The following is a 264,704-nucleotide window of genomic DNA, read 5'->3' as shown; positions in this document are numbered from 1 at the left end:
CGCGTGTGTTTTAGCATTATTAGTGAGAAAAGGGAATATTAAGGAGGAGAATAATAACAATAAGATAATTAAGAATAATAATAATAATAAGTAGAGGAAGCGGAACGGGAATGAGTAAGAAGCTTGACGAAGTGGGTAGAGGGGGTTTTTCTTTGCTCTCACCTAACTCTCCATTTCTCCATTGCTTCTATTCATCGTTATCGCAGTTATTTTAATTATTATAGTTATGCGTCGTGTCATCTTTCGTCAATTGGTCGCCCCCCTTTAGTTCCTCCATTTTCTTTGTTTTAGATTAGACCTTTCTGCCTCTTACGACCGCCCAACAATTGTATTAAAAAAAGTATGGACAACGGAAGCAAAAGGAGAATAATGCGATGCATCTACGTGACTTTTATTTGTCCGTTACTTTATTTTTATTTTTACATTATCTCCTCCCAAAATTCTCTTTATAATTGTCATAGCAAATAACTGGCACGATTGGAGTTTGACACATTGTGCTCACTGTTCAGTTTCATTTGTTCATGGGAAATTAGCCTTTGATTGTTGTCAGTTCAAGCAAGGAGAGCATTAATGCCTTTATAGCTAAGCTAACTGCATCTTATTTATCCGTCTTATTCCAACCACGTATTATTAAACAAGTTAATTAGTCTACTTTAATGATAGTTATAGTTATGTGCAGGCCTCCCGCAGCTGAGCGTGACAAAACACCTCTCTTAGAAAATTTTTCATTTGTTATTTATATATATTATCAATTCAAAGACATTTTTAAGTGTGTTTGATGAGATATTTAACCTTACAGCTTATTCAATAAAATTTGAGATATTTTATAACCAAATTAATTACTTCATTAACTGATGGTATTTTTTCATACTATGGTTGAAATAGCGTTAAGCTACTAATAACCTTTTATTAAATGGTAAACTTTATATTGATTTAGTGGTGTTGTTATACTAATTCTATAAATTAAATTTTAGATAATTTAATCATTTGTAAACATGTAATTTACCCTTTCTAATTTAATTAACATAGTACATGTTGAAATAAATTGACATAATAAATATTAATTAAGTTTTAAATTATAAAATTTATCATTTGCAAAAAAAGTATTAAAAATATAAATTTACCAACACTTGTACGTATACTTTGTGTGCGCTCTCAGTTATATATACTTTTTAGAATACGCGTATTTAGAGTGGGCAACAATAAGTATAATAATATTTTTAATTTGTACAAAATAGTATATAATATTATTTCTTAATTTTTTGTCCAAATTAAAAAAGAAGTTTTATGACCCACTAGTACAGCGCACGTTTTACGTGAAAAATGTGAGTCTCATTTTAGGAAGAAATCTTCATGAAAAAAATAAAATTAAACTTAAAGTTGCAAGGGATAAATAATGGGCATGTAAACGTGAAAAAATAATAATAAAAAAGAGTATTTACTGCTACAAAATTTAGGTAGAAAAAGTAGTACTATTGATTGAATAGCCGAAACTGCGACAGTATTTATCTTGATGTTGAAGTCAAAAAGTGCAGTAGGAGGTTAGTATTGTCAATGATTCAATCCAAGTCATTTTCAATCTGGGGAGTAACATTCTATGCATTCGTTAAAAATTAAGAATGTCCAATCAAATCGGTTATATTTAGATTGATGCATTGTAAGCTAACAAAAATTTAAGTTGAATTGCGGTTAGATTAATCTAGTTATTAATTACAATTTCATTAACCCAACCTAATTCACTATATACTGAAATGTCATGTTGGTTTATTCATAAGCTTACTTTAAAAAAATACCCCTTTTAATATTTTCATACTATATTATATAATATTTAAATACAAATTAATTTATCATCGTATTATATATTATAATATTTTTGCATTAATATATTATACATCAATGTTTAATATTTAATGAAATTCATCAAAAATGCTTTTAAATAAAAACTTAATATTAAAATGTATTTCTAAAAATAAAATACCCACAAAAATTATAAAAAATGTTTAATAAAAATAAGAAATCAGGTAACCTCACGTGGCGATTCAATTTCTGGGTTGAACTTAATTCAATTAGTAAATTTTTCTGTTAGTTGTACGAAAATGATTAAATTATAATAAATTTTTAAATATAAATTAAAATATATTATATTAATTTTTTACTTTTAATTTCATTTATAAAAAAGAAAATAAACATCTTAATTATTAACAATAAACATTTTTTTAGAAGTAAAACTCAAAGACATTAAATTTTAAAATTAAAAATGCACAGTATAATAATAAGTAAGATACATTGTAGTAAATTTGTGAATTAAGATTGTAAATTTTAAATAATTTTTAAGAATAGTTGTTATGAATGATAGCTCACATTTTATAAATAAATGTAAATTTACTTAAGATTGAGTCTGAATTTTTAAAACTCAAACTACACCGTAGATAAGACTATTTCAATCAACCTACCAAACTTATCTTAGTTTAACATTCATGTTGACAATTGGATCTTGGTAGTAAGGTATACAAATCGAGTTGGCAAGTATTTTAATTTAAAAATTAATTTTTTCATTTTAATCATTTTTTATCTGTCTTATTTTTGTATTTTATCATATTTTTATAAATAAAGTATTACTTTAACAGTAGAAAATATCATTTTTTCTTTCGTTTTGAAACAATTTATCTAAACTACAGTTTTTAATCGTTTCTTAGTTATCATATTTGACAAAAAATAAATAAAAATATTTTATGTGATAAATAACTGTTACATTTAATAAAAAGAAATAAATAAAAACAAAATGATAGAATATTCAAACAAAATAAAAGTTGAAGTTAAATGATTAAAATTTAAGATTAAAATATTAAAATTTGCCCATACAGTGTAGTTTGAGGGCACAACATGCTCATATATGTTAAAACATCTACAAGAAAATTAATAATTTTATTAAAATTTTGTATTTCAATAAAAAGTAAGAAGCTTCAAACAACTCATGCACGGTTAAAAAAAATTAACATAAAAATTTTATATCAATTAATAATTAACTGATTTAATAAAAAATATTATAATTTTTTAAAATAATATAAACTTTTTAGGATCATTTACCAAAATAATATATGTAAAAAATCTTTTTTATGTTAATTTAAATTAAATTAATATAGAAAGTACCTTTAAAAAATATGAAGCAAAAAAAGTAAAAAATATAAAATTTTTGAGAAAAATGAAAAAATAAATTTAAATTTTGAAAAATAAATTTATCTATTTCTTCTTCAAATTTTTTATTCGATAAATCTTAAATAATTTTATAAAATAGACATATAATTTACATAAATTAATTTTTTTGTTAAAAATTATATATTTTTTTAAGTTTATAAATATAATATTCCAAAATTTATATAACTTTTTAGCTCGATTGCATTTAACATGTGTAACAAGTACTTTTTTATGTATGTTATTTTGAAAATTTATATAAAAATAAATTTAAATTTTATATTTTACATTAATTTTGTTTTAAAATTGATGAAAAATATTACTTTCTAAATTGATTATTTTATAATCGATGTAAAATTAATTTAAAATATAATATTTTAGAAACACGTGTCATTAAAATAATATAAATATAAATTTTTACTTATATTTTAAAAGTTTTTTAAAATTTTTTATTACACTATTAATAAATACAAAATTTTACTTATATTTTTTATTATAAATTTTTATTTATATTTTCAAACTCCTATTAACGCAGTTAATTATATCTTTTATGTTACCTTTATTTTTATTAATTAACTAGTATATAATATGACAAACGTTACATATTTTTATTTACAGACGTAATAAATATTAAATATTAAGTAAATATTAACATAAATTGACATTCAACATCACTGTTAATAACATTAAAATTTGTTGATTAAATTATTAGAAAAATATTGACACATTGACAAGAATAATACTTTATGGATTAATTTTACTTACTTTTCTCTCATCTACTAGATATTGTATCTAATTTAACATTTGCTTTTGTCCCGTTTTGAACTGACTTGAATACCAAAAAGCCTAATAAGTCTTTGGCTCGTCTAAGTTTTTATATTAGTTGTATTTACATTAATTATTTAATTAATATTAAATGTGATTTTTAAAGAAATAAAAGTAAAATTTGCCTTATAATACCCATGTTTAACGGTAGTTACGAAAGTTGGCACATCCCATTATTGATACACAATAGCACGATTACATACTGTAACAACAAACAAATACGTATCGAATTATCAACAATAGCAGGTGATGCCTCCAAAGTCTAAAGCAAGACACGAACAAACTACCTACCCACCAAATAAACCCATGATAATTACTATTGGGCACAACAACCCAAACAAGGAAGAAGACAAATGATTTTGCAGACAGAAGGTTTAGTGTGATATATTGAAAACATATAATCAAAGTTTGTTGTTAATCATTAATTAAGTTTAGTTAAATCTCAAAAAGAAAATACCTGCGCGCAATATGAAAGGTAACAAATAATATTTATACGTTGATTTATTTTTTATTTTTTATGAAAAGACTAACTTAGTACTCATCTTTTTAATATTAAGTTAGTCTTTCTATTAAAAAAGTTAATTTATAAATATTAATTATTACATTTCTTATTACTTCCAATTTTTTTAGATGTAACTAATATTGAAATCCCGTACACATAAATATAAGAAGCTAATTGTTGATTCCCAAAAAAAAAGAAAAAGAATCGTTGACCAATCATTTTTTTTCGCTAAAATGATTTTATAAGTTACGCGTCTTTTTATTTTATAAGTTATTAGTTAATAACTTTTACACCAACCATCATTTTATCATCAAACAACCGACCTTAAATTTTGAGAAATCATTAAATTACGTGTCTTTTTATTTTTTTCTGACTACAGGCCTGTTTTCTATTGTAAAATTTTATAAGTTTAACTTCATTTTTCGAATAGAATTACACAATGACAATAAATATAAACGGTATCAATTGTAGAAAAACTAATGTCATTATATTTGATTAAATTCTTTATATTAAAAAAAAATTATTTTATGCATTAACGGTGTGTGTGTGGGGGGGCCTTGGGGGGGGGGGGGGGGGGGGTTAGGGTATTATAGAGAATGTCATACAATGATTCATGAAAATATTTTGATATCTATTTGGTTTAATTTTTTAAAAAAATTCAACGCTTCTTTCAAAATTTTATTTTATTTTTATAAATTGTATCTGTGTTCTTAAATAATTTTCTGCTTATTTAATTAAAAAAATAAAAATTTTAATATAAGAATATGAGTGAAAAATTTTATATAATTTTGTAAGAATTATATAATCATGAGAATTCTACATTCTCACGCCTTCGGTTGAAATATTTGATTACAAAATATAATTGAAAATGTTTATATTAAATATAAAATTTTAATATTTCTAACGTAAAATTGTTTAAAAAAATTAAAACGATCTCCAATATTTATAAAAAAATTTTAAAAAAATTTAATATTTCTAACGTAAAATTTTTAAATATTTGAAATAGGTAGCAAACAACCGTTATATTGATGTATAAAAAAACAATTAAATTATCTATGTGAAATAAGAAATTAATACAGTAAAAAGATTATTTCGTATTTTAAGAATGAAAATTATATTTTATTGTATTATGCGTGTTTTAAATTTCCAATATGTATATATATATATATATATATATATATATATATACACTTTTAAAGAATAATTAACATAAATAATTTTTAAATAACAGCTAATTGAAGGAGTACTCTACAGTATATATAGTTTTAAAATAACCCCTTCTTCCCTTATTTTCTATCCTTCAAACCATTTTACACTTGCTCACTGGATGTTAAATAATGGAAACACTTTCAAATTCTTGCCAGTTGCAGCATCCGAGTTTTAAAACATGTTTATATATATAAACCTATATTTAATATTATACAATAAATAATAATTTTGTATCAAAAATTAAATTTTTTAATATATTAAATTTAGTAATTTCATATAATTATTTATCATATATTTAAAATACATGTTAAAAAATATGAATGTGTTGCATAAAGTTGACAAATACACTGATGTGATAAGCGCAGGTTATGGGATATTTACAGCTACACAAATACTAGTATTATATTGAGACAGCTAACATATTTAAAGGCATTGTGAAAGTGAAAGACGTATTTGAAACGCATGAAGAAAAATTGCACCCACCATCTTTCGACTAGTTTGAATGAAAACGACCTTTTTTTCGTTCTCTGTCACTGGGCTTATGTTATAGCTGTGGTGGCGGCTAATCACTGCCGTCATTCATTCTTTCACCTGCTTCTGTTCTTTTAACCAATTTCTAATATCATTACTCTATTTCGTTCTTTACGGACCAACGTTATTAATGATCAATTAAAAATCAGATAAATTCAAATAGGATCAAATCTAAGGCAGAATGATCAGCGCTTTTGATCTATTCTCAGATCAAGATTAGTGTCTCACGTTGATAATTTATAATAATATTAAATATGAGTATTTTATTAAAATAAAGTTTTAATTTTAATTGATAAATTACAGAAACAATATTTAAATAATTTTGTGATTTAAAATATTTTTTTAACGTTTATTTTAAAATATATAATAAACATTTATAATATTAATTATTATTAATATTTCATAATAAATTTACACTGTACTTTGTACATTCTTAAATATATGTTAATTTTTTTAAAAATAATAAATTTCATATTACAATGATTCTGATTCTTTTTTTAAATTTTAATAAACTATACATTAAATATTGTATTTATTTGTTTTTAATTTTAAATATAATAAAATACGAACTTATTTTAAAATAATTCAGCAATTGAATATTATGTCATGATTGATTAATAAAAAATATATCCAAACTAAATAATAAATATATGTAAACTAAGCAATAAATATGACCATGAGTTTTATTTAATTAAGTGTTTTACATGTATCAATGTACAGTTCTTAAAAGTTCTAAACAATGTCAAGTTTGTACTAGCCTTTGTATAAAAGCTTCTAATTTATTATCTACATTGTGAAGGTGATGATTTATATAAATATGTGAATGTATTTTTTTTATATAGGTTGAAAGGGTATTGTAATTTAAAGAAAACTCACAATAAAGCGTAATCTATCCGTTTATTTAAAGAAATTATTTTAAGTAAAAATAAATTAAAGAGCTTGGTCATTTACCAATCGAGCTTTTGAGACATTCAACTCAATGTGTAAGGTTAAAAGGATTTTAGTTTCGGTTTTGTTGATCCGATTAAGGCCTTTTGTTTTCAGGGGTTGGCCCAACTATACTAGCTTGCTGATGTAGTCAATGACGTCCCCTCCTATAAAACAAAACTTGGTCAATGATGTTAAACTAACATGCATGATAAATGACTAAAAAAATTATTAGTAATTTTAATTTTAAAAGATTATATTGATAACATTAACCTACGATGCATTAAGTTAAGAACAAGCCTATATTTCAATAATTGGATGAAAAAAATCTCATTTTAAGTAAAATAAACGGATTAAAAAAGCAACAATAATTTTATTTATAAATACTGTTTGTCAGAAACACACATATTAAGCTATAAAACAGATCGTAAGTGTGTAGATTTGATCATTTACAATCCACTTTATCTCTTTTTCATTCCCATACTTCTTTTTGGTTTCTGTTTGTATGAGCTTTCTCTTAAAAAAAATATATATGAAAACTTATCACAAAAACCGGTTTACGAATGTTGTGTATCTGTAATATTATTAGAAATCCATGCAAGTTTAAACAAACATTAACTTGTGTATTTTTTTATTTTTTTTTTGGTTTTTCAATCATTTTATATATGAAATAATATTGTTTAAAAAACAACTAGACAACAAATATAGACCTTTTTTATTTTATAAGATTTTGAGCCGTGATTTATCATTTTACCAATGATTAGTCTCCTAAATTCCAACCTTTTATCATATAATATACACTGTCCTCTTGCATTTTTTTTTAAATATAAATTCGATTCGTTTTCTTTCCCATACTTTACACAACTTTCTTGTTTTAATCATTGTCCACTCCCATGTTATAAACATTTTGAATTCTTACTTTTGAACAATAGTATTTTTATAAATTATTTTCATCTTTATTTAATTATAAGATACTCCTTGCATTTGTTGTTTTTATATTTATTAAATTTAAATTTTAAATATCAATATACTATATTAAATTAAATACATCTTTCTTTTGTTAGATAAACTAAAATCTAAAGAATTATTAAAATCTCAGTTAATTATAAATTAAAATTTAACATACTACAGCAATAAAGATGTGTTTTGATTTAAACGATTTATTTTCATACCTTCGTAAATTTAAAGCTATCATCTATTTAACGTGATAACATATTTATTATTAATAAAATATTTATAAGAGAGAGACCTATGACGTTCAAGACCACATCATACACAATTGTTCAAGCGATTTTTTTTTTCTAAAATAAGGGTTATAATAAAAAAAAGTATATAAATGATGTTAATTGAACCATGTTTTATAGTATAAATTATATGTATGTGTTTTTTTTTTTTGGTAAAGACTTTTTTTTTATAAATTTTTAAATTCGAACATTAGTTATTGAATTACAATACATTATTTATCATTTTATTTTCTAAATTATATACCTGTTGTTTTAGAGAGAACTAAAATTCTTATTTATTAGTGCATTTTGAATTTGTGTCAAATGATGATTTCTCCAAAAAATTGGGTAAGTGGCTTATTGAAAATTGACCACTCTTCAGTAAGTGGCGTTAGATAGTTTTAGATCGTTTTTATGGATCCTTCACAATGATTATTTTAATGTGGTTGCCCAGATTTGGAAACATCATGGGAATTTGTCTACCAAGCTCTAAGAGGTACATTTCCAGTCTAATTATTTCAACAAACATATTTTTGGTAATATAGTTAGGCGAAAAAGATAGCTTGAAGCTAGAATCAAGGGTGTTCAAAATGAAATGGAGGCTTTCCCTTCTTCTTCTTTGATATCTTTGGAGAAACATTTATAGGCTAGTTATAACAACACTTTTTGATATCTTTAAAATCTTGTTGCAGCGAAAGATGACTCGATGTGGCGAGAGTGTCGTGATTTATGGGATATTTGAAGGGTCAGGGTTAAAGAAATTCATTTTTTACTATTTCTTTTCATCTCTTCTTTGATTCTCTCGGCTCTCAACCCTATTTCACTGTTTAAATTGTCTCCAAAGCCATTTAGGTGTAAGATTGAAGTTTGAAATCATGTTTGGAGCACTTAGAGGTACGTTCTATGGGTTAGGGTTTCAGTTTTTTGTTCCTCTTCTTGATTTTTTGGTTTCTCATGGAGTTTTTCATGTGTTTAGAATTAAACCCATGTGGAGAGCATTTCTATTGTTGAATTGTGTTGTGGCTCTTCAATCCGAGATAAGAAGAGACTATACGCTATCTCCTTTTGTTTTGAATTCGTTTATTTGCTATGAGTTGCAATGTGGTTGGGATAAAATGTAGGAATAGACATGTTTTGATAGAAGATCCTTGATTAAGCATGATGAAATAAATGTTGGACATGTGTATGATGAACTAGCTTGATTGTGGTAGAGTTTCTATGAAAATTGGATATTTGAGTGTAATGTAATTGAACGAGGACATACGTGCCATGTGTAAAAGTGAATAACTTGATATGATTGGGAATTGTTGTAAAGATATTCTAGCAAAAAAAGGTGCTGATTTCTTCCTCCTTATGTTCACTTAAGTCTAGCACTAGATGCAGCTGGCACTATTTTCCTTAGAACCTAATTCTTTTGTATTTCTTTTCCATTCAGCAAAATAAAATAAAATAAAATAAACAACTATTATATGCATTACACAAATTTTTCAATAGTTGTTTTCTTATTTCACAATTATTTTTATTTATTTTAATTATTATTATATTATTTATCATATTTTATCGCTCCCTCTTTTTCATTTCTATTTACCTCTTTAAGTACTTTCAATATGTGTCAAGAAATCATAATTGATGGACAAAAGGTTATTTTAATACAAATCTGTGTGCGAGCTCGTTTGTTTTGAGAAGAAACAAATCATTGATGTCTTTTTTATTTGATTAAAAAAGTTAAAAAAAATTATAAGTTTTTTTTTATCAGTTTGAATTTACTTTTTTTTTTCCTTTTTTAGAAACAAACTCGTTTGAATAAAATAAAACACCTATAAACGGTCAAAATTTTCTCCCAGATAATTAAAACAATTATATTCACTCAAATTTGAGTCTTACTTATTTTTTAAAACCAAGGAAGAGGACGGAGATTGTTGATTGAAAACCTTAAACTATAATTAATTTTGAATATTTTCTTAATAGTTAAGTGCCAAATACGTCTGTTCACCATTCCACTATCTATGGTCAAGGATAATCAATCCAAAATATGTTTGTCTCTGGTTTTGAAATTCAATGCCGGCATCCCCATGGCAAGAATAAAATAAAAAGTTAGAAATGAATTTGCAATGTTCGGAAGAAATGAAAAATAGGTAGGAAATAAATAAACAAAAAAGGAAATAAAACAATTAAAAATATGTACTGTTTAAATGAAATAAAAAATAAATTTTAATAAAAAATTTACAACTTTATATATATATTGTTTGGGATAAGGAAAATTTTCTAAGTTAAAAATCATCTTGAAGGAAACTACATCTCAACAAGTTTTGAGGGTCAAGAAGGAGCCAAAGATAAACCTGAACATAAGAGAATATTGGAAGATCTTTGGTTTTAATTAAAAAGAACACATTTCGAGCTATTTTAAGAGATTTTTGTCACATTGTTGATTTTTCTCTAAACTGCTTGAAAGACAAGAAAATATTCTAAGACCACAAAACTAAAGGCTTTTTCGAGAAGTTTTGAGTAATTCTTAAGTCACTGACACCAAAAACTACTCGAAAAATAGAACTGGCAAGAAAATATTCCAAGTCCACAGAACTGATGGTTTTTCGAGGAGTTTTTAAGTCCCTGACACCCAAAGCTGCTCGAAAAACAGGACTAACAGGAAAATATTCTAAGTCCACAAAAAACTGATGGCTTTTTGAGGAATATTTGATGAGTTTCCAAGTACCTGACACCCAAAACTGCTCGAAAAGCAGGAAGTGGTAAGAAAATATTCTAAGTCCACAAACTTGGCTGAGTTCCAGATTTCCTCCAGAATCGCTCGAAAAACAAGAAGTGGTCAGAAAATATTCTAAGTCCACAAATATGGTCGAGCTCAAGAGTCTCTCCAAAATTGCTCGAAAAATAGAAATGAGCAAAATGTTCTAAGTCCACAAGACCCAGACAAACTCTCAAAACTCCAGAATAGCTCGAAAAGAGAAGTCAAGAAGAAACTATTCCAAGGCCATAACATTAAAAGAGTTTTTCTAGGTTTCTCTCAGAAATACTCGAAAGATAGGAGTATTGAAAAATCCAAAAGCGGTTACCAGTAGTTATCAACATTCACCACTACGCAAAGGAGATCATGGGCGATAGCGGTTACAGCTCCAACAAACAGCACGATCACAAGCAATCGTGGATAGTGAGCATCAACAGTTGAAGGCAGTTACTAAGAAGTGCCCGCAAAAGATGGAAAACGGTGGTGATCTTCATGTCTATAAATACTACAAAGCATTATTTCACAAAGGACGACTTTTTGCACCCAGACACCGCACCTAAACACTCTGAGACGCCGAAACCCTGCACCGCGCCAGACACCAGCTACAAGGAGACCTACGGTGGCCGCTATTCGCCGTTGCGAGGAGTCGTACGTTTATATTCACGCACCTTTAAATCTCTACATTTACCTTTCTGCATTTTAATTTCAGTATTCGTTGCTTGTATCTTTGTACACTCTTGGCTTCCTGTTTGTTACATTTTTGTAAAAGCATCTACGTTTGATTTAATTCTGCACATTTATTATTCACTATTCCCGCTTAATACTCTTTTACGCCGTTAATTTGAGCATCACGTTAACAACACACTTAAAAGAACCCAAAGAGGACCTAAATCCAGTCCCCAGATTGATCTTTGGATTATTTGTTTACAACTGTCATTTTTCACCGTAAACATATATAACACTGACTCTTCCCACCTAAAATTCCACTGCTATTTATGATATAAGTTAATGATGGTCCAACAGAAAGTAAATTTTGTCAGCGATATATAACAAAGCTTTTACCCTTATAACATTTTTCAATACAATTCCTTAAAAAACAAACACAATGTAACAGAGAATCCTTTCAGTCCTGGATTGACCATGGTGAATGCTCTCACAATTGTCTACTCGTAGCATACTACTCACTGTGGTTGCTGAGTCTTGAATTGCAGTTGAGAACATAAAATAGGGTGGCAATGGGTGACGGTATGGATTGGCACCACATTAGTAAATACTAAATACTAAGCAAGCAAAAATTTGAAGGTACCGAGGCACAGGGACCTTTCGAAATGTTTGTAGCCTACGCAAAAATATTAAATTTTGGTTTAATTTTTAATATATAGAATTTAAAAATATATAACAAAGTATGTTTTTTTAAATAACAAAAATATAAAGTTAAAAAATCACCATTAACAATTTTTTTGTGAAGATACTATAAAACAACGAAAAAATAGCATATTTTAAAAATTATCAGTGCAATTTAAGAAAAAATTTAAAAAGTTATCAAAAAGCAAAGCTTGTCAACGAATCTTTTAAAAAAATAAAAAAATAAAAAATTGCTAAAAAATAATAATAAAAATTTTAAATACCAAAAGACAATTCTTGAAAAGTTCTCAAATTTTCGTAATTTTTTTTCAAAACACTATATTTTAATAATTTTTTCAATTTTTTCCAAATAAAAACCTTAAATTTTGCTATTTTCTTTTGAAATTTGTTGGTTTAGTTTTAACATTAGCTGTTATTATTATTATTTATTTATAGCATGACATACATGTACATGTATATTATATGTTACTCAAAATAATTATTAATGAAACATAAATGTACGATGTAATATCCTCGTTTTTATATTTTTTATTATAGCATTGAATGTTGATTATATTTGTGAAGTTATTTGAATTTTAGAGAGTTTAAATGATGTAGGTTGCAGGATATCTCGCTGTGGCGAGAAAAGCATCCAGAAATCAAGCATTCCGATGCTCTCTCGCTGTAGCGAGGAGCTCTCGCTGTAATTAGAATGACAGATAGCAAAGTGCAATTTTGTCTGATTTTTTTGCTGCAGCGAGAGAAGGGTTCATTGTAGCGAGAATTTATCGCTGTAGCGAATGCACCACATGGCCTCACACTCGTTTCCTAACTATACCTTTGCTAAGGGACCCGTTATTGTATATGTTGTATCCGTATACATGGGCTAACCGGCAACTATTTACCTAATTGTGTAGGATCTCAAGAACTGCTGAAGGCATCGTATAATTATGATCACAGTGCACTGAATGTGCGTGTCCGAAAGTGAGTAACATAATAATTATGAATATGTGTATGTCTAATATATTGCTTTGATATTTATATTATTATGATTCCTTGTATTTCATGACCATGATTGTACTTTTATGTTAGTCTTTAAAATAATATTATGTTTTAAATGATAAGATAGGTGCTCATCCTTATTGATAATTTCAGGAAACCAGGATGACGAATCCGTAGGGAAGAGTTAAGCTAATAGATAATTCTGTAAACTTTAGATTAAATTACGTATTTAATGAATACCAGCGTGTAAATCATTTTAAATTTGTTGTATTGGTAGAGAATGACCCTAGGGTTTATGTCATGATAAAGATGGATTTTGCTTGTAGTATTCCATTCGACTTCCCTAGGAGTAGGATACACCAAATCTTATGTACATATATGTATAGGGGTACAGTTAGAACTCCAGTAGGCCTTGCTTACTTATACACCTACTATGACCACAACTCTTTAGGAAGACCTACCCGTTGGACCTTTGAGCGCGTCACATGAACAGAGGTCAAAGCTGACTCTGGCGATTGGTATTTGAGATCTGATGACGACTTAGACTCCGAGGATCTAACTGAGATAAAGAGTTGGAATGCTTAACTGAAGCTGCTCTGGAATCCTTTTGTAGTGTTTGGTGTTGTAATTATTATTTTGATCTTTAAATACTCAAACATACAGTTTGTAAATTATTATACTGTACTGTGAAGTTTATGTATAGCCTTTTTCTTTACTTTTGATTATGATAATTTTAGAAGTTTTATGCTATTGCACTATTCTATTGATTTAAATGGAAATATTTGATTAAATTATAGTAATTACTTCCAGAAAAATTTTATGATACACGAATTTCATATTGAAATTGAATTGAAAAGAAAAATTATTTATATATACTAAATTTGAAATAAAGAAATTAAATACGACACATTACGATCAAGATTATAATATTCATAATCTACGTTTATACGCACATATCTACATCTGCTTAATGAACACATTAAAAGTGCTAACATCACATACATAAGAAAAAATGGCGAGAAAAATGATAATTTTTGTTGGGTTGGATTATCATAATCACAATAAATTATAGATTGGTGTTATCAATTACTTCAATTGAATTGAATATTTTGGCATTTGTGTGAATTCATTTGACGCAAATGAATGGAGCGAAAAACATTTTAACATTGCTACCGTATATAACTTTTATAGAGATCATGGCATTTTGAGTGGAGCAACGGTGTTTTTTGGTAAATATATTGCAATGACAATGCTTTTGTTTTCTCCTCATTCTAAAATCGCCAACAAATGCGTGGATTTGCAATTTCTATCTCATTTTGTTTTCCCTATGTACAAGTGATTCGATCTAACGTTTTCCGCGATCACTCGCCTGTAGCTAATTAATGACGATTGTCCCTAAGCTACATATCGTTCATCTAAACCTTCAACTTTTCATTGCAACAGGACCTTCAACAATATTGGTGTTTTAACACTTGACAACCACTGTAATTTCCGTTTTGTTACAGTAGCCTCCATCGTAAGGTGCAAACCCGTACCATAGTCAACACTCAACTCGTTTCAAGAGTGATGACAGATAGGCTAGAAAGTACAAGCAGTCAGAGACCCAAAAAGTATTGCCAGCACCGCAATATTCGCAATGGATGACATACATGAATAGAAGAAGGTTCGGTTCCAAGTTGAAATTTGAAGCTCCTCTGTCTTGCCTTTCACGAAAGAAACACGCTGAGTCGTACACAGCCCAACCCATGTTAGAAAGCAAGCTGTATTCCTCTAGCAAGTCAATCCTTTGTCAGAGTTACAAGAATGTTATATTCCTCTCCCTTGGCCTTGCTTTTGAACAAAAGTAGCAAGCCCAAGAGGATAGAGAATTACAGAATACCCAAAAAAGTAGCAAACAGCACTAGATTCAAACGCAGTAGAAACATCTTTTGACTATTTTTTCACACCTCTTGAACAAAACAAAACTATTGTACGGCTAGCATATTAATATATATCATATGATATAATAGATCTACCTTAGGGATCCCATATATATATATATATATATATATATATATATATATATATATTGGACAAGTACAGTACAAAACAAGAGGCTGCCGACAGCCCCACACATAATACTAACCAACTAGTTTGGTTCCGAGACAATTGGGTGGTTAAGTAAAGTTCGGCGTTGGGTTGGGTTGGGTGGGGAATCGTTGTCATTCATATCACACAAGCACTATTGTATGGTTAAGTTTCACAACCCTGGTTAATCCCGATTCAACAAATTATCACATCACCCATTAATCATTCAGCTTGAACTTTGACGCACAGCACAAGCAACAACCTGAGCCCACTGCCTCAGCCTTGTCTTCACCGTCTGAGGATTATCACCTGCATAATTAATTAACACAGGACAAAAACAATTAAACAAAAAAGCTGCAGATCTTAATTAACCCGAGTTAATTATAATTAAGAATTATAAGTTATCTTAATTACCCGTGCTGAAGATGGGACTGCCATGGGGAGAAGGAGTGCTGTCGCAATCGGGAGAAGACGGCGTCGTTTTGGGGACGAGGGAATCGTTGTAGGTTTTGTTGACGGCGTAGTAGAGGCCGAGAGCGGGTAACGTATCGGAGAGACGACGGTCGAGTTCCACCTCAGGGGAGGAATCGAATCCGAAGCCCAATTCAATGCAAGCTTTGAGTTCGTCAACGTCCTCGTCGGTCACGCTCTTGCTGCGACGGTTCTTCCAGTTCCCCTTGCGCCGGAGCCACGCCTCGTCGCGATAGGCATCGGGCGACCAGGATCGCTGCTTAAACAGCGGCGACGCGGACGCTGGGTGCATCAGCGGCGGACGGTGGAGCAGGAAGTGCGGCGGCGGCGCGTTGGGTTCATCGGGTTGGGACATGGGCCACTGGGCGGTGGGGTTGTGCGGAGGTCGAGGGACCTCGCACGACGGGTTAGGGAACGCTATGGCGTTATTAGGTTTTGTTTTTCTTTCGGCGCTTTTGAATGTGAAGGCACACCACAGGCTTTATGGTGAGGTGGTGGATCCACTCAACGCCCTCACCTCTCTTTCATTCGTCCACGTCATCATTACCTGTCCTCATTATTTTCCTTCTCTCTTTCATTCTACACCTGTATACATACACTACTAATATTATATATAATGTCTTCTTCTTTTTTTGTTTGCTTGGCGTGGAAATATCGTACGCTCTCTTTATTTATTAGCTTTGCTTAATTGCCCAACCAATGCGTCGCTGACATATGATTGTATCTGAATTTTTTGGTCTTGTTCCCTTCCCCGCAAGGCGTATTTTATAATGGCTTCTTGCCCACGGAAATAATACGCTCCAGATATTCACATTCATCCATTCCACATATCCCCATTTTACATCAAAGTTTATTAAATATCCTTTCAAAAACAAGTTTATTGTTCTGGGATATTTAAATTCATTCTTCAGATTCTTTTTTTAAATTGGTAAATCACATCTTAAAAGAATAACTTATATCAGGCAAATAAAATAAATTTCGGTCTTAATTTTAAGAATCAAATTAAGTTTGCATCATATAAAACTTAATCCTATTCATCTCATCTTATTCTTAAATGAAACACTTAATGATTATTTTTAAAATTAGCAAGATACAAGACAGTGAGAGCTTCAAATTTACGATATACATCTCGTTATTTGTATTATTGATAGGATGCATTACCTTAAAAGCAATCTCTTACTGTAGGATTGTAGTTTTTTCTAAGTCAAATGTTATTTAATGCTTTGGAAGTGTTAGTTAAATCTATTAAAAATCATTATTAATGTATTTAATATATTGTCTTAGCTTGTAAAAAATTTATTTTTTGCGTAAATTTTAATTAGGATTTTATTTTTATTTTTTAAACAATTTGCAAAACTATTTTTCTAATTAACCGCGCATGTTTCCATGATCACAGTAACCGAAGATAAACTTTATCTTTGGTATTTCGTAGTAAACTTAAACCACATACGTCCCATTTCACTTTTCTTTTTTCCAAATTCAACTACATTCTTACAATACATTTAATATTTTATAGTTTATATTATCAATTAATTGAACTATTAAAAAAAATGTCTAATAACAAAAGAGGAAAAATTGGAAAATATATAAGATTCTTTTAAAGATAGGGAAAGGAAAAACCGAAAACAGAGAAAGAATCACAAGCCTCGAGATTGGAATATTTCATTTAGTTTGTCAACTAACATGAAAATACGAAGATCCGCTGAAGAGGTATTCACTCTAATGAACTTGTCATTACCGGTGGCTTTCAGTTTGGCGAAGCAGTTTGTGCTTTGATTGGCTTCCCTTAGCTCATGCATGCTTGATAGAGATGTCCCAGATTCTTTGAATTGGATGATGTATATCGACAATGAAGGTCCCATATTTGTGAGAGTCTATCATCCAATCTTATGCACTAAGCCAGCGTGCTTCAGCAGATTTTGTTTTACAAATCATGTTTCTACAACCAAGCTCCTAAAAGCTAGAATTAAACCATTCTTTATGCTTGATGACTCCATGAAAAAGGATGTAAAAACTAACAATCTTTTTATTCATCTCTTTAATGTAATTTTATTCAACATAATACTTTTTTATTGTTAACAAATAAAATATTTATTATTTTTCAATTTATAAAAAAATTAAGAATGATACAGTGTATCTTTATTTTTTTAATATATTATAATTTAACATTACCCGTAAGAAAAAATATAGTACGTAGAGAAAGAAAAACTCACTAGTATTTCATTGATCGAAAGCACACACAACAACCTTATAATGCATATCTTAGTAATTGCGTTTGAAATTGGAATAGAATATCCATACATGATTCGGTCAAATTAGCCACACCTGAATATTACAGGTATAAAATAGAATGCCAAATAATATCGAAAAAAAATTGAGTGCAAAAATTACGCTTTATTTTAGTTCAAAGTTTGTTCAACACTAAAGATATCTCTTAACTATTGAACATATTTTTTTATCAAATGTAAAGATTATAAAAGTTTTTTTTTTTAAAGACTTGTCAATATGTTCAATAGACTTGCTTATTTATTGACGATGCCTTTTTATGAATATTTATCAACAGTGTTAGAGTTTAAAAATAAGTAAAAATACATATTTTATCATTTTATTTTAAACTAGCATTTACACGAAATAGGATTGTATAAAAATTTAATGAGAAAAATGTCAAAAAAAGGTATACGCCTTTTAAGTTTTTAAAATTTATTTAAATAAAATTTATAATTAATTTCGTTTCACAAATTCTTATATAAAGAAAAATCGTTAAATAGGCATTGATTTAGATAAGTATCTACATGCAGCTAGTTATCCTTAAAATATTCACCAAAATCTAAATCACTGGGATAAAACCAAAAACAAAATAAATTATAATTAATTTAAATAAAACTTATAGTTAACTTTGTTTGTAATAAACAAAATTACGATTGGAGTGCTAATAGCAACACCGTGCATTCACCACCATTAAGTCTCTAATTTAAAAATTTATATTATCAATTTAATTATTGATTTTAAAAATATAATTTATAAAATTTTGTACACTTGTAAAAAAATGATAATTACCTTATTATATCACGCTACTTTTATTATTAATATATATATTCCAAAAATCTACGTTTATAAGCAGACTTTAGTTTCGAGGTGCGGACCATGGTTGTTCAAGAGACACGTCACAAAATCATAAAAGCTATTTGAAACAACCTCCGTTAGGACCTACACACACCATCCTTTATCTCCCGTGCTGATTAATTGAGCATATACGCGCGAATATGCTCCATAGACATGTTAAACAACATAAAAATTAAGGATAATATTATAAATTTTTTTAATGTAATTATTGATGTTCTTTTATTTTGAACTTGAATGTAAAGATTATTAAAATAAAAATTTAATTTTGAATAAAAATAACACTAGAAATATTTCATATGCATATAGTTAGTTTATTTCCCCATATGAAAAATTAGATCTTCATCTTGCAATAAAATATATAAAGTAAAACAGTGAAGCTTCAGGTAGTACCAAGTTATGCAAAACCTATTCACTTCTGGTCTTCTGGAGGGACCGTTTATTTGATTACAACAAGTTTAAAAGCTTAACAAGTAATCACCTAAAACAGTTGGTGGGATTACGCGTAAGCAAAGCTTATCTTCCTCCACACGGGGTGTGATGGATTTTGTTTAAGAAATAAATTAGTATAATTAAATATATTTTCAGTCCCTTTAAATGTAAAAAATGTTAAATTTTATATTCATTGCTATTTAATAATAACACGGTATATATATTTAAATACGCCACATCAAAAGCTATTTTAAATTAGTAGATAATATGATATGTTTTATTATATTTACCGAGAATGAAAAACATTTTACTTTAAAACTATAATAATACATGACTTGTGGCAACTCTAAATTGAATAGTATTAAGAAATATGTTATGATTATATGGGCATTTTAATTTAAGAAAAATAAAAACAATTCAATTTATAAAATTTTTACATTGCCATATAAATAACAAAAAAATACTTTAAAATTAAAATTAACACGGGGTCAAATAAATAATAAGATATTAAATAAATCTTATAAATAATTTATTTGATTTAATATGTGAAAATGTAAAGCAGATGAAATTTAGAAAAAAAAAATAAAGAAACGCAAAAAATCAAACCTAGTAATTTTTTTTTTAATGTTTGAACGATGAAGCCATGTATTTTTAGGGGAAAAAAATTATACTGAAAGGTATCACACATTTAAAAAAGAAATGTTTTGTTTTCAGGTCAGAGAAGGATAAGTGTGGATCTCGATCTCTCCTTCCTTTGTTTTTGTTAAATTGACAAATAATAAATAAATTTCTATTAAAAACTACAAGCAAATGAGATTTATCCTTCCTTGAACCATTAATTTAAATTTTTAACTTGTACGATATTATATATAATAAAAAATAATGGAAAACAATTTTTATTAAAAGTATAACATTTAATAATAATAACTAATTTATTTCTATTACATTTAATATCGCATATTTAAAGTTTATAATTTTAATAAAAATTACTGTATATAATGTTATATGTGTTAAAAAAAATAAAATTGGAATTTCCACATGATTTTTAAAAGCGTTTTACGGATCCCGTGTCAATCTATTTTAAAACAATGAAATGAATTATGAAATGTATATTTGAGCGTGTCGCTTTATGCTTACGTGAGCTAAGCAGATTGAATAATGTTAAAATACATGGAAGGCTATGCCTATCGAATCGAATGGGTCAGCCAAGTCGTTTTCAAAATCAATAATGCTGTAGCTCTCCAGCACCATAATTCCTTTTCGATTAAGGAACAAGTGCATATTGACTTTTAGGGGTGTTAATTAAAAAAAATTCAAATATATCTATGGGGGGTTTTCGTCCTCAAGGTTTTTAAAAATTATAAGAATATATAAAAAATTACATTTTAAATTTATTTCTTAAGTATGACCTGGTGTTCTTCAATTGATATTTTTCGTTAGATTATGATAATGATAGACTTTAGATTAACTTTTTTCTCTCGTATTTTTTAATTTTTAACAAAATTTAATTAATAATAAAAAATATATTGCTAGTATTTATCAAAGAAACGTTTCAAGTTACTGGTTCTTTGATCCAGTCTACATATTAATCCAGCCCAACGTAAGGATGAGAGAGGTGGTTTGTTTTTTGGGCTTTGGATTTGGGCCTAATCCTAGTGAACGGGTGTTTTCTTTGCAAACCCATGGAAGGGCATTAGCATTTGGAATGGCAATCCAACAGTCGTGAAAACCATTGACATCTTTATTATGTGGCAGTATTTAAGTTAGTACCTTTTGTTTAACATCTAATATATATATATATATCTTTATCTTTATACAGATGAGTTTTGGAGAAAAATTTGTAATGAGTTTTGAAGAAGAATTTGCCTTTACTCTTTAACATAATAATTTTTATATAATAATTAATAATTATTATTTAAGATTATCTTGAATGCTTTAATTCAAATCAATTAAATTCATTCATTTCTAATTAACAGTTTTGATATATCTTTACTTTTAAAGATATTTTGAATGGTTTAATTCAAATTAATTAAATGTATTTATTTTTAATTAGCAGTTTTTATATATTCAAAAGGTGCCTTCATATTAATATTTATTTTAAATTTTATTATTAGAAATTAATAACTAATAAAATTATATAAACTCTTAAACTTTAAATTAAGTTTATTATAAAAATAAAAATTAAAAATAGTACCTTTAAGGCCGTATTGAATGGTTTAATTTAAATCAATTAAATGCATTCATTTTAATTAGCAGTTTTTATACATTCAAAAAGTGCATCCTTTGCGGCAGATTTGAACCTTAATATTAATGTTTATTTTAAATTTTATTATTAGAAATTAATAATTGATAAAATTACATAAAATTCTTGAAATTTAAATTAAGTTTATTATAAAAATAAAAACAAAAAATCAATAAAAAATAATATCCTAACGTGAGAAAGAAATTGTATTTTATTAGATATGTATATAAGAAAAAATACAGGTTGTTTGTTCGAAATAAAATTTTGAACTAAGATTCTTACAAAATGGCACCTACTGTTTCAGTGCTTTTTGAAATACGACCTGGAAAGGTGAGTTGAAAGATAATGGTTCGGATAATTCATTTGTGGTTCTCTCATGAGTTTTGAAATAAAACTTAAGTCAATCGCATGGACATGATTTTAGTCGATGAAAAGGTGAAGCTTTTATATTTCTTTAGTCGAAGTGCATAAAATGGTTGATTTTTTAAAGAATGAAAATTTTAATGCTTTACCTATTGTAATTATTCAATTATGTAAAATAAAAATATTTTGGTTGTATGATTCTTTATCTATATTGAACTCTTTATATTTGCGTGATAATTATTATTATCAACAAATTATATTTCATGATTGTTTCAGAAACTTTAAGCATATCAAATGCTTATAATGGAATAAAGTTGTATCAATCCCAACATAAAAGAGACTATTTATTACAAGAATAAGTAAGTATTTTAATTATTTTTTATTTATGGAGACATCATTATGTTTTGCATGATGTTTTCTTTTTTTGTTAACTTATAAGCTATCAAATTTATGGTATAGGATGAATACGAATGATGCAAGTATAAGTTATCAACAAATTATATTTCATGATTGTTTTAAGAACTTTAGGCATATCAAATGCTTATAATGGAACAAAGTTGTATATCAATCACAACATAAAAGAGGCTATTAATTACAAGAATAAGTAAGTATTTTAATCATTTTTTATTTATGAAGACATCATTATGTTTTGCATGATGTTTCCTGTTTTTGTTAACTTATAAGCTATCCAATTTGTGGTATAGGATGAATATGAATTATGTAAGTATAAGTCAATTATTAAGTCAGATGTCTGGGTACTCTCTTGTTTCAATGGAAGATAATTTGCTCCAAGCTCAAAACATGACCATACATGAAATAATTGAACAAATTATGTATGTTTTGTATTAAAATAATGAAGTGAAATGCATATATTATTTTTAAAATATATAAAAGTCATAATTTGAAGTTTCTCTTTGAAAAGGTTGAGTTTGTTGTTGTTCTTGTCCAAGTTTTTGAAATTGAATATGAGAAGGGATGACAATATGACTCAAGTGTTTTAAGAAGCTAAAAGAAAATGGACATAAGTTTTTTTGTGAAAATTATCAGAGATATATCATTCATACTCTCAAGTATAAACATTACTACTTATAAACTATATATTTAATTTAAAACTAATTTAGTTAAATTTTTAGTGGACTTATGACCAATTTTTTTTCTTCTAGGTTTAAGTTACATGTTAATGTTATGGATTCTGCTTCTTTTATAATATTTGAAAATCTCTTATTACAGTTCATTGGAAAGTCTGCAAAACAATTGAAAACGGAGATGACTGAAGTTGATTGTGTTGATATTGATTTCATTTAATCTTTTATATTTGTTTTAATTTATAATATTTTTAAAATTGTTTTATACTCTTGTAGCCAAATGTGAGTAATGGATTTTTTCTTTAGATTGATGCAATATTATTCAAGTTCTTTCTATTCAAAGTTAAAATTACTCAAGCAAATTTAGATGCTAATTGGGTTTTATACAATGTTAAGAGACTTGCTGATAGTGTTGATCTAATTAACCAGTTTAAGTTATTGCGTGGTATTAAGGTATATTTTTAAAATTATTAATGATTGAAATAAATGTGTCAAATTTTGATTTCAAAATAAAATAATTAAATCTTGCATATTAGTGAAACGATGATGAAGTAGAAGGAGATTCGGAGGACACTTTGTCAACTCAAAATGCTGACAGTTTGAAGGTTATAATTTATCTTGAATAAATTTAATCGTCTTCAAATTGAAATGAAATTTCATTTGACAAATTTATTTATTGTTAAATATCTAAAAAAAAAAATTGTATTATGTTTGATGCATGAACATTTTGAATGAAGGTGCTGGCTTAACTATGAGTAATGGTTGAAGATGAGCAAATAATTGATATTACAATGTAGTAAATGAATTGACTTCAAATGAGTAATAATATTTTAAAAAATATTGGTTTAAATGTTGATTATAATTTAAATTGTGTTAAGATTTCCAAATAGTTTCTATTAAAGTAGCTCCGAGTGTCAAACAACCCTGGAAGATGGTAATGAATGAGAATGAAATGAGTTCATCAGTTGTTGAGGAGTAACAAATACAAGGTTTAAGGACAAAGCCTTTAAAGAAGGTCATCATTAAGAAGTTAAATGTTTAATTTCCTTTTTATTTATATGTGACTTTTTTCTTTTATGTTTAGTTATAAAGCTATTTGCTGATATTTTAATATATCTGAACCATGGTATTCTCTACCAATGTTACTTGAGTGGACAAGATTTTAAATATATAAATTTAACTTTTAAGTTCTTTTGGAGAAATTCTTAGCACACTTTGATTTAAGTCCTTCATTATTTATATTGTCAGGTTATATTAGTACGATTAACATATTTACCTATTTTTTTATAACTTTAGTATTAATATATTAATACATTTATCCTTGCAAAGTTTAAAGCTATTTTGAATTATTTAATTTAAATAACTTAAATGCATTTATTCTAATTAATTAGCAATTTTGATATATTCGAGAGGTACATCAGCACCTCTTTTTTAATTAGCATTTAAATGAAATTTTAAATTTTAATATAAATAATTCACTTTAAATTTTATTCTTGAAAATTGATAATTTATATATGATTAATAAAAAATAATAGAATGAATGAATAAAAATTGATGAGTATATATATATATATTCTAAAGATAAATGTAACATTTGAATGTGTTATAAATAATCAAATGAGAGCTATATGGACGTAAAATATTTAATAAAGATAAAAAATTATATTTTATTTAGTATGTATATATATTAACATATTTGTATGTTCTTTTTAACCTTAATATTAACATATAGAATCATTCATGAAAAATAGTAGAATGAATAAATTATAATTAATTAATTTATATATTTGAAAGGTCATACAACAATAGAATAATAAGAATTAATATTAATTTAGTATTTGTAACTTTAATATTAACATATTAATGCATTTATTCTTACAAAGCTTACGATAGTTTTGAATTTTTATATTAATAGTTTACTTTAAATTTTATTATTGGAAACTGCTAATTGGCATCTGATTAATGAGGAATAGTTGATTAAATAAATAAATTTTATTATTACTTTAACTTTTAATATTATTATATTTATTAGGTAACTAAATCAGCTCATATAAAATTAATTAGAAAATGCTTGATTATCTGTATAACATTGATACATTACAAGAGAATATTTAAAATTAATTTAAATATTCTATTTCTTTATTTCAAATTTAAATATTATATGAAAAATATAAAAACTATTACAAATATGGTGTATAAGAAAATCTTTCAAAAATTAAATTAGATTTATTATAAAAATTATAACTTTCTTTTTTAATTAATGTCAATATGAAAGAAAAATACTTTATAAAGTTATATACTATATTTCTTTCTTTTAAATAACTAATATTTTTATGAATGATAATATTAACATATGCTAATTAAATATTATTATAAAGTTGTTCTTATCATAATATTTTTGTCTATATTTTATGTGACTTATAAATTTTATATTATATCGACATATGTAATTTTAATTGATATAAATATTCATTTTTGTTTTTAATAAAATTATTCTTCTCTTTTACTTTCTATTTAAATCTTAATTGAAATTTTAAAATATATAAAGTATATAAAAATTTGCATATGAAAATTTATTTATCTTATTTTTCAATCGAATTATGATATTATTTAACATAATATAATTTTATTATTATATATTTCTTATATTTAAATTATAGTTTATAATATTAATATATACTAATATATAATATAAACAAATTTCTGTGATATATATATATATATGTGATATATATATATATATATATATAATTGATAAATATATGATTCAATAATAAAAAATTAAATTATGATACTTGATACATAATAGTGATTTCAGAAATATAAAATAGGCTTATTTAATAAAAGAATTAATTTTTTTATCCTTAAATTATGTGCTATATAATTTTGTAGAATAAAATAAGATATGTAATTTTATTTCTTCAATAATTTTTGTCTTAAAATATTTTAAATATATTAAAAAAATTTCTTTTATCAAAAATCCTTATGTTGTAGTATGTATGTATACATGTTAAATTATTTCAAATTAATTATAATAGTATTTTTAAACTTTATAGAATTAAATTTATAATTTATAAATTTAAATTATATTTGAGTTTAATCCTTTTATTTTTAGAGTTAATTTACAAATATTTAAAAATATAATATAAATCTTTATATAATTTATGAAATTATTTTATTAGTAATAATATTAATATATACTAATTAATTTTAAATTTTAAAATAATTTAAATATTATCATAAACATTTTATACAATTATTTTTTATTTTATTATTGATTATAATATTATACTATAATATAATAATTTATCTGTGTATCGTATGGGTCACCTTCCTAGTATATATATATATAGTCAAAAGTTAAATAACAAAATTATAAATTCTTTTAGTATGACTTCTTAATTAAAATTGAACTTTGTCTAATAGATTGTATAATAAAAATAAACATGAAACTTTGCACATGAAAAATTATTTTCATTATCTTGAATTTGTTTTATAAGATACTTATAATTAAAATACACAAATTCATAAAAATAGTTGAAATAATTAAAATTTTAAAATATTATAATAAGACAATTATTTATTTATTTATTATCATTAAACATAATTTCACTATCAAAATTTATCATTATTTTTTAGTTGATTATTTTAATCAATTTTTTTATATTAAATATAAATAAAAAAGTACTGCATAAAGAATATAAAGTGTCCTGTAATAAAAAATGTTAAAACCTTAAGACGTCTTATAAGAAAATTAAAAAAAATATTTATGAACATTTATAATATTGCTCAAAATATATTATGAATTTTTTTATTTTATAATTTAATCAAGCAAAATATTAAAATCTAAAAGTTAAATTAATCTTTACCGAGTGATTAATTAAGAAAAGATTAGGGCATGTATACCTAACATGCAGGCTAACACATATTAAATGGAAGGTATTAATAGGGGGCTGTGCGTTAAAAAAGGTGCTACAAGGAAAGCAGATTTGATTGATTGGGCCGTAGGTAGGAGGAGGGGGAAGCAAGTCCGGGTCCAGAAGGTGGTGACAAAGAAGAGCAGCAAAATTGCCATTGGAATTCACCGATTCCATTCATTCGGGAATCAGAATTAGGGTTTGCAATTGCATCTCGTGATTGAAGGGAAACAAGGATGTGGCACGAAGCGCGGAGGTCGGAGAAGAAGGTGCACGACATGATGGACGCGGCTCGCAAAAGAGCGCAGCGCCGAGCAGTTTACCTCGCCAAGCGACGCGGCGATCCTCAGCAATCTATTCAGCTCGTTGGCTTTCGTTCCCGAACCTATCGCGACGACGCTCTTTACCAAGCCACTCAGGATCAACAAGGCCTGTTAGTTTCTCTTATTCCTCACTTTTCTCGTCAATTTAATATAAAAAAGTAGACGTAGAAATTCTGTTTGCATGTTCTATGAATTTACTTGATCTGCTGATTCGTTTGTGTCTCAGGATACCTTGGAATGGGAAACAGGATGTATTGATTGATAGGTGCGAGTTTTCTACTGTGCTTGTGTGTTTTTCTATGTATTTGATTAATAATGTGAAATTGATTGCCAATTCCATGCGTTTGCAGATTTGATGGACGTGCTCTCCTTGATTTCATTCGAGATTCCAGTTTTAGACGCGTTCAGGAGAAATCTGAAGAAGAAGAAGAGTTAGAAGAGTTTGTTAATTTTGAGCGATATCGGGATTTAATAAAGCATCGGCGTAGAGGATGTCGGTACTTTTTTATTTCGTGGCGACGTGTTTGATTCCCATAACCTTTTGTAGTGTGATTACTGTTGTTTTATGTATTTTTTCTATTCCTTTAACGTTGTTTATTCTTGATGAGGCAATGCGAGACTAAAGGTTCTATTGTTTGGAAGCTAATCTGATATCTATGGTTTAGTTTTGAAGTTGAATTTACAAACTAGGTTTTTTGTTTTTGAAATTTTAACAGTTACTGACGAGGAGGCTTTGCAACATGTAAACCAAGAGATGGAGGCCAAGGCTGCTGCTCCATTTGTATCTGACAGGTTCAACGAGATTCCTTTCTTTCCTAGTTAACTAGTCATTTAGTCATTTGATGTCATATCTAAAAGTAGCATTAATTTATCAGTATATGTGCATATACATGGTTTGCTAATGGAAGAATAAGTTTGAGTTGATTTCTAAGTTCTTAATCCTTAGAATCAGATGGACCAGAAACATCTGCTAACAATAATTTGTTTCCATGAAAATTCTGATTATACTATGGAGCATTGTTTCCTGAAAATTGTTTGTAGTTTCTACCGTGGATATGTTATCTATGTCGTTTTGTAGTTGGTTGTTGGAAGATTAGTTCTAAAATACTGTTCATGAAATAGCTTATGATCCATGTTATTTTAAAACTGAATTCTTAGTAATTAGTAGTAATAACTTATATTTGCGACTTTATATGACGTGCTGTTAGTATTCTTCATGGTAGATGATAGATGATCTAATATTGTTTATTTTAATGTGCATTTGTAGATCGAATTTGACACAGACTGCTGCTAGCAAAGGATCTTACTCGCAGGTTGGGTTTTCTTATGATGGGAATGGAAAAGAAGAATCCCAAATTTCAGATGATGATGATAATGATAATGAGGAAGATGAAGATGATGAGGATGACGAGGATTTTAACAGTGATGATAGCAATGATGAAGGAATGGAAATAATTGCAAAAGAATATGGGGTTAAAAGGTATGGTTGGCTTGTTTACATGGATAAGAAAGCTAAAGAGGAAGAAAAGAGGCAAAAAGAGATGATCAAAGGTGATCCTGCAATTGTAAGTGAAAATGTTCATAGTAAGAATGGAATAATGGTTTGGTCATTCATATTTAAAGATGTCTAAATAGATGTTTTTTGATGTTATATTATGAAATTTGTAGAGGAAGATGAGTCGTAAGGAAAGAAGGAAGGCTTCTCAGATTGAAAGGGAGAGAGAGAGAGAAGCCACAAGGATATCTGGAACTCGTGTGCTGCATCATGACCCCTACCGGTAGAAAATATTGATACTTTCATCCTTCTGATTGAGTGGCGAATATATGAAATTTGTTTCTACTAACAAATGGGATTACTGATTAATCTTGCATACCATTCTTAATGATGCACATACTATATGCATGCAGGGAATCTAGGCAAAGTCCCACATATGAAGCCTATTCTCGATCTAGAAGGTACAGCACTGTTTTTCTAGTTCTCTCTGTATGATATCATTACATCTATTCATTTTTTTTTATACTTTCTGTGAAGTAAATTTTATTGGGTGTTCTTTGGCATTTTTAATTTACAGGTCAAGGTCCAGATCGCGATCCTACTCTCCATCATACTCTAGGCGTTACTCACGAAGTGGTCATTCCGATGATATTCACCGAAGCAAACCAAGGACTCCTAAAATAGAGTACATAACTGAATTTGGGGGCTCTGGAGAAGCAGATCAACCCAGGCCTGAAGGATTTTCTCCACCACGATCTCCTACATCTCAAGTTGATACGTTAAACCGGTCGGAGCACTGGACCTTTAATTCTTGCCAAGATAGATTGGACAGTCTTTTCTCTGCGCAGCATATCTCCCATATTGTTGCCTGAGGCAATTTTTTGTGATTTAGAATAGATCAGGACTAGGATTGTCGGGGTAACTGCCAAGAGGAGGAGGGAGGAGGGAGGAGGGAGGAGGCTTCCTATTTGAAGCTCATTGTTCCCTGAAATGAATTTTGCATAACTACCTGTGAGTTGCATGGAAATATTGCAATTGCTTTATCTTATACCTCCACTGTCTTGCAGGCCACCATCTGGTTGCATACTTGAGGCATTGCACGTTGATCCTGCTTCTGGTGTATCTATTGATAAGGATAAGGGCACTAAAGTCTTGAAGCAATCAGTAAGGTATGCCATCACCCAACAGTGTATATGTGAACGGGCTTTTTATTATATATGGTTTTTGTGGTATCCTCTGCTTATTGACCATTAAATTTTGTATTGATATTTGTTCTATATCTGTCCAACATTTAAAACTGCCAGTCAGTCATATGGGTACCATAAAAATATTCCCTGACATTCTTTATTTCATTCAGCTTATTTTATCTGGTTATTAGAAAGGGATTCCACTCCCTGATCTGAGTTGATTGAATACCTATTCATTTGTTATATTTTTAATTGTTGCGGTTCTCTTCTCCACAGTGCATCTTCGGCATTAGCAAAATTGAAGGCAGGTGGTTCTGGAGGGCCCTTAAAACATCAAGGGGAGAAGAAAGAGACTCCTCAAGAAAGGCTTAAAAGAATCATGAACAGGCAGCTAAACAAACAAAGTATGACTGTTTGAATAATTTATTATAATTATTGATAATAGAAATCTTCAATTTTCATTTTATTATTATTTTTAGGGGTGGGTATAGTGGTATTTATGTGAATTTGGTATCAGTTCATGATATGTATATATATATATATATATATATATATATATACATATGTCTATAACTTTTTGCCTGTGCAGTTAAAAAGGATACTGCTGCAGAACAAGCCAAGAAAAGGGAACAGGAACGGCAAAGGCAGGAAAAGCTTGCTGAAACTAGTCGGTTGAGTCGATATAGACGCCGAAGCCGCAGTAGGAGTTACAGCCGTTCTCCTCCAAGGTATTTTGAACACAATTTGCACAAATTAGATGCTTTAGTGTCGTTAACGGATTCACAAGATAAAAAACAGTAACCTTCAATTTAATGAAATGGTTCAGCTTACACTACTTTAAAACCCAAATTGACTCATGTTAGGGTTGGCCATATTTGTCTTGCCAAAATTCCAAGAGGAAAATCAGTTTTTACCATTGTTAATTTGTGTTAGACACTTTCTCTGGTTTATTGCACACAAAGCCATGGATTCAGGTGCTATTCTTGTTATTTTCAGCTGTTATGTTATCGTTTATCCTGTTTGAAGTGTGCTAGCCACAGTGCTAATACTCTGTAATTGATTAAGACTTAGGATACTCGCCGGATTTATAATGTGTTACTTGCACTGTTGCACATCACCATGAAGGTGTTGATAGACTTTTAAGATTGTCTTGATGATTAGTGGAATGAATAATTATCAGTAAGTTATTGTTATTTCAACAATGGAGTCATGTTTTGCTTTTCCGCTGGTTAACTAACATTGAGGTTATATGAATATTTCAGAAGATACAGGCGCAGTAGAAGTCCAAGTAGAAGCAGGGGTTCCAGAAGATATTATTCTAGTTCTCGTTCTCGATCCCCTTCTCGCACTCGTTCCCGCTCTCGGTCCCGCTCCCGTTCTCGCTCACCTTATTCTCGCTCTCCCGGGTAATCAATTGTTTTGGTTTTCATTTGCTGTGCCATGAAATTTTTTCCACAGCATCTTCTCAATCATTGAGAAAATAACATTTCAGGATAAGAAACCGATCAAGGCACTGATGGAATGCTGTATGCATGTAGCTGAGGAAGTTTGTGCAATTTGTTTATAATATGGAGGGAAACACTTGCCGATGTATTTAGTTGAGTTGTGTGGTGTTGAAGTTGCGGTATGCAATCTTTCCGAACATTTCAATTTTGTATTTGGTAATGTATATTTATATTTAACATTATCGAATTATAAGTAATTTGATGTCTCTAAAGTCGTATCAGGTGTCCATATTTTTCGCATAAGAAAATCACATTTCACTCCTGGTTGAATTAAAATTTATTTAGATTCCTTGAAGTGAGTCTTGAAAAGAATGATTATTGAATTGTAATATAATATAGTATGATAATTTGATTTTGAATGTCCCAGTCTCGTTGGTGATCCGAATAAATGTACACGCCTCTCCAACCAATTATAATATTTTTCTTGAAAAAAGAGATTTTTATTTTTTCCATTAAATATTCGTGTATGATGGCATATCCTAACTAATATTAACCTCGTCAGCTTTAAACAGGCAGACAGTTTTGCGCACAAAAAATCGATTTATGGGATAATTGAATGTTACAGTGCAGCAGAAATTTTTTGTTCTTTAAAATAAAGATACATGATATATTAAAGTATTAATCGGATTTAAATATTTATTAATTATTGTCAACCTGATTTAACTTGCGGAAGTGAATCGATTATCTTTGATGTGGTAAATTAAGGCAATAGTCAAAGGAAACAGAACTGCACATATCATTGCTACTGGGATTTGCAAGGACTAACTGTAACTAAAATTATTGAGTCATTTGATGAATTTGATTTTGAATGTAACATCAATTTTTTTTAAGGAAACGGTCTTTTATTTTTTCAAATCATTTTTCTAAAAAAGATTTCTTTAAAAATAAACTAAATTACAATTGAGTCAACTATAGTTTATGACTAGCTCAATATACACACATGATCAAAATTAGAATACTAGTACGTGATTCTTTTAGTGCTTATAATCTTTAATTTTAACTATTCATATATGATATAGCGGTAGTTATTCATATATATATATATATATATATATATATATATATATATGGGATATGATTTTATATTAGAGTAAGTTTAAAAAATTTTATACTTAATCTGAATTTTTTATTTAATTTAAATTTAACATATTATAATTTATTATTTTACTTGCTATTAGATTTAAATTAAATAAAAAAATTAGATTAAACGTAAGAGTTTTAAAATTTACACTAGTACAAGAAGATTTTTTTCACAGAGAGGGAGAGAGAATGTTACACATAAAATTTTTATAAAATAATTTTGTAACTAAATTTTTGAAAGGATTAATGTAATTATGCATATACGGAAATCGATTTGAGGGATTCCTGAAGGCAGTCTAAAATTTTGCTTTGAAGCACACTTGTAATCGTTATTACATGCACCCATATTTTATTTCCGTTGCGCAATAGATCTTTTTATGAATTTTTTAAATGACATTTTTTTATTTGTTGTAAAATAGAATTTCACATGAAATTATAATTTTTGCAGCCACAATCCGTTTAGAATGAGACTATTCATGAAACCTTTATCTCTTATTCACATGGAAAGATCGGAATTTCATTTTCACATGGAAAGATCAAGTGAATATTTACTATTTTATTTATCTCTTCATGGACATTAAATTGATACGTCTTATCAAATTTTGTTAACAATTTTGGAGAGAGAAATATATATAAAATTTTCAAATAACGTGGTCATGTTGAAAATTTTACCACAGAATCCATTCCCTATTGTGTAGTAGTAGTATCTGTGGTGACACCTAAAAAGGAAAGCACAGGAACCGCGGAACCAAATTCATTAGGTTTCCATGACTTACCATTTTCTGTGCCACTGCAATCAAAATCAAAACAAGTGAAGGGGCCCAGTATTCTCAATACTTATCCGTTACTGTAAGAAAAGCTTCCTAGTAAATCTGCCATTTTTAAGACTTAGATCACAGGGCTAACCGGCAACCGCTGAGCCCCAACCTACATTTATTATGAGTTTTATAACATGGTCAGTTGAACTTATTTTATAAAAATTATTTTTTATTTTCATCAATATTTTTAAATTGTTGTTCAAGTAATTATACTTCTGAACTCAAGCTATAACTAACATATTATTTAGTTAGTTGCTTGAGTTTAGGACAATTTGGATGCGAATTGCAGTAGTTTTTTTTTCTTCTAATATTTTAGTTTATGCTATCTTTCTATCATAGAATTATAGAAAATTGAAATCATTAGATCATTTACTAGGCCTTTGGAATTACAAAGTTGGATTACCAAATAAGTGGGAAATTAATTTTTTTTCCACCTCATTTTGGGCCATAGTAAGTTGATGGTTTGATACCGATGATGACAGTTAACAATATCTCGTGAAAACCAATTGCACATTGAATTAGTGGCTGCTTTATGTCATTGTCCACTGTCTAAGATAAAAGTCGAGAGCTCCCATTAGTTGTAGTCGCTATTGAATTGTGGATGTTCACTGTGCTGTCCAAACAAAACTTTAATGTAATTTGCTTTTGACCAAATTACCTGCGACAAGGATTGGATTTGACTGCGAGTGAAAGACAGGAAAACAGTAAAAGACAGTGAAGATTGAAGTAGACCAAACACAATGTAACCTGGGATGACAGAAGTCATTAAACTAAAGCAGTGCCGTTGCAATCTTTCCAATACCATACATATTTTACTCAATGTTCTATTGTGTGGACCAGTGGCCTCCATTTGAAGCTGTTATTTATTTTAGCATAAAAAAGACAAGTGGGCATGGCATTGAGTAAACAGATTCTATTCTATTCTACCTCTACCGTGAATAGTTGTAGGCCAATAAAAAAAGCAACTCTAAGATGTTTATTTATTTATATATGGAAATACTAATGAATTACCGAAAGCTATGTGTGGTGTGTATAATTAGCTTGCAAATTGCTATAGCTACTTGTTTCTTTTTGTGACCCTTTTCTTTTCTCTCTGTCCTTGGCATCTCTTGAGCATTTCTTGAAGCACACGGGATTTTTCAGTATCTGATATTAAAGCTAGGCCATCAAGCTCACGTCTAAAACTTCACTTTATTCCGTCCTTTTCACACCCCACGCGTCTTCCTTAGTGAAAGTGATCCATGCTCAATTGATCTCTCCGTATAGCCTTTAACCTTCTATTCTCAACTTTACTTGATACCCCTCCCCACTTTATATTCAGAAACAACACTTTGGAATATATAACAATATCTTTACTATCACACGAGGGGTCAATAATCTTGTTTTAAAACTCAAATCTAATGTAGCGACTACGGTTAGACATGAGGGTAGCATCAATATATGTCTAAAGCAACATCTAATTCCCTCTTTATCCTATCTCTGATTAGCTTAGCTAGGAGCTAGCTAAAATTTCTCTTGGACAAGGAGAAAGTATTGTTAAAAATAGCTCTCTATATAGAGGAATTGCATCTATAGGCACTTTTATTTTATTTCTTTTTCCCCCTAGAAATGATTAAGCCTTTTTGTGGTTTAAATGTAATATAAACCTGAAGCAACTAATCACAATCCACTGATTATATGTCCGAAGGACTTGAATATATTTTTGCAGACCCTTAACTAGCTTGACCCACTTAAAATTAAAACAAACTAGGCTCAAATTTATATAAGTGAAGCACATGGCGTGACGTATCTTTTCTTGGGCAGCTTAATTAATGTATTTCTCATGTCCCAATTAATATACATATAATCAGATATACTGTTCAATAATACTAAAAAGTAGGTAAAGGTCCTTACCCTGCACATTATATTCTCTTTTAGGCATGCATTCACATCTGAAGTATTTCCTATTGTCACATGCTTGTACTCATAAACTAATAAATATATTACATTATATAACAACACAGACTACAATTTCCCTGCTTTACCTGTTCTGAGAAAGAGGGAGTACTTTCGATTGAGGCATATCTCATTTATTTGTGCTGTGTTCCAACCCTTCTGTTTCAAATTACCTCCCATTTTCTTCTATCTGTATATTGCACATTTACATCATTCTGGCGTTATTTTTTTTTTTTTTTTTTTTAAGTTTTGGCATGAGTATGATCCAAGATGTCAGAAGTCTATAATGAGGCCCTGCTTGATCATTTTGATTAAATAATTGCAGTAAGCAAAACCTAAGTTCATCTTCATCATTCGCTCTTAATCTGCTAGTCTTAACTTTATATATATATATATATATATATATATATATATATATATATATATATATTTCAGAGAAAAGGCAAACAGTAAAACCTTTAATGAAACTCATAATTTCTGCCTTTACTACCCGCCCCTCTTCTCTACACTTTAATACCACATCAGTTAAACATTTTTTTTAATTCTAAGCTATTCTTTTAACTATTCAAAGATATACTGCAAGCTTATCCTTTTCTTGGAAGAAATTGGAAAATTTAGAAAGAAATTCTAAAAATATTATGAAAATGATTGAAGTTTAACTTACTCTCATCATTTATCACATGTTCACTTTAACCACCAAAGTAATTTCTTTAGTTGTGAAAAATAAAAACTTCTATTATTCTACAATGGCATGTATGCCTAGACACGATAAAGTCCCTAATTTTGTATGAAGATTCTTCTCACTATAAACTCCCTTTTAAAGATGTTATATTTCTCATAAATGTTTTGTTACATAATAAATATTTTTTATGGTTCAAGTTTCCTCCTGCATAGGTACCAAAACTGCTGAGCATGTGTTTCCTACATATAAATATGCTGAATAATATCTTACAACACAGCAACAGAATTATGGAACCCGTTGGTTTTGGAATATATAAGACGAACCTTAATAAATTTAATAGATCAATATTATACTGTCACTTATTACATAGAAATTAAGAAAAATTGCAGCTTAAATTCTGTCAAAGAGACTAGAATCAATCCCCTTGCCTTGGACTAGCTTTGTTGGTAAGCTTTGTGATTGGGACGTACTAGTACTGAACTACTTGTGAGCTAACATGAATATTTTTTCATCATATCATTTGTCAATCCACCTAGCAAGAACACCTCAAACGTCCAAAGTGCCTAAGTAGATCCACGGTTTGGACCACAAACCAACAACTACAAGAGTCTAAGTCCACTTTATTGTCTCCATATTGCTAATTTATTTAATGGTAAACAAAAATGCACGTACTAAGAACGATTAGTGATATTTAATCCCTTTTACATTTGTCTCAATATTAATGATTCCAAATTCTCTTGACACGGCAGTGTGGTTAGATAATTATATGTCACAGTTATGTTCATCAAACGTGACCAAATTTGGGGTGAGCATCATGTACTATATACATTATGGAAAATGAGAGTGGAACACATATTTTGGAATGTTATTGACAAATGATTTGGAGGATTCGTTTGTTGACAAATCAGTGATTAAGAAGCAAAGTGGTTGTAGAATAATCTGAGAAAGACAAGGAAGCAATGTAGCCCACAACCCCCCACCCAACCTCCATTTGGTACATGGACCCCTACATTGCCCACTAAACCCACATACAAAAAGATTTTATCTTTCTCACGACAAGTATGGAGAATCTCCAAATGGTTCCTCACTCACTCACCCATAAATTGTTGAACTTTCCTTCTACATTTCTTCTTTTGTAGCTTACGATAAGGTTAGAGGCCATGCTAATTGGTCCATGCCTTCCTCAAAAGCCCTCATGATCCGATCCAATCCTAACCTTTGTTTCTACGGTACTATGTTCAAATTAAAGACCATGCAACTTTGTTGGCCAAAAACCAGCTCACATCTCCAATTAAAGAACCTTATTAATTAATTGAAAGTTGCACATGGATCCTCATCCACAAATTGAGATTAATTAAGCACAATTTATAATAATGTTAAAAGTCCATGAAAGTCTTCCTCTCAAGAAAAGTACAATGAGAAAACAAAATCAAGTAACTATGGTTCCCAAAGGAGGAGCTTATCTTTTAAAAGGAAGTGTGAAAAATGGGCCATGTAACCCCCCAAAAGTCCAACAAAGTCAGATTCTTCAAATAGGAGAAGAGGGGAATGAGTGGCGTTGAAGTTGCTTCTAAACCAAGACGATTTCAAGTGGATCGCTTACTTAATGAAGTAAATTATTGAGCAGGAAAAAACTTAACGAAGTAAATGGATCATGTGATTATCAAGTCAAACGAAATAAGATTATGTATTTAATAAATAGTAAGTTTATATTTTAATTGTTTTTTAAAATAGGCTAAATATAAATTTTCTGTGAGTTAGAATTTTGATGGATTACGAGGGGGAGGGAGGGGGTATTATCTTATATATGATTGTAAATAATTGAATATGCTCTTTGGTTCAAACTGGTGAAAAAATATTTCATATAGTAATATGGTTGTAATGAATATACAAGGCAAAGTCGTTGACCGAATTCCATCTTTACCAACCAAATGATATGTCAAATATTAAACTTATTTATTTCTTTCATGAAAAGGGTCCGAGTTTTAGGCCAATTTCACATGACAGCTGTTTTGTTTCCACCTCCTTAATTTCCTTTCTTTGCGCCAATATCTTTGATGGCATATGTATCAGTATTAATATAATATTGCAGTTTGGGAGAATATCAGTGTTCTGGTCACGTGCTCAGGGTCAGAAAGTGACCGTTAATAACTTAATATGCATTTTGACATCTTATTTTAATCTAAATAAGAGGGCTCACACATGGTTAACTTTATCCGAATTCTCTCATCAAGGGCTTTTGTAATTTGAGGTATGAAGCCAAAACAAAATCAGGAAAATTAACAGGATGCATGTGAAAAGGATTTATTAAACTTTCATTCTTCTCTATTCCTATGCTCAAATATTGCAATGTGCATTAATCAATGCATTTTTCTTCATCACTTGACACCCTACAGGTTTGACCAGAGTGTTTCGTCCTTGATTATCACTTTAATGTCTAATCAAAGGTTAATGGTGTTCCCTTAAATAGAACAGTTTAGGTGTTATTTTCAATTTGGAATAAACTAAACATTAGTGGCATGGGCAAAAACACTTTGGGGCGGCCATCATGAAAATGTTCACAAGTGTTTGTAGGATGCCACCATGTGAATGCATCCAATGCTACAAAGAGACGTTAAGAAAAATATCAAATGCCGCCTTTCTTAGCATAGGCGGTGGCTTGGCTTAATATGTATTTTGAAAGCAATTTCTAGGATTCCCCTCATTTTTTTGGCTTCATCTTTTTTGGATACTTCTTCCACATACGTATCAGTTACAGTCAATTAAGTTTTATAATATAGTAATAACGTCCAGAGATTAAGCCTTGATAAGTTTGTAACAAATTTGGTTTGTGTTGGGGCATCATTTTTCAAAAGTTCATTTTTTTTGTAAAAATATTTTTTTGACAAAACTTGGTATAATAAATGTTTTATAGTTTAATTTTAATACACTATTAATACCCCTGAAAATTTATCCACTGATTATTTCTGATTTTCATTAAGTTATTTAGTGCAAAGTTTTAATTTTTTTTACCAAAATTTTATTGATGGTATCATTTATTTGCTTGGGAAACTTTAGAGATAAAAGAAGTAGGGCCACGTGACTGTAGCAATGGGGTCCTCTAGAGTGTGTGTGACTTTGCAATAGTTATGGTTGAGGTTGAGCCGTTGAGGTTACTACTCCCTAACCTCCAATTTCAGATACATTGTTATCTGTAAGGGTGAACCATCACATTAATAACGATGGTAGCCTCTCACCGATGCTTTTAAGTGGGTCAAGTTCTGAGAAACAGTAAATAGGCATTAGGCACCTAGCTTGTGAAGGTAACCAAACACTGTTTTTTAAGGAGGTTCGATCAACCAATGCTTTTATATACTCAAACTCACGTGATTAAATTATAGATTTTGTCCTTTAAATTTTGTTTTGGGACTATTTTTTTTAATTGTGTTATATCTTCTGACGTTTGTTGATTTCGAAGATGTTTTAATTCTTGATATAGATATGAGCTTATAATAGAAGTAGTCATTGGTGGCAGAGTCGCATAAATGGAGGTATGGCATTTAGTAGGTAAATAATGGTTACTTTTAACAAAAAATTCATGGATAATGTGGCTGAATGAGAATAGTTTGTGGGTAGCTGTGAAAGTTTCCAATTACAGTTTACAAGTGTTGGATAGTGATTACAGAGAAGAAGGTGTAGAGACAATTATGAGATGGAGAAAATTAAAAAAATAACGACACAAAAAATTAAATAACTAAATCCAATAAAAAGTTAAAAAACCAAAACTAAAATTTACAGGAGAATATTGGCGCCAGGCAAAAAAATGACAAATTTGAACTGGAATTAGTAGGACCATGGGAGTTAACAACGCCAGAGTTGCTAGTAGTTTCATCATGTGTGAAGATAGATATTGGTACTTGGGATGGGAGGCCAATTAATTGCAAAATTAACCATGCCCTCTATTTGAGGGACACCTCCTCGTTAAGTCAATTGTTAACGACTAATGATTAGTTGGATATAACTTTTTCTTCATCTTTCTTGAAACAATGGCGGAAAGAAATAAAGATTGCAACATGAAAGGAAAAAAAAAGAGAGTGAGAGAGGGGATTAACGTTAGAGTGTACACAACAATGTGCCATTATGATTGTGTGCTTAGCTTTTAGATCCCCCGCCAAACAAACGCATGATTGCTCGTGGGCCAAAGATTAGTCATGCATACTAACAATAATAATCTTAAAAGCACAAGTTAACCTGCCTATAGAAATAAGCTACCAGTAAAAATCATATCACCAAATCTGTGTGTGGTCACTGAAAAAGCAAAGCACAAGTTAACCTTCCTACAATGGAATAAAATACTAAGATTAGGGGAAGATTACCTTAAACAAAAACTAATTACACCGCGTGAAAACTTTTTAGCGGCAAAAAATCGCATTCCCGTTGATAAAGGGACAGGTGGTTCTTGAATGAGCCGTTGCTCAACAGCTAATGTTATACTATACTACTATCATATCATGCTTTGCAATTTGCAATTTGCAATTTGCGAATTTCCCATTTACCATTTACGACAAAATAAAAATATGGCAAAAGAAAATACATAATCACGAAGTGGGCTCCACTTTTTTTATGCTATAAATTAGAGGTTTGTGCACAAGCCAAAGTCCTCCGGCTCTGGTTGTGGAAAAGCACCCAAGAGAAAGAGAAAGACCACACACTCTCAGTCCTATTAATAACGCCTCAATAAAAATACAATGGTCGACGTGGACCGGAGGATGACCGGTCTAAACCCGGCTCACATAGCCGGTCTACGGCGGTTATCGGCCAGAGCGGCGGCTGCTGCTTCTCTTCCCGTCCGTAACGGTGTCGTTTCATTCTCTTCACTTGCAGATAAGGTCCTAACCCACCTTCGCAACTCAGGCATACACGTGCAACCGGGTCTCTCCGACGCTGAGTTCGCACGTGCTGAAGCTGAGTTCGGTTTCGTTTTCCCGCCGGACCTACGAGCAGTTCTCGCCGCCGGTTTGCCTGTCGGTCCCGGATTTCCTGACTGGCGCGCTGGCGGCGCGCGCCTCCACCTCCGCGCCTCGCTGGACCTTCCGATCGCCGCGATTTCGTTCCAGATCGCGAGGAACGCTGTTTGGTCGAAGTCCTGGGGTCCGAGACCTTGTGAACCTGAGAAGGCGCTGCGAGTGGCGAGGAACGCGCTGAAGAGAGCGCCTCTATTGATTCCTATCTTCAACCATTGCTACATTCCCTCCAATCCTTCTCTCGCCGGAAACCCTATCTTCTTTGTCGATGAGAGTAGGATCTTCTGCTGCGGTTTGGATCTCTCCGACTTCTTCGAACGAGAATCGCTCTTCCGGAGCTCTGAATCTGACCCTATGGTTCTCAAGAAGCAGCGATCCGTTAGCGAGAAAACCGCGGGTTCCTCCGCCGCTTTCTCCCGGAGGAGCCTCGACGCCGGCGGGAGGACCCCGAGGTGGGTGGAGTTCTGGACTGACGCAGCCAGCGATCGTCGGAGGAGGAACTCTTCGTCGTCGGCGTCGTCTTCGCCAGAGAGGTTTTTCGACATGCCACGGTCTAAAGTCCCGGGCTGGGTGGAAGAATACATAGGGCAAATCGGGTCGGTTTTGAAAGCGGGTGGGTGGAGCGAATCGGATATATCCGAAATGGTTCAGGTTTCGGCTTCTGGATTCTTCGAAGGAGAGATGGTTTTGTTGGATAATCAAGCGCTGTTAGATGCTTTACTATTGAAAGCGGACAGGTTTTCGGATTCGCTCCGAAAAGCTGGGTGGAGCTCCGAAGAGGTTTCCGAAGCTTTAGGATTCGACTTTCGACCCGAGAAGGAACGGAAACCGGCTAAGAAGCTTTCCCCTGAGCTCGTGGAAAGAATCGAGAAACTGGCTCAGTCGGTTTCCCGGTCATGATTTGATACTTGGGAACTGCATGAGCATGAACACTTATTTTTCTCTTTCTTTTTTATTTTTATTTTTTAAGGTCTCAGGGTTTGCTTTTCCCTCTTTTGGGTTAAAAACGATGAGGAATTGGGGAAACGCGTTGTACTATGAAACGAAGTGCACAAAATAGATCAAAATTACATGTTTATGATAATCATCCTTTCCTTAATACATATGTATAAAATGACGAGTTCATAATAAGCGATCAACGGTTAAACACTGCTGTCTACAGAGTAATGAATTTCCTGAAACACAAAAACCTTTCTTTTTACGATGCATTGAGCTACTTGTATTTAAATATTATTATGATTTATTTCAGAGTGGTTTGATTTGAAAATTTGTATGAAATGTTTAGTTGGCTGGTTATGGCTCTTGCTTCTAAACGACCAGTGCACGTGTGTATGTGCACATACACAAATACGAATATTGTAGTAATAGCTTGAATAGAAATGTGAGCCTTGGATCAGAACATGCGGTTGGTGCGCTGGTGTGGGACAGTAGAGCATCATATCATAGCCATCCAGGGCCAGGCCAGCCAATGCTGGTATCGTCGTTTTGCATCCAAGGAGATTGCTTAGGTCGGTGTCGTTTTGGCACCACATAAGGGGAGGGAATGAAAATCAGTATCGTACGAATCATAAGAAAACAAAAAAAGGGGCATTCTGTGGTAGAAAGCCCAAAGGTCTCATCTTTTCAGTATAATTTCAATTTCGATGTCATTTGACAGAGATACCTGATTTTTTTTTGTTTCTTTTATATGAACTTCAATTTCCTTGAAATTTGAAAAAGGATATGCATGCAATGCATGTATGGGTTTGCAGGCAGAAAAACTGACACTCAAAAACAACAATAGTAAACGACAGAAGAACGAGGCACCCTGTTGTGTTTGGGTGAGAAAGACACAAATTTTGGCATAGCCATGCGTTATAACCCTTATTATACGGATTGGAGATGAATAGATGGCAATAAGCAGAGGGAAGGCCAAATTTGTTCTATCTTTTAAATTAAATCTGAAGCGAGAATTAGTTTATTACCTAACTTATTTGAATTTATCTTAAATAATAATAATTAAAAAAACAAATCACTCCACTTCTTTGACTTGTCAAATTTTGATTCTTTCATCTTAGTACAGACCCTGATGATATTACATTATGAGAAGAAAGATACAAATTAATTGTAATAAGATTTATTATTATTTGTGTAGAATGTATAAATTAATTTTGTATTTTTGTAGATAACAAAACATTATTATGTTTCTTATCAGCTTGTGAGTGTCACTGTCATCATCCCGTAACATTATCATGATGATTTGTCATCAACTCAATCTCCTCCAAAATTATTTTATCTACATTTTCTTTTAACATACTCTTAACCTTGTTTGCTCTGTACTCACTCTCATAGACTTATCTCTCTAGAATCACTCAACTCCAACTCATCCAAAATAGTTTCCTCTGTTTTTTCTTCTAACACACTCCTAACCTTAATTGCTTCTGATTCATTCTCCCTTAACATCATTGACCATGGGTTGCGGGTGTGGACTGTGATTGATGGCGAGACGCAAGATCTAGGCTTGGACATTGTTGTCAGCGTGTTGATGTTGGAATAGAGTGGAAAAAAGACACTCGAGATTGTAGTTATGGTTTTTCAAGGTGGCTATAGAGTTTTTTGGGTTCGATGCAACAATGAAGTTAATGGACATAATTTGTCCACGATCGAGTTTAAGTTATGGGAAGAAAATAGAGAAACGTAATGAAACTTGATTTCATTTAAAATTTTCTTAAATTACATAATTAATGTTTCAAATGTAATGAATTGGTGAATTCAATGTTAATTGTCATACATTACAGCAAATTACTTAACAGAAATTGAATGAAAATATTTGTTAAAATAATATCAACAACATCTCCTTTGTGTTTTTTTAATAAGAAATAAATAAATAAATTTATTAAATTAATAAAAAGAATTATATATGTTAAATAAATAATAATTGTTTCTGAGTTAATTATTTAAAAAAAACCAAAATGTAAGGGTTTAAATACTTGTTTTCTCCTTAAAAAATGGGGGGAAATTTAGAATCGAAAATTATTGGGCATGGAGGAAAGAGGGGCCACGTGATTGGGGTCTCCAATGTCCCAACGGAAGGGTTCCGTACGATCAGAGGTGCATGAAAGAAGAGGCTTTTGCGATAGCACACTTGGCTGTTGTTCATTTGTAAACTTCTTCGCACCTTCTTACTTTCAACGTTGGAACATGTTAGTCTAATTTGTTAAGTAATGAAAAATGAAGCTGACATTTTGTAATTTTTTGGTTAGGGGTTTGTCTTAAATTGCTTGTTTTGTAAGCATTTTGGGGAGCATCTCATCTACACTAGACACAAGTGCAGGTCCCTCATGTGAAGGGAAAACAAGGTTCCATTTCTATTTCATTGCCACCTTCTAGTTTCCAATTCAAATCATTTTTCGACTCTACTATTTTATTCAAACGTTAACATTTTGATTAATTATTTGTAATATCAGTTAACTATTTTTTTTAATATCATAAAAAAATTGAATTAATACAAATAAGGCAGCATATTAGAATGGAGTATTGGATTGCTATCTCGCTTGTGCACAACTCTTTCTCCTAAGGTGGTGTTTCATTTTCATCCTTTTTGGGTGGAAGTGAGGGTTTTGCAGTTGTAGCTAAAATGTTATAGACAACACATCTGAGCATGTAACATGAATTTGGTGGTCTTATGCAGCAGACGCCAAGAAAATTTAGAGTAGATTTTTTCAGATTAAGCATTACAAATTAACCCTAAAGTCTAAACTTGTATATTTTTACATAACTAACTTTGAATTAAAAATCCCCACAGTTCCTTCCAAAAATTTCCTATATGCTATTGAATGCACTCCCGGAAATAAGAGAAAACAAAATGCTCCCACTAAAATTTAAAATTATTTTTTTAATTATATTTTATTTAATACACGTGTAAAGGATTTATAAATCTACATTCACTTATTTTTAAATATTATAACAAACAAAGATTAAATTACTTTAACTAACCATTTATAATTAAATTTCTCATTTATTATTATTTTTACCTATGAAGTAGTAAATTTGTTGATAAAATGAAATAATCGAGCTCAAATAAAAACATTTTAATAATCCGTGTATATATAACTTTAAATAATAAACGATATGAAACAGTGGATGGGACTACCTTTTTAAAATGATTTTGAGAGAGCAAGAAAACTTGGGCGGTGACAGAGCATAATAATGGGAAAGGAACCAAAAGGGGTCCAACATCCTAAACAAGAACAACGAAAAATAACAGCAAGAAAGGATCATGACTCATGAGTGACTGTAGTGTTCTCTGCGTGAAATTATTCAAATTAATGACACACAGTGATAGTAACAAATGGGATATCAAAATGTCAAAACATTATAGCATGTACTGTAGTAACATGTGAAATGCTACCAAGCTCTTTAATACACTATTAATTATCAATTAAAGTTTATTAAAAATTACATAAATCTTATTTTTTTAACTTAATATTTTTATAAAATTAAAAAAATAATTTAAATATGTTAGTAAAATTGCACAAAATTTTGTGGAAATAGAAAATAACGACAAAGAATAAATGCATCCACCAACGGTCACTGCAGTACATATCGGACCTTATTTGCCTATAGACACAGTGAATGCTGAACCCGACCGTTGATCTACTGTTGCTTCTCTCTTCTCTTTCATGGCTGATTCATCTGACATGCCAAGACTCCATGATCTTTTCCCTTCCACGTGCTTCCCTCGTGACTCAGATGGCCCCATATCCTTTCCATTCTCATTAATGGGTATGGTCTTTGCTCTTGCGTCGTTTCTGTGTCTCAGCCATTTGAGACAATCCCACACTTGCGATCCTTTATAGGCCCCACATACCCCCCATTTGATCTTAGCCGTCAATATTTGAGACTACATCTAAATTGTATAAACCAAACAATTAATGGAACGAAGAAGATATGGAGTGATGTGATGGAGAGGTGATGATGGACGGTGGTGGTGGTGAGGCCCAATCCAAGTTATCTTGTCTGGCAGAGAGGGGGATGGTAGTGGCCACCACTTCATCCCCTCTTGGCCTCTCATATTCCCAGTTTGAACTTTGATCCTTCTCTTCGTTTTTTGTTCATGCAATGGGAGACAACGCTCTATACAACGTGAAGAATTTGCAGTGTGACCAAGGATAGTGACTATACCTTGTTGACATTAAGGCAAGCTTGTCGAAACTTCCAACATTGTCCTTTGCTATATGGTTGCTGTTTTCTATCTCTAATTTCTTAGACTAGTGTGCATTATTAATTGTAGGACCAGCTTTCGCTCATGCTCCCATCGTCCCTCCTAGCTCTTACTTTGCCTTTGCTTATGTGCTTGTCAATGTCATCATAGTCTGAAAACACACAAAATCAATCACACACCATTATTAAATCATCAACATATAAATGTGTACTTCCGAAATGTAACCATCTCGAGGGGCCTATTCATTTCATTACTTTTTCTGTATTACAAAAAAAAAAAAAAACAATTAACACTATTATTTCAACAATTTTACTTTGTTTTTACATTATCAAATTTTTTTAATATCAGCCTTTAAAATTCGTTTTAAACATTCAAAAATATTTTTTCTTTGCAAAGAAACTCTATACTAGATTTTTATATTTTTTACATAATAATTGTTTTTTTTTTAAATATACTACTTTTAACTGCTTAAAAACAATCATAGAAACTGATGTAAACATTTTTTTTACACTATTTATCATGTTAAAAAATTGAACAGAAGCCTCCCTACCACCAATCCCACGTGATACAAATTGTAAAGGTCTACGAACATAGGTGACATTTGATTTCAATTTTTTCCCCCCTAGACCATCTTTACATTATAGCAATAATATCACTGATTAATTATAATTATAAGTTCCAATTCTTCGAAGGATAGTTATGAAATAATACATAACGACAATAGGACAAATGTTTGGAGCTTCAACCTATCCTATGTTTCTTTTGTTTTGTTGGGTCCAAAACCTATCCTATTATTCGGAAGAACAAAAGAAGTGAGTTACGGACTGCAGGCTCAACACCTGACATACCCAAAATTTGTTTGGTTACAGAGCCCAGCCAGGACATACATACACAAGTCAAAAACATCATAAAAAAAATAACTATCCGCACAAAATCGTTGACCGTTTGAAAAAAATTGGAGTGCAATGAAACAAGTCATTGATTTCATAGTATGTTACAAATATGTGAATGTGAATATATGAAAATAACATCATTACTTGATATAAGGTGTGCCCCTGCTCATGGACACAAAAAAAAATCTGGGCCCAGTTTGCTGAATAATTGCTCTTAACAGTTTCTTCAAAATAATACTACTCGCAGGATTGGAAACCGCGCAACCGTGTGAAGATGAAATGAGATACCATTCTATAATGACAATCTTTATCCAGGAAAGAATCCTAGAAATAGTGACATCTCATTGATCATAAAAATGTTAGTGGCTACCTTTGTCTGAAAAAAAAAAAAAGAGGTGAGAATTATACATATAACACTTTGCTCATGTCAAGTCATGATGAAACATATCATTTTCAACAACATTAGGTTGAAATATACGACCCACCATCCGTTCTAAAATCAAATTAGCCTTATAGATTTGTCATGAATTTTGCTAAGCTTGTTCAAGTAAAAGACACATATATCCAAACCAAGAAGAGTGAAAAAGAGATTGAATTTTCCTTTCTTGTATCAGTAAATATACAATTTCATTCCCTATATCACCATCAAAATTTGGTAAAAAATGTTCAGATCCTAAATGATTGGCATTGTTATATAATACTCTGCACTAAAAGAATGCATATGTTGGTTACATGGCCCCGATTTTTGTACTGTACAACTTCTCTGTAACTTAGAGGACAAATTGCGACTGAACAGAATCATGATCATACTTCTTGAAAAAATTTTGTTCCTTCGTTTTCAGATTCTCTTGGAGCAGATCTTGTCACCTTAACACGATATGAAGCCTGCAAATTACTTAGATGCTCAGCACTGTAAATCATGCAATATTTGAAGCAAAGTGGCATATTTTCAGGCAAGGACATTTTGACTAATACATAAAAGATTTATGTCACATAATGATATTTACAGGTACTAACCGATTCTTTAAGTATGATAATGACATTCCGATTAAAGTAAGTTTGCATTTAAGTATGATATGGACTGAAGATATCATATTTTTGGTCAAATGGACTGAAGATGTGAACAAAACTATGTTCTGGACCCAGAATATAAATCTAGGCCCAATAGGCCACTTCAAAGCCTCCCTGCAGACCTGCCAAACTAATAAAGCAGAGTTGACCAAAAACACATAATAAAGCTGGGAAGTGGAAGGAGGCGCCAGAGTTAGAAGATTAGTAAAAAAGTGGTTTGAAGTGAAAAAGGTTACTCTTCCTTTTTGGCATGCACCCATTTATATTAAAAGCTTTAGAAGACAGTGAAGACACAAATGTCCAATATGTATGTATAAGGTACTTTATAGGGACAATTTACCACCTTATCAGAACCAAATTCAATCACATCAGATGGATGGACACGGGCAGGATAAGTTGTAGGTACCCTGTACCGTCTTCCTTCATTGCTGAAAATATGATGAGAAAGAAATTAAATATACATTTTCAAGGATTAAAATTACATAAAATAATATACACATCTTTTACGTACTTAGTGATCCAGGTGCCATGTTGACTCCGCAGATCAGTCAAGAAGAAGGCACCATCCTTATAGTTAATTCGAGCATGCACTTGAGAAACCTTTAAAAAGAGAAACTTTGTTGCATCATGTGTTGAAGACCATTATGAGTGAGACCATGTTTAATTCAAGTCATGATAATTTGTTACCTGGGGTAAAGGTATTACAATTGAACTGCCTGGATGGTCTTTTTGCTGCGTGCTCCTGCAAATGAAGTAATGAATGTGTCAGCAGATGGGTTGAGAGTAAGAAAAGAAAACATTTTCTGTGATGACCGAGAATGAACAGCACACACTAATACACTTGTCCAAAATCTAATTGGTGTGTGTAAGATTTTCATTAATCTAAAAAAATTCAAAATGGCTTCCCAACACATTCCTATTTAACTTATAATTCATTGAATAACTAATATATTATCAGACAGAACATACGATTATGTGGCTACATTGTAATTTGTGAGTAGGTGCAACTGAAGGCATACCCAATTATGCAGGGTTTCATCTCATCTTGAGTCAAACATATAGGTCTTGAAAGACCTGCTTCATCTCCACATGGAAATAAAATCCATCTAAAATTCAACAAGAAAGATGGACACAGCAGTTATGTGATCTATATAGACTATAAAGGAGGAAATATCCAAAGGATGATATTCATTCATATTGGATCAAAGACTTACTCTCCGTTAATGGAACGCTCAAGTGCATCATCATCTTCAAACCATCTGTGTAACTGGTCATTTGCCTTCATAAATAATCAAACGCCAATATCCAGATCACAACAAAATCTAACAGACATGACCAATAAAAGACCAGCTACCATTTCTTTTTAGTAACAAAGTACAAAAGTAACTGTATTTGAGCCACATACTTTGTCTGAGAGCCTGCAACTTACTGGTCTACCTTCAAGTTTGGAGCTGCAAAAGTAGCACCATTTTTCATGTTTTAAGTACACGATGGAAGTAAAATTGCACACTTTTGCGAGGGTTTAATTGTGTAAAATATTTCCAATTCTTATCTACACCAAGACAAAAGCACGAAGTTATTTTTCACTATTATCAGTCCGCTACCAATGCTAATTTGAAGTGAGCCATTGGATAAGAAGAATAGCTCCATCCAGGGATATCAACAGCAATAATTCAAGACAAAAGAAAGTTAATAGCAAAGAAATGAGGGCTTTCATAATTACCTATTGCCACCTAAGACCCAGTTCAACATCAAAGGCATCATCTTGTCAATAAAAAACCTTCCTCCAACTCTTCCAGGATGTGGTATGCGAAACTGGGTCAAAAACTGCAATGGAAAGCAATCACGTATTGTTGGACAGCATATCAATCTGAAGTGTCATCTTCACATTTTCTTTATATTCTCACATTTTTTACCTCTAAAGGCCCAAGACCAACTCCCAGATATGCCTTGTAGGTGGAAGCCATCAAAGCAGCCATTCTAGCCATTCCATGAATGACGGCAACTCGTAATCTTCTCTCTCTCTCATAGCTGAAAGCAACAATGGAAAGGGGGCAAGAGACAGGTGCTAAGTCAGCAAAGAGATTTATAATCAAATCATCCAATTTGCTAATGGTGTATGATCAACTACTGCACCATTTGGCTGAGATATGCAAGCATCTCTGGTCATATTGAGCAACAACAACATTATATTTTTATATCACTTGCTCTGATCATTTCTTAAGGCTTTGCCTCCATCTCACAAGTTTTAGAAGTCTGGTGCTTGTTATTAATTAAACAGATTTGGATTCAAATCCGGCATTCGTTAGCACATTTAAGAAGTGAATGACTTGTAACCTCTTTAAGGAAGAATCAATGTCAATTGGAGAGCCTGATTTTATACTTTGCCGCCATGCTTTGTCCAACTCCCATGCAAGTTGATAACTGTCCTGTAGTGATAAAAGAAGCCAGTTAGAAAGGTTCTTCACCACATTGTTTGAGCGTTCCACAGTAAGTTTTGACTTTGTTTGATGCCCATCGGCTCAACAAGGGATATTTTAATTTTATGCATTTTTTGTTAATTCGGCATATATATGTGGGTGGCATAGATAAAGTTGGCTATTTCTACAGCCTTGGGAAGAAAATAATAATAATAAAAATATAGAAAAACAAGCATAAAGTAAAAAAAATATGTAAAATACCTAAGCCCAGAAAACCAGATAACTATGTGTTAGTTCCAATTCCAAATATGAATGGAATTGCTGAACTAACTGAAGAATAAAGATAAATTCACGTTTCATTAAAGCCTGGAAAACTTTAACAATATTTAATAGGTCTGAATATGTTTGAAACTGCTGAAGTTAACTGAAGAATAAAGTCATATTTCACTGAGAGGGGAAGAATAGCCAAAAAAAGAAAATATGAAAGAAACATATAAACCTCATGGAGTTGTCATGGTAAGATGTTGGGTATGGCATTAGTCATTAAATGCTACTCTTACAATTAATTGTTAACAGTCTATTAAAATACCTCAATAGCCATGCATCCTCCTTGGCCCATATTTGGTTGCATGGCATGGATAGAATCACCAAGCAAGGTGACATGGCCCTTTCCCCATGTCAGAGTTGGTGTCCTGTCATATATGTCTCGTCGAAGAATTTCCTCTTCTTCTGTAGCAAGTATCAAATCTATTACGTTATCACTCCAGCCCTCAAAAATCTTAAGCAGCCTTTCCTTTTTTCCTGCCATGCAGAACGAATTCAGAAGTTAGATATGACAAAATTTATAATTTTTTTTTCATGAGCAATCATGAAAAGATAAAGATAAATCTCTTTTTTTTCAGTCATCAAATTTCTATATTTCCAATACCAAAATTGCTGTAACCAAACCTAGTCAATCTGATTGGCAATCTTCATCTCAATATCAACTTGATAGAACAAGAGTTGAGTTATTTTTTTATTTTGCTGAGACTTAGTTTGCCTGCTCTGAAGATAAGGAATACAAATTCTACAAATTCATTGCTTATCTAACAAGCAAGGAAATTTTCAGAGTGCAAGACCATTGAGGAGTAGAACATTGATGATGAGCCTATGAGAGGCATTTCATTGCTTTTGGATTTCATGAAAGATGTAGTGTTTCTGTATTTGTGCTTGCAGAATTTAAGGAAATGGTAAAACTCTCTAGTTGGAGAGAAGCAATAGATGTATAACTTACTACACAAAGTATGCGTGCAAAGGAAGTTTTGAAGAAATACAGAAATGGAAAATTGCAAGTCAGCAAGCACTGCTCAGGTATAAAAAATTTAAGTATCTCTCATCTAGTTGTTATTTTTTTGAATTCCAGGTGTTATTATTCTACTGCTTGTGTCATTTCTCTTGTTACAAGTACTCCATTGCTGACTTAATAAAGTGTCCTTTAGTTATCTTCTAATAGGAACAGATGACAAAGCAAAAAATATGATCAAACGACAGTACTGTATAGTATTGAATGCGTATGAATGAGCAAAAATGCTCTATAATATATTCATAGATTTTTCAGAGTCAATGACTCCTCCAGAGACTATCTCTCCTCTAACTAACTAACCCTCAACATACATCTCCCAATACAATCTCTCCCCTTATATTCTCTCCCCATAACACGTCATACCCTTCTAACTAACTAATCATTAGTTGAAGGGCCCACCTTCTTCCTCCACATGTAAACCTGCCACACCTTGGGCCTCACTAATTCTCCTTCTACAGGCCCATCACTCTTTTTTATACTACTGCCCTTACTCAGTATCCTATCATTGCCCGCCTCTATAACAGCAGCCTTGTCCTCAAGGTGCAGCCAAGGAAATTGTCCACAGAATAACATTTCATCCTCCCAAGTAGTGTCATCAACAAACCTGCCTTTCCATTTAAGGAGCCATTGTTTAATCACTTGACCTGCTAGAAGAAATTCCCTGCATGCTAACACGGATTCAGATTCTTCCATGTCAGCTGGGTTAACATCTAACTCTGCTGGTAATGCAGGTTCAACAGTATAGTCACCAACAACTTTCTTAAGCTGAGAAATATGAAAAATAGGATGAACTGGTAGCTGCAGTTTATAGGAAACAGAACCAATTCGTGCTACTATCAGGAAAGGCCCATAATATTGCAGAGCTAATTTTGGATTTTAATTCTCCGTGCTACAGTTTGCTGCCTATGAGGACGCAGCTTAACAAACACCCATTCCCCAACTTCAAATTCCATGAATCTTCTTTTCTTATCCGCAAACTTCTTCATTTGTTGTTGAGCATGCAATAAATGATATTGTAATTGTCGGAGGGCCTCATCTCAGTCCACTAACTCAGCTGCCACCGCTTCCACCTTTGTTTCCCCTTGGAAAAATCGCACCAATGGAGGGGGTGTCTTTCCATAAACTACTTCAAAAGGAGTTTTGCCCATGGATGCAAGAAATGTGGTATTGTACCACAATTCTGCCCATGGTACCCAATATGACCAATTTTTGGGCTGCTTTGACACAAAACATCTAAGATAAGCTTCTAAACATCTATTCACCACTTCCGTTTGACCATCGATCTCCGGATGACAAAACTCATCTTCAACGTGGTTCCCTGCAAACGGAACAGCTCCTGCCAGAATACTCATGAACAATGGATCTCGATCACTGACAATTGAGTGGGGTATGCCGTGAAGCCTAACCACTTCTTTAGCAAACACTTCAACTACTTTTCTTGCTGTATAAGGGTGTTTGAAGAGTATGAAATGTCCACACTTAGATAACCGATCCATCACCACAAATATAGCTTCAAATCCCTCACATTTAGGCAAGGGCTGTAACAACCCTGCTGGGGAGGTGGCAACATAGTTATGGCGCTGGCAAATATCACAGTTTTTCACGAAATCCTGCACTTTTTTCTTCATGCCCACCCAATATAGATTTCCAGCCAGTCTTTTATAGGTTATCAAAAACCCAGAATGGCCACCAGCAGGAGATGAATGAAATTCCTCCAAAACATGAGGAATAAGAGGTGACTTTGCTGAAATAACCAATCTTCCTTTGTACATCAATACCCCTTGCTGTAAACTAAATCCATGGTGAGAAGTAGCACCTTGTTGCAAGTCACTCACCACCTTTTGAAGAAAAGGGTCAGCATTGCATTCCTCTTGTATTTGCTGCCCCTGTAACCAAATTGGCATTGTGACTATCTCCAGTAATTCCCCTTCTTCACATACACGAGATAGTGAATCAGCTGCAACAATGAATTACTACGGTTTAAAAAGATAAGATAATAAAAGGTATGTTTTTAAACTACCAATCCCTTTATCGTTCGTGCTCCTCACCCGAGGATCACTCACTGGATTAGGAAGTAGCTCATTAACTCCTTAGCAATAAACAACAAGCAACTAGGTTCGCCTTTGTGTGCTACTCTCGGGGCAGTACTAGATCCGCTGCTCTCTTACTCGCTCGTTCCGAGAGTGGCTGCTCCTCGAGAGCCCCTTCTTTTCACTTTGCTTATCCACTTTCATTCAGCAATCAACCAAAGCCCGTGAGTCCGTGGCAGTGTGCAAGAAAATAGAGAACGATTTAGACTAAATGGAGGTCAAGGCTTAAAATAAATATAAAGGAAAGGATCTGATTCCGAGGCTCCAGGAGAGGGGAAGGAGGGAGGAGAGTTGTTGTTGCCATGGAGCTCCCTTGGAGGGAAAAGATGTAATAGCCCCGTAGGGAACTGTAGCTAGTTGCTTGTTGTTTGTTGCTAAAGAGTTAATGAGCTACTTCCTAATGGTTCAGCAATTTTGCCATACCCTTTAATAAATTTTCTATAATACTCAGTCAAACCGAGGAACCCCCTTACGCCTTTAACATTGTGCGGAATTGGCTACTCTACCACTGAATTTTCGTAGAATCAACAACTATTCCTTGATTCGAAATCAAATGACCAAGATACTCCATTTGCCTACTTCCAAACACACTTTTTTTGATTGACCACAAAGTGTTGTTCTTCCAATAGTTGCAAAACAGCCTTTAAATGCTTCAAATGCTCAACCCATCCCCTGCTATACACCAAGATATCGTCAAAAGATATCAACACAAATTTTCTCAAGTAAGGTTTAAAAATATGGTTCATGGTGGATTGAAAAGTGGCTGGAGCATTGGTTAGCCCAAATGGCATAACCAAATATTCATAGTGCCCATCATGCGTCTTAAAGGCTGTTTTATGGACATCTTCCTCCCTCATACGTATTTGATGGTACCCTGATTTTAAGTCCAATTTAGAGAAGTAAGTAGCATCATATAATTTATCTAATAATTCTTCTACTACCTGAATGGGATACTTATCTGGAACTGTGACTTTATTCAGCTCTTAGTAGTCCACACACATGCACCATGATGCATCTTTCTTCTTTACTAAAATCATTGGACTAGAGAAAGAACTAGAACTGCGCCTAATAATTCCCTGCTTAAGCATTTTGTCCACTTGCTTCTCAATTTCCTCTTTTTGGTGATACGGATAACGGTAAGGCCGCACATTTATCGGTCCAGCCTCACAGTGCAGTTCAATGACATGTGACACATCTCCAGGGGGAGGCAGCCCTGTTCACACCTTATTTCTCCCTCTTTTACATCGTCCTTTATCAAGCTCTGTAACAGAGCCACCACATTCGCATGTTTTCTGTCAAAATCTAGTTTCTGACCTTGTAATTCCACCCACTGTCCTTTCCGACAAAAACTAAGAGTCATATGTTCCCAGTCAAACGTAACTCTCCCAAACCTCTGCAGCCAAACGACCCCCAGTATCATATCCAAATTGCCCAACTCCAATATATATGGTGCTGCTACAGTAGAAAATTCACCCAACATAATTTTCACTTGTTTACATTTACCAGTAGTGGAAACTCGATGTCCGTCCCCTAATCGCACTCCCATGGATTTTCCTAGTTCTACCTCCAACGCCAGTGCTATTACCACCTATGGCGATATGAAATTATGACTGGCTCCACTGTCAATAAGCACCAACAGCGAAACACCGTTGACTTTTCCTTCTAGGCGCAACGTATAAGGAGCAGTTCCCTTCCTTTGCTTCGTCGCCACTGCCCCAAACATCCCCATAGCGTTGCAATCTAAAGTGGGCTCGTGATCTTCTTCCTTAGCTTCAATGGCTATCACCTCGCCGGCCTCATTAATTGCTTTGTCATCTCCTAAAATCACCAGTTGCAACTGGTGCTCCGAGCACTGGTGTAAGGGGTGATATTTTTCTCCATACCTAAAACATAAACCTTAAGCCTTGCGATTCATCAACTCTGCGTAGGGCAGGTGTCTAATGCCCCTACTCCGATCTGTAGTTGACAATCGATCATAGGAGGCGCGATTGCCTTGCGGAACAGAGTTACGAGACTTTGTCTGCGTCACACTACCCGTCAAGTAACCTCGCCAACGTGGGCCACTGCTATGCGCACCCCAACTTGGGTCAAGCCTACTTCCACTCTTTCCTTCTTGTAAAGTTTGACCCAGCCTAGATCCACCTTTATCCACAACACCAAAGACCCATTCTCTGTTTCCCTTCCATCCTCGTGGAGCTCCACCACACGGAACAGCGTCTTCGTATAGCTTTGCTTCAACATCACGTACCAACCACATAGCATAAAGACGACTTAACAGATTATAAGTGCAAACGCGTATCCGAATATCAGGCTTTAAACCGCCCATGAAATACCCTAGGTATTGTTCCTCGGGTAATCTCTGCACCTGCGATAGGATGAATTCAAACTCTGCTAAGTGTTCCTCCACACATCCCGTTTACGTTAGGTCCCTCGATTCCTCAAATGGATTCTCACTCATCCGCCCCCCATACCGTCCAATCATCTCTTGTTTTAATTTTGTCCAAGTCAATTGATCAACTGACTCTTAAAGGAGGTTGAACCAACCAATGAATGGTTGGCCCCTCCATACTTAATTTCGCCAATGACCTCAAAGTATGTTTCAGCTCGAGTAATCTAACCAACGGGATTAGTACCATCGAACGCTGGTAATTCTACCTTCTTCACCGCCATTCGATATTCTGACAATGACTCCGTCTCAAAAAATGCTGAATCACGACTAGAACGTAGCTTAGAAAACTCCTCTAAGATAGATAGACAGAATTCCACCAGAGATTGTCTCATCGAAACTTCCATTGTTGCCATTCTCTCCTTTAACGCCTCCACCCAATCAGTCATTTTTGGGGGCATGGACTACTTCGCTAGCTCCTCCCTCGCGAATCTGGCAAGTCGGACCAATAATAGGAACAGATGACAGAGCAAAAAATATGATCAAACGATAGTACTATATAATATTGAATGCGTATGAATGAGCAAAAATGCTCTACAATGTATTCATAGCTTTTCTAAAGTCAGTGACTCCTCCAGAGACTATCTCTCCTCTAACTAACTCACCATCAACATACCTCTCCCAATACAATCTCTCCCCTTATATTCTCCCCCCATAACACGTCATACCCTTCTAACTAATTAATCATTAGTTGAAGGGCCCACCCTTTTCCTCTTTGTGTAAAACTGCCACACCTTGGGCCTCACTAATTCTCCTTCTGCAGGTTCATCACTCTCTTTTATACTACTGCCCCTACTCAGTATCCTATCATCTTCCATACCCAAGTTCTACAATTATAAACTATTCTTCATATTCACAGCGCACACGGATATAGCGAAAATGTCAGCAACCAAAAAAGAGAGTCTAGTGTAGAATGTGATTAAGTGGCATTTAGGTACATCTTTGTATTTTAACAAAATGCAATCAATAGATAATCTCAGCATAATTAGTGTGTTACTCATTAATTGATTTTCCAATATCACAATAGTTGAAATTTGTTTCCCAGTATGGGACTTTTGAATCAATTCCTTTTTCTTCTGTATATTCAAAGTCACGATCAGTTATCTAGAAGTCAAGATTAAAAAATTCAAATTTTATGCCATGATTATAAACAGAGCACGAAGAAAATTTAATCTGCAGAGGCTGTGCCTGACAGATGTCAAATCTCGAACACATTAAGATCACATACCATTGGGGATATCAGCACCACCAGCAGGTTCTTGGTGAAATGCATACCATTGCATCTTTCCAGAACCAACATCTGAAGATACAAAATATTGTTTGTGTCCTAAAAATACTCGGTACCTTCCATAGGGAAATTGAAGTAAGCTTCTCAATACAATATAAGTAAGATTAACAAAAAAAATGTTGATAAATTTGGAGAAATAGGCATACAAGAGATGAATCATAGCCAACTTACCCAACAGATTCAATGTCAGCTGGCACAAAATCTGCAATACCAGTGTAACAAGTATAGCCAGAGTAAGTAGCATCTGTTGGCCCAAATAACTTTTTCCTCACCTATTCACAAAATAATACCATTTAAGACTATGTTAAGAAGCAGTATTTACGATCATTAAGACTCTCTACGAACAGAATGACATAAAGAGTTCAGTACTTCTAGGTTCTAAAAGGAAGAACAAAGCTGAAAAGCAAGTTCACATGTGCACACACATCAAACATATTATGACAATATGACCTGCTTTTTCTAGAAGGATATTTCTAGCATAAGAAACTGTGTGAATTCCACTGAAGCACTCAACTATACTCGTTAAGTAGGCATGAATTACTTCAAAGAGAAAATAATTCGCTAACCAGAAAAGCTTCAAATCAAAGAAAATTTAATAAGACCTTGGACCATATCCCATCTGCTCCAACCAAGAGATCTCCATCATATTTCTGACCATTCTCCAGCTCCACTGTTACCTGCAATTGAAATATGGGATGACCCAAGTAATAAACCAAACAATATTTAATCACATTAGTCTGCCATTGCATTTTCTTGAAGAAAGACAGAAAAGCTTTAAAAAATACCTATGATAACAATATCAGGAGAATCTTGAACTTAAAACTTTTCTTTAATTACCTTGTCTCCATGATCAACAAAATCAACAACATTACTGTCATTCATAATGGCTTCTTCCCCAACTGCACGGGCAAGGATTTCTTGTAAAGCCATTCGACTAATAACTCTTGTGACTGGAAGCCCGCGCTCCACTGCAGGGGTGAATGTATCAAACTTGATGTACCTAATGCCAACCATATATCAATTCACGGTAATCATAGTGCATACTAAAATTATGTAAATTAAACTATAGAAAACATCTTCAATCTATATAAAATAATTGAAGGAAGAAAGATTCTTGTTTGAGAAAGAATTGCTGATTTACACTAAAAGAACACCTCTGTGCAAATTCTGGATCCTGTGTTATCCTATTCTTACATACTTTTATCATTATTACAAATAAAGGATTATCATTATAAGTAAATTCTGCGAGCAATTACTTTAGTTTGTGCATGGAACTAACAAACTCGTCCAGTACTGCTCACAGGTTCTCACAACAATTCCAAAACTAGAATTCTCAGTGTTGAGCAATTTTTTCATGTGTAACTTTAAGTTAATGAAACAGAAAATACATGTCATATCAGACTTATGCAATGTTCTGTAAAGGTAGAGTATCAGCTATCACAGACCAAGACTCCAAAGATTTTAATCAATCCCACAGGCAAACACGATGATACTAATTTTTTTTTACTATAATCACTGACATAAACATTGTCAAGCATCAGAATTTCCGAAGCATTCGCACCCCTGAATAAGCCAGTCGGTCAAGCTTCAGAATTTGCATTGCATTGGCTCCTCTGAATTAGCCAAACATTCACCTGCTGCAGTTAAATTTCAAAGTTTCTGTTTTACCACAAGTTTCTTACTAAACAAGACGGTACCATCACGCCACTCAATCTCGTCAAACAGATATAAAACAAGATGCCAAATCAGATACATCATCTGTTCCTAAAATATGTACACTAAAGTTTCAGTGAACACAAAACATTAAAGTAAATTGAAACTAAATAATTTAATTTTGATGGTCTGCTAGTACCAATCAGTATCTCATGCCAAGACAGGAAGATAAATAATTTAATTTTAACTTACCAAGACCCAGAAACCCCGTCCACAAGCCCATTGATTCTATCACCCGTGATGCAACCAACTCTCATGACTTCTTCAGCAACCTCCAAATCTATAGCTTCCAAAGCAGCCAAAGCATTGCTTTGAATCTGAATTGGACCCCTATACTGCCCCTCCCCTCTTATAGCACTCATATCCTTCTCAAACACCACTACCTCAAACCCCTTCCTCTTTGCAGCCAAAGCAAAAACCAAGCCACCAATCCCTCCACCAGCCACAAGCACTCGAAGCTTCTTCTTCTGAGGGGCTTGATCTTCATCCTCACCATTCTTAGCCACAGTTTGTGTTGACTTTGAAGCACTTGGAGGTGCCTCAGCCACAGTTGCTTTGACCGGCACCAGTTCCTTCCTTTGCCTCGTTTTTCTGCTTCCATAGCTAACGCAAGGTGAAACATGCAGTGAAAGCTCTTTATACATAGGAATTGAGAAAAGGGTTCTCGAGAAAACTGCCATTGAGGGGTTGAAAGAGTTGCAAGACAAGGTAGAAGCCATTGTTGAAGCCAATTGGTGTGGAAGAAAACAATGCATAAACAATAAGAGTCAACGAGAGAAGGCAATGCATGAATATAAAAAAGGAGGAAGGAAGCACTAACAAGGAATAAACAAAGCAAAGCAAAAGTGGTGTGGTGTTGCAGCTGCTTGGTGTTGGAGACAAGAGGAGAAAATGTTTGACATGTAGATCACCAATGATGGAGAAGATGAAGCCATGTGGCACTTTGTGAGTGAACTCAGTGGCCATTGGCCAGATTCATATGACAAAGATTCTCGATTTTGGAACCAAATGTGGTATAGGTGGCTCTATCCTATAAGCTCACCCACGTAACATTAATCTCATGGATTGGTTCCCACCGCATGATTAAAATATTCACATTTTTTTAATGATAAATCTAACGTCTATACCCACCTCCATTGCCAAAAATGTATTCAATAAATGCAACTACAGTGAAATTAATAATATAAATGCTTTTAAGGAGACGTGTTAAGAAATTGTTAATGTTTTGTCTCCGTGCTAAATGCATTAGTTTTTTACGCCAACTTTATAAATAAGAGGCAAAACTCACGGGACTCATTTGAACATTTTTTTTCTTTGGCAGAAAAACTAAACTGATTTTTTTTTTATATTCAATGCGTAAATAATTCTCTAAGGTACATAATTATTATATCTTAAAATTATATAAATAAATATCAAATTTTAAATAATATATTTATAAATATTTAAATAATAAAATTATATATATATATATAATTATAAAAATAATGTAAAATAATTAAAAGATTAAATTTTTTAATACTATATTCTATAAAAAATTATTAAAAATATAAATATTTAAATTTTATACTTATACGAGATATAACTTGTTTCTATAACAAAGGAAATGTTGATTGCACATTCAACGAAAAACATATTATTATTTGTTAAAAATCATAACAATGTAATTTTAAAATATTAAATTAAGTAAATTTAATAGTGTTTAAAAAATATTGAATAAAAATAATCAGTGTCATGTGTTAATCTTTACACGCGTTACATTATAGTGTATTATTACTCTTTATTTTATTAAACACATTAAAATTTGGTGCATAATATGTTTTTGGTGTTACTTTTTAATATTAAAATTAACATCTTATTTTTTTCATTTAGATTGAAATCTAAATCTTAAACATTTAGTTTTCATTTTACATTAATTCGAATGTGAATTTAAATTTTAAATTTTAAATTTTTTTCACTTGAATTTAATTTTCTTTTTATTTTGACCACAGATTAAAAATTTTTAATTCAAATTTTAGTCATAATTTTTTTATAAATTTTAAATTTTAAAATTCAAATTTGAACAATATAAAAGGAACATTAAAATTTGAATTGAAACTAAAAAAAAAAGCTAAGATTTGAATTTAAAATTTAGTCAAAATAAAAAAAATTTAAAATTCAAATTTAAATATCATGTGTGAATTTATATATATATATATATATGTGTGTGTGTAATAAAATAAAAAAATCACTGAAGACATTTACATTCTAATGTATAATTTATATTAAAAAAGGAACACATTACATATAGTGCTTTCTATTTTGTAGCACTCTTTCAATGAGTCAAAAGTCACATTATAGTGTGTTGATCTTTATTCTTTTTGTTCCACATTTTAAAAACAATATTAAAATTATCTATTTTATTAATTAATTTTTAAATTGTGTTTCTTTCGATGAATAATTTTTAAATTGTAAAAATTCGAGATGTTGCTTTGACTAAAATTTTTTGTAGAGGAAAACAATTTGAGTGAAGAAAACTAAAATTAAATAAAATCAAAGCTTAGAATCTTGATGTTATTTTTATATATATTATTTTTTTTAGGCAAAAAATTATTAAATAACGTAGCTCTTACGTTTTTTTATAATACATATGTGATAAGGATTATTTTATATTAAAATTGTGTTAAAAACGTTTTTAAAAGAGAAAGAAATTATATATAAATATGAAAAAATGTTAAGAATTGATTTTAAACACTTAAAAAGATAATTTTTTTATTGAACATAAAAAATTGAATTTTGTAAAGTTTTAATTTTGAGGTTTATTATATAAAGTATAAAGTATATTTAATATTTTTATGTAGTAATTAAGTATATTTATAAAAATAAAACATAAAGAAATAAAGTTATTGTTTTATTTCCAAAATCTGTGACGGGCTTTGGAGGTCCTGGCATGGGTTCCCAATCCTTGGACTCCTCGCATTTGGATATGAAGCATGTGGGCCTCAGAGCGTGTTCCGGGAGGCCTCAAGTGCAGCTACTCGTTATTTAATTAAAATCTCTTTCATTTCCATAATTATAAATTATTTTTAAATATTGAATGTTTGTATATTTTTAAGATAATATATATAATACTTATTTTATAAAATAACAAAATCATATTAAAAAATATAGGAAGATATAACAAATTTGTTCTCTTTAAAATTTAAAAGAAAGATGTATATTTTTTTTACAAAGTAAAAAAGTATTAAAAAAATTAATTGCTTTTCTTTGTCCTTCTATTTTAGATTATGTATAGTTTTACTTTTTGTAAGTCTGTTTATTTTTAAAATTATACAAGTTCAGTACCTTGTTAACTTTTTTTATATTTAAACCATCAATTTTTTTTATCAAAAATTTGTTTGGCTTACGATGAAATTGAAACTAAATTATTTTAAAAGTTTCAAAGTAAGAAATTTAGCGAATTTTGATAAAATTTGATAAGATGTGAAATTAGGATTTACGGAAAAAAGATTTTTTTTCTTTTAAGTCGGAATGAATTTAATTAATTGGCTAGTTTTGAGTTAAAGATAATTTAATCTATACAAATTTTAATTAAGAAAAATTTAAGAGTTTTAGTTAAAAATTGAAAAAAACTAATTTGTAAACTTTTAAAAGAAAAACTTGATTGTCGTGAAAAAAATTTCAAAGATCAAAATTGCGCATAATTTAAATGGAAAGGATAAAAAATATAATTAAATTAAAAATAAAAAAAATTTCTCAATGAAAATTATTTTTTAAAAATTACATATTTAAAATCAATGCTAAAAAAAATACTTACCCTATCATATATAAAAAATTAATGATTAAAACTAAATACAATCATGCGTTTTTAATATATTAACTACTAAAACAAACATACGCGATAGTCTGCAACACAAATGCATTTATTAAAATATAAACTTCATATCACAGTTTAAATTAGATCAACTTTGATTCACCTGGTTATTATTATCTTCTATTTAATCGAACCCATCATGAACCAGACAAGTTACTTGTGCCCAATACCTGCACACCAGAATTCGAAATAAATCAAATGTAGAAATTACCCAAAACTTTCTCATTTAATTTATGTAGATTAGATAATAATGGTTGCCAAGTGTAGTAAGAAGAAATGCAGGACCATGTCAAGAGTACTTTTATATGCGGTTTCACTCATTTCACTTCAGAAGAGTTAAGTTTCTGTGACAGATAGGGTGAATTGCACAGTGGATAAGTTTCATTCAGGATCTGTCACAACTCACAACCCCACAAACTGTAGTCCTCATTCAATTGTCAGCTTCCCAACAGTAATTAGTGTTGCTGAAGAAGTTTCATACGCCCAGAATCCTCATTCTGTTCCTTGCAAAGCACAATCAAGGCCTGCAATCCCAAATTGTGATTTGCTCATGCTTGCTTACATTTTCTTGTCAAGAGCTTGCAATTTACTGTCCCTTATCAGGATAACAAGGTAACAACAAAGGCTATTTTTGTTTTTTCTACACCAAAGATATCTTTCACGGTAAGCAATTTTGTATCAATTGGGCAGATCACTATCAACAACTTGATCCCCGTCCTTGATACTAAGAAATATTATAATCAAGCGCCAATAATAAAACCTGGAAACCCATAAATAATTGGCCAATAACTTTGGGCCTCTTCAAATTTTACACGAGGTATTATGCTACCTTACTCCAGACCATAATTTATGAGGCTTTTGCAATGATAAAGTCAAAAAGAAAATTTGATTATAAAGTTGTGTAAGGGGAAGGCCAAAAGAATGATATTTCTAATAACTGATAAGATATGACGCTTCTTTAATCATGATAACTATTTATGTAAATAGCACGGAAAAACGTGATCATACAGTTATATATACATGGTAGTTATTTGTTTCAATGTAAACAGTGTCATGTTATTTTAGTAATAAAACATTATCCATATACAGCTGTCAGGTGCCACTGTGTCGTTGAAAAAGTGTGCATATCAATTATCAATTAATACTTATCATAAACAAAAAATATTCTATTTTACCCCCCCTTAAAAGAATATTTTTTTAAAATTTATTACGAATTTAGATTTACCACAATGTCTTAGCTTCCGGCCCACACAGCATGTGACTGACTGTTAGGAGTTAAACATTTTTACGGATACCACATGACAAAGGCAAGGAAGTGTTTTGCTTGTGCAACTCTGCACAATGTCTCACAGCTCATGTCCTCGTCCTATTCTCCTTGGAATACCACATCCCTCTCACTCATTATTCCACCGCAATTCAATGGTTCTTATTTCAAGAAAATGGCTTCATTCATTGGCATTGGGCTTACGTGTTATACCTCACCCTATAGTTGTGTTTGTCCACACGTGTTGTACATATCCTTGTAACATAATTGTAGCAGAAAATGTCACTTAAAACCGCTATCCATCATTGCCACTTGACAAAGATTGATTATAAAGTGTAATGCTTAGCTACAAAATTAATAATAGACTTATAGCCTTACTTTTAAAGTGTCTAATTTCAACATTTGCTTTATGTGTATATATATTAAATCACATCCCCTCCAAGGCCTAGTTGCTTAGTTGTGTGACCAGGACTGAACCATAACGAGTGATTGAGTAATGAGTGGCCAAAATCTACCATAAGTTCTCTTTGGGTACTCCGAATCTGATCAAATTTATGTATCCACAAATATCAACTCATGTAAAAGTAGAAACAGGATTTTCCATATTTGAAGTACAACAGTGCTTCCTCAAGAGGCTTGGCTTGGTTCCAAAACTGATCAAGTGTGATGAAGGAGAGCTCTGAATCCTCCCAAAAGCTGGGTTCATTTCTAAGCCCAGGGGCACCACACTATAGAGAAAAAAGCCTTGGGAGCAATAAGGGGTGGAGCTCAGAGAGGGTGTTGCAGCCAGCAAGTAGCAGCAGCAGCATAAAGCATGCGAGTGTGACTAACTTCACACCCTTCAACAGTGGAAGAACAATACCCTCAAAATGGGATGATGCTGAGAGGTGGATTTGTAGCCCAGTTTCAGGCTATGCTAATAACAAAAGTTCTAATGCACAACTTCAGCAGCGACCCAAATCAAAAAGTGGTCCAATTGTGCCTCCTGGAACAGCATACTACTCCAATTATTCACCTACAATTCCATTGAGCCAAGGTTTGGTAGTGAAGAACTTAATGATGGGTTCCCCTTTTTCAACCGGAGTGTTGGCACCAGATGCCCTTTCTGTTCACCATTATTATGCACATGACACTGTTTTTGGTCCCCGCTTTGACATTGACAATAATGTACAATGTTTTAGTCCTTTGCTCAATGAAAATAGTGTAGCTCTCCCATCAGTGTCTAGTGCACCCATGTGGTCAGAATTGCAGTGCGAACCGTCTTCACCTTATTCTCAAGGTATGGAATTCTTCTTCAAATGGATAAACGTTAGTGGAAACTCATTGACTTTCAAGTGTATGTGACTAGTTTCAAGGGATATTTAACTCTCAGTTTGCTATATATTCTGAACACCAATATTTACGCCCCACCAGATAAAAAGTCATTCATAAATGAAAGATGAGTGTCAAGTACATATATTGGTTGTTCATACAACCAAGAATCCCTTGGTTCAATTTGGCAATATAATTAAGTCTTGAGCTTTTTTTGTGCAGTCACCACGATGAATAAATGATTCTTAGGCTTGTTGAATGTGACCATGTAGTCATATAGCCATTTCTATTATATCAGAAAAATTATACAATAGATTCATGAAATATTTTACATGCTAGAACATTCTCAACAGCTCTCATCCAGATAATATACCTAACTATATGTTGACATGTGAGCATCTAAATATTTACATTTTACAATGTTTCAGTTATTTTGGTTTGCAGATGAGAAACAAGATGGAACTAAGAACGAGGACTCTGTTGTATCTCCTTTCTCAAAACGTGATAAAGGCACCCAAATTAGTCCTCAGGAGACTGAGAATGATGCACCCTCATCACTAAAATCTTCACCCAGTTTGGGAAAAGATCAACAAAATGGCCTTTCCACTAAGTTAGAGATCAGAGATGTGCAGGTAGACTGTCAGGCTACTGTTATTAGATGGTCCAAAAACTATGCCCCCAAGCTCAGCTTTCTACCTGGTAAAGACTTCAAGAAAAGCACTACGGATATTGCTGAGTCAACATTGGACATTTCCAAGTATGTTTTGTAGATAGTATATCCCATTTTTTTTTCTTTTTTGGTCCAATTAAGCTACAATTATTTTTGCTTCCTTAGGTTAGGGGATACCCCAAGTTAAAAAGAATTTTGCTGATGCAATAATGCAAATGAATCACAAAATCTATTGTCATGCCTTTCACTGCCCAAGATCATTATTATCTAGATATTTGAATATTTTTCAATTTTCACTCAGTGAGCAAAAGAGATACATAAAAATGTCATGGTTATAATTTTGGCGCAGGTTTCAGAGAGAGGAAGCAAAAATCAATGCATGGGAGACTTTGCAGAAAGCAAAGGCTGAAGCTGCAATACGAAAACTAGAGGTTGTTTTCTTTATCACAGTATGTACATTGAATTTTCTCATACAATGTGTGTCAGGTTCAACTCGAATTCATAAGCAAAATAATACGTTCATTAGCGAAGATACCATACTTAATTTCTCGTAAAATTGCTGTCATACATGCTACATGATTTTTTTTTCCTAAGCATATTGGAAGAAATTAATAATACATTTTATTAAAAATTATATCATTTAATAATATCAATACATTGAATTATATAATTTTTAATAAAAATTGACTGTATATAAATTTTTATGTGTACAATGTTAAATTTGTGTTAAATAAATTGACATAAAATATTTACGCATAAGGTATACAATAACCATAAGTAAAGGCATTTTCACTTGTCTATCCTAATCATGGACTTATTTGACAGATGAATTTGGAAAAGAAGAAATCATCATCAATGGATAAGATACTAAACAAGTTGAGAAGGGCGCAGATGAAAGCTGAAAAGATGAGAGGCCAAATAACAGTGCAAAAGGGTCAGCAGGTTCCCAAGACTTGGAAAGTATTTTCATTCCACAAATATGCCCAGATAAGGCCTCCAAGCAGCTGCTTCGGCTGCCATGCTCCATGACATGATTAATCCCTCAAATCATTTTGTCCCCATAAACGATGGAGTAATCACATTTCAAATCATAGGCCATTTTTGTTTTGTTTGCCCTTCTCCATTTCCTACTGTGTCAATAGTGAATTACTAGTGTCTTAATGCATTTGATATGTTTGCCATTATGCACAAGACCAATAGTAGAGCCTTCTCATTATGTCCCCAAATTTGTTACTAGTACCAATTCGAAATTTGTTTCATCTCAGTAAAAAGAGAATATTTTTAATGATATTATAAATTATTAAGGTAACATTTTAATTTTAATTAAAAAATATCAAAAACACAAAAATAAAATATAGTCCCAACAATAAAATATTTAATATATTTGTCCAGATAAAAGTCTAAGATAATATTAATTGTTATTTTGTATTAATATCATTTTATACATATGAAAATCCTAAGTTCCATAAATAAATATGTATACTAATTAAATAGCTCAAAAGTCAAGAAATAACCCACTGATAAAAGATAAAATAACAAAAATTAACAAATAATTATGACAAAATAACTGCATAATATTCGTAAAAATTTTCTCCCTGAATAAATAAATAAAAACAAAAAATAACAATTCCAATAAAATGATATTAAATTCCTTAATTTGTATAATTTCTTCTATACGAATAAATAAATAAATAGAGGAAAATAATGTATAGTTCCAAAAAAATAATTTTTTATTAGTATAATTTCTCTCTGTAAGATAAATACAGATATAGTCCTTTCTGACGAGCAGTTTTCAAGATGTAATAAAAGATTAGTTGGAACATTATCGTTACGGAAATTAAACAGGCTTGACCACGAAAGATGACTGAAAGGCATAGTCAGGTTCGATCGCAAATATACATGTCGGGGAAATCACCACTAGTTCTGGATCATACATGAATGCATAAACACTTCTAGTCTGACAATACACGACGAACAATTCATATGGCTAGAAGCCTAGAAATATATAATCTTCGTTATAGAATAAATCATTTCCAGCATAACTGACACTACAAGCGACACAAAATAACATCTTAAAAGAAAAAAAAATGTCTCCGGTTTACGATAAAGTAAAATCCAATCCATAGTTCTTACAACAATAAAAATCCTAGTTAAAGAACAGCACCACAGTGTTGGCACCAATAAAACTCTGTAACTAGTAGGGTCTATACCTCCAATCTGTTCTTGATGGTCTTCCAATTCCATAACCCCACTGCAAAAGATAATAATGTATAGTCAAAAGCTGAAAATAACTAGATTGAGGTTTAAAAGAACATATAGATATCTTATGAAAAAAACTTATGAATCTCATGAACTCTTTGTAGATTATTTCAATAAACTTTTTTCAGCTTATTCCAATAAATTTTATGATAAAATTTATTGCATAGACTCTTACTTTGATGTTTCAGTGCACGTTTACGTGCAAGGAGTACTAGCACAACCACCCATTAACAATGTTATTTGCACCGATAAAAAACTAGAATATTTCCTACACAGATACTGGCACCTGTTCGGTAGATGGTCAAATTCTTGACAATTTATACAATTTTCCATTTCCCTTATATATTTGTCATAAAATCATTAGTTCGAATGTACTCACATCATCGAAGTCCAAGCTACCATACATCCTCCCATAAGTTCGCACAGGACCGCCATATCCCCCAAAGGAATCAATACTATTCATCATATAAGGTCCACTGGGCCCTGCATCATCAACAGGTGTAGCCGAATCTATTGCCACCTGCAAGAGCAAGCTGCTAGTAAATCAAATCATATTTAAACCACAAATATATAGTAATATTTATACCTGTACCAAAGTCCAAAGCTGATGATAGCACAAGGAATCACAAACACTAATGAACATTTATTCTTCCGAAACATGTGAATTAGTATAACAAACAGAATCACCATTGAATTCACCTTGACATTCACAGCATGATGATGTCATAAAGAAGTCACCTTATATGAATTCTACGGGTCAACTACACAGATCTCATGTAATGTAAACTGTAAACAGTGGTGTAGTATCACATACAGATCTCTGTAAGTAGCAACAGAATCACAAGTCCTCACTTTTAATAACCTATTCTCTTCCAATTTGAAGGTACCAACTAGTTAAGCTGCTAAAATCTAGTGAGGCTATATGCATAATATGCTTCGACCAGGAATTGGCATTTTAAAGAAGGGGAAATTAATCTCCACCTACATAGGTCACCTTCCACCACCACATCAACACATCTAAATTTCAATTACAGGAAAATGGGCAAACAGAAACCTATAACAGATGAAAGTAGGAAAATGCAGCAAACACAAATTAAAGTACCTGATGTCCACAAATCTCATGAGACCTTCGAGACACACGATCTGCCACACCATCTTCAGCAAAAGTAACAAATCCAAAACCTCTATGACCTGTTCTCTTAGGATCCTACCCAGAAAAAACACCAAGTTAGTCAGCTTTCAACACTCAGTACATGTATTCTTTTAATATCTTACCCTTGGAACATAAACATCTAATATACGGCCAAATCTTCCAAAATATTGACGAAGATCCTCAGCAGTCGCCTCTGGGGGAAGACGGCCAACAAAAATTTTTTTACTGGTTCTCCGAGAAGGCTCTCCCCCTAATTCACAAAATATGGTAGTTAGTATCATAGTTATCAATCTCAGATAACAGCACATGGCAGCCAAAGCCAAAAATTCTATAGCAAGATAGCTGCTACTCAGAAATATATACACAAATTAAACACTTTACAGTTTACACCATATATATAAACGCTCAAAATTCATGCCATATTCATAATTAAAAATAAAAAAGTCATATGTCTTAAGCAAAACATACATGTAAATAACAATAAAGGTAAAATAAAAACAAATAAAACATTATAATTGGTTGGAGTGTGGGTGGTAGATAAGAACTAGAGAACGTCCAATTTGAAAATTTTTCAAATCTAAAAAGGGAAAGAGAAGTGGGATAACGCTTGATTTTTGTTGTTGTAAAAAAGGAAAGAGACATATCAATGTTGCCCCTAAAGCAATCCTACAAAACAATATTTTTTAAATTCTAAAAACACTCTAGCACTGCTATAGTACTGCTATTGTAGGTAAGATCGATCTAAGTTAAGCTAAGCTTTGCATAAGTAGACCTTACCTATTTAATAATTTTGAAATCTAAATCTAACTATTATCTGTCATAAGCTTTTTATTAAGTCTAGTCTGACTTTTTTAAAAATCTAATTTGGCCTATTAATTTTTTCAATTACTTACTTCGTATTAAAATCCTTAATAAGCTATCAAACCATATAAAATAGACATGTTTTTAAAATTCATAAGATTTATATTTAAATAAGCCATAAAAATAGTTCAACACCTTAAATATTTATAATAAAATTGTATATTCTTACTTACCACTTTCAAACTACATTTAATTTAAATAAATAAATCACTACACATACAACAAACACAAATATATACCAGGCACCAATGTTATGCGTACAAGACAAATCAATCAACAGTAGTACAAAAGACTCAACAAACTCTCTCTCTCAAGGGTACGTAGTAAGTCCAACAAAAAGAATTAAGATTTCTAATACAAGATTTTATTCATTTTAAAATTTAATTTATTTATATTAAATATAGTTATAAATTTTATGAGTTTTAAATATGCTATTTTATCAGGCTTAATAAATTTTTTCTTAAACTAAAATTTGACCTATTCAATTAATTAAGCCTTTAAAAAAGCTTACATTAAGCAAATTAGTTAAATATGTTAAATTAAGCTAGACTTTAAAAAAATTACGTTGTAAGCCCTTACCAGAGGTCTAGCCTATTTTCATCCCTAAATGCAGCAACTATAGCAGCAATTTGAAAATGCTCTTCTATTCAAATTATGTAGTGAACTGAGACCACTCAGCTCTGCTAGTGTCAATATAGCCCGCTATAGATAACTATGGTTAGGATGAAGCAATATTAGTCATTTTAACAGAATGTGGGTGATTGCATACTTACTTCCATAAATTGGGCCAGGATGGTCATACAAAGTAGGAGCACCAAGTGCTGCATATCTAGTTGCTGCAGATATATAAGCATTGTATGCACCATATCCTCCCTGTGGCATTCTGCCAATGGGCTTAAAATCATCATCCTGAAAAAAAAAAAAAGGAACATGATCTTGTTTAACTAAATAGATAAGAAAAAACAAATAATCAAATATCCTTTAGTCATTAAACAGTGGACCTGTATGGGAATTGAAATCCACTAGAATGATTTAATTAATTTGATTTAAAAAAGAATTGGTTACACAAGGTACACTACTCTGCAATTTCCAGAAACTATTCTTCAGTAACATGACAAGGTATAAAAACTCATGCCTTAGGTGTTGCTCGATCAACGACCACAGCAGAACCTCCGAGTTCATGAGTTTCTGACATCAAACTCTCCACAGAATCTGCAAGACGAAACATCTTACATACAGTGATTGAGACATCCTTTACACAATATTCCAAAAGTCTAAGAATTAAAAAAAAAAAAAGCAAAATAGTGCAAATAGCAGGTACAGTAAATATTTCACTTCTCTAAATGACAACAAAGATCCCAGATGACTACAAAGTAGATAAACTTAAGGAAAATTAACTTGATAAATCCCATACACTTGAAATATGAAAATATGCTAAAACATAAGGTTAAATCACACAGGCCCAACCTGCACTTGCAAAGGTGATGAAACCAATTCCACGATGCATTTTGGAGCCTTGATCCTGTTGGCAAAATGATAAATTTTCCATAATTAAGAACGGTGAACATCATGCACAAGTCTGCAGTTCAATTGTGTAACTACATATGTGAACTCAACAGTGTGCATACATACAAAGATGAAAAAAATACAAACAAACTACAATTAAATTCTGTATGCATGAAAGACAATCACAGGCAGGAAAGTACCTTTGGCATGTACAAATCGGTTATATCACCATATTTCTCAAAATGACTGCAAGAAAAAGAAAAGAAAAATTAGAAAGGTCCCAAGACTATCACATAAACTTCCTCATCATAATTCACACACACATTATAAGAGAACATTACTAAGGCTTCTGGGAAAAAGGGAAAGAAAGGATTTGAGGGATAAGGGATGGGCTCCCTTGTTTGGATTAGGATATTAATTTTTCTAAGAGAAATAAAACCAAATTGGGGGAACTTTAAAATTACATGAGAGAGATTTTGGAGGAATTCCAAAATTCCCTTACTCCTTCCCCTCCTTTTTCAGTATCTCCAAACAAGGGCAAATTTTTCATTAAAAAACCCTTTCCTCCCCTCCCCTCCCCTTCCCTTCCCTTCCCTTCTCTCCTAAATTAAACTCACAAATAAAGCCTAACAAAAAAGAAAAAAACCCCCAGTCTAGGATGATTTTAATTAAGATACTCCACACTCATATACCTTCTAAAAGTAGCTTCTGTTACTGACTGTGGAATCCTGGCTACAAATATTCTAGTAACTTTTTTGACTGGTGCCCTCATTTCCTCCTTTAATATGAAAGCATTACAAGAATCAGTAGTACAATCATAGCACATGGTTACTATGTTTTGTGTAACCAAACCAGCCATGAACCAGAAGTTTTAACAACAATTCGGTTATAACCTTTGGTGTAGCCACTTTGACTTCCAGTGTCCTATTACCAAGAATATGTTCGCTTGATAATACTTCCTGCAGCCACAAAGCCATCCAACTCATGATATAGCATGTAGACATGATATAGGGGTGTATTAAGTAGGGTCTTGAGAGATGAGAGGAGTTAATCTTTACCGCACAACTATATGGACGATCAAGATTGGTTTTACTTAAATATAAACTCTTTCTCTGTCAGAAAAATAATTACCTTAGCATCATCCACTGAAGCAAAAGTAACATATCCAAAACCACGAGACCGTCCAGTTGACCGCTCCTAAAAAATAAACAAAACGGATTAAAATGTGCCTCCAGAAAACTTAATAGTATAGAGGCAAGCTAAGTTAATAGTATAGAGGCTAGCTAAGTTAACCCTGTACAAGACAATTATATTTCAAATTTATCATCAGAAGTCATAAAGCAGAACCAGTTTGATATTTCTTCACTCCTATTATGTGTTCATGGCACCAAAATGGATGTTTATTCCAAAAGGATTAATGTTATGCAAGCTTTGAGCTTCGGTACATGGCAGTTGGACAAATCTTCTAGATCATATGGAAATCTCCCCCTCTTCCTAATAGTCTCTCTTCTTGAACATTTACAAGTGGCAACTAGTTTTCATTTTATTCAATGCAAATACGAGTGTGGAAGGGATTAAGTCATATTAACTGGGTAATACAAAAGAGAAAAATTATATGCAGACGAAGGAAACATCCATAATGCATACAAATAATGATTATTACCGTTACGTACCGTCTATTTACCACCTGAATAATTGTGAATAGCACGCACTCTATTTAAGGGATTCAGTTACTGTATTTATTTCGGATTGCATTGATGCTTTTGTATCTAACAAGGATTATAAATAATACCCAAGCACACACAACATTTGCTCATACTCTATCTCTCTTTTCTGTAATCACATTTGATACTGATAAGGTAGACAAACATAAATAGAACATGAAAAATACCAACAATTAACAGAAAAATGGAAAGCAACAGCTTACCTTCATGACAATACAATCTTCCAGTTCACCAAACTTGCTCATATATTCCCTCAATCCCTCGGTATCGACATCCCATGGAATACCCAAAACCTAATATGCAATTTTATGAACACAAATCAATACCCCCCCCCCAAAAAAAGCACACAAGTGTATCTCGTCAACTAAAAATAAAATCAAACGATATTTGATTAATGCAATTCACAAATAAACGTAATAGTAAAGGAATAAAGGTAAACCAATTGAACGTGCATGACTAACCACAAGCTTTCGCTGCTCCATCAGAAAGCGCAATGAAAGAGAACAGAACGCCGCAGAGGGAAAAATCCCTATCCACCACTCTGAGGAAAAAAAAAAGGAAAAAGGAAAAGGAAAACTCTATCCACCTCCTCCTCTTGGGGTAATGGAACCTCTCAGCAGAGCACTCAGCGTTCTCACACCTCTCTCTCTAAAAATCTCACACTCTACGCCTGCACATAACAAGCACACTTCTTTCTCACACACAAATATCGTCATCATCATCATCATATACCAAATCAAAATCAGCTTTTGGGGTTGGAGTTGTACTGTAACAGAAATCAAAAATTGATTAAACAAATTGAAAGAAATTCGCTGAATTATGCGCTCACTGACCTTGGGAAAATGAAATTGAAAACCCTAAATCGAAGATCTCGCTCGCTCTCCCTATCTCTCTTCCCCTCTCGCTCGTGCCGTTCCTCAGCCTCCTACTCTCTTTCCCATTTACCGGGCCATCATTAACATGTCCACTTAGCATTTTCAATTGGGCTTGACCGGACCCATGGACCCGGTTCAGCATTGAACCGCCTCATTAACCTAACCCCTTATTTAACGCTGCTGTGGACTGCTCCAACCTTGTAATAAATAAAAACAATTATTTACCTTTATTACGTTAATTTCTCGGGGTAGACACGGGTTAAGGATTTCTTGAAAATTATATATCAATTATTGTTAGCATGTATTTGTATGTGTAGTGTGGTTACATATATAAAATTATCATTAAAACAAAAATTTTATGTGAATAATTACACACGTAATATACGTTAAAAAAACATGTAAATAAGCAAGAAAAATTAAACAAAGGAAAAAGATGAATCATTGAAATAGATGAGAAGGCAAAAATAAGTGAACAGGAAGTTTCATTGGAATATCTTAAATTATTTTTATTTCTTCTTGCAGTCAAATAAAAGATTCAAATGAAGTTGACTAATAAAGTATGAATTGATTTTAAAATTATAAAATATTTTATAAACTTATTTTATCAAATGATATTTTTTATTTAACGTTTTGATGATTAAATTTATTGTGTATAAAAAATAAAATAAAAATATTTACTTCAAGCATTTGAAGGGTCTATGAATTTTATTTTGACTAAGATAAAAAATGTAAAGTTGAAGTGTAACATTGTAAAGTTTACTCAATTTAGTAAACCAAGAGAGAAAAAAAGTAGATAAGATGTTTTCCTCGACAAGAAGACGATGTCATTATTAACGTAGATAGAAGTTCTATGTGTAGCTTAGGTTTAGTTGGATTTGAAGACTTAATCAGAAATATAAGACTTTTCGATCGTTGGTTTCTATGACAGTTTGGGTCACACAAATAACTTACTAAAAGAATTATATAAAATTTTTCATGGATTAAGTATTGCATGGAGTAAGAACTACAAAAGAGTAATATGTTGTTCTGATTGTTTAATTTGGAGGTTATCAATTTAATATTTGTTGGTTTCTCAAAATTTTGAACTTATCATGGTATTATATGTTTTATCCATGAATTGTTGAATCGAGAATGGAAAGTTGATCTAAGTCATATGCTCACACAAAACAATTTTTGTGCAAATCATCGAGCTAAAAGTTGAACTTTCCAACTGCATCATCCTGTGATTGTAAAAAAAATTTACTTGATCTGTCTCATCTTCTTTTAACCGATAGTTCAAGAATAAAGATTTTACGTACCTAATGTTTATCTTCTATTTTCTATTGTAACAAAAAAAAAGTAAGAAAATCTCTTCCACAAATTGTCAATTAACAGGTAAAATTTGTTTCAGTCTAACTTGTGATCTTAATTAGTCTAAAAGTAAAAAAAAAAAAAAAAAGTAAAAGGATCTCTATTTTAGATATATTTTATTTATCGATTTTATTTTTATTTTTTGTGTTAACAACCTCGGTTAAAAAATGACTTATTTTGTTTCTGTATAGAAGTTAAAAAAAAGAAGTGACAGGCAGTAGTTGACCTCCTGGTCCCATGGAATAGAGTTTGAGCTGTTAGAGCAATCCCACGCTGTGGAAAGGAGTTGCTGTGGAAAGCACTGGGCAATAGCCTCATTCTAATGTCCAACCTTAAGAAGAAAGATTGTGATGCTGACCCAATTGTCCTTGTTATGGTTTATGGGTGAGGGCGAGGAGACAGTAACACATGCGTTGATAACTTGTAGTGAGATAGTGCCCATTTGTTGTGTTTCACCTTTAACAAGGTTTCGTGCATGTAGTAATGGAAATGATTGTTTGGCTCTATAGCAGTTGTGGATTAAGGGCTCAAAGTGGGATTCATATATTTTGATGGTTTGATGCACGGATATTCTGTCGTTTTGTAATGCTTTTCTTTCTGCATGTGCTTTTTGTTTAATGTTGTGTATATCCAGCAAATAGAGTGGTTGGTGTTTTGTGAAGTTTAGCTTCATCATGATAAATGTTGGTTAGAAGAAGATCCACCTGGGCTCTCTTCTCTCCCAGTTCACTTCGTATCACACATGGTTTTGTCAGTTTTCTATATTAGGATTGGTAATACAATAGTGAATTTAAGTTTAAACGATTTGTTTCTTCAAAATTTCTTAAATAATTTAAACTTATGATTCTTTTATTTATATCCTTTTAGACTTGTTGACACACACAATTAATAACCAACGTAAGCTTTTATTATTTTAAAACTTTATTTTATTTATCGTATTTTATTTATAAAATATTTATTTTATAAGTTACATTAATTTATAATAATTGTACTGAATTTAATTTGATAGTTTACTTTTAAAATAGATAGTTTGTTCACACCTTAAAAAAAGCATTTAAATTTACATCTAATAGTTCTTCAATAAAAGCACGTGTGCGCACACATATTAAAAGACCAAAGTTTTCTCTTCACAAAGTAAATTAGAGCAAGGTAACTAAATGGAAAGTTTTAAATTAAAGTACTATTAAAATTTATATACATGCATTAATATACTCTCATGTGATTAAATATCATTCATTAAAAATAAGTAAACTTCATATGTATATTTGTTCTAAATTTTCTTATTTTTATGTCAAATAATGTTAATATTTTTTCTCGTTGATTAATCATTAAAATTTTTAAAAAAAATATTTCCCTTGATTTTTTATCAGTACTATAAATTTCCTTCTATCGACATTTAAACTATAGTTTTACCGTTGCTATAATATCATACTTGTAATAACATTAAATTATATTGATTAAACTAGTTTTTAAAATACTTCAAAATTAAATTTTTCAAATGTTTATGTTTATACATTTTTTAATTACTAGTAAAATATTATATTTTACTAATTGAATAAGTAAATTTTAATAGTTTTAAATTTATTACTAGTTTTAAGAGTTTTACTAATCTGTTCAAATTTTTAAATATTTTAATATTTAGCTTATTTTTTAATTTTTACCAACCAAAATAATACCTCAATTTGCTTATATTTTGCTCATATTCATACATACGATGCATAAAATACTTGATAACGTATTTCATATTTCAATATTTAATAAAAATATTAGTAAGATACTATCTAATACATTTTTTAATATATTTTTTTATTATTAATTAAAATTTATCAAAAATAAAAAAATTACATGAATTAAAAAAAGTGTGTTAAAATATATTTTACTAACCTTTTATTTATATATATATATATATATATATATATATATATATATAGATAGATAGATAGATCAAGCACAACATAATAGTGATAAAGGAAATATTGGAAAACATAATAATGATAAAAGAACAAAATAAAGTGAATATAAAATTTACAAATTAAAATCGGATAAGGAATTTGTTTGAAACTATTATTGAACTTTATTATTCAAATACAGATATTGTAATAAAAATATTATTCTTCATACAATAAGGGAGAGGAAATTAATATAAAAGAGGGTTTTAGAGTGGTTTAGAAGTAGTAGATTTGTTGATGCTTTCTTTTGATGTTTTCAGATCCTTTTATAAAGCATTTTTCTACTATTGAGAGATGCTTCTTTATTTTTATTTTTTTATTATTGTCCTTCTGGCTCATACTTTTAGTTTTGTCTTTCTTCATTATTGTCCTGGTAAGGGCTTTTAGTCTTGTCTTTGGTCATTATTGTCTTTCTGGCTAATACTTTTAGTCTTGTCTTCTAGCTAGCATGTGATTCTTTTTGTTTTTATTTGTCGACATCTTTTTACCGCTGTAAAAATGAGAGGTAAATTCCATAACAATCATCTTCATTTTCATTTCTCATGTTTCTAGAGGATTAGGGCTTTTTGTTTCATCCGGTTCGGAGGTTGCTTCAGATGGCTTTGGAGATAAATTGTGACAACATCTCATTGAAGTCTTTTTCAGTACTGGCTGCAGATAATTTTGATATTAAAAAAGCTTTTTGTGCAAGAAACTCTTAATTATCTTTTTCAACGTTTAACATATTCATCGAATTTTTATATCCAAGAATCTATGGACAAGCCTTTGTAGGAGTTTTCCCCATCCTAATGCAACCTTTTAGAACTAGATCCCCCACTAACTCCCTCAAAACCTGATAAAGGGAAAAAAGTTATAATCACCTTACAAGCCTTACAAACAACTCCTCCACAAAAATTAGCCACCTCTTCTGAGGTCACTAATAATAAGTTTCAGGTACTATCTTTCCATAATTCTATTAAAAGAGACCCCTTGGAACCTGAAAAATATTATCATGAAAAAGATAGTTGTCTTCCCATACTCCCAATAGAGCCATAATGGTTTTCATTACCCAAGAATGAAATAGCTAAAAGAATCTTTCCTAAAAATTGTTATTATATTTCGTCGTCTTCACAACAAATGCGAGAATATTACGAGTTAATTCTAATAAATTCACAATCTATAGAATTAACACATCACAGAGATAAAAAAACACAAGAAATTGTGTTTTCAAAATTCAAAATCTTAAAAGTATTGACAATACAATAATAGGGACAATCTCTTTATCAATAAAATAAATTCACAATAGATTATCAGCCTAAATAATATAATTATTTTGATTATATTCAAGCATGGAGAAATATGTTATTTCTTAGATCAAAAAATCATTCATGGTTCATCTGGTTTAAAAAAAGAATTTTTTTAAAAATTCTCAAAATGATTTCATCATTGGTGGACGGATTTTGAAGCAGAAGTATGTATATTCCCAGAAACTGCCAGAAGAGCATTACAATACTTTGATACTACTACCAATTGTATCCTTTGTTGTTAATTTTGGAGTAACATAGATTATGATGTGGCAATACAATTCAGCAAAATTTCATTAACATCATAGTATCCAATTATTATCTAGAGTTGTTAAGATAAAATGGTGGCCAAAATTCAATCTTGAATTATTAAGTAGACAAAACATTTATTGGTTAATTAGTAACTAATTACGTGTTTGAAATATTAGCTTCTCAATAATGTATATAGAGATACATATGAAGAATTAAAATAAAAAATATTTTTTTTTAATCATTGTCAGCATCACCTGTAGTATTACTTCTAAACAATTTCGAGCATGTGATTAATTATTTTCTAAATTAATCCTGCATTGTTCTTTTTTTTATATTAGATGAAATAAAAATTATTTTAGGATATGTTGATTTATGACTATTTTAAACTAATTATAGTATGCATCATGTATGCTTTGAATTAACCATTTTTATTAGTTTATATTAAATTTATTATTCTAATGGGACTGACGATATATATAAAACCGTGGTTAGATATTTTGTCACGGATTTAACAATAATATTCCCTTTCAATAGTTAATTTTATAATAATTTGACATTATTAACTGTCTATAACGAGGGAAACACTTTAAAAAACAATTTACATTTATAACTATTGATTAAAAATTAAAGGTTGAAAAATGCAATAAAATAAAATACATCTATTATAATTTTTGAAGTTAATTTGTTTAATGTCAGTATTTTTTATTTTTAGAATATATTTTCTTTCACGTAGGATCATGTAATTTCACGATAAGCAAGTTTTGGTGTCTTCTTTACGATGGGCAATACACACACGGAATCGTTTATTACTGATTTTCTTTTCCTTTATTTCTCGGGGAGGGATACTTTCCAAGAGGAAATTTAAAGATGTAGCATAGCAAGGTTTTAATTTCGTACAAAATAAATTTAAAATAATATTATTCATATTTTTTTGTTTTCTTAGGAGTAAGTTTATAATTTGAAAAAAATAACAAATAAACATACGATTTCTCTATGAATAAACGTAATTCTATTATATTTCAATATATATTCAAACATGCACTTCACCCATGCCAGGATCACAGACACATAAAGACGGGCATGAAAATCAGAGATTCCAAAAGAGTTAAAACACTAAATGACTTGGTCGTTTCCAGTAGTGAAATAAACAACTTCACACATTGACCTAATTAATTATGTGATGTCCATGCACGAAATTTAACCTACTTTTTGAAGCTGACATAATTTCAAATAGTAACATGACAAGCACATCAATTAATCTGCTTTGAAATGCCCTTCAATTGATCCCAGAAGAGTGGAATTAATATAATCTTGAGGGCCGTGAGCAGGTAACCCAGGAATTAGTAAACCGACCATTCTGAAACCAAAGAGAAACCATCCTTCTCTATAGTGAGGTCCATTGTTGTAGGCAATGGTAAAGCTCCTTATTAGTTCCAAAATAGCATTAAATATCATTGGTATCACACACCATGGTGAGAAATAGTTCTTATTCGGCTCTTCTTCCAGAACCTGCATTTAAATCAAATAATGAAACAAACTTAATTATTGTTCAGTACCTATGTAGGGTCCGCGTGTTATTCGGAATAGTATACACATGTTTATCAATTAAAAACCTCTATTCTTGTGCGTAGAGAAAGGGTCTTCGTTGCTTAAGAAAATGTAAGAAGTGAAGTTATCACAGTACAGAAAACATAACCACCCAAACATGAGATCTATTGTCAGAATGTACCAAAAAGAGTTTTGCCACGTGCTTCTTATTTTATAAAGTAAATAATAAATAAAAATATATTAAATACTTTCTTATTTAGTACCTAAAAGAATTTGTAAAAAAAAAAATAGTTAAAGCCGTCATTTTTAATTGAATAATTCTAAAATTTCCTACTATTTATTTTTAAAAATCTTCTTAATTATTAAATAAAGAAATTATTTAATGTATTTTATGTTTTAAACACTTATAAATAAATATTTTTATTTAATATCTACTTTATCAAGTAGGAGAATATAATTTTTTTTTTAATTTATGTCACTAACACAATTTCTTTAAATATAACTATTTGATTAAAAAAAGATAAAAGGTGAAATATACTTTATATACAAATAAAAAATAAAAAATACGTGATACAGAGAGAGTGAGGAGAGAGTACATTAAAAAAAATCTTTATTATCAACAGTAAAAACTTTAATAGTGAAATTTAGTATTTAAGAATTGATAGTTAAATTGATAAATTTGTATATCATTGTATAAAAATTTATATTTATATTAAATTTGTAAAAAAAAATATTTGAAAGGAGGGCATGATCTCATTCGGTGACCCGTCCCAGCTGCCAACAGCTCTGTTGTTTCATTTTCATTAGTTGTGGCACAGTTACTATATTTTTATCTCACTTTTTTTATATCGATTTTTTAATTTTTATTTTTCTTATTATATTTTTTATTCTCTTATTCATTTCACTACCATTTAAAGTTTAAACACCCATTGGTTACTTCTAATCAATGCCTTTTTTTATTTTTGGTCTAATATTCTAATCAATGGCTTGATTCATTTAATTTACTTTTTCTTTTGGGTCGACATTTCATTTTCCTCACTGTGTCAATTAGCTCACGTGGGCTTCGAAACACGTTGGGAAGGAAAAAAGTGGGACAAAATGGATAACAACGGATCTTAAAAAGGCATTAAATGACTTTAGAACAGTCCGCTTGCTTTTCGTTTCAAGTTAAAACCCCACCTTGTCGGAAGCGGATCCCCTCCTCTTACATGACCCTTATGTTAGTTATTTTTGTATTTTTACTTAAGCGAGTTATTTTTGTATTTTTACTTAAGCCAATTTTTTGCTTAAACAAAAATACAAAAATAACTAACATGAGGGTCATGTTTGACAATTAACATGAGGGTCATGTTTGACAATGAATATGAGAAGATCCTGATCTCACCTTTTTAGTCTCCACCCCTCCCTGTTGAAAAAAATTGTTTTTGCTTTGTTTCCCAGTTTTAAAAACAGGATAATTCATTCAAAAACTTGAATGTTAAAAAAAAAAAATCTGTATTTTCAAAAATTGGCAGAAAACTCAAAATTATATGTATTATTTAAGTTTTTATCTCTCACAATTTTGATTCAAGTTCTGCCATTTGATGTTTACGAACACAAGCATTGATTAGGCTTTCAAGAAGCTGGTCTGTGTGGTGGTTTTTCTTTCTTTAATTACTTATTATTTTTAAAAAAGAAACACACGTAGTTTACAGCAATTTAGTAATACAGTAATACACTCTTTAATAAAATTCTTTAAAAACTTTTTTATTATTATATTGAGTAAAATTTCCAAGAATTTTACTAATTAAGAAGTGAGACATGCATTATTTAGTGAGTCTCATATATACTTTTACCTAATTAAAAATAGTGTCTCAGATAATAAAATTGTTAGCATCTCATTTATTTGAAAAACAAAATTGAAGTATTGCTTTATAAGTATTTTTAATATTATTTTTTAATAAAACACTACTCGATCGTATATTATGAGTAGTATTAATTTCATTGATAATCTGTTACATGTGCTTGTATTTTTGTTAAGATGGTATTAAAAGTATTTATAGAACAACACCTAATTCAAAAACACAGGCATGGTTTGATGATCAACGTTAAAACGAAGCAAAATTTAGTTTAAAATTAAGAAAACGTACCCTGAGTTCATAGCGCCTGTTAAAGAAAAGGCAGACCCCGAAGTGCTTGAACAGCAAGTCCTTATCATCGTAGGGCAACCTGGGAACTATATCATTGCAATAAACAAACCTGCAATATCTGATAGAATTTTTCTTCAAATTTTGCCTCATGTACTGTGCATATGCTTCATCTCCAACTCTTGGTTGTCCAAAAGTGTAGATCCCTTCCAACCTCTCCATCAACAAGTTCTCATCATGCAAGAACATGATCGTGGGGTAGAGAATTGCTAGTGCTCCACCCAAACTATGACCCGTTAGTATAAACTTTGCTTTGGGATTTTCACTCAAACCTTCTCTTAGTATGTCCCTAATAACATAGTAGGCCAACGGGGGAAGATTTTCATCTCTTTGAATCTCCTTTGGCCACCCCACATTTTTCTGTAGTCCTAAGGCTTTCATAAAGCCACCATGCATTTTTCCAACCCCAGGAATCCCATACCATGAGATATCAAGATCGGTGCACCATGCGTCTGCATCAAATGGTTCTGTTCCTCGGAAAGCCACGACATAAGTGTCCCGATCCTCGTACTTGTCCAAAACAATCAAGACTTGGGTTGTGGCCTTTCCTTGAAAATCTGCCACGTGCATGCCATTGTTAAAAAGGATAAACTAATCACACAGTTAATTATTCATCCATAGAATAATTAATAATAAAACAACTTTACATGTTTTTTCTTACATTTCATTTTCATAGACTTTTTCTTTTTTCTTTTTTATATCACATGAATGACTCGTTATATCTTTTATCTTTTTTTCCCCTTACATTTTTCCTGTTTTTTTATCTCTTCTTTCCTTGTACTCAAATTAACATTTCATAAAAGGGTGTCAAAATATCATCACTTAGAGAAACAAATAACTGAACTTTACTATTTATAAATTTACGTGTACATAGTATGAAAATATTAAAAATATCTCATTAATTTAAAACTACTAACAAAGTAATTATATAATAAATTTTGTATTTGTAATATGATAAATATTTTTAATGAAAGAAGTTTATTTTTGTCTCCCTATCACTTCTCACGGATATACATTAAAAAATTATTGTAATTATTATTAATGAACACCTATATATACAGATGAAAAATTATTAATGATAAATAATATAATCCTATGACAAGAAAATGACTCTCTTCAGAAAGAAAACTAAAACCACTTTTGCTTTCTTTTATTTTATTTTGTTATATAACATTTATACACAAGGATTAAATTTTTAAACGATGTATATTTTTATTATAGCTTGACTCAAATATCTTCACTTAAACTGTACTTATTTTATTTATTATTTTTTAATTATCATAATTTCATTATTTAATCGCTGAAAAATGTGATAAATAAGAGATATAATTAAAGTAGTTAAATTTATAGTTTATATATTAAATAGGAGTATAGTTAAAAAGATAATCTTCGATTTGTAAAATAACAAGTTTCTAAACATAAAGAAAAATAAAAATAACAAAAAAAAAGGTAATGAAAGGAGTATTGAAGCGTGTAAAAATCAGAAGCTTGTATAGCGTTTGCTGTTTAGCTCTTACCATTCCAGCAGTCATAAAATCCAACAAATTCCATCTGCAAGAGAACACATATTTCAAAACAAAATTAATCAGGGATGAAAAAAAGATGATTGAATTGAGGCGAAGATTAAAAAAGCGAAATAAGTTGATTTTTCTACCTTCCAGTGACCTGAGATTAGAGCTTTAAGGTAAGCTGCATTCTCATAGGATGCTTTTGATGCCATCATAGCCAGCGAAACATAGTACTTGCTGTCTTCACGCTTGACAGCATCCAACTTTACTCGCGCATCCAAATTTCCAATGCAAGACAAATAATTTGGTGCTGTACGATTCGGGATGACCAGATGACCTGTCGTTTATATTGAAATTTGATGCGAAATGGATTCTTTTTTAAATGGATAACGTAGATGCCTATTAATTATATTTGATTGGGGTCCTTAGCGTAGTTATGATTTGCCCGTTTAACCGCACATAACAATGCTAAGTTCAGAATGTTCATGAGTTGTTGAATATTTTGATGAATCAGTATTTTTTTTCAATGATTATTAGATTTTAAAAGATCAAACAATGTGACAATTATTAAGTCACTAGCTAATTCACGTGATTAAAAAAAAGTTTTGTCAACTTCAGTTTTTAATACTGATTTTAAACATCTATAAATAAAAAAAATTTATAAAAAAATACATAGTTATTATATTAAAGTTATAAAAATATAATAAATATTTTATTTTTTAATAAAATTTTATTATTATTAGCTGTTTATCTTTAGTTCTTAAGATTGAGATTAACAGAATTCTTAAAAAAAATTCTTATCTCCCTCCCCACAATGCAGCAATTTGATGCAATGGAGATGAATTTAATACTTTTTATTTTTTTTATATGCCATTGTTTTAATAAAAAAAACATTTATTATTTTAAAAATTTAAAATGTATTCATTTATTTAATTGTATTATTACTCTTTACAACTAAAAAAAATTAATTATTTTAAAAGTAATAAAAATAAAAATGAAAATAGATAGTATTTTATATATGAATATAATAATTAATATATTTTTTAAAACCGTATAAAAATAAGTTTAAATAACAAATACAAAAACGAATGGAATACTGATTACTACAAAACAAATTACAGTAATTATATAAAGTTTTATTTAATTTAGTCTGCACTTAATCAAGACCGACACATCTTTGCAATAACAAACAAAAAATAGATATATATTAACGATTTAAGTTTTTTTTTTTGGAAATTCAAAGAAAAAATGCATTTAAGTTTTAAAAATCCAATAATTATATAATTTGTTAATATAAACATGTATGCCAATTGTTTTTCCTATTGAATCCACCTTTAATATTTTATAGGTGTTATCCCTGATTCAATCATTAATATTTGGTTGGACAGATTTGTGCTCCGTTCAAAATTTAGTCAATTATTTTATTATTGGATTTATTATATTAAATTTTAGTGATAATAATTGCATAAAGCACAACGAAATGTATAATAGTATATATAAAGAAATCCATCCTCCTATGTAGATAATATATACCATGTATTTTAAATGAATCGAGTTAGAGTGTAGTGTAAAAATATCTTCTGTTCCTCCTTTTTATTTGAGTGAATTGAGTAAAATAATAATCCATCTCATCAAAATAAATATAAAAAAATTATAATATAAAGAAAGTTCTACATAAAAATGACAATTTTAAAATAAAGTACTAAAAACTACATATAAAAAAAGAAGATTAGAGACTATGCTTGAATTCTACAAATAAATAAATTATATTAATATATGTATTATAATTTATTAGAATAAAAATACAATGATAAAATAATTTTTTTCAAAAACAAAAATATTTTTCCTTCTTCCTAAAAAAAAAATTTAAAAGGCTGCGGGAACCTGATAAGCCTGTACTTGAATATTCAGTTTCGAATTTCGAAGGCCATACTACTAATAAATTTAACAGGAAGGCCACGGATGGGATTGGATCACAGTGCGACGGGATCTCAAGAATCTGATACGTATTACTTGGACTTGGAGGAGGAGTGAGGCTTGTGAGGGCATGATATTCTTTAACACAGTTTTTAATTATTAATAAAAAATTATAAAAAATATATTATAAGTATTTCTCTTATTTAAAAAAATTATCATCTTTCACTTGGTGCGGAGCAAAAGCATATAGTTAAATGTAAACAAATAAAATTAAAATATTAAATTTTAATAATTTGTTGAAGAGAAAAAATAAAGAAAAATATATACATCTTTTTGGGACAAGTAAAAAGAAACTTATTTCCTCCAAAAAAAACACGAAATGGGAGTGAAGATGTTGCCATTTTTCATGTTTTAAAAAAATTAAATAATGTCATGTTAACAAATTAGTTAAATTTATTGTTTTTAATTATTATAAAAACTAAGCATAAGTTTTTTCTAATTTAAATAATAGTTTTTTCACTTCTATTTATTTAGATGACATTTTTATTTATTTTATACTTGTTTTACTCTATGTCCAGACAAAATACTGCTATCATTTGGGCAGTATTTTTGTTAAGCCCACAAAATATAAAAATATTTTGATTCGTGTTCATTCATTAAAAATCTGTTGTACTGCGTAAGCATTGCTCATTGGTTAGTGAGCATCATTTGGGCAGAATTGACAAATTATTACAGTTGTTGAATAAACATTAAAATCGCGCATGATCTATATATAGTATATTAAAAACATATACTGATATGTGAAATTATAAAAAAAAATGAATTTAAAAATTGTTATTGATAGTTTTTTGTGCAAAAGCATAAGTTTGAAAATATAAAAATATATAAACATTAAAATTTGCATTCACGATTTTTAAAAATTATAAAAAAATATCAATTACTTAAAAAATTTAATAACAATTTTTATAATTTTTTAAAATTGTATATCTTAATATTAAAAAAAATTTCCGTATAAAAAAATAGCCCTATGATCCTAACTCTTTATTGATTGCATGAAAGAATGTGAAGAAAAAAATAATAAAATGAAAAAATATTTTTAAAAATTAACTTTTCTTCTTTTTTTTTATTGGTTGAAGCCACAAAACTCAGGGAATATATGCATGCACGCGAATTTCTTATGGGCTGAGTGGTTACTGGTTAGTCGCAGTAATCATTTCGGTAGAATTGACAAATAACAAATTATTACCGTGGTTGAATAAACATTCCCGCATGACTCTCTATTTGATTGGATGGAAGAAGAGTGCGAAGAAAAATATAAAAAGGTTTGTTTGTTCTATTTTGGTTTTTAATTTTTTAAAAAATAAAATAAAAATAAAAATTATTTAATATTTTAATTTTTAAAAACTTATTTTTAGATGAGAATATAAAATTTTAAATTAAAACACTTTAAAATCTATTTTTAATTTTTATTTTAAAAACTAAAAATAAAAAATTTATTTTTAAAAATAGTTTTTAAAAACTTAAGTTAATAAACAAATTTTTATTATTTTTTATTTTAAAAGAAAAGCTACATTTAAAAAGAGAAACAAGTTCTAAATTTTTAATTTTTCTTTAATCAACCAAACTAAGTAAAAAAATATTATTATCTGAATTTTTCTTACTTTTTCTTTCTGACTCTTCAATGGTATGGTCTATAAAACTTGCTAAAATTAATGTTAAATCCTTAAAGATGATTACAAAAATATATTTAAAGTAATATTTATATTTTTAAAAAAGTAAGAAAATAAATTATATAATTTTGAAACAAACAGGGCTAGTAAAATTCGGGTTTTGCTCAAAATATTTGACGGAAAAGAACCAGCAGATGAATATCCTGTTGTATTGACTTATAGAGTTGAGAAGCAAGGTAGGCAGCAAAGAAGAGCAAGTGTAAGATAAAACCCTTAGATCTTGAAATTTATGGTGGAAGAAATTAAACTAACCTGAGAGAAAGTTAATTAGGATCATGAATAAGCCACCATTGAGAGCGACGAGGTTGATCAACGTCTCAACGCAAGATCCGAATAAAGCAAGAGGCTTAGCCAGAAGCATCAAAATCTTCTGGAGTACGACGGAGACAAATATGAGCCATCTATGGCGGAAGCTTTCCTCAACAGCGCCATCGGCGTGACTCTCCACAAATTTCCTATGAGCCAAGTTTCGGGAATACAAGACATGAAGAAGATCAAAAAAATGAGCGTCTTCTGGCTTCAACAGCATGTAACTGTCAGCGAAAGCCTTGTTGCAATCGCCATTGTACGCCATAGCCAACAAGCCCCACGAAATTAGGGTAACAGAGAAGAAAGAGGGGAATAGGCAAATGATAAAAGCTCTTATTGGCCTGTCAATTTGTTTCTTTACTCCAAACAGAAGTGTCCTCGGTTCTATGAATATATAGTTGCACGAATTTTTTATTTTTATTTTTTTATAGTTTTATTATTACTTTATTTAATAAAAATGGATAACAGTTTCTTTCCTATCGTTTATGGGAGTGTGAAAGAGAGATATAAAGAGAAAACAAAAGTAAAAGCTATATAACATACACTTAAGTATAAAAAAAATCACAATTTAATAAAAGTAACATATTTATATATCATTGTTATGAGTATATAATCAAAAGAAGTATGATTAATTGCAGCAAAAAAAAAAAAGTATGATTAAAAACTATTGATACTATACATTCATTTTTTAATATTAATAACATTATTTATTAATATATATATATATATGTATATATATTGATATAAAAATAATCAATGTCATTGAAATGTTATGTAAAACGTTATAATATTTATATTAATTCATAATTTTTTATTAGATAAAATATACTAACAAAATAAGCTTATTATTATTATTATTATTATTATTGTTATTATTATTATGTGATTATATTAGTGCTAATCAATCGATGTTTATTAAAGATGATGTTCATGTTGTGTTTTAAATTTTATCATACTATTTTACGGTTGGAAGGCCCAAAGGCAATGACCAAAGATAAAGATTTCGTTTAAATAGAACGATAAAGAGGAGATGGAGAGAATCGGGTGAAACTTTTTTGCGTTTAGACCATAGAATAAAGAGGAGAAACATAAATTTTTAAGGTGGATAATTTATTAAAGAAATTACCCTAGATTAGGAGGAAGTTGGAGGAAAAGGGGTGGGGTTTTATTTTATTTATTGTTTCTTATGTTTATTAAATAGTTATAACATAATATCAAAATGCCGAAAAAGTGAATAATTATTGTCAATATCAGTTTAATTTTACACAGATATTGTCAATATTTTTTAAATACAATTGAACTATTTTTTTATACATTAAAAAAAGTGAAAGTGTTTTTTGTTCCCTTTATTGTTAAGAATTTAAATAACACAGTTCAATTTAGAAATCCATTAAAAACACTTCAGAGGATTAATCTAAATTTCACTAATTTAGAACAAATTTTATCTTGCAAAATTATTGAAATTTAAAATTTAAAATTATTTTATTGCATAAATATAAATTAAAAGGAGACGAGGAAAAAAAGTTAATTGTTTCCTTGTCTAAGGCAAAGAAATATACTTAAGCACTCGTTGATTAAAAAAACAATGGTTGTCATTGTAATAAAAAGTTATACAATAATAATAATGCTAATAATAAATTTTTAAAGTTAATTATAAGTAATAAATATTAGCACATCTTTCTCTAAAACATATTTATTTTATTTTAGAATAGTCAAATGCAAATTTTATTATTTTTTATTTCTTTCCTTATTTAAATAGAGTATAAAAGCTGTTTGTTCTTGGACTTTTAAGCCCCTCTAATAGAAAAACAAAAAAACAAAAAAAGGTGTAAAAGCTTTGTATGCTCATTTATGCAGGATCAGCACCATGCATCAATTACTCCCTCCGTTTCAGAATGACTATCATTTACAAGTTTTTAACAAAGTTTAAAGAAAGTAATATTTATCTTTATTATTTTTCATTAAAAAACTTGTTTAGAACTAAAAATTATTATTTATTTAGGTTATAATTATTTGCGTTTCTTTAAAAACTTGAAACGTGACTAAAAAATATTTTTTTAACTAAGGTGACACTTAATTTAAAATAAAAGAGTATAATTTAAGAGATTTTATAGGACGTCAATTTTATTATTATTATTTATTTATTTTGAACAACTGCTATATTTTTATGTTAATTATAACTTTTATTTTCTATCTTTGAATTTATTTTTTTTAATTAGAATACCCACATGTCGTTTCTATCAACCTTTTTTTAACCTAATTTATAATCGTTTAGCAAGTGTTAAATTATTTTAATACTTGGAGATTCCGTCACATCTGTCACTGATGCGGATATTGGCCACTTAACAATACATTACTTGATAATGACTAGTAGTTTAAAAAAAAAGGGTATAGTAAAATTTCACATTTATATTATTAAATTTAAACTAATTAATTATATACTTTATTTTATTTTTAAATAGCTATGTTAAAAAGATGTTACTGAATTGAAGGTTTGCATGTTAATATTTAAGTTCAAATTATTATAATAAGAAGAAAAATTAATTAGTTATTATATTTTTATGTTATAAATATATTTTTTTTGTAATTTTTTTCTTCATGACACACGGTGTTATTATTATTTAATATAATCTAAATACTTTAAATTTTGTACATAAATATAAATTATAATTATGCATGCATGAAAAATAATAAAAACATTTTTGTTTCTTTTGTCTTTATTTTATTTTATTTTATTTTATTTTTATTTAACTGTCTACCTAAAATTTTAAAATTACATCAATCATCATTTTTTTAACTATATTCTTACTCTTCTGAACAATTAAATACGCTGTATGTATTTTCATAAATAAGAGAAAAATAATAAAAATAGCGAAAAGTATGAGTAATTTCAATATAATAAAAACGTTATTCATTTATCTTGATTTAAATATTGGTTTAAAAAAAACAAATGATATACTATTTAGTGTTTACAAAAAAAAATGCACTACAGCTGTCAGAATAGTACGGATAAAATATCGGCCAAGTGTATCGTAGTTAACGTAGAATCGTCCAGATACTGATTTTTTTAAAAAGAAAATAATAAATTAAAATAAAATTACAAAAATATGTAAAAAATAATTATTAAAATTTATATAAAAATATGAACAATAACATATTATTATTTTTATATTATTAAAAATTTAATTAATATGTTTAAAATAATGGTAAAGCAATAATGAAATGAAAGACCTAACCAAGTCAAAACTTATAAACGTGCGATAACAGTGAGTGGGATGACAAGAAAATGTGCCATTTAACGACCACAAAAGCATGAGACTCGTGGTTCGTCAGATGATAATATTTTATATTTTCGTGTCCAGCAACTTCTCGACGACAGCGTGTTAATTATGCGTATTTTATTTGGGGGTAATCAAAACAATGGTGACGTCTATGCTTCATAAGCTATGCACCTGTAAAATTATGGCTTAATCATATATTTTTTTTGGTAAAATATTCATTCCAAATACAATAATTTTAAATGAATAAGAATAATAAATTAAAAAAATAATTTAGTAATTTTTTTATTAACTAAGATAGTTATAATTTTTCCTAATTCTTGTACAAAAACTTTGAACATTAATCAATTTGAAGTAACGAGAATAAATGGCTTATTTTAAAGTTGATTGTAAAACTTGAGTGATGATACTAACTTAACCAAAAAAGGTTTTATAAAAGGATTAAGCAACACTAACTAATTTGTAAATAAAACTAATTTTATATATTATACCATATATCTTAATTAAATTTTATAATTATTTTAAAAAAATAATATTAAAAATATAATTTTTAATTAATGAAAGTCAGTTCAACTAGCAAGCGATTTGGTTAAATCCAAATTAAATCAAATAAAAAAACATAAATTTTAATAAATTCTTAATTATTGATTAAATTTTATAAAAAATATAAAATTATAAATAAAATTAATTTAAAATAAAAAAGTAAAACTTATGTTTTTTTATAATTTTTAATAAATTTTAATTAATACTTAAGTATATGTGAAATATTGCAAAATATTATGTTGCTGGATTTTTCTGGAAAAGAAAAATCAATCACATCACATTCAATAATTTAACTAAAAACGAAAATCAAGGAACAGGAAATATGAAGCGTAAATAATTTAGATACAATCCTTGCTCTATGCTGCTATGCATAGGATAGGTTAAAACGCATGCATATATTAATTTACAACTAAGAAAACTTTCAATTTAAATTGTTTTATATTTTATCTCAAAATTAATATTTTAATTTTTTATGCAAGAAATGAAAAATAAAACTTGAAATGATATCTAGAACAAGAGGTGATAATAAGTTTGTTCCCCACACAACTACATCTACCAATATAAAATACAATAAATAGAAACACAATAATCACATGATGGTTCTTTTATTAAATTGCATGAATCTGGTCCCTTAAATAATATAATTTTATAATAAAATATCGGAGTAAAAATGTATTGAAAACACTAACCCTAAGATTATTTGCTCATAGTGCGGCTGTTTAAAAGCTCTAGAGGATCCTTATCCCACGATGTTATTGCCAAATGGCGACCATCGAAGTTTCAGCAACCACCAAATCTTTTAAAATATTAATTAACATAATTCAATAATAATAAAGAAAATCCCAAATCCCAATAGGCCAACACATACAATGGGGTCTCCACGTGACTCCCACTTGATCTTGGATGTCATAGTCTTGACATAGAATCAATAGAAAGCAATATATATATAAACTGCAGCAGGTAACACATCACTCCATTATTTTATTTAAATCCATTCAAATAAGTTATCCAGTGATGCCTTTGTAGAGGTGTCATCAGCTTCGACAAGACACTTTGAACTAAGCGAGCAACTGGCATCAGAAAATTAATGACCCTACAATATATAGCCGTGTCCACCCTTGATGCATTCAGTGGAGGCCATAATTCTGCATCATCTGCCATGCTTGCATCTAATATTTATATTATATATTATTTATAATATTTATATGAAATGAAAATCAAATTTAAATCTATTAGAAAATAATGGAAACTCTAATAATTTTAAAATAGAAAGAATGGTGATATTTTAAAATATATCAAATCAGGAAAAAGTTTATCCCCTCCTCTTAATCAAAAGAAAAAACGTTAGAGCCTTGTGAGAAAGGAATAAAGCAATTTTGTTGAAGAAAATCATTGCACTAAATATTCACTTTCCCTGTGTTTATTTTATAAAGTTCTATAAATTCAAGTATTTTTCAAACTCTTTTATTTTTTCAATGGTTTATGTAATGTATATTTGTTTATATAAAATTTTATAAAGATTAAAATAAATTTTTAGACTAATTCTTTTGAAAATGCCACTGAAGTACGAGAATCTTTGTTATCATCTTGGAAGAACCACACGTTTGTGAATCTATATTCCCATGCATTCTCAACTTTTGTGCTTCATGCATGTTTTATTTTGACTTTCTAACTTAAAACACCAAAACAAACTCTGAAAAGAATATCTTACTGTATTGAAATTCATATAGGATTCATTAAGTTGGTAAAACAATTGTAAATACAACAGAATAAGCATATCATCTTGTGAAGCAATGTCAACCTTGGAAGACCCATGCTTGTACAAGAGAACATGGCAACATAATAGCTACACTATAGTGTACTATGTCGATGTAAAACAACAACTAACAAATACTAAATACTTCAGGATTTTGACAAGTTCCTCCCCGGTGCCCAAGAGTATATCTCCGGGGGCATTGTACCATTCATGATCAAGTTCTGTGGCATTGCATATAAATCAGAGATATCAAGATGATGGGTGCGTCCATTTTGGTAATGCTGATTCTGCATTGCAGCAGCAAGTTCATCATCTTCTAATGGTAGACGATCAAAAGTAGCATGCATGAATGACGCAGCCATGATAACAACAGGACCTGAAGCAATCAAAGTACCAACAACAGCACCTCCCACAACTTGCCCTTGAGCACCTGCTAAGTAAATTGTAAGGCCTGTGATCCCTGGTGGTGCTGGTGGAGGAAGGATTGAACCCAACAGTGACAAAATCTCAAATCTACCATGAAGGGTCACAATGGCACCAGATGAACCTGGTTGGCGCAATGTCACATTTGTTACGCAACCTGTTCCATTTAGTATGTAAAGGCCACGTTGCTTTCTCCTTGCAAAGTTCAACAAACTTTCATTTACATCACAACCAGAGCTCACTTCCATGGCATGAGCCTTGAGTGCATTAGCACTGTCTCTTGTGACAATTATTGGTGGCTTAGGTTTGTTTTTGGAGCCAGCAGGCCTGCCACGTGGCCTCCTTAAGGTGTCTCCCTCTGCTGCAGAAGAAACTGGGGAAACTGCTTTTGGGACTTTTGGAGATATTAGAGTAACATCAATGCTAGACAGATTCGAGTTCCCCTTGTCTTGTTCTTGCTTTCTATCCATTTCACCAAACAAAAGACACTGGGATATTATCTGAGGCAAATGTGCAATAATTAAGAGCAAATCGCTCTCTTCTACTACATAGAAGCTTAAGTAGTTGAATTATGTCAGTAAATTTTGTAGGATCCCAAAAGAATGATTGGCTTTTAGGATGGAGTTAAGTAATACCAACCCAACCACAAATTATTGTTTTTTGCATTATTCCACCTAACTACGACTAACTTTGCCTCATGTCAATTGCCTTCTCCAACAGATATTTCATGGCATATAGTTATTACACTTCACTTCTCAACCTTAGCCACCTACGCAATATTTCACGCTTTAAGAGTGAAATGTTTGAAACGATTTTGTAATTTAATTAACAAGATAACTAAAAGAATAAATTAGGAATTAATAAGTTGCAATAGACTAGACATTGGTCATTTGAGAGCAATAGATAAAGGAAATGACTATTTTGCACTAATGATAAATAAGTATGTGATCGAGCCATCGATAAAATACTACACTTTGTGCATACGCTGCAGTGTTAGGTCAAGCTGTACGCAGAAAAACCAAAAGAACTAATCAAGGGTATGGCTTTGAAGCCGAATGCTATCATATGAGGATCTTTCAAACTTGCTTTTAAAATATTATTTTTCAACAAAAAAAAATTACTTTAACCTTAATTTTGTCAAATATAAATTCTTTTAATTTTAAGTCTTAAAAAATAATTTTAATAAAATTAAAAACAAACAGAACCTTTTTTTTTTTTGTCAACAAACAAAGGGTTCTAAAGAAATATAATGAACAAGGTTGGAAATAAGAAACCCACATAAAAAATAAATGCAGAGAAAGGCTAAAACATATAGGAAAAGCAAGTTACAGCTTGGAGCCCATGGACCCAAAAGAAAAAACACTTTTCAGCCCAAACACTGGATAGGAAATTGTTTTCTAGAACTGGTGCAAAACTTTACAGGGTTTGGGGTCTAAAAAAGGAAAGGTACAGCCCGTTCATTATTTGAAACTTGAGATATAGGCCTATTTCGGCCGGAATATCGTTGTCCATGTTAATCCCTTTCTTTTTTCTTTTTTACTTTTTCTGAAAAAAACTGTTTTTTAAATACTGTGCAAGTATTATTAAATAAAAATAAAATAATAAATATTTTGAGCATTTTATAAATATTATTACATTAAAATATTTGTAATTAAAGTATATTGCATTATTATTTTAATTTTGATAAATTGTAAAAAATTATTTTTAATAATAAATAATTTACAATATAAAATAAAACTACATTAAAAAATTTAAAATAATTAATTTTTGACATTAAATTAAGAAAATTAAATGCTAAATGTAAGAGAAACCACATTTAATAAGAGAAAAATATAACTCCTAAAATTTCTTGTTTAAAATAATTTTTTAAAATACTCTCATTTTAATATAAAGACTCAAATTTAATATATAAAAATAATTTTTTAAAACCAAAATTAAAATTACATTTCATGATTATTTTTAATTTTAATAAATTAAATAAAATATTTTTATTATTAACTGGAAATTTTCCCTACACTTAATGAATGCTATTAAAATAAAATATTTTTTAAAATAATTATTTGAAAATAAATTATATGACTATTTTAAATTTAAAAAAATTTATATATTAAAAAAATTATTATAAATACTAAAACTAATATTCTATATTCGAAAATCTTTATCATTGTTTGTCATTCTCATCCTTCCTTCACTCTTTTCAAATATCATTTATTTCCAGTATAAAATAATAAAAAATATTATATAAATCCATCTATATTATCATATTTCATTATTTAAAATTACAAATATATTATCCTAATTATTAAAACGATATGCTGGTTGAAATAAATAAAACTACTATAATATACTTAAAATTATTTTTAAATATATCAAATTAAAGATAAATTTATCCGATATGTTTAACTTTTCTTTCATATAAATCTTTTAATGTTTGGAGGAAACTAAAAAAGTTGAGTGGAGATGATTTTTGGCGCTTTCTACGTACCTTTTCTTCCTTCTGAAATATTGATTCAAACATGAAAAGATTATAAAAAATTTCTTCCTCTGCCCTTTATTTCATTTCCTTCCGATCAAATAGTATGTAAGTGTCTTTCTATGTTATTTTATATTTATTAACTAGTTCAATATTTAATTTATCAATTTTATGCTTCTAAGTTCAGCTTTTAATTGAACGTATCTAATATTGCCAATTTTTTTATCCACTTGAGTTAGAAACCAATTTGTTAAGAACTAGTATTGTGAATCTTAGTGACATTTTAAATTAGCAAAAATTATCATGATTATCCAAATTGATTGAAATTTTAAATGTAAAAATTACTTAATATCAATTCTAATGTCTGATAGGCTAAGTTTTAGAATTATTATTTTTACTGGACAAGAAAATTTATTGTTATAATAAATACAAAAGATACTCAATCTCTTTCAAACATTACCCTACAATATTAGAGCCATACAGTCATCGAGACTTAACCTGCCAGCAACAGAAAATAAGTAAATTAATCACAAAATCACAATCAACTCATACAAACCGCTGGGATAATTTTAAGATTATAACATAGAGATGTAAAATAAATTGTTTGTATTGAATGTCAATTTCATTTTCACCAGTGATTTATGTAATTGTTTCAACAATTTTCACATTGGTGTAAACAACCATTTTCTTTACTTGAACTTGGGATCGGCGAGAAATCATAAATGTCGTGTGTCTTACACGACTAACTTCATCTTTATTGAGTTGTTGTAAATGTTAACTCTGACATAAAAGAATTTAGAACTAAAGTATAATATATTGCTCTCTGAAATAACCTGGACATTAAAGAACACAGTCCACAAAGAACAACTAGGCTTTTCCCGTGTCAATGGAAAATAAAATGTTGGGTGGTGCGTTGGGGATGCGGTGGTAGAAGATATATGTCCTTGAATTGGAAGGGAATAGGGAGGAAGAATTTGTCTATAAGGATACAATGCACTATAGGGATAATGCATGCACATTTCAGATTGTCTCTATAGTCTTTATTCTCTAATAAATAAAATCTAATCTCTTCTCAATGGGTGTGTTGGGACCGTAGTGGAGTATCTCACATGCATGGGCTGACTTATCTGGATGTGTTTTGTCCATATCTCTCACCCTTGTTTCCTTTTCCCTCAGTTTTGTACAATTCATAGGGTATTTATGAGTAATTAATGTGGCATGATCCTTTAACACAAACACCCTAATCATTCGACTTAGCAGCGGGAGGCAACCTACATCTAACCTACCATCACTTTCTCTTGTGATGAAAAAGTAGACAATGGGTCTATTGCTTGGCTGCAAGACAGTCAAAAATAAGATAAAGCAAACTTTATTTCTTGCTTGTTTTCTCTCCTAACTTTGCCTTCTACATGCTTGGATATGATTAGCAATTATTTATCAAATGGAATGACCAATGTTTTACTATTTCAAAAGCTCAAAATCTTATAATATTATATATTAAGAAGTGACAAAAGGTTTGATAACCCGAGTCAATTTAAATTTTAAATATATCATGTTAGTAAGTTACATTTATCTTTAAGAAAAATAATTTTTTTTTTACTATTAAGAAAAATAAATTTTAACTTATACATCAAAACAATTAAAATTATATAATCATTTTTTAAAGTAAATTTCAGATTACTTACATCTGTGTGCATGAATCATCGGTACGTGAGCTCGTATATAAGTGTATGTGGGTGTGTACGTGCATTATTGGTATATGTATTTTCTTTGGAGGGCTCATATATAATTAACAACAAATATGTTCATAAAAGTAAACCGACACAAAAAGTAATAACAACTTATCGAAAAATTAAAGGGGGGGGGGGGGAACCCAGTTAATCATTTTAAAATATATTTCATTTATTTTATTTATCATTTTAATTCAAAACTTTATTGTTATAATTAATTATTATCTTCTTAATAATGTTCATACTTTTACTTAATTAATTTTTAAATATTTTACACATATTATAAAAAATAAATAATGATGAAAAATATTATAATCAGAAAAGATATATACCATTTTGATAAATATATATAGCATAAAAAACAAAAATATAATATAAAATAATTCTATTATACATAAAGATTATTTATATATATTTTTCATTTATAAACAATAATTGTAAACCATAAAATTAAAACCGGAGGGAGATAGTACGTAAAGAAAGAGGCAGAATTATATACATGATCAACAATTAGTCAAATTAATAATATTTTTAAGGATTCATTTTCTTAAATAGCTATCAAAGTACTTATTTTTTTATCAGTAACTTTAAATAATGTGTTTCATTAATTAAATTTTTATGAAATAAATTACACTTATAAATATTCATGTCATTTTTAAATTAAAAATGATACTTTCCTTAATACTTCATTTTTAAATCTACAATATTCTATATTTAAGAAAGTATTTTAAATATACTTACAGCTTATAAAAATACTTCAAATATTTATAAACTTTTTAAAATTTATTTTATATGGCTTCTCAAGGTAAGTTTCAATAGGATTTGCATAAACTTCTTTTCGGGTCTCGCTTGCTTCCTTGGTTGGGCATTTTGGGATTATGGAGTGGTGTCTTTGTCTCACGTTGACTTGCTATGAGTAGTTTTCGTGTGTCTGCGTACTCTATTGTTTTCTTGAATTGGGGTACTGCTATTTCTTAAAGATTGATGTTTATCAATTAAAATTAAAATTTTAGTTTGATAAAAGAAATTGTAATTTTAAACGATAAATAATACTAAGAACACTTAATCAACATTACATAAGTTTAATCCAATTGAAAATGCTAGTTTATAGGGGGTCCTCTGAGATGGAATTGAAATGGTCCCCATCGTAGCCTTTATGGGTCCTATTGAGCATTGAAGGAACGCGTTTCAAATATGAACATGTTGATGGAGATGAATGAGAGTATTTTCACTGGTAGACGTGAGATGGAATCATTAAATAAAGCATGGTTGCTGTTGATTGTAGTCACTAGTCAGACACGGGCAGTTTTGGATTAGTGTGACAGAATTGAGAGTACTGTTCAACTTCAACTTCAATTATATTAGTGTGCGGGTTGACTTTTCTAGAACGGTTGAGGCCACCCCTATATAGCTAGTTACAACTTTTTAACCATTATTTGCACCATGTTATCCTCTTATATTTTTCAGTGTGAGCTTGTTTTCGCATTTAAATCATCATTAATGCTTAGACATACGTGCGATTCCATCAAAGTAATAAAAAAATTGTATAGTGTTCACTCGGTAAAACTGGTAGTCTTGTGAGGAAACCTTGTTGAATGTAAATGTTAATTTACACTAAGTTTGAGTAAATTTATAGTTAGATAAGTTATTGCACGAAAAAAAGTATAAAAAAATAAATAAAACTTGTTTTATTTAGAAAAGTTAAAATGTATATAAAGGTATAAAATATTTTTAACTTATAAAAAATGTTTTATTTAATTTTTATATTAATTTTTTTCCTACGAGAAGTTCTTTAAAAGTTTACCAGTTAAGGATTTGAATCATAAAAATATTAGAAAAATTTATATGATTTCGTTACAAGACAAAATTTGTACAAGTCTAGACTTTTAATGTATGAAATTTGTAAGATATCAAATTAAAAAATTGGCCTAATTCATTTTTAAAAATACTTTTATAAATAAAATTGATCAAATCTTATAAAAAATATTTTAATTATACTGAAGATATTTTAATAGAAGCTTATAAGTTGGATAATTTACATACAGTAGTTTTTCGAGTTATGTTATTTAAATGATTGCTCGTCTATTCTTGTTCCTTCTTTTTCACTTTTTTACCAATAAATTAAAGGAATCTACTACGTACTGAGTTATTTAGCTTCTGAGCAATGTCGGTGTACATTCCACGAGGAACAGCGGAGCTTATATATCCCATTCAATCAGGAAATTATCAGGTGAAATTGGGGGTAGAGATCGGAGATAGAAGACTTAAATCTTTGACGGTTTATATATTTAGTTTTTAAAATAATTTAACAGTGTAAATTTTAAAAAATATATAATATTATTAAAATGAAATATGCAGAATGATGCATAAAAAGAATATGCAAAGTGAAACGGAAAGATAGGAATGTGATAAAGAATGTGTCAGAGGAGGATACAATGCACTATATATATAAAATATATATATATAGAAGGTGACAAGGTGCAGACTGCAGAGATAATGCATATGCTGATAGCAGGGTGGGGGGTGACCCTTGGTTTCTGTAGTTTTATTCACTAATTAAAAATCCTATCTCATTGGGTGAATGGGACCCTGCTATGCTATTTCACATGGGTCGAATTCGCTAGTCACTTCCATATTTTTCTCACCTTGCTAATTTTTCATTTTTGATGTATATTTGATCATCAAATATAGAGTAATAAATAAAAATGGAACAGTTTTAGAGGCATGATCCTTGAGACACGAACAACCAAATTATTCGACCTTGCCGCGGGGGGCAACCTACTTTCTTCTTAAGACCTGTATGGGACTATTTAGTGTGTGGGAGAGTGGAAGAGAGACAAAGAAACAATATCAACTTATATATAAAAATATTTGTCTTAGGTCATTATTTTACATTTTCTTTAAATTCTAGCATAAAATGCTAAATTATCTTACATAAGGAGAGGGGGAAAAAGAGTAATTGATAATCCTATTTTTTTCATAACTCAAAACTCTACACCTTATCCTTATATCATGTTATGAATTTTTACACACAAAAATACATATAAGAGTAGGATGTAATACTTTAGAGTGCAATATTTTTTTAAATAATTGAAACTTTTTCCAATAAATATAAAAATGTATGCAAAAAAGTGATGAAAATTAATTAATCCTAACAAATAATGCATTCAAACTAACAGGTTATCATCACTTTGAGCGCCCACGCTAATGTCTAAACTTTGAAAAATGACGTTTGTACTATTATTAAGGAACATTTTTTTTAGCACACTTCTATATTTGTAGCGCATTGTTGTATATATATATATGTGTGTGTGTAAAATAAAATATAAGAAAGGAGTTAAGGTGAAAATCAAGCGAACGGAGGCTTTTGGCGTGGTGAAACCTGTTGAATGGATGACCAACGACGGCGGAGGACAAGGATGGCGCAGCGAGTCAGCGACAAAAGGTGGAGATGAAGGCTGCTAACGGGCTTATCGAGGTCTTCATTAGTAATGGTTACTAAGAATCTAGGAGGGTCTGCAATGGTTGCCTTATACTAAACCTATTAGACAAGCTACTATTAAAAGTTGAAAGTTTGAAAACCTAAAAATAATAAATAAATAAATTGAATTAAAATATTTGATAAACTAATTATTAAATTATTGGATAAAAATAAAAAGAAATTATAATAAGATAATGACGTTAAAGATAAAAAAAAAATAACGAGTTAAGGGTTTAGAAGGTTTAAAAGTTATATGAAGTAATCTTTAAAAAATGTTGTCAAATATTATAAATTGCTAAAATATGTTTTTTTATTATAAAATTATGTCTGGTTAATAAATGAGTTTTATATTAAATTAAGTATGTCTTTTTTTTTTTGTTTAGTTTTATTATCTGAAACAACTTTGACAAGAATAATACAATATATTTTTTGAGAGGAAAAGAAGGGCAGAATTGTTTGGATAACTTATTTACAAATATTAAAATTACATAAAATTTGATATACATAGTAAAAAAATAATATAAAATGATTCAGATATTTTACGAAAAAAGTGGTGTAAGCGTGTTAGTTTCAAAACAATATATATATATATATATATATATATATATATATATATATATATATATATATATATATATCCTTTAGCTTCGGTTTCAGGCTTCATGCTTGCGCCGTTGGAGTATTATTCAGCAAGGTCGAAATAACCCGCTGAATCACATGTGCATGTGATCCCTCAATGAGATACAGATAGCCATAAACCTGAAAACTGGCCCATGAGAGTTAGGCATTTAGAAGACAAAAAACCGGTGCGTCTACAGATAGGTCAAAGTTTTGTTTTATCATAGTGATCGTAAGAGTCTAGAATTAGATCTTTCATAAGATTTGCATGTTATTATTCAAACATTTTTCTGACATTCTTTCTGATTAGATACAAGTGAGAAAGATCATTGAGTGAATCGGTAAAGACGACTACATTTTTTTAAGAAAACTGAGATGGAGAACATATATTCATCTATTAGTTTATTAAATTACTTTTCCCTTTTAGGTTTGCAAAGAGAGAAAGAAACTCTCGAACCAATGACAATTACACTGACAAACACTGTCTTTATAGTTTATAATCCCATGCACGATCACCAAACTAAGCATGCAATGCATGAATTTTAATATTTTTTTCATTCATATATAAAGCGAATTGCCCTTCTCTCTTCTCAACTGAGCATTTGTTTAGAAGCAGAACCCAGCATTTGACAAGGTTGGCAACCCTTGACAAAAGCAGAATAATTAACATTATTGGTGTTGGACACCACGGGAAACCCAACAGCATTTAGGGGTCTATTTGCCCCTGCTTGTTCCAGCGTTTGCACTTGTTTCTTCAAGAACTTCACGTAGTGTATAGCTTCATCTAACATAGAAGCGGTGTCCATTTTGGTCCCACCAGGAACTAATCTCTGAAGGATCCTTATTCTCTCGCTTATTCTCTCTCTTCTGTGCCTCGCTGCCACACTCTGCGGATCCTTGGAAATCTTCACGTTCCTTCTCTTTGGTGGCTTGATAGATTCTGGGTCTATATGAATGGGTTGCATAACCGCTACACGGAAAATCATCTCCCTCATAGCCGCCACAGAATTCTTCTTCTCCGAAAATGAAACATTGGGTTGAAGAGGAGGTGTCATGGGTTGTTGGAGAGGGTTGTTAAGGAAATTAGGAGGGGAGGGCGGTGGATTAATCAAGGATGGTGGAGAAGGAGTTATTACATTTGGGTTAATGTTGGAGAACACGGGCAAAGTGGTGGTGGTGGTTGAGCTTGAGCTTCCACCTAAGAACTCGCTTTCTGGGTAGGTTAGAGTGTTATATAAAGGTTCACATAATTCAGGAAATTTTTCCATTTGCATCATCATTGCCATCATGTCCATGCTGCTGTCACTCGTACAAGTTTTCAGTATGTCCACATCCATGAATTTCAAACAGCGAGAGACAAGGAGGAATGGAAGAAAGTGAAGAAGAGAAAAGTGAGAGCAGAGAGTATGGGAGGGGTGAGAAAGGAGAAGCTGTGAAAGTAAGCCGGGTTTGCAGTAGTGAGATAAGGAGATAGAGATAGAGAGAGAATAAAATAGTAATAGAGAGTGCAGAAAGTGGAGGGAATAGGGATTATATTATCTCTGTAACCGACCAATGCAGCAGGTAATGGAAGGGCTTTTTATAGCAACTTGTGAGCAATATTTTTATTTATCTATATATGAGGAAATCTATGATGAACTTATGACATTTTTATTAATTGGAGACCGCCCATGATGTGTGGGGTTGCCTCCAGGAAGGGTTAATTTCATTGCCACCATTGATCTTTTTTTTGTGAAACGTCAAAGCTGGAGCATTTAAGATCAATGGTTGACAAAGAGAAGCAAAGGGACCACAAGAATAGCGGTAGGGTTGGGGTAGAAATTAAGATAATGGTTGAATGTTGGTGCATGAACCCGCTTCAATTCCTTCAAAGTTTTGTGCGATCCTTTTTACTCAAAGCTAGGTATTTGCTTGAATATTTTACCGGTTTCTTTGTAAGATAAAGCCACAAGTAGCTAAGCTAGTTAGCCCCACTGTCACATGACATTTGTCAGAACAATTCTGGGAGATAAAGTTCATTACTATAAGCTTGATTGCCTCATTCACCGGTGAAAGTTGGAGCTAAAAAGAGACGATGAAGGAGATAAGAGCGTGGAGTGGTCCCAACTATTTATGTTTAGCAGAAAGAAATAAAAAGGAAACACTGTCCAAAAAGAAAGAGGAAAATGAATGTGAATAAACGTTCCAAGTCCTACATGAATTGGAATAGATCCTGTCGAATCACTGCGCTTTGGCCAACCTCTCACTACTCTCTGGGAACGCTTTTCGAGGTGGATTGAGAATTGGCACCGAAGCGTAGTAACTGCGTACTTTCCTCATGTCCTACATTTACTCCCAGAACATAGCTGGTTCCATGTTGTTTATTTTTTCCCTTGTAACTATTTTAGCTGTCTTTTTCCAAATGAATAATCCTATTTCTATATATGTTTTTAACACGAGTAGTGCCATATTATCTAATATACCGTTTGAAATATAATTTCATAAGTTTTACTCAGTTTTAAATAAATTAACACTCTTCTTTTAACAATAATATTTGCATCAAGAAAAGCGACGAGTTAGTCTAAGTTATTTTAAAGGGTAAATCTTATTTTAGATGGATTGATGTAATTTTATTTATAAGAAATTTGACATAATTTTTAATATAATATTTTACTTTTATTCATTCATCTAAAATGTAGTTATTTATCCGGTAAGGATAACTTAAACAATTTTTTATTCTTTTTAAATAGTTAAATAATATAATAGTATTCAACTATACATAGCTTTTCAATTTTCTTGAACGTGTGCAAGTCAATAAATTTTGTTTTAGCAATCATAATTAACCTTTAGATAAAATAAATATTAATTGCTGAGTATTTAAGGAAACAAATTTATATTTACTATATGTAAACTTTAAAAACTAAAATAATTAAAAATACGTACGTTTTATATCCCTTAACGAATACCTCTTCACAAACTAAAATATGTCAGTTAAAATGCAGTATGCAACTTATCATGTTTCTCACTGAACCTGCAAATGTGATTTTGATTAGTTTTTCTTATAATTAAATGGTATAATTGTACTTTTAACATATATGCGGTATTGATCTTCTTAGTTTTAAGTGTTCATATTTAATTTTTTTAATTTTTTAAATATACTATTTTGGTTTTTTAATTTTAATTACTTGCATATAATCTTTTTAGTTTTTTAAATATGCAATTTTAGTTCCTTAATTTTTCAAAAATGTGATTTTGGTTTCTTTAGTTTTAATTGCTCATATTTAGTTCTTCTAATTTTCAAATATTTAAATTAAATATTTTATTAAGAATTTTATTATATTTTATTTTATATTTTTATTTAAATATTTTGTTTATATTTTTATTTATTAGTATAAATCAATACAATATTATTTTTAAATTAAAATTGCACGTTCTAAAAATTTGAGTGACTAAATATCAGTAATTAAAACTAGGAGACTAAAATTGCTCATTTAAAAAATTAAAGAAATCAAATATGATGGATTAAGATTATGAGGACGAAAATCGCAAGATATAGGGTAAAAAAGTGCTTACCCTAGTTAAATCCTATAGTAGAAATTTATGATATATAATGCAAACCCAACCACTGTTACTAAAGCTAGAACACTTCTGTCTTTCATTAGACTCGCTTTCTGATCCTACCCTGCAAATAAACTACAATCCTTGCTTCTCTGTTGCAGGGACCCATTTGAGAGTGAGAGCCTAAGAGATACTGCTATGTTTGAAGCCAGGCGAGAACCTAACGGGAAATTTATAAAAACAGGAGAAAAGTGCACGAAAATTGAGATTGAAGTGTTTATACAATATAAAAAGAAGACCAGATAAGAAGATAAGTTGCTTAATTATATTGCAGAAAAAGTGGTCCCTTTTCTGCTTCCTTTCTTTATAAATTCATCTTATTTGCATGTTATTTTTTAAATGATATTTTTACATTTTATTTGAAATAATAAAATAAAAGATGTTGCATATACATTGTTTCTTTTATATTTTAATAGTGATTTTTATTATACATATATTTGTATTTTTTAAACTTTTAAAATTAAGATATTTTGTAAATTTATTTTTTAAAACTACATGTGTTTTTTTATCAAAAATAATATTGTTTGAGTTAACTATAATTATCATAAAGAATTTAAATTTGATATTACATGTTAAGTTGGAACAATTTTTACTAATTAATTATTGCACTAGGTGATTATGAATTTATTTTTTCTCACATAATGTGATATTATTATTTTAGATAAAATATATATTTTTTAATTTTCACCATGTATAACTTCCTTGGTGAAAGTGTATAAATTTATTAATTTTTTTACATTTGATTACATATAAAAATATATTTTTTAGTATTATTTAATACAATGAATATTTATTATTAATATAATTTAAAAACATATTTAATTGTTTATTTTTATAAATTATGCAAAATATTTTTAATTTTTTTAAAAAAATTATTTTAATCTAATAATATTTTTGCAGTCAATAAAAAGCTCACCAATATAAAATTTTAAATGTATATATTACAAATTATAAATTCTTAAAATTTGTAGTAACAAAAAACATTCACATTAATTATCCATGTGTAATTTTTATATAAAAAAAAATCGTCTATAATTATTCATGATAAAATCAAAGTAAAATTAATATTTTTGTCTTCTAATTTAATAATCAAATTTAATTTTGTCCTTTAAATTTATTTTAATTTTATAAATTTTCAAAATGTTTAAAACAAGTCATTTTCCGTTATCAAAAGTTAGTTCTGGTAATAATTTTTTTGTCTCTTTATACTATGTATACTATTTTATATAATTCATCATCTTTTTTCCTTGTGTCTGTATATTGTTTATTATTATTTTTTCTCTCAAATCTCTTATTTTTCTTTCTTTTTCAGGTTCATGCAAGATGGAAAATATTTAAAAAATATATTTTAATTAATTATGTGTCATTAAAATTTAGGAAAAATGTGAGAATAAAAATTGAAAAAAGTTCATATTTTTTTATTTCAGGGTTATTTACTTGTGAGCGGAGGAAAAGTATGATTTTTGAAGGAATTAACAAATGGGGTGTTTTTAATTTAATTTTATTTATTTGTTTGAGATAAAAGGTATAATTTTGTTATTTAAAATTTGAATTTTAATGATTGGTGAAGAAGATATAGAAGTGAGAGATTTTTCATTTTATTTTTTTTTGCTTATGAGAGAAAGAAAAAGATAAAATAATTCAATTAATTGCACTGAAGATATTCTCTCAAAAAGGTTTTGGTTATAAAATATAATATTAAACATTAATTATGTGCTTATTGTACCAAATAGAAGGTTTGAGGGAAAAAATAATGAAAAGTGTATGGATAAAACAAAAATAACAATGAACAGTGTAAAATGGTACTATGTGACAAAAAGAAACAAAAAAATATCAATAAACTTTACATTTTTAACGGAAAAATTTATTTAAAATTTTCTAAAATTTAAAAAATAAGAATGAATTAAAATAAAGTTAGAAAATAAAATCGAATTTAACTCCTAAGTTGAAAGATAAAAATTAATTTTACTTAAATTAAAATGAATATTTTTATGTTTATTTTAAAGTATTTGTATTTAAATTATTATTAATAAATTATTAAATCAACAATTTTTTAAAAATTTCACAACATAGTAAAATTGTAAATGAATTATTAAAATATAATTTTAAATTAAATATTAAAAGTTTAGTTAGAATTTCATGTGTTGTTATATCATTTACCTCTTTGTTGAGTTTCTCTCACAATTTATAGTCGAATTTTATATAGCCATAGCTTCACGTTTTGAACGTGACGAGCTAAAAAGCTTGTACTTAATTTTTACTGATTATACTATTTTAGAAAATTTGTCATTTCATTCCATTCCATTGTTTCTGTTTCTTTATTTTCTTTTTTTATATTAGTATAAAGCTTTTTTAAACAAGTAAATTTGTTAATGAAAATATTAAAAATTTAATTATTAACTATAAATATTTTATTTATTAAATTAAAAAAAGAATTATACAATTGAGAGAATATGTTATTCCAAAATTTAATATATTTAAGATCAAATTTAAATTAATATTTATTATGATTATAATAATGTAAAAGTCAGTTATCCAAAAAATATATATTCAGTTTAATATACTATATCAGTATCTAAAAATTAAAGAAAATTTAAATTAAGTTATAATGTGTGAAAGAAATAAAATTATAAATAAAATTTGATATTGTATAAAAAGTCACGTAACTTAATAACTAAGAAGATAATTTTGAGAAAGCATATTCTTCTTTAATAATGAAAATGTGTGATTATTAATGAATACTTATAAGATGTTTCGAGAATTAAATCAACGCTTTATATTGTAGACGGCTATGTTTAATATATTATATCTCATGTTACATTATTTCGCTTAATTTCATTCTAACTTCTTATTTAATTAGTTAAACAAATTATACTTAAAACAAATGTTAAACAGATTAGGACTTACGCGTCTCGTTCGGTTTAATAATCAACAATTTTAAACGCATCAGTTTCGTAGCTTCAAGTCTTAATCAACACTGTTGGCTAATATATGTTGAGCTACTGCATCAAAATGTTTAAATGAATAATTTCTGTAAAATTTCACAATTATCTTACACAACTGAATAAAGACAAATAGTATTAATATAGACTTGGAAATCTTCGTTGACCCTGACACGACTGGGTGGTGCCGAATGCTTCCTACTTAATTCACGTGTTGAAACATGAATGAACATGGGTTAAAAGCATTAAAATTGCATTTTATTAACGTTACAATGAAAGATAACAATGTATAAAAGATAAACATATGTGAAGATAGAAAAAGTGTCTACATTTGATTTTCATTTAATAGTTTAATATTCAAAGTTTGTTTAATAAAAAATATAACTTGCTATGGACCCTGAAAGACCACATTTGCAGTTTATGGTCTTTTACAAATTCATTAGCGGACACAATTTTGTTCCAATCTTTTACTAGATTGTAAATGCTAGTTGTCTGCATCTTCCATTTCTTCAATAACAAAGTAAATTCTCTAAGACATGGGTCCAAGACAATCACTTCCACACCATGACATCTTCCGCTAGTGCCTTCTTTTTCATCCAATTTTGACTTCTCATCTTCTGTAAGAAAATCACTCATAATTTCTTTTAGCGGCATTGACAAACGGTTGTTATTTGTCCTCAAATCTGAGAGGAAGAGTCTCTTGTGCATGATAAATTTAATATCATGTCCATTCAATTGAGTAATTCGACTTTTGAATTTTGCAGGCAAATCCGGTGATGCTTTGTTCTTTGACGTGATTATAACTTTTGGTTTTTTAGTAACTCTTTCGTCTTCAAGCATTTCTTCAACTTGTCTGTGTCGTTTTGTGATTGTCCTCTTAGAATTCATTGTCCTTGATCTTGATTTAATCCTTGGGTGCAGTTTGTGGAACTCCATAACTTGAGCCATCTCTTCTTTGCTATAAAATTTTGGTGCAAGTTTTGATATGATAGCATCTAAATAACAAGGCTTAAAAGGTTTGCAAGACATCTTTTGGCGTGTCTCCGAATCTACAATATTTTCCATCAATTCTTTAAGAACTTTGATGTCCCTCATGATGGTAAAAGAAATAGTGTAAGAGCTGAAAAATAAAAGGCTGTGGTAAATAAGAAGAGAGTATAAAGATATGTGTTTCTAATCAAAAAAGATTAGTGAGTTAAAAGCAACTCAATAAGAATCCATGCTCTATCCTGAAAACATATTCATCAAGAAAAAATAAACACAGAATAAAAAGAAAAGAAAGAAAAACAAGTTACTTAATTAATATAAACTTAAAGACACGATTAGACAATAGATATATTGGAAGCAAGTTAATTTAATTATTAAAAAAATTGTTTCAGGATATCAATCATAGATTTGAGAATAATTTAGTTAGTGTCAATTTTAAAATATCCTAGGCTCTGGATCCTTAATTACATGCAATCAAGTGTGATATCTTCTGTGAATAAAAAGGAAAGAAAAGTGACACATTTATTTGTAATGCGTAGGGTTTGAGTAAGTCTCGTGTTGATATGCGTATTATAATTTATTAAATTTATAGTACCCATGCATGGCTTACTACTGGGCTTTATGAATGGGTTTGAAAATTTGAGAGTCTTTAAAATCAATTATGGGCCTCTATTTGGAAGTCTCTATCCATGCTCCATTCAAACAGGAAACAAAATTCATGATCCATTATACTCATCTTCTATAACAAATAAAACAGTTCTTTATTTTGGGATAAGCAAAATCTTGAAGTTGATGATTGAAAGTTAACAACTATATTTGCTGGTAAATCTGAGAACTCGAACCGAATTGATGGCTCGAATTGATTTTGATCGTGACTCAGCCCACCACAGAAGAGAAGGGTTATCAGGCCAAAGAATATAAGTAAACTTTCGCCAATGTAATGTAGCCTAAAATTCATTTAAAATCAGAGAAATTATAATTAGATAATAAATATGCATTTTAAATATAAATTAATGAAAAATAAGGAAATAAGAGAGGGGGGGGGGGTAACTTAGTGATAAAATAAGTAATGTGATTGGAAAAAATTTTAAAATATTATAACTCAGTGAGTTATAATTTCCTGCTAAGATTGAATCATACGTTCTGAATACTTAAAAACGACAAGCATTGCTACCTGGATTCTTGAAGAGAGTCTTGAATGTTGGGATAGTGCCTCCAAGATGGGCTAGAATTTTCAAGAACTAGAAGTGAAAGGTGTACCAGTGAAATACTCAAATGTTAAAAATAGTAAGAGTACTCGCAAGTATTTGAGTAAAGAATATGAGAATTCGTTGTTGTACCTGAGATTACTCCTTTTACCTTTTATATAGCATGTGTTTCTCGTTATCAAGAGAAATTAAAATTATATAATTTTATAGAATTATCTCCTCTAAGTGATAAGATGCGAGTTAATTATTATTATCCCTTAATTAACAGTGTTATCTCCTTTTTTTAAGGAAATTAGTAGTGTTATCTATTGGAGAAGATCTTTGTCAAATCTCTCCAATAGATTGAAATATCTGCATATTCTATATTTTATTGCTGGAGTTCAACTTCACACTTTACACAAGAGGAGTTTATAGTTTGATTTGAATTGATTTTAAGGTAAGAACAAAATATTTGAATTGATCGTAAAATCGGTTTGTAATTTAGTTTGAACTAGATTAAGAAAAATATAAATATTAAACTCGTTGAAATTGATTTATTGTTTTTAGTTTTGAATTAGATAGATTCTTTGGGAAATTTCTTTTTTAAGGGAATAATATTTAACATTTTCAATAAATAATTTTTTTATTAATTAGAATATGAATAGAATTTTAAAGTAGTATGTAAATATTTCAGTGACTAATATTTTCAATTAAAAGATAACATTTATTATATAAAAATTAAATACATAATAAACATTTAAAATTTATTAAAAGTGTTAAATATCGTTATGAATTACAATTTAATCTCAACTTGCTATCCTATGAGTCTTGTGTTTATGCACCTTACATTTCATAAGTGCTTCTCACAAAGGATTATTGGTATGAGCAATGTCAACAATTGTGAAGATAATAGAATTCCAGGTATTTACAGGATAATAACATTGAAACACTCTCGAAATAATAAGAGCATTAAAGTGATTGATAATCATGCTATACTGGCATAATAATCAATTTCACTCTATCTTAATTGCATTAAAATACTATATAACCAACAATATATTTTATCTTGAAATAAGTGATTTGTTTCTTGTATTTATGCTACTGATACAAATATTTAACTTGAATGTTAGAATATTTTTACAAGTATATCTATCCCCTTGTTCATCATCACCTACGTTTAACATTCTCTCTACTATCTCAACTCATTACTATTAGATTCACCGAATTTCTATTAGATCAAGATTATAAACTGCAAGTTAAAATAATGTATACGTATTTTAAAAATATAATTTAAATAAAATTGATGATTTATAAATATTTATTGTGAAAAAAGAGTTGTGTTAATATGGCGATTTATGGTGTTGGTAGATTGTGTGCATAATTTTAGGAAGTGAAGGTGGGGAAGTTGGGGTGTGTTAGTGTGTTTAAAATCCTAGTGACCTATCCGCCACACGACAGATATTCTACAATGCTATTCATTAAACCCTCATCAATACGCCGCTCTCTTCACTTCCGTCGATCCCATCCAACACATTAAATTTAAACAAGACGACGCCGTAGAGAACATGATCAAGAATGGAGCGAAACACAGAGAAAGGGTGTGGGGGTGCACGATAATAGAGGTACGGGCACGCGTTGATTGAGGGCATTGATGAGACACAGCTGTAAAGCAATAAGCTTTGGCACTAACACCATGTGATTCTCTGTCCCCTGTCCCTCACACCCAAAACAACCAACATCAAATAAAACTCTTCATTCTTCACTCTTCACTCTTCACTCTTCATCCCCCAAACCCAAATCTGTCTCACTTTCTCTCATGGCTTCTCTTCCTCTTCTCAACCTCACACTCGTTCTCTTACTATGCATTGCCCTAAGCCCCAACCTTGGTGTTTATGGGCAGATCGAGGAGGCAAGCTTGAAGCTGATGTCGGATGCTTTAGAGTGGCCAACGACAATGTCGTTTTACGAGGACGTAGATGAAGAGAGGGAGGAAGAGATGGAGAGTGGTTATAGTCGTAGATCTTTGTTCTGGCGGAGAATGAAGTATTACATATCGTACGGTGCTCTTTCTGCGAACAGGATCCCGTGTCCACCTCGTTCTGGAAGATCTTACTACACTCACAACTGCTTCCAAGCCAGAGGCCCCGTTCACCCTTACTCCAGAGGATGCTCCGTCATCACGCGCTGCAGGAGATGAGATCTTCTCGCGTTTCATGTCACCAATAAAAATCACTCTTTAAGCTCTTGTTTCTTCAGTGCTAGCTAGCTTTCTGTTTTTGATTTGGGGTTAATTATGGCTGAGATTTTTGTATGGATTCGTCGCTGGCATCCACTCGTTGCGCTCTCCAAATGGATCTGTTTGTTACTTCATTTTAATTCGTTTGTATAAACTCTAAAATGTAATGATAATATTGCATTGTAGCTCTATACCTACGTCCATTATGCCCAAATTGATGTGTTTGATTTGTTTTTCTTTATATTGTCATGGGTTGACCCAGTCTCTCGAATTGCTTTTACCTTTTTTTTTTTTTTTAAAAAAAAAAAAGCTTCTTTTAATTGAACTTTGATATATATTTTTTAATAACCCTTATTTTATTCTTTTTGAATTTTTTACAACATTGAAAATTATAGAAATAATTAATAAATAATATTTTTTATTATTTTTTGTTTTTTATTAATAAAACTAATATTGTTGGTTTATTAGGTATTTGCAGAAGAGTATCTACTTGTGATAGCAACTATGTTATGTTAAATGAATTTTTATATCTGTAGTCTAAAAACTAGATGCTCAAGTTCGAGTCGTGTTAAACACTGGAAGGGAATTATAAAAAAAAAAAGATGTTCCTTTCTATTTTTCATTTATATTTGGCACGTCAAAAACAACAATTGCTTTATGTTTTTTTTTTTAATCTCTTTTATAACATGGATTCACGCGAAATTGGAGAAATACTTTAGACACATCATTGAAATCAAGAGTCTAATAAAGAGCATTATTCAATTTATCCAATAGTATTCTTCTCTAGATTTCTATAATTGTGGTTACGGGAACAAGCATTTTAAATAGCTTCAACGAACAATTTTGTCAACATTTATCATTTCACCGAAGTTGTTTATGTCCCATTAGTCCTCATAAATGCCATGTCTTTCCCTGCCTCCAACCTTTTGAATCCAGGAGAATCTTAAAAAATTATTATTAAAAATGATAATAGCATAACGTTTGTATAAATTAAATTGATTAAGAAAGCTAGTTCAGCACTAAAATTCTAAAGAAAAAAGCTTAGTTTTATAGATGTTTTTTAATTAAAATATGAGTTTTATTTTGAAAATTTTCAATAATGTTAAGTATAGATATTTAATAAAATAATTTTTTAGTTTAATTAATAAACATTATTAATAGTATCCAAGTTTTGTCTAATCCTAAACTCGTGGCTGTTTGATTTATGAATGGCAGAATAGCATCGAGTTTATAAACTCAACTGTACAGCGCGGAGAGGAAAGACTGGAATTTAAAAGCAGAGTTGCCTATAAACAAAGTAGGTTTCAGTTTAAAATAATGTAGTAAAATATGAATTACTCTGGTAATTAAACCTTTTTATTTTAGTAAATAAATTGGAGTATTTTTCATGTCATTGTTTTATTTATTGAATGTCTAAATTTGGATTCACTTGTTTTTGTCCTACTTAGGTCAGATTGTAATTTTGTGTTAGACTTGATTCCTTCTTACGTAAACTATTCGTCATTAGACCTATATGTGTCTATAGAGAGACAAAATTATTTTATAGTTTAAGACTATCCTGTTGGTTTTGGCCAATTAAAAAATAACATTTGATAACAATTTTAAACTAAAAAAAAAGTTAATAAAAATAAGTTATGTATCATTTTTTAATTGCCTGAAACTTTAGATGTGTGATGGTCCAAGTCATATATTTTTTTTTCATGTAAAGAGAGAGAGAGAGAGAGAGAGAGAGAGTTCAGATAATCAAAGAAAAGATCTTTTCAACAGTGGTAATAACAAGTTGATTGCTCAATAATTTTAAAACATAAAAACACAGAAAATATATAACTGTACGCTTGTAATTTATTGTCATATAATATGACTTTTAACATTTATATTATAATCATTATCATCATCAAAATTACATTCACCAATCTTAGATCCGCCACTGACTATTTGAAGTTGGACCAGCACGTGACTGATGGAATCACGTGCATGGCCTTTGAACAAACTCAGCTATTGACAAATTTTAAAATTTAGACATCTAAATTAGCAAGTCCTTCCCGGCAGCCTACTAACTTTTCGTATCATTAACTATTCATTAGTTTGACTCAATGAAAGAAACGTTTAGGATGAAGAGTTTCGAATGAAAAGACAAAAGGGGATAAAATTATTTATTTAAAAAATATGTATTGTATATTTAAGATAAATTAATTAATTAAACTAAGAAATTATATAATACAATTCAATTATCTCTTACTGGTTTTTCAGTCGAATACATTTTTCGAATTTTATTAGTTTTTTGTTTTTTTGGTCAACGATGAAGCGTCAATGCATATGAAATAGGCAGAAAGCACGAAACACAGCCCAAGTGGGGTCCACCAAGTTGAAATGTTGATGAAATACTACAGGTCTTCAGCCGAAAGCAAATTGAATGAATATTGCTTTATTATCCTAAATATGCAAATGTTAATTAAATATATCTTTGATAAAATGTTTGATGAATAATTTATAAAATGTATTACTGGAACAGTGTCCAAATTGACTAGGTTTATTTTGCCGCGTAATAACCTAATGATGACACGAGGGTGACAAATCACAGGTCAGAATCGAAATTTAAGGTTGCTAACTTGGTCCATGAATGCCGTGAGTCTATGATCCGGCGAGCGTGGAGCATACAAACAATTTGGGAATTGACTGGTAATTCTTTGCTGCTTGATGTTGCATTTCTCCACCGTGCAAACGACAGATCAAACAATGTCTATCCATGGCATGAAAGCAGGGGTCTAACTAAAATGGACAAAACTTTCCACTTTTTTTTCTTAAATAAATTTTAATTCTTTTAAACATTTCGAAAATTGATTTTTAATTTTGTTAATTCCCGCATCTTATAAAATGAGTTTTATTAATTGGTAAATTAATTATTAATGAAACAATTCAATACTATAGTGTGTCATTTGCTTAAATACATGTTGTCAAGTGACTTTTATTACCAACTTTTTTCCTTTTCTTTTTCTTTGATTCTTTGAATGCTCCCTTCATCTTTTTCATCCTAAGTTATAGTAATATGAAGTCTATTACTGTCATTGAAAAGTTGACTAATAGACGAGGTCCTGGTCGATCGCACACCGTCGGCTACAAATTCAATATTTAGGTTGCAGTGGTTCTCTGCATCTGACCTCACGTGCCATTCAGTCGTCCTTTCTTATAATAATCAAACTTGAAGTGTGAACATTGAACCATGACCTTTCTCCCAACACTAACCAAAATTTTTCCTACATCCCTCGTGCATTCAAATTTGGACTTGAACTTGAGTCGTCTCGCAAAATAATCATGTCTCCCGGAATATACCCACTCTTCAATTAATAATGAGCTTTGACCAGATACTTTAAACTAGTATGATTTGTTCCACTCTTGTTGTAATAATGAATATCTAATTAGTTATTTGTTGAACTTCATTGCCATGTTAATTGTGTGTGTGTGTCATCGATGAAAAATTGCAAAATTTGCGCAAGTGTGTTATCATTACTGATCGTTCTAGACACGTCCAACAGGGCAAACTCTTTTATGATTATTGATCGGTGGTGTTCTCTTCTTTGACCACCTTGTGCGGCAGAATGTAGGAGTGGTACCTTAAAAAAAAAACTCCTCTTTTTGGAAGGATTACTTAGTAATTAATTAAGATGGGTTGAGCATTTTAGGTTAAGATGCCATTAAGTTACTGTATGGGTCCATTATTATACTATATAATTTTAACTTGAAAGATGATCCTCTAGCTCTAGTATTCTAATAAAATTAAAAGGTGCCCCACTTAACATATTTTATATCTAAAAGGTTGTTGGAATCAAGAATAAAACATTAAATAATTAATAAGATAGAATCTGGTATAAAAAATATTTTAAAATTCTCGATAAATACATACAAAAACAAAGCATATTTCACGATAAATAAAAATATAAAAAAAATTATTTGTTTATGCAAAGTTTGAGAGAGTATTAATTTATAAATAACAGTTAAAATTTCATTCCTATGAGATATGTGAAAATAAAATATTTTGAAAATTGGTTCTAACATTATAAAATTACTCTCATTTATTTTTATTACCAATTTTATTGATCTTATCAACTTAAAATCACATATTAAAGTAGACTAGTTGATTCATGTGTTCAGTAATTAATAGTTCATTTATTTTATATTTTTAATTTAAGTAAGGATATTTTTAAAATAATTGTAGTTTTAAAAATATTTTATTTGAAATTGACATGAAATAAAATTTCGATCGATTAAACATATTGTTCTTATGCCAAATATATATTTTAAATTATTCTTAAGAATCTTATTTTTAAAAAATTTGAAAATGAAAACTTTTTTTCACCTTGACGAAATATTTCAATCTTTATTGTGTTGACAAATACTGAAAGTACATTTAAATGTTTAGAATTTTTCATTAATTTCAAGCTTATTTGTTATAGTTTTTTTAATCCATAAATATAGATTCTTAACCTGATTGGAAAGACAACTGAAACCGAATTGACCGCACCCGACCCACATAAATGTGTTTCGTTGCAGATTGCGGCATGGAAAAAGCTGGCTACTTCCTTCACTTTGCTTTTAGATTTTCAATGGTTCCAAGACTTCGATTATTGTACATACTTTTATAAATTTATTTAATTATGCAGATTATTAGGAGACATTAATTCTTAATATCAAATATCTTTTTTTCGACTAAAATAATAAATTGCAAAGTATAATTATGAGTCAAATAGATATTTAAATCAAATCTTAATAAATAAAAAGAGGTTAAATAAACTACTTCACTAGCGCTTGTTCAAAACTCGATTTTTACTAGTTTTGTGCTTCCATGATCCTTCAGTTATCTGTATGGATAACTTGACTAATTTGCAATCCAATCAATTGAGTGAGATGATTGAATCCAAAATTTCGAACCGTGGTTCTTTAAGCTTGCTAGTTGAGAGCATTGCTATTCAATAATTTTATAGCTCCATCTCTATTTAGGATCTGAAATATCACTTTTTCTTAACTATAATGAGTAACAGATCCAAGGAAGAAGATATGGGAATGGATATTAAATTTGCTACACTTTAATCTTTTAATATAATTAATTTATCAACCATGGTAAATAACTATGAACAGGTCTTTCAATGATATTTTATTTTTCTATAACATTTAATGTCATCAACAACTATTTTTGAACATCCTGTTATTGGTTTTAGTATTTTTAAAAGTATAATGAAATTTAAAATGGTGCTGTTATAAATTTGAAATTTTATCTAAAGTTTTTTGTTTCATAATTTAAGTTCTCAAAGTCGATAATAGATGTTTAAACAATTTATTAATCATGTCAAGAACCACCATAGGAGAAAAAAATTCTAAAAACTTAATTACATTAAAATAGTAAAGAGAATAAAATTTAACATATATTTAAAAACTCGAATGTAGCATACTTTTACCTTTAAAGAAAGGAGAGTGTATATTTTTAAATAAAAATGAGAAAATAGTTTAATTATTGTTAAGAAAAAAATATAAATTATTCTATTAATTTGTACAAAAGTACCCGCAAAGCAGTACATAGTTATATCAAGTTTAAATAAATTTTTAATATTTATAAATATTATTATTTTAAATTATTTATAATTAAAAAATTTATTAATATTTAATTTAATATTTACAAAGATAAAAAAATTTATCCCTATTGTCCAAAAAATTTATTAGGGCTTAATCTATGATAGAGATTAATTTATTTTATTTTTTAAATGTTGAGGACTGAATTTTATTTTTATTGTTGTTAAGAATTAATTTAAAATATATAAGTGTACCAAATCAACTTATTTGAACCATTATTATACGGGACTTTTAGGCCATTCAATTTATAAAATATATTTTTAAAATATTTTTTCTACATTTTAAGTATGATTTCCTACAACATAAAAACAAAATAAAATATCTCCTGTTAGTCCACCGTGGCACTGATAATTTTAAGTAAACATTGTTAATACTGTCTGTTACGTTAATCACTCTTTTTTTCTCTTAAGCATCGGATAATCACTTATAGTATCACTTAATCATAATCTTTAATTTTATCATGAAATATATGATCAAGTATTTTATTAATTTTGAAAAAAAATTCTAATAAAAAAAATCCAACTGCACTGTATACATCAAAATTTGTTATATTGTCACCTATTGACTACTCCACCGCAATTTTTTAAGCAATAATGTAAATTAAAAAAAATCGTGTTTAATATACAGCTATTGACTCAAGTATCCAATATATATAAAAGATCTCAATAGTAATATTGAAATTTGAAAGAAAATTTCAAAAATTTGTTGAGCTGGTTGAATTTAGTTTTTCCATCGCAGGTATAACTTAAAATCATTATCACATGTTAAATTAGAACAAATTTATGAGTTGATTCACGTGTTTAGTGTGCAGTCAACTTATTTATTTTTTTAAAAAAATTATATAAAAGATAAGTTAAATATTTTAAAATTAAAGAAATGTTATTTCTAAAAAAGCATTTTTAAATTTTATACGAGATTATGTAAGATTTTTACAATTCCATTAATAACGATTTCATAGATTGGGTGAAGATTACTGACCTTGTGAAAAAGAAAATTTTAAACAGTTGTGATTATCTCTTGGATAAATCTTTAGTAACTATTTACCTTTCAAAAACAAGAAGACTTCAACGAATGGGGTTTGAATCATCCATAGATGATTATATGATATTCAAAGAGGAATACCTTAGGGATATTTTCAGGGTTGATCAAACCAACAAACTACGAATAGCGCAGTCAATTGATAAGTTATTTAATATCATATACGTGTTATATTACCTTTATTAATATCAAATATATCCTTTAATTTATAAAAAAAAATTGTAGATATTTATTTCGCAAATCTTGGCATTTGGCAATTCAGATAAAACCCCGATAAAAAGATTTGCATGAGAACTTTGGCATAAAGTGAGATCTTACGTGCGCAAAAATCTATCAATCAGAAAACACGCCTACAGGGAAAATAACCTTAATTATCACGTGCTTCAAAAAATCAAATCTTATTTTACCACTGATTTTATTCTATTTTCCCGCACGCGTACATAGTTATATTGAATTATCAACAACACTTACCTAATTCAAATGGGACGCGATTCTTCAGTAGTTTACTTATCTCCACAAATCCTTATTTCTTTTCCAAACGAGAGAAACGCCTAAACACAATTTCATTAACGTGGAGATACAATCACTTACAATGATCCTTGTTCAGTTCCAGTAGGGTTATTCGTGTGAAAGATACGTTTAAAAGCGCAGACATGAATTGGGTTCGCGGAGAGTTGCTGGGGAGTGGAAGCTTTGCCACCGTAAACTTAGTGATACCCACAAAAGGATCCACGATATTTGATTCTTCCACCGCCGTCAAATCCTCCGACGTTCATACCTCGTATATGCTAAAGAACGAGAAACAAGTACTCGATCGCCTAGGATTTTGTCCCCACATCATCAACTGTTTTGGTCACGACCAAACCATCGAAAACGGCAAAGAGTACTACAATATTTTTCTCGAATACGCCGCAGGTGGTTCTCTCGCTGATCAGCTCAAGAAACACGGTGGACACATCCCGGAACCTCTCGTTCGGCGATACACGAGGTCCGTCGTCGAAGGTCTCAAGCATGTTCACTCCAAGGGTTTCGTCCACTGCGATGTGAAGCTTCAAAATGTTCTCGTTTTGGACAATGGCGATGTTAAGATCGCGGACTTTGGGCTGGCGAAGGAGACAGGGGAGAAACAGGGGAAGTGGGAGTGCAGGGGAACGCCATTGTTCATGTCGCCAGAATCAGTGAACGACAACGAGTACGAGTCGTCGGCGGATATATGGGCCCTTGGTTGCGCCGTGGTGGAGATGGTAACCGGAAAACCCGCGTGGAAAGTGGGTAACGGGTCGAATATACTGTCGTTGTTGATCCGAATTGGAATGTGTGATGAATTCCCAAATATTCCCGAGGAACTCTCACAAGAAGGGAAAGATTTTCTTGGGAAGTGTTTCGTTAAAGATCCTAAGAAGAGGTGGAGCGCTGAAATGCTTCTGAATCACCCTTTCATCGCCGATCACACTGTTCCATTGGACCAAGTCAATGAGTCGTTGCCTTCGCCGTCTCCGAGAACCCACTTTGATTTCCCGCACTGGGCTTCCGCTGTTACAGTTTCGCCGGATTCCGGCGAGAGGCATGCATGGGACTCGCCGGAAGACCGGCTCCGGCGGCTGGTAACGGATAAGAGGGCGATGGACTGGTCACAATCGGATAGCTGGATCAATGTGAGGACAAGAAGAAATTTTGCAGCAGAGTAAGGGCAACGGAATATTAAGGGTGTTCAACGTTCAATCACATCGTACAGTTCTCATTCCATCACGTTTGTTGATTGTTCTTTTAAGTTGTGAAGTAGTATTTAGGAACAGGATTATTACTTGTACAGAGATTCATTCTGTTAATATCATTTTTTTTTTTATCATTTTGCATTCTATATATAAGTTGTTATTTCTTTTTTATTGGAGTAATTGTTCTTATTCTGCCATATTTGTTGAGAGAATGGCTATGCATCTATCTATTTTAATGTGTGTGTTTGAACATGGTTTTCAACTGTGATTTTACAAAATTAATTTTACTTAAAATGTAAGATTAAAATATCGCAATTAATGTTTATAAACCTTTTTATTAAAATTAGTTTTTTTTAAATTAATCTAACATAAAAACTATATTTTATTACGTCAATTTAAACATAAAATTGAAGATGAAATTATTTAAATTAAAAAAAATCAACCATCAAAATTTAACGTAAAAAATTATGTTACAAAAAAAAACTTTGATTTTTATAATATTTTGTTGTAAATGCATACATGCACTTAATAATTTGATCGTTCTAATTTCCAACTTCATTGGTATGAATTATGTCAAATTGAAAGCTCATGGCTTGTTGAAACAGTGTTGGGGAGAGTGAAAAGTATTATTGAATATTCATATGGATAATCTCGGACTCTAGCAGCCTTTTCATTACTTGACAGCAGTTAGTTTAATGCTATTTGACTGGTATAATTTAATTCATTAATTTGGTTACTTTATGCTATCAGCTGTAGACCTAGATTGTTGATTCTAACCCTATGACTACAAGAAAGAATTTCCTGTAAAAAAAAAAATAGTATGTGTCTTTTGACAAATATACTGCTTCCAAACAAATATTCAATACTCATACTGTGCGTTATAGATAATCGAAGACTATATGTATCAAAATTATATAATTTATATATATATATAAAAAGATATGTACACGTTGCGTGAGTGTTGGGACTATTTAATCTGGAACCATAAAATAATTTATAGTACTTAAACAAAGTTTTACTTTGCTTTGCCCATTCATGAGTTCATTTATTTATTTTGTTTAGGTGCTGCAGGTTGGAGTTGTTTCAGATTAGAAAATATTTTTTTATTGGTTAATTAAACTAATAATAATATTTAAATAAAAAGTGACAATAAACATCTTGAAATAACAATAAGCACTCTTCATTGGATGAGCTTTAATTTGAAATTCATGAACAATCATTCTAAACCATAGATCATGCATCGGAAAGCATAGTTCATTGATTGAACGGTTCACTAAACAGACACTAAAATATAAATGCTATTGTCCTACTCAGTGTAGTATACTTCTGAAGTATCAAACTTTTTGTCCATTACAAATCAAGTCAATGTCGACGGGAATGTTATAGTTTTTTTTATCTTAAAAAAATTGAGCTGTTATTTGAAAGCTAAAGATATAGTGTGTTTTATTATGCCCGTGTGTGTGTTAGAGGAGGAAGGGAGATAATAGTTTTTGTTTTGGTGAGCAGAAACGCCTTTGGTTAAATTCCTTGGTGTATTTTGATGGAAGAAAATAAATCTGATGTGGATCTTTTTATGGTTTGCTTGTTAAATCTGTTAATAATTGGAACTTAATTTGTGAATTATATATTATCATGTCTTCACAATCATCTGCTGACTCCTTCAATTTACTGCATCTCTTTTGCATAACAGATTTGTTATGTTTATGCTGCCATCTATTTTGCAATACCTTAACTTCATGGAGCACCCCTATGACATGAGCTGGAGGGATTATGTTGCTGTAATCTCTTTATCCCTACTTTTCATATTTGTAGAATGTTACCAATCTGGGATTGGATAATTTGTGTTATACACTCCATCCTGCTATGATTATGGTATTTATATGGCAGATTGTTACTTTCTATAGCCTTCTTCTAATTTGAACGGTGGTGCTTTGTGGTTCCAGAATTAACAGAACCATATCCAGTCAATGAAATATTAATTAATTTTTCTGAAAGTAGTAAGTTTTCTTTTTTTGGTCTTGTAACGTTAAGTTGTAAGTGAGAAGACTTAAAACCATTGAAATTCAGAAAGTATATAATAATGTGGCAAAGGCCTGCTCACAACCCAATTTAGATTTACTTGAAACAAGAATAAGAGTGATATGATTTACCATAATACAGCTTCATGACATTCACCAGAGTAGATTGGGTTTAGATTATGTTTCTGCAATTGAGCTAGATCCCTGAATCCTATCATTTTTCTTTGTTTCCTTTTGTTTTTTGTTCTTGTTCACCAGAATGAAGTTTCTAAACGTCTTTTGGGCTCGGGGTTTGATCCAGTTTTATAACTTTAGGGCCCAATTTTAATGTGCTTACTATTAAGGTGAGGCATATTAAAAATAATATTGTACATTTTACATGGCCTTAATCAAACAAAAATCTTTTTGTATGATTTTGGGTCCAGTGAACCATAAAGAAACAACGATAATTTTGGGCTGTCAATATTTTCAGTGTCAGGGCTACTACACCGTGCCCATAGATGCACCAATTAACTTTCCCTTACCCTTTTTCTCTGCATAAAATAAATAAATTAGTTCTTATTTTAAATTTTAATTGGTAAGAAAAATGTTTTATTCGTACATGTTTAATATAATATTTTACTTTGTTAGTTTTGAACTTTAACATTAAGTTTAAGTATATAAAAGTAAGGTTAATTAAATATTTTGTCTTTACAAAAAAGTTGTATAATTTAAATTTAATATTTATAATTTTTTTGTTAAAATATAATTTTATTTTTTTTACAAACTATTATTTTTAATTTTTTATATAAAATATTTAATTAAAATATTGTCAAGTGTCAGCTTTTTTTATTGAATTACATTGATTAAAGAGATTAAAAATAATAATTCATAAAAAGTATGAATTATATTTTAATAAGATATTTTATTAGAATTAAATTTAAATTTTAGAATTTATTAACCTATAAAATATAAGTATTTTTTTATTAAAAATAATATATTTTAAAAATCGTACCATTAGTAATTATTTAAAGTTATTTTAAAGGTTGAAATTAATATATTTTTTAGTTTGAACTCATAGGTAATTACTTTTTTCAATGTTAGAACATTAAAAATAAAAATAAAAAGATTAAAAAAAAGGAATAGATATTTGTGAAAAATAATCTGAAATTTGTTAATATTAATAATATAGTTTTTGATATATTTTTAACTATTAGTTAAAATTTATACAAATTATACAATTCTCATTCTTATATTATTATTTTTCATAATTTTATATATTTTAATAAATTTTAGTTAATTATTAAAAATATATTAAAAATCACGTTAAAAAGGACACTATCATTCATCTAATTTATATTAGTTGATAGTAAAAATAGAAGGACAATGCAAAGTATGGTCAGCTTTTCGCTTTTTTTTGGGGGGGGGGGGGGTGTCTCATCACATTTCACTAAACACACAAATTAATTGATATATTTTTTTACCATAATAATATAAATCTGAAAAGAACTCATCAACATGATTTGCATTCTAACATGTTTACAATTGTCATTGAGATAATTTTGGACACATCACCTTTTAGTCAATAAAACAATGTCATTCATATTTCACAAAAATAAGCCATGTAAGATTTAGAATTAATGTTGTCATATAACATGCACCAGTAGCTTATTTTAAGTATTTCAAATAGGTGTCATGTCATATATCACTAACATGTTGCCATCACAGTGTTTCTCATCTTATAAGGGCGTTACACCATATATGAATGACATATCTTGAAGAGGCACCATAAGCAATGCATGACAACTAGCAATAACTTAATTTGATTTTATTTAAAAATTAAAAATGGCTTTCCATACTTCTAAAGCCTACTTCCATTCTCCTCTATCTAAACCATGTCTTAAACAATGTTTAAATATAAACAGTCTAAAAATAGCTCACAATGAAATTGTACATCATTGTAAAATAAAGACATCATTCAATTATTTGAGAAAGAAAGTGAGATTTTTTTTATTTATTAAATTTTCAATACTTGTTAAGTGTGCATATTTATAAATAATAGTAGTATTTTTTATTTTTTTTAGTTGATGTTATAGTTTTATTATATTTAATGTTTTAATTTTTCATAATTGAAAATAAGATAGCAGATCATATTTTTAAAGTTCCTGATCATATCTGTGATGACATACCTTACCTTAAAATGGTTTATTCGACTTTAAATTTCACTTGATCAAACACGTGTCAAAGAAAGTTGGGTGTATATAAAATTTGAAATCAATTAAAGGCTAAAACAGATTCTCTTGTTTAATTTCTTTTTATGTGAAAGGAATAAACTTTGGAACTATTCTCTCTACTAAAAAACTGAGAAAAAAAAAACATATTCGCATGTTACCTTCACGAAAATGAAATTTGATGCCTACTCTGGACTTTGAATATTGAAAATGCAGTGAGAACAAAGTTTGAAATTACAAACATTTCGTTTGAATTAAGCATATGAAGTGGCCAAAATAGAGACATTCCTTCAAATATAGTATAAATATATCTGTTTTCCTTTCACATTTCACGACGTTGATCCACGTAATTCCCAATGCGGTTTTTTTAAATGCGTGTCTTTGAAGTTTTATTTTGTTAATGATTAATGAATTGAAACTCAGATTACTAAATAATAATACACATATAAAAAATTTGTATTTAGCATTGCATTCTTAAACGATTCAGTACTAAAAAATTTGTATCTTAATACGTAACTAAAGACACATGTCAATGTAACTATTACTCTTATATTAATTTGTTGCTCTTCAAGTTCAACTTATTGACTCTTTTTATTTTTATTCTTCATAATATTAACTAATGGTATATTTATGATTGTAAGAGCATTCATATTTTTTATGTGAATTGATAAAAAAATTACTTGTATCTACAAATTAATTTTTTAAATGATATAAAATTAATGATATAGTTTATTATCTAAGAATTTTTAATTTTTATTACCGTATGACCCTTATACAGTTTTAAAAAGTTTTTAAATAGCTTTTGAATTATATTTTACTTTAACGCAATTATTATTAATGATTGTGTTTATTTATACGATAATAATAAATTTATATTTATTTTACTGTAAAACACAACAGACGTAGCATAATATTGGTTTTTTTTTTTTAATTATTGAAATAAATCTAGTAGTTTTTTTTTTTTTTTTTTTGCATTTGTAAAATTTATTGCGTCATTAAAAATATTTATTTTTATAATCACACAAAAGAATGTCATCAAACGCATTTGTAATAGGACTTCTTTTTTTTGTTAAAAATATAATAATCAAGCGGGGTACTAAAATTAAATAAAAAATATATTATTCTAACAATTAATTGTTATGATTACTAATTATATAACATATGTTGTATATTTTATGTGAAGTGCAAAGTAATTTTAAAATAAATATTTTATTTGGATGGTAAAAAATTCACCTTTAAAGTAAAATTACAAAAACTACATGTAATAGTTAGTTTTTTTTATTTAAAACAATTATTTATTAAAGATACAACAAGAAAATATTAATTAATTAAAAATAAGATGATAAATTTTAATCAAGACCTTCAAAAATTTATCGTCATTAAAAATTACAGGCTAATATTTTAAATTATGCCTAACAAATATAAATAAGTAATTTTTTTCTTGAATAATCCAACCCAAACACAAACTAAATCAACGACATACTAATTATTTTGCAACGTTACATTATTAAACTTTAGCATCGGCAATTGTAAATTAAAAATCCTCGAAATAAAATTATATAAATCATCTAATTCTGAATTTATGGTACCAAAGTCATATATAGCTAACAAAAGTTTAATCTTCCAAACTTTTTGCTATTTCAATTCTTCACTCTCTCCTAAACTCATCATTCTAAGCAACCACAGTTAGGACTCAGGACTTCCACCTTAATTATTATACAATTTTTTTACACGTGTTAAATAATATAAATAATAAATAATTTAAAATTATACAATTAATATATTAAATTTAGTATTAATATGTTAAAAAATACTATACATAATTTTTTTTATTGTGTTTCGCTAAACATAAGTTACACAAACCGATTATTATATTCAGAATCTCTTAATTTAGTAAAGAAATTGGTGTTTCAGATTTATTTTCAGAAAATAATTTTCCACTTTTAAACCATCTCGAAAGTACAGTATAAAATAACAATTAAAAATAAAAAGAGAGTTGAATAAACACAAGGGTGGTGATACCTAAGAGAGATAGAGAAAGGTAAAATAGTGGTAAAGAAGAAAGGGTGAGGTGAGAGGTGATACACCTAATGAGTTGTTGGGGGATGTCAATGTAACGCGTTGGTTTCCCAATGTCCTCTTTCCCTCCCTCACCATTCCCCAAATTCATCGTCCCTTCATCGCACTATCAACTTTCCTCTTGTCCGCACCAAAGTGTCAGTGCGGAAAGTTAACTCAGACTCAGACAGATACACCGATTCTCTCTCTCTCTCTCTCTCTCAAACCGGAGGATCACATGAAGGCAAGAAAATACTAAGCCTAGCCTACATAATGTTACATTTATATCCACATTCAATATTTATATTCATCATGTCATTCATGCCTTTCTGAATCCTTTTTAATTTCTTTATACATTCATATGATGTTTCATTGTCTGCAGAGGTTACGTAATAGCAATCGCATCCGTAATTTAGGAACTCAACTTTTGCTAATCGCTATCTGTCTCGGTCTGGTCACATGTTCTTCCAGCTCCAAGGTCTTTTTTTGAATATTACAGTCAAATTTATTTTTTTTGAAATTTTGATTTTATTTATTTATTTATGGGGTTGTTATGACCGAGTACGAGGTAGCAGATCGGAGAAACTTGCGGGTCAGACAACAAATGTGATGCTGGTCTCAGCTGCCAGACATGTCCTGCAAATGGGAATACCCGACCCAGATGTTCCCGGATACAACCTTCGAAACCCACCTCCAAAGTTAGTCCCTTTTCTCAATCTCTGATTGGAATTTGTTCCATGGTGTTTTAATTAATGTTGAATTGATTTGGGTTTTGGATCCTTTCTAGGTCAATGGTTTACCGTTTAATCACTATTCATGGCTTACGACCCATAACTCTTACGCTCTGGCCGGAGCGAGATCGGCAACCGGGTCTTTCATTGTAGCCCCAATGAACCAGGAAGACACAGTTGCTGATCAACTCAAAGTAAGATTCTCTTCCCTTCTTTTTCAAAATGTACTATTCTGTAAATGCCAATAGCCTTTGGAAATGTGCAGCGATGGAAATAATTATTATTATTAGTAATTTTAAAAAAAGAAACAGAGAATAGAGAATTTCTGCTTGCTAAAAAGAACAAGGATTGAAACTGAGGTGAGGTTCCACCTCACCTGCTATAAATTTATTAGTAACTTGGGAATATCGAATATGACAACTAAGAGAAAGATTATGCTCATATTTTTTTAATAAGTTGTAACTCACATAACCTTTATTTTTTTGGCTCTTTCTACGTCCAAACAAAAAATTCAAAAGGGGTTATTGCAATTTGCAAAGATTATTCAATTACTAAATATAGTCATGGATTGTACAGGATGTATCGTTTTGTTTCTGCAATTTCCTTGTTTGTTTTTGTTTCTCATATGAATAAACATTTGTTTAAAGGGGTCAATGAAGATGTGAAATATAATATAGTAGTTGGTCTTATGGTTGCAGCGGTGCAAATAAAAACCAGTAGAGAAACGTCAGTAGTTGTTTGATTAGTTAGTGTATTAAAGTTATAAAGCTATACAGTTTAGACATCAAAAGCTACCTAAAGTTATAAAGCTGCACAACTTAAACATCCAACTAACCTTATTTTAATTAAAAGTTATTATTTTCAGTTTTACTGATAGTTAATTATATATATTTTTAAAAAATTCAAATACATTAATTATTTACTTCTTTTTATATTGTTATTTATATGAAATTTATGTTAATTAAATATATATTTATTATTTATTTAAGCGGACACATTCGTTTTATTTAATATAAATATATTAGTTAATATTACAATTTTTTTTGAATTTGACTATAAATTTATGATGTATAAATATTTTTTTATTTATAAATAGGATAGTCCATCATATGCACAATGATACATAAACTAAGCAATAGAGATTTTTTATCAATCAATATCTTTTAAGAACATTAAATAAAGATTTAGTAAGTAAAACCGTTTTTTAATTAAAAATCATATGAAGATGCACCAAAATTTACGGTGAGATCTTTTATTTTTTAATTAATGTTCTTGAGACACTAATTAATATTTGTTAAACCAAAGTTATTAATGTAATAAGATATTTGTTTGTTACATAATTTTTTATTATAAATGATCTTTCTATTATTTTATGCAGTATTTTTTTATTTTTTAATCTTTTGACTTACACACTAAGTATATAAAATAGAAAATAGTTTTAAAAAAAGTACCGTTATCATAGAAGAATCATGAAAACATAGAGCTTACTTTAATCAGTGATCGAATCACGTGCTGACTACATAATAATTCAAGCATGCAATAGTTGTCTGAGTTTTGAATATATAAAAAAGAGAAGTGAATATAAAGTATAAATATTAAAGCAATTTTTTTTTTTTTAAATTTTGTATCGAACAATTACATTTTTGTTCAGTTGCTGATGTGATGAATGGATTAATCAATTTATAATATAAGATAACCATCTGAATAATCCACCCATCAAAATTGAAGCATAAACATATTTATGAATTAAAGAAAACAATCTGTGCAAAGTGCATCCCAATTTTGTCGCTTGGATCATTCATGGAAAGAACATACTCATAATTTTGGAGGGTAGGGTTGATATGTTGACTTGGGCATTGGATGTTGTGGCAGAACGGCGTTCGAGGATTTATGTTGGACATGTATGATTTCTTAAACGACATATGGTTGTGTCACTCCGCTGAAGGCAGATGTTACAACTTCACTGCATTCGTAAGTGCGTGGCCATACTATGCTTTCCTTCAATAATCACACAACTTATCCTCATTCCTAAGTGTCTTCATACGTGAACCTGCAGCAACCTGCCATAAATGTGCTTAAAGACATTGGATCATTTCTTGATGCAAATCCATCTGAAATAATCACCATCTTCATCGAGGACTATGTCTCGTCTTCTCAGGGCCTAACTAAGCTCTTCCAAGCTTCAGGCCTCAGCAAGTACATGTTCCCACTCTCTCGCATGCCCAAGAACGGTGAAGATTGGCCAACTGTCGATGACATGGTCCAGAAGAATCAGCGCCTCATCGTTTTCACTTCCAAATCATCTAAAGAAGCTTCTGAAGGCATTGCTTACCAGTGGACATATGTTGTAGAAAACCAATGTAAGTTCCCTACCCTTTTACTTGTATTTTAAGTTCAAGGCAAATGCTAATATAAGGACTTTGTAGAGGAATTCAAAGTTTTTTTTTATTAAAAAAAATATTATTAATGTATTTCTTTGTGATTTTTACTGTATCTTAATGTAATTCTTAATCAAATTTATTCTATATGTTTTAAGTCGTACTGGTTAGGAACACTCAAAGTTAAAGCCGTTTAATAATTTGCTAAAATTTTTAATTTATTATTTATTTTAAAACTAAAAATTATTTGTTTCCGTGTTGTTGATGTTTAAGATTTAGAATTGAAAACGAGGAGTTCTTAAAATTAGCACGTTTAACTCTCTTTTTTTTTTCATGAAAAATATTTTTTTGAAACTAGTATTGAAATGTTTTAGACATAATTCTTCTAAGGAGAAGAAAAATCTAAAATAAATGGAGTCAAATATTACCTTATTTTTCAGAATTGTGGAAACTAATAATGATTATATGTGGAATTTCAGACGGAGATGATGGAATGAAAGCTGGTTCTTGTCCAAACCGTGCAGAATCACCAACAATGAATACAAAGTCTAGGTCACTGGTTCTGGTAAACTATTTTCATTCTGCTCCAAATCGCTCTCAGGCATGCGCTGACAATTCCGCTCCACTAATTAGCATGATGAAGACTTGCCATGAAGCTGCCGGTAACCGTTGGCCAAATTTCATTGCTGTTGATTATTACCAGGTAGTTAGTAGTTAATTTTGATCAAATCATTGATATTACTATCAACATAGCAAAATAGTTGATGAATTATTGACAATGATGATGTTAAAGAGGAGTGATGGCGGAGGAGCACCGGAAGCGGTTGATGAAGCAAACGGTCACCTCACTTGCGGGTGTGACAGCATTGCGTTTTGTAAGGTTGGTTTCTACCACCTTAATTATGATTAGTTACTATGTTGATTGATCTTATACTAGGAAATGTACAAGAATTAAACTGTTGTAACGTCCGTTAGAAACAACCTTTAATCGTAACACTCAACCTTGTATTTAACGGTGTATCATTAATATATATACAGGCAGACGCTAAGTTTGGCACATGCGATGTTCCTCCTATTTCTCCACCTCCACCTGCTGCAGAAACTGCCCCAAATGGAAACCAGCAGTCCCAAAATAGTATTCATGCAAACAGTGCTCATTTTGATAGAACAGCCAAGTTTATGCAATCGGTTGTGGTAATTTTGGCTACGATAACTTCCTTGGACGGTCATAGAATGTCATTATTTCGGCAGGGATTCTAGTTTTGTGAAAAATATGTATGTATGTATGTTGTAAACATTGAGTTTAGAGCCAATTTGATTCCGAGTATTGTAAGGAATCCGAGTCTTTTTCCACCACACAACAGCAATCTATGGCTGTATTGTGAGTCGTGACTTGATTTGTTTGATCGATGGTTGTCAAATTCTTGTCACATGAAAAACTCCTTTCTACTAACTTCTGTTGGATGTGTAGCTGTTTCTTTTAAATGCAGTTCCATTTAATGCTTTTAAATCTCCAAATGAACATCCAAATATGAGCGAGCAGGAGCAAGCCATACCGGAATTATTTTGTGATCATAAAATGGTCAGGATCGGGTGAAGATTTGCGAGATCCAGAAATGCATCAATTGTGGGCCACCTATGAGATGCCTTGGAAAGATGATTCCTTTTATGTAACTCATTACCCAGCTGTCCCAGCCTCTCCAAATCAAAAGTTCCCCACTTGACATAAAATGGGGCTAAAGGGCCAGTGATTTGAAGGGGAAATAATTTTTCATCGAATATGATGCCAACTACTTAACATGAATATGCTGTGTCTCACTAGAACGTAGTGTAATGACCACACGCACCCAAAAAGAAAAAAAAAATTGTGGTGCATTTAATCTCATCTACATCTCCACTTTCTAGGCGCATGTCATTGCAACATTGACACTGCAATATGTTTTGATCTAACAATGTACAAGCAGATCAAAACATGATATCCAACCATGCATTATTAATAATCTTTTATTGAATGAATAGAACAATATCGCTAAAATTTACATGAGCAACCTCTATAGCTAAAATCATCATCCCTTAAAAAAAAGGCACGGGACAGACAGAAAGCAGATAAATCTAGTTGTGGGGTTGGTTATGTGAGTATAGACTGAGGTATGGAAGGTGCAAACAACCTAAAGCAAAGTATGTTATGGCCCGATGGATGCAAATTTGATTTTTATTTTTTTTTTGGCCTATAGCAATGACAGGTTGTGAAGGGTGCCACCAGTTTTTTTGGTCATTTAAGAGACAGATATGCAAATTTATTGCTTTTCTATTTGATGGTTTGATCTTGTCTCATTGGCACACATCCCGTTTTCAAGTTTACAAGCATCAACTGATACAGCTGCCTCCTCTTTCAATCCATCCCCTACTCTATCGTTAGGTGAATGTCCAGCATCCCTTCTAGCTCTGCGATCCTACAATAACATTGCACTTAATCAAAAAGTAAAACTCAAAAAGCTCCACGATGAATGTCAAATATCAGTGATACAATGTAATACTCCGTTCTTCATTATCACATTAAATTGGGTACTTTTGTTTTTACTTGTGACTTCATTTATCAAACTTTGGTGGGGTCCAGTTAGTATGCAGGAGGGGAACATGGTTAGATGAATAATAATATATGAATTATGAAACTAGATCAAACAAAAGACTTGTAGATCATCTGCAGAGACGCACATTGCACAGAGATTATATAACATAAATGAAAATAATATCTCTTTAGTTATTTAAATATTTAGCCACATGGTGTCTAGCTATAAATATGCATTCATAACAAGAGTTCACACAAAAACTATGATACGCGCCAACCAACTTGAATTGAAACACAAAATTAGAAACTAAGTTATGCCAGAACTCCATTTTAGGCCAAGAATGGAAATTCCACAATATGGCAATTTAATGTGAAGAACAAGGAATTGCTTGTTATCAAGTCTTTATTGAATGAAATTTAAATATACTTCCTTTTAACTGTGGCGTATTGTCTTAATTATCCAACCAGTTAATGAAAGAACAAACCACATGCTATCCTTACTTCGTTACATGCATTAAATAGCACTATAATGAGGTTGAATTAACTTCAGAGAAATGATTGTTACCTCTTTGTAGGGAGAATCTTCGGCTTCAAGCATGTGTATGACATGCCCCATTTTAGGCCGCTTTTGTGCATTAGGGTCCGTGCATCGTAAGGCTACAAGAAGGGCTCGCTTTAGTGCCCTCGAAGTTGGTTTCTCAGGGAGCTTGGGATCCAATACCCCCTCTGGATTTCTGTTACTAACCATCTTCTTGAGCCAGTCAACTAAATTCACCTGAAAATCTCAACTTTTTAGTGACAAGTGAAAAGGGTAACGACAGGGGAGTTTCACAATAGTAAAATAGATCAAACCTCTTCAGGAGGCCGACTATAATCAACTGGATTCCTTCCTGTAATTACTTCCATGATAAGAATTCCAAAACTATACACGTCACTTCTTTCATTCAACATGCCAGTACTTGCATATTCAGGAGCAACATATCTGCCAAAAGCAGAAAAAGTAAGGGAATTGTTGCCATCTCATAATGAACAACACTTGCAGGAAAAATATGGGACAATTGACAAGGGAGACTATACAAACCCAAATGTACCCATGACACGGGTTGTAATGTAGCTGTTATCGGAGCCAAGGAGTTTGGCAAGGCCAAAGTCTGACACCTTCGCATTCCAGTGCCTATTAAGCAAAATGTTGCTTGATTTAATATCACGGTGAACAACTTTTGGTTCCAACCCCTCGTGAAGATAAGTTAACCTGTTAAAAAAAACAATAAATTGGGAATTGAAGAACAAGGAAGGAGTACAACACATCAAATAATAACATGAGAAAAGATGGCAAAGCAGAGCAAGCAAATTGTTTAGTTTACCCTTTTGCCGTTCCTAGAATAATGTTCATTCGAATTTCCCATGTTAGAGGACTGCAAGGCCCAACATCCCCATGCAGCCACTGCTCTAAGTTACCATTGTCAACGTACTCATACACAAGCATTCTGTAGGAGAAAGAAAACCCATATCAGTTCATAATTATACTATACTATATTACATGCATAGAGAGATAACAGTTATGAATATTCACAAACGAGCATAAAAGATTATTGCACAAAATAATACAAAGAAACAAAGAGAATACCTATGAGCTCCTTCAGCGCAATAACCAAGCAACCTCACTAAATTCTTGTGACGAACACGTCCTATAGCTTCCACTTCAACCTTAAACTCTTTCTCAGCTTGTCCCCTGGGGTCATCAATTATTCACACACCAATCTCGTCATTATCAATTAATTGTACATCACACACACACAAGGGAGAGAAATTCACCTATTATTGAGGAGATTCTTGATAGCAACATGAGTATTGTCATTCAAAATACCATGATACACAATCCCATATCCACCTTCACCAATAACATTCTCGGGAGCAAACCCACTAGTAGAATCCTCAAGCTCCCTGAGAGTGTACCAGTGGCCCCAGCCCAAATGAGAAACTTCAGGAATCACAGTCGGAACCTGATCCACGGGTCGAGGTTCCTCATTCGAACCAGACCGAACGAAGGCACGTTCAGGGTACGAGATTCGATGATTCTTCCCAATCTCAAACTGAATTCTGTTGAAGGCGAGAGAATTTGTTTCATCTTCGGGAGGAATAGAAAGCAAGGATTGTCGCTCGTTGGAAGGAATAGGTTCGGGTTCGGGAAACGGGTCGGGTTGGAGGGCGGGATTCGGAGCATGGTCGACGACTCTGATTTCTTGGATCTCTTTGGATACGTCGGGAATAGAAGGGCTGGTCTTGGAACGCTTGAAAGCGAGCCATATAGAGATGAGAAAGAGAAGAAGAACAATGGCGGCGCCGACACAAACACCGAGAACCACCCATAGACGGAGGCCGAAAATGGAGGTGGGGTTGGATAGTTGATCGTTCATTGTGGCGGTGGAATGATTGGGCATTGCGAAGAATGAACTAACTCAGAGCGAGAAGAAGAAGATGAAGAAGAAAGTGATGGAGGCAATAGCAGCTGGCATGGTGGGACCCAGTGGCAACACAGTATGCAATCAATTGCAGTGTCTGTGACTGCACTGTGTATTTTGGAGAATGCTACGTGTGAAGTGAAATCTGTTGCTTTTGCCTAACTGTAGTTTCTGTCAAAATTCCTTTTACCGTGTGAGCCCACCCCACAATCTGCTTCGCGTTTTTGCTTTCCGACACGTTATCATCATATTATAACACCTTTGCACTGTTGATTTCGGATTAGCAACATGTATTTGTGTTGTGTTTGTGTTATGGGTTAATAGAAAAAAAAAAAAGTGGCCTTTAAATGTGCGCTTTAACTTTCTAGGATGAGAGATGCACTTTAATTTCAACGGTAGGAATAATCATTGCTAGTGAAAAAACATTAATGAGTGTAAATGTTTTTTCTTTTATTGTTTTTAAAGTAGTGCGTTCTTTCCTTTTTAATTTAGGGATGTTATATAAAAGGTGTGGAGATTCAAGTTTTTATGTGCTACAATGATATGCTCAAAGCGACATTTCCCATCTAATTCTGGGTGTTTATTGAATGCTTAATTCATTGAATAAATTAAAAAGCTAGCCGAATTGTTTAGTGTATGATGTGATGTGATGTTAGATGTTCAGATTGGTTTTAATTCGGGAAACGAAGCCCGCATTATTGTTTGAAAATATAATGAATTTTATTTTCTAATTTAAAAATGTTTTAATGTGAAATAATGGCCCTTTTAAAAAATATTGATTCAAACATTTAATATGCATCACAGAATTGTAATCGGATTAGGTTGGCTGCACACAGTTCTTTTCAACCCAACAAAACTCAATCAGCCCCACCGATATTAATTGTTTCCTTTAAATATGTGTGTGCTTACGATGACTGCATCAAAATGGCAAGATGAAACAAAAAACATACACGGGCTATGTAAGTTTGGTGAGAATCCAATCTTAAACGAGTTCCTATGCCCTCAATAATTATTTAGTCTGTAACAGAAAATTAGTACATATAATGGGTTAAAATGTACATAATTTACTTCGTCTGCAAGTTATTTATGGGAAATTGCGTCTAGTTCAAAAACTAGTTAGAAAGGAATATGTACTGTAAAATTGCAGCCAAATCATTGACATTAGATAATAAAAGAATAGCATTAAGTGAACTTGCCCCTCTCTTCACTTGTTTCTCCTTTTGATGTCCTGCTCCTTTTGTACGTTTAGATTTACAGGTATATATATATTTTTAAATATATTCTAATCTTTATCTGAAATTAAAATATGATAAACTACTCGTAAAGTTTTAATATAATTTTTTAAAATAGAGACTAATTTACAAATAAATACAAAAATTATATATAAATTAAAAATAATAATTTTGTTTAAAATTTTTAAAATTAAGGTACTAAATAAAGAAATTCATAAACTTTTAAAAGAATAAAAATTTATATATATATTGATTAATATATTTTTTTATCTAATAATATATAAATAAACAAAAAAAATTCATAACTGTTGTTGCAGCTGAAAAAAATAAGAAGATAAAATATATAATTGATAAATAAAATACCATAAATTTTAATTAATACAATTTTAAATCAATATAACAAAAACTATCTACTTATATTATAATAAAAAATTAAAAAAATTACTCAAATAATAAAGCTAATATTCTAAAGTGTTAAATAACGTATAATTTTACGTAATAGATATTTAATTTTTTATAAAATTATATTTTAATGATTTCATAAAAATTAATATATTATATAAAAATTATATTTATATATAATTTGAGATAGTTATATATTAAAAATAATAAATTGTTATTATTATTATTATTATATTTTTTAAAAATAAAACAAAAGATAAAAATATAAATTAAATAAAAAATATTATTACCAAATTAAATTTAATTATAAAAACAAAAATAAGTTATAATATTTATATTTATATTTGTAGCTATAAATTTTAAAAACAAGCTGACTTAGGCTGACATATGTTTGGCTAGTTTGGCCATTTGACTACTCCATGGGAGTTAGTACCTTATTTTTCTTCTAACCTTAGCTATTTTCAAAATGTTGCCATTCTGTGTTATTCACGTTTTATGAAAATCGGATAGACTTGATTGTCATTTGCTCTCAAATACACTGTTTTGACTGTTTTTTAGAAAATGCAATATGCGTCAATAATAGTTGTACGTTTAAAATGACTCAGTATAATTATTATTAATTGATATGCTTAGTATCACTTGGAAAAGATAATTGAAAAAAACTATTACACATAATAGCATAAATATATTTTTAGTATGTCAAAAATGAATTTAATTTTTAAAATTTGTATCAGAAATCTTAATTTTACAAAAATGATTTTTATTCCTTCTCACGAACGAGATGACACAAATGTAAACATATACTACATATCACTTAGTAACTGAAAATTGATTTTTGCATCATATAGTTACAAACATTTTTTGAGAAAAACTTTAAAAGTGAACAAAATTTAAATTAATATTTTTTTGAGAAACTAAAATTAATTTTAATGATATATTTAAACATTTTTTATACTACGCATTTTAAATTTTGTTTAAGAACTAAACATTGGTTGATACAAGCGCGCCAAAATTGGAACAATTTCCCGCGCTAGGCTTTAAAACACCCACTGCGTCACTGTTGTCTCATTCTCACTTCTCAGATCACACTCATCGCCACTGAGAGAGAGAGAGAGAGAGATGGCGGATGCGGAGCCTGTAACCGGGAGGCGAAGGCCCAGGGGACCGGAGGCCACCGCCCGCAGCGAAGCCTTGGAACGCCTCAAAGCTCGCCTCCGCGGCGGTCGCCGATCCGATGCCGATGGACCCCAAATCAGGTTAGAAAACCCTATCTACGACACTGTTGCCGAGGACGAATACAACGCTCTCGTCGCCAAACGCCGTGAACAGGCACGCGCTTTCATCGTCGACGATGAAGGTCTGGGATACGGCGACGAAGGCGAGGAAGAGGATTGGTCTAAGGCTGGCTTCACCCTTTCCTCTGACGAATCCGAAGGCGAATCGGAGAGACCGAAACGCAAAAGAGTCGAGAAGAAGGATCCTCAGCCGAAACGACCTTCTTCTTCGCTCTCCGCTGCCGCCGCCATGATGGGAGGTCAGAGATTGTCCTCAATGTTCACTTCGTCGGTTTTCAAGAAAAGCAGAGATGACAAGGTCTGCGATAGTATCGTCGACGATGTTATCGCGGAATTTGCACCGGACGAGACCGATAGACTGAGGCGTAGAAGGGGTCAAGCGAATTCCTCTTCAGTTTCTGTTGCCAACAATGCTTCGCGGATTAGCAATGACAAGCCATCTGCTGAATTCATCGGAGGTTCTTTGTTGACCGCAAATGATAAGTCTGAGTCGATTAAGGTTGCTGAGAATAATGGTCGTGACCTGGGATTAGAGCAAAAGTGTGAAACAGTTAAAGAAATTGAAGACTCAGTGCACGGAAGTTCTGAGAATGGACATGCGTTGGAGCCTGATGATTGCCCAATTAAGGAGGGTTTAGTTGAGGAGAAAGCAGTGAAGAACATTGAAATTGAAGTAAAACAGGACACGAAAAAGGAGGTGTTCACTTTGAATGCGAAAGTTAAAGAGGAGGAGGAGGACCCGGCATTGTGTGCTACTGCTGGTTGGAAGGAGGCGAAGAGCGTTGGTGGAGGGGATATCAATGTTGCTGATTCGAAGGATGCTTTGCATAATCAACAACACTCGGATTTTGATCTGGAGGAAGATGAGTCACTGCCTTTCTACATTTTAGATGCCTATGAGGAGTTCTATGGAGAGAATAGGGGCACTCTTTACCTGTTTGGGAAGGTAATTTTATAAGACAGATTATCTTATTTCTCTTTTTTTAATTTGTACCTTTTTTCATTCACAATTGACTATGCTGCATATGCTTTTCTTCACCTATAAGGTTTTATCAACATGTCTAGTGTAAAGTCATGTTGTGTACTAATTTTTTTTAATTTTAGTTTATTTTTTTGGACTTTATCAATGGGAAATTAAGTTGGGTGTAACAGTCAGTTACTCATTACCGCTGATGAGAATGACAATGAATTTGACTATTTGCATTCTGCTTGAGGATTAGGTCAAAACAGGGAACTTGTATCAGAGTTGCTGTGTTATTGTAAAGAACATGCAGAGGTGTGTCTATGCAATTCCTAGTCATCCTTTGCACTGCACTGATGAGATGATGAGTCTCGAGAGAGATGTCCAAGAGTCTCGAATTTCTCCTGCAGATTTCTTTAAGAAGCTTCAAGTTAGTTTTTACTTTGTTGATCTCTTGCGTAAAATTTATATACTATTTGCTCTTGTTTTTATTTAGTTTGAATTTCTTCCCTACTTTTCTGTTAGCCAGGGGTTAATACATTCTGTCTTGTCCCATTTTTCTTTAAAATTGCAGGATGCAGTATCTGATGTTAAGAGTGAAATAGCACAGCATCTGGTGAATTTGGAAGTTTCTAACTTTAGCATGGCACCTGTTAAGGTTTTCTGATTAGATAATTTCTGATGAGTTGGAGTGCATGAATGAGTTATATGATGTTTTTGTGCCATGTGAATTTATTGATGTTTTTTAATTCTGATTCGTTGCTCATTTTTGCAGAGGAAATATGCATTTGAACGATCTGAAATTCCTACAGGTGAAAATTATGTGGTGAAAATCAATTATTCATTCAAGGTACACTGTCAAATCTAAGAACATCCTCAAGAAAAAATGAAGGATGCCAAAATATCATTGATATGTCCTCATGTTGACTTTTTAAAGACTAGTATGAACTCCAAAATTGCTCCTTCTCTAATTGAATATTGTTTTCTAAAGCTTGTTGCGCATGTTCTTTCCCCCCATATTTTATCCATTGCAGGATCCAGTACTTCCAGTAGATCTCAAAGGAGAAAGTTTCTGTGCTCTTTTGGGAACTGGTTGCAGGTATTATAAGTATTCAGAGACAGAGACTATCCTCTGTGATGTTTTGGATTGAACATGCAACTCGAAGGAAAAATATTGTTTCTGCCTTCTTAAACTCAAGAACTCAAATTATTTTCAAAATTGATTATTGTGACCTTACTTTATGGTGCTTAAAATGTATTTTCTATCTCAGCACCAAGCTTAAGTATATGCATTCGGCTTAGTCACTCTAGCCATTTAAACTTGTCATATGCATCAGGGAATACTTGGGGTAATAATCTGGCAAAACCTTGGAGGTTTCCTTATAGGAAGATAAAACAGTTTCTCAGTAATTACGTGTTTCAAGTACTTGCCAGATCTCTGAAACAGAATGTCATATGAACTGATATAATTTCTTTTTGGGTGCGAGGAGCTGGCTTAATTCTAGAAACTGAAAACCTTTTTTTTTTAACAGAAACAAGAACTTTGTTGACTGAAATGTGTATTTGAAATGATTGACCTTCCTGTTGAACAGTATTTTGCCAGTATAATGTGTAGGGATATTTACACCATAATCTCCCCCTTGTATTAAAAGTGTCTGCTAGTTGACTATTTAATTTTTTGTTAAAAGAACAAATGATTGACTGTATTACAATCTGCAGTGCGCTTGAGCTTTTTCTGATTAAAAGAAAGATAAAGGGGCCTTCATGGCTACATGTTTCAAAGTTTTGTACAAGCTCAGCTTCTCGAAGGGTGAGGTTTATTGTCTAGGATTCCTTAGAAGTAATGTATATAATATTGTCTTTTATTCCTTATGCAGGCAGCCTTTTTTAACCCAGTGCCTTGTTTGTGCCTACAGGTTAGCTGGTGCAAATTTGAAGTGACTGTTGACTCTCCAAAACATATAAGGAGTTCAACTCCTTCAAAAATCACTTCTAGGATTCCTCCTGTGGTTGTTGCAGCAATAAACTTGAAAACAACCATAAATGAAAAACAGAACATAAATGAGATTGTATCTGCATCCGTTGTGTGTTGCAATATGGTTAAGGTTGTTTGCAGTGCCTTTTGTAGTGTTTGATTTTTTCTTACCATTACTTTGGTTTTGTTATGTATAGTGTGCTAGCATATCTTTTGCAATGGGATCAGGTGCATTATGTGTCTGTGAGTTTATGTGTCTGAATATAAAAATATATGTATATGCAAATGTACTTTTCAGGAGGCATTAATTTGCTGTCTATATGCTTGTGAAGTTTGAATCTGGCTGACAGTTATCTATGATTAGCCACTTCTATATGTTAGATATTTCTTAGCGCATGATATGAATAGTGAGAGTTACATACATACAATTTGAACTCCCAAGATTATGGGGTGATTTGGTATATTTTGAATGTTAATGAACTAATGATGCATGCTAGGTGAATGAATTACCAAACTACTTCCTACGAACAGCTATCACAAATGAATTCATCTTTTCAAAGAACAGTCTTTTCTCTCCAATTTCTGTGGTTATTGATTCATTAGTCTTCGAATCTTGTGTTCTCTTGTCCTTAACGTGAACATGTACTGACTCAAAGCTTGAAATTTCAAGAAAGTATACTCAGTTTCACGTGTATAAATATTTAGGATGATGTAATATTGAATCTTGAACTAAAAAACATTTTTTTTTAAATTTTGTAAGTGAATATATATATGAATGGATGCCCTCTTTGGCAGTTTGAATATTCACTATCGAATTATAGGATATTTATTAGCTAATTCACTACTATGTTAAATGTAATTACCGTGGAAGTATGATCAGCAGTAACCTTTCCTGTTTGACTTTTTAGATTGACACTCCTATGTTGGCTTCAGAGTGGAAGAGACCTGGAAGGCTGACCCATTTTACTGTTATTCGAAAACTTGATGGGAATATATTTCCGCTGGGATTCAACAAGGAGGTTACAGACAGAAACTTAAAAGCTGGATCCAATGTTGTGTGTGTTGAAAGCAGGTGGAAACTTTAAAAGATGGGTTGCTATTTTGAGCATTGTGCCTATATGCATGACCACATGCTATCCTTTACTTTCCATATCTATATATTGTAAAACTCTTCTTGGAAGTTATGATTGTTTCTATGGTTGACTTATGCCTTAACTTTGTTTTCAGTGAAAGAGCTCTGTTAAATCGCCTGATGTTAGAATTATACAAGTTGGATAGCGATGTTCTTGTTGGACATAATATTTCTGGATTTGACCTGGATGTTCTTCTCCACAGATCTCAGGTGGGAATTGTCTTTTTCTGTGAAATGACCATTTTGTTTTGAACGGAAATTAATTGAATTTTGTATTTCAGTTGTTTTTCTTATGATTCTTTACTGTCAAATGGATGTTATTTGTATGAGAAATTAGTGGTTTAGATGGTTTGAGCAATTACATCAATCAGTTAGGGGTTCATTCTTATGATGGCAAAATAGTATCAAAATTTCATGAGGACCAAAATTACTTGGTCAGAGTTGATTATGAAAGATATGCTGGGGAAAGGGATGAGAATGTGCCTTATATGCAATATTAAATGGAGTATTAAATTCATTTGAAGGTTTGAATTTGTCTTGAAAAGAAAAATTAAATTGAAACCATGCAGCTAGTTCACAGCCTTTTCAATCTGGTCATTTTTTAGGTCAATTTTCTGTTGTTTTTGATTGGTCTAACTGTTGAATGGATATAGTCCCCCCTAATTTCTGTGAAACTCATTAGCTGGTCCATCATTACATGTTTCCTGAATAAGCACTCAGAAAGCCATATTTTCTAATTTGTTCTTCAGACTTCAGTTTACTTTTACATTTTAAACTTAGCAACTTCAAGCTTTATCCTGAAATTCCAAATACAATGTTCTTGGTGTTGTTTTCATCATATGTGCAAGGAAATGACATTCATTGTTCCTCAATGATCCATTGCTATAAATTCTCTTCTCTTAAAAGTCTGTTATGCTTTTCTAAATAAAAAGTCAGCTGCATTCCATCCAACTTGCATTGTACACTTTGAAGGAGCTGCTGCGCCTAAAAACACTCCAAAAAATTATGCAGGCTTGCAAGGTAGCAAGCAGCAACTGGTCTAAACTAGGCCGCCTCAACCGTTCTACAATGCCTAAGTTTGGTAGAAGAAGCAAGATTTTTGGTTCAGGAGCAGATCCTGGTATTATGTCTTGCATTGCTGGCCGGCTTCTTTGTGATACATACTTGTGTTCGCGTGACCTATTAAAGGAGGTAAAGTATTTGTTGAGAACTGATGCTTAGCAGGAATTTTGTTTTTTTTTATTCTTAACTAGTAACTATCCAAATTGGTTCTTTCAGGTTAGTTATGCTTTAACTCACCTTGCTAAAACACATCTGAACAAGTTTCGGAAGGAAGTTTCCCCACAGGATGTTCCAAAAATGTTCCAAACAGCAGAATCCTTAATGGAGCTTGTAGGTGCCAGTGTACCCTAACAGCTTTCTCTATGTTTTTTTTTTTGGTTTATTTAAGCAATTAATTCATAAAAATCTCATCATTATTTTTGTTTTAGTTGTTCTTATAAAAATTTATTCAATTTTAGTCCTTATATTTAACAAATAACACATGGTTTTAGTCAATGACTCAGGACTAAAACCATGTTTTAGGAATTGAAATCGAATAAAACTTTTGTAGGGACTAAAACAAAAATAGTAACATTTTAAAGAACAAGTTACTTAATTAAACCTTATTTTTAATTGTTGAGAGAACTCTCTGATGTGCTCATTGTGCAGTTTACATGAGGATTGTCTTTTGAAATGATAAACACTTAATTTATATGGATTTTTTATTTTCATTTCCTGTTTATTGCATCAGTATTTTGAACTGATGCTTTCGTTTGGACAAATGAGAATTCTTTGGGCAAATGAAAAATCTAGATACATTCTGCAATAGGTTGCACTTCCATCAATATTAAACTATTACTCTTTTAATGAGTGTTTATATTAGCACTTTATTTTCCCTTTATTGGTATAGTGGCTTGAACTCGATGATGCATGTGGGCTAACTATTTGTGTTATTGAAAGTGATAGATTAATAGTAGCGTGTCTTATGACTAAAATGAACTGTGCAGAATTTGATGACTTTAGAATCTTAAGTTAATATATTATGGAATCTTCTTGACTTATTTCGATGTTGTCTTGCAAAATATAAGCGTGGGGCAAATAAATTACTTTAGCCATTTGGAAGATTTGATTGATTGAACATGATAATTACTGTATTTGCTTCAACTATGATTACCACAATGTCCTTGACTTTTTCAGATTGAATATGGTGAAACGGATGCATGGTTGTCTATGGAACTAATGTTTTATTTGAGTATTCTTCCACTCACACGTCAGCTGACTAATATAAGTGGTAATCTGTGGGGAAAAACTCTTCAGGTGAGCCCCCGTTGTTTTTACTTGCTAGTTTGGTTTGATCCTATACTCGACCTAGCAGCAGAGGAGCATAACTAATGTTTTTTTCATTTACATTTTCAGGGTGCTCGAGCTCAGAGAGTGGAGTATCTTTTGTTGCATACTTTCCATGCAAAGAAATATATCGTGCCAGACAAGTTTTCGAACCATGCAAAAGAAACAAAATTGAAACGCAGAGTAACTCCTGGTGTTGAGGATAGCAACTTTGATGAAGTAGATGATGCAAACTATGACAATGATGCTTCTGAAACTGATCCCAAAAAAGGCAGAAAGGCTCCTTCCTATGCCGGGGGACTGGTTTTAGAGCCGAAGAAGGGTCTATATGACAAATATATATTGCTTCTGGACTTCAATAGTCTTTATCCTTCTATAATTCAGGTTGGTATTATTGTTCTCTTTCAAGTGTTCGGTTTAGTCACTTTCATTCTACCTTGGGATTTTGTCTGTTTTATTTGCTAGTCCACTTTGCCTCTAACAGTAATTTACGATACTTTCTGCTGTTTGCGACTTACTGAACTGAATCACAGGAATACAATATCTGCTTCACAACTGTTGAAAGATCTTCCGACGGATCTTTCCCTCATCTACCATCTAGTAAAAGAACAGGAGTCTTGCCAGAGGTAAAAATGCACATATACAAACAATTTTATCTTTTAAATCATTCTTCCAGAATCGTAGCACTTGTCAGATCATTTTGAAATTTTATGTAAGTTTCTTGTGATATGATTTAGCTTTTTTGATTGAAATTTCCTAATTTAATCTGAAATAGTTTATATATTATAGACTACTACTGAACTGATACGAGGCTCTGGCTTCTGTTTCATGGCGTATGGATAGGATGTTTTGAGATCGATAGTTTTTTGGTTTGGATAATTGCATATGAAACTAGATTTTCTAGACCTGTCTCAGCGATGTAGTTTGTTTTACACCTTGGCTGCTGCTTTTATTTCTGTGACCAGCTATAGCATTGGGAAACAAGAATTAGGAGACTTTTCAGTGTTCGAAAAACTACGAATTTTGGAAAGGACTCCCAATCGTGTGGCCACGGTTGTTTCAAACTTTCAATGAAGATGATATGAAAGGCGGTGACTAATCGACTAGCGATAGACCTTCAATGGATGGGAAATAAGAGAGAACACTCTTTTCAGCATCATCCAAATAGGACTTGACCATGTATAATATGATATACCCTTTGCTATTTCCAAACGGGGATCCGATCGAAACAGATAGATAACAGAAAACAACTCCAAGTAAGGTAAAGCACAGTACGTAGGAGGAGGCCATGACCGACCTGGTTGGAGTTGAGAGATGTGAGACAGGATTTCAGAAATTTCACTTAAAAGCATTTTACGACAACTCATTTTAAATCCTCAAAAAATAAAAATTGGTCTTCATTCCGTTTCCAAACGCACTTTAGCTGCGTAACATTGAGAGGTATCCTCAGGGTCCTAAAATATTTATTTGGATGGTTCCCGTTAGTCAAAGACAACGTGGCACTTCTGTTTTTCGTGCGATTTATTAATGCACTAAAAGTTTGAGATAACTTTATTACTTGTACTGGACGATTTTTGTTTCCCCTTCTTTTGGAGACTACAGAGATAAGATGCGTGTGTAAAATTTTGAATTTGTTTGTTGTGCTAGGTACTGAAAAATCTGGTGGACCGAAGGAAAAAAGTAAAGTCGTGGATAAAGAATGAAAAACAGAAGAATGATAAAGCTGATCCTATCAGAGTTCAGCAACTGGACATCCAGCAGCAAGCACTGAAACTTACTGCAAACAGGTTTTTTCTTTTGCCTTTAGTTCTGAGTGCCCAAAATTGGTATTTACTCTTCTCTATGTAAAATCATATGGCATGTGATGCAGTATGTATGGGTGCCTGGGGTTTTCCAATTCAAGATTTTATGCTAAGCCGCTTGCTGAGCTCATTACCCTACAAGTAAGAAGAATATGCTGGCTTATTCAACATAACCGGTGTCTACCATACTTTCAAATATATTTTCAAACACATTTTCATTTGCATGTCTAATGGTCATACAGGGAAGAGAGATACTACAGAGTACTGTTGATCTTGTTCAGAATAACTTGAATTTAGAGGTTATTTCTTGTGCGCTGCATATTGAAGTATTGTTTTTGTATATGAATTATTTGATGTAACTGGTCGAGAAATTAGCTATTAATTGGTGTACCTTCTGTTTTATAGGTGATCTATGGTGATACTGATTCAATAATGATTTACAGTGGGCTAGATGATATTGAGGAAGCAAATAAAATTGCTGGAAGAGTTATTCAAGAGGTAAGATTTGACTATTAGCTGTGCAAAACTCCTTTAACCTATATATGAGCTCTTGGCAGTTGAGATTCACATTTGCGCTAATTTTGTGCAACGCAGTATATATTAGAGCCAGAACGAGAGCTTTTCAGCCATGCTAGTCCCCCTTTAGAATATATTTAATGATTCTTTTCTTATATTCTATTTGAAAGATTATTTGAAGTTGGGTTCATACTTGCTAGTTCCTGCATTAGTGAGTTGACTTAGATAAGCTGCTGCTATGATATCTTACCATGTTGGTTTCCACTGTTTGTAATTATAGATAATTTTGACATGCATGCATGTTTCAATAATAAATGCTGGTTTCTTTCTTTCTAGTTTTGTTTTTTCGAGGAGTGCTCTTGTGATGAGCGGTTTCTTTAATTTGTCATTAGGTCAATAAGAAATATACATGCCTGGAAATTGATCTTGATGGTTTATATAAAAGGATGCTGCTTCTTAAGAAAAAGAAATATGCAGCTGTAAAGGTGCAGTTTAAGGATGGCATCCCTTATGAGGTATGTTTCTTATTCTTTCGCATCACCCAACATCATGGGAAGATCATGCAGTGGAATTAATGCATGCTGCAGGTTATTGAACGTAAAGGTCTTGACATTGTTCGTCGTGACTGGAGCTTACTAGCAAAAGAATTAGGAGATTTCTGCTTGACACAAATTTTGTCGGGAGGGTATCCTATTACCTTCACCCAATTTGGCTATTCTAGCTGCAAGATTTTTAATTCATTTATCCATTAACTATTAGTATTATGGTTCCCATGCATACAGGTCATGTGAAGATGTCATTGAGTCAATCCACAGTTCTCTCATGAAGGTAAATTGTGATGTTGTGGAGCAGCATTTTTTTAATGGTTTAATTATCAAACATTGGTGAAGGCATTGAAGTTTATTGGGAATTTAGTTCATGCAGACTATGCCCTACCTTTTACTAATGATTTTAAAATTGAAATTTGAGGTTTTAGATTTATTTCTCCTGCAAACTATTGAATGTTAATCTTTATGCAGGTACAAGAAGAAATGAGGAATGGACAAGTGCCATTAGAGAAATACGTCATTACAAAGACATTGACTAAACCTCCTGATGCTTATCCTGATGCCAAAAACCAGCCACATGTTCTTGTGAGTCCAAGCTATTTTGATTTTTGTTTTTTAAAACGGTCTGATCTATGTTTTCTTTTGCTGTGATGTACTTGCTTCTGAGCATTCCTCTCTTGATCAACTGATCAACATGTAGGTGGCACAAAGATTGAAGCAACAAGGTTACTCCTCTGGTTGTTCTGTTGGTGATACAATCCCTTATATAATTTGCTATGAGCAGGTTTGTCATTTTGTCACTCAATCAAAGGCCAAATTGTGTAACTTCTGAAAAGATCGTTTGCATTGAGTAGTTGATGTTGGTCATATGCAATCTCTTGTAATTTTAATATATGTTTTTGATAGGGCTCTAGTTCAGGCAGTGCAGGCGGCATTGCTCAACGTGCCAGACATCCTGATGAACTAAAACGAGAACAAGGGACATGGCTGATTGACATTGATTACTATTTGTCACAACAGGTGTCTTAGACTTTTCACTTTAGTAGCTAATTTTATAAATAAAAATGATTACCAAGTTCTGTACCCTGCTTAAGTATTTTCTTTTTCCTCTTTTAGATTCACCCTGTGGTATCACGTCTTTGTGCATCAATTCAGGGGACAAGCCCCGAAAGACTGGCTGATTGTCTAGGGCTTGATTCGTCAAAGGTAAAACATATCCTAGTTCATTTCAGCATTAAGAGGCAGGTAATTTACTTTTGTATCAATTCTTCTTTGACTTGTTTTACAGTTTCATCATAAATCAAGTGAGGCTTCAAACGGTGATCCTACAAGCTCACTCTTGTTTGCTGCTGATGATGAGGAGAGGTACTTGATTCTAAAATTTGTGTCCCATTAATTGTCACAAGTCTCTCTTAATGTGCATATTTGCTATCAATGTTAATATGGAGACGGTAGAACTTTTTTCATTCTGAAGTTCAGTAGTTCTTTGCGTAGATTCGAACAAGTTATAAAATTTTGTTTTACTGTATTTTAGCTTCTTGATCTAGTTGTTTTGTTAGATTCTTTTTGTAGTTGTTATGGTTCATGAATTTTACTGATTTCTCTAGCCATAATTATTGATTAAATTATTGAATAACATATAATTGATAGCAGGTATCAGGGATGTGAGCCGTTGATCTTGTCATGCCCCAGCTGCTCTGGTACTTTTGACTGCCCACCTGGGTTTAAATCTATTTGTTTATTGGGAAGTGAAAAGCCAACCAGGTCAGTCACGGAGGAATCTGAGTACAACTTCTGGTGCAAGCTGTGCTGTCCTAAATGCCCAGATGTTAAAATTTCTCCTGCAATGATAGCCAATCAGGTTTGACTAACTTAAGATTTAAGGCCTTAAGTGTTGAATTACATTTCGGCTAGGAAAGTTCTTACACTCCTTTCAGATCATTTAATCAACTTCAAAATAGATTATCTGGAGTAACACTTATTAACTTGTTCGTTGATTTGATTTTTGGCATAGAATATAATTCCTGAGCATCTGCTTATGGTTGGTTATATACCTTATGTCAGGTCAAAAGGCAAGCAGAGAAGTTTGTTTTAATGTACTATAGAGGTTTAGTAATGGTAAGTCACCTCTCTAATATACAACATTAATAATAGTAGCTTGTGAAAATTAGGTGTCACTATCTGAACTGATTTTCATTCAGTGTGATGATGAAACGTGTAAGCATACAACGCGAAGTATCAGCCTTCGATTGGTTGGTGATTCTGAGAGAGGAACTGTTTGTCCAAATTATCCTCGTTGCAATGGGCGTCTACATAGAAAGGTTTCACGGATGAATCTGTTGAATTAACCGTTGCGTTCATATATTTGATTTATAGTAGTGAAATTTAAATGCTTTGGTTTTTTCAATTAATTAACTAAATATGATTAATTTTTCAGTACACTGAAGCAGACTTGTACAAGCAGCTCTCATATTTTTGCCATGTGTTCGATTCTGTTTGTAGTATAGAAAAGGTACTCATTAAATGATGCGAGATAAGTTTAATGATGATTCTTTGTTGAAAGCTGAAGCAAACCTACCAAGTTCCAAAGATAATTTTTTGACCATTTGTTATTTGAGTTAAATAAATGAATAATGATTAACCGTTTATTCAACTTGATTAATTACTAATTATCGTGTTTTCTCTGGCACGTGTTTTTACTTGTCCAGATGGAGGCAAAATCTAGAATACCAATAGAGAAAGAGTTGATCAAAATTAGGCCGATGGTTAATCTGGCAGCATCAACGGTACAGAAAATCAGGGACCGTTGCGCCTATGGGTGGGTGAGACTGCAGGATCTGGTCATTTCAGTTTAATTTACAGATTTGATGCCAAAGTGAGTTTACATGGTCCAGCCTAAGCGATGTCCATGAGAATCTACACCAGCAAGGGGATTATCAACAAAGTCATGATGTTACTATAAATATATGTTATCGATTGTTATCGTCACCAGCCTTGTGTTACAATCAAGTCTGATTGAGCTAGTCACGCAAGCAGTCCAGGGCTTATAATTATATCTCCTCGCAATATCCCTCTGCAGTTAATCGGAAACAGCAGTAATTTGTTCTTGATTGCGTATTTGTCCATAGAACACTTTTAAATTTTTTGTAAATGTTTTTACGTTTATTTAAAAAATATGATTAAAAAGGGGTGGGGTGGACCCTCTGATTTTACTCTACTTGAGTATTTTGTATTAGATAGTAGTAAAATCAATTTAAAAAGAATTAAGGTTAAAATTGATTTATGATTATGATTAATTGCTACTGCCATAGTGATTCTTTATTTGTCTTAATGGAGTAAGACTGATTTGAGAAAAAATTTGCTAGAATGCTTTAAAAAAGGATGGTTTAAATAGGACATTGTAAGTATTCATAATTTGTAATATATCATTTTAGTTTTTAAAATTATTAGGTATTTTAGTCTTTTAAGATTATAATTTTAGAAATAATTACCTCCCATTTGGTGGTTCTGGATCTTGTTTGAGTGAGAATTACATTTTACAATTTAAGTTTGTTTAACAAAAAAAAATTATTTAAGTGAATTTAGTGAAAAAGTAATTTTTGTTTAAATAAATAAGAGAAAATTCGAGAAACATTTTGTGAGATTGAATGATTAATTATTTTTTAATTAATTTTTTAAAGTTATTATTTTTATAATTATTATCATTATTCTTAATAATTTAATTTAATTTTAAATGATTTTACTTTATTGATACTTAGCATAAGTAATATACTAAATAATACATTAATAAAAAATTAAGGTTCTTCAAAAATTTTATAATCTAGAGAAGAAGAAAATTAAGTTTTAAAATTTTTCATAATTTTGACTTAAGTAAATTTTTTAATTTAAAAAAAAATTACTTTTTATCAAATTTATTTAAGTGAATTTTCTAAACTTAAGTAAAAATTATTTTTTGCTAAATTTGCTTAAAGTTTCTGCCAAAATTGAAGAGAATTCAGGTCTTCTATTTAATAATACTTGGTATAGTATTAAATTAAAATATTTTTATAATTTTAAAAATTAAATTGAACTAGTAATTTCAATGATTAGTTTAATATATTATTCATTTTTAAATTATAGTTCTATTTGCTTGGAAAAGTATTAAATGTTTTTTTGTTGGTTTGAGGAAAGTTCGCTTATAAATGAGGGAATAAGGAAATGAAAAATGGGTGAAATGCATTATAGGAGATTGAGCTTGCTGTGTATTCGTATTTTATTTCCAGTAATTCAACTAAGATGATTTAAAAATAATCAGTAAACGTTTTTTAACATCTGCTTTCACGTCATTCTAGTTATATGACTGACATTGCATGGTAAACAAAACAAATTTGTACAGAAGCAATTTGCTTAAGGGTAAAGATAATTTGTTGAACATAATTTTGAAAAGAATATTGACTACTCTATCATGAATACACGCAATGGTATAATTTGATATGAATATGTGCTTAATTAACTATATAAAAAACTTCTATCGCATTTTTTGCCACGATCATTAAGAGGCATGCTATTCTGTTACCCTTGTTACCGCAGTTCCCCGACGGGTGCCTCATTAAGCCACAAGAAATGAATGAAGTCATATAACTTTGCACTCACACTAACCTGCTCAAAGTTTGAAGTAAAAATATTAGAAATAATTCAAAAGTAAATATTATAAAATAATTGAAAGCATGAGACCTTATATGGAGTCGGATTCAATCTTCTCATGTGGTCAGGTCGCATTTGCTCAAGTTGCTTGATGCATCGCTCTCTTATCTCCTTTAAAGGTGGCAAGGTTTCTCCCTTTTTACCTTCATGAAATAATACAGCATTTATAGATGAGATGGTATATTTGCTTATGATGATATATTTCCATTTATAGGAGTTCCAGTTTCAAGTGGATAGGGGTTATCGTAGCAGGTTTATATTACAAGAAAATTTTTATAAAATTAAGTTGGTTAATAATATGTCATGAGATACCCTTAAAAATGTTAAAGCATGCATCCTTTATGTCCCCTAAGCAAACAAGTATAGGTAAAGTAAATACTAGGTTCTATTAGTATTTATCTCCATGATTGTCATTTCATTTAGTTCTTGCCTGAATTCCCTGCGCAGTAACACCTTAGAAGCTCCTCAACATGCTGTGGGACCACATATGCTCTCCTGGATTCTTGAAAGGGATGGCGGCACAGAATTCTTTCTCCCAACTATCATCAAATTTTTTTAAAAAAATATTTGAAAATTTCCACAGAACTGCCTCTTGTTCAACTAACAAGAAGATATTGCAAAACACTGAATCAAAAAATACCTTTGGAGAGGGTTCATTTTCCCCAGTCATTATGTCTACCAAAGGATAACCTTCTTTCCCATACAACCTATAAATTCGCTTCTTACATGGAATAGTGACCTTAAAAAGAAAAAGAACAAAAAAATAATACGATTATTATTGAATGCAATAGACGATTCCATTAACATATTCTGTCAAGTGTTCAAAAACCTTTGAGACATCTTCAGAAAGTTTGATACGAGGTTGCTTATTTATCTCAACCAGCTTGAAAACAACACCTAAAGCAGCTTGAGCGTAACATGTAACCAGGTGTGTCCCAATTCCATAGGCATCAATCTCGTGACCCTGCAGGGAAAAATGCAACCCGATAAAATAAAAGTAGGATATGAAACTAATTGCAATTGTTAAAATTGTCTTTTTGTCACTTAAATAACGCTAAGATGTTTTCTCTGTTGGCCTTAAAATCAAGGGTGAATGGTGATTATTTGCAGATTGAATACAGTTAACCGATTGGAGCTTGAATGCTTCATTGATTGGCTGAATATGTTTGATCAATTACAGCTAATTCATAAGCCATAAGCAGATCAAGCCAGCTGAATGTGAGGACCGGCATCTCAATCTTGGGACAAATTGACATTTTGGCAGCTAGCATTCATATTTTCATCATCACTTGTGATTCTTGAATTTTGCAAAGAGAATTTACCTGTTTGTTTAAAGCATCTAACGTTTCCTCATTAAGGTCATTACTAGCTGTGATACACATCTTTCCAAAACCGGACGATCCAAATTCCTTCTCAATGGAGCAAAAGAACTTCCTGACCTCACAAGACAGATATGAAAGATCGCCAGAATCCAGTCTAATTCCAATTGCTTTGTATCTGCACAGGATATCATCCAACTAAGCAATGCATAAGATCTTTAAAAAAGATGAAATGGTCTTTTCTTTTACTTTTAGGGACTGTGGATGCTAAGAGACTAGTTAATGCCAAAAGCCGTCATAATAACAATAACACAGATGAATGGCTCCTCAACATAAGAAACATTAGTGAAAAAAAGAAAGAAAGCAATTCACAGCAACAGAATAAGAAAAGAAAAATAATTATGTCCCTCTCAAACAAAATCAACTGTGAAAATTGACAAATAGCCATTTAAAACCTTCAATCAAGTTATGTAAACATAAAACTTCTTGACATACCCTAATTCACTGAGAGCTAATGCAACTGCACAAAAGTTCGGGATTCCACTTCTCATGACCTGTGAACAGATCCAAATGTGATTATACACGCAAAAATAGCTAAGCTAAACCAGAACTAGTTCACAAAAGACATATAATAGAGATAGGATAAACCAGATTTACCTACAACCATTGGACATTGCTGGTCAAACGGTTCTAAGATTATACATGTCTATTAGCAAGAAATATAGTTCCTAAGTAAATACTTACATCATAAGTGTCTACAAGGGCAAGAAAGTTATCAGGAATTGCCAATGCATATGATGTGAATGCTGCCAGCTCACTTTGATTGGTCTCAGTAAAAATGCTACGTAGTGCATTTGACAACTGCATAGGGACAACTCAATACAGATTATATACTGACAAATCCATTTTTGTTTGTAAAAGTGTTAAAACATAAATATATGCTAAAATAATGGTCATGTGAAGAAAGAGAAGAAAATGAGGAGGGAAGGAATAGATCTAAAAGGGATAAACAGGAAAGAGATGCTTAATCGACAAAAGATTCTAGGCTACAAATCTATAAAACTTAACATGTAACAATCATAACTTGATAATCACGGAAGTCCTAAGTGACTAACAAGCGAGTAAAAGGCCACCCTAATTTATTAAAAACACCTTAATAGCCCCAAAAAATATTAAGAATCCCAAAATTACAATAAATTCCCAATACAACATTCGATACACGTAATTATCCAAGTATTCATTTTTTTAATCCCGTTATTCATATCCGTTTGCTATAAGAACAAATGGCAATCATTTAGAACTTTGACATGAACTGAGGCCTCCAGCTTTCATGAGTTGACCAACTCGCTAGAACATCTGTGTACCTGCTATCAGGATGACACCAAACCAAATTGCCCTTGCCCAAAAGAAATTATGTAAGAACCACAATTTAAAAACCGATTAAGGATGTAAAGGATTAAATCATGACACCTGAATTTTTCTCAGCCATTTTTGAACTAAACAAACAAAATCTTCACATGTGCTTGAACCATCTTTTTTACGAAGCTTTTTGTTTATAATCTCGTCAAAGCTCTGCAAATCACGGTACGGACAAGGTACATATAAAAGTAAGCAAAGGAAATACATAAAAAATGAGTCAAGTCATAAAAAGCATAACAATACTAACAACATAAATCATATAAGGATATGAACATAAAAGATGTAAAGAAAAAAACTCTAGACTGAAATTCTATTATTATGATGAGAGGGGGTCTACTTCATAATTTCAAGGTTTCTTTTGTTCTAACCCAGAATTTATGGGATCTCTCTCTCTCTCCGTTTTTACAGACATGGTAATTGGAAATAATCAGAGAGTTTTATCCCCTAGGCATTTTACAAGATTAAACAGAATTGTTGCCCTTTTAACTGACATGGGGTTGTGTATTACAGATGAAGACAAGTAGAATTGGTTGGAATTATCTTCACCAACATCATCTGAATATGTCAAAAATTCAATGAAATGGTCACACACCGTATACGAGCTAACGAAGGCATGGGAATGAGTGCCACGAAGAGGAATGCCGAATAACCTTGCTGCTGCAACATTGCTATTGGTGTACCATACCAAAAGGTAAAATTATACAATAGGAAACATAAGTTATAAACAATTCACTAAACCTAAACAAATTGATAAAGAAGGAATGTCATGTTAACTTGATAATCGTGTCACAATAGAATGGTGATATGGTAATCAAGATAAGTTGGCAAACAATGTTTAAAGTTTGAACCACTTTGTACTAGTAGTCAGAACTAATACTTGCTAATGTTGCCATAGTAAAAAACTTACTCCACAAGAAAATCTCATTCATGAAAACAGCTAGATATACACATAATATGATGAATATTTCCTCCCTCTTACAGTGCGAACATATTAGAATTGAAGTTGTTTAATAGATAATACCTTGTTGCATCAAATCCTCCAATATAACAGTACTTTGATGCACCAACTCCACCATCAGGCCCCTACATTCAAAATAATATTCTTTTGATGAATATTGAGAAAAGAAAGCCTCTTAAATTTACTCATCAACATTTTTCCCCAGTAAGACTTAGAAACCTAACCTGAGCCCTTCGTAGTCCAAACTCAAGTAGAGTTTTTGATTTTCCAGCAACGAAACGATGCCTTGCAGCATTAGTTGAAACTAATGATGCAAAATTAATTAGATTGAGGAAAGGTGTTTCCAGCAATTGAACAACCTGAACAGTAGATAGTCAATTTAATGCAAGAAGTGGATAGTTGTTGAAAGAAATAAGAATTTAAAAGTGAAATAAAGAAAGATAGTATATAATGGTAGAAAGTACTCACAGCAATTGGACCTTCCACCCTCAAGAGGGGTACTGTAGGAAAAACAACTGATCCTTCGGGAATAGCATACACCTCAACATCAGAACAGTCAATTCCTCTAAGATAGTCAAGGAAGCCATCCTATGATTTAATAATCAATAAGTACCAAATCAAAATTTATTTTGAAGGGAGAAATCTATAGGAAAATTGTCAGTAGCACCAAACTTTGCACAAAATTACTGTAAACTAGATTATGAACCATTCTATTTTGGCATCAGACTGGGCTCCGTGCTGTTTATAATGAAACAGATAATAAAATTGTCCAACAACAGAGTTCTATGATTCTCTGTATCCATCATTTAACAGCTGCAATCTTATATATATATATGCTCTCTATCAACCTTGTTTTTGAAGAAATTTTATAGTAACTTGAATTCTTCACTCAAGTTTAAATCAGCCAGCAGATAATGAAACTAGAATGTCTTAGCAATAATGAAAATCAGAATGCAATTTACCTCACATGAAACAGACAAATTTTTCTTGATAAAATCAATGTTTTCCTCTGAGAGCTTGTAATTAGCAACGAACCGCACACACTCTTCCAATCCACCAAAGACTGTGTACTCCCCTCCAAAGGGATTCTTCCGAAAATACAAATCGAACCTGAAACACAATTATACTTACAACCAAATTTTATTATAAGTTAAACGGTTTTTCCAATAGACACACGTCAATAATTTATATATAATAAGTTTTTATTGAAAATTACAAAATATTATTAAATTCAATGCACTCATAACATTAAATACTGCAATTTCAATAAAAAAAAAATTCATTGATTTGTTATTATGTACACTTAGTCACACATTAAAAAAAGGGTACATTAAATACACTTCAGAAAATCAATTGCATCCATCCAAAGGAAAAATCAGGCATGATCAATATTCAATACTCACACAGCACGTTCTTTATGCTTGCCAGCTTTCCAGTAGGCATAAGCCATGGTGAATTGATATAGATCCGTGAGCAAAGGCGTCACCATCGGGTTCGTGGGTCCAGGAATGTCCCGACCCGAATTCTGCTTCTTGGACCCATTCGCTTTCATTGTTTGTGTTGTCTTGTTCTTCAAACTAAACTTTTGTATGTGTATGAGAAACAAAAGTCTCTACTGTGAAGCAGCATGCAAAAATAAAAAAAATAAAATATATATATATATATAGAGAGAGAGAGAGAAGACAAACAAAATAGGATTGGTTCCTTCGAATTTCTATTACATGTAAAACGTGAATGGTAGTTGTGTTGGAGAGACCTAGCTAGTTATAACTGAAAAACACGACGAAGGAAGAACATCAACCACCCAAAACAAACACAAGCAAAAGGGTTTCCTTTTCAAAATTTGTTTAACAAGTTCAAATTAGGGAATGATCTTTGCTTGCATTGCACTTTTGTTTATTGTTTATCCTTCTCTGGACTGCAACCTATTCCACACACGTGGCCGCTTCTCAACGTTCGTATTCGCCGATTCTGTCTCGTCTCATTTTAGCCATCCTTCACTCATTGCACCACATTCCACTTTGGTCATTGCTTTTCAATGCAAACGTTGCATGTTATCCACATCCTATCAAAAATGAAGGTTTTGCATTGTTCGTCGTTTTCGCTAATTTTTGTCACTAAAATTTTTATGGCAAGCTCCTCAACACGATACCATTATCATTATCGTTTGCTTATAGTAATCGAACTAGTTTCGTTAGCTGCAAGCGCTAAAAAATTTTATAACTTTTTTTAAAAGCAATCTTATTAAATTTATGTCGTAGTTTTTTACGTAAAAAAAGATATTAACTCGGTACTTAATTAATGTTTTATGATAGATTAGGAGTAAAGTTATTTAAATAAAAATAATAGTGTTTTATAAAAAAAAAGTAAACAAGATGAGAAGTGTAGATATAAAAATAAAAATAAAAATAGAGATTAAAGTATATTTATATCAAAGAATTAACATATGTAACCACTTCAAAAAACAATATAATATAATATTTATTATAAAAATGAGAAGCTTAAAAAACCGATGATTGAACGAGCCATCTTATCTTCTTTAAAAAGTTGAATCATATAACCGGCAGGTTGTGATGAGTAGACTGGTCAAACTAATCAAAGCATCGACAACCTTCCCAAATACTATGGTGGGCCCTTCTTTTTTAGTTTTGGGTCGAAATTACTAAGCCTCATGTCTTTAGATAGTCAGTCAAGGAAAGCCCAAGTGTTCTATGAAAGCTCAAACTATAATTATGGTGGGCCCTTCTTTCTTTGCAGGTGACTTAGATGCTTGACTTTGTGATAACCTGTTACTAGAAGAATGGAGCATTGTTTTTAGGATGGCTATCCCTAAATTTTGGCAAAAGAGAAATGGCTTTGTTTTTTAAGATAATAAGCATTCTATAGATGAAACTTTTTTTGTAATTAGGAATAAAATTAAGGAGGCTTCTAGTTGTTGTGCAATAAAAACTTTGACAAGGAAAACTGTTATAGACGGTAGCCATACTGAAATTAGATGGTGATATCCACCGGAGGAACGAGTCAAGCTGAATTGTGATGGGTCTCTCTATCCTCAGGCAAATCTTGCCCACATGTGAAGGTGTTCTTAGAGATCAATTGGGAGTTTTCTGCTTCGCGTATGCCTTTCAACTAGGTTCCTGCTTAATTCTTCATGCTGAGTTGTAAGGTATTTTGCATGGGTTAAATATTGCCATAAGAGGGGTTATAATTGTATTGTGATTGAAATTGACTCTCTTCTTGCTGTTAAGATCCTGGATAAAGGATGTCGTCCTTGTCAGCCTATGCACCCATGGTTACAAGGATTTGACGAAAAAAACATATATTATCTTTGAAATTATATTTTATTTATACTTATTTATCTTTGAATTATATTTAAAGAAATTTTATTAAAATTAATTAATTGTATTTAAAGAATTAATTTAGAACTTATAAAGTCACTCATATTAACTGCATTTAATTATTACTTTATATATTAATATTTGAAATGTAAAACTTACTGGTTGAAATTATATTTTATTCATATTTATTATTTATAAATTGTATTTAAAGAATCTTTATTAAATTTGATGAATTATATTTAAAAAAAATTTTATTAAAATTGATGGTTATATTATCTTACAAATGTCAAGGTAAATATTCATATTATAAATTATTTTAATACTATAAATTACTTTAAATTATCATTTATTAAAATTAACTATAACATTTTTTAAAATTTATGAATTAAAATTATATCTAAGTCATACTTATAAAATATATTTAAAAAAAATTTATTAGAATTTATGATTATATTATATACATTAAATTAAAAAATTACACTTATAATATTATTACTTTATATTATATATTATTAACTTAAAATTTTCATAAATTTTTTTACATATTTAAATTATTTTGTTAATTATTTTAATTTAATTTATATTTTAATATTTAATTCAAATATTAAAATATAATTTGAATAAAAAAATATATTTATAAAATTATTAGTTTATATTATATATTATTAAATTAAATTTTAATAAAAAGGTAATTTTATATATTTAAATTATTTTAATAATTAATTTAATATAATATATAGTTTAATATATATTTTAAAAATTAAAATATTTATAAAATTATTAGTTTATACTATAATTGTTAAATTACATTTCTAATAAAAAGATAAGTTTATATATTTAAATAATTTTATTAATTAGTTTAATATAATATACAGTTTAATATATATTTTAAAAATTAAAATATATGTTGAATGTGAATTATTATTTTATATCATATATTATATTATTAAAGTAAATTTTGAATGAAAAAAAATTATTATATTAATTTTTTATTTTTTAACTTTTTATATATTTTTAAGAAGTATTTTTTTTTACTTATATAAGTTATATTTACACAAAATAAGTTATATTTACACGAAATAATGGAGTTCCACAACACAGCACATGGATCAACCTTACTCTCAAAAGCCCTTCTTGCCTCTCCCATTCTTCCGGCATTTGCGTAACCAGATATCAAAGCTGACAGAGAGAAATCATCCACTCCCCTCACAAAACTCATAACACGAGCAGCACTATCCAAATCACCACATTTCCCATACAAATTAATCAGTGAGCTGCACAAGACCTTGTCAAGTTCTTCCAATCCCAGGCCGTCAATGAAAACACGTGCATGGACTTGTTTCCCACAGTTGAGAGCCAACAACTCAGCACAAGCGCCAAGAACAGTTGCCAACACAAAAGCATCCCGGTACACCATTTGCAAAGGGTCAGAATTCATGTTCTTGAATAGGAACAGTGCTTTCCTCGGATGCCCATGTCGGGAATAACCATGAATGATGGAATTCCAGACAAGGTGGTTCTTTGAGGGCATGGCATTGAAGAGAGAATGAGCTAGTTGAAGGTGACCACACTTGGCAAATGAAGAAACGACCATGTTCCAGGAGTAGTGAGTCTTGTGAGGCATGGCATGGAACAAGTGGAGGGACATGTGGGTGGCACCTGAGTTGAGGTAGGCTTGGATGAGTGTGTTCCATGAGAAAGCATTTGTGTGGGGCATTTCGTCGAACAAGTTGGACGCATCGTGGAGACAGCCGTGGCCTGAGTATAACTGGAGAAGCCGGTTCGCAATAGCGAGGGAGGAATTAAGAATACCAGTTTTAAGGAATGCCACGTGGAGGACCATGACTGAAACGTGCGGGCCACGCCATGTAATTCCATCGCTTCCCAACCATTCTCAATTCTTTGTTTATTTATATTCAACTCTATCAAAAATAAATAAATAAATATATATATATATATATATCAAAGTAAAACTTAAGTATTTATATAATTTAAAATTTCTCTAGAAAATTTGAATGTATTAATTTAATTATTAAATTTTTTATATTATTTGTGTGATATGTATATTATATTTTATATATTTTATATAATTATAAACATGTTGTCTAAAAATAAATATTTTTGCATATTTTATGAATATATATATATATATATATATATATATATATAAAAGAGGAGAAAAATAAAAAGAATAGAGAGAATTAGAATTATCACATGACTTGAGTCTTTTAAAAAATAAAATAATTAAAAGATTACATATATGCTAAGAAATATATCCGTGCATTGCACGGTTTGTCTTCTTTTTATTAAATTAATTTATTTTGAAATATAAAATATATTAATATAATAATAAAAATATTTTTGAAAATAAATTATTATTTAAAATATATATAATTAAGTATTTTTTTAGTATAAAACAAAATAACATACAAATATCTTATTTTTAAAATATATAAAAAATTATATTATTTCATATATCAAAATTATTTATTATTATAAAATTTAAAATAAATAATTATAACAATACATTATAAAATATAATGAATTTTTTAATATAAATATAAAATTTAAATAAAAGGCCTCATAATTTTTTATTTATATATTTGTTTATATTTATTAAATTAAAATTATATAATAAACTATCTATTTATAATTATAATTTAAAATTATTGATAAAATTTTACTATATAATTATTAAAACATGATATCATATTTTTTAAAAATAACTTATCAGACTAATGTATATAAAAATAAAGTATTTATTCAATTAATATATAAAATTCTAAAAATATATTTTAAATATTAATATATACAAAATTATATGTTAATATTTAAAAATAAAAGTATATTAAACTTTTTACATATAAATAAAATTACCATACAAATTGTAAATAAAAATTAATAATAACGTAATATATATATATATATATATATATATATATACTGAATTTAAAAGTTTATTTTTTAATTAAAAAAATATAGAATTAAGTTTTTTTTAAATGATTAAATTATTTTATATTTTTTATAACTTAATAGAATTAGTATTGATTGACATTATAAATAAATTAATTTTATTTAATAACTAATTAAATATAATAAAATTATGTTATTTAGGTCATAAAATTAAAATTATAAATTTATTAATCTTTTATATAATTGTTTTTAAATTTTTAAAAGTAATTAATACGGTTTGTTTATTATTTATCGTTTTAATTAAGAATTAATACAAGTAAATATATTTATAGACTAATTTAATGATGAAATAATATTTTAAAAAATTTATTAAAAGAATAAATATTAATTTAAATAAAATTTTAAAAATAAATTTAAAATATTATATAAAAGAAAATATATAGATTAAACTAAAAATAAGTAAAAAAATATATATTATTATTAAGTCTCTAATTATTTTAAAGATATATAAATATAACTTTAATATAAACATATTAAAATATTATATCGACATTAAAAAAAATAGATATATTTTAACTATTTTGACTCAGATATTAAATTAGAAATTTCATTTTTATTTTTAGGTATATTTTTTGTTTGTCTCTCTCATACATTAACTAATTTTATGAAAAGAAGTTAATATTCAGTTAACTTGATTTAATTTTTTTAAATTAAAAAATATATAATTTTAAGAATATAATATAATAAATAATTATATTAATAAAAAATATTTATATTAATTTCATATTTTTATGTATAATATCTGTATTTTGATTTATATCTTGTAAACTAATTGTAAATTCACAAAATGATTAAATTTTTTCCATTAGAAAGTACTTTTTTTTGCGTTTGTAATTGAATGCTATCATAAAAAATTTTAAAAACATTAAAATTTATATTCTAATATGAAAATTTTGAATAATCATATAGTTAGAATATAAAATTTTAATAAATAAATATAATTTGATATGTTAATATAAAAAATATTTTTATAATATTTTGAATACTAACTTTTATTTTTTTCAGATTTAAAGTCTCTCACTAGTTGTAAATATTTAAACTTCATACTCATAAAATTTTAAAATAAATGATATATATAGAAATTAAATATAACATTTGAACTTAATTTAGAGTTAAAACATTATATTTTCTTTACTTATTCATTCATTACGATATAAAATTATTAAATATGGAAATAGAACGGTTAAATCATATTTATTTTTATTGTTATGATATTTAATAATTTTAAATTATTTTAATTATTATAATTAATTAGTTTTAATTAGAGAATTTTAAATTTATCATCATCATTATAACATTTTATAAAAAAAAATATTGCAACAAAATCATTAAGTATAAATATTATTATTTTTAATTTAAAAAAATTAAAATTGTAATCATAATTATTATAATATAAAATATAAATAAAATATTGTCTATGTTAATAAGTTATACATAATTATGATATATTAATTCCTATTAAATTATTTTCTAAAAAATAGTAGAAGATGAGAAAAAAAAAGTAGTTAAAAAATTTTAATTAAGATTTAGGTAGAAACTAAAAGAGAATGATTATTATATTTAATATAAAAATTAATCTTTATATCAATTAAATTTACAGATGTTGATATAATATAAAATTTATAAATCACATATAAGATTTGTATAAGAACAAAGTCAATACATAATATACATAATAATAAAATACGAGAGATATATACAATAAAATAACAAAATTATTTTATAAAAGACTTAAATGTTTTGTGACATTTTACTTTTCAGATTCTATACAATATTAAAAATATTTATATAATATTGCAATAAAAATAGTTTAATCTTCTATCTATTCTATTTGTTGAACTAAATTCAAAACAATATCTCAACCCATTTATTTCTATCTACTTAGTTCTTTTTGTTTATCTCTTATCTCCAACACCTATTGTTGCCTCCTATAAGTAATTATTTATTGCTCTTCTCTCTTATCTCTGTTCAACACTTTATGAATACCAAAAGCAGAGTATAAAAGAGCCACTTATTTCACACCCCTATGCAATGCACCTCCTCCAGCCATCATTTGTAGCAACTGGTATTGCCCCCGACAAGTCCTTAATGTACACTATTGTCTCCGGTAAGCACTATAGACAACAACTAGTGCTGCATTTTTCTCTTTTTTTTTTTTTTGTAACGTGGCAAGTAAATAATCTTTAAATCCTTTAAGAGTTGGTGTTAGGATTAACCTCAAATAGAAATATTACCATCCAGCACAAGGAAATGACACTAATAGTTATGTTTGTAATTTTCGTGGTAAGGTCGCGAAAGGTGAAATTACTCGAGTTAAATAACACTTGATGGAGAAAAAAAATAATGTTACAACTTGTACCAAATGTCCAAAAGAGGTCAAAGAAGAATTGTGGAAATATTTGAAAGATAAGAAGAAACAAGATAGTGAAGCATTTCAAAAGATGCATAATGATTTTAATGAATTTGGTAATAGTGATGAAGAATGTGCTTTTGATGAAGGGTTTAGAGAAATAGTGTTTAATAATGCTAGTAGAAAGAAGAGTGCTTCTAAGGGCCCTATTAATCTTTATTTTAGAAGGCTAGAAACTACAATTGAGAAGAATAAAAAGGATAAACTAAGGCAAGCAAGCATAAGGGAAGCATGTGACAAGGAGGCAACTACAAGAGTTCATTAACACATTGGTTGATTTTTGTATCAAGTTGGCTTATCCTTCAACATGACTAAGTTGCAAAGCTTTCATGACATGCTTACAGCTATTGAAAGTTTTGGGCCAAATTTAAAAGCTCCTTCTTACCATAATATAAGAGTTTTATTTCTCAAAGAGTTGACATACATTAAAGATTTGTTGAAGGATCAAAAGGAGCAATGGAGAAGATTTGAATGCTTTATCATGTCTAATGCATGGAAAAATAAAAAAAACAAAGATCCTTAATCAACTTCTTAGTGAATTGTCCTCCAGACACTATGTTCATTAAATTTATTGATGCGTCAGATATTTTAAAGACTAGTAAAAAAAAATTGACTTGCTTGACTTTATTATTGAAAAAATTCAGAAAGAAAAGATTGTCCAAATAATAACGGACAATAGAAGCAATTATGTTCTTGCTGATAAGTTACCGTCTTTTAATTTTTATGTAGCTTATTTATTCTTATATTGCATTATTACTTTAATTTTTTATATTTCAACTCTTATGTGACTTTCGCTATTTATTCGCAACACTATCCATTTTATGTCATTGCAGTTTTTTATTTATTTTTAGATATTTTACAATCCACTGTTGATAACACTTGGTTTTGCTAAATATAAAGTCTTTTTTAAGTAAAAAAGATTGTCTCTTTTTAATGATACATGTGATTAAGATGAAAAAAAAAAACATATTATCAACTTTCAAATTTTTTGTAAATTTTTATGTTTACATTTATATAAACTCTTTTATTATCTTGTATAAATTTTTAAAATTTCTATAACTATTTATTATATAAAATTTATAATACTTAATATATTAATTTTATTAATTTAAAATTATTGTAATTTATTAAATTTTTATTGTTTTGATTCATATTATTTATGATTATAGAATTAAATTAAAATGAATTATTTAAAAATAAAATATTTCAAATAAATTTATTATATATTGTATATAAATTTATTTTAAAATAAAATACCTATTTATTGTACAGATTTCTAACTACTTTATGTCTGAATGCCTAATAAACTAATAATAAATTTTAAGAAATCGATTCTGTGAGTTTTGCATTTCTTTACGTAGGAATTCAACCATGGTAGACAATTTTCCTCTATTCTCCAAATTAATAATGCAATTACTATTTCCTGAATTAAACATGCCAAATTGTCTTTTTAAGACTGGACATGATATATTGGATATGTCAAAATTTAGAATGAAATTTATTATAATTCTATGGAAAATATACTAATCTTACTCGTTATAAGAAAGGTTTTACTCATCATATTCTTATTTTAGCGGCTTGATTTTTTTTAATGAACAAAATTATTAGTTTTTTTTTATTGCATTTATTATATATTAAGATAAGAGAATTAAGTCACTAAAAGAAAAATTATGTTTAAATAATAATATTTGCTGTTACAAAGTTAAAAAATATTATATATTCTTTCTAGATCAATAATTATTATTTATTTTATGTTTTAAACATTAGAGATTATTATTTTTTTAACTAAATCACTAATTTTACTGTTTATTAAAATAAAATTAATGGTAATAATTGTTATAAGTGTAAGGAAGGATACCAAATTTTTTTAATCATAAATGATATTATAAATTTTACCTTAAAAAAAAGAGTCTGAAAAGATTATAATAAAAAATAATAAAATATTGTATATATATCATGTAATGTGTGATAAATATTTAAATAATTTTGAAACACTGTTAAAATTGCACGTTCATGAAAATTAAAAAATAACAACAAAATATTATTAATAAAATTTGTTATATAATACATAGCATGTTTAAATTTACGTTTATATTAGAAAGAATCTCACATGCTGCAGAGTAGCTTCTATTTTGTAAACACAATTTTGGGCACTTTCTACTGCAATTCAAAACACGCATGGAAATAAATGTAGGGTTTAGAGGAAAGAAAAAGAGAAGATAGAGTGAGTGAGTTAAGGTTAGAAATTAGAACTTAGAAAGCAGGGAAAAGAAAAAGAAAGACATGTTTTGGTTTGGTTGTATTTGATTTCCATGTGAATGCGATGGCACCTATCCTTCTAACTCGCCCTCCTCTGCTTCGCTTCATGGCCTCTTGCTTCTTCACCGTCTCTTCCTTTCACCCTCATTCCTCTTCTCTTCTTTCCCCCCTCTCCAAACCCAGGTTTAACTTCGCTTTCCGCTTCCTTTTTCCCCTTTTCTTCTCTATAAATTGCTACCCCTTTTATATTTCATACTTTCCAATGATTAAATTATAACAAAGTTCGGAACTTATAATAAAATGGATGGTTTTTTTGGACCGGTTATTTTTTTTTTTTCTCTATTGAACCATAGCTAGAAGGGTTGTTTGTTTGTCTTCATTTGTAATTTTTTTTTTGTTTTGGGTTTTCTCAGGATAAGCTTTCCTCTCAGAAAATTGTGGATTCCACGTTCGGTACATAATGCAGTCACTCCGAGGGCGTTTATGTCTTCTGCCTCGACAGCTGAAGCCTTTCAGAAAAATGAAAGTTCCAAAGCTTATGGTTCTGATCAAATTCAGGCAATTTCGGGTTGTTTTTTTTTATTGTATACACGATATGATGAAACCAATTGTTGAATGTAGATTGGATGTTGTAACTGTTTTTGTGCTAAAGAATTTTATGAGTGCTGTGTGTTTAAAATTATCTTTGGTATATTTCTTGTCAGTGCCTTTAGTTTATTGCTTTGTCAAATATACTTTGGAAGGTTGCAGCCTTTTTTCTTCAATGGTTGTTTAATACATGTAGGTGCTTGAAGGATTGGACCCTGTAAGAAAAAGGCCTGGAATGCATATTGGAAGCACTGGCCCACGTGGGTTGCACCATTTGGTATCGTCTTCTAATTTCATTTTTACAGACTTTTTTGATATTTTAATTTTTGTTCTGGGAATTTTCTAATTGATGCAGAGATTATTTGGTATCTTAGGTGTATGAAATTTTGGATAATGCTGTTGACGAAGCTCAAGCTGGATTTGCTTCCAAGATAGATGTTATTTTACTTGCAGATGATTCTGTGAGCATCACGGACAATGGTCGTGGGGTATGCTTTGCTGTCTAAATTTCTTTATGGGTAGATTGTGCTTAGTATGTATCTATTATGTAATGTTAATTTGAAGTGTTTGAACTCTTTCCTTTTAGATGTAAAATTTAGAACCAAAAAAGACTGAGTTGTGCACCGTATAATGGTACTGCTATATTTTTTAATGTAACCAGTAACTATTTTCTAACTTCCCTAGTTTTGTGGAGTTAAATATTGTATATGACCAGCTGCTTGACAATGCTAGCAATTGTTCTTATATGGATGAGTATAATTTGCCATCTATCATGATTTTTAGCTGTTAATGCTTGTACTAAACTACTATTCATCACTGTTTATTTACAATCGTTTGCCTTAATTTGATTACATATACTAATTTATCTCGTGGAATGCAGATTCCTACTGACTTGCATCCAGTTACAAATAAATGTGCCTTGGAGACAGTGTTGACGGTATTGTTACACATACTTGATTAATAAGTCTAGATAATTGCTATATATACGCTTTAAGCATTTTCAGAAGTCTATGTTGCATGTATCTTTAGATACCATGAAATTCAAATCCACTTGAGTCTGTTATACCATTTTATCAGAAAACTAAATTATGGTTTTAGTGTAAGGAAATGCATTCTTTTAGTTCCACAAATATGAATTTTCACTTTTGAAAAGATTGGAATTTGGCCCTTATGCTGTAACACAATTTTACCCATCATTTGGAGTTCATTTTTAATTTATACTCAATCTTTTCTGTATATTTTTTTAGTTGGATAATGCTGTAATGATTGTTTGCTGTTATGAACATTGCAGGTCTTGCATGCCGGTGGAAAATTTGGTGGTGCCAATAGTGGTTACTCTGCTTCAGGTGGTTTACATGGCGTTGGTTTGTCTGTTGTTAATGCATTATCTGAGGTTAGATACGTCTTCTTTGACAAATTTTTCCTATTTTTTAAGTTGAGCTTTTACAGTGCATATTTGAAAGCATTGGATGAAGAATTTGAAATGGGTATTGATGTTATGGATCTAATTTCAACTCATCATTGCACCTTCTTTGTCCTAGATTTAAATATTAACTAAACATACAAGCACCTCTATATTTCCTTTTTAGTCTGAGGTTGTTAGTTCTGGTTAGTTATCAGTGTTATCTGAAGATCCTATTTGCTATCTTACTTCACAGTCATTAGAGGTAACAGTTTGGCGTGATGGAATGGAATACATGCAAACATATTCTCGTGGAAAACCAGTGACAATTCTGAAATGCCTTGTGCTTCCAGATGAAAAGAAAGATCTTCAAGGCACACGTATCAGATTTTGGCCTGACAAAGAAGGTTCATATATTTATTTGATCATGCATTTCTGGTTATGTTTTTTCTTGTTTACTGCAAACTTCAGTCTAATGCATGCTTTACTTTTTATCTCAACTTAACATGCAGTATTCACCACTGCTATTCAGTTTGATTACAATACAATAGCTGGATGCATTAGGGAGTTAGCTTTCCTCAACCCAAAGGTGAGGTTATTGATTTAAGTAACGTCCATTTGTGATGTTTCATTCAACATTTATTTTTCTTATTAGAAATGGTCTTAAATGTGGATAATTTATCATGACATTTATTCATGAACATTGTGTCTTTGAACCTTCTAGGGTTTTAATTTCATATTACCTTACTCAAATCCAAAAAACACCATCTTTTGCTTGTTAGAAAACTGCCAATGCCACCTGCCCTTTTCTTGTCAATATCTTGGCTGACTGTTGTTTGTGTGTGTAAATTTGTCGGGTTACTCTAATAGATGAAAAAAACTATAAGATTTTATGCTGTACAATTTAGTATAGTTGAAAGATGAAAGAAGTTAGGATATAGAATTAAAAAACATCTTTTGTTAGGAACTGAGTATTCGATTGAAATTATAGGGCTCACACAGGGAGGATCCCTGGAATTACAAGCTGCTATAATAGAAAAAAACAGAGCCAAGGAACTATAACAATGGAAAACCGAATACAGCAATTAACTAAAGACCCTCCCACTGCATCAACCACCACCCAATGACCTCCCAGCCAAAAATCCTCCTTTGTCATCTATTCATTCTCCTTATATTTCCCCCGTACCTCCCTTGCCACCTATGCTAATTTTGTTAGTCAGTTAGAATCTCGCATAACGGCTTCTTGATCCACCCTTCCCATTTTACCCTTTCTCTTTTGATATGTCTTGAGTGGAGGCCCAGTTGGCCTAGACCCAACATCTTTTCTTTGATGAGTTTTATAATATGAAAGTAAAGATGCTTTGTAATTGATCGGAGTTCAAGCTTGAGTGTGTAAATTAGGTTTAGTATTAGATGGTTAGTTTTTGTTGATCTTTTGGCACACCTAAAAAGTAAGACTGAGCTGCCCAAAGTATTTGTCCCTCATTTAACCACGTATAAATCAAAGACTTCTCAAAGAGCAATTTTCTATCTACTTTGCATCTTACCATGAATTTTCTTGACCTTTGCAGCTTACTATCACACTTTGGAAAGAGGACAATGATCCAGAAAAAGTTGAATATAATGAATATTTCTATGCTGGGGGGTTGGTTGAATATGTGAAATGGCTTAACACTGATAAGGTCGTGTGCTTTTAACCTTTATGCTTGTAATGCATAGGTAATGTCATATATTTTTACTTGTGTTTGTTTGCTTTTGTAAGATATCTTATCCTTCTCCATTCTTCTTTCTTCAATTATAAAATAAGTTTTTTATGCTTGTTTTCATCACATTATATGCTTATATTTTTCTATGAAATATCAATTGTGTTGCTTTTAGTTTTTACTGCACAACTCATTTAAGTTCACAACCGTAAACACTTCCTCACTTAGTCACATGACATTTATTTAGAATAACAAAAGTTTTAAGTGGTACCATTTGGATTCAGGTTTGCAACAAAAAAAGTTGTGTAAGTTGTATTACTACTGTTTTGGAGTAATGGCTGCGATGCTATTTACACAACTTGTTGAATCACAATTGAACTCACCCCTGCACTGGGGCCATTAGATCTCCTTAGTTTGGTAGTCAAATGAAACCTATGCAGGACAACCCAATGGCCTGGACAGGGTTGTCTTCGCATTTTTTAGTCAGTTCAGTTATGTGGATAGCATTAAGTCTACTACTTGTACTGCATGGGCATTAATAACTCTTGCATGATGTCTGATGGGGCTGACGACTGAAGACTTGTAGGAAATATGGTTAAGTAGAGCTGGAAGGCAAAACAGTTAGAGTAGTAGTTAGTTACAGAATTAGTTGGCTAGTTAACTTAAGTGGTAGGAGGGCAGACGATTTGAAGAATATTTGTTAGTTTTGGAGAACAGTAGCATTAGGCATTAGCTCAATTGTGAAAGGGACATTCCTTTGTGAAGGGGAAACCCTTGAAGGAGAGATCTATCCCCGGGTTTTGTGCATTTTCAATCAAGCAATACAATATTCTTTTTCTTTCTCTATATTCTATTCTGGGTTCATAACAATCTCTTTTAAAATTGTGAGTTTCTTTTTCTACAGTTGGGTGTTTTCCCATTGCTTGTAAGTGATGTTCCCTGTTAGCCTTATAAGAATGGTTGAAATTTGTGACATGATTTTGTCAGTGTTGATTTTCTTTATCAAAAAATGGTTCATTGCTTCAATTTTTTTCCTTTTAATGGAAAACTGCTTATTATGTAGTTCATTTGGATTTGAAAGTAACTTTAAAGTGGTTATTGATTAGTGACGACCTGTTCCAGAAAGCTCTGCTTGATGTGCTGAGTTTTAGAAAAGAAACAGATGGCATCACAATTGATATAGCTTTTCAGTGGTGAGCCCTCCAATGCCAATTGATACAGCTCTGTTCTGTTTGCTAGATACATTTCATCTAGTGTGTCTGGATTCATTTGTGTGTATTTGGAAGTTGAATCCTAATGAGTATAAGTAAGAATTAACTTGTGAAGTTATGGGGTGGTAGCCTTTTATATCTTGTAAATATTGAAGCTCAAAATGAACAATAGATTGTATCATTTTCTGTATAATATTGTTGATATCTATTCATAATTCCTTTTATTAGTATGAAATTCATTTAATTTCTTCTTTACTAGGTGTGAAGATGCATATTCAGATACAGTACTGGGATATGCTAATAGCATATGCACTATTGATGGTGGCACTCATATCGATGGTATGAATGCTTCTATAACAAGAACATTGAATAGTCTTGGAAATAAGTCCAACGTTATCAAGGTATTAGTCAACTGTGTTTTTTATCTTCTTTATTTTCCCTGTTGTTAACTTCTGCGCATCTACTTTCCTGAAATATAGAACTTGTAGTTAAAAATTTGTTGCTTTGATATTCTCCGCGACTAAATATACTAACCCTGCAACTACATTATTTTACCCTTAACTTTGAGTGCACTACAGGTCTACAGGTAAGTAATTTCTCAAAATACTAAACCACTTTTCTAGTTATGTATTGCATGCTTAGCAGAACTGGAACTTTTGTACATGTCTGTTAAATGTGGTAATTGAAAAATAGCAAATGTCTCCCTTGTCTAAATGGATTATTTTATGAATGGTTTAAAGTGGATCATTTTCGTTGTTGAGTAGCATTTCTGTTATTTGCAGGATAAGGATATTACTCTAAGTGGTGAGCATGTAAGAGAGGGTCTAACATGTGTTGTCTCAGTCAAGGTCTCAAATCCAGAGTTTGAAGGACAAACAAAGTTACTGCATAGTGCATACTTTATGATTGTGTTATTTGATGCAATGCTTATATTCTTGCAATATTGGGGTTTTTGGAATATTGAGGTTCACCCTTGATTTTCTTTCCCTGCACTTCATGGCTCTGCTTTAAGTTTTTACTTACCATTCTCTCTGCTGTGAAAAGACAAGGTTAGGAAAAGGAAATCCAGAGGTGCAAAAAGTGGTTGATCAATCTATTCATGACTACCTTACTGAGTATTTGGAATTGCATCCAGATGTTCTTGATTCTGTACTTTCTAAAGCTCTTAATGCTTTCAAGGTAGTCATCTCTTTTTCAAGTTTACAATTCTGTATTTTAATCCCTATTGCTTAGGTTAACCAAAAAGCTTTCCTCTTATGAAATTTATGGTCTAATTAGGCAGCTTTGGCAGCAAAAAGAGCAACGGAATTGGTGAGACAAAAGAGTGTATTAAGATCTTCATCTCTTCCAGGAAAACTAGCTGATTGTTCGTCCACAAATCCTGAAGATTGTGGTATAAATAAGCAAAGAATTGAGAATGGTTGGGAAGCGCAGAGAAAGAGGATGGAATTGCATGGCCTAGCTCGCACATTTCAGTCATAGTCCTCCATTTGTGAAGGGAGACAACTCCACGTGGCATTCCTTAAAACTGGTATTCTTAATTCCTCCCTCGCTATTGCGAACCGGCTTCTCCAGTTATACTCAGGCCACGGCTGTCTCCACGATGTGTCCAACTTGTTTGATGAAATGCCCCACACAAATGCTTTCTCATGGAACACACTCATCCAAGCTTACCTCAACTCAGGTGCCACCCACATGTCCCTCCACTTGTTCCATGCCATGCCTCACAAGACTCACTACTCCTGGAACATGGTCGTTTCTTCATTTGCCAAGTGTGGTCACCTTCAACTAGCTCATTCTCTCTTCAATGCCATGCCCTCAAAGAACCACCTTGTCTGGAATTCCATCATTCATGGTTATTCCCGACATGGGCATCCGAGGAAAGCACTGTTCCTATTCAAGAACATGAATTCTGACCCCTTGCAAATGGTGTACCGGGATGCTTTTGTGTTGACAACTGTTCTTGGCGCTTGTGCTGAGTTATTGGCTCTCAACTGTGGGAAACAAGTCCATGCACGTGTTTTCATTGATGGCCTGGGATTGGAAGAACTTGACAAGGTCTTGTGCAGCTCACTGATTAATTTGTCTGGGAAATGTGGTGATTTGGATAGTGCTGCTCGTGTTATGAGTTTTGTGAGGGGAGTGGATGATTTCTCTTTGTCAGCTTTGATATCTGGTTACGCAAATGCCGGAAGAATGGGAGAGGCAAGAAGGGCTTTTGAGAGTAAGGTTGATCCATGTGCTGTGTTGTGGAACTCCATTATTTCGGGTTATGTATCCAATGGTGAGGAAATAGAAGCCTTGGTTCTTTTCAATAGAATGCACAGGAATGGAGTTTGGGGAGATATCTCTGCCGTTGTTAACATTTTGAGTGCAAGTAGTAGCTTACTTCTTATTGAACTTGTTCAGCAAATGCATGCCTTTGCTTGTAGAGCTGGGGTAATTCATGATATAGTGGTTGGTGGTGCTCTACTTGATGCCTACTCCAAGTGTCAAAGCCATTATGAAGCTTGCAAGTTGTTCAGTGAGCTCAAAGCTTATGATATAATGTTGCTTAATACTATGATCACTGTGTATTCTAATTGTGGAAGAATCGAAGATGCAAAACAGATTTTTAACACAATGTCTAGTAAAACCTTAATTTCATGGAATTCAATCCTAGTTGGCCTGACTCAGAATGCGTGTCCAAGTGAAGCATTAGATATTTTTTGTCAGATGAATAAGCTGGACTTGAAAATGGACAAGTTTAGCTTTTCCAGTGTTGTCAGTGCTTGTGCCAGCAAATCATTCCTTGAGCTTGGTGAGCAGGTCTTTGGTAAAGCTATTACCCTTGGGCTTGAATCTGACCGGATAATTTCTACTTCCCTTGTTGATTTTTATTGTAAATGTGGTTTTGTTGAGATAGGGCGTAAAGTTTTTGATGGAATGATGAAATCTGATGAAGTTTCATGGAATACAATGTTGATGGGATATGCCACAAATGGATATGGTTTTGAAGCATTGACACTCTTTAGCGAAATGAGGTGCAGTGGTGTGAGGCCTTCTGCTGTTACTTTTACTGCAGTTCTTTCAGCCTGTGATCATAGTGGTCTGGTTGAAGAGGGAAGAAATTTGTTCCAAAATATGAAGCATAACTATAATATAACTCTGGGGATTGAACATTACTCTTGTATGGTTGACCTTTTTGCACGAGCTGGTTGCTTTGAGGAAGCAATGAATCTTATTGAAGAGATGCCTTTTCAGGCTGATGCAAACATGTGGCTGTCAGTACTGCGAGGCTGCATAGCCCATGGAAACAAGAGCATTGGCAAGATGGCTGCAGAGAAAATTATTCAGCTTGATCCTGAAAATCCAGGTGCTTATATACAATTATCTAACATTCTTGCATCTACTGAGGACTGGGAAGAATCAGCACAAGTAAGAGAGTTGATGAGAGGTAAGCATGTTCAGAAGATTCCTGGTTGCAGTTGGGCCGATTGTTGAATGAGAAACTCTGCTAACACTGTTGTATGGAGCTCAATCCGAGGGTGGACAACTCCTGATTGAAATAAGCTTGAAACCACTATTAGTTTCCTGGACTCTTGGGCTGTTTGTAGCTTTGACTGATTTCAAGAGAATGAACAGCTCAAAAGTACATGGCTTGAGTTTAATTGAGTCTGTTTTTCACTAACAGTGTTGTGAATGATCTAGCAGAAGGCTGGGGCCTGGGAGCACAACATTTTACTCAAACACGTAATGCCTTGAGTGTTGAACTGTTAACTGCCTAAAATTGGAAAAAGAAATTGGCACTTAGATGTCATATTCTTTTGGTCATGTGACATAAATATAACCAGCAAACAAAGAATGTAACGCTGTTACACCGTTGGCCTGAGTTTAGTGCTTGTATGGAGCTCAATTCCAAGGTTCATTTTATGTAGTCAAGAAAACTTGCAGTTGTTGGATACATTATCTCAACTGAATTTGATATTGATGGGAGAGGAAATGTGTCATATGATTGTACCATAGCAATCTTCTTCCTATGCTAAGACTAAGAGCACTGCCCAGTTGTGATTTGGGTGTAAATTTGGAGCACAACTAATATTAGTGAACGTTGGTCTTTGCAGATTGTTGCAAATATTACAGGAAATTGCGTTGGGGTGCAGAAAACTATCTGGTTGGAGCAAAGCCTCTGATCTGACTTACAACGCATATTTGGAATTATATGCAAATGCTGGTTCCTTTCATTTGCTACTGCTATCTATTGTATGCAGAAGTTTCGGGATGTTAAGCCTCCGTAAAAGTTGCATCAGGAGTTGGAACGAAATACTGAAGTTGAGGAACCAGGGTAAAACTTTCTTATTTGAAATTGCACATGATTGCTATAATTTTGTTCTCAATTTTTTTGTTTCCTATTGGAAGGCTTGTACATTGATATGGCACAAGAATAATAACTGAGGCTAATAACCTACCGGTTGCAATACTTTTTTTTCGTCCTATGAGAGGATGGAATTGGCTTCCTGCTTGATCAGTGGTATTATTTCTTCACTTGTGTTTGTTGGCACGACAAAATCTTGTACATTTGGCTGGAGCGTTGGGAATTGAGGTAAATTTCATTATTCCCACACATGGGATGCTATTAGAAAATCTCATTGTTGGCAACTGACGTGAGGCAATATGTGTATTGTACTTCAATTGTAGTTTAACCAGAAGACTAATATACTCGCAAAAATGTTGCAAATATTGGTTGTCTTAGAGCTACACAGGATTAGGATGGTTCAGTTGAGTGCTCACAGAAACTTTACTATTGTATACAAATAAACCTAATCCAATAGGGGTTGACACCAATGTTAGATAGGTTGACTTAACTATAATAAGAAGGTTGCTGTATTGTCTTGATTGTCGAAAAAAAGCATTTATTTTACTTTACTGGCTTATTGTTATATGAAGGAATTTGGATCCTCTTATATTCTCTTCCATGTTGTAGGATACAAAAGACAAACAATTATACTAAAACTCCGTGTTATTTGTATAAAGATCCAAACCCATCACTAGGTATCGATTTTTATGCAATTTTGTTTTACTTAGTAATTAATTTTGAATTGAAATAAGAAACATCAAGAAAGCAAATGTGAAGTGTTTCGTAACAAAATTACAATGGGCCAGAAACAAATGAGGTGTTTTGGATTTGCACTTGAGAGGGTCAAACCGATCTTTGCAAGAGAAGGTTTTGCAATTTTTTTTCAACACGTTTGATTTTCCTTTTTAAACGAGACTTTTACTTTAAAATGAATTTAGTATGAATCTCTCTCCCTCCTACTATGTAAATGACTATCTACACCTCCCACTATTAGCAGTGGACTATTGGGTGTGTGGATCGCTTCTTTCTAAATCGATCTCGTTGAACTCCATGTTGCAGGTTTCCGATCCTGTCCACAAATTAGCCAATAAGCTTACTAGTTTTTTTTTCCTTGTAACTATTTATTTCACTGGTTAACTTGAATGATCTGCAAGCTTATCTAGTTACTTGGTATTGTTAACATATACTAAGTATTATGTTTAACACTTGCATAATTCTGCATCAAATGTGATCCATTTAAACGCTACAAATTATAACTTTTACCCTAAAATTACAATTTAACGTGATATTATCATTTTTAAACATGCTCTAACGTAAGAATGCCATGGCAGGCACCTTCCAAACAATCAGAATCTGGTTTTCTTGGAAGCAATAAAGCTGGGCGGTGCAGTACTTGACAGCAGCACTCAATATGCTCCGTCATTTTCCCACTTTCTACCAAATATTGAGTAAAGCACTAAAATCTATGAAAGTAATTACGTATGGGACAAAATACAAGTCTTCAATGCCAGCATCCCCGAGCCAGCCTTCGTTATACATACAATGTTGCGTGCGCTTCACAAAATGACGCTCAAAACCTACAACGCTTTCTTTTATGCATTAAAAATTTATTAAAATTCATACATTTAATCTATTAATAAATAAATTATTATAATCTTTAATAAAATTTTCTATTTATTTTTTTTAATTACGTGATCTTAAATACATAATAGAAAAACCAAACCTAGAAATAGGCGACCAGTATTATCGTAAGTTGAAATCATGATGGAAGATTTTACAGTAGTTATATACTTCGTACAACAATTGCAGTTCTCACTGCATACATTACAGATATGTCAGGTAGGGCAGTGACTTTTTAAGAACACTACAAAATGCTTAAGGGGTTTCCTGCTTTTATGAGGAAAATTCAAAAAGCATTGGAAGACTGGCAAAGGCAAACTACAAAATTCTGACTTTTTTTTTTGGGGAGGGGGGTCTTGGAGTTGCCATTGCGGGCACTTTTTCCCCTCTGCAGTCTGGTGAAAAGCTTTTTAAAGACATGTTTGTTTCCATGCATGAACATAGATATCAAATATGGTTTCTTAAGCATCATGTACCTACCAATTACCTACTTAACTGTGATGTAAGAACAATGTTGGGCTCGCTGTTTCTTCCGGCAATGCATGTTTGCAAAGAGTTGTTGTCCTTTAGTTCACATGTTTGCGTGTCAAAAGAGAGTGATGCTGTCGTGCCTGACTTGAATTCTTCCACAGCTGGGATTTGGAAGAAAACATGAGATTATAGTAATGGATAGTTCTTAATTACATTGAATTGTACAAGAGAAACACGGGCACCTTGAGAACCACCTAAGGTATTGGTGTCTGAATGGATAACACTCGATTGCCGGTGCTGCAATATGCCTTCCCCTCGCATCTGCTTTACCATTTGAAGGGGAAAACGTGTATCAAACAATCACTAGTATTTTACATACTTTTAACTAGATCACATGACATTAAACGGGTTGAGTTACCTCAGAAGACCCTCTGGGTTGAAGGGGTTTTATATGCTGTGGAATGTGGGGTTCTATACCAAAAGAAGTTTCTGAGTTGTTAATGTATGAAGGATAGGGTGCTGATGGCTGATTTGGCACAGTGTGTTTGTTAGGCAGATTGGATGCATAGTGCAAGGGGTTCTCTTGGTGCAGAGGCAGAGTAGCTGTCATGTTTAAAGGGGTAGACCTGTTTCTTTCACTTAACTCCAAACTCATCTGAGACAACTGCAGAGTCTGCAAGCCTTCAGGAAAACACATTGGATGCAAACTCAATCCATTTCTCATTGACAGCATCTGAAATACCATCATAAAGGTCACACGTAGTTCAAGACTCCACTACCTTCAAAAGCCAATTCTATATTATATCGAACGAAAGTATAATATTATTATATTGATAAGAATCATGAGCTTTTGAGTTCAGACAAATGTAACATAATATTAGAACCAAACCCCTTAGAGCATGCTTTGAAGGGCCATAAGGTATCATTGCTTATGAGAGAGATTATTTTAAAACTCAAATGTCTATGCTGTTCTTTATCATAGTGAACCTAATCAAGATTTAGATTAATTATTTAACTAAGAATTAATTAGTTGTAATATCAATTTAGATCATAGATTTCCTTTTATTCAGAGCAACTAAAGGCTTCCCTTGTTAGTTAGTTATTGTAAACTTCACAGATATCAAATCAACCCATAAGATCAAACTCTGCAATAGGCAAATAGGAGTCATTTTATATTCTGCTAATTCTCGTTGTTATCATTCGTTAAAAATATCGGCATCAAAATTCAATATACAAGTCAATTCCAACAGACCTGCCACCTACATAAACATGCAAATAGCAATAATAAGAAACTACTGGTGAATTCACTGGATTATCATAGAAGCACAGATAAACAATGGCATCTCAAATGTTAATAATACTTTGGATACCTAAACTTGTTATAATTTTGTTGTGCTCCGACATAAATGGTAGCAGTTTATGCATTCAAGTAGAATACCATTTACATTTCACGTGCAGACAATTCCAGCTAGGATTTTCTCAAATTTTCCTATATTATGCAGTTTCCCATGCATATACTGTTCACATAAAAATTAATTGCAGACAACTAGAACATTAAAATTCACAAACTAACAACTTAATGTAAATTGCATAAGTTAGAAAGTACAGAAGAAAATGAAGCTTCCAGCCTCCCAAATAGGACAAAAAATGCAGCGTATAAAAGAGATACAGACCTGTACTTGGAGCTGAAGCTGTTTCAGGTATTCAATAGCTTCATCGAGCATCGAAGCCTTATCAGTCTGCCACACCCATAAAACAAAGTAACACTCAAAAGACTAATTAATAATCATAAACTGTATCGGTTAATCTTAAGTACCTTGTTAGAATTTGGAATTAGATTTTGCAAAGCCTTCATTTTCTCGTTAATCCTACTCCTTCTTCGCTGCTCAACAAGTCCCAGGCCAGAGCAAAAAGCCACAAGGAAAATTGCACAAGCATGAATAAATCAAAATCAAACCCAAGTCCGATAAACTGCCATCAACAAAAATCCACAAACCTTCTCAGACAAATTATGAACTTCTGCAGCTCTTGATCTTTTAGATGAACTCCTAGAAGGAATAGGCTTTGTTGGAACTTCTTCAGCGAAAGCTTCAACGCCCTCCTACATTCGGAAATTGTTAGGCAATTGTACTTCAAAATTATATATAGAAAAAATCACAGTTTTCATTTTTTACACCTCAAACCCCAACCAAAGCAACAAATTCACCCCAATTATTTTACCCCGATCAGAAGGTTTTACAAAGATCCGGACTAAAGACAAACCAGGAATCAAAGTTTTATTTTGTTAATTTTTTTCCACACCCCTTGTTATCAATATTATCATCAACCACAGACCTAACCATATTACCCCAAAAATAAGTTACATATGTTGGTGTTAAAAACTTAGAAGATAGAAGCCATTCCAAGGTATTAAGCTAACAATGTAAAACTGGGAACCTACAGTATTATGATCATGATAACAAAAAAAAATTGGAGAGAAGCAAAACATGGCATCTTATATTATCTTCGTTGTCAAACTTGAGCACAGCAAAACTACAAAGAAAGCCACAAACTTGAACAGTAGAGGAGAGACAATAGGGTGGTACAATACCTCACTTTCACAATCATAGTCATCATTCTCGTTCTCGCTAACTCCAACAGAAGAAGAAGACACATTTGCAGCAGAACCACCCTGACCCTTGATGGAGCTGCAAGTACCTGAAGCCGAGACAAAAGATGCGGTCACTGCAGCAGCGGAATCAAGGGGTGAGATCTTCCCATCATGAAGCGGTGAAGATATGAGATAAGGGTGTGCATTGATGGTGTTTTGCTGAGAAGCGTTGTGGTTGCAGGATCCAGGGATGGGGTGAGAAGAAGAAGACGAACGGAGGAGAATCTGACGCAGAAAAAGTGAGATTTCATCTTGAGAAGAGGAAGAAGAGAGGTTTTTGTCAAAATGGTACATGTCACCCATTCCTACACCTGAGAGGGTGGTGAAGAAAAATGCGAGTGGATTTTGGTTGAGAGTTAGAAGAAAGTTGGTTGCAGAAATGAAAGTATTGGTTGGGGTGGTGTAGAGAGGCAAAGTAATGGTAATGCAACTACTTTCAGAAACCAATGGAAATGGAAAAGGAAGGACATGATATGGGGAATTGTGGGCGGGTTTTGGATCAGAATTATGTTATGCTATCTATTGCTTATGCCCACGCGCCATAACTTCTAAGGATGTTTCACTTTCCACTTGTATTAAAAAAAATAACTATATTATTAACCTTAACCACTACAAATACGAGGCCTCTTGTTGCTGTTAATGTTTCTGTTCCTGTTACTGTTCTTGTTCCTGTTAATGCTGTGTCAGTCAAGTGGAGTGCAACTGTGCATGTCCCGTGCTTGCACGCTCCACTACGTGTGCCAGTGCCACGTGACGCTCATTATCATTTTTTCTACTATTCTTTTTTCACTTATTAAAATGCCTCGTCTCTTGTTCCGCTTTCACTTCTTCAATTTCGCTCCATTCATAAATATTTAGTTAATAGTTTATATACATATTTTTTCATTAAATTAATTTATAATTCGGAAAATTTTAATTTATCATAAAAATAAATTACAATCCTTGAATAATTAAAGTCATGCTGAAAGTATATTGATAGTATTTTTTCAAACCAAGTAACAGTATAGCTTACTCTATTTCTATAAAGAATGTGTAGTCTTGTGACACATGTTTTTCCAGCATTTTTTTTATCTACTAATTGAATGTTTAATGAATGACATGTATACCGATGGGAGCAGAGTCCGTAGACCGTAGTATATCAACCTCTGTCAGACCCTATGACTCATCGGAAGAGTATATTTGTTATTTGATGCTTCTCTTCTTATTTCCCTTATTGAAGTCCACAGCTGAATGATTTTGATGAGACAACTCTCTGCGATTAAGAAAGCAGTATACAAGTTTGATGAGGTCCGTAAAATGTTGCTGTGGCATGAAGGTCAATGGTGGTGAAAAACAGTATATCTTTTAAGACATTTCAATATTCAATATTTGTATTAGCGAAATATCGAACATTAATCTTTTGCAATTAAATTTTCATACAAATATAAGCATTTATCCTTTATATATATATATATATATATATATATATATAAGTTATTGAATGATTACTGCAGAAATGCTATCGAGTCCCAAAATAACAATGATGCAGAGTATATGAATTTAAATGATATAAGTGCACTTGTATTGTTGCTATATCGCCGCTAATACTGTAAAGTTCATATTGGTTATATAAATAATAATAATAATAATAATAATAATTTTATTGTTGTTTATGATTTTTTGTAAAATAAGTAAAATTTTCATGTTTATTATTATTTTAATAAATGTTTATATTTTTAAAACAAATCGAATCATGCCAAAAAAAATTTCTAAAGTTGGTCACATTTATCATCTTTAAAATATTTTCTCATATCAACAAAGTAAAATAATCTCTCCCTTTCCCCTTTTAGTGCATCAATCGGTGCATGTTTTCCATTTATATGTTTTTCTTTTGGTAGACATCCATTAATTTACTTGTTTGTTTTTCTCATATATACTGGACATGATAAATTTTACTCTCAAATAAAAATAGCTCTTGTTATAGCATCTTACACACACGAGAGAGTAAAAAATTATAAATTATTACATTTTTAATCTCTAATTTTAATTTATATGTAATTTTAATTACTCCTAGCTTCTTCTTCTTCTTTTTTTAACTTTTGTATTATTATTTATGTCTATAATAAAATTATTAGAAACTCTTCAGCTACATTACATAAAATTAGGTTTATGTACAATCGTGGCAACATGTTTCGCACAGTAATTTAACTTTAATTTTATTACGGGTATAAAGGTTATTATTAATCATTATCAATAAATTATATGATATTATGTGTTTAGAAAATTAATAAGAGTGTCTTAATTATTCATTACAATTATATACGCATTTTTTATTGATAGAAAAATGTGTACACAATTTCTTGCAGTAAAAAACAAAAACAACACTTACAATCATTTTGTCATGTTTTATTAAAGCAATCCGATTTTATTTTCATAAGATTCTAGCCTAAAATTGATTTGTTCCTTATCATAAGCTTTTTATTGGAGTTCAATTTGATCTTAAACTGAAAATAATTGTAACTTAACTTTCTGCAATTTGCCTCTTTTTTTTTTGGGTATTGATGCAAAAGTTATATTGTATGGCAGATATCAAACGCACGTATTTTAAGTATTGAACACAATTCAAAACACACAGTGGGTGCATATTTAAAAATATGTTTACTTTGTAAATGTAAACTAAATGCATAAATTATAAATAATAATATTGAAATAAACATAAGCATATAATAAATTAAATAAATTTCAAACACACTATTATAGAAGCCACATTATTTAAAAAGGTTCATTTTAAAAATTACATCATACGAAGGTCTTTAAGCAAGGCAAGAGAAATATCTGCTGGATCACATGGTTGTGACTCTGGACTCTGAATTCCAAATGCACCGACCATAATGGCCTGCTCCGACCTTCAAATGGTTGAGTTCAGACATTTAAATTGGTCAGCTCAAATTTTTTTATTTCTCGTTTATTTCAACATATTATTTTATATTTATCATTTACAAAACTAATATTAATCTTCTATATTAAAAAATGCAAATAAAAATAGCAATTATCTACCTAATTAGATGATATAAAATATAAAATACGTAAGTTGGAATTTTAGAAATATTTATTTATTGGTCGATTGTATATTAGAGTGACATAAAAATGTGCTTTTGAAAAAGGAGAAGTCTAAAATGGGAATGGTGAGATGAGAGCAGAAAACTTGATCAGACGTTTCACTCTCTACGGCTCAAACTCTATCATTGTCTTGTCCGACCCAACGTCACCTTAACCCGACATACAACAATGTTACAAATATTTAGTAATATCTTTGGGGAAGCCTTGTTTATTCGTACGAGTACGTGTCAAATTATGATTGGTTAAGCAATCTCGAATCCAGCGTTGTAAAGTCTGTCCTGCAGGATGGACCACCACAGTATCTGCGTCAATGTCATCCAACGTCACACACACAAGGGATCAACGATCATACACGGCAAGTAACACCTACCATCACCAATCAAACACTATTTTTCTCTCTCTCTCTCATGCTTTGTTTGCTATGCAAAAGTGGTGAAAAATATAACATAAGGAAAGGATTTTTTTATGGTATTTTAAAAATTGTATATTAAATGATTTTTATTTAAAATAGTCTTTAATGTTTTTTATATTTTTCAAAATCTCATAGTTTGATATATAATATTTTTAAATATAACATATTAAAAATACAGTAAATGATGTATTCCTTGCTCCCTAGCATAAAAAAAACAAGAATAGAGGAATTTTTTTAAGTTTTATATTTTATTAAAATAACGTAGAAGAATGAAATTTTTATATTTTATTTTTAAAATAAATATTTAATATACATAAAAATACACAATAAAATTTTTGTGTGATAATTTTGTATTAAAAGTAACAACATCACACCATTTAGGCATTTAGTATATTCATAACAATAACTATATATTATAATTTTAAAATAAAATATTATTTATTATTTTAATTTTAATATACTTTTAATACAAAAATTAATTGAAATATAATATTAATATAATTTTAAAATTAATTATCGTAAAATTAACAATTTTATTAGTATATAAACCTATAATTAAGTGACACGATAAAAAAAATATACTATCAGTACATTTAAATTAAATTGCTATTAATTTCTTATTATGCTTTGTTAGACACAAAAAATATTTTGTAAAATAAAATAAAGTAAAAATAATATTGAAATAAGAGGAGTGAAGTTAAAAAAAAGATAAAATTATTTAAATATGATGTCTTGAAAAATTAAAAATATTTTAATTTTTTTAAAAAATATCACTAATAAATTAAATTTTTATAAATTTTTATATTTTATTTAAAAATCATCAAATAATTTTTTTTAGAATTGTAACTTTATCTTTAATAAAAAATTGATGTTTAAAAAAAATTTAAAATTTTAATTATTTTATAAATATTTATATTAAAAATTGCAACAAAATATTTTAAAATTATATATTTTTATAAAATATTTAAAAATATCATGCTTTTTATGATACATAATTTAAAACTATATATAATAAATAATATATCTATATTATTTATATCTATCTGACGTGGGTGGTGAGGAGTAGAATAGGGGGGTCCACGCTTGTGAGAGGTGAATGATGAGACCCTCGAGATGTGTATCTATATTCTTTCATCGACGGCGATATGATGGTTAACTGGTCAACTTAACCAAATGCCCCATTGTCTATCATACGCACGTGGCGCATTCTTATTGGTAAATGAGTTTTACAAAGTGCGTGCTATGATTTAGAAGATGGATCGAACGGTAGGAGGTGAATGGAGAGGTAGTCCTGCTCCTACCCGAATCCAATATCTTATTGCGGGGTAAAGCAACTTTTTGACTCTGACTTTCACGAGACAATGGACGAGGACTGAGGAGACAACTGCCTAACGTTATGGGAACAGGGATATTGAAAGCTTAGCAACCCTATTATTGTTAACCATTGTTTTTAAGAATCATAAGAACGATTTTTAACTATAAAAAATACATTTTCAAACTTAATTAAAAAAATTGTATAATCCATACATGTATATATCCTATAATGTGGCATATATATATATATATTCAAACAAGCTTAATTTGATAATTAGAGTTTTCAAATATATTTTTTAGGGGAAAAGTCCAATAAAAATGTACATTTTAATATTTTTAAATTGTTAATAAATTTTATATAAACATACGATATAATTATTAAATTAAAATAATTTTGTTAATATACTTTTAAAAGTATGTGACAAATAGTATATTATTATTTTTTATTAAAAAAAATTGTTAATTAGGGTTCTAGAAAATATTATCAACCAAATAAATAGAATTTTTTTAAAGAAATGTGGTAGATTATATTGAATTTTATAAGAAAAATATAAATTAATTAAATTCTAAAAAGTATCTTTATTTTGTATTTCTTAACCATTAGAGCACTATGTTATATTTACCTTACAAAGATTGATTAAGAAAGTAGTAATAAATAAAATATTCCTTAAAAAATGTAATGAAAATATATTCATAAAGAATAATTTTTTATCTTTTAATTTAATTTAAAGCTAATTTATATTAATAATGTATATTATATTTTTATAATTTGTTAACTTTAACTTTTAAATATGCAAAAATAATAAAGTTTTATTAAAGGCATATTTATTACATTAGAAATAAATAAATAATTGTATATAAAAATATTATTTTAAAGTAATTAACTATCGAAGTTGAGAAAAATTTGTATTTTGCTTTAGTAAATATTATTTTGTATGGTTCCATGATTTTGGTTTTTAAAAAATCCAAATAAAATAATAAAAAATAATCCTAAAATTAGAAAACAGAGTCAAGTTTAATAAAATAATAAATAAACAATTTGAAAAACAGATTTATAACATAAAACAATAAAAGTTAAAAACCCAAGTTCATAAAATAATAATAATAATAAATAAATAAAACTTATGAATCAATTTAAACTTAAGTTCAAAATAAAAGTTAAAATACAAGTTATAATTAAATTAAAAATTAACTGGACTTGAGATTATTTTTTAAATAAAAAATATCTTATTTTTTTCTTACACTTTTAAACTAAACTCACGGTTTCATAAGTTTTAAAAAATTAACATTTATTATTATTATTTTAATTAATAATTTAATATAAAGGTGAACAACGAGGGAGTTCAATCAGATTTGGGTGTAGAGGTCCAGAAATTACAAAAACTAAGACAAATGTTTTTGGACCGAAATCGACTTTGAGCCCATTAATTTGATTCACGTTAAAAAAAAAAAACGGCTTAGTCGGATGAGTTATTGTGGATTTTGACAAGACAACTTTTTATTTTATTATGAATTAGAAGAATTAAATAAAAAATGTCTCAGTGCAAATGGTTAAGAAAAGTGACCCAATTAACTCATTTGAACTTTATTATTGAATTCAGATTCACATAAATCCGATTTAACTCATCCAATTAATACTTTTAGGCTTTTCATTAGTCCAATTTCGATCAAACCGTTTAATTATGCTCACTGTGGGCGGCTCATAATATATATACATATAACAAATTAATGCCAAATATGTTTAAAATCTTTATTAATTTCTAATATTACAATTGAAAAATTAATAATTATGTAATTTTTAAATTCTTTACTTTAATTTTTACCTTATTCAGCAATTCTTTTAAGGAAATAAGGGCCTTTTACTTTTGGACAGAGCTAAATTTTAAATTTTAAATATTTGAATTTCAACTATCATAATAAATTTAATGATTTTGTTAACTTTAATTTCAACTATCATAATATTTTTTATTTAAAAAATAGTTTTGTTATACTTCGATAACCTAATAATTTTTTTTGAATAATTTTCTATTTATGGTTTCTTAATATCAATTCTGAAGTTATTTTTAAAAAAAATTTAATATCTGATTACATTTTAAAACTTGAATTATTGTGGAGAGTTTTCGGTTTTTTTTTTTCGAAACAGGCAACCCTGCTTTTATCATCATACATTTATTATAAAATGGAGCATTATTTTCTTGTTTAATTTTTCCAAAAAGAAAAAAACTATAAATGGAATTCATGATCAACAATACAAACGAATCCACTTTTTTTTAGGTTGTACGAAGATAGTATCATCAATGGAATTTTAGTTTTTAAAATGCGTATTTAATGGTATATAATAAAAGTTTATGTATAATAAATTTTTGTTCAAAATTTTAAAATATCATAAAATTTAATACATAATATAATAAAATATTATATTTTTTAAAATAAAAACTTACTCCACTATCATTTTTTTATCTATTGTTTAAGATTATTTTTCAAAATTTAGAAAAACAAAATAATGTTCTTATTTGCATAACATCATTATTTAATTTTTAATTTTACCCTTCCTTTCTCTAATTTGTAACTTTTTTTTACTCTCTTTATTTTTTCTTTATCGTTTTAAATTTTTTTAAAAAAGTGTTTATTTTGCCTTATTCTTTACAAAAATCTTAATTATTGTACATATTTTTCATAAGATGGATAATTAATTATTGTAAACTCTAAAAAACAATGAGACCGAATAATAAATTTCTTCATAACTTACCCGCAGACTAATCCTTAAAATATATTTTACTTCTAATATTGAGAATTAATGAGTAAGATTATTAAATAAAAATTTAATTAATTAGAAAAAATAAAAGTAGAATTTAAGTAGCACTTTTTATACAATTAGGACATTAATTATTTTCTTAGTGAAAAAAACCTAAGTAATAAATAAAAAAATGAAACAAATGTTTATTAATCTCACCAAAAGAACAATATATTATAACATGTGATCATGTAATGTAATATAAAAAGAAAAATAATATACGTTAAATAAATATATACATTATTAATATATTTATAAATCAAAATTATGTAAAAAATGTAAGCAATTCAACGGTCCACAAAAATAACAAGCATAACTATTGAACAAAGAGCTATGTAACCATAGGCATAGGATCCCAAGTTGTTGACACTCAATTTTTTACACCTTTTCATAATCCACTTTTTTTCCTTAAGTTATAATAGGAAATATTTCAGATACCCTAGTAAGTATATATATATATATATATATACATACTTGGAAAATAGAAAGATTAAAAAAGAAATAATAAATAAAAAATGTTATTAAGTGATGAAAAAAAGGATGAAAAAAGTATAATAATTGAATCACAATATATTTGTTGTCCATCACTCCATGCGGATTTTTCGACTCTTGTTCATAAGTGATTATACGTAATATTCTCGAAAGTGTGAAAGGATTATTATTTTGTTTTAAGCATAAGATAACCGCATAAAAAGAAGTAGAAATAACTGGAGTTTCTTTGACTTAATTATCATTCAATTGATTCAAATGGAACAATAAAACATAATGTTGGGAATGACTTTCTGTCATGCAAACCCACCTTTGAAAACATTCAAATATTGAAAGAAGAGAAAAACAGGAATGTTGCTCAAGGCATATTGGTCAGCTAGAGACCTTAATTAGCAAATATAAATGAAAGTTCATAGCATGAAGGGAAAAACTTAGGTACTTATGTCTTTATTAAAATAATAGGAAGCAGGTATTCATCACACTGTTCCCTCAGCAGTTTGGTCATCTTCAACAGCCAGCGCGGTTCTCTTGCAAATGGGGCATGTGTTGTTCAGAACCAACCAATCTTTGATGCAGCTAACGTGAAATTTGTGGCGGCAATTCAGTTTCCCAAGTTCTTCTCCATTGACATAGTCCTCCTATTGTTTACAAAAAAAAATAAAATGTTAGATAATCAAAAGAAACGGTGTGAAACGAAATGTGAACAATGTCAAGCATATATGCTCCATGTACTAATTAATTAACTCGTCAAATTCGACAATGGTTACTGAAACACATAGTTGGCCTTACCAGACATATGCTGCAGGTTTCATTTTGTGGACTCCCCTCAGTGATGGACTGGAAAATTTCACGCTCAATGTTCGATAGAATATATTCCTCACGGAGTCCTGCCTCCGCGTGGCCTAGATGACGTTGTAGAGCAGCGATCATCTGTAGCTTCAAATCATTATTTGTGGAGCAAGACTTTGTAACCAAAAGCTAAAATGATAGATAAATTTACTATTTTTTTTAACTATCTCCAAGAACATCTGATAAAATTCTCTATATAAGATTTATTAAAAGTTATGTGATCCTTTGTTAAATTCAATGCATTAGTAACATTAAATTTTTAATTAAAAAATATTTATTAATTTTTTTATTATGATCTCTTAAATTAACACACGTTAAAAAGATGAACAAATCTAAATTAAAGTCGAATTGCTTATTCTAAAACCCGGAACACCACCGAAGTTAATTTGTTGTCCTTAGGAGGAAAACAAGTGTCATACTTCCTGAACGAGTTATTATTACCGCATGCACGTTCATTTGGTAAAAGGTATAAAAAAAATAAAATAAGTAGCTTTACATTATATAGCTTTTACCTCATAGGGCACGAAATTTGCGGATAATGGAAAATATCGCCAATCTGGGATTGAATCAGGTTGCGCCATATTTATTACAATTGAGTCCTCGAGAATCAGCAATCCCTGTCAAACACGTTTGCAAATTGTATACTAGAATTGAAGTTGATGATGATAGTAAAGGGAAGTGAATTTTATTCAGTAAAAAAGAATGCAAGTTAAAAATAATACTCATAATGAAAGTTGCGATGATGAATATATAACTCAACTGGTACATGTCATTTAGTTTTGTTCCTCGTCTATGTCTTACCAACTAATGATGTTTAAGGAACATACGATAGTAAGTTTGAGAAAGAACATGCATATTTTGAGTGAAAATCTACCTCTGTCTGCAATGGGATATCTTCGCGCAGAAATTCTAGGACACTGCGAACCTGTTACATATCGAAGTATGAAATGCATATTTGAGTTTGTGAAGGCTGAATTAATTAACAAATCAATTAAGACAGAAAATCACAGTGAAACATAAACCGATCTGCATCTACCCATACCCTAAAACTGAAAAATGAGACCTTATGCAGCTTAAAAGGCATAATTTTCAGCTCTTGATAGTGATAGCTAGATTGGGATATATAGGAAAAGTGGAATAGGGATATTCCCACCCTTTACTTGCCAAAGAAAATGCATCAACAAAGGAAAGGAATATAAAGGTCTGGTTTAGAAAGATACATATATGTTGTTTCCCTCTTTAACAATGTTCTTCTGTGTGGTCAAATTGAAATGTGTGTGAAACTAAGTCCATCTTATTGGTTAGAGTATAGATAGCCACTAGTTCCCGAGTCACTTCATGAATTTATGCACATAGAAAAGGTTAATATACCGAACTATATATATATATATATATATATATATATATATATGATTGCATTGGTATTAAAAGTTTCTTCCTATTTCCATTCAATTTACATAAAGGATTTCCAATAAAGTATTTTCTTCATTCAACCGCACTCCACATGTAAATCATTATATGATTGGACAAACTGTAATTTCTAAATTTTAGCGAGAAGAAATATATAACAAGCTTTGTATAAATGATCAAACTACCTCAATTAGGATAAGCAGCCCAAAATTATTAGAAAATCCAATATAAATATAGCAGTTCAACTAGAAATCAGATACACTAATTAAAACAGAAATAACTTAATCAATTATTTCTGTTTCTTATCCTTTCATTCATTGTCTTCTCAACTAAAATGTGACACATGTGGTTAATTTAAAAATAACACTTTCTCGGTTTTTTTTTTTTTTTTTTCCAAATGTCACTTACTAAATAAAGGACAAGAAAGACAGAAGCAGAAACAGAAATAAAATCCTAACTCCCTAACTACGGAAAGTTTCTAACAAAATTTACATCAAGAACTAATGAAACCAACATACCCATCGTGGCTTCATTCAATATCATAAATATATTCTCACGTGACTTACAACATAAAAATAGAACACAAAACATCAGTATCAATTAGTTCAACTAAATCAGTATAGGGTTGGGCTGTTAAATACAATCAGTTGTTAACTTTCCCTAAATATTAATGGCAAACCATTTGAGCATCGAAATACCTCTTCAAGGAATATTTGAAAAGCAAGTTATCAACAAATTAATTCACAGGGAGTTAAACCATTTAAAGGAAGGTAAACATCGAAATACCTCTTCCCACATAGTGCTGAGCATTTCAGCTGCTGTAAGATTGACTGCAGAAGCACCAGCTCGATTCTCCAATCTTGCAAAAGAGTTTTGCTGGTTCTCGGATACAACTCCAACGTTGAAGCTTCCCTGTGAGATTTCTGAAGGTAAAAGTGGTAGGCTAGGATTTCTTGGCTGATATGAACCGATAGATGAAGCCACAAGTTGGCTTGCAGTAATAGGCGATAGCCTTATGTATTGTTCATAAACTTCCAACCTGTGAATCGATGCACCAGCATTTGATGGTTCATTACCATGAGCAGAACGAAGTTGATTGGAAGAAGTAGGTGAAAAGCATCCAAGGATGTTTGCATTTCCATTGCTTGACCAATTACTTCCAGTTCCAATTTGAGGGCTCATGAAATTACCTGCAGCAGGAATATTGTTATCAAAAGGTATCATATTCATACCTTCATCACTTGTTCTTCCCATCACAGAATAAGATGCATCACGAGCATATCTTGGCCTCATAATGCTGTTACTCCAAAGAGCCTGTTGAGTTTCAAGAACATTAGGAGCATACTCCATTGGATGCTCCAAGCCAAACCCACCAAGTGAAGTTTCTTCATGGTCAAAGAAAGGAGGGTGGTCACGTTGGAAATGCCCTCTTGATGACAACATGTTAACTTGAAGATTGTTGTGACTTTGAAGGTTTTGAGTTTGTCCAATTTCATTAGAAACTGGGCATGTAGCACTGTGGCCAATTTCAACCGTAGAGTTCCCCGAATGGCCATATCCAGAAAAAGGACACGTGCCGATGGCATTGACTTGAAAAGGATCAACCCTTCGTCTGGGGTTTCGTGCATCTTGTGCTCCCATGCTTGAACTTTCACCAACAGCAAATTCTGACAAAGCATACTCATCATCATATCTTCTCTTGAAGGGCAAGTGCCTCATGTTTGGTGAGTTGCCATCTACACCACCTCGTTCTTCCACCACATATTCAGCACTGTTATTTGCATTCACAGCAGAAGAACTGGCATTTGATCCATGTGGATGTAGGGATACAGAATATGATGGCAAATTTTGATTGTTGTAATGGTTGTTCCCTACATGTTCCGCTGCTAAATGCATGTCAACAGCACTGCCACCATTGCTTGGAGTAATATTACTACTACCACTCCTCGGGTGAAGGAAATGATTCGAGTTTAGCCCAAAGTGTCTACCTGAGAAACTGGCAGGGAATGAACTGGAAGAAGAAACGTTCATTCCGAATGGTCCAATTGCAAATGACTCACGAGGAAAAACACCTAAGTTGTTTTGATCATTGTTGATTGGTGCAACACTAGAACTCTCACCATAAGGGCGAAGATTTGTTCCAGCAAGCCTAACTGGGAACCTTCCATCACCAGACCTATTGGGAGAGCTTGGAGATGAGAGAAATCTCATTGTCGAGACGGATGGCTTCCTGAAACCGCAAGGGGACATATAAATAGATCGAGTTAACAGTACAGTCCAATATAAGATCGTTCCATGAAATAAGAATCGTAGCTAGTTCAATATACTCAAATGAAAAGTGATGTTGCAAGTAACTTACTTCTCCAGGCTGTTAAATATCTAAACAAAAACAAAACTATAGGAGCATGTGCTCTTGGAAAATCATAAGACCCCACCCAGATTTTGAATCTTAGGTGGACCGAGGAAAGAGAAAAAAGGAAAAAGAAAGAAAGAGAGAGAACGTAAGAGATGAAATAAATGATATAAAAAGTTTTAAAAAAATAAATATAAGTTATATACTGTTATACTATACTTTTTCTTCAAAGTCAACAAACCTAAACGATAACCTATACGCTTAGGCAAGAAAAGAGTTAAAAATATAATCTTTAAACACAATTATTTATTTATTAATTAAAATTATAAAAGTATTAATGAAATTCATTAATTAAAAGTAAGACATAAATAAATTTATAACTGTTAATAAATTTTAGATAATAATAAAAAATACATTTAAAAAAATATATTAAAAGACATATTATTAATATTTCTCTTAAGCTAATTGTATACACCTCAAAATACAACCACCTAAAAATGTATAAAGATAAAATAAAAACTCTTCACAAAATTTTTTCATGGGAATGTCATTAGCTAATTAATCTCACAAACATGGACTGAAATATATCATGATAAAAAAAAAAATCTATATACAGATTTCCTCCTTTTGATTTTAAAAATCTGTATATGAAGTTTTTACAAAAAGGGAGATGGAGTTTAGAAGGCAAAGGAGTGTGTATACAAAAGGTTTTTCATTGTTTAAAGGGTAATATATACATAAAATTTTAAATAAAAAGTAGATCTATGAAAAAAAATAAGAATATGAAATTATAATCAATACATATAAAAGCTGTAACTCAAAACAAAATAATCACATAATAAACCAATAATTTGAAGGACATAAAAATGAAGGTCCTGGTAGATAGGTTTGATCTGCCAGCCAAATAAGATGATGAAAGACTAAATAAGTAGAATAAGCAGATCAATGGGGAGGGGCACAACACAACGCATGTACCAAACCCAACCTTGAAACACACAAATGTACAAGATTGGGTGGTCATATAACATACATGCACCACTATTCTCACCCACTGATTCCACAAATGACAAGGATAGTTTTTGAGAACATATACCCGAAAGATCAGTAGACTCGAGAACTGGTCAGTGCTAAACAACCTTTTCACTTTTTCTCCTCACACTTTCTTCTGTGCTAAGATGAACAACATAAAATTAGTGGAGACTAATTTATAGATTGAATTGGAGGGTCATCCAAAATCTCCTTTCATGGCTTGCTCTTAATACCTATGATAGAGTTGTATGAACGCCTTGAAAACTTTGCTGTCCATGACTCATCCATTTTATTGTATAAGGAAACAATATCCTTTCCAAAACATTTACCTTTAAAATTCTTACCTTTCATGCACATGCACACAAGTGGTACGTGGGAAGAAATTCAATATATATATAAAAGATTGTTTTGGAAAGGAACAAGTACTGTTACCTTATTTTGTTTAATTATTTTTTATAAATATTATTTTTTATTAATTTAATTATCTGTTTAAAAAATGCAATAAATAAATTCAGTTTATAAAAATTCAAAATTGTTTGACAACTTAATCAATAATTTTATTTTAACGTATAATATACTATTTAAAACATATAAGTAATATTTATGAAATTATATATTAATAAATGTTTAGTTAACTAAATTTTGAAAAATATAATTATAAAGATAGTATTATATAATTTAATGGTTAATTATTTTAAAAATTTATTAAAAAAGTAAATTTAATTGATGAAATTTAAGATTTATAAATAATTATTAAGTAGAGTAATTTTTATAAAATAACTTAAATACCTCTCTCTCTCTATATATATATATTACAAAGGAGCGTTTTAAAATATAATTTTTTAATATTTGAACTGCATGTATGCATATATGCAAAGTCTACGACCAAATTGGAAATTTGTTGACTACCACAAAATAATGAGATTTTTTAATTAATTAAAAATAATTTAATTTTTACTTCAAGCACTAATTCAAGTGCATTTAATACATTTGAGCAAGTTTTTCAAATTACTTAATAAATAAATATGAAATAAATTTTAAATTATTTAATATTTTTAATATAATACACTTTTACTTTTAAATACTTTTATTTTATTTTTAATTGGTATTTTAAGGATATTTGATAACATTTATATTTTTCATATAAAAGGAAATATATCTTTCCAAATATGCAAATGGGGCAACTCATTCAGCTTTCAACCCAGTGCATTGTGTTTAAATAAAAATAGAAATGACATATTCTTTAAGGTGATAATGGATTTTATATTCATTAAGTATCATGAAAAATAATTTTTATTTGCCTGAATATAATTATTATAGTACTGAAATTCAATTATTTGTGCTATATTTATTATGTTTATTTCATATTTATGTTTATTAATTATATATAAATATAATTAAAATTTTAGAGAAATAGTTCTTTTATAATTTTATACATATGTTAGGTTATAATATGATACATTATTGGATTGAGTTTGACTGAATAATTTTATACTTTATTTTATATATTTTTAATGAATATTCTTTATTTTATATTGGTGCTTATGTCTTATTAGTTTATAAATAAATTATTAGAGAATATGACATTTTAATTAATAAACTGCAGGTAATAAATATGAGTGTATATTTTTGACATCTAAGAAGTATGAGGATAGAAATTAAAGTTATTAATTATATAGGTAAGCGTAATTGTTTAAACGGATATATATATATATATATATATATATATATATATATAAATTTTTTAGAAGGGAAATATTAAATTTTAAAATCTTTGAAAAAAGTATTTATGAATATATGTGGTTTAAATTTTAATAGAAAAATATATAAAAAATTAAATCAATTCATTAAAAAATTTAAAGAAAAAATTTACTGAAAAAGGGAAATTTAAAAAAATTAATATTTTAAAACCTAAAAAAGAAATTTTAAATAATAATTAAGTCATGTGTTATAAAAAATAAAATAAATAAAATATGTTCTTTTCTATGTATAAAGTTTACAGCTCAGAGTACATTTCTATTATGCTTCTTTCCAAAAAAAAAAAGTAGAATTAAATTAAAAATTATTAACGTTAATAGTTAAAGTTAAATTTAAATAATAAATAATTTTAATATAATATATATTTTTATATTTTTATTTTAAAATATTTAAATTCAACTTAAAAAATAATAAAATATTCATTTACACGTTCAAATTTTATGTTGGCAAGTTTTTATCAATTTATATATTTTAAGAGAAATTTCAGTGACGTACTCTTAATTATTTATTAAAATTTATATTAAAAAGATAAATATAAGAGATAAATATTAAATTAAAAATAAAAAAAGTAAGACATACATATTTTTAATTATTAATAAATTTTAGTCAATAAAATATTATATTAAATGATAATTTTCTAGCATTTCTCATATTTTAATGCTTTTTGTCAAGTGTATTATTCACCTATTTTCTATTTTTGATAAATGTAAAAACAATATCATTCACAAATCATGTTAAATAGAAATATGCATATATTATAATACGAAAAATTTGTGTGCATCTATTAAAAAATATTATACCATCAAAAAATATTGTTTAAAATATAAATTAAATTATATTAACATAAGTTATACTTATATTTTTAATAACTGATGTACTGAATAATTTAATCATATAGATCATTTATATGATTTTTCTTATTATAAATTTATTTTTTATTTATATACATTAAATTAATATAATATATATTTTAAAAATATATAAAAATAAAGACACTTGAATTATAATTATTTAATTTTAAATAATGACACAAGTAATAAAAATAGTATATAATTATAATTTAACAATTAAATGGATAAAAGTTATATTTTATATAAAATTATTAAAAATATAAGAGTAAATATAACTTGTAATTAAAATTTGTTTCATTGTTTAATAATTTTTATAAAATTATTTTGAAATAAATAAATGTATTAAATTTTTAAATGATACATCTTAAAAAATATTAAATACACTCTATTAAATGCTTTAAATTATCATAAAAAATCTGTATTAAATATTTTTTTATAATTTAAGATAAAAAATAATTTTATACTTAATAAAAAATTGTTTTTAGCTTCTTAATATATATATATATATATATATATATATATTCTTAAATATGTATTAAAAATTAATTAATGCAAATGTCATGAATGGTTTATTATATTAAAGTTATTTTGTTTTCTATTTTTATTTGAGATAATCTTTAAGAAAAGAATAAAACCTTTGTCTAGCTAAAAAAATTAGTTAATATCTTTTGTAAATTAAAACAATCGTTGAATGTCTATTTTGCTCCAATCTTTATTATTAAAAAATAGTCATGATTAAAAATAAACTTACTACATCTAATACGCATACTAAAAAAATTGGATTAGTAATTTAATTTCAAAAATTTATGTTTTGTAACTTTATAAATTATTTTATTAATTTAAAATTGATTTTTATGTATGGAAGTTATGAAAGTGTATATTGTAACAAATTATTCAGTGAGAAGTATAAATGTCTAGATCCCTTTAAGTAAAAAAAGAAATAAAGTTATTGCAAAATGGAAAGTCAACAAATGCAAAATAGGAAGTCAAAAAATGTACCAAAAAGATTAGAGATGATGAGTTTACAAATTTATCTTAATAAATACGTACCAATGCAGATAATCCATAAATTGAAAATTTGTAACTTATAAAACAATTTAGGAGTATAATCTTTAATGCATATATATATATATATATATATATATATATAGAAAGAGAGAGAGAGAGAGAGAGAGAGAGAATAAATTTAAGTGTTGACGATTAAAATATTAATAATTTGAGAGGACAACGAATATACATAGTTACATCCTTTCATTTTATTCAAAAATTTCTTAAATGACATCAGCATTTTTAATCAAGTTCAATCCTGCTTATTATATATTAATTGTTACTTCTTTGAATACACTTCATCTTTATAAAAAAAAATTATTTTAATCTATATAATATTATACAAAATAAGAAATTATATATAATTTTTATTAAAAATTATAAAATTTAATGTAATTCAATATAGTTATAATTTTAAAAACTATACTTTTTGATAAAAACTTATTATCTATAATTTCTTATTATGTACCGTGTTGTATATATTAAAAAATTATTATAAAAAAAAGTCGATCATTTAATTTAGGCTTAAAGGATTATAGTATATTTGGTATGATATTTCTCCTTGTATTTAGAAATTCTTAAATGACATTAGAATTCACACTATCTAATAATAGTAATTATTATTATTATTAAAAAGTTTAATTTTGTTTTGAAACAGTCATTTCAAACTCGGATGAAAGGTTCTAAAATTTTCTATAATCTACAATAACAAATTAATTGGACTAATATTGTTTTTCAATAGTTAGGTATACTATACATTTATATTATCAACTTAAGTATCATAAAATGAAAATATTTATCTTTTAAAATTGATTAAAAAAAATATTTGTTAATTCATATTAAAAATAAACTTAATTGTAAAAGTTTACAGACAGCATTCAGTATTCAAGATCGTTGAATATATTCAGTAGTAACATTTTCTTTTGCTCACAAATCTTTAAATGGCATTTTCAGTTTTTAATATTATATGATTCATTATTTATTATGTATTTGGATAAACTTTACCTCAAAAAAGTTTTTTGTTTTAAAATTCAGAATAAAAGTTCTTAAACATTCTAAAAACTACAGATAAATAAGTGAGTGTACTAATCTAGTTTTTCAATGGTAAAGGAATTCATGTCATTATGGTTCAGTTTAAAAAAAATGCTCTATAAAATGGAAAAAAAAATTATTTAGTACCATGTTTGTTTATCATTCACATGCACACATACATATATAATGAACAAAACTTAAGAGTGAAAGTTAGAAAAAATGTTATACAATATTATTAATGAATTAGTATTAGAGTAGTCTCTGTTGATGTAAATTTTGTCTAATTAAAAGATTATTAATATAAATATTATGAATTTATACTAATTATAAGATACATTATTTGTCTATTTTATTAGTACGGAATAATAATATATATTGTTAGTGTATTAAATATTAATATAATATAATATATTATATTATTAAAATAGATTCATGATGTATATATTAAAAGATTAATTTCTATTACATAAAGGATATATTAACAAAAACAACAACATTTGACAGTTTTTTATTTGTTAATAAATAATATTTGTTGGAATTAAGTATTTTTGGAGGTCATTAAATACATTCAAAGAAAAACGTTCCTTTTTATTGTTTTTTCAAGGGTGAATATAAAATTAGATATTTAATTGTATTCCGAAAATAGCAGAAAATTTCCAATGTATATCACTCCGACTATATATTTTCAAAGGAAAAAAATATTCAATAAATTTAATTTTTCATTAATCTTCTAATAAAGTAAAAAAATTCAAAGTCTCAACATTAATAAAACTATTTATAGAAACAGATTTTCATGAAGCTTTTAAAAATAGTTAACAATTAAACCCTGATTAGTAAAAAAATTATAAAGAGATATAAGAAAAAGAAAATATTTTTTTTACTCTGAGTTTAAAGGTTTAGATTTCACTCACTAAAGGTTCAGAAAAGAAAAGAAAAACCTTATAAATTATCAAGCATAATCGATGAAGTGTAAAGATAATTAAAGTAAAATTCCAACTAAAAATACTCCAGACATTCACAACGAATAAAGAATAAAAGAATTGAATTATCAAGAAGTTGGATATGATTTTTTTTTATCTATACTAGAAAGATACATCATTTTGCTGCAAAGGATTACGTTTTGTATACTGTCTAAGGCTAAGCCTGCATCAACCCATTCAAGGCCTATTTGTAGTTTGCAGGTCTGAACAATGTGCTTGGCTTCTCCATTTTGCTTTTACACTATAATTTGATTTTCCAAACACTAGTTTCCACCATTACCAAAAACAAAGACACTTGTCTGCATATTTTCTTTTAAGGTTTAGCTAAGTTTTGTGTTACTTATTAAAAATTCGCAATTTATTAAACAGACTTTTGATTATGTTTATTGTTTAGTCTATTTAAGTATTATGAACTTCTCTATTTAGGCTTTTTTTAAATAAATAATTAAATAAAATATTTGTGATATTTAGAGATTCAAATAACCAGTGCATTGTTAACCAAAAAATAAACCATCACCGTCCATTGTTCATCTAATTTTGAGCTATCTATCTCCCCCTAGCAAGTAATAAGCAACATATTATGAAAAACATATTTTAAAATTGTAAAATATAGCAAATTACTGAAAAGTTAAGATGAGCATACATTTGGGTGCATTCCAAAAGTCTCAACTTTTAATTTATTCACGCAAGAAAGTCAACAGAGAAACGTGTATGGAAAAAAAGGGTCCAGTGGAGAAACTTACAAAGAAAAATAAAAATTAAAAAGAAACTTAAAAGTGGACCCAAAAATAATAATAATAATAAAAAAGAAACTTAAAACTACCCAAATGTAATTGGAATTTCCAGTCAAAATATTTCAAATTTATTAATGGGTAAACTGAGTCAAATTAAAAATGTTTACCACAACTATATATATCTCTTGTCACTGGAACTATGTTCAACCGTTTAAAAGGAAAAGATATATTCAAACAATGTTGCCAATGCTTTTCTTGTACGCAATATTATGGGTACCAAATAAGTCATCTAACAAGTTTTACACGATTCTGAATGAATTAATGTTACTCGTTCTATGTCTAAAAAACGCTCAGCTCCTCTCAAAATAATAATAATAATAAACTGATACCATTTATTGCCTCGCTTAACTCTCGAGGATCTCACTATGATTTCCAAATTCCAATTATTTAATCATTCAATATATATGATAATGGAAAAGAAAAAGATCGATGGAAAATAAAATAAACCCATCCATGGACATGGGATCCAATAGATAAACAGAAAAGAGAATCCAGAATCTAAATCTGAATCTGTGTGTGAATAAAACCTGTAAAAGCCGCCAATTCTTTTTACTAAGAATAATAAAGGGCAAAAAAGGTAGGTAGATACATCCCAATAAGAAAGGAAACACGTGGCAATAAAGAAACATGAAACGATGACGAAAACATGAGGACACTTTTTGATCTATATTATTGTTAATAACTGGAAGAACATGGAGGAACCAGAACCAAAACCAAACTAAGAGCCATTTCTATCATTAGAACTGCGCAGAGTTTAAGGCTTTGTGGTTAAGGTATTGTCCCTTTAACTAAAGAAGCAAGCTTAGTTTTGGTTTTGTGAGTTAGGATCTTATTATATGGAAGCTGAGGCAGAGATTGATCGGTTGCCCATTGACTTGTTGGCTCATATTTTTGTTCTTTTCACTTCCTTCACTGATTTGGTCCAGTAAGTTGATGGTCATTGCATGAGTGTTTGGTTGTCTTCATTCACCCACCGTAACTTTGATGTGCTTAAGTTTGATGTTAGTGTTTGATGTGGTTTTGCAAGGGCGAGTAGTGTTTGCAAGAAATGGAAACAAGGGGTGAGGGAATCCTTTGCTCGAAGACACAATTTGAGCTTTGCGGGTTGGAAGATGGATGATGACTCCACTGCTCGCCTCGTTTGCTATGCCTACAACCTCACAAAACTAGATATGTATGTATGCCTTTCTTTTCTTTTGCAAAGGCTGAATTCTATTCTATTATTATTTGGTTATGTGCTGATGTTTTTTTCTGATTATGTGATTCTATGACCCTTTGTAGTTTTTGATAACAATGATGATAGATTGATTCTGATATCATTATCTTCCCCTTGATGGATTTTGTTAACAATTTTTCTAACTCGGGTAATATTTCACATGATAAGAATTTATATACAGTGAATTTTTATTGAAAATTACACAATTCAACACAATGAAATGCATTGATGCTGTTATTGCATCACAGGTCAGAAAAATCGTTTTCCTAAACATCAAAGTGGCGAGGTTTTGTGTTGGTTTTAAGAGCTTTGGAGATGAATTATAAATTTGAGTTTATATATTTTGACTGTTCGAGGAATTGAATTGGCAATTCAATGGCAACTACCTATGCTACTTGAGGTTAAGGAATTTGGAGAAGGTTGCTGAATTGTTTGTTTAGGGATAACAAGATATTTAATCACTATGGACATGCTGCTTTGTTTGAAAGCATAGGATTTCACTGTGGCTGTTGTGGTGACTTAAACCATGTCTCTAACCTTTTTCTCCTGATTTTTGGACGCAGTGGTTTCATAGAGCAGCAGTTTTTTTTTTTTTTTTTCTGGTTTTAAAGTTTTTTGATATGATGGTGCTTAACCAGTGTGAGAGTGAGAGATTTCTACAATAGCAAGTAGAGGCTGAATAAATTAGATTAGAGATGTTAGTTCTTTTAAACCTCTAAAGAATATACGAGGATGGCATTGGTATTGTGACAAGTAAAATTTAGCACCTGAAACAAGCAATAATAGAGTTTGATACTTTTTCAGCATTTATGTAAGCATATGAGTTGTCGTTATGATTGTATGATGCCAACCATGCATATTTAAGATGCATAACATTTACTTGTCTTTTGTATTTTCAGACCGAGGAGCCGTTGGGGTTGCCAAATAACTGATGTTGGACTTCTCAGAATATCTATGGCAAAGTGTGTCATCAATCTCACATCCATATCATTGTGGGGTTTGACTGGCATCACAGATGAAGGTGTTGTTCAACTGGTATGACATTGTCATTGTAGTTTTTTGGGACTTTCAAGCCTGCGATGTGAGATCTATTGCTTGGATCTTCTTGTTTGTATTTTGAAAATTTTAGTTTTTCACAACACCATCAATGGGATGATATTCATTTTAAAGGAGAAAAATATAAAATGGACTCAACTTGCAATTGTTCCATTCCATCTTATATTAGATGTATCTTGGGCAATGGCTGTTCTAGACTACAACAGGTAGGGATATAAGACGTATCTTGGGAATCTGAGGCTGTTCACAATTCACAACTAGATTGTGTAGATACTAGATACTATTCTGGCATTTGTCAGGTAGATGAATAATGAATTGTTATTTTGAGTGTTTCTGCATCCCTTGGAGGCTAATAGCATGTTTGGATTTCAGTTAATAATCCGAAAACCGTGATTTCAGTTAATTCCTCTTGCTTCTCTGATGACAATTATTTTGAGTTTTTAACAGATAACCAGGACTAGATCCTTACAACATCTGAATGTTGGTGGTACGTTTATCACAGATGAATCTCTGTTTGCGATTGCAAGAAGTTGTCCGAAGTTAGAGGTAAGTTATAAGAATTTGAATATTAGGTTCTTCTGTTGAATTATTCTCCTCCAATAACCAAAAAGGACAAAAAAAGCAATAGTACCTCAGAGCATGCTCATTGTCAGAAGAGAAAAATAATCATTCCCATTTATTAGAAATGATGTTTCATCATCTCACTGTATGTATTTAGCCCGTATTCTTGATAATCAATCTTTATTGGCTTAAGTGTTTCTCTGAGTCCCAGACTATGTGAAGAAGATGTGACATATTAATCATGTTACATATGATTTTTCTTCAGACCATTGTTCTTTGGAGCTGTCGTCATGTAACTGAGAGTGGGCTCTTTGAGATAGTTGATAAATGCCTCAAGCTCAAATCAATGAATGTATGGGGAACACGAGTTCCTGTGGATTGTCTAAGCAATTTAAATATTGTAAGACCAACCCTTCAGATAAAACTTTGAAACTGGATTGCTTGCATGCATAGAATGGGGTCGAAGGTGTTGATTTAAGTGATATTTTCACTGTTTCTTTTTTTTTTTTTAGTTGTACAGAACAGATTGTTTAGTTCTTGTATTCTTAAATTCAACTTGCTTTAAAAGTTGAATATGTCGAAGTCCATTAATTCCGGTATATCATGATGCTATTGCTGTAAATGTAAGTCATAACACGTAACGATTGTTGTACACTTTATTGATTCATGTAATGACCTACATTATTTGAATGTCTATAAATACCCAATCCATGCAGAAATAGAATAAGATTCCGTGGAAATTTCAGCGTCTGTTTTATTTTATCCATTGCAAATTTGAATTGACTACTCCGTTCAAATAAGGAGTTACAAGTTAGGCCAGAAAGAGAATGAAAGAAAGTAGTTTAAGGCTATTGCGATGAAATAAGTGATTAATAGCGTGGTGGGGAAAACGAGGTTTGGCGATTATTGTGCGTTGGGTAGTATATGAAGTTTTCGATGTCTGTCATTCAAGATAGGAATTTGTGAGGGGAACTCGAAGTATCACTACGTAAAATGGCTGCTAATTCCATACTCCATAATTACGCCAAGTACATTTAAGTAGATACAAATTCCACATCATGATTAGATTCATATAAGCCGTCAAATTGCTAGATTTCTTCAAGGATTCATAATACCGCCAGCTATTAATAGCATTATTTTTCATTTACAGACATTAAATTTATAGCATAAGATTATATACGATGTCCGGATTTAAAAGCTGTGAAACCTCATGCAAATTTCTCTGTTAAACTAATCTAAAAGTTCCATGCTCCATATTAATTAACTATAGGTTATATGGTTAAAATATATGAGAAAATCACGTTATTTTTTCAACATCAATACTAAAGTGGAAAGAGAGGTGGTAAGAATACAATCATAACAATGACCATCGAGCTTCCAGCCATCCTGATCATATTTCCTATTCTGTCGTTGACTAATGATACCTTGATACAAACCCTGAAACGCAATAAGGTGAAATATTGTAGATATAAGTAAGAGGGCAACACCATAAAATGACTTAAGAGGTACCAGCTAAGACTACAAATCAACTATCGCATTAGAACCACAAACAACAATCTGAGTAAAGGTTTTTCAACCCTTGGAAACCTGAACCAAGTAAAATCAGCCTTCTTGCTCGCGATTAGTTTTCAAATATTGCAGGTTGAATCAGACTTCCCTGGAGAGAAAAAAATCTCTAATCTGACATGAACATGAAAATTGGTGGCAAGGCTTATGCTAGATGTTCTTTAATTTGTAAAATTTTAACATCTTAACATATCCATATTAATAAAATTGAAAGAAATAGAGCACCTAACCAAATCTTGGTTAATAATTTGAGATTAATGCATATCGATTTTATCAAATCATTTTGCCAACAACATTATGCGCATAAATGGAATGAGAGAAAAGGAAAGGAAGTGTAGGCGTACAGAGTTGCAATATCTATCTAGAATTTTACTTATATTGACAAGAATACAACATACCTGAACTGCTTCAAATGCATTCTTGGTTTTCCTTGGTTACCATCTACCTCAGATGACTTCACAGATCCTTGACTATAGCCTCAGCAATTCCAAAATTTTGTTTGTCTAATTTTTAAACCTATTAACAGTTCCTTCACATTTCACAGATTGAGGAAATACTTCAGTGTACTCACTAAGATGGCAGAAGCCCATTTTAAAAGAGTAGCTCGTGTATGATACATAAATACGATAATACTAGAAGTTCCTCTTGAAAGACTTAGCTTGCATTGATATACACACTCATCATTATTGCAACAAAACAGCAATAAGCAGAAAGCAAAACAAGAGGAAGAGGCAACAATGTGGAGAATGGACTGGTGCAGCTGATTTTGAGAACTGAACAGATCCTGTAAAGCTCCCTGCGGTGTTGGTCACTGGACTTGTACTAGGTACAGCAATGTTCTTGCAAGATCCAAAAGGCCCTCCCTCCTGCAAAATTGCATTAATTACTTAGAGAAAATTTATTATCTCAGTAACAAAACCTTTCGATTCTCCATCTCAAGTTAAGATCTATTATCTCTAGCATTATTGTTGATTTCAAGAAATACTAAGACACAATTAGAGAAGTAAAGATAGGGATATTTTAAATTTAATGACTGACCAACCATCTGCTTTGGATTTAGAAAGACGATCCAAATCAGATTGACGCAATGTGATATAGATAATGCAAATCTGGAAACTTTCTAGTTGACATGAAATTATACTCAATTAGGCTTTCAGTTACTATCGGAATAGTAGACATACGAAATAAGAAATTATCGGAGAGAAAGTAAAAAAACAAATGTATTAAGGCAATATATATTTGGACAAGAAATGCAAACAAACCTGGCAAGCAGAGATTGTACTACACCCGCACAATGAGTTGCCATTTATTTTATCCACGATATCAAAAACACCACCACCATCACTCCTCTGCACGAAATTTCATTTAGAATTCTAAGAAGGACTTGTGGGTATTTTCTGTATAATTGAATTTGAATTAACAACACAGAAGAATGAGTACCATGTAAAAATTAACAGCTATGAAGTTAGGCAGTACATTCCCAGCAGCTTTGTAACATGTATTCACCATATCTGCAAGTGGAGCCGAATGCTCTTTGCATGAGTCGGCTTCAACTGGATATGTTGGAAAGTAATTCTGCAAGAAAAGTGATGCACTTCTAGAATTAAGGGGCTTTGATTCTTTTCTATGGGGGCAAGAACCCCGTTGAACTCCAGGATCTCCCGCTGAAAATTAGGGAAAACCATGATGTCATTTCATATAATGTATAATAGAGAGATCCATGTTAAAATGACATTGTACTTACACTCATTTTCAATCATATAACTCCATTGATAAGCTATTCCTTCTTCAGCTTCCTTTGAAGCATCAGAAGTGAACACAAGAAGTCGGTGATTTGCTTGAACCATCTGTGTTACAGTGGGCCAATCTTCACCCTTTTTAGGCATATCAGACACTGGGAACCAATATTTATCTAGTCCAGCATTGATGAATAGATTGGTCAACCCCTTTGGAGTACGCACATAATCTTCAATTACAATGGTGACAATCTCCGTTGGATTTTCACTCAAGAATGCCTCCACTTCTTTCAAAGTGTTTATTGCGGGTTGCTGAGAACATTTCAGCATGACACATTTATTAGATGACATCCCACAAAAGTGAATTTAGATACAGTAAACTAAATAATAAAGAGAGTTAAATTACGAAGGCGGTGAAGTTGAAGCATTGCCCTCGAAATGAATGACATAGCCAGATATCATTCTCGAAGTCGTACATATCCAACATCAATCCCCTCACTCCATTCTAAACAACATACATCAGGAAAATGTATAAGAATCATCAAAGAAATAAGTAAAGTATACATCCATCTATATTTATATATAGAAAAATGCAACCAGAAAAACGATGCACATTGCATTTTTAATAGTTACGTGAATACTAACCTACTTTTAATCATGTTGTTCATGTATGATTCAAATGTATAGTTTTCACATTCTTAAAATAATAATTATTGTTATTATATATGTCCCCCATATATATACACACAGAGAGAGAAAGAGTTCTACTTCGTTATCACAAAAATATAAACTTTGATCATACAATCATATATAAATAATTAAGATTAAAATTCAATAAAACTAATCTCTCTCTCTATATATATATGTGTGTGTGTGTGTGTGTGTGTGTGTGTGTCCCTTGACGCTGAAGATGAAGTAGTATAGAGAAAATGCAAACTGAAGAAGAAAAAGATGAGATGTTGGCATGTTGGTTTTCCATGGAATCTAAGAAGAAGGCGCAATACAAGACAAGACAGACCCGCAACTGGTTAGTGACAGTATCTTCTTGATTGTAGAAGGTGAGTCTCTGAACGCCAGATAGAGGTGGTGCATCCACGATGCTGAATGAATTATGGGTCATGATCCACGAGTACTTGTTGAAGGGCAACCCAGTCACCTGCATGTCACAATCACAATTCACCAGTTAAAACAGAAAACACCTTTTTCATTGTTGTTGACTGAGGAGATATGTTGATGTTGCAGCTTACAAGAGATGTAACAATGGTGGCTTGGCCTCTGGTGCAAACTGGTCGAGTCCTGGCCAGAGCAGGACAATTGCCGCAATAGAGGCCTGGGCCACAATCAGTGGCAGCTGAACATGGTTCTAGAACCTGCGAATTCTCGACAAGTTTTCAGCAGCATATAAAAGAAGGAAAGGCATAGGCAAAAAGGAAAGAGAAGAAAAGGAAGTGAACCTGGCAATTCCCATTAAAGCATGCGGCGGAAGAGGTGAGGAAGAGGGAGGAGAAGAGTGACGCAAAGAGGGAGGCGATGGCAGGCGCTCTGCATTTGATGCGGGAATCCGAGAAACGCGAGCACATGGCAGAAGGCACCACCACTGAGAGAGAAGAGAGAAGAGAGAAGAAAGGTTGAAAGTTGAAAGGAAAAGAAAGAGATTTTACTGTGGAAGAGGAGAGAATAAAAGCATAGGTTGATCCAAGTTTTGGGTAATCAAAGGCGGGCTTTATCACCTTTTGTTTTTCTCTTATTTTGAGGCAACTACTTAACGTAACGTTTATCATCACTGCACTCATTTTCCACTTTATTTGAATTAAGAAAAAATCATTGAACAGGTAAAAAAATGATTAATTTACTTGGGTTGAGCCCCACTTTCGAAGTTACGATACTTCTTCTACGTGCTCCACTTCCCCTTGCCTGTTTCTTTCTCATATTGCATCTCTTTATGCTTTCCACGTGGTGGGGGACGTTGCTTCTGCCCAGAAATTACTGCTCCATGGCCGCCACTGTTTTATGATACCCAAGAAAACATGCAAAGCCATCGCCATATTTATACGTCAACTCCGCGCTCAAAGGCTCCACAAAATATCAAACCTCTTGATTTAAAGGAGTGTTTATTAATTGTCATTTTAACTACAGAAAATTGATTGATTATAAGAGGAAAAATATTTTAAATAAAAATTATCTAAAAAGAAGAGATAATAGAACGCACCCTCATTCAAGCTTTTTTTTTTTTAATCTATTATACTCGTGATTAATAATATATATTTGTCATCTATTGATGACAATGTATATCCAAATTAAGTTTACGCAAGCAAGTAATCTTGGAGGATACATTTCTCAAAGGATTTATTGGATTAAAAGAAGGGCAGGTCATCCTCGAATAATGTTACATTAATGTAAATCAATTTATACTTCATTTTAGTGCCATCAAATTTAACACAAAGATAAGTTTTAACACGATTCATTTGATTTTAAATTAGTTCCCATCCTTAAGATTAAATTATTAAAAATATGTAAAAATGAATGTAACATATATTAGCATAATTGTCTCTCCTCATATATATATATATATATAACCTTCAAAATAAGTTGTTACATTTAAATCGACAGATTGGTCAAATTAATTATTATTGCGAAGCAATTAGTTGCATTTGTTAACGTGTACACATGGATTTGTTTTTATTTTAATATCATTTTATGGTATAAAAGCATTTCATAAATCCATTTTTTTTGTCAACAAATCCATCTTCGAGTTAACAGTATGATACATGCGTATAATGCTCCTATCATTCAACATCGGTTCAATATTATTTTCTACTCTAGCAATTAATACGCAAATGATGGTACAACTATAAATCAATGTTGATTCTCCACCAACTAAAATAAATAAAGTTATTAGTTCGCCACATTCATCTTCAAAATTACATCAGCTTGATTGCTTGTAGAATTTTACATCAAGGCCAGTTTACAGTCTTTTGAAATATATAATATTCTTTTAAAACAAGAAAAAAATATTTAAACCATTAGAAAATGGACTTGCAAATTTACATAATAATTTGTCAATTTCAATGATTGAATTAATCAAATACTTCATAAGAATTGTAAACAACGTGTGAAGTTTTTCTCTGATCTGATTTGATTCCCTTCTGGGAAAGAATTGCATGGAATTTTGGTTTAGTAAGCTTAATTTTCAGTCTGGAATAGCGAATACAGTTGGTTAAGATCAAAATGAATTGTTTAAATATAATAGTTACCTAAGCAGCACCAACTGCAGGGCCTTGCTACGAACAAAAAATACTTCTTTCCGCTACCAATGAGATTGCTTCCCCTACGTGTGAAAGAATAATAACTAAAAGAATTGATTTTCGATTATTGAACAAACTTCAATCAAGCAAGCTTCTTGGCACGACCATTTGAGGGAGCCCCGTCCTCTTTTTTTGATCCCGATGCCTCTGGCTTCCTAGCCCAGGCGGGAGCTCTATCGGGCTCATAACGATAATCATAAAACAGTTCTTCCCCAGCACAAATCCGTTCCTTGGCAAAAATGCCTACCCTGTGATCTCCAGCAACCATAATAACCTGCCAGTTTACGCATATAGTGATTGTGAATACACTGAAATAGAACTCTAATAATAATTAACGCATCAGGGTCAGAACTGAATACCTTTGCATAGCAATTTGGATCAGGAGAATGGTTTGCAAACTTCAATTTATCACCCTTTCGGTAAGCATCGAGAACAAACTGCACACAACAAAATCCTTACTCATCCTAGATTCCATACATGCCTAAATTTAACATAAGAGTTTATCTCCTATAAAGATACGCATTAGTAAAAGCTTGCCTGATCATTCAGATTAAATAGAAAAGATGAATTTTCGCGGTCATATATCTTTCCTCTCTTGTCTGCTTCCCGATGAGAAATCAGCTCTCCGGTATACTCTCCAAGGTATTCATGCTTACCAACACTATTCTGGAGGGTGAACAGATTGCATTAGGAAAAAGTAAAGCTGCACATATCTATATAGGATCATTGATTGGTAAAAATACCTTTAAGAAGGCTCCCCAGCCTGATACATCAGACCTTCCAAGAAGAACCTGTAAACATATTAGATGTTAGCTGCCATCACCGAAAGCATATTGACAGGAAAGAACATATGATCTTAAAGGATGCAATTAGTAACGTAAGAACAGACATGGAAAAAATTGAGAATGAAGACTGCAATATGGGATAGACCAAAGTCCATCCCAACATCACTGGGAAGAAGACTAGATCTACAGGGAGTTTCATTTCTCAACATGATCCCATTCACCTCTCTTGACCATAATAAATTATTGGGACATATTCTTTAACAATGGATTGGTTGTAGCATTAGCGCTTTTATTTGAGAATCCTTTTGTTTAATCTTAAAAAAATAAAAATACATATCCTTTTTCCGTGGACTTGCTTTGATGTTCTTGCTTTGTCGAATTATATTAAGATTTCACTCTGATTTGTCTTCTTCCTTCTCTTTTTAAGCCCCCTTTTTTAGAAAATTTATCGAAAGTGTTAAAAGCTAGATATACAACTTAATTGCTTATACTACAACAAGCTCTCTTTCCATAAGGGTTTATACCATAAATTTAATCATGAAACTTATTGGAATAAGTTAAAATAAACTTGTTTGAATAAACTATACCAAAAATCTGGTGAAAATAAGCTTAAAAAGCTTGAGTCAAATTATTTTCATAAAATGACCATAAAAGCTTTCAAATACCCTTATATGCCTCCCCTATTAGTACTTTTATAAAAGAAATGTTGTGAAAAACAAACCAAATGGGTTGCAATATTATTATTTTGATTGAAGAATAAATTTTCTGGAAAGAAAGCAAACAAGTCTCAATGTCTGGAACATATCTAAGAGGGGTAAGACAGAACAAAGAAGTAAAAGAAAATTACCCTTTGCTGTTGTTTGAGAAGAAGCTTCATGTTTCTACATTCATAATTATCCCCCCTTTGGCTAGGAATCCCAAGAGTACCATCGCCACAACTACAACAATAATTTTACTCAAAATAGCAAAAATTAACATGACAAACAGAGACTGAAAATAGATTAGCAGTATTCAATGCAAGAAGAATATACAGTAAGCACTTAAGAAGAAAGGCAGAGAAAGTGAGAAAATCATAACAGATTTGGTTGAACGGTGGCTGACAGAATAATCAATTCAATGGATCAAATTGTAATTAATTTTGCACACACATAAAGCAATTAAAACTAGGAAGTATAAACTAAACGTGTTAAAGACTCTTTTATCAAGATCTCACTTAAGGATAGATATACAATGTGCAGAATTATAAGAACATAATTTGTTCTTTATTTACCATCAATAAAACATAGCAATAAAAGGCTTATATGCTCTCATCCTAATCATCTCCAATCATTCTTAATATGAAAATCATTGGCAAGACAATAATATTGTCATTATTGCACTTCGAGATCATATATCCAACCGTGTTTTGTACTACTCACTCTCAGATCACCTCTTATTTTCTTTATCTATCCCTTAGATCTGCTTCTTTAAGTCAACTTACATGTTTATAAAATAATTACTTCCAATATTCAAGAAATCATATCATTCATCCCATATGTGAAAAATTAATTATTGTTACAATATAAAACTGACAATTGACAGTGCAATACTACACATAACCATAAACAAGTCAATCTCACCTGACCCAACAATTCCTACAAACATCTGGATCACACTCCCTATCTGCAGCAAAGCAGGGACATTGACGACTTCGGCATTGACTCTTGGCACAATGACAGCCACGAAATCGATTCTTGCAACTCTTGGGACACCTTGATATTGGGAAAATTAATCACAGGAATTAATGAATGTTAGATTCAGATCATGACAGGTAGGCATGCCACAATAAAATATCCATGTAAGCACTAAGCAATAGGTACAATAATCCCCGGATTCCTGAAACCACCCAAAGATGCATAAAACCAGCAAAACACTACATCTATGCATGCCTTCTTTCATCTAGGTTCTTTGGGCTAAATTAAAACCTTACCCACAATACTTCTCACAGCAGGTTCCATTTTGAAGACAAGGACATTGCTTTCCACAAGCTGATTGGCAACCACATGGATTATACTGCCGGCAGGGCTGATCCTTTCTCTCTGTAATCCTTTTCCTAATTGAATGATAAGCAGCAGATTTCCAGGTGTACTTCAACCGACGGACTCTTCCTCTTCTACGTAAAAATCTAGACCTTCGTCTCACTTCATTATTACCCTTACATTCATTTTTACCAAAAGTTGCTTGGTTAGGCACTATATGCAAGTAAATAAAAAGCAAAGGAAAAAATGCAATAAACAAAGTTGCATTAAACCAACCTTGGAATAACCTTCCACAAGGGAATTTGCAGCATCCCCAGGAGGTCCAGACATCTTTCCTTCTTCACAATTTATGTATTGGAAAACATCCCAACATGTCTTTAGACCATTTAAGAGATTCCTAGCTATTAAGCAACTGCAGTAAAAAGCAGTTGTCCCTTATTAGGTTATTGACAATCAGTAAGAGAAAAATAGACTAAAGATATTGTGAAGATCACTCTGCAGGCCCATCATAGTTAAAAGATGTGACAAATTCAAACAAAAGCAAGCATCAAACAAGACAAAAGTGGGCAAACTGAGACATTTAAAATTACATGTGATAAACTAAAGTTGACCCAAACTACACGCATAATCTGTAGCTGAATATATTTATAATATATTAAATCTGAAGTGCAAGCTAAGGTGTTGACACCTTATCTATTCCACAAACATTTTTGTCATATAAGCAAATTAGCTAGTGTCACATCCAGTTTTTAATATTAATACCACCTTTCATAATACACTAAACACATTAATAATAGCAACCGTTGCTATCAATTGACTCTACCATTAGATTAGTCCGGGGCACTAGGTCAATATACAAGTTTTGTTCACTTTCTCATTAAAGGAATAGATCACCAACCAATCAAATAAGAGTGGCAATACTAATATTAGGTTCTACTAGAGCTTCGGTTACATAATTAATTGGAAGGTTCAACGTGCTTGAAGCATACCAAAGTTTCCTTTAGCATATTATCAACATGGATTTTATTGGTTTAAGCTAGTTAATAACTAAGGCTCAAAAGACCATTGCAGACCTTTCAGCTTTCATTGAAAAAAACATACAGCTTAGATAGTTGACAAATTAGAAAATGAGATTACATATTTCCATGCTGCTTATGCTTATTTGAAGTAGCCAATAATAAGATTTTGAAAAATGGTATCTTATCAACCAAGACAATATCTGCATTTTGAACCAGACCAATTATGAACAAGTTTGAACTCAATATTTCCAAATTGCATCCATTGTCCATCCTTTCCCTATGAAATTGACTGAAGACAAGCTTATCTTCACATAAACACTTGGACCAGGGGATCATACTCATTCATGTTTATATCTCACCAGCACTGATTACAAAAACAAAACAAGTATCCCTAATCTAAACATATGCTGACCTGTTTCTACCAAAAATCTCCATTCCTTTTTCTAAAAGCCCCTTTTCAAGATCTTTCCAAGCTTTATTATCTGTCAATTCCTGTTTACAAACATTGTCATCCACAAACTCCTCTTTCCTAGTGTTGTCTTCACTGCTCATAACATGTGGGTCAATAACTGTATCATTCGATGAACGGTCAGGAGCTTCACTCTGCATTATGTACAGATTATTATCAATCCATGCCTTCTAGATCTTCCAATACAAAGAAATTTGATACATTTGTGATAAAATAATTGTTTCTTCATTATCTTGGTTGTAATTGAAGTTAAACGCAAGTTGCTTGAACAAAGAACACTACTTACAATTGAATCAGAATCAGAAACCATTGTTTTCTTCTGCCGCTTCTGCATGCAAACTAGGACTCGTTCTGCCACTCGCTTACTGTTTCTCTTACCAATTCCACCTTTCCCCACAGGTTTAGTTTTAGGTGGTGCCGAGTGGGAGGCTGAAACAGCATCTCGTCCTGGACCATTCTCTGAGTCACTACTCTCAGATATGTTCTTTGCATTAGATGAAGCACTTTCACTTTGGCTGCATTTCATCCGCCTTTTAGCAGAAGACTTTTTCCTAGATAAAGCACTACCAGAGCTTTTCTCTTCTACATCAGCCTGGGTAGATGAGGTTTTGGCAAATCTTTCTGACTTAAGTACCTAAAATAAGGTCTAAGCAAATTGAGTAAAACTGTTAAAAAGCTAAAGATTGATCCCTAAGAACAGACCAATACATACCAATCGAAAACAATTTGGCCCACACGATGTATTTTCAGTATCAGGAGGGATCCACATAGGTTGCTTCTCAGCCTGTTAAAGTACCAAGTCAAGAGATATGCAGACAGCTTCAAGAAAAATAGCCAATAAATAGCACTTACAGGGAAGACAAGATCCTGTGAACATCCATGTAATCTGCAATCAAAAACCTGCAAAGAGAAATTAGAGCAACCAATGAGATACCAAGAGAAAAACATACTGGCTGCTATGCAGTGCCTTCACGGGAAAATAACTTACAAGACATCGTCGACAAAAGAGGTTGTCAAAAGAGTCAAGAGCTGCTTCAAGATCCTTTTCCAGAAAAGAATTGCCACTTTGAGAATTCTCTTCAGTATCTCCATTCTTGGAAACCCCACCAGGATTGTCTTGACTACTAAGAGTTTCATATCTTGCCTGTATAAGATGTTTGATGGTGTTTCATATCTCTGTAAAGCCAGCACAAAGCAAATGGGAAAACGGCTGGACGAAAGCTTACACTACGACCAGTTTTCATCAGAATAATTGCGAGATGGCAGGAGCGGAAAAGATAATGATGGATAATTCAAGGATGACAACAATATACCTTAATATCACTAGTGTTTCTAGAAAAACACTGAGCCAGTGACTCCAGAACAATGTCAGATAGACCAAACTCTTTGACAGTCATGCTGTAAAATTAAACAAGACATTATGAAATCCACAAAACTGTCTCTCATGCTACACATGAAAAACAATACATAATATAAAGCCAGATAATAGTTAAACATGCCAACATGAAATTCATGAAAAAGTAGCATAAACATGACCAAAAAAGTCTTATTTAGGGGGAAAAACACGGTAGACAGGTGCAAAATACCTGCAGACTTTTTTTTCCCTTCATGGGATAAGAGCTTATTAGGTAATCACTTGATTAAACTATTGACCCAAACACACCCAAAGTCAACCAGAGGCTAGTGTATAAATATATTTTGAATAACATTAAGACACAGGCAGAGATACAGTACAAACACATTTCTTCCTACTCAAAAAACTTAACCTCAAGAACATAATACAAAATAGTCAGAAGCATATTGTAATTTTAATTTGCAAACAAACAGAAAAAGGTCTGAAAGGGAAAAATAAACAGGTGAAAGCACACCATAAAAGTTTACTTAGTTTACTAAGCTATACCAACCAAAGTATATAATCTTCAGATTCTATAAATTCTCTTTTTTCCTCTTCATCGTCCATAATTTCCTCTTCACTGTCACTGCAAATAAGTGCTTCTCCACCATTTTGATCATAATAAATTCGCCTCCGACCTACAACTGACTGATCCTCTGTCATTCTTTGATTTCTGTACCAGAATGAACACACAGCAAATATTTTCAAATGATCAAATTTTTTACATCAAAATAGAAGAAAATATAGTGATGAAAATTTTTTAAAAAAATATTGAAAAGGTGAAACTACAATATAATATAAAGAAAGGTCAGCACTATATAGAAAGGTAAATCAAAAACAAATAAAGAAGAGACTTTGAGTCCTCAATAAACAAAACATAATTAAAAAAAGGTATAAAATGACATTCTTCAAAAGTTTCCATTTTTCTTTGCATTCAATTTTCGTCAATTGTATGCATGAAACCTAAGACCTCAGGTTAAATTCACAAACAGAAGTCAGTGAGCCATTATTCAGGCTATACATAATTAATGTTAGTTAAAAACCACATAAAGGACTGGCATGTGGCAAATCAACAATAACCAAAGCTTTTACCCAATAGGTGGACTCAGGCACTCAACTACATGAATCAAACGAAAACATTGTGTCCTGTCCTTTCGTGAACCAAACCCTCAAAAAGTCCATTTTAGATCTAAGTCCTCTCTAATGGTTTCACCTAGTTTTCCTTGGTTCCCCCCCCCCCCCCTACCTTTAACTATAGATAGCCAAACCACTCTCTAATGCATTCATTGATGATCCTACTTGGTCATTTTTGTCCACTCATCAACCGCAACATCGTCATATTTATAACACTTTATGCTATTATCAGCTCTTTACCACCTAACATTAAGTATCGCACAGCACTACGGGTGCTATAAATGGGAAAGAAAAACATAGAATAAGGAAAACAGACCTGTCCAGAAAAATCCATGTAGTGTAAGGAGGTAATCTTTTTACTTCAGGCAGCTTGATAGGACGAACAGCATTCTTTACAGCAACATTAGATCCTAGAAGAACTGCTGTCGAACCATGGCTATCTTCATGATAGCCATTGCTCTCCATATCACCATTAGTTGCATGAACACCATTGTGCATATCAATTGCATCTTTTTGCCTCTTTGTCAGTAGGTCCAGACTTCCACTCATGTCAGTAATGCCACAGCTCCTCCTCTCCATCGACATTTTGCAGAGATGGTTTGTGACACCAACCAACTTCTGTCTGTTTTCTTCCATTCTTTTCTGATATTCAAATGCACATCATGAGAAAGGAAAAAAAAAAAAAACAAGTAAAAGGTCCAGTCAAAATCAACAACAAACTACAGTAGCAAGTTGAGCTATTACACCTTCACAGAAACAATCCGCTCAGCAGCAACTTGTTTCTTAAAAGAATCAATAACCAGTAACACATCTTTAACCGTAGGACTTGAAGCCTCCACATTCTTTGTCTGCATTCAAACAATAATATTATCACATTGCCAAGTCCCAGTTACATCAGATAATAACAACTCAAACAAATCTGCCAGTCACACTCAGTATAAAGTGATTACAGAAAATAAGTCATCTAACAAAACCAATACACAGACTCCAACGCAATAAGCATAACATCCAGCGACCAAAAGAACCATGCAGGTTGTTATCAAAGCATAATACACTTCCCTAAATGATGTAATACCAAACCACATCTCGAATAAGAAGTCATATAGACAATGCAGCTACATCTCCAGTTTCAACCTATTTTAGCAAGCATTTAGCGAACAAAAAAAAAAAAATTCGTAGCGAGGTTGCTTTGTATTGATGGAACGCTTAGTCAACATCGATAGTAAAAAACATAGCCAGAGAAAGATGCAAAGTAAAGGCATAATTAAAATCAGATCGAAGCAGAAATGGAAAAAAAATAAAAAGCGAAAGCGAAACATGGTTAGTTAGCATGAGTTTGGGCGAGGATAAGGGAATGAATGCATGAAACAGATAGAGAGAGTGTACGGAGGGATCGACGGGAGGCTCCGATCTGGAAGAAGAAGGCGACGGCGAAGGCTTCGACGCCATTGACGGAGGCAATGCTGGCGAAGCTTATCGGAGCCGAATCGGAAACGGGGAATCGAATCGAGATCCGAATCATGCAGGTGGAATTGCCGATGGAGAAGGGGCTTGAGTTTGAGGAGTGGAATTGGCGGGGCAAGTTGAAAGTTGAAACCCTAAGTCACGTCTCAAAATCCTATAAAAACTTAATTAGGGAAGGCTTTCAATTTTTTTCCGCCGCTTTTGACGAGACCTTTTCTTATTTTCTTTTCTTTTTTCTTTTTCTGTATTTTATTCGTTCGGGGAAGTGACTGGAATGGGGGGAACATGATTTTGAATTATATACACTGTACAGACACACAAACGACCAAGTCCCTTATCTTATCCCCTTCACTAATTTTCTTCTCTTCATTCTCGTTTTTAGTCTCCAATTTTCCTTGTTTCTCTTCAATTCTTTGTTTTTTTTCTCACTTTCAAAATCTTTCTTTTTTTCGAGTAATAACATAAGATGTTTTGATTCAGTGTAAATTTATAAAAATATTATTTTTTTAAATGTCTCAAAAATGAAATAAGTAATTATTTTTAAAAAAACTTATTTAAACATGTACTAAATTTATTTTACAATCAAATTGTTCGGGCCTACTATCCTAATTATTATTCTAAATCAATGTTATGATTTGACTCAAGAGTCAAGTAACCATTTAAGATATTATTTGACAGCAATAAATCTAAATTGGCAAAGAAAAAAATCAATACTAATTTCTTTGTAAGTAAAACATACAATGAAATATCATGCGTCTCAAACACCAAGAGTAAAATCAAAGCATAAAAACAAATGTTATGTAATATCAAAATGTGTGATATAATTTTAACTATTCATCAAAATAAAAGTTACTTTCAACCATCACAAAAGTGTTAAAACTTTTGCAAAAATTAACATACATCTTCTATCAACATAAATTAAAAATAAAAATTATTGAGCAAAGGAAAAATATGTTTATCTCATCTCTACATAATGTATTTTAGCTAAAATTTTGAATTTATCGCTCCTATGTAATAAAGAGCGACTTGCATTTACATTTATACAATAAACTTAAGTTTTGTGTTTGTATATGTATAAATAACTATAAAAATAAGAGATCATATACCAAAACCAAAAACACACTGTTAATAGTTGATTTCACTCAATAATATTTGTTATAGTCATTTATTTTAAATGCTTTTAAGTTCCATTATTTATTCTTTCACTATACTTCGTAAAATTACAAATCTTTTTCATTAAATTTTATCATAAAATACAAGTCATTTATTCATACAAAATATATTTTTTTCTTCAAATATTAAATATCTAACCTGTGTAAAATTAATTTTCCATGAATAAATACAAATATTATATCTAACCATTTGCAATAATGATAACATCTTTAAATTAGGAATAATTTGACGTTTATTACACGCACTATTCATAATTAATTTAAATAAAAGAATAATAACAATAATTAAATAACAATGAACTAAAATTATATTAATTTTATTTAATTTTCTCTATTGTTTGTAAAACTGTGAGTATATTGTTTTTAGATAATATTTGCTCTTGAACAAAAGAAATTGTAAATCTTTTTTTTTTCTCTCTCTTAGAAAATAACGCGGTGTGATAGTAATGTGCACGTTAATCTATTTCAACAACCCGATTTGCACCATATAATCACCCAAATTCATGAAATACCTCACAATCCTGGAAAGTGCAAAAAATACGAGGCTTTAAAAAAGAAAAAAACAATACTGAATCATTGTTAACAATTATACTTAATCAGCATAAAAGAAAAGAATGTGGAGCTAATATATATATATACACGAGATTGAAAGGAAAAATTGAAGAGAAAAGAGAAGCATAATGGTTATGAAGAGATAAAATGAAGTTTATAAATATGTAAATTGAACTGAAAAGTCACTTTTAATGAGAGATAAACTTTTAGTTAATAAGATATTTAGAGAAAGTGGTATCATAAAAAAGATAGACCGCGTATAATTTAATGGCAGTAAATGGAAAGTCTTATATACAAAAATATTAAATTAAAGAAAGAAAAAAAATTAGAAAATAATATATTTTATCTATATTGGGATAATTTGTTATTTGTCAATATCCTAAGCGCGGTTAGTTAGAAATTATATAAAAAATTATTAAAATAAATCATAACAAACAAACATATTTAGATATATAACTCGGATATTATATAGAATCATAAATATGATAGTTATATTGAGATACTAATACTTTTATGTAATTTTGTTTCGTTCAATACAATTATTTACTTACATGTAATGTAAATATTTTAAATTATTGAAAATTTAAAATGTTTATTCATGTACAGTGTAAACATCCATTCTGTGATTTTACATTAAAATATAATTAAAATATACATACAGGGTAAAAAAAGTATAGAATCATTCTGTTTCCCTGTCATTCTAATATGCTTTCATGAAAATTGTTCATGCTCGCGAGTTGTACATGTTTACATATGATTTAAATATAAATGTTTTCTTTATATAAACTTGTCATCAATATAAGATGTAAAAACAATAATAAATTTGAATTTAATATATTTCAGTATAAAATGCTATGTGTGAAATATAAGATTTATGCAATTTAAATATCAATGCCCCGATTTGTATATTTTTATATTTTTGTGATGCACTTGTTTATCATTTGATTTACATATTTAAGCAACTATAATTTTAAAAATTAACATAATTATCGATAAAAATTAATTTGAGTAATAAGCGGTTCAGTATTAATAATAAAAAATATTAGTATAATTTTATATAAAATATATATTGTTGTCAGAAAATTTATACGCTATGGGATAATGAGAAAAATAGTAATCCTAAATATTGTTAAAACAACAATGTCCATCTTCTAGATTTAATATTAAAATCAATCAAATTAAAAATTACATTAAGATTTGTATTAAACTTCATGGCACATATTTTAAATTTAATATTGTTAAATCATTATTATAAAAAAAAGTTGTTATTAATGAATGAAATTTACTTTCAATTTAAATTTTAAATTAATTATACAAAGATAATATTTTTACAATAAGCAAAATTAATATTTTTATCTTTCATTTTCAGATCACCTGAGGAATAAGATTAAAAGTGTACATGTACAAATTTTTGTATTTTTAAAAGTTAAAAAACAATAAAAAATAGAAAGTAAAATTGCACAAAAACACTAATTTTATTTGTATATAATATTTTTAATTTGATGGTAGTACAAGTAAATTTTGATATTTTTTGTTATCGTTTTCATTAAAAAAAGTGCTCATTTTTGTATCATGGATTATGGAACTTCACCCTTTCGTTTTATGTGGCAATGTTTTATTTCGAAATAAATAAAAGAAAATAGATAAAGGGAGGGCAGTAGGAGCAAAAGAGGCTAACAAAGAATGAAGGTCGGCGGCGGGGTGTTGTACGGCGGAGGTCCACGTGGCAACTTCGGGCCTCTGCTTCTCAGCCACCGCAGAGTTTCCCTTCGCGTCTCTTCTTCTTATTCATCTTCCTCCATTTCTGGTAATGCATTTTTCTTCTCCTTCTTCAAACCATTTTGCATTTTCCTCTTCATTTTTCTCCCTCCGTTACAGACCACGTCTCTTTCGTCAAGGACGTCGCTGCAACTCAGCCTCCTCAGCATCTTTCGCAACTCCTCAGCATTTTGAAAATCAGAGGTACCTCCCTTCCGCATAAAGCATAACACTTCACAATTCATCAAATGTCATGGAGTTATACCCGTTAATGGAATCTCAACTTTATAATAATCATGAATCTGTATTTATTCAATGTGCTCGAACACGTGGTTTAGATTATTTTGGTCTATCAAACTGTATTATGCACATATATGTGGCTCGAATTATTTCTTCTGCGGCTTGATTTTTAATAATTTAATAATTAGGCGATTTATTTCCAAAGATTTTGCATATAACAGGTGAATCAATTATCTCTCCGGGTGCTAAACAAGGATTAATACCTATTGCTGTACCACTGTCCAAAAATAGCTCTGGTATGGGTTTAGCGATAAGTTCTTTGAGGAATCTTCGAGTTCCGTATTGTTTGTAATTATTGTTTGACAGGTAATGTAACTGCACTGCTGCGCTGGCCCACGGCTCCGCCCGAGTAAGCTCAACGACTATCCTTTTTTAATGTGCTTAGTTTGTTATTGTTATAAGGAAAATACTAACTAGTGCCCTTAAGACACTGATTCAGAAATTAAAAGTGAAGATTTTTTATTGAATGTGCAATTGTATACTCTCCCTAAGATTTCCAACATATTCTCAATGTGATTTCTTATAAAAACTTCATATTTATTGACTTCTTAACCAATTTAGTTAGCAAGACCCTTGTTTTAATCATCTTATGGTTATAAACAAGTGCAGGATGGAAATGCCAGTGGTGGAAGTCAAAAAACATGGTGTGTGGCTTTTAGCTAAGAGTGTGAGTGGAGCATGTTTGGTCTTTTGACTACATCACTATCTTTGGTTTTAATAAATTGCAATGTTGATAAGTTGGCATTTAAGATGGTATTATTTCAACTATCTATTTTCTGCTTATAGGTAGACCAATTTATACACAGAATATTGGTTGAGGAAGATGCAAAGAACAGCCAAGAAAGGAACGAAGAATTATTTTATGCTTCGGCTGAGGCTGGGAAGAAACTTTACAGAAAGGGTGATTTTGCTGAGTCTGGAATTTCCAACCTAGATTCCTATCTTTTGAGAAAGGTATTATTAAATTTCTAATTTGTGTTTTTAACCTTCGTGACAAATTATTGCAAATTTGCAAGAACCTAATTTGTTTTCAGGTTGGTCTATTTCCAGATATACTGGAGCGCAAAGTGACTCGGCATTTTGAGGAAGGGGATCATGTAAGATTCTCTTGCATTTAGTTAGTTCGTCAAGCATTAGCCAGTAATCAATTCACACATGTTGGCTATGTCTCTGTGTGGGAAGGTTTCAGCTTTAGTAACTGGGGAATTTTATACCAAGAAAGAGCATTTTCCTGGATTTGCGCGACCTTTTGTGTTCAATGCTGAAGTTTTGTTGAGGTTTGTTTAAACATTTTCTGTTACTACTAGAAGTTGTTCAAGTTGGGAAATTTGAGCTTACTGTCTTATACTTCCAAGGAACCATTCTTTTAATAATTACTATTACAGGGTTGGGCGTAAGGTAGAAGCTAAAGATGCTGCCAGGGGAGCTTTGAAATCACCATGGTGGACTCTGGGCTGCAAGTATCAGGTATGAAGTCATTATCAGTCTGGTTTTCTGGTTTAAGCGTTGGCTTGTGCTTGATCTTTTCTCCCTATTCTGGTATTTGATTTGTCACATTCGCTTTTGTTTAGGACGTCGCTAATATAGCACAATGGGATGATGAGCAAATTGAGTATATTAAAGAGAAGGTTACTGAAGAGGGAAGGCAAGAAGATCTTAAAAAGGGGAAGGCGCCTGCACAGGTGCCATATAGTGGAAACTATTTATTGATTTAATTTGAAAATCAATGGCTATAATATCAAACATTCATGGCAAGGCGTAAGCTGATATTCATCTTAATCTTTCTTGTTTTCATTTTCAAATTAATTGCAGGTTGTGCTTGATGAAGCTGCTTTCTTGTTAGATTTGGCTTCTATAGAGGGAGAATGGGATGATTATTTGGAGCGGATTGCCAAATGTTACGAAGAAGCAGGACTTCATGATGTTGCAAAATTCGTACTTTATAGAGATTAAGAGATTTAGAACAGATTTTTTCTTTCACCAACAGGCTTCAATGCATTTCCATTTCGGCATTTCCAGTACTTCAAATGAATTTTTGGAAATAATTAAAGGAAAATTATACAATTTATTTTGCAGGTTTCGATAGTTTTCCTTGAGTTCGCATTTTATTGCAATCAATTTAACCTGAACTGCATAGATGCCTATTTCATGCTCAACATGTGAGAATGATAATATTCTTAATTTACTTGTCTCAAGACTTACATTTCATTAAGAATGTTTATTAAATTTCATTATCAATTTTGTTTTAAAGATGAATTTTTTAATATATATTATTTATTTAAAATTTTTAATTAAAATTAATTTCATAAAATAAAGATAATGTAAAATTGAGTTTATACATACTGAAATATAAGAAATTTGTTGGTTGTTTAAATTGGTTTTTGGAATATAAAATTTTTAATTAAAATATAAAAGGGGCAATACTTGTACGCTAATTATTAACGATATTTATGAGACAGGCTGTATTTGTTTTTAAATTGGTCTAAACTTTTGATCGGATAACTTTACACTTGAACACGTTCCTAATCCTGAAAAGGAAAAATTATGACCGCATCCAAATATACTTAACATCGAATTTATAAATTCCTTGTAAATGAGAAAATGACACAAAGTATTCGACATAGAGGCTATATATTTTGATTTAAATATTTTTTATAATTTTTTCTTCAATTTTAAAAGTCTTTGTGTCTTTAATTTATTATTACACAATAAAATTAATTTCTCATTGTTGACAATAAATATTTATATATTATACTTTCGTTTTCCTTAAGATATGTAATTTTACTATTATTTTTTAGTTTAATTTTAGTGTATCATCTCGGCAAAAATTGTACACTGTCAATCAATGAAAATATATCATGGATATGATTTTTATATTAATTATAAAAATTAAGGATTCTGGCTGATATGATAACTCAATTAGATAATGATGTAAAAATTCTTTACACTGTACATATACTGAGCTTTTTATTTTTATAATATAGAAATTTTTTATTTGTTTATTTTAAAATAATTATGTGATAGACAAAAAATAAACTTGTCTCTTTTCTTTATGAAATGTGGTATAGTAATACAAAGTATTTACATCTATGTGTGAGAAAACCCAATTCTTCTGGACCACAACGGAAATGTGGAGTAGAAAAATATTATTGTGACTTTATTAGTGATTTTTTAATCAGTCATCTTAAGAAACAATATATGATTTGATTAGAAAATATTTAATGCATTTGATTAAGTGCTTTTGGTATGGAGTAAAACTAAGGTGGGTAATTTGTGCTACCCAGCCCGACATCCCGTAATGGGCTAATGTGAACCGAATTAAAAAGACATAATAATTTAGAGTATCTAAAATAATAGCATAAGTTTAATTAACCCTTTGTAAGATGTGAACTTAAGTGGAAAGCTTCCTTACAACCTTTTTAAAAAAAATCTATTTTAATATTATGGGTTTAACTCGATCCAAGCTCGCATGGATTTTAAGCCTAAACAAGCTGAAATAAATTTTTAAAAAAAAATCAAATTTATGGGTCTTCAGTTATAATGCCTAAACCCTCATGTCACAGCTTGTTTAAAAGAAAACAGTGGCTTGATCAAATGACCAAACAGAGACTAAACCAAAAAGCCTAAGGCACTTTCAAGTAGTAACGACGGTCGTGTTAATAATCGAATGACATCAGTGATCATAGAGGAATTCTGATGTAGGATGTTGTTTGCCCATAAAGAAAGAAGGAAAAGGCATACACAACTAACAAGATTGATATGAGCTCACAAAACCTGTTAAGTATATATGCCATAACAACAATGTCCCATGCATCCAATAACATGAATTTTCACTTGTTAGTTTTCAGTCGTATAAACAAGAGTCGAGCAAGACACACAAATATCACTCAACTCTGTCCATTATAAATATAGCAATCAAGATATAATTTCCCTCCACTCTAAGGAAATACTAAAACAACACTAGAATTGCATTTCATGTGTTAAATGCAAATTGAGTTTTCCTTTTGGATTTCTTCTTTCTCCATAACAGCCTTTTCCAAAAATTTCGACCACCAGATTTCTTGGCAGGTACAATAGCCAAAGAATTAACACTAGCATTGTCATCCTGGCCTTTAAGTCCATTCAAAACTAAAATCTTTCCCAGGGGCTGTTTAAAGCCAGGAATGCTGGTGGGACTGCAGCTTCTTTCACTACCTTTGCTAACCTTAGCTTTAGTATCATCATCAGCCACTGTCTGATCACATAGAGTAGATTGAATTTTCACTTTCACGTCCTTTCGAGGGACAGTAGCTGTATTTGTGATTGTATGTAGTTGGGTGGTGATGGCATTGTCAAAAAGGGAGGCATCCTTTGGTGCTGCTAATGCCTTTAACTGCTTTCCAAGGTTAAGGATGGTTTCTTGACACTCTGCCAACTTTTCTGAAGCAGCAGTTATCTCCCAGTCCTGCAGGATTGATAAACAATCCTCAAGTCAATACTAATACACATTGTAACAAAGATGGATTTGCACAGGTATGCAATCAACTCAATAATTTAGTTCAGTCATTATTCACACATAAGGGTACATGGTTCTTGCTTATCCTGGTTTTTTTGAAATGTTTTGATCAATACACTCCGAACACAAAACACATAATCACAGCTCCATTTTCATTTATTTGTATCCACTTGTTAAAAGATTCCACCTGAATTTTTCCTAGTGGAGCTGACAAAGTTTCGTCAGTCCATTTATACCACTACTACTGCATAACTTACTTATTTTGTACTAAGCTAAATTCATGAAGGGAAGGCCTTGCATGGGTTTTATTCGTTGATCTCAAGAGAGTGCATATAGAATTCCAAGAGAGTCAGATTTTTTGAATTTTTGGAGCTAGGTCAAGCATCCATCTAATAATGAAGTCATGCAGTGCCATAAAAATTATAGAGGATTGGTGTCTGCCCTTATCAAACTGTATCATTCAGCCATCAATTAAAATATTTGTCTGGAAAAAAAACGTCGAGTGTTCTGCTACAAGCTCAATACTTCCACTCTATAACAAGAGAAAACAGAAAGTATGAAGATCTCTATTGATAATTGGAAATGGTATGATAGATGGAAACATTGACTATTTCAAGTAGATGCTCCTGATTCAGTTTTTTAAGTTACCATGCAAGTTAGAAGTATAACTTTTTTCCTTCATCAAAAGTAAAAGCAATCATTTAATTTTTCAATATTCAAATTAGTGGAAAGTACAACAGGCAAGAATATAAAATAGCCAATATCACTTATAGTCTTTCTTTCACGACTAATCTAAAATCCTATTCCAACTTCCACGCTAAAATCATAGGCTGTGCCCAGGCCTTGGATATATCTATTTTCAATTATGTTCAGCTGGAAGGAAACAAATCATGGTGTGCCATTTCCCATGCCACTTAGGATGTTCCAGAGAATTGCATATAGCTTATATTACTTACTGGAATTCAGAGCTTTAAAAGAAAATTAAAATGTTATTAATGAATCGACAAAGTAAGTTGCTCACTGTGCTCTAGTCTGGGACCTTCCAATTTCAGTTTAAAAACCAAGTCAAGTCATATAAAATGAAAGAATTATTCAGCGCCAAATTTGTGTCTAGATGATGAATAATGCTTCAAATTGATAAATTTTCTAGAATGCCATATAGGAAGATAGTAATCTAGTCTAACTACAAGTCATTGAGTAAAGGCCAGGAAATAAAATGAGAAAGCATACAGTTTGCAACGGCTCATCTTTCTGATGAATGTCATTGCTTGACCACTCCTTTGTCATGCTGTGAAGATAAATTTGATAGGTGAGTATATATCAATCTTCAAATAAGAAATGAAAACCTAAATGTTTAAAATCATATCGAACAGTAATAAATATTGGAAGATAAGATTACTGAGACCTTTCAAACTGGAGCTGAAGTTCAACACATCTGGTCTCTAGTTCTTCACAATACTGGTTCTTGTTCTCCAGTTCCACTTCTAATGCCAAAACCTTGTGATTAGCCTCTTTTAATTCAGTTTCGGTAAGCTGAGTGTCAAGTTCTGCTTTTATGAATGCATGACTTTGAATTTGATCCTCAAGTATCCGATTGGATTCTTTCAAGGTTTGTAACTCCAATCTCAAGCTGCCAATAATTTTTTCTGATTCCTGAAGTTTATTTATGGTTGATTGGAGCCTCCCTTCCAATTCCAAGGCTTCCTTCTCCGATTCAGAATTGGTCACTTTATTTTTAATATTTTTAAATCCTTCCTTCTCATCATATTGCATTTCTTTAGTTAGAGCATGACAAGAAAAATTATGTGAATCTATGAACATGGTTTCGGCTTCATTTTCACTCTGTGTCTCATCCCAATCAAATTGCTTTTTAATTGCATCCCTCATACTAGAAACATCCTGAAGTGAAAAGCAGTGATTCATAATCCAGTCCAAAGCTGTAGTTAGTTCTGTGGCAAATTTTTCATGATCAGCCTTGCCATTAATCAAATTGTAACACACACGGAGAAACTGCTGTAAGACATTACGGAGTTCAGATGTTTTCCATTGGAAAACACGAGCCATATAGCCTGATGGCATTCCTTGATTCTTATGTGTGCGGATATTTCCATCTCTTTTGCACAACAAATCTGAATTATCATAATCCTCAGCAGGCATGCTGATTCCTTCAATAAGCTCAATTATTTTACCTATTGATTTACTCAGATCACTCTGAGATTGTTGTTTAGTTCCCTTTGTTGGTAAAATCTCAGAATCATTTACTTCACCACGTGGATCTAACATAGAATTAGGTTCCTGTGAGGCGTGGGGACTAAAATGGGGAGGCTTACATGCATCAAATTGACCAAAGCCGTTGCTTGAATCAAACCCACATTGATCTGTATTATTTAGATAGCTCAAAGCCAATCCAATATCCTCACGTATATCATCAAGGTTCTTATGAGTGACACAGTTTTGTTCCAAGATTGCTTTTACTAGATCCACAAGCCAACTGGGAATATCATCCTTTAATATATCATTGGAACATATTTCCCGATTTGATGTTGAGAACTCTGACAAATGATCAGACACAGGAACGATTTCCTTACCTATTTTTTCAGAGGTAATCTCATTCAGTCCAGTCTCTGAGAAGCCATTTATTTCATTATTTGCTTCTGAAGAAGCATGTGAAATTTCTGGGGCTCTTTCATCAGAGACCACTGCTAGTTTTTCCATTTCAAGGAAATCATCCATAAGGCTTATGTCTGAAGGTCCAACACTTCTGCAAGACAATGATTCCTTCTGTTTTCCACTTCTAAAGTGCTCCAATTCTGAAATCAATGCAGAAGCCCAGGATTCAGCAAAGCTAACCTTGTCATCACTGCTAATGTCAGACATTGATGCCAAAGAGAAATCTTGCAATGCAAGATTACTTCTAGGCTGCTCCAAGGTCCCGTGACCTCTAGATTCAAGCTCAGACTCAAGTCGCAACAGTTTAGAAGCTGTACGAGCAAGCATTATTCTTGAGAATTGGACTTCATTTGTTTTCCTATTTAGGGATTCTTTCAAAGTCTTGTTTTCTTCTTCCACAGCACATAGTTGCTCAGTCAAAGTAGTGATTCTTCTAATGATAGTCTCAGGAGATATGTCAACTAAAGGTTCCATTAAACTGGTTGAGTTCAACTGTTTCCTCCTTGTCTCAAGTGAATCCTGTTCCAGCATTTCAACTTCATTTTTCATTTTTGCCAGGGCAGAAGGACTTGGTAACCGTTTTCGAACCAGAAGACGTAGCCTCTGGCATTCTGATTCTAACTTGGCAATTTTTTTAACACTTTGTAAGTGCTGCTTATGAGAAGCATCAGCTGTTCGACGATTAAATTCTCTCTCCTCATTTCGAATAATAAGTTCCTTTTCAAGCACTCGAACTTCATACTTCAAAGAAGCATTGTCTTTCTCAATGGACTCTAATCTAATCATCAATGCAGTATGATCTGCCTCCGCATGAGCCAGTTGTCTTTTCAGATCTTCAATCAAATTTTCTTTAGCAACAACAGACTTACTAAGATGAGAATTTTCAGCCCCAGATTTGGCTAGACTTTTACTAGTCTCTGAGAGCTGCTCCTCCAAAACAATGCGTGCTTGTTCAAATTCTTTTGAAGCCCTCGTCACAGCATCATGAATCCTTTGCTCTTGTTCTTCTCTAACAAAACGTAATTGTTGCATACATTCCTTGAGAGCACCATCCAAATGGGCTACTCTTTCTTCGTAAACAAATTGCTGCTGTATAGATTCTTCTAGATGTTGCTTCATAGACAATATTTCAGTTTCTGCCTTCTCCCATCCTTCAAAGGAAGCATTTGTAAGAGATTGGTAAAATTACTCTAAGAACAGTGCATAATTGATTAGTATTATTGTCCCAAGTTGTAAAGTGCAAGGAAAGGATAAACAAACACATAGGAAGCATGAATATTACCTGCCACTGCTTCTTGCACAATTTTTGTTTGTTTCTTCACTTGCTCATCCTTAGCATTACATTCAGAAAGTGCTAAAGCAAGCTTATCGTTTAATCTTTTTAAGTCTTTCTCCAATTTTTCTTTATCAATTTGAAGTGCCTGTACCTAAAACAGAAAGGAAAAATAAGACAAAATACAAATCATTTTTTATCAAGTAATAAAGAAATCACTATGTAAATTTTGGGGAAGATTTCTAGGTCTCTAACAAATAGGTACATTTAGAATTAATTTGTCCATTTTGTAATTATGATACATTTCAAGATAAAGGGCCCAGGACAAACACCTGTCTACATTAGCACTTATACTAACACGGAAAGAGTAGCATGGATTAATGAAGCATGAAATTAGCACTCTAAAATATGTGGGACATTGAATGGGAAGGAACACTCTTAATAGCCAACTTAATCAATAATTGAACCCAAAGATGCGTAGTATTTACAAGAAGTGAAAAATATATATGATGAGAACAGAAGCAATTGATGTTACACATAATTAAATTACCTCTTCATTTTCTTTTGAAGTGAGATTTGCTTTATCAGTTGCTAAAATTGTCTTCTGTGTGGACTTTTTACCCCAAAGCCAAGTCTTGTGATCCATAATGGTAAGAAGACGTCAAATATAAGAAGCCTTCATGGATATTTTGGTCAGGGGAAAATGAGTATGCTACTGCAGTCTAACTGGAAGGATGGGCTAACTGAAACAATAACAATACTGATAAATTTTTGAAAAAATCAGTGCTAATATGCAAATAATCTGAAGTGCTGTTCACTTTTCACCACTTTATTAATAATAGAACGAGTTCATGGAGAATCACTATATTAATATTTCATAATATTTCATTATTGATGCGATTGCGAAAAAGGTTGCAAGAAATGTTTCAGGCATAGTCAAGATTGGAAATGGGATGACCTATGCCATGCTAGTCCAAACCCAGCTCAATGAACCAACTCTTAACTAAGCTTTATAGCTCAATGAATTGATTTCAAATTTGTATCTCAATAAAACAATTTTTACATAACAAGGTAGTGAAACCAAAAATAAAATCAAAGATTAATATATATTAGATCAAAACATTGTTATCATCCATATTCTTATTAGATGATATATTTTTATAAGGAGTCGGCTCATTGACTGATGAGCCAATTGTAAAAACTTAAACTCAATTGATTTAACAAATAAGCCAAAAGTCTCAGCTAATTGAACTGTTGAATAAACTGAGTCATGAATTAGCTGATAAGCTGGTCAGATAATTTCCAAAACTAAGCAAAAATATATCCCTCAAGCAAACAAACTACGAAATTTAACCATGTAACTGTATAGTCATAGCATGATTTTAGAGGATGTAACTTTAACACAAGGAAAATAATTGTCTTGAAAACAAAATAATTAATTAAATACTTATATGGTATTTGACTAAAACATACCATGATACAAAAGTATATTACATCAGGAAAAAGAAAATTATTTACATAAACACCTACATTGACAGGATATCACATTTCATAACATTTCAACACATCATCAATATTTAAGAAAAAAGAAAAAAAAAACACTTTAAATCTCCCTATCAGCTTAAAGCCTGAAAATTTATTCCATGCAACATTAAACTTAAATAAAAAATTATAATTAAAACGATGGGGCAAGTACATATATAATCATCAAAGGGGTGTGCTTTGGTTTCTGACCTCTTAAGAACGAAGTGTGAGGTAGTGTTAGTGCGTGGATCATCCAAGAGCAATAGCTGAGACCCAATGGTGAATAGATTCAACTCTGCCGAGTCCAGTAAGATGAAGCAGTTCAGACTAATTAAGAGTTGGGAAGGTTAAAGCCACAGACATAAATAATGAATATCATATCATAACGTGCAATGTTTGATCTCTTACCGACGCACACTCCACTGGGCACCACAACTCCAACCAACAACCATTTCAGCTTTCTTTTTAAGAGATGAGAAAAGAGAAGGGGTTTGGTTTGGTTGCCAAGGAAAGAGAAATGAAGTAAAAGGACACCAAAGTGAACTGCAGGACTAAAAGTCAAACAGAAAAAGGACACTATGAAAGTAGTAGATAGAAATTTGATAGCAAAAATTATTCAAAACACATTATTTTTACAGTTACATTATTTTAATATAAAAAATTAACATCATCTATAATTATTTTATATTTTTTGTACGAATATATATTGAAAATTAAAAGAAATAATTTTTATTATTTTAATATTGAAAACTGTTTTTTAAGATTAGTTGTGTTTTTAATTTTTACGAAAAATAATAATATTTCTAAATATCCAGTGATGTGGTTAGTTTTTACAATAAAGAATAGTAATATTTAATATGTTGTGTTTACTTAAGACTTCATCTACTGAATTTCTATACTAATATTTTTGCCTGAGAACGGGGGAAAAGGCTGAGAGTTATATTTAATAGTGTCGGCTTGGTACGTTGAATGGATCTGAGATATTTGACTCAGTAACAGTGACGGAAGTCACCGCACCGGTCCCTCGTTATTTGCTCTTTTTTTAACGTTGGCTTAACCATTCGTTGACGCTAGTGCCGGGCTGCTCTAACTGGTCTCTATTTTTAAATTTAATTTGATCTGAATTTATCTAAAAAATATATTTTATTTATTTTAAATACTATTTTAACAAATATAAATTAAATTCGAGTTTTTTAAATTCAGTCCATTAAAAATTTTATTTGTCACAAATTAACTTAAATAGGTTGAGTAGCTTATTTTGGGATTTCTATTTTAGTCTCTTATTCTGAGAATAAACTTAAAATATTTGAAATTAATAAAAATATGTTACAAAAATAAATATTTATTGCACTAAAAATATTGAAACTTAATTTCATCATGTCTCACCGATAAATGAATAGAAAATATTGTTGATTTGAGTGTGCTTTTACTAAAACATCAGACTCATTAATTTCCTGTTAAAAAGAAGTTGGGGATGTGGTTTTAATTTCACATTGAATAAGGGAGAGCTACTTTAGCTTAGGATGGACATGACATGTTGCTGCCCGTTGTTGTTATAATTATAAATAATAAATAATAAATAATAAATAAATATAAATAATGGGACATGGGTTTTTGAAAGATCATATGAATGTAATCAGTCCAATTATTAAAGGAATTTTAAGGAATAAATTTTTACTTTAATTTCTAAAATATATACCACATATAACATACGGTAAATAAGTTTTTAAATTGTTTATTAAAATGTTTCTTTCAAATTATTAATGATTAATTAATTTAGTATTTGACGTATTTTAAATAATCTGATATTTACGTAGACTTTAAACAATTTCATATTTATACGTTATACGATATTTTTTTTATATTTAAAATTAATTTATTATATAATAATTAATTAATTATTTCACTACTAATCTTACTTTTTTTAATTTCTTTCTTTTAATTCAACTTCACATCAAAATTCATAAGTATTGTATTGTTGCTCTATATCACTAATACAAACAATATCTATTTTTTTCATCACGTTGAAAGCTAATCGTATTTATATATTTTAATTAAATATGATTAGCTTTAGATTTTGTTTTCTAAAAATTTTGTTATATTTATATACAGCCTGTTTGAATTGTAGTTAAAATTAAGTTTTATGTCTCATTTTTTTATTTATGAAAAACATGTAACAAAAATAAAAGTCAATTCCAGGGAACAATTCTCAAGTTAGATTTACAAACGAACCATCAATTAATCCTTGTATATTTTAAATTCTTTTAAAATTGTTTTTTTATTACTACTTGGCAGCAAGTAACATGACATATATCTAAATTGGTTATCATTCTAGCATAGTTACATACATGTCTCGTATTATTAATAAGGTACGATAGTTATTATTTTTTAAAATATTATAAGAATTAAATCGATATATTTTTTAAAAAGACTATAATTAAATTTAACTCTATAATAAATCTATGGACTAAATATGTTTATTAACTGAAATAGATAGTAAATTTTTAAAAAATGTTTTTCAAATATAAAAAAAATGTTTTTCATTTTTAAAATATTAAAAAATATTTTTATTAACATCATAAAAATAAATATTAAATTGTTTTATTTAATTAAAATTGAGATAATATTTGATATAAACACGAATACTAAAGATGTTATAATTTGATGAATAAAAGATATTAAATAATAAGATTGATTGGATAGATACGACTTTTGACTAAAAAAAATAAATTGGTTAAAATACATGTTATGAATTTATATAAATGATATAATATATTATACATATTTTTTAAACGATATAATATAATGTATCATCTTAATAATCAGAATAGATTCACCATATTTATAGTGATTACAACTTAACATTTGTAACGTTAAACAGTTAATATATAACATTTTTTCTTTACTAGTAACTTGTTCATATTCCATCAAATATCACAAGTGAAGTTCACGCATTCTCATCGATCTTACGTCATGAGGAAAGTACAATCAAGGATGTTTAACCTAATTGACATGATCACTTCTCACATCAAGAAAAGTTAAAAAAATTCAATTACCACTAACAAAAAATGTACTACTCATATATTTTTCTCTATTTCTGTTGAGTTTTCTATCCCTAAAATTATTAATGCGCACCACGAAAAAAAAAACTTGTAAGAGATGCCAAAATATAAATATATAACTTGTTATAAACTATCCAATCTTTCCATTACTAACACATTTCCAATGACATATTGTATTTGAATTTGTTTGAAGATACTAACTATTTAATAATCATTTGTTGAATATACATCTTTGAGGCCAAAGCTTTCACGTTTAAAAGAAAGAAGAAAAGGCTTTGACCTTTTTTCTATTCATGAGTTAATTAATTGAGAATTATGTAGTAACATCTATTTCAATATTTGTTATGCTTATCTTATCGCACATAAAAGTTTATAAAATAAGTGCTAGAAGCTAATACAAAAATTCTTTTTGGTACATTATAAATCAAAAAGTGATTGTGACAGCAACAAAACGAGTGGTTATTGTTAATTAAAACGGGAAAAGTCAACTAGGAGCTAAGGATAAATTGGTTCATACGAGAGATAAGACTTGGTATTATTAATTTTATGAACTTTCCTAAATTTAACTTAATCAATAATAATGATCATTGATTGATAAAGTTTACTTGTGGTCCCTAATCCACCCCTTATATTCGGTAGTTAGAAGCCAACTACAGCTGGGGTTGAAAAAAGGGATATAACAGTGTCATTTGCACTCTAATTAGCTTATGTTGCAATCCATTGTTCCTTTCAATGATAGATCTTGTTTAGCACAGTTCCAGAATATATAATAATATTGAAAATACAGTGAAATTTAAACAAATTACAACTCATAACTCTTTGTTCTAATTTAACGACATATTTTGTGTTATTATACAATTGATTTTCCTTTACTGACTTTTTTTCACACTCTCCTTGTGAAGTTAATTTTTTGATTAATTTAAACGTATAGTAGCTTAGTCATAATTACAGTGACTAGTCAGATAACTTCTTTAGTTCTCTTTATAAAAAATAATAAGGATTTTTTTTTGTCCTAATTATAATAATGTATAAAGACACATTTTAACATACATTTTGTTAAATTATATATATATATATATATATATATATATATATATATATAATTTTTGTTGATAAAATGCTCACCTATTTTTTACTCATTCATTCAATATTATAAATACTATTAAATAAAATATAAATTTATTTATTTATTTTTATAAACAGAATAATAAATAATATAAACTTAGGGGTTATGGGGGTGCCTTAAACTTGGAAAAGTCGTGTATTTTTAAAACATTTCGACAATTGCTTGTTAATATTTCATTGAACTTTAAAACAACAAATAGATGAGATGTAATATGTCACAAATACGATTAAATATAATAATCTAAGAGAACAGTAAATATGATTTTTCTAGAGTATAATAGAAAAATTTATATTGATTTTCTTTGTCAAACAAATATGGATTAATGGGTTTTGTAAATTTAATGTGTAACTGTTTTTTAATTTGAATCATTGGATTCCACAGAATTATTCACCATAACACTGACCATGTAATTAATTATAAAAAAAAAATCTGACAAATATCAGTGTTCTAATAAAAAAGAAATGGAAGCAAATGATAAAAATGGGCAAGAAAGCCCTTTCCACTCAGATTTTTTCTACATTTCCTTATGCATTTGATGCATTCTCCACGATGACTTCATTAAATACCTCTCTTTATGTACAAGGAGGCTGAAAAAAAAAATACACATGAGATTTTTAATTAATTATTTATATGGTTTAAATTTAATTTGTTCAGTCTTATAGTGAAAATTATTATTATTATTACTTGTGACAAGTGTCCTTTTATTTTTTATACCAAATAAATACTTTTTTCCTTAATTAATAATTCAATCCAAGGAATATTCAATCTTTCTATTTTTAAAATTTCACATAATATTTTACATAATAAATATATTGTAAGAAATAATTATTAATAAAATAACTATCCTGATAATTAAACCAATTTTTTTAAAAAAGTTTTAAACTGTTTTCTTTTTGGTATTTTTCAGTCGCTGATTCTCTCACATTTCATGGTCTGGAAAAAAATGGAGCATTGTTTTTGTGTTAGCTCCTTTTTTGGGGGTTGGTCCATATTCTACAGCTGTACTTAAATGGCTTTGTTGCGCCATTAATGCAATAGTTATGTTGTTGTTCGTCTTCTCTGTTACTCTGTTTACTGAAAGTGTCAGAAAATTGGGCTCTAGAGGCCCACACTTTTGCTGAATTAGCCTTGCCATAGACCCTGTCATAAAATCCTAAGCCCCACAATTTGTTGTGTTTTTTTTTTCCTTCCTCATTATTATATTTCGTTGACGCTTTTATTTATTTATAAATTGCTAAATTGCCAAATGTAGTAAGCAAAGGAAATTGAAGGACTTCAAATTTGTGGGTGAAGAGAACAAAATGAAAATAGATTATTGAGCTGCATCGTAATTAATCCACAGTAACATTGGATGATATATGGTGTTTTAGTATCACTTTTACTTTTATAGATAAAGATAAATACTAATATATAAATTGAAGCCATTGATACAACATGAATTTGTAAACAGATAAGCAATCCCTATCACTTTATTCAAATTACGTCTGAGAAAAGCCCAATTTAGCCTCTCTCTTTATTTTTTTCCCCTTGTTCATTTATGAGCATAGCCTGTTTAAGTTTTCCAAAAAGATAATAATTTCAAAAAATATATTTTGTATTATTTTGAAAAGCTATTTCGAATACTTAAAAGAAAAGCAAAATTTTTAACTACCCTTTTAAAACAAAAATAATTTTAATGATTGCAAACAAACGAATGCAACTTCGTTTATATATAAAATTTTAAGATTTGCCCAAAATAAATTTATAAGATATATATTATTTCTTGATATGTTTTTAAAGAAATCTTTTAAAAATGTAAACAAACTCATTCTTTATTCCCCTCTTCATAGTTACCCAAAATAAAATTAGGGATAGGAATGATAATTAAGATAAAAAAAAATATAATACATAAGTTTCTATTTATAAAACATATTTTCAATTATGTTATACATCATACCTTTAATCAATACTCTTTTTTCTTTTTCTATTAGATTAACCGATCATGTCAACATTATAATGACACTTATGTTTTATTACTTTAACAAATGAAAACATTATACTTATCCCGTGTACAGAATCTTAATTATGCACCTATGTAATATTTATTTTTTGGTCAAAATGAAAACATAGCTTTAATCTTAATTATTGTTAGTTTTATTGAAAAATGAAAACAAATTATCATGGATGTAACAAACCGACCCTCGCAAGTCTAAAGGGGCTTCAGGGTTTGGGCCTAGGTTGACCTATGGGCTAGTTTTGCACAAACATTCTCATCGTTGCTAATTTTGGTTGTCAACCTATTCAGCAGCCGAAACTGTAGGGTAAATATAAGACAAGGAAAAGAAGAAGAAGGAAAATTCAAGATTGTTCTAAAAACTTGAAGCATTAAGGCAAAATGAATAGCACTTCTTCAGACTCAAATTTGTGAAGTCCAGAAGGCATACAAAATAAAATAGAGTAATTTTGCTGAACCTTACAGCGTCGATGCTTAGCTTAGCAAAAAGAATGTGGAAGTGACAACAAACTTGACAAGTTGGTAAAGAGTTTGCGTTTGAACAGCGAACTCGTTCCAATAACAGTAAAACAGTGTACCCACAAAGTCCAATCACATTCAACATCGAACCTAAATAAGAAAAAACCTCGTGACACATTATTCACCATACAAAATTTTGCTTTTTTAGGGAAAAGTAGGTTTCCATCTCCCTCTACTCTGATCTATGCACTCACCAAGATTAGTGTATGACGAGACACCAACCTCTTTCTTTTGGCGCTAACAATCGGTTAGAACACTGAGCAAAAGTCTTCACATTCCCATATTAGAAACTCGTAAGCCCCTCTCATTGGCATTGGCCCAATTGGAAATATAACCTGTTTGCTCTTGAAATTAAGCAACTTTGACAAACATCACCGTAAATTGTCCTTGTTTCGTGCTCTATGTCCCCCCTTCATATTTACTAGCTCCATTCCTAGTTTCAGAAGTGTCAAACATCAATAATTGATTGCGATCCTCCATTCAAATTAGGAGACTTTTTTTTCCCCTTCGCGTAGGCACTGAATTTTCTTGTTGCCATTATAGGCAAAGCATTTGCGTGATCACTCTGAGCTCAAATGAAACGCGACGTGAAATCATAATCATATGGTAACGTAGTCATGTGACCAATCCAGCCTTAACCATTGTAAAAGGAAAAATAAAAGTGATTGAACGAACTAAATTGACTACGGATGTTAGCAAAATATGATCGTGATTTGCGTTAATCTCCTCTAGTTAATTTTAAACATGGTTTCTTCAAAATTTCCCCCTTATTCCGAATAATGAATGAGCCAAGAAATAATGTTAATCTAATAATCCTCGAGTTTTTTTAGCAGGTGAAGATTTTTTCAATATCGCCAAATGCAGCTAAAATTAATTCACCTCGTCAACAGTCATATATAGCTTAATACCTTAATTTAAACGTCAGGGATGCGATGCCTTGTGATTATATAATACCTAATTATATGCCTTAAAATAACAGAGAGATCGATTCCTTGTTTCCACGACATTACCACCTAGAAGGAAAGGACAATAATCTTCAGATGATTGCATTGTCTATGATTCACAGACTTTTTACCCTCTTGTCTAACTGAACTGATCACCTCGCGGGTGCCTTAGAATTTAGACACATTTAAAAATAATACGAGTCCATCACTCAAGATACATATATATATTAAAAGTTGTTTTGAAAGAGGGATTTTAAAGAAAAAAATAATAAGGGAAGATAAATTTTATATTTTAAATATTTTTAATTAACATTTATTTAAAATAAAATACATAAATTCATATATTAACATAAATTTAATATATTTATTATCATAGGTAATATATAATTATTTTAATTTAAAATTAAAAAAATATTTTCTTCCTTTTTTTCTCCGAGATTCTCCTCCTAAACATAAAAAAAAACTAACTAATGTTGAATATAGTTAAAGAAACGAAAAATGTGATGTTTAACGTCATCATTGTATTTTTAACGTATTTTTTATAATAAAAATTGTTTATTAATCTTTGATCAACGACCTTAAGAGACCTGTTAACTGAACTCATAATTTTAAAAGTCGAATAGCACAATGAATTCACTTGAAATTTTATTGGTCTTGCTGCTTATATTGATGGATTTTTATTTTTTTTTTATCATTTTTGGTTAGTATAATTATCTCATAATTTATTAAATAATAAATATTTAAATTTTTATCTAAGGTTTTTTACGACTTTTTAAAAATAAATCCTGAAAAATATATTTTTGTATTATAAATTTATATAATAGTTTATTTTTAAAACGAAACAAACTAAACGAACGAACGGAAGGTAAACGGCGGTGAGGGGAAGAGTATAGCAAAGCTACTGGAACTGATTTCTGATTTTAATTTTATTTATCACACAAAGTAAATTAATTTTATTAAATAAAAATGAAATAATTTAATGTTATTGCATCTTTTCAAATGAAATTAAATAAAGGAAAAACGGTTTCTTTTTTCGTACATGGAGGATTAATAACTGTTTTATTTATTTATTTACATTTCATATAAATTTTTATCTCCTTCCTATTACTAAATAAATCCTTAAAACGGACCAGGAGAAAGATGGAAAAGCAGATAAAATAGAATAAAATAATGGATAAATACAGCAAAAAATAGGTCTTTAAATTCTTTGATGGCATGACAGGTGAGGACAAATAGTGGATGGCACCTTTACAGGCATGGTGATGAATAATCACGATGTGACACATTTTCTCATAAAAACAATTATCAAAAAGAAAATAGATATGACAAATGGTTGGTTAAAAAAATAAAAAAATACGAATATTAATACATACTTTATAATTTAGTTAAATATTAAAAAATAATATTTTAAAATTCTGTTTACACTTTTAGTAATTCAAAATTTATTTTTTAATTGAGGCAAAGTTCGTAATTAATATATGCATTGTTAAAATATTATTATTCAGTTAAATACAGCCAGATACAAGACAAAAAAAATAAAAAATACAGATAGAGTTTACTATAGAACAAGATAATAAGAGGAGGTCCTTTATTGACCAGATCAGTAACGTTTTAATGTAAACTTGCTTAATACCGGAAACTTTTATACTAACATAACTATCATATTGTTTGGAAAAGAGAAAATTTTACTAAATTATAAAAGCATTGTCTTTAATATGGTTCATGGTGGATAAAATAAGTTTTTTTTTTCAAAAAATAAGTACAATATTTTCCCTCAAAAAATTATTATTCTTGAATAAATGGGACATTTTTAACTAAAATTGATGCTGAAAAAAAATTTTATTTTACTCAAAATGAGTAATGTTTCAAAGAGTTCGAGAAAGTTTCATAATCTAAGATAAAAAATGTTAAAATTAGTTGGAAAAAAAAGTATTCTAATATGGTTTCAAAATTTGTTGAGAGGATAGTTTATTTGAACAGAAAATTGAAATATTTTAAACTATAAGAATTTAAATATAAGTAATAGGAGATGACAAAGTACATTAAAAAACATCCAAAGATATTTGAAAGTGTTTAGCAATGGTTATCAGTAATTACCGGCAATTATTTTTAATTGTAAAGCAAAACACGTAATAAAGATGAATAAAAGTGAAAGTTACGCAAAACATATTGAAAGAAGTTATGAAAGATGAGCAGAGAAAAGAAAGCAGTTATATTTACTTATAAATAGTTAGATTCGACAACTTAGAGAAATTGTAATTGAAAGTTGTATGTTTGCATTTGTATAATTTATTTTAATTTCAAATATTCTTTTTTACTTTATATTTTATGTCAATAATATTTTATTCTACTTCTATTCTTTCTATTTATTTTGTTTTACAACGTTAACTTAGCTGTTACATTAAAAACACATTTAAAAAATTAAAAGAAAAATCTAAAATTCAATCACTTTTAAATTTATTTGTTTAGTAATTGTCAATTTCTACCATAAACACGTATATACTTTTTTTCACTTGAACATTTTGTCCAAATGTTAAGAGAGCTTAATTTATTAAGTTTGGAAGCTTAATAGTAAAAAACCATTAAAAAAATACATCAATAAGAAAGAGCAGGCTTATTTTACTTAAAATAAAGAGCTGTTTTGATTGAATTATAATAGTTATAATGTCTTATATAAATGAACTACGAATACAAGAATTAATAATTATTATGAAATAGATAATTGACATTTTATGAAATTTAATTAAAACAATGTAATTATCCATAAAATAAATAACATTTAAAATGACGTGGTTTTTTACGCAAAAAATAAATAAATAAACAAGGTGTGTTTATGGGTAGGAATATCTTTAACGCAAAAAAATTACTCAATTCCAATTCATCCCTGGAATTGCTACACATTATACGCATGAATTTTGAAGATAAATTATCCTCAATACAAGTTACCCTTTTGGTATTAATGAGAGCAAGTTGATCTTAAAACTATTCTCATCCATTATTGAATACTCTAATCTTGGTATGGTCAATGCTCACAAAGATTATTGAGTCTAGTTCACTCTTTGCTTCTGTTTTGTGTTGTTTCGTTTTCTTTATTCACAATTATCTTTGCTGTAACTTTGTTGTTCTTCACCTCCTTTTTGCCAAATTCTCTGCCCGTCCTCAAATGCAAGATCGTTTATCATTACTTCTTGCATTCGTTCCTTTTCTACAATTTAACTTGAAGTAGAATAAAGAACTTTCGTAGGAAAAATATCAATGATAATTTGATATTGAAAAATGAATAAGATGCTAATACAAGTAATGATAAGAACTGAATGTACTTCTACAAGAAATAGCTACACACTAACTAATTAAATACACACCAAATTGTAACAAAGTAATTAAACGATGCAGTCACCCTATAACTGTCAGGGTATTTGGCAGTTTGCATGGATGGTGATGCTATTTAAGTACATTTTATTACTAATTATAATTTGTTTTAATTTAACGAGATTCACTATTAATTTCATAATTTTTAGTAAATTTAAACCAATGCATAAAAATATAATAAGAAACGATGAATTACTAACACTTGTTATTTTTATTTAAGATTTTAGTCATCTTATTAGCTCTCAAGGTTGTTTAACTTGTTATCTCTTAGCAATTAATTAAAATAAAATTTGACCCTTTAGTGGTGTAATTAACTAATGGTGTCCATGGCGATAGCAAAGCAATAATAATATATAATAATAAACACGGTAATGATCATTTAAAGATAAAACTAAGAAAATCTATGGCAGAATAAAACGCAGTCCAACCTTAAGTAAATCTATTTCCACATATCTGTTCCTAGAGATATGAACAAAATGATGTTACAAATGCTTAACTAATTGACAAACAATTGGTAGATTTGATACTCAATGTGGAACTTATAATAATTTTTAGTAGGTTTTAATTTTTTTAAAAAACAAAATAACATTTTTCTTATTGTCTCGTTGATAAGAATATGTAATATTTATTAGTTGGGTGAGGATTGTCAGATCCCGTGCCTCGCATTCTTCATGAATAAATTGTACATGATCGATCTCTAATTTTCTTTCTTTTTATAAACGTCACCTTTCGATTTGATATATATGGTCCCAAGTGATGTCCAATGGAGATAAAAATATTATTATTATTCATCATAAATATTTCCCACCAAACAATAACAATTCTCAACTTGTTTTTAACTTTTTGATTTTCGTGCATATTTTTTTTTATTACTCTTGTTTTTTTTTTCTTCTTTTCTTTATTATCATATTAACTCATAGTTTTAATTATTTTTTACACTTAATATAGTTTTCAATTTGTCTTTTCACGTGAAGATCATATACTTTAATTTGTATCTAAAAATTTGATTACAAGTTAGTTACTTTTTATTAAAAAAAAATATTGAACCAACAGAAATTAGTTTGACTGACAATTAGTTTAGTATCCCTTAAATAAAATTTCAAATTCAAATTTTTTTATATGCAAAAAAACTCTAATAATAAATTTAACCACCACATCCCAGTGCCGCTGATCCAAATTAAATTGGATAAGGAATAAAAAATTAAATTTGATTCCTACGTTTAATAAAATAATATTATTTTTTATATTTTTATTTTATTTTTTAAATCTCTGCACATAATATACTAATTTATGTTTTAGTTCATGAATAAAAAATATTAGCACAATTATAACTTAAATAAATAACAAAACTAATTTGTACACTTTTATATAAAAATAAAAATCTATTTTTATTATAAAAACTAAAAAATAAGTCAAATAAAAAATAATGTAATAATTTAATTAAATTTTACAAATTGATTAATCAGTAATGTTTGACGATAACCTACTACTCATCAGAATAGATCAATTAAACCTCGATATTCTCAATCTTAGATTTAATTTACAAAAAATAATAAAATAAATATTAAATAATTATATAATGAATTACTATATTATAAATGAAATTATTTTATCTAAAAAGTAAACTATTCAACCAGACTATTAATTTTTATAATATATCATGTGTATTTTTTAAAATTAAAATTATCTAATGATAATGTTTGAATTACACTTACTTTTATTATAATGATTTTACTTTTTATCCACTATTTTATTAAATATGTTCTAAATTTTGAAGATAAAAATTGTCACTTAATTTTATTTTATTATTTTATATAAATTTTTAAAACTTTTTTAATATTTATGTTTATATTTATAAATTTTATTTTATTGACTTGTATAAACTTTTAAATTTTTTATAAATATTTTTATTTATATAAAATTCATAATACTTAATATATCATTTCTATTATTTTAACATTATTATAGTTTTATTAAATCTATATAATTTTGATGCATATTATTTGTAATTATATAATTAAGTTAAAATGTTTTTTAATTAATGTTTAAGAAAATGTATTATATATATATATTTAAAATAAATTATTTCTACATTCCACGAATTATTAAGTAGTTATCATATAATTATGGTAATTTTAAAGAGAATTAAAAGTGCTGAAGTAAATAACAAAGTGAAGGAGGGCTTAAACATTCCCTTGAACTTTAACTTACAGGAAATAGTCCGTCATCAATTTTTTTTTTTTAATTTACTACATAAAATATTAAGTATGATAGCTGAAATGTAAATGATATCCTTTCCTTCCAAATATTTCAAATCCTAACTCTTTAATTTTTAATATTTATTATCTATGCTTAAATTAATAATAATAATAATAATATATACATACAAAACATGTTCCCCAGCAACCATTTTGAAAAGATTGAAATTTGAAACCAAAGTTTAACCTTGAGCCATTGTCCATTGATGTTTATTGGTGGAGAAGTTGTTGACTCACATTATAATTTCATGTAAGCGGAATTTAACACTGTAAATTGTAGCGTCATAAAATACGCAGTTATGCTATATGTGTGATTAAGATTTTTATTAACACGAGTGAGATAAAGTTAAATTTCAAATGCACATTCATAGTGAGATCAACATTGTTGATTTAATCTACTAAATAAATGTCAAATGTTAAATTTTAATTCATCATATAAGTAGAGAGATTAAAAATAATAATACATGAATTAAAATAAAATATAAAGACTAAAAAAACATTTAAGTCAAATTTACATTATTAACTAATTATAAACTATATAAATATGACATGTAAAATAATTATTGTAAAAGTTAATAATCCTCAAAGATGCATTATTCATGATTGAATAATGATAATTTAAAAATATTTATATTATTAGTATATTTTAATTAATTTATATATATTTTCTTACAAAATCAATTGCTAATGGTTTATGTTTTTTTTCTTCCAAAACACATCAATCAATTTAATCTTGAGTACAAATGCATGAAATTCACACCAACTCTTTCTCGTTACATAAAATGATATATCAATATAATTTTGTGTAACAAAGCACTATACACTGTCGAGGAAGAAACTATAGAATGTGTAGTCCTACACAATTATTTTTGAAACAGCAAATTCTCACCAATTATTTTTGTCGTTTTCTTTGTCTTTGTCATCAATGACTTTATGGTTTATTTTTTTTTAATTTTTTTAATTTTTTCCCTCCTATACCCTTTCTAAAATTGATTATGATAGAGACTTTTGAGAGAAAAAAAAGAAGCGAAAACAAAAATGTACCTGCGTTTTAATATTTACATGCTCGTCTGTTATTATATTTCAATACTTAATTAGCGTAAAATGTCGCTTTTAATAATCTGTTATAATTTAAGTTTTATTATTTTAATTATTAAATCGTGTAATATATATAATGTATATATGTATAATTGTGTGTGTTTTAAAAGAACATGTTATAGATTAAAATAAAAGAATGTGATGAATTATTTATTAAATTTTATATTATGAAAAAAATATAATTTCATTCATAACATAGACTTTATTTTTTATAAAAAATTTAAAATGTTAGTAATTTATTTTTTTATACACTATTTATTATTATTTAACATTTATTAAAAAATACAAATTATGTATATCTCAATTTTAATTTAATGTGTACTAAAAAATACATAATAATAAATTAATAATTTTTTATTAAACATTATAGTATTTAATATTATTAATGCATTATATTACACAATATTTTATAATTTTTACTAAAATTTCATTGATTATAAATTTGCATTTATCGTGTATTTTGAAATAAGTGTTAATTTTTGTAATCAAATTGAACAAATTTTTGTACTGAAACGAGTGTGTACAAGTATAACTATATACTGCTGAAACAAAGTTTAGGGCATATTTTCTATTAAAATGAACTATATACATTCTCTTAAAAATATATATATATATATATATTCTCTTAAATACGTGTGTGTTTTGTTTTAATTAAAAATGATGATGATGAAACCAAAACAGTAACACAGCACATACAATGATAACCTCACGTCTTAATTAATTGCTGGTGGGGAGTTAAAGGAAGTGACTAACAATAACAATAATGATATAAACATTAACCACAGGGAGCATCATAAAATTACCGAGGAGAGTTAAAACAGAAGAAGAAGGAACGAAACAAAAAATCAGAGATGAAGTGAGGGAAGAGTGGGGTGAAGATGCACATGGGTAGAGGATCTACAACTCAGAATTAAGATATAAATCTACGCGAAAAATGCAATGAGATGCAGTTGGATACAATATCAAACGCCAAAACATACCAGAAAAGGAAAGTGTATATATGCAACGTTACAGAGTGGCAGAGGCAACCACATAGTGTAGTGGGTGTAATTAAAGTGAGGCTTGGATTGGGAGAGAGAGTCCCAGAAAGGGAAACCAAAAGAGTAGTTTGTCTGAGTGAATGATGATAGCGATCTATCAATTGAGGGCACAATTTGCATCATAGGACCAATGCCTCCTCACCCAAGTGCCAGTCTCACTCCCAGTCACCATCACCTTTCCCTATATATTTTTAATCTTCTATTATCACATATTATATCAAAATTATTTTCTTTTTATTTTGAAAAACTCAACTAGTGCCCATAATTTTCCAACCGTTCAAGAAATCCCATATATAGAAACTCTTATCTTTTAAAATAAATAAAGGTGGCCTCAAACCAACGTACCCTTCCGCTAGATTACTTTACTCCTTTTGGTCCTAATTCTTTATGCTATATCGACAGAGTTTGTCTTCAGCTTTGCGTAACCATTAAACCATGCTGTTATTTATTTTTCTTACATCCCCTCTCTATTGTCTTAAACTTTGTGCATCCTAGAGGTGAGGGGAGTTAGAGAGGGAGAGAGGAAGGGAAATGAATCTCTCTGGACGTTGCAGTGTCTCGTAGATCCGATGCAAAGTAAAAGTATTGTAGAGAGGGGGGGAGAGCTTTTAACCTACTGAGCAGTGAATAACATAGTCCCACTTTGTACTCCGTTCTGCAATTTAGGAGCTTTGTTTTCTTTCTTTCCTTTAGAATCAAGGTCCCTGGCATCAATTTTGGACCACTCTTGACTTCATCAAATACGATCATATACTTGCTTACTAATATGGCTTCTTTTAGAAGATGAGCTACAAAAACAAAGCAATTACTGTTTAATTGAGAATATCGCTTTCCTTATCATCACCAAAATGGCCAAATAATGTTTAATAACCTATTCATCAACATTGCTCATCCCCCTTTTTTTTTTCTTCTCCAATTATTCTGGTGGCAAAAATGTAGCATAAAATCTTCAACACGTTCCACAAAAAATAATAAAAAATTCAACGTGTTATTTCAATTCTATAAATGGCATTGCTTCGGGCCCACTTTTCCCAAAATATCTACGCGATGACGCTCGTGATGATGAAACCGCGCGCATGTTTCACATTTTTCTATTCATTTACCCAACCTGGGCATAAAAAAAATGGGTTTCCTGATTATTCTTACATTATACTAGGATTATAGCAACCAACGAGATAACAAAGTTTAGGATTTGATTCGTCAAATAAAAGGTGTTACGCTGCATATTTCTATTTAAATCGCAAGTAAACATTACATAATCTTTTAAAATAAAACCCATCCACTCGTTAAAGAAAGAACATTTTTTAACCAGCACTCATGTAAGATCCAAACAACGAAGCTTTAGCATAAAATACCGAGTCGCTGGTTCATTACCGATTCAGATGCTGTTCCCTCCAACACTCACAAGTGTGGAATCATTGAACCCAACCAATCCTCTAACCAATTACTACTCTCCTCTACTCTGCTCCCATAAAGGTACATCCCATAAATAAATGACCCAACTCCTGTTTCCCCTGTTAATTAACATAGTTAATAGCACGTACTTATTTTTCTTTCTCGTAAAAGTTAAAACTGACAAGGGCCTTAAACCCCCAAGCAAGCCAGCCCCTTCACCATTTATACCCTTTTGGTCGCTTCCTTCTCTCTCTCACAATGCATCAGTGTCCTTTTGAAGCTTTAGACGACCAATGATAGGTCCCTCTCGTCATTATAGCCTTTGTCTGACTGCTTTTGGCCAAGAGAACTGATTCAAAGGACACCGTTGATAGAGACTATTCATCGCCATCCGGTTATATTTCCGAGACACCAGAAAATAACCCACTTTGCATCTCTGTCTCTCCCTTATCTCGAGTAATTTCCCCCCCCCCCCCCTTCTTTTTTCCTCACCTCGCTTAAGCCTAGCTACTAGTACATATTAATATTTGCCCCAATGTTTTTTGTCAAGCTAAGCAATCCTGCATTTACCCTATTAAGGAACCAAAGCTAGCATCTTTCCTTGGCAAAGTTTTCAAGGCCAATCCCGATCCGAGCAGAAATAAGGAACAAATTGACAACCATGTGTATGCGATAGCAATACATCCCAAATTAAGAAACGAATAGGTGCTGTCATAAATATAATAGTGCAGAAATGCAGTAAATCATAGTTATATAACATCAGAAATTTTAGTCAGAGCCCAGAATATCTAGTATCTAGTTAAAGATTTCGTCCGTTTGTTAGTTTGACTGACCCAGACCAAGCAAAGACCAGTGAGTTCCCAATTTGGCTTTCCCTTTTCTTTTCTTTTATCCACTCTTTCACCTCAATAGTAAAGTTACGGTTTTGTATGGCTTTTCCTAAAAGAGAGGAGGTTGGACATAAAACAATAATCTAAACTGCATCCATTTGCAAATGCTCACAGAAGATAATAAGAAGAATTATTGGTAACAATATATTCTCAAGGGTCACGAAGGTCTCATGAGAGTGTGGAACCCATTTTTCTGCAGCCAACCTTGCGAGGGTCTAATCTGCGGTGGGAATCCTGATGATGCTGCAGCAGTTGCTAACAAATGTGGAGGCCCCGGTTGCCATTGTTGCTCCGACATTGACAATGAAAGATCACTTCCAATACGGCCTCCGTTGCTGCTGCTGGAAACCTGCATATTCGGAAAATCGAAACAATTAATAATTAACCTCCATCGATCCACCTGGATACTAATAAATGGGTGCTTCCCTATTCCTCTCTAGTTCATTTATATTCAATGCATGATAAATTGAGGAGGTACCCACATGAAAATTTGGTGGGTGAAGATTTACAAAATTCTGAGGCATTTGAGGAGGCTCTGCTGGCGACCTATACGGACCATATCTATGCATTTCATTAGTGGGTGGAGAATGAAGGCGAGTTTGGCTAAGCAACCGCAAGGCTTCACTTTCCCCCTGACCATCTCTTGCATATGCTTCCATGTTGCTTCTACCACATGGTTTCGGTAGTATGTTCACCAGCTGAATCAAATAGCCAAAAGGGTGATTCAGGTAAAATAAACAAAACAAGTTAATGAGATAATAAATAACGAATTTTAATTTTATGTAATATTACATGAACCTTAGGCTTGCTTCCCCCATTCCGCCAATTAGATTCGAGTGCCATATGCTGATCGGTTGAAGAATTTGGGGGTTGATTTCCCAATGCTTGACTACTGCTATGCTTAGAGCTCGAATTGCCCAAACTCAAATCCAGATTGTGATCTGCAGCTACACCTGAGGATTCTGCCACCCAATAATACATTTAACTAATTATGTCTGGTGAATGTGAATAATAAAATATAAAAATTTTGATAATGGAACATGAGCAGTGAGCGCATAAAACTTTTAATTTCTTAATTACCCGAGTTAAGCTCCTTGTCGTATATGCTGGGATCAAAATTGGTGACGGCCTCTTTGCCGTTGCATTTTATTGCTGCTTTGTCATATGCCCTATACAAAGAAAAGTGCCAAAAATTTCAAAACCCTAGCATGCGGGATACTTTCTACAAGGTGGGGAATCTTGAAATTGAAAGGGGTAAATATCAGCCTACCTGGCAGCTTCAATCTCGGTGTCAAACAGACCCAGATAAACGTATCTGGTGAATCAAATGAAATTAACACTATTAATTTTGTTACGGCACAGGCACGAACAAGCATTCACACGAACAACATGATGTATGTATATAAATAGTATAAGATGAAGTCCTACTTTTTGCCTAAAAATTGGCCCATCCGAGCCTCCCATCTTCCACACTTGTGCAAAGTTACACCTCTATATTTGGAGCTTCCCCTAGGAAATCCAGTGCTTTGTCGGCGAAGTACGTGCACAAACTCTTCCTTGGTTAGATTGCTCATCTTTTAACACAAAATAAATTAGCCAAATCACGATAACAATTGAAGATAGAAAAGTTAATTAAGAACCGTAGGAGATAAGATAAGGGTATCACAGAACTATTGGAGATAAGATAAATGCCTTTCTACAGAATCTCCCTCTCTCTCATGACTCACCTGCTTCAAATCATCTTCATAGTCTTCTATATTGAAATTGATGTCTGCCTCCACTCCTCGGAACTTAATTGCGGCTCTATCATATGCACTGGGGAAGGGGAATACATACATATTATTGATATTAATTAGAAGCATATAAAAGAAATATTAGCAGGATTGGATATAGAAAAGTTATATTACAAGCTGTGTAAAGAAGAGGTAGGAAGGGAGCAAGTGCTCACCGAGCAGCTGCATGTGCTGTGTCAAATCCACCTACACAAATTTACCCAGACAAAACCATCTCGTCAGTCATCCCTAAAAACTTCCCACAATACTCACTTGTCTGCTCCCAAATCGTATTCACAACAAAATTTATTATTAAATAAATTAAAAATATATAAGTCTAGTACTACCACATATGCAATCGTTTTAGTCGTAACACTTACCCAGATACACTTGTTTTCCACAATCCCTGCAGCATCAAGGACAAACACAACCAAAATTTTTAAGTGTCGAGAAATTATAAAATAGAATAAAATTATGGAATGGAAAGCATAAAGCACTAACCATATATGAGACTCCCATCGACCTGTTCTTCTGTAAAAGGTAACTCCCCTATACTGTGAGCTCCGTGACCTTGGTCCTCGCCGACTCTTCTTCATAGGCTGCGACACTTCCACGGATTTTCCGGCGCCGAGAGTTTCTGATTGACAAAATTTGACGCCTACCCAGTGAGCGCGAGGGAAGGAATTCGAGGTTCCTCCGCCGCCGGAGGGGAGAGCCACATCGGAATCTTCCACCGGAAAAAACTGGCGGGTCACGGTCACGGGTGGGCGGTCACTGTCATGATGGGTCACTGAGAACCCGAATATCTTGCTACTCTTTTTCTTGAACGTTCTGCTTCCACCCCTGTCACCGTCTTCTTCTTCCGATCCATCCTCGATGACCACTGCAGAGGAGCTTGAATTGGAAACAGATCCAACCCTCTTGCCTTTATCATCATCTCCTTCCTTTAGAGAAGAACACCCTTCTGATTCGTAGTCCTTTCTCTGATCGGGGGAGTCATTCAGATCCCACATTCTTCACTTCCTTTGCTTAACAAGACCCAGATGTTTTTCCCTTCCCTTCTCACTCAGATAGCTGCAGAGCTAGTTGGTCTTTGTACACACACATTAACCAGCAAAAAAGAGAGAGGCAAGTATACAACCCAGATTTCTGATTCAGTGATTCCCACTCTGGTGTAAAAGAAAAATGAAAAATTGTTAACTGAGAGTGTGTGTGTTGGGCTCTGTCTTGTTCCCCGTTCTGCTAGCCTTTCTCTCTTCTCTCTCTTGTTTGAGAATAATAAAATAATGGTGGAAGGAGGTGGAGTATTGTGAAACTGAGAGAAGAAAGAAAAATCAAACCTACGACGAGTGTGAGAGAGAAAGAGGGTAGGTGTTGCAAAAAGGTAATAAAGTAGGAGATGTTCAAAGATCTTTGTATTCCCTTAACTGCCCAATACAGCATAGACGAGGCCAGTTTCAGCAAGCTTAGCCGAAAGCATCAAACCTTCTCCTAAGCACCAATCTCCTCTCCACTCTCTCACAACTTGTTTCTCTCACTGAAAAAACTAATATTATAATTTCTATGTATCTATTTTTGTTTTGCTTCTCGCGGGGGAAAGTCCTTATATATAGTAGTTTTTTTAGATGAGTGTACTGTTACTTATTTCCATTTTGATATGATTATTGAATGAATTAAAATGCAAGTGGTAAAAATAGGGAAAGAAAGAACCATCTCTTTCTTAAACGACTTTCCCACGTTAACCAAATCGAAAAAGCATCTTGGGCTGTCCTTCTCCCTGGCTCCAAATTACGCAGTAATGGAAATAGACAGCGCAAGGAGTCCAAAAGAAAGATAATTACTCAAAATTACCTTTTGTTAGCTTCTAATCGTTAATGATTCCCGTCATAACTTAGGAGCCACCTCAATCCACGCCTCCAACGAGTTTTATCTTTTTAGGATTATGACTAAGTTTTACCATGTGGGATGCCACAGGGGGTCAAAAGAGGAAAGTAATTAGGGGGGGTGATGAGGGGTATTTTGGGAAGAAGGTGGAATATTTATTATTGTGACTCGAGACCACGGCAGTGTTTGAGCGAGCGAGCGAGCGAGCGACAGAGAGAGAGAGAGAGAGAGAGAGGGGGACTGTGTTTGGCATCAGAAAAAGGAAATGAGAATAATAGAAGTAAAAGGAAACTCTTTCCAGAAAAGTCCAATCCAAGAGTACGGGAAGAGGGCCACCTTTGCCTCTTTCGTTCGCCAAGCGACCAATGCCCTTCCTACGCTGTACCTCGTATTTATGACTCCCTTCTACTACGTCACTCTCCTCAAACTGCGCGTGCTTCCCAACACCATTTCTATACCCCCTTCTCTCCCCCATTGTTATTTTTTATATTCTTAATCTCTGTTTAAAGGAGCGTAATCAGAATTATACATTGTGATGTGTTGCATTTCAACGAGCCACGTTGTTGGAAACCCCAATGCTAATATACTGTTCTGTGATTCTTTTTATGGCTCAATTTGAGCCAAACAGTTATATGAATTTTGTCAAGAACCAAACAAAATGTTCCTATTAGGCTTTGCTTGTGCTTTATTGATACATTTAATAAGTTACAATTCATGGCTTTAAATTTGTAAGGAATGCACTTAGAATCAGCAAAAATCGATCGACATTCTATTTTAGATACTCAATAAATCAATCGCGCATAAAATTGTAAAAAGAACAAGTCAGATGGCAGCCCCACACTACTCATTGTAAGTGTGGATAGCGAGGTGCAACCCTTATAACGAGCTAATATGTTATTGCTAATTTTATCCAAACAAATACAATTTTTTAAACATAAAAGATGATATTTAGATTTAATGATCGAATTTTGGTCTAATTTATTACGTAAGAGCTCATAAACACAATATCTTTGCTGTTACACTGTAATTAAAAAAATTTGTTAATCTTACTTTCAAAGACAAGTTTAAACGACCAGGTACTAAACTATTGTTGAAAAAAATCTTTATTATGCCAAAAATTTAATAAATAATATTTCTTTATTAAAATTTCACTATCATTATATGCTTTATCCCACGCCTAAAACGTGGTTAGTATTTGCATTAAAAAATAATTAATTTTTTCCAATATGTATCAAATGGCTCATAATAAAAAAAATTATAAATAAAAAACTTCATTACAAATTATATCGTCTAATGTTATAATGTTTTACGGTTTTTAATAAACTTTTATTTTATTTTATTTGATAAAACTAGTTAGAAATTATAACTTCCAAGTATAAGCTAGCAAGTTATTTGGAAATTTATGATCAGCTCAATAGATTATAGCTGTTTGGTTAAACTGGTTTTGTTAAATGATACAAATTTATTCAACATATTAATGAGGGAAATTAAGACATTAAAATTTAACTTTAATGAACAAAAATTTACTTAAAATAATTGCTAAATTGACAATATATAATTTTTGATAGACCCATTAAGAAGGTCCAAAAATAATATACGTACACGTGGGTCGTGGGTACACTCTATGATTGTATCCATTCGTAATAGGTATGTTTTGCACGACATCCGATTATGGCGCAACCTCCCCGTGACTTGCAACGCGAAATTGTCATCGTCTGTTAAACGGGCTTACACAAGATCAAATAGATTAAATTTAATCTTTTGAAATTAATTCAAATTAAATTATCAGATTTTTTAAATAATCGCATGAGAGGTAATTATGCTGCATAATTGCATCATATCATTTAAAATTTTTTAATAGTAATAATTTATTATTCGTTACTGAAACTGAGACTTACAAATGATGTTACCGTCTGTCATCTAAAAAATAAAAAGTAGCTACAGCGTTCTTTTTATGAGAAAAACGTAAAAATTGAACTGGGAACTAATTTAAAACAAAAAAAACATGTGATTGCTTATATGATCTAAATATAAAGTTCATATTTTGAATCGATTTTAATTTGACTTAAGCTATGATTAAATTATGAACCACAGTTTTCCATTCAAAGAGAACACAGCATCTTTTGTACAGTTACTGCTATAAAATACGTCGGTGGTTGGAACGATGTTATATGCGAAGATAAGACACGCAGCACGTCTGTCTTTTTGACAGAGAAAAAAAAGAAAAAACAAAAGTGTAGGCGTGCGTTTTAGCGTAGGTTGGTGAGCGTGGGTCTACGTATGTCTGACAATGGCAATGCCAACTCAAAAACCATAGGATAGATTGATGGATAGATTTGTAGTTACCACACACATTCATATATATATATATATATATATATATATATATATAAAAATTAATTGGTGGAAGATTATAATATAACTTTATATTAGAGATGCCATCACCGTTGACATCATCATCATTTATTAAGAAATTAATATAATATATTATCAAATAAAAATGTTGCAATTCAATCTATACAGACTTGCATTATCTAATAAAACCTGCTTAATTTTAATACATTTCTTTGCATTTGATACATCTTAATTGATGTAACATCGCGTTTGTACCCCAAAAAAATTAATAATCCTGCACCAGTAGTAAAAAACAGTTTTGCAATTTTTTATTTACAACATAATTTTGATAGGTTAGAACCTTCTTAATTTACGAAAAAATTGACAAATTGAAAGATATAAGGGACTAAAAGTAAACGGCTAGAAGATTAAAATAAAAAAATCGGATTAACGTTAAAAAGTATTATCATAATGTTGTTATACCTTTTTTTTCTCATTTTGTTTTCATCTAACAGTTTTATTTGTTATTATAATACTCGTGATTTTTTATTTTATTACTTGTCACTTTCTCATGTCTAAATTACACGTCTCGAATGAATGACAAAATATTATTATTCTAGCTATTAATAAGTTATTTTTCAAAAAACAATTACCTAATAACGAGGGAACAGGTGATTAGATAATTTTTTAACAACTTTTTGCCAAATTTATTATCTCAATTTCTTGAAATCTTTTCTTAAATTATTCTTCTAATTTTACAGAAAAACGCATGAAAGGTTTTTTTTTTTTTATTTGTTCTTTTTTTCTTGTTAGCACCGGTTGCATCATTGTGTATATTCTCAGGGAAAATATCATTTTCGAAAGAATTTGATTGAAAACACCAACAGTCCTTTGTAGAAACCAGTAATTCAAAGTTACGCCAAACATAGTATAGCACGTTAAAGAGTGGCATATTTTTTAAGTTTCAATTTAAATTTCAAGTTTGTTTCTGTTTTTTTTTCTTTCGTGTACATGTTTTTATAAACAATAATCACAAAAAATAAAGTAAAAATACACTTTTTTCACATTTGGGCAAAGGAATTATTCCATAACAATAGATTGGACGTAAGAAAAAGGAACGAGTTATTAATACTATTGTTTTTTCAAATAGAAATAAGACAACTCAAATAAATATATGTTCTAAAAAAATAATATTATTGTTTTTAATTTTTGTTGATAAAACACAAATAAATATTAAAAAAGATATACCATTGTTTTTAAACTAAATATAATTAATATCCCTAGTTTTTGCAATAACTATACATACATACATTTTTTTTACCGTGTCAAATAATACCGAATACAAAATTATATACAGTAAACTTTTTTATTGGAAATTATAGTAGATTGTAAAATTTAATTTGCTGATAACATAAAATACTAGTTTTTAATTAAAAATATCATGTGCGATTCACATATATATATATATATATATATATATATATATATATATATATAGAAAAATCACTAAAAAATTAAGTAAAAAAAAAGTATTTCTCTTGATATATTTGGACCGAGAGAAGTTGATTTGAGAAAAACTTCATGTGCGATTCACATTTGGATGGGAAAAGTAGGAGAAAAAGAAAACGTGATAGGAAACGTCACTAACTTATCCTTGGTTAGTTGTTTTGTTTGGGACCCGACTTGATAACAGTAGTTAAATCATCACACCACAACAAATGTTGATTAATCTGTGTTGTTAAGTCAACTGTAGGAATTGAAGAAATGAATTATCTTAAAGTTGAAAATCGTTTTCCTTTAGCTTCACATCGCGGACCAGAGTCCAGAGAGTGTTGGCGAATAGTAAAACTTGTGAATATGAAAGTTGTAAGCTTTTATGAACCATTTGGCAAGCGTGGCAGATGTCGATTGATGCAATAAACGCTGCGAATGGAATGAACTCGCTTAGCTTTTCTAGTTAAATTTAAACGACAACTAATTAACACTTAACACCGAGGTTATCGTAGAACGTTCATGCTGATCTTCCGTCGTCGATTCAAGTAGCATCAACTGTACTAACCCTAACTCTCGAAATCTTAGAGTAGGAGAAGCTGCTTCAGTTCTTATAACTCAGTATCACTGACAAGATGCATGTTGATCTTCGTGGCTGCTACTGTTCATATGCTGCGTGTCGTATGTTTAAGGATACGATTTACAAAAAACGCGTTTTCCTTTGTCTCCATTATTTTCTTTTCAAATATAGAAAAAATATATATATCAACCTAAGATTTTTACCCTTGGTTTATTTTCTTTCACCCAAAACAAAGGCTCTTTATTTAAGTTTAAAACAAAATCTGATACAAGACATTTTTAAATTAATAAAAATGACTTACGTTATTATAATTTTTTATGCTGTAAAATTACATATTAAGTTATCATAAAGTGCTAATAAATAAAATCACAGAGTGGTGGGACAGATGAAAAGGTATAAGCACTAATTAAGAGAACGATGTTAAGTAATTATATTTAACTAACCAATATCGCATGAACTTTTTTATTTTTGTATGTTTTTTTAAATAAAATTAAGATATTTACAATCATAACAAAATTGCGCAAAAATGTTTAGCTTAAATATAGGAGGGAAAAGATAAATGTTTTATATAAATAATGTTTAAAAATTGAAATCAATGCTCGATAATGAAAATAATCTTAACTTAAAAGAACAGTCTTAGAACAATTAATAATTTAAGAAATGTTATATATATAAATGTCCTTCCATTTAAGAATAAAAATTGCATTTATAATTCCCTCTCAACAAATAATGTGATAAAGTTTATGTTTATTTATTTTATAAGATTTTGAATTATATATTTCTACAATTTAAATCCGATATTTAAAAAGAATTATTGGAAAGTGAGGGTGTTGATGCAAAGTGTGTGACAGGGGGAAAAGGAAACTTAAATTTTGGGAGGATGAAAGTGGGTCCATCATAAAGATAGAGATTTGATTAATTAAAAATATTAAACAAGTGGAGGAGAAGAGGAACACGTCAAAGCGCACCGGAGACGAAATTCCGAAGAAGAGGAACCTCAGAAAATTGGGAACGTGCTGATCCATCCAACATTCACAATTCAGTATCTCGCGAGACGATACGAATGGGCAATGAGTGGAGAGGAAAAACTCAAAAAGCTAACCTTCCCATAATGGAAGTGGGACGAGGCTACGGTTGAAGAGCTTGTTTTCCCCAAGTGGAAACAGTACCAAACAAGTGGGCCTCCCTCTCTTCCCTTTCGTTCAATTATTTAAGCCCAGGCCCACCTCTCTCTCTCTCTCTCTTCTCATACGTACTCCAACCAGTACCACAAGCCCCACCCGCTTTATTATCCTTAACCCCTCTTACCTATGTATCCCACCAAACTTCTGTTCTTCCATTTAAATATTACGTATAATCCCACCTAACTTTTGTTTCACTATTTTCGCACTAGGATCATACACCTATAACGCTCTCTGCATTTTACAATTCTAAATTTACCAAAACACATCTTTCAGGGGCCTCCCCAGCTTCCCATTCATGCATCGTTACTTCTCGACAACCATCATATGCCATCTCTTTTTTCTTCATTTCCCCATTTTCCTTTTTCTTCTTCCTCAAACCTTTCTTTAGGATACTTGTTTCCTACTCCAATTTTTTATTTTTTTTTTATAACGTTCCTGTTAATCGGTTTGAATAATCAAATATCTTCTTGTAGATCGATGCATACAAGATTCATCATTTGTTCATCGATGGTATTATTAACCAATCAAATAAACGTTACAGCCAAAGGGTTTAGAGCTCTTCAGTAAATATTTGGTTGAATTAGTTGCATCTGCGCTATATCTGTGATTCTGTATATCAAGCACGAGAAAATAATGGTAAAAAAAATTGACCTCATACTCAATCTCAAAAGGTTTGAAACGGAAATTAATTGCACTCCCTCTTTTGCAAGTGCCAATATTAGTTTTTATGCTTGTTTCACTTGAAAAGGGTAACTGACTTCTTAGCCCAACCAAATTGAATTCAGAGCTCAACTTTCTAATGTCTTTTATGGTTTCTTACATGTTTAGTTTAACTTAAAAAAATTTTCCTATGTGAAAGTTGAACAAACGTTAGAGAGCATGAGTTTTTCTTTAAATCATTATTTAATTAAGACTTCTTAAATTGCATTCATTGCGATAGTTAGTTAAATCTAAATAATTACGTGGACTCAAGTGTAAAGAATCTAGATTCCAACGTGTCCCTAAACATAGTAACGTGAGCTAGAAGGAGGGGGAAGATGTACCATAATTCATTGGATTTGCCTCAAACTTAATGTTGTATGTATGCATTTGGAATAATAAATGATTCACCGATTAAGTATGGAATTATTGCACACGAAAGAGCAAACGCATTGTCTATGGCAGCATATATCCTTTTAAAAAGTCTCAAAATTTGCTCTAGAAAGTGCAAAAAGAACATATTCGAATTGTAACGTGTTCTTTCAATGACATTAGCGAATGCGAATCATTAAGGATTGATATGTGGTATGGCTTCATGTGTAGTTCCCATATTTAGGAATTTGTATTTTCCAACCATTATGTAATTTGGCTATTTTAGAAAGGCAACCGACCTACCAAGGGAATCCTATGAAATGATAATTATCCCCTTCTGTCACGTCTTTACTGTTTCTTATGTTTTGCTTTGCCATTTTTACCAAACAACTTGCAAATTTTAGGATTTGATGATTCATAAAATGACGATCACAAGTTGTAAAAACTTTCCAAAATCCGCTTATCAACACCAGACAGAGAATATGGATCCGGTTCATATACGACCACAAATTTGAGTGAATCTCATCTACACAACGAGTGACATCTTGAAATCGACTAATTCTTCACTTTTTTTGTTGTTGCTAATTACCTATAATTACATTACTGGAAGATGATGTTCCAAAAATTTATTAGAGTATATTTACCCGTATGAAAGTATCCAAATATCATACGATAAATGTTTTTATATAACAAAAATGCTTCAAATCTACTACCACTATTTTATACATGCTAAAATATTACAAACAAACTATTTTTCGTGAAATTTACTGTGCTAGACATAAAAAATTCTTTGGATGGGTGTTGTGAGGAGGCAACTAAATAGGCATAAACTCTTGTTTACAGACAAATAAAATAACTCATAATTATGTCGTCATGATTTTAGCGAAAAGGAATCTTATCATTCGTTTCAATCAAATTAGAATTTTCCCCGTTTCGTTTGGTCAAACCCACGCCTATATTAGGCGCGGGGTTTAGTCTGATACTTTCTGCCCTTTTCCATTTTAATATGAGGCTGGAAATTCGTCTAAGATTAGAGAATTTCCTATGAACCAAGACAAATTTTCACATTACATTTATTTGTACTTTTAATTTTTTAATTTAACTTTTGTGTAATAAGTGAAACTGTTCTGTTAAGTGTTTTATAACCAAGTAAACATTATTTTTTTTTAAATTTAGTTCTATTGTTAAATTTCTTCTTAAAATTTTGATATTATATTTTCATTTCCAAACTTTGCAATTAAATCGAATGTGTTAAATTATTTTAAACTTTATATGCTCAAAATGACTAATTAAAATATCAAATTTTTCTAAAAAATATTTTAAAATATTCTCTTAAAAACATAATCTCACGTGTCATAAAATCTTGTAAATTTTCAATAAATTTCTCACTGAAAACTCCTAAAATGATTTCATATCACAAATATTTAGATAATAATAAAAAAAAAAAAACACTTTTAAGCAAAAACGAACAAGGTCAATTTTCCTTAAGTTTAAATATAAATAAACTTAGTTGACTTAATAAAAATTATTAAAATCAAACTTTTAATTTGAGAAATTAAAAGTATAATTAAGAGGTTGTTATCGTATTATTTTATCACTTTAATCACAACATTACAAGTATAATAAAATCAAAGATGATGACAAATAATGAAAGTGATGTATATATAAAATTTTCATCATATAGTGAATATAATATCCGACCCGTTATAAAGTGATTAAATATTTAATATAGTATTTAAATATAAAAAAAAAACTTTGGAAATATTTAAGAAATTATCATTGCATGGTAATGCCACCACCACAATCTCGTCGGCAATTTACTCATCATGTGACCCTGGACCATCCCCACTGCAAGCTTAGTTGTGGTGTGAATCGTAGCTTATATGTACTGTGATCAAATCCTGGTGGTTGACTAAAGTGGGTCCCACCTATCATGATTTTTTATTATCAATATTACCAAATACAACATGAATCGATCATGTGAATATGAAGTACATGTTAATATATTAATGTTAGCCTCTGATTAGAACACGTGGATTCTAAACTAGATAGAGTTATGTGTTTATGATACGATGTAATACATCATAACCTTAGTCAAAACGTCGAAGGAGAAGCTTTGTTTGTTTTACATTTAGGGGAGAGATCAAAATGTATCGGACAACCATGTCGGTCTCGTGCTC

General features: G+C 30.6%; 25 protein-coding genes across 40 annotated transcripts; 9 read left to right on the top strand and 16 right to left on the bottom strand.

Annotated features, from left to right (window-relative positions):
* Window positions 1-14,650: 14,650 nt before the first annotated feature.
* On the bottom strand, window positions 14,651-16,589 carry LOC113869147. Its single transcript, XM_027505324.1, has 2 exons — window positions 15,980-16,589; window positions 14,651-15,874 (listed from the first exon to the last, which is right to left on the bottom strand). The coding sequence occupies exons 1-2, from the start codon at window positions 16,389-16,391 to the stop codon at window positions 15,792-15,794; spliced, it is 495 nt and encodes a 164-aa protein (XP_027361125.1). The 5' UTR covers window positions 16,392-16,589; the 3' UTR covers window positions 14,651-15,791.
* Window positions 16,590-27,227: 10,638 nt separating this feature from the next.
* On the top strand, window positions 27,228-32,060 carry LOC113868428 (CLK4-associating serine/arginine rich protein). Its single transcript, XM_027504002.1, has 13 exons — window positions 27,228-27,628; window positions 27,745-27,783; window positions 27,869-28,011; window positions 28,235-28,310; window positions 28,786-29,083; window positions 29,187-29,296; window positions 29,427-29,474; window positions 29,591-29,800; window positions 30,081-30,182; window positions 30,477-30,604; window positions 30,790-30,928; window positions 31,463-31,606; window positions 31,693-32,060. Exons 1-13 carry the CDS (start codon window positions 27,432-27,434, stop codon window positions 31,715-31,717), a joined length of 1,659 nt encoding a protein of 552 aa, XP_027359803.1. The 5' UTR covers window positions 27,228-27,431; the 3' UTR covers window positions 31,718-32,060.
* An 8,805-nt stretch (window positions 32,061-40,865) lies between these two features.
* On the top strand, window positions 40,866-42,369 carry LOC113869546. The gene has a single exon (XM_027505919.1). It carries the CDS (start codon window positions 40,948-40,950, stop codon window positions 42,121-42,123), a length of 1,176 nt encoding a protein of 391 aa, XP_027361720.1. The 5' UTR covers window positions 40,866-40,947; the 3' UTR covers window positions 42,124-42,369.
* Window positions 42,370-47,391: 5,022 nt separating this feature from the next.
* Window positions 47,392-60,622, bottom strand: LOC113868826 (zeaxanthin epoxidase, chloroplastic-like). Of its 4 annotated transcripts, none has more exons than XM_027504749.1 (17): window positions 59,882-60,541; window positions 58,814-58,976; window positions 58,579-58,653; window positions 58,148-58,248; window positions 57,917-58,032; window positions 51,400-51,611; window positions 50,728-50,819; window positions 50,307-50,421; window positions 50,114-50,217; window positions 49,796-49,841; window positions 49,605-49,669; window positions 49,410-49,496; window positions 49,078-49,132; window positions 48,902-48,990; window positions 48,734-48,818; window positions 48,130-48,204; window positions 47,392-47,695 (listed from the first exon to the last, which is right to left on the bottom strand). In XM_027504749.1, the coding sequence occupies exons 1-17, from the start codon at window positions 60,442-60,444 to the stop codon at window positions 47,627-47,629; spliced, it is 2,112 nt and encodes a 703-aa protein (XP_027360550.1). In that variant the 5' UTR covers window positions 60,445-60,541; the 3' UTR covers window positions 47,392-47,626. The 4 variants fall into 4 exon arrangements, with proteins under 4 accessions (XP_027360550.1, XP_027360553.1, XP_027360552.1 ...); XM_027504751.1 differs by lacking the exon at window positions 47,392-47,695 and having other exon boundaries at window positions 48,019-48,204; window positions 48,731-48,818; window positions 59,882-60,423; window positions 60,510-60,622; XM_027504750.1 differs by lacking the exon at window positions 47,392-47,695 and having other exon boundaries at window positions 48,019-48,204; window positions 59,882-60,423; window positions 60,510-60,622.
* A 4,626-nt stretch (window positions 60,623-65,248) lies between these two features.
* On the top strand, window positions 65,249-68,066 carry LOC113868970. Its single transcript, XM_027505011.1, has 4 exons — window positions 65,249-66,082; window positions 66,559-66,871; window positions 67,134-67,215; window positions 67,610-68,066. Exons 1-4 carry the CDS (start codon window positions 65,470-65,472, stop codon window positions 67,811-67,813), a joined length of 1,212 nt encoding a protein of 403 aa, XP_027360812.1. The 5' UTR covers window positions 65,249-65,469; the 3' UTR covers window positions 67,814-68,066.
* Window positions 68,067-68,652: 586 nt separating this feature from the next.
* LOC113868536 (RNA-binding protein Musashi homolog 1) lies at window positions 68,653-75,248 on the bottom strand. 3 transcript variants are annotated; one of them, XM_027504188.1, is made up of 14 exons: window positions 75,121-75,248; window positions 74,749-74,957; window positions 74,491-74,580; window positions 73,695-73,760; window positions 73,457-73,522; window positions 73,256-73,341; window positions 72,764-72,809; window positions 72,525-72,579; window positions 72,193-72,269; window positions 71,831-71,966; window positions 70,319-70,446; window positions 70,146-70,250; window positions 69,423-69,563; window positions 68,653-69,035 (listed from the first exon to the last, which is right to left on the bottom strand). In XM_027504188.1, exons 2-14 carry the CDS (start codon window positions 74,767-74,769, stop codon window positions 68,979-68,981), a joined length of 1,074 nt encoding a protein of 357 aa, XP_027359989.1. In that variant the 5' UTR covers window positions 74,770-74,957; window positions 75,121-75,248; the 3' UTR covers window positions 68,653-68,978. The 3 variants fall into 3 exon arrangements, with proteins under 3 accessions (XP_027359989.1, XP_027359992.1, XP_027359991.1); XM_027504191.1 differs by lacking the exon at window positions 74,491-74,580 and having other exon boundaries at window positions 68,694-69,035; XM_027504190.1 differs by lacking the exon at window positions 75,121-75,248 and having other exon boundaries at window positions 68,793-69,035; window positions 70,146-70,241; window positions 74,749-75,110.
* A 5,739-nt stretch (window positions 75,249-80,987) lies between these two features.
* Window positions 80,988-89,547, bottom strand: LOC113869592. Its single transcript, XM_027505994.1, has 5 exons — window positions 89,138-89,547; window positions 85,385-85,575; window positions 85,248-85,281; window positions 83,674-84,287; window positions 80,988-81,505 (listed from the first exon to the last, which is right to left on the bottom strand). Exons 1-5 carry the CDS (start codon window positions 89,457-89,459, stop codon window positions 81,251-81,253), a joined length of 1,416 nt encoding a protein of 471 aa, XP_027361795.1. The 5' UTR covers window positions 89,460-89,547; the 3' UTR covers window positions 80,988-81,250.
* Window positions 89,548-94,917: 5,370 nt separating this feature from the next.
* Window positions 94,918-95,664, bottom strand: LOC113870261 (AT-hook motif nuclear-localized protein 16). Its single transcript, XM_027506853.1, has one exon. It carries the CDS (start codon window positions 95,662-95,664, stop codon window positions 94,918-94,920), a length of 747 nt encoding a protein of 248 aa, XP_027362654.1.
* An 8,422-nt stretch (window positions 95,665-104,086) lies between these two features.
* LOC113869960 (transcription factor HEC2-like) lies at window positions 104,087-104,833 on the bottom strand. The gene has a single exon (XM_027506530.1). It carries the CDS (start codon window positions 104,831-104,833, stop codon window positions 104,087-104,089), a length of 747 nt encoding a protein of 248 aa, XP_027362331.1.
* Window positions 104,834-105,716: 883 nt separating this feature from the next.
* On the bottom strand, window positions 105,717-111,130 carry LOC113870259 (B3 domain-containing protein At2g24670-like). The gene is made up of 2 exons (XM_027506852.1): window positions 110,432-111,130; window positions 105,717-105,818 (listed from the first exon to the last, which is right to left on the bottom strand). The coding sequence occupies exons 1-2, from the start codon at window positions 111,128-111,130 to the stop codon at window positions 105,717-105,719; spliced, it is 801 nt and encodes a 266-aa protein (XP_027362653.1).
* Window positions 111,131-114,025: 2,895 nt separating this feature from the next.
* On the top strand, window positions 114,026-114,406 carry LOC113869859 (protein RALF-like 34). The gene has a single exon (XM_027506360.1). It carries the CDS (start codon window positions 114,026-114,028, stop codon window positions 114,404-114,406), a length of 381 nt encoding a protein of 126 aa, XP_027362161.1.
* Window positions 114,407-121,758: 7,352 nt separating this feature from the next.
* Window positions 121,759-133,746, top strand: LOC113869133 (PI-PLC X domain-containing protein At5g67130). 2 transcript variants are annotated; one of them, XM_027505293.1, is made up of 9 exons: window positions 121,759-122,760; window positions 123,892-123,900; window positions 129,679-129,804; window positions 129,894-130,031; window positions 131,710-131,808; window positions 131,894-132,197; window positions 132,695-132,918; window positions 133,009-133,095; window positions 133,254-133,746. In XM_027505293.1, the coding sequence occupies exons 1-9, from the start codon at window positions 121,759-121,761 to the stop codon at window positions 133,473-133,475; spliced, it is 2,211 nt and encodes a 736-aa protein (XP_027361094.1). In that variant the 3' UTR covers window positions 133,476-133,746. The 2 variants fall into 2 exon arrangements, with proteins under 2 accessions (XP_027361094.1, XP_027361095.1); XM_027505294.1 differs by lacking the exons at window positions 121,759-122,760; window positions 123,892-123,900 and adding exons at window positions 129,139-129,350; window positions 129,489-129,584 and having other exon boundaries at window positions 129,682-129,804; window positions 133,254-133,735.
* A 429-nt stretch (window positions 133,747-134,175) lies between these two features.
* On the bottom strand, window positions 134,176-137,317 carry LOC113868626 (probable serine/threonine-protein kinase At1g01540). Its single transcript, XM_027504381.1, has 7 exons — window positions 136,600-137,317; window positions 136,412-136,516; window positions 136,149-136,271; window positions 135,866-136,036; window positions 135,637-135,766; window positions 135,350-135,559; window positions 134,176-134,668 (listed from the first exon to the last, which is right to left on the bottom strand). The coding sequence occupies exons 1-7, from the start codon at window positions 137,223-137,225 to the stop codon at window positions 134,513-134,515; spliced, it is 1,521 nt and encodes a 506-aa protein (XP_027360182.1). The 5' UTR covers window positions 137,226-137,317; the 3' UTR covers window positions 134,176-134,512.
* Window positions 137,318-139,999: 2,682 nt separating this feature from the next.
* LOC113870258 (DNA polymerase alpha catalytic subunit) lies at window positions 140,000-152,777 on the top strand. Its single transcript, XM_027506851.1, has 31 exons — window positions 140,000-141,121; window positions 141,396-141,566; window positions 141,711-141,794; window positions 141,912-141,986; window positions 142,171-142,235; window positions 142,856-142,946; window positions 143,053-143,241; window positions 144,020-144,183; window positions 144,339-144,453; window positions 145,255-145,434; window positions 145,522-145,635; window positions 146,482-146,601; window positions 146,701-147,015; window positions 147,165-147,257; window positions 148,279-148,418; window positions 148,502-148,574; window positions 148,676-148,732; window positions 148,839-148,931; window positions 149,342-149,464; window positions 149,537-149,634; window positions 149,732-149,777; window positions 149,969-150,082; window positions 150,198-150,281; window positions 150,404-150,517; window positions 150,614-150,703; window positions 150,786-150,862; window positions 151,151-151,358; window positions 151,562-151,615; window positions 151,699-151,818; window positions 151,935-152,009; window positions 152,206-152,777. The coding sequence occupies exons 1-31, from the start codon at window positions 140,000-140,002 to the stop codon at window positions 152,350-152,352; spliced, it is 4,611 nt and encodes a 1,536-aa protein (XP_027362652.1). The 3' UTR covers window positions 152,353-152,777.
* Window positions 152,778-154,057: 1,280 nt separating this feature from the next.
* On the bottom strand, window positions 154,058-159,428 carry LOC113869736 (nicotinate phosphoribosyltransferase 1-like). Its single transcript, XM_027506195.1, has 15 exons — window positions 159,280-159,428; window positions 158,839-158,986; window positions 158,345-158,464; window positions 158,101-158,235; window positions 157,940-158,001; window positions 157,511-157,586; window positions 156,970-157,071; window positions 156,244-156,360; window positions 155,995-156,053; window positions 155,503-155,677; window positions 155,010-155,144; window positions 154,821-154,919; window positions 154,611-154,719; window positions 154,211-154,323; window positions 154,058-154,135 (listed from the first exon to the last, which is right to left on the bottom strand). The coding sequence occupies exons 1-15, from the start codon at window positions 159,426-159,428 to the stop codon at window positions 154,058-154,060; spliced, it is 1,677 nt and encodes a 558-aa protein (XP_027361996.1).
* Window positions 159,429-161,119: 1,691 nt separating this feature from the next.
* Window positions 161,120-163,057, bottom strand: LOC113870257 (putative pentatricopeptide repeat-containing protein At1g77010, mitochondrial). Its single transcript, XM_027506850.1, has 2 exons — window positions 162,329-163,057; window positions 161,120-161,155 (listed from the first exon to the last, which is right to left on the bottom strand). The coding sequence occupies exons 1-2, from the start codon at window positions 163,055-163,057 to the stop codon at window positions 161,120-161,122; spliced, it is 765 nt and encodes a 254-aa protein (XP_027362651.1).
* Window positions 163,058-168,792: 5,735 nt separating this feature from the next.
* On the top strand, window positions 168,793-179,582 carry LOC113869023 (DNA gyrase subunit B, chloroplastic/mitochondrial-like). Of its 5 annotated transcripts, XM_027505117.1 has the most exons (14): window positions 168,793-169,039; window positions 169,270-169,414; window positions 169,641-169,721; window positions 169,819-169,932; window positions 170,325-170,381; window positions 170,736-170,837; window positions 171,103-171,253; window positions 171,359-171,435; window positions 172,418-172,528; window positions 173,672-173,742; window positions 174,020-174,161; window positions 174,543-174,640; window positions 174,810-174,939; window positions 175,039-178,706. In XM_027505117.1, exons 1-14 carry the CDS (start codon window positions 168,921-168,923, stop codon window positions 175,240-175,242), a joined length of 1,602 nt encoding a protein of 533 aa, XP_027360918.1. In that variant the 5' UTR covers window positions 168,793-168,920; the 3' UTR covers window positions 175,243-178,706. The 5 variants fall into 5 exon arrangements, 4 of the variants coding, with proteins under 4 accessions (XP_027360918.1, XP_027360915.1, XP_027360916.1 ...); XR_003505454.1 differs by lacking the exons at window positions 168,793-169,039; window positions 169,270-169,414; window positions 169,641-169,721; ... (4 more) ...; window positions 171,359-171,435; window positions 172,418-172,528 and adding an exon at window positions 179,428-179,582 and having other exon boundaries at window positions 173,645-173,742; window positions 174,028-174,161; window positions 174,805-174,939; window positions 175,039-178,084; window positions 178,159-178,342; XM_027505114.1 differs by lacking the exons at window positions 168,793-169,039; window positions 169,270-169,414; window positions 169,641-169,721; ... (4 more) ...; window positions 171,359-171,435; window positions 172,418-172,528 and having other exon boundaries at window positions 173,276-173,742; window positions 174,543-174,939.
* A 617-nt stretch (window positions 179,583-180,199) lies between these two features.
* On the bottom strand, window positions 180,200-183,163 carry LOC113869914 (transcription factor SPATULA). The gene is made up of 8 exons (XM_027506434.1): window positions 182,913-183,163; window positions 182,778-182,858; window positions 182,184-182,288; window positions 182,004-182,069; window positions 181,861-181,926; window positions 180,606-180,920; window positions 180,430-180,511; window positions 180,200-180,348 (listed from the first exon to the last, which is right to left on the bottom strand). Exons 1-8 carry the CDS (start codon window positions 183,138-183,140, stop codon window positions 180,200-180,202), a joined length of 1,092 nt encoding a protein of 363 aa, XP_027362235.1. The 5' UTR covers window positions 183,141-183,163.
* An 8,258-nt stretch (window positions 183,164-191,421) lies between these two features.
* On the bottom strand, window positions 191,422-195,415 carry LOC113870256. Its single transcript, XM_027506849.1, has 5 exons — window positions 193,991-195,415; window positions 192,669-192,719; window positions 192,307-192,411; window positions 191,735-191,875; window positions 191,422-191,583 (listed from the first exon to the last, which is right to left on the bottom strand). The coding sequence occupies exons 1-5, from the start codon at window positions 195,413-195,415 to the stop codon at window positions 191,422-191,424; spliced, it is 1,884 nt and encodes a 627-aa protein (XP_027362650.1).
* An 8,312-nt stretch (window positions 195,416-203,727) lies between these two features.
* LOC113869343 (F-box protein At5g67140) lies at window positions 203,728-206,589 on the top strand. The gene is made up of 5 exons (XM_027505629.1): window positions 203,728-203,973; window positions 204,076-204,222; window positions 205,164-205,299; window positions 205,768-205,866; window positions 206,147-206,589. Exons 1-5 carry the CDS (start codon window positions 203,885-203,887, stop codon window positions 206,309-206,311), a joined length of 636 nt encoding a protein of 211 aa, XP_027361430.1. The 5' UTR covers window positions 203,728-203,884; the 3' UTR covers window positions 206,312-206,589.
* A 656-nt stretch (window positions 206,590-207,245) lies between these two features.
* LOC113869817 (PI-PLC X domain-containing protein At5g67130) lies at window positions 207,246-210,766 on the bottom strand. Its single transcript, XM_027506309.1, has 9 exons — window positions 210,638-210,766; window positions 210,431-210,553; window positions 210,202-210,339; window positions 209,590-209,688; window positions 209,192-209,495; window positions 208,888-209,111; window positions 208,710-208,796; window positions 207,846-208,313; window positions 207,246-207,318 (listed from the first exon to the last, which is right to left on the bottom strand). The coding sequence occupies exons 1-8, from the start codon at window positions 210,761-210,763 to the stop codon at window positions 208,131-208,133; spliced, it is 1,284 nt and encodes a 427-aa protein (XP_027362110.1). The 5' UTR covers window positions 210,764-210,766; the 3' UTR covers window positions 207,246-207,318; window positions 207,846-208,130.
* Window positions 210,767-211,100: 334 nt separating this feature from the next.
* LOC113869117 (histone-lysine N-methyltransferase CLF) lies at window positions 211,101-221,119 on the bottom strand. 3 transcript variants are annotated; one of them, XM_027505269.1, is made up of 19 exons: window positions 220,693-221,071; window positions 220,053-220,154; window positions 219,623-219,948; window positions 218,684-218,845; window positions 218,093-218,177; window positions 217,768-217,923; window positions 217,632-217,679; window positions 217,492-217,563; window positions 217,066-217,413; window positions 216,723-216,913; window positions 215,579-215,703; window positions 215,243-215,492; window positions 214,893-215,024; window positions 214,121-214,211; window positions 213,232-213,279; window positions 213,026-213,154; window positions 212,848-212,925; window positions 212,438-212,762; window positions 211,101-211,186 (listed from the first exon to the last, which is right to left on the bottom strand). In XM_027505269.1, exons 1-18 carry the CDS (start codon window positions 220,753-220,755, stop codon window positions 212,571-212,573), a joined length of 2,598 nt encoding a protein of 865 aa, XP_027361070.1. In that variant the 5' UTR covers window positions 220,756-221,071; the 3' UTR covers window positions 211,101-211,186; window positions 212,438-212,570. The 3 variants fall into 3 exon arrangements, with proteins under 3 accessions (XP_027361070.1, XP_027361071.1, XP_027361069.1); XM_027505270.1 differs by lacking the exon at window positions 220,693-221,071 and having other exon boundaries at window positions 215,243-215,466; window positions 215,568-215,703; window positions 220,053-220,299; XM_027505268.1 differs by lacking the exon at window positions 211,101-211,186 and having other exon boundaries at window positions 212,322-212,762; window positions 215,243-215,466; window positions 215,568-215,703; window positions 220,693-221,119.
* A 2,958-nt stretch (window positions 221,120-224,077) lies between these two features.
* On the top strand, window positions 224,078-226,623 carry LOC113869239 (protein IN CHLOROPLAST ATPASE BIOGENESIS, chloroplastic-like). 2 transcript variants are annotated; one of them, XM_027505470.1, is made up of 11 exons: window positions 224,078-224,301; window positions 224,373-224,456; window positions 224,714-224,788; window positions 224,859-224,901; window positions 225,162-225,219; window positions 225,339-225,506; window positions 225,587-225,649; window positions 225,735-225,829; window positions 225,938-226,019; window positions 226,124-226,234; window positions 226,365-226,623. In XM_027505470.1, the coding sequence occupies exons 1-11, from the start codon at window positions 224,178-224,180 to the stop codon at window positions 226,503-226,505; spliced, it is 1,044 nt and encodes a 347-aa protein (XP_027361271.1). In that variant the 5' UTR covers window positions 224,078-224,177; the 3' UTR covers window positions 226,506-226,623. The 2 variants fall into 2 exon arrangements, with proteins under 2 accessions (XP_027361271.1, XP_027361269.1); XM_027505468.1 differs by having other exon boundaries at window positions 224,132-224,297; window positions 224,363-224,456.
* A 1,686-nt stretch (window positions 226,624-228,309) lies between these two features.
* On the bottom strand, window positions 228,310-235,058 carry LOC113868991 (filament-like plant protein 7). Its single transcript, XM_027505052.1, has 7 exons — window positions 234,923-235,058; window positions 234,725-234,809; window positions 233,541-233,733; window positions 233,000-233,144; window positions 230,453-232,868; window positions 230,278-230,335; window positions 228,310-228,996 (listed from the first exon to the last, which is right to left on the bottom strand). The coding sequence occupies exons 3-7, from the start codon at window positions 233,634-233,636 to the stop codon at window positions 228,526-228,528; spliced, it is 3,186 nt and encodes a 1,061-aa protein (XP_027360853.1). The 5' UTR covers window positions 233,637-233,733; window positions 234,725-234,809; window positions 234,923-235,058; the 3' UTR covers window positions 228,310-228,525.
* Window positions 235,059-251,124: 16,066 nt separating this feature from the next.
* On the bottom strand, window positions 251,125-255,562 carry LOC113868982 (floral homeotic protein APETALA 2). 3 transcript variants are annotated; one of them, XM_027505034.1, is made up of 10 exons: window positions 254,482-255,562; window positions 254,361-254,386; window positions 254,157-254,187; window positions 253,936-254,023; window positions 253,637-253,782; window positions 253,479-253,523; window positions 253,289-253,377; window positions 253,007-253,170; window positions 252,691-252,906; window positions 251,125-252,557 (listed from the first exon to the last, which is right to left on the bottom strand). In XM_027505034.1, exons 1-10 carry the CDS (start codon window positions 254,991-254,993, stop codon window positions 252,366-252,368), a joined length of 1,509 nt encoding a protein of 502 aa, XP_027360835.1. In that variant the 5' UTR covers window positions 254,994-255,562; the 3' UTR covers window positions 251,125-252,365. The 3 variants fall into 3 exon arrangements, with proteins under 3 accessions (XP_027360835.1, XP_027360836.1, XP_027360834.1); XM_027505035.1 differs by having other exon boundaries at window positions 251,353-252,557; window positions 252,718-252,906; window positions 253,001-253,170; window positions 254,482-255,541; XM_027505033.1 differs by having other exon boundaries at window positions 251,354-252,557; window positions 253,001-253,170.
* Window positions 255,563-264,704: the final 9,142 nt, after the last annotated feature.

The sequence above is a fragment of the Abrus precatorius genome, unplaced genomic scaffold (genome assembly GCF_003935025.1).
Source record: "Abrus precatorius isolate BTA unplaced genomic scaffold, Abrus_2018 Scaffold6, whole genome shotgun sequence".
Taxonomy (NCBI): Eukaryota; Viridiplantae; Streptophyta; class Magnoliopsida; order Fabales; family Fabaceae; genus Abrus; species Abrus precatorius.
Note: the sequence above shows the minus strand (reverse complement) of the source record. Positions and strands in the feature narration are given on the sequence as shown.

Coding starts and splice junctions, on each gene's coding strand:
- LOC113869117 (XM_027505269.1), bottom strand. CDS start 220,755: ATGGCGTCGAAGCCTTCGCCGTCGCCTTCTTCTTCCAGATCGGAGCCT. Junction 220,155..220,692: donor AGCCTCCCGTCGATCCCTCC/GTACACTCTCTC, acceptor GTTTGAATGCAG/ACAAAGAATGTGGAGGCTTC. Junction 215,493..215,578: donor TGCAAATTCCCTTGTGGAAG/GTTATTCCAAGG, acceptor TGCCTAACCAAG/CAACTTTTGGTAAAAATGAA.
- LOC113870257 (XM_027506850.1), bottom strand. CDS start 163,057: ATGGTCCTCCACGTGGCATTCCTTAAAACTGGTATTCTTAATTCCTCC. Junction 161,156..162,328: donor GAAGGGCTTTTGAGAGTAAG/GTTGATCCATGT, acceptor ATGGGTGCATAG/GCTGACAAGGACGACATCCT.
- LOC113868991 (XM_027505052.1), bottom strand. CDS start 233,636: ATGGATCACAAGACTTGGCTTTGGGGTAAAAAGTCCACACAGAAGACA. Junction 230,336..230,452: donor CTTCAGCTCCAGTTTGAAAG/GTCTCAGTAATC, acceptor TTATCTTCACAG/CATGACAAAGGAGTGGTCAA. Junction 228,997..230,277: donor AAGATGAGCCGTTGCAAACT/GTATGCTTTCTC, acceptor TCAATCCTGCAG/GACTGGGAGATAACTGCTGC.
- LOC113869147 (XM_027505324.1), bottom strand. CDS start 16,391: ATGTCCCAACCCGATGAACCCAACGCGCCGCCGCCGCACTTCCTGCTC. Junction 15,875..15,979: donor CAGTCCCATCTTCAGCACGG/GTAATTAAGATA, acceptor TTAATTATGCAG/GTGATAATCCTCAGACGGTG.
- LOC113868982 (XM_027505033.1), bottom strand. CDS start 254,993: ATGTGGGATCTGAATGACTCCCCCGATCAGAGAAAGGACTACGAATCA. Junction 254,387..254,481: donor CGATGGGAGTCTCATATATG/GTTAGTGCTTTA, acceptor TTGATGCTGCAG/GGATTGTGGAAAACAAGTGT. Junction 253,378..253,478: donor ACCGAGATTGAAGCTGCCAG/GTAGGCTGATAT, acceptor TTCTTTGTATAG/GGCATATGACAAAGCAGCAA.
- LOC113869859 (XM_027506360.1), top strand. CDS start 114,026: ATGGCTTCTCTTCCTCTTCTCAACCTCACACTCGTTCTCTTACTATGC.
- LOC113869592 (XM_027505994.1), bottom strand. CDS start 89,459: ATGGCGTACAATGGCGATTGCAACAAGGCTTTCGCTGACAGTTACATG. Junction 85,576..89,137: donor CCTAATTAACTTTCTCTCAG/GTTAGTTTAATT, acceptor TATAAACGACAG/GTCATCTGGTCATCCCGAAT. Junction 85,282..85,384: donor TAATCTCAGGTCACTGGAAG/GTAGAAAAATCA, acceptor GTTCTCTTGCAG/ATGGAATTTGTTGGATTTTA.
- LOC113869239 (XM_027505468.1), top strand. CDS start 224,178: ATGAAGGTCGGCGGCGGGGTGTTGTACGGCGGAGGTCCACGTGGCAAC. Junction 224,789..224,858: donor ACTGTCCAAAAATAGCTCTG/GTATGGGTTTAG, acceptor ATTGTTTGACAG/GTAATGTAACTGCACTGCTG. Junction 224,902..225,161: donor TGGCCCACGGCTCCGCCCGA/GTAAGCTCAACG, acceptor AAACAAGTGCAG/GATGGAAATGCCAGTGGTGG.
- LOC113869736 (XM_027506195.1), bottom strand. CDS start 159,428: ATGAAAGCGAATGGGTCCAAGAAGCAGAATTCGGGTCGGGACATTCCT. Junction 158,465..158,838: donor ATTTGTCTGTTTCATGTGAG/GTAAATTGCATT, acceptor ATTAAATCATAG/GATGGCTTCCTTGACTATCT. Junction 154,324..154,610: donor TTACTGCGCAGGGAATTCAG/GCAAGAACTAAA, acceptor TATTTCATGAAG/GTAAAAAGGGAGAAACCTTG.
- LOC113869546 (XM_027505919.1), top strand. CDS start 40,948: ATGGTCGACGTGGACCGGAGGATGACCGGTCTAAACCCGGCTCACATA.
- LOC113868536 (XM_027504188.1), bottom strand. CDS start 74,769: ATGGAGCAGCGAAAGCTTGTG. Junction 74,581..74,748: donor TGGAGCAGCGAAAGCTTGTG/GTTAGTCATGCA, acceptor ATTGCATATTAG/GTTTTGGGTATTCCATGGGA. Junction 73,342..73,456: donor TCAAAGTGGCTACACCAAAG/GTTATAACCGAA, acceptor TTCATATTAAAG/GAGGAAATGAGGGCACCAGT.
- LOC113868626 (XM_027504381.1), bottom strand. CDS start 137,225: ATGCCCAATCATTCCACCGCCACAATGAACGATCAACTATCCAACCCC. Junction 136,272..136,411: donor TGCGCTGAAGGAGCTCATAG/GTATTCTCTTTG, acceptor TTTCTCCTACAG/AATGCTTGTGTATGAGTACG. Junction 135,767..135,865: donor CGTGTCATGGGTACATTTGG/GTTTGTATAGTC, acceptor TGCTTTTGGCAG/ATATGTTGCTCCTGAATATG.
- LOC113869023 (XM_027505114.1), top strand. CDS start 175,387: ATGCCCCACACAAATGCTTTCTCATGGAACACACTCATCCAAGCTTAC.
- LOC113868428 (XM_027504002.1), top strand. CDS start 27,432: ATGTGGCACGAAGCGCGGAGGTCGGAGAAGAAGGTGCACGACATGATG. Junction 29,801..30,080: donor CAAGTTGATACGTTAAACCG/GTCGGAGCACTG, acceptor ACTGTCTTGCAG/GCCACCATCTGGTTGCATAC. Junction 30,605..30,789: donor CAGGCAGCTAAACAAACAAA/GTATGACTGTTT, acceptor TTGCCTGTGCAG/TTAAAAAGGATACTGCTGCA.
- LOC113869914 (XM_027506434.1), bottom strand. CDS start 183,140: ATGGGTGACATGTACCATTTTGACAAAAACCTCTCTTCTTCCTCTTCT. Junction 182,859..182,912: donor CCCTTGATTCCGCTGCTGCA/GTGACCGCATCT, acceptor ATCAAGGGTCAG/GGTGGTTCTGCTGCAAATGT. Junction 182,289..182,777: donor ACTATGATTGTGAAAGTGAG/GTATTGTACCAC, acceptor TTCCGAATGTAG/GAGGGCGTTGAAGCTTTCGC.
- LOC113868826 (XM_027504749.1), bottom strand. CDS start 60,444: ATGCATTGTTTTCTTCCACACCAATTGGCTTCAACAATGGCTTCTACC. Junction 58,654..58,813: donor TTGTTGATCATGGAGACAAG/GTAATTAAAGAA, acceptor TTTCAATTGCAG/GTAACAGTGGAGCTGGAGAA. Junction 49,133..49,409: donor ATGAAACCCTGCATAATTGG/GTATGCCTTCAG, acceptor CTTCATTTGCAG/GAGCACGCAGCAAAAAGACC.
- LOC113870259 (XM_027506852.1), bottom strand. CDS start 111,130: ATGAGGGACATCAAAGTTCTTAAAGAATTGATGGAAAATATTGTAGAT. Junction 105,819..110,431: donor TGCAAATGTGGTCTTTCAGG/GTCCATAGCAAG, acceptor GAGTAAATGTAG/GACATGAGGAAAGTACGCAG.
- LOC113869133 (XM_027505293.1), top strand. CDS start 121,759: ATGAATTGGGTTCGCGGAGAGTTGCTGGGGAGTGGAAGCTTTGCCACC. Junction 131,809..131,893: donor GTTACAACTTCACTGCATTC/GTAAGTGCGTGG, acceptor GTGAACCTGCAG/CAACCTGCCATAAATGTGCT. Junction 132,198..132,694: donor ATATGTTGTAGAAAACCAAT/GTAAGTTCCCTA, acceptor GTGGAATTTCAG/ACGGAGATGATGGAATGAAA.
- LOC113869960 (XM_027506530.1), bottom strand. CDS start 104,833: ATGGATGTGGACATACTGAAAACTTGTACGAGTGACAGCAGCATGGAC.
- LOC113868970 (XM_027505011.1), top strand. CDS start 65,470: ATGAAGGAGAGCTCTGAATCCTCCCAAAAGCTGGGTTCATTTCTAAGC. Junction 66,083..66,558: donor GTCTTCACCTTATTCTCAAG/GTATGGAATTCT, acceptor TTTGGTTTGCAG/ATGAGAAACAAGATGGAACT. Junction 67,216..67,609: donor CTGCAATACGAAAACTAGAG/GTTGTTTTCTTT, acceptor CTTATTTGACAG/ATGAATTTGGAAAAGAAGAA.
- LOC113870256 (XM_027506849.1), bottom strand. CDS start 195,415: ATGAGATTTCTCTCATCTCCAAGCTCTCCCAATAGGTCTGGTGATGGA. Junction 192,412..192,668: donor ATATCCCATTGCAGACAGAG/GTAGATTTTCAC, acceptor CGTGTTTGACAG/GGATTGCTGATTCTCGAGGA. Junction 191,876..192,306: donor CAAATTTCGTGCCCTATGAG/GTAAAAGCTATA, acceptor TTGAAGCTACAG/ATGATCGCTGCTCTACAACG.
- LOC113870261 (XM_027506853.1), bottom strand. CDS start 95,664: ATGGATAGAAAGCAAGAACAAGACAAGGGGAACTCGAATCTGTCTAGC.
- LOC113870258 (XM_027506851.1), top strand. CDS start 140,000: ATGGCGGATGCGGAGCCTGTAACCGGGAGGCGAAGGCCCAGGGGACCG. Junction 150,282..150,403: donor ATATAATTTGCTATGAGCAG/GTTTGTCATTTT, acceptor TGTTTTTGATAG/GGCTCTAGTTCAGGCAGTGC. Junction 150,704..150,785: donor TAGGGCTTGATTCGTCAAAG/GTAAAACATATC, acceptor CTTGTTTTACAG/TTTCATCATAAATCAAGTGA.
- LOC113869817 (XM_027506309.1), bottom strand. CDS start 210,763: ATGTGCTCGCGTTTCTCGGATTCCCGCATCAAATGCAGAGCGCCTGCC. Junction 209,689..210,201: donor CTGTCACTAACCAGTTGCGG/GTCTGTCTTGTC, acceptor TATGTTGTTTAG/AATGGAGTGAGGGGATTGAT. Junction 208,797..208,887: donor TAGCTGTTAATTTTTACATG/GTACTCATTCTT, acceptor AATTTCGTGCAG/AGGAGTGATGGTGGTGGTGT.
- LOC113869343 (XM_027505629.1), top strand. CDS start 203,885: ATGGAAGCTGAGGCAGAGATTGATCGGTTGCCCATTGACTTGTTGGCT. Junction 203,974..204,075: donor TCCTTCACTGATTTGGTCCA/GTAAGTTGATGG, acceptor TGGTTTTGCAAG/GGCGAGTAGTGTTTGCAAGA. Junction 205,867..206,146: donor GAAGTTGTCCGAAGTTAGAG/GTAAGTTATAAG, acceptor ATTTTTCTTCAG/ACCATTGTTCTTTGGAGCTG.